General features: G+C 38.0%; 2 long non-coding RNA genes across 2 annotated transcripts; one reads left to right on the forward strand and one right to left on the reverse strand.

Moving 5' to 3' along the window:
* Positions 1 to 2,421: 2,421 nt before the first annotated feature.
* Positions 2,422 to 153,469, forward strand: LOC123289621 (uncharacterized). The gene is made up of 3 exons (XR_011506591.1): positions 2,422 to 2,531; positions 2,950 to 3,087; positions 151,090 to 153,469. It is a non-coding gene; the product is annotated as an uncharacterized lncRNA (long non-coding RNA).
* LOC139046485 (uncharacterized) lies at positions 3,274 to 21,400 on the reverse strand. Its single transcript, XR_011506590.1, has 3 exons — positions 21,295 to 21,400; positions 7,781 to 7,921; positions 3,274 to 4,562 (listed from the first exon to the last, which is right to left on the reverse strand). It is a non-coding gene; the product is annotated as an uncharacterized lncRNA (long non-coding RNA).
* Positions 153,470 to 272,940: the final 119,471 nt, after the last annotated feature.

A 272,940-nucleotide genomic window follows, 5' to 3' on the forward strand; every position in this document is an offset into this window, starting at 1 on the left:
TTTTCTCCCATGATTTCTTCTGGAAATTTTATAGTTTTAGCTCTTACTAAAACTATATTTGGTTCTGTTCCATTTGAAGTTATTTTTTATATATTGGAGAATGTAAGAGTCAACATGATTCCTTTTTTTTTTTTTTTTTTTTACGTATGGATATTCAGTTATTTCAGCACTATTCTTTGAAAAGATTTCCTTTCCCCCACTGAATTGCCTTGGCACATTTGTTGAAAATTAATTGGCTATTTATATGAGAGTCTGTCTATGAATTTTAATTTTGTTCCTTTGATCTATATGTTTAATGTATGACAATACCATTCTGTCTTTTTAACTTTGTTTTTTTTTTAAAAAACTTATTTTGGCTATTTTAGCTCCCTTGTAATTCTTTCTTTTTTGTTTTTTTTTTTGAGGAAGATCAGCCCTGAGCTAACATCTGTCGCCAATCCTCCTCTTTTTGCTGAGGAAGACTGGCCCTGAGCTAACATCCATGCCCATCTTCCTCTACTTTAGCATGGCTTGCCAAGCAAGGCTATGTCTGCACCCGGGATCTGATCCAGGGAACCCCAGGCTGCCAACACAGAATGTGCGCACTTAACCGCTGCGCCACTGGCCATCCCCAAGTTTGTTTGTGTTTCTATACACATTTGAGGATCAGCTTGTCAATTTCTAAAAGGTGCCTGCTGGGATTTTTAATTGGGATTTCATTGAATCTATAAATTAATTTGGAGAGAACTGACATCTTAACAATATTGAATATTTTAATCCATAAGCATCACTTTATGTCTTTTAAATTTTTTCAGCAATGTTTTATAGTTTTCTGTGTACAGGTCATGTATATATTTTGTTAAGTTTATATCTAAGAATTTTATAGTTTTTGTGCTATAGTAAATGATAATTTTAAAAATTTCCATTTACAGTGGTTGCTGGTAGATACAAATACAATTGATTTTTAAAATATTGAATTGTATACTGTGAACTTACTAAACTCCCATATTACTTCTAGTTCCTTTTAGGTAGATTCCTTAAGATTTCCTGTAATCATGTGACTTTCAAATAAAGACAGTTTTATGTTTCCTTTCTGATCTGTATGCCTTTTATTTCTTTTTCTTCCTGGTGAAGAATAGGGCAGGTACTCAAGCCTGTCTGGAATGGCTTGAGTGAAAGAAGAGACAGGTGGCTTTGGTTTTTATGGGGGCTAGGGTTGGGGCCAGGATAAATGTTACTTCTGGCTAACGTTTGCATGTTTTGAATATTCTGCCAGTGCCAAGGGAGACAGTGTGTGGATCTTCTTCTGGCTTACTCAGATGTGGAGCAAAAAGGGGAAGTGGAAGGAGTAAGGCTTGAAAGCTGTCAGAGGTTAAACATCAAAACTGGAGTCAGACTCTTTATTATAATTTGATTTGCTAACATGATTTCAAGGAAATTGGACCATTAGCAATGGGAATTTCAAAGTTGGTGGTCTAGGAACAGGATCACTACATTGGTTTGTGATTTTAATTTTATCTAGATGGCCTATAGGACCTTTAAGGAATTTAATGACGTAGACAACAAGAAAATAATGTTGCCAGCAGTATGCTATCAGATGTAAGTTCTACCCTATCACCTAAAGACCCTTCCCCTGCTTAGTCCTCTTTAATCTGGCTTTATTTTAAGAGGTGGATATAATGTCAGACAAGTGTTCTTTAGGCCATCAATTATTATCTTCTTATCAGGCCAACCCCATCACTAATTTCTTGGTTGGGAAATCTAATAATTTTTTGTTTATATTTTCATGCAGACTAGAAAGATTGTTATTAGAGTTGATTTTACCCATCACTGAATGAGTCTTCAATAACTTGATTTTCTATTGTCTTTAATAATAACATGACTCCCTTACCCTCCCCCTTTCTCCCTTAGATTCAGAGAGCTCGGCACTTAGGGCAACTTCAGTCATTCCCACATTTGAAACCAACTCATCACTTGCATTCTTGAACTTCCTCCAACCAAATTACTAAAAGAATGTATTCCTGAGGCAATTAATCTGGTAATTACACTGATTTTTGCCTTTTTCTAGTGACAGGTGTTAGCACCATGGCAATTATGACTTACTGGGAAAAGAAAATCCTAAATCAAATTCTGCCCAGAACCTACATACCCAGGCTGTCTGGGGTTTGCCATATTTATTAATGCTAGAGGAAAGAGGCCCTGTTTTCTCAGTCACCACTCATTTAAAGACATTCCCTATACACACTGTCTGTCCTGCGTAGGGAATGCTGCATTTATTTGGATTAATGCATTTATTTGGAATCTTCCCAGTTGCTAAGGGCAACAAAGACCATGTGTCCTCCCTAGCTGAGTTAGCCTTGCAGAGCAGCACAGCTGGACTTGCATTCCAGGGTGGTATTTCTTTCATTTGTAGGGAGGTTAGCAATTCCCTGACCAGAGAGCAAATAACACTAAAACTGTGAATACCTCAAATTTCTCTGCCTTCCACAGACAAGATGTTTTGAAACAATGTGCCTTCAAGAACTTAGAATCTCACTGGGGAGACAAGATGGGTAAGTGACTAACTACAAAAGAAATTTTCAGTGTTATTAAGAGTTCTTAGAGGAAAAGAAAAAATACAGAATATAAAATGATTAAATAATAAATTATAAGAAGATAATATTTCACTACTATGTACCAGCTATTATGCTAGTATTATCATACACTGAAAAATAATTATTTCTATAATAATAATACTGATAATATCTAACATTTCTTGAACACCTACTATATTCCAGGTTGTGCTAAGAACTTTAATAGACTACGTCATCATTGTTAAAGGTGCTATTACTATCTCGACTTTTACATGAGGAAATTAAGGTTCAGATGGATTAAACAATTTGCCCAAGATTCCATTGTGATAGGTGGCATAGCTGGGAGTCTGACTGTTGAAGTTATACATTCCCCCTTTTCTACGTGATTATTTTACAGACAGATGACTACGGAAGTTTGAATTGGAACGACAATTTGAGAAAGCTTCAAAGAAGAGGCCATATGAGATGGCCTTGAATCACAAGTTGGAATTTGAATAATGGAAACTGTAAGGAAAGAAGGGACCTGGCACTGCAGGTAGGAGATGTAATGGACAAAGGCTCTATGAGCACTGTTTCTTTTATCTGTGGGCTCATTCTCCCAATGCCACCTGACTGTTTGCACATCTTGTACAGTTGTATGAACTATTATAGTGTTCTCACACAACTGTTTTATGAAGGTCACCTCATAATGACTAGTGTCAACCTAAACAAATAAAAAAGCCAGTTATTTTACCAGCAAAATGGGTTTATTCAAGAATAGCAGAGGCATTTCAATTCAGGCTAAGCAAGCTATAGCAAAAGCCATAGGTAAGTCCTGTAAGCAAAGTAGAGGAATGTTATTTTATAGAGAAAAAGGAGAAAATTGGGAGATGCTGTTTTGAACAAAAGTCCATTGATGGAAAATGAGAGTTCAGGGTTTCTCATTGGCTGAGCTGCTGGAGTAGTCGATTTCTTGTTGGGGATGCAATATGCATCTCTTCCTGTTGGAGTCTGTAATTCTTGATTCTTCTTGTAATTGATGTTGAGTGGCAGTGCATGAGAGCTTTCCCTTCTGGCCACATGACTCCATTTTAAATGAGGTTTGTTTTATTCAGTTTCATATTTCTCCCTTTTGATCAAGAGCTTTCTCCAAAAGCATCACTGATCAAGAGTTAGGTTTTCTGAATTCAGGGGCCTTTGTCCCTTGTTGCCAGGAAAGATCTTTTCTGGATGTGATATCCCCTGTCAGAGGGAAATTGCACAGATTGGAAACATTCAAGTAACAAGGGAGGGGTAGGAGGGAGAATTCTCAGGCATTTTCCCATATAAAGTTTATATTTTAGAATAGTGAATACAGCAAGAGTACATTCAACGTGAAAGAATTCACTGAGGGCATTTGGAAGACACAGTGCAGGAATAAACATGAAGCAATAGCTGACGAACTTTGCAAAAATAACAAAACTTCAAAGATGTATTAAAACAGTGTTGTTATCTCAAAAGAATTGTTTGGAACCAAAGGTTTTATCCAATAATGCAGCCTGTAAGTTTGCAAATTCAGAGACCATGAATTTGGATAAGAATCCAGAGTCAATTAATAGTCCAGATGAAAGAAAGAGTTCTGTGAATTCTGAACTTTACAAATCTTCAGAAAAAGCAAGTGAAAAGATTAATTTGTCATGAAGGATAATGATGAGGCTGTTTATAAAAGGCCATAATCAAAAGAGGTTTTCCTCTTTTGCAAAGTTTTGCGAAATGTGGACAAGGGCATTGTCTTTCCACAAAGCAGAAAGAGAGAATAAATAACAGTGAGAAAAGGGTATATAGGACTGGTCCAGTCATCTTAGGAAAGCTGCCTCAGATGTCAGCTGCTTCTCTTCCTGGTCAATTTGATTTGGAGAGCTCCAGCATTTGTACAGGACCAGATGTCAGGTGGAGACTTCTTTAGCTGTGAGATGTGTACCCAAGGTTCGAGTCCCTGAAGTTTGGCTGCCATCTGGGTATTAAGGAGTGGTATAATCCCTTCCAAGGAGACTTCAAGGGCAGTAAGAAAATTGGAAACATTAGTTTGGAGAGTTGTAGCCAGACATTTCAGGAAACTAGAAAAACTTAGGATCCAGTCTAACTTACAGGTATATACCAAAACCTTAAAGACAATTAGTAGGACTAGAATTTAATATCTACAAAGGCACAAATATAATTTCTCTCTCTATGATTACCCTCATTTTTATCAAAGATAAGCATAGTAAATACCTGAGTCTATGTATACCTCTCTTGAAAATGACATTCCAGTCAAAGCCTTGGTAATATAGCCAATATTTCCACTTGTCTCTGGTTATAAGGAGAACAGATTCTAATAGAATTTATGCAAATACATATACTGTCATGAAAAGAATACTGGAGTTTCCAAATTCTGGAGGGATCAGAGATGGAGAAAAAGATAAATGTTTTAACCTGTGTTGTAAAGATACACTTTCTCAAAGGAGAGGAGAAAAGGGGGTCCTTTAAATCCAGTTCAGTGTGGTCAACTTAAAGTTATCAAGGACCTGCATTCTAGAGTATTTGTCAGGATCTGTTCCATGAATTTCTCTGAAGATAAATATATTTGCAAAGCACCAGAGTAAAACACTAACTGTTTTTAAATGACAAAAGACTTAAAAATAGCAATGGTTAGAGATGTGATGAAGGTTCATTATAATGTGATTGCCAAGTAAATTTGGTCATTTTTGTGACACACATTATATTGTGACATAAAATTATCACTAATAACATTATACTAGGATATATCAGACTTTTAAGAATTTTCATACAATCTCTAGAACATTTATTTTAATAACATTCACCTATATAATATAACCTAAGAAAGTTTATCATCGTTTATTTGACAGTGCTTCTTACATAATTTGACACATCAAATAAGCCTAATTAGTTTAACATCTCCATTTTTCATAAGAGAACAAATTCTTTGAGAAAGCCCGGGGGCCCTCTGGAAATTCCCAAAGTTACTTTCGGGTCAAAAATAATTTATTTAGAATTTGATTTGGGGGAAGTTTGTCAAAAATACACAAGTTTTGGACTTTTGACCAAATTGGATCCCAGAAAATTATAAAACAATACTTACTTATGCATTTAACCAAAGTGACAAAAAAATTTCAAAGACAAATATAAAAGATTAGATAGCTGCAAAAATCTTAGCTCTTTTTAGTAGAAAACTCTTAGCTTTTAACACAAAGCACAGGAAATAATTTTGATAAAACACAAAAAAGTAAGAAAAAACCTTTCACAGTCTCTTATCAGGAACAGATCAATAGCCCAAGCAAATTTTGTCCTTTTTAGCAGATGAAAAAAAAATTAAGTTCCTGTTTTACATAAGTACACTATTGCTATTAAAGCTTACTTTAAAACACTTGTAGCAATTTTATTTAATCTTATCCAGCTTGATTGCATATAAAATTGCTAACTAAAGATTCTTATTTCACAGACTGTCTACAATTTTCTTTTTACATTCAATTTTTGTCCTATCCTTTCATTTTTTTATTCTAGCAACTATTTTCTTTTAGGACAAAATTATTTTCTTTTTCATGAACAAAAATATATCTCCATACCTCACACCTTTTTCTAATCCCAAAACACACATTCTACTTTCTTTGCATATGGGGATGTTTCCCTTACCCTTCCTATTAGCTTTAATTACATACGTTAATTAGAATTCTTAAGCCTTAGAATCCTTGATTCCTAGTGAAAACTAAGAAGTAAGCAATGTGGATTAGCAAATTTATAAATATATTTCATAATTTCTAGAAGCAGATACCCTTTTAAATAGTATAATCTTTCAACATGGCACAAGACATGGTTACTAACAGACCCAAATTTATCTTTGGTTTCTCTACAATAGGAAGCCGAAAGTAGATAGGTGTATGTTCAGTAATTAATGTTTTAGTATTTTATCTTGTTTGGAGAATGATCCAGATATTCAATGAAATTCTATCTTTTAATTTAACTTAGCAAAAACTCTAAAGCTTTGAGTTATCTGAAAAGATTTGGGGATGCAATTTTTTTTCAGCACAAATACCATAAAACATAATTATTGCATCTTAAGACTTATCCCATTTTTATCTATCTAAATAATTTCTTCCCAAAAATTATGTTTAGACTATTCAGAAAAACTTCATGGGACATAAGACAAAGTCAGCCATCATCTCAAGTAAATGTTTTGCTGACAAATTTTGCAACAAAGATAGCATGAACTTATTTTACTAATAAACCCGAGTAGAATAAAAATATTATATTTAATGCTGATAACTCTAAAGACATGCCTGCTTCACTTAGCCCAACAAACTTAAACTAGCTTTAATTTTGCACATTTTCCCAGATCATGTGAACCTGAAAAACATTTGGGTTAGTTTCTATTATATTCCTGAGAATATTTTTTAGGACTGCTTAATTTATATAAGCATATGATTTTCTTTAACCCAATAAATAGAGCTCTTTTACAAATTAACTTGGGTAACATTATCCAGAAGTAGAAAAATATCACATATCTGTTACATACATATATGAACATATATAACATACAGATAGACACAGAGATCTTACAGCTTTATTAAAAAATTTTAGCCATATATCAGGTACAAAACTCATAAGAACTCTCTAGCAGATGGACTAAATTAAGATTACCTGGTCAGACAGCCAAAGTTTTTATTAATCTTATTTTACCAAAGGTTTTTTTTGTGTGTTTGGTTGTTTTTTTGCACGATATAAGGATTCTTTTAGAGCTGTTTTTGAAGTCATTTTGTCTTTTGTAAACTTCTGAATCTTAATTACTTTTGGTTAAGTTCATCTATTTAGTTAGAAATACACATGAAGATGGACTACAATTTTTGAACATAAAACCAGCTGGGGTCTCTGAAAGAAGGGTGCCCTCAAAGCATTTAGATGAATAGGATCCCATTTATCAGAGGTTTTTCTCTAGAGCAAAAGAAAACTTCCTAAACAGTGTGCAAGCCAAATACCAGCACATTTGCAATAGGAACAGCCCATTTCCAAAGGAGTTGGGCCAAATGTTAGCACAGTTCCAATAGGAACAGCCTGGTTCAAAAACAGTCAGACCAAAGGCTAAATGAGTGTTCATAAAAAGGACAAAGACCTTAAAACAGAAATGATGAGGCCTTTATAAAAATAAAAAACAGATCCCAAATAAAGCCTGGAGAGCTCAAAACTCAAAGAAAGCTTGAATCCAGCAGAAAACTTACCCTCAAACTCCAGGGTCAATGAGAAAGCAGTGAGCGTAATGGGCTCAGTGAGTACTAGCACCTATTTGCTCTCCAGCCTCAGAGTTGTTGGGATGGGAGGGTCTTCTCTGGATCTCACTTCTGACACCAAGTAATGTTGACCTAAACAAATAAAACAGCCAGTTTTGTTTTTGTTTTTTTACCAGCAAAATGGGTTTATTAGGGAATAGAGGATGAATTGCAATTCAGGAAAAGCAAGCTATAGCAAAAGCCATAGGCAAGTCCAGTAAGCAAAGGAGAGGAAGATTATTTTATAGAGAAAAAGGAGGAAGCTGGGTGGGCTTGTTTGAACAAAAGTCCATTGGTGGAAAATGAGAGTTCAAGGTAATGATGGTTTCTCAGTGGCTGAGTTGCCAGAGTAGTTGATTTCTTATTGGGGTGCAATGTACGTCTCTTCATGTTGGGGTCTATAATTGACAATTCTGCCTGTAATTGATGTTGAATGGTAGTATGTGAGACCTTCTCCTGCTGGCCTTCCAACTCCATTTTAAGTGAGGTTTCCTTGATTCGGTTTCACACTGGGTAATGTGGTCCACTATAATGGGGTTGCATCTCTGAGTACATCTTTTGTGAAAGGGATCACTCTTCTGACATGACATTGATTATCCTAATTTTTGGTGGCAGTTCTTACATGGGGAGAGAATACCTGCTTCTTTTAAGTCTGCCTCTTTGTGACTCTGGACTTGAGATGGGTTTGAGTGACTTACTGAGTGGTGAGGAAAGATTCTGACTTGTAAATGGAGCTAGAGGGGGGACACGAAGAGGCACCCCCATAGAAGATGTTTTATTTGAGTGATTAAACTTATTCTTAACTATGCTATGCCATTTGAGCAAAAGAATAGTAATGCCCCCTGAGGTCAGGGTAGTAGGGGCAGCAGTAATTCATTCTCTCTCTCTTCCTCCCTTCTCTCTCTCTCTCTTTCGTTCTCACTTTTACTTCCTTACTTTCCATATACTGCTAAATGCTTTTGGAGTACAGGCTATGTGCCAGACACATTGTTAAGCACTTCATGCATATTGTCTCAATTAATGCTTATGGAAATCCTTGAAATAAGTATCATTATACCTCCACTTTATAACTAAGGGTTACAGAACTGGCAAGTGGTAGTTTTAGTTAACTATTGCCATAATAATGCTGCATAATAAAAACCCACAAACTTCAATGACAAACAACAGTAAACATTTGTTTTATATATGAGTCTGTGGGGTTCAGCTAATCTATTCTGGACCTGGCTTAGTTTATCCAGTCTCATTCTTGCGGCCAGCTCTGGGATGGCTACATGGCTCTGCTGATCTTGGCTAGGCTTGCTCACATGTCTGGGGGTTGGCTGATTGTTGGCCAAATGAGGATGATCTCAGCTGGGATGACAGACTTTTCTTTGCTCCCCTTCTTGCTCATCTTCCAGCATGCTAGTTAGGCATGTCCATCTCATGGCATGGGAGAGGGCAAGAGCAACAAGCAGAAACACGTAAGTGGTCTTCAAACCTCTGCTTGCGTCATGTCTGCTAACATTCTATTGGGGAAAGCAAGTCATATGGCCAGAGTTATAGAGCCTTGAAAGTTGAAAAATCAGGGCCATTAACACAATCAGCTTGCCGTAGTGGCAGAGCTCATGCCCTCTCATTAACTAGTGAGATAATTATCCAGTAACTATCCAATTATTCTTTACTTATCTTCCTTAAATAGAAGAGGAATCCTGGACCACAAGATTTGGGGCAGATAGATCTAGCCACCTCTTCTCCTGAAGATTCTCCCTACACTGACAATTTCAGAGAAGGAGTTTGCTTTGTTACAATGTCTGTCTTCATATCCTGGGATTATGATGACTCATCAGATTCCAACTTGAAGAATTTTCCTCAGTATAGTGGTTATCAAGATTCCAGAGGATGAAGACCCCTTTTCAGGGTCTTCAGGCACTTACAGAGCCTTACATGATATTAACTGTTATCAGATTGAGGAAAAATATAGGAGCAAAGAGTTATTCTAAATTCAGTCCATGTGTTTAGACTTATATTTTATTAATCTCGATAATATCTATATATATTTTGAAAATAGTAGTCCTTGTATATGTGAGATGTTATTTATATATTTTACAGATAGTACAGTTTGTGCATATTCTCAGTCTTTGCACTAACTCTGAAGCTTCCTCCCAATTAAAGACACAAACACATGCCTGTCTCTTTCCTTGCCTTAGTGATAGAGTTTTCTGATTGCATATTTTACAAAATACCTCATAGTATATGTGGGGTTGAAGTTGCAATAGGAAGGCCATCGGAGCTATGGCAGTATTTTACGAGGCGCAGATGGCAGTAGCAACCTCCTCGCTTTTTATAAAGGCTCTTCAGTGCATGTAGGAGGAATATCAACCTTTCCGTCAAGGATTTGAAAACTTCCCAAATTAAATCTAAATTTCCCTTTCTAGATTTTTCTTTCACAATTTTCTTTACCAAATGCTTTTCTTGGCCAAAACACATTTTCCTCATTTCTGCCTTTTCTTTGTATGAGATGCCCTCTTGGTGTTGGGCACCCACCTGTCCCTCAAGGCCAGGCGCACTCCTTCCCTGAACCCCCCCTGACTTGGTCCTATCTTTTGCAGTCTTTTACGTCTGTCTTTTCCTTCTTGGTTCCATTCACCTATTACTTAACTGTCTTCTTATATTTGACTTACTTCAATTTACTTTGATTTAATTCAGTTCACACTTATTAAGCACTTTCAGAGTACCACACGTAGGCCAGGTCCCAGGATTTCAAAGAGTGAAAACTGTGTCTCTGCTACTAAGAAACCCAGTTCTTTCCTCTTATACCTTTTAGATCCCCAACTATTGCAAGCATTTTATTTTTATATACCCTACAGCATCCAGCAGATAGAAATGATTTAAAAATATATTTTGAAGTGAAATAATAAAAAGGAAGTCACTGATGAGATTTTCTCTCAGGGGCTATGTACTGAAGGCCTTAAATCTGAAAAAGACTGACTTCTGTGGCTTTAGAATATTTCCCTCTGACCATGGTGAGGGGGCTGATTAGAAGACAGTCAAGCCAAGTTTTGGCTCATCATTGAACCTGGACTATTATCTGAGGAATCCACCCTATGCTCATGCAGAGGGTAGAAAGGCAAGAGATCTTTCATGAGATGTTTGAAGAGGGAGAAGTTGATCAAAGGATATCTCAGAGCAAGACTGTGGAGGCTCTGGGCATCTGGTAGTGGTTCACTGTGTTGTTCGTACTGTGTGAATGCTGACAGAATCAGAAAGGAAATGACTGGATTTGGGGTTTAAAGAAATGTATGCCTCAATTAATTCTTGGCTCCATTATCAATATGTTAAATTTTGGACTGCCTCTCTTTCATATCCTCTGTTGTATGGAAGCACAACAGACTAGAATCTCCCAGTAATCCCCTTGTAAGGCAGCAGAAGGGACTGCCATGAGAGATGCCCAATAAATATGCCAGTTGGCTTTAAGTTTTCCAGTGGAATGCCCCAGTGTGATCAAGTGACCTCCCCGCCAACCAAAAGCAGATGTCGATGGAGGAAGCAAGAAAAATGGATGGCATTTGGCATACAAGCATCTCATTTATATCCTAACTTTGAGCAACAAATTCCACCAAGGGTCCAGTGTTCCACGTATAGCTATACCCACAATTATGCACTGAGAAGGCCTGCCTTGCCTTCTGAACTCACATATGACAGCTGCTGAGGAATAAAAAAAAAAAGTTAACTTTTCCATGTCTAATTAGCAGAATAGTTAAAACAGGAGCAAGGCCATTTTAAGTCACAGCCATTCCTGGCTGGCTGTTTAGCTTAGGCAAGTTGCTTAAATTCCTTGAATTTCAGTTTTCTCACCTCTGAAATGTGGATAAGTGTAACTATGCCACTGGAAAGTTTACTGAGATATTAACTGCTTATTTGTTTTGCTTCAATGTTAAAATATTGGAAGTTTAACAGGTAATATTCCCTTTTTCTGACATACTCCCCACTCCTTATATCTAGGTCTTTATGCTCTGTGTGCTCCCTGGTCCCTAAGGGAATTAAGTTTCTTTGTATATTAGGCATCCCTGTCCTCAAAGGCCACCACCACACAGAGCTTTGTTTGGAAGTCGGGGATTGCTGTGGAGAGGAAAGAGGGAACTAAGTGGTGCCTGGGTTTTAGCCACCTCAGGTGGGACTTAGCCAAATCTGCTTTGAATTAAGAAAAAATAAAAGAGTGTGATAGTATTTGCACGTCAGTGTGGTAGAGGAAGCTCATACATGCTCCATCTTTCTATTGGAGTTGTTGTAAGGACTGAAATCTGTTAGTGTATGTGGAAGCACCTAGCTCAGTGCCTAACACATAGTCTGGGCTCAATAAATGCTAATTTTTCTTTTCTGCCTATTTATTTTTACTTTGTATCCGGGAAATGCCATCAGTTGAACCATTTGGAACCCAAATATCTACCCTTTTTAGACTAGCTGTCAACGAACTGGATTGCTTGTACCCCTAGTGTGCACAGAAACTCTCCTAAGGGTTGAGTGGAGATGAAAGAGATTTAGGGAGTTCATTTCTGGATTCTAAAGCTCCACATTTACTTTTTGCTAAAACTGATCAGCCTGAGGTGGATGTCATTCTAGTTCTCTTTCCTTAACTTTCCTTTTACAATCACCTTTCTATCACTTGACAAAGAAAGGCACACCTCCCACCATTTCCGAATCTTACTGTACTGCGTGGCCTGGGGAGAGGATATCTCATGTAAAGCAAAAAGCAGAAATGAGAAAAATGTGTGTTGGTCAAGGAGTGAATTTTGTAAAGCAAATTGTGAAAGGAAAATCTAGAAACGGAATTTGGGGCCTAATTTGAGAGGTTTTCAAATCTCTGGCTAAAGAGTTAGGTCTTTCTCCTGTAAGCACCAAAGAGCCTTTGTAGAAAGCAAGGAGGTTGCGCATGCCTTCTGTCGTAGCTCTGATGGCCTTTCTGTTGCAAATTTAACCCTACATTTCCTATGACGTAGTTTGTAAAATATGTAATATATATTGCATAATATATATATACACATATATAATATATATGTTTATTATGTTATTAATATAATATATTAAGTTTATATATTATTAAGAGATATTCATCCAGTAAAATTTTACTTTTTATGTTCAATAATTATTTATCAAACTTTGTAATATATTTATGTTGTTTGGAACAGTTGTGTACTACTAATAATTTTAATGGCTAACTATTCAATCTGGAAGAAATTATGAACATAAGAGAATTACAGATATAGGTAATTAAAAACATAAACATATATTTCAAATAACATACATATTTTTGTTGCAGAGAAGTATCATAAGGTGATGAATAAAGCATAAAGACATATTTCATTTGGGTGAATTCTATGGGGGCATTCTTTTTGATGATGAAAAAGCAGCAATATAAAATGTATGTTAAAGAAGTGTTCATTTACCTATTTTCAAATGAATAGGTATCAAATCACTGTGGCATTTAGATTTCATTAGACAAATTTATAAAGAGATGCAATCGTTTTGTTTTTAAATGTTATTATTTACAATACACTGGAAATATTGCCCTTTGCAATTATTTAAATTTATGATGAAAAATTTTAGAGGACAACTTAAAAATGTGTGGATGGCTACTTAGCTTTCAATCTTTTGGGAAGTAAGTAATCCAAAAAGTTTGAAGATCACTATTATAAGGAAAGTGCAAAATGCAGCTTGCCTAAGGCTAGTGCTCTGCTTACAGCACACACCAAAGAGTGGTTGGGGAGGAATGGGGAGCAGTGAAGAAGGGGAAATTAGCACAGTATGTGTGGTACAGTGGATGTGACAGAGGGGCGCTGGAAGACTGAGAGACAGAGAGGGCTTTGCCGGCCTTAGCAGGAAGGGAAGTGGCTCTTGAAACAAGCGCCAGAAAAACAAAATGGCGACTGTTATCAAAAAGGTTCAACTCCATGAAGGTCTGGCCGGATTAGTGACGGTGAGTTGGTTCCGGGCAACAGCGGCTGTCAGGACAGGGTTCCAGTGAGATGGGACGTGAAGTGCTTCCAGCCAAGGCCAGTTGGTGAGTTGGCGTCAGTGCTAGTGGAGAGGAGTCCTGATGATTTCATTTGGGAAATGCTGGAAGGCCATTCCTGACACTCATGGTTCAACTAATGTAGAGCAGTTTGTGTGTCTTACACACAGAAGCCAGAGTGCCTCCGAATTTCACAAACTACTTAGGAAAAGGTATGAAGTATTAGTTGGTTGCCATGAATGATGGGTCTCCTGGCTATTATAATGACATCTGTGTAACTACAAACTCACTTTCCAAAGCCAATCAATACTTGGTTAATTCAACTTCTTAACTTTGTGGAAGGAGTACTTATATTTTAGAGTTCTCTGATCTACTGGGAAAGTGGGGGCTATTTTCCATGAAAGCAGTGATCTAGAATTCCTGCGAGATTTCACAGGTTATGGCACAGCGGAGAAAATTTCCCAAGTCATATGATTCAGGTGTTCAGTTGCAGCTTGTTTATCAGATTTGGAACAAATCTAACTAGTCAATGTAAATCTAAAAACATCTCCAAGACAAAAATAACTGTTTAGATTATGTGTCATTTCACATTATCTGAACCCTGATTTCTCCTTCACTTTCTCCCTTTCTTTTAGTTGCACAGGTTCTGTTTCTATTTTGTGAATACTCCGAGTTTCCCGGCAGCTACTCTTGCCTATAGAGGAAAATCTCACTTTTTAGTCTGGCATTCGGGAACCTCCATAATTTGCTTCAATCTATATTTCTTATGTTATTTTCCATCTTTTCTCTGTGTGGCATAGCAGCTCAGTCTGGCTGTTTCACTGCCATCTGAACGTAACTTCAGGACACAGAAGGTGCCAGATTAAGATACAAACAAAAGATGATAGGAGATCACTTTTGACAGGGCGATCAAGGAAGGTTTCATAAAACAGATGACATTTGGACAGATCCTTGATATGCTGGATTTTCAAGTCATGGACTTAGAGTGAAATACTGAGCTGTTGGTGAGGAACTAGGTGTGGCCTGCTTTCTAGGACATTTACTCCAATAAAAGACACCAGGAAGCCAGATACTATTTGCACTGGTCTTTTCTTTTTATGTACTGCACCAATGTGGTAAAAATGCCTACATTAGATGTGTGCTTAGGTCTCTTTCGATAGTTGGAGTTGAGAAGTGGGAACTTCCTGAAATTTGATCCATTAGGAGGCAGATTTGGTGAATCACAGTTCTGTTTAGTATCCTACTTGTGGTGGTTTATTGTTACTGCAATCACAGAATAACTCCATTCTTATATTTCACCTACAGCACTTTAATATAGGTGTTATCTGGCATATCCCTGGGCAAAATGGTGATTCAAGTTTTTACTGTCAACCTGGGATTAAAAAAAATGACCCTGAACGGGGAACCTGAGAGTGCAGATTCTCGATATGGCAGTGCCACTGAGTAGCTGGATGCTAATAAAAACAAAGTAACAACTTTTGTCAGCCTTAGTGTGCCCACCTGTGAATATATATAGTAATAACTTCCTCTCCTATTTGGAAGAGTGCATGAGGATTAAATCTGTTAATATACATATATTAATATTAATAACTCTTCCTTCTCAATTGTCACACCAGGAAACAAGACCCCTTTGGCCTACGGCAGATGAGGGCTTCAGAGTCACACTCTGGTAAGATAGGCACTGACCCCATCCATGCTATCTTCTGCCTGCTATATCTGTAGTAGAAACAGTGTCATGAGCACCATTTTCTGCTATTCCAGTCCCAGAGCCCCTGGAGTAACTTCCAGCCCCAGAGCTGTTGGAGTGACTTGGCAATTGGCTAGGTGCGCCCCGAACTACAGAAGATGCAAACTGGGCCAGAGTCAGACCTCCTTCCTGCAGACTTGGAAAGAGCTGATGACAAAGGCTGGTCAGTGGTGCTGTGACTGTAAGTTAGGATCAGTCACATTTCCATCTTTGTAGGCAGTCTGTGATGTGAGTTTGGAGGCTGCCCAGCAAAGAACCCTGAATTGGAAGTCAGGAGCTTTGAAATCAGTCCTGTCTCTATCATCACTCCTTGTGTGACCTTGGGCAAGTAATTTAATCTCTCAGAAGCCTGAGTTTTGCCTTTTACAGAAAGGTGCCAGTATGTGGTAATCCCACTTTGCTTACTAGTGGTTGGATTAGAATTAGGTATACAGTCCATGCAAACAATAAATATTTATTGAGTCCTAGCCACTATTTTGAATATTGGGGATACATGAGTAAGAAAAACAGACAAAAATTCCTGCTCCTGTGTACCTTACATTCTGGTTCTAGTTGATGAGATACGTCTCTTGTTTGGTAAAGGTTTCTCACATTGAAGTAAGCGTGCAATAGTGAAAAAAAGTATTCCTTTCTACCTCTAGATGTTTCTCTCTTCAAATATGATACTTCTAACTTATGATCATCAGGGAAGCCAGCTCAAGATAGAGTCAACACATCAAGGATGACACAGGAGAAAGTTAAAAAGAATTGATTAAGCTGCCGAGTCAATCAACCTTGAAATTTACCATATCTGAGACTTCCTAATATTTTAGATAATAACTTTCCGTATTGTTTAAGTCCTTTTAAATCAGTTTTCTACTACTTGAATGAGCTAATGACATATGTACACACATACATTACCTAATTTAATCCTCACAACAACCCTATGAAATACTATTCTCATTTTACAGAAGAGAAATGTAAAGATCAGAGACATTAATTAATTTCATAGTCAACACAGTAAGTGGTAGAGCCAAGATGGGAACTCAGGTCTCTCTGGGTCTCTCAGGTCTCTCTAGAGTTCAGTCTCTCCCTCTTATGGAATTTCTAAAAGGTGAGACTTGTTAGAGAGAAAAGCAGGAAGTTAGTATGGGGTCAGTTTTCATGTTCTGAGCCTGTGTATATGCTGCATTGCTGAGTTTCATCCTCTTTCTTAGTTCTAGAGCAATGTTTCTTGACCTCCATCCTACAATGAGAAGGCAGCATTTTTCCGTTTGTTGAGACGTCATTGTCCTAAGACAGTTGTATTAATGTATATAATGTATATAATTTTCAGGCACTGAAATATCCCAGGGAGAGGCAAATCTGCCCAACTTTTCTCTGTTTTCCCACCATCATTTAGCTCACTTCTCCCCTTGCCTACTGCAATAATAGGCTCCCTCCTGGTCTATGTTCAGTCTGCTCTGGCCTCCCAATCCAGTCTCCACACTGTAATTAGAGGATAAAGACAAATTTTCAATATGACCTACAAGGCCTGTTCATCTTCATCATTCCTCCAGCACCCTCTTGCTTTCTCTGTTCCAGTCACACTGGCCTTTATCTGCCATCGGTTTCCCCCTGGACTGATCTTTCTTTTCTTCTATGTCCCAATAAATGTGTATTTGTCTCTTAGATATCTGCTCAAGTTTCCCTTTTTCTTGCAAGCCTTTTCTGATCTTCCTGACTGGATTGACCCCAATCATTAACCCTCATTGGGCCATGTACCTCTCCTTCAAGGTATATGGCAGAATTGTAGTTTCCCACTAGTTTGTGTGGTTATCTGTTTAATATATCTACCCTACTATATGGTATGCTGCAGGAGAGCAGTGGCCACATCTGTCGCCCATAAATCCAGTGCCTGGCACACAATAAGTGCTCCATAAATATTTGTGGAATGAATATATAAATGTATGCATGAAAAGGCATCGTATATTTATTCAGTGATCCAAAGCATCAAGGAAATTTTAGAGCTCGGGTTGTACCAGTCTGAATCCCTGCAGGAAATACATGAGATCCTCAAATGGAGCAATTGAGGAAAGTTTAAGGGAAAGTAAGAAGGGATGGTGAGCACCCTGGGGCTGGCAACTGTGGGGAGAAGTTGGCACTCTTAAAACTGAATGGGCAAGTGAAGGGAGCAGTTTTTTCCCTAAAGAGAATAACTGTCGATCTAGAAAAGGGCCACAGGATAGGAGCTATGGCCATTGTAGAAAAACCTAGCCAACTTGAAGAACTTCTCCAATGTCCAGTGATGTCAGAATTATAAGAAAAATATAATTATCATCAACACTGTCTTTCCTCCCTTGACCTCTGTCCTGTGCCTCCCATTGGGTAAACCCAACTGAAAGCCAGAGGGCAGGGAACTAAATGATATAGTCTATAAAGGCTGCTTTCCAGAGCACAAAGCTGAGTGGAAATGGAGAAAACAGATCTAGCAGGACGAATAAACAGTATCCAGCCATTTGTCATAGGGACAATTCCATCTCTTGCTTTTCTAAAAGAATTGGTAAGACAAATAATGCTAAAGATAGCTTGAAAAGTTTTAATTTAATATCATAGAAAGGAATTACTGAAGTTTGAGAGTTATGTAGGTAATTGAAGGTACAAAAGTTTTCTTATCATGAAAATGCCATCAGAAGTGTAGATTAATGAAAAATGCATAGGATTTTTAGTTAGACATGAGCTCACATCATAGTTCTGCCACTACCTACTTTAGTAGCCTTGGTTTTCTTGTTTGTAGGGTGAGGATTATAATGCCCATCTCATAGGGTCATTGTAAGAATCCAGTGTCTGGCACATGGTAGGTGCTCATGAAATGGTAACTACCACGAGAAAGGTATGTAATTATTATTTGCTGGGGCCTAGCACTATAAAGTCCCTCCCTGGGAGCTTTTGATGTTGTTAGGCAAGCAAAGCCACCAGGGATAGTGCAATTAGAGACTAAGTAGGCCAGAGAATAATCAAATGTCAATTGCATATTAAGATCCACAAGAAAGACGCACGTCACAAGCTCTAGCAAGTCTGTGGTGTAACTGGACCACTCCTCACCCTTGCCCTTTCCCCACTCCACCTCCCACCCTCACCTCTGGATCTTTAAGGAAACTTCCAGTCTGAAAAGCTAGTGTACTGTAGATCATCGGGATTGTATATATCAGCGAATTACTGAGTCACTCAGCTACGTGCAGTTAAACCACAGGCTATCGAAGCCAATAAAAGCAGGAGCAGTTTAGAACTCCTTAGTGGGAAGTTCTACCTTAAGACAGTAGTGACATCATACCACCCAGCTCAGATGCATTGTGTGAAAGTGACAACTTTTTCCCCACTTAAAAAAACCCCTGTTTGCTTACGTGGTGCCAAATGGCTCGTATATAAACACTGAAGGACAGATTAAAGACCACATTGTACTTTTCCTTGCTATTGCATGAAGGACATTATTTTCCATGTTGATAAGATCTGCAAGGACGAATAAGGCACAATGGAATTTATTTTAACCATTAAACGACTCACCGTATCCCACAGAATGCCTGGGCCTTTGTTCTACTACTCCTAGTCTCAAGGCTTCTGTCACTGGGAGAAGTAAAGACACAGGCTCAGAATTTACCCCTAGGGGATTGACTGGTGTCCTGAGAGCTCATTGGAAAGGAATTGAGAGGAAGGATGAAAAGGCAGAATGAGATGGCGCAGGGGACAAGCTGAAGTGAGAGTATTTATGTCTGGAGTCCACTGCATGCAATAGGATTCTTGCTCTCAAATAGTCTAGGACATACTGATCGAGAGGGACAGATGCCATCAGAGTAGATGAGTCAGAGCATGAGTGACAGATAAGTCCCACTTCACCCACATAGCCTTCCCTGATGCATCTGTCCTGTGTTGATCTCTATCTTCTCCATATTTTCTCCAAACAAGGCTTACTACTCTTCTATTCCCTCCTCTCTTTTCCCATTTATATTAATGCCTTCCTTGTGTTGTCTCAGTTTACTCTTGAATTTGAAGTCACATTGGAATTGAAAGAACTAGCTTTGGCTTTGCTATGTATCTTTGAACATACCCTTTTAGAACTTCCAATTTTCTTAACTCTCAAGAAATATCTATTTGCAGTAGTTAACAGTGTTGAGAAGCCAGGGAAATGCATGTATGTAGTAGGATTTTTTTAAATTTGAAGTAAAATTTATGTACATACAGTGAAATGCTTACATCTTAGGTGTACAATTTGATGAGTTTTAGAAAATGTATACATCTGTGCAACCAACACTCCAATCAAGCTATAGTATATTTCTGTCACCCCAGAAAGTTCTCTCATGTCCTTCTTATACCCCCTCCCAACCAAACCCTCCCATCCAGAGGCAGCCACTGTTCGGATTTCTATCACCAGAGATTAGCTTTTCTTGTCCTTAAACTTGTTAGAAGCACTTTGAAAAGGGAAAGTCGTTGTACAAAATCTAGTAGTAGTGTTATTTTCCAACTAGATGCTATATTACTTAAGAGAAAAGATCTAATTATTTACATAGTACTAAGCAGAAAGCATGGTAGATACCGACTCAATTCAACATTGAATATATATTAAAGTGAACAAAGTATAGAGGAAAGGATGTTCGTCTGGATTCTAGGGAAGCTGGATTCTAATCTGCTCTGCTTTTATTCATCTTTGATTCCTCAGGCAGGGTTTTTTCCCCATTGTTTAAAACATTTGGACCTTAAGTTTTTCTTTCATTAAACAAAGGAATTGGACTAGATGAGGTTGTAAAGTACCTTACTGCTTTCAGAAGTTACTTATCTAACAATGATAATGACTGTGGTTTATTGAGTGCTTACTGTATACCAGGCACTATTCTAAATACATTTATTAACTCATTTATCTTCCTAACAGTCCAATAAGGTAAATCCGATTATCTCCATTTTATAGATGGGGAGATTTAGAGATTGACTAACGTTCATGAGGCCATAAAACTCATACGTGGGCAGTGCTAGGATTTGGACCCAGACAGTGTGGCTCTGGAGCTTGCAACTTAACTGCTACACTGATGCCAATCGCTGGGGTGATAAATCAATATAATGGAGAAACAGGAAGAATGAAAAGTGTGGGGATGTGGTTAGGTCTAGGGATGGGTCAGATTTCAAAATAAACTTTTTATTATGGAAATTTCCAAACGTACAAAAAAGCAAGGCGTTTGGTCAGCCTCCATGAAGTCATCACCCAGTTTCAACAACCATCAACATTTTGCCTTATTGTTTTTTTACCTCATTCCCTTAAAACTATCATGAAAAACTTCAAATATACCCTTACAAGTAGACATCAAGAAATTTCACTCTTAAAATTCTCCAAGATGCATCTAAAGAAAGGACTGCTTTTTGCCTAACTACAATGTGATGTTACACCTAACAAAATTAGCAATAATTCTTGAATATTTATTATTTAGTATCCAGTCCATATTCAGATTTCTCTCATTGTCTTAACATTTCTTTTTTGTTGTTTTTCCAATTAGAGCCAAAAAAGGTCCATTCATTTTATTTGGTTGATATGTCTCTTAAGTCTCTTTTAATCTAAAATCCTCCTGGCCCTGACCTTTAGATAGTTGCAAAGGAGGGGGAGACCATGGGGACACTTTTCTACTTTGATTCTCATTCACAAAAATGTGCTAATGGGGTTGCAGGAGAATGAAATAAAATCACCCCAGCTTCTTCCTGTTTCCCCAGGCCCCTCACCCACCCTCTTACCTTATATATGACCATCCAGTTTCTGTAGGTCACTTTCTCATGTTAAGTAGCAAAGCGTTGCCAGGAAGAGTCTCGGTAGATTTCCTTACTCTTACCAGAAATAGAGTATACCACTACTGAAGGAAATTACTATGAATGGCTCTCAGCAAAACACTTCTATTGTAACAGGGGCATGGTCTCAACAAGGAAATTGACACTTGAAGAAATGTCTTTGTATACTTTTTCTTGGTGCAGGAAGGGAAAACAACAACATGGGGTTGTTTGCATTACTGGGAAGGACTCTTTGAGATCAGAAGTGGCTCCAGCCTGGCTGAGGCTTATGGGCCTATGATTTCTGAGACTGTGTAGGCATCCAAAGAACCAAGTTGTTCCTCTTCACAGTCTGGATTCAATATGCAGATGCTTTATTATTGAGTAAATACAATCATAGAAATACAGTGCTAGGAAAGGCCTAGAGAATAGACACTTAAATGTTTTCAAACTATATTCCCTGGGGCTCCATCCATAGAGGCCCTTCAAGTATTCTGCAAATTTCATTTTTTTAAAATGTGGTCATTCTTGATTCTGGTACTTGTCCTTATTTTGGCTTTCTTTTACAATCTTTCTCTTGGAATCAGTTTTCAGTAGGTCTTACCAATATTATATTAAAAATTAGTTTCATCTCTTTCTCAGAAATCTCTGGTATAATGATTCCCAAACTGCGTTGGAGAAAGTACACATTCTTTCAAAATAGATTTTTGCAAAAGGTGCTTCCTTCTTGTGTACCTTGGTAAAATAACTTTTTGAAAGTGTATTGTCTTTGGTGAATTCTGAAATCTGGGGAGGCCCATTTTGGACTTAGAGAATGCCTACATTGAATAGGCATTGGATAAATCAGAGTTTAGTTTTTTTGTTTGTATGTACAGTAAAAAGTATTTGTTTATTAATGAAACATAAAAAACCTTATATATTTTACATGGCTACGTATTTCTATATGTAAATTCATTTTTTAGATGAAAATGATCTGAAAGGGCACATACTAATCCAACATTGGTGACCTTGGAGGAAGCAGGGAGGGGACCAGGGTTGGGGGGAGAGAGAGAGGACTTCACTATATATAATGTTTTATTTGTTTTAGAGGAGAATGATTCATTTATATTTGATGTTTTTAAATATTAACTTAAAAATAATGATTTGAAGACACTAAATCATATGTGAGAGTTTTGGAGGAAGAAAGAGAAAGAAATTGAGATGTTTGGCACAAGATAGCCGTCCCCAGGTCATGCTATAATTGCCTAAGTAATCTTTCCCTTTGTGCTTCCCACTGCTCCTTATCACAATCCCTGATTTACCTACCACTAAGTGACAACTTTCCACTCCTTTCCACAACTTGGTTACTCACCCTGACCTTGGGAAGAGCTGGAAATGGAAAGGTAAAGAGACTAATCACTGGCGTGGGTGGTGTGCCCAGGCATGCTGCCGGACAGGTCTGGAGGCAAATCCTGCTCACATTATTGGCTCCCTTTGAGCCCTGAGTAAATCATTGAGCTTTTAGGATTTAGTTTCCCCATCGCTTAAATAGATATAATTTTATCTACTTTGTAAGTTTTGTACTGAGGTTAAGTAGTATATAAAAATGTCTTGCACAGTGCCTAGCACATAATTATACTGCTAGATTCAATAAATATTAGATCCCTCCCTTTTTGTCCTCTTGTTCTTCTGTTCCTCCTGGAACTGTGTGGCAGGAGCTGATGATAAAAAAAAGTAAGAAGTGATCCTTGTTTAGGAACGATATAAACAGTTAAATGCAGTAAAGTGGTTTGAGTTCTGTGATACGAGGGTACTCAGAGGACACAAAGAAAGGAGTAATACTAATAAGATAATAGCTACAATTTATCAAATGTTTACACTTGAGTTAGGCACTATGCTGAGTGCTTTTCGTACCTTATCTTATTTAATCATCCTCAGACCCCTTTGTGGGATGGACTATATTCTGTCAGTTTCACAAATAAGGGGATTGCAGTTTAGTGACATTAAACTTCTTGCCTCAAGTCACGTATCTACTCAATAATAGAACTGGGATTTGCTTTGGGGTCCGTCTAACTGTAAAGTCCATGTTTTTAACTACTGCTTGGAGGTTGAGAATAGAGGCAAGAAAATTTTATAGAGAAGTTTCGTTAGTTCATCCATCCATCCATCCATTCATTTATCCTTTCTTCCACATATTTCAGAAAGAATTTAAGGTGGCTTTTGGAAAAATAACATTTGAGCTGAGTTTTGAAAGACGTGTGTCGATCAGGTAGGTAGGGCCAGAAAGGGCTTTCCTGGTAGAGGCAACAATATAAGAAGTAGTATGAAGGGATCCATCAAAACTGGCCTTGTGTGGCCCCAGACTAGGCTGAAAACAGAGGTGGAGACGTAGGTAGGTTTAGCCAGACACCTTGTATGCAATATTATGAAGTTGAGAACTGATTCTGTAGGCAGTAGGGAGTTAGTAAGGATATTGAGTATCACAAGACAACTAGTTTCATTAACATAGAACCACATCTCATGTTTTGGCCCCAGATGGAGTCACCTTGCTTGATCATTCTCATTCATCAGACTATGAATAATATTTGGCAGTTTTCAGAAATTCAATCCAGTCTCTGAGGCTAAAACTTTAATTCCACAGAGGCTAGTGGAAGGAAACTGCCTCATCTTGTAAAGGCCATTTCCAAGGAGAAGTGTAAAAAATGATTTGGATGTTACAAGTATGGCTGGAATATGTTTTCATCTTGAGGGGTAGGGTTGCCAGATTTAGCAAATAAAAATACAGGATGCTCAATTAAATTTGAATTTCAGATAAATATATACTTATTTTTAAAGTATGAAATATTTCGGGCATACTTATACTAGACAATTATTTGTTCATCTGAAATTTATTTGAAATGTATTGTTTATCTAAAATTCAAAAACAGGGTGTTGTGTTTTTCACCAGGTGACCCTACTGAGTTAGCTACTTTGTTTTGATATATGTAAAATTCCAGATTTGTTAATTTGTGGCCACTTCTATAAACCCCTATTCCCAAAATGCCAAGGTCCTGTAGGACTCAGCGCCAGGGGAAACGTGTGCTGTGTCCAGTGCACCGCCACTTCCCACACATTTGGACCTGAAAGAGGTTGACCCCAGGGCAATGAGAAACAAAAGAGGAAAATCAAGGCCTGGATCCCTGTGAAGTCTTTTCTTCCAGGACTGACCTTGGATGTTTTGCAGCCTCCGGGTGGCCTGGCAGCCTGGCCTGAGAGGTTTAATGTTGAAATTCTTTTAAGTGATTGTGTTAGTTTCCTTTTCATAAGCCTTATCTCTTCCTTGGAGTGTGTTTTAGTTTGCCTGGATGGAGCTGAGTATTCTGTTGGCTCCCTGAGTCCTCACGTCGGACTCTGTTTCTGTGGGATTTCTTTCTTTGCTTATTTGCTTTAGGAAGAGGCTCACTGATAAAGGAGGGCAGCCATCTGGAGGCTGGAGGATCCCCTGGTGCAGCTGCTCACTGGGACCTTGCCTCCTTCTCAGGCTGCAGGGAGTTTACTTATAATTGAGGAACGTTTAAGCTGAGAAGCACATTAACATGATCTATTATAATGGGGCACAGAAAGGGCCCCCTTGACCCCACTCAGAGTAATTTTATGTTTTTGTCTCTTATACATTGTTAGTTTCCTTGAAAGATACCATTTGATGAAAGGATTCTGCAGCTAGAAATCTTATAAAATTCTGTATTAGAGCCCCAGCTCATTACAAATGAGGAATCTGAAGCCCAGAGAGGTAAAGGGACTTGCCAAAGATAATGAGCAGGTGAGTAGCAGAGTGGGGAAATACAAGCCCAGGTGATGCTTTTTATTCAAGTGTACCAAGTCCCGGACACCGTAACACGAGGAATCTGTCATCTAGACTATGCACCTTTCAGGGGCCAGGGAAGCGTTCCTTGTCTCTCCAGTTTCCATACCTTTCCTGTCTGCTCAGGGAGAGCTGGAGATTGTTTGGATTGCTGCTGGGATTGCTGGAGGCTTAAAACGTAAACAGCTGGGGGTGGCTAGACAGGGATCCTATTCCATCCTAACACGTAAATCTAGGTAGGAGTTCGTTGCCTGAGAAAAATGTTCCCTGGAATAGAGCATAGAACAATCTAGGAAGCTACAATTGGAAGGATAGATGGAATGCCTTTAGGGCAGAAATGGATTCCAAGAGTAGGGCGTGACCCTGGCATAGATACTTCTCCATTTTTCCTTAGCTGGTCCTGTTGGCATTTCATCACCTCTGGTTGGGTGAGAGATGTACACTTGCCTTTTCTCTTTCCTCTCTCTTAGGCAGGCATTCGGCTGGGGTACAGTGCTTCTCTTCTTGTCTGGTGTCCTTGCCATGTTTGTAATTCTTTCCCACGGGGCCTCTCTACAGTTCCTTATTAGAGTCTTCCTCAAGCACTCCAGGCAACAATAGGGAATCACTAAAACCAGGAACCACAGCCCCAAATGTCCCTTCGAGGTTCCTTACATGTAGAGAAATGAACGGTGCCGTAAGGGAGTAGAATAACAAGAAGTTTAAGGACCTGGGATTTGGATCCAAACAGACCTAGATTAAAGTCCCAGCTCTGACTTTTACTAGCATGTGACTTTGGGCAGTTATTTTTACCTCTCTGAACTCAGTTCTTCAAATATGAAAGGGGTAGAGGTTAGGTGCTAATAATATAAGCCCATACTTCACAGGCTTGCTGTGAGGCTTAAATGAGAAATGTGTATAAAGTGCTCTGCACAGTGCCCGGCAAGTGGTCAGCACTCAATTGCTGCTAGTTGTTTTATTTCTATTACTATTATTGATCCTTTTATTATTATTTTTCCATAAAAATTAAGCAATTTAGGTCTCCTCTACCACAGTCTGGGGGTTGGTGTTATTCCTATCTTCATTAAAGGAAAGCTCTTTCTTAATCAAAACCCTACCTTTCTTGTTTGTAATTGTTTTAAATCATGATTTCTTAGTTCTGGTTCTAGTTTCACTCCCTCTCTGAAATCTTCTTTGACCATTCCACACCACTGTTCTCCGTCTCCTTGAATCTCTGCGTTTACACGTTCTCTGTGCCAAATGATCTAGAGAGCAGTTTCTAATATTTTTCGAATAGAGAGTCCTTTTTTATTATTTTCCCCATGAATGCTATGGTTGAAAGCATATTTTAAAGCTGATTTTCTTACTAGGGAAGTTTCAAACATAGAAGTAGTGAAAACAGTATAATGGGCTCTATGTATCCATTACCCAACTTCAACAATTATCAACATTCTGTCAGTCTTGTTTCACCCATCTCCTCTGCTCCCCTTTTATTTTGGCTAAGGTATTTTAAAGCAAAATCCCCAGATATCATATAATTTATACGTAAATAGTTCATTATGTATGTCCGATTGGTAAGGATTTTTTTTCTTAGAATTACATTGCCATCAATCTAATAAAATTAATGATATTCCTTTTAGCATTTAACACCCAGTCAATATTCAGATTTCTCTGATTGCCTCAAAAATATTTTTTAACAGTTGGTTTGTTTGAATCTTGATTCAAACAAAGGCTACAGATTGCATTTGGTTGCTGTATCTCTTAAGTCTCTCTTAACTGATTACAGCTCCTCTTCCCTGGCTTTTTTAATGAGTTTTCTAAAAACTCAAAACCTAAACAGAAAAACCAGACTGCATTTAATATAAAGAAGTCATTTCCCTATTTAATAAGTAAGACACATATAACTTTCAGTCAGAGGGTCTGGTCAATATGAGATAACTAGAATTAATATGCTGAATTGACATTAATCCAGCTGAAAGCAAAGAATTTGCTATTTTAGTTAATTTGTGCATCTTTATCTCAAGGCATGTTTCCATTTGGCGTTTTAAAATGATAAAAGTGGCTTTGGGAGTTCAATCCTCACATATAAAGTTGGGACCAACTGATATTTATTATAGAAAGACAATCATTACTTTTAGATACCTAATGTTAGGCGTCTTTCTCAGCAGGCAAACTCCTTTTATGTCTGGAGTCCCACTGCTGTGTTCTCACTGATGCTGGTTGACAACGCTTTCCAGTTCTCTCTGTCTCAATCATTGCCTTTGGCCTGTTCATTGGCTACCCTCACCCCATGGACCTTGCCTTCCCTGTGAGCCTGGACAACAGAGGGGATGAGGGGAGCATCTTACCTCTCCTGGGTGGAAGGAGGGGAGAATATGAAGTCAGGGGAGAGAGAAGCATGGAAAGAGTCAAAGACAGGAAACTTTAGAGAGGCAGGAGCTTGCAAAACTGAATTAAAAATGGGGCGGCCCCGTGGCCCAGTGGTTATGTTCTCGCCCTCTGCTTCGGCAGCTGGGGGTTTTGCTGGTTTGGATCCTGGGCGCAGATACGGCACCGCTCATTAGGCCACGCTGAGGTGGTGTCCCACATAGCACAACCAGAGGCACTCACAACTAGAATATACAACTATGTACTGGGTGGGGGGTACACAGAAGGGGAAAAAAAGAAAAGAAGATTGGCAACAGATGTTAGCTCAGGTGCCAATCTTTAAAAAATAAAAATAAAAAAATTAAGAGAAAGGCTGATTAAGAGGGATATTTAGCTTTGGTGGTTGTAGAAATTATGTTGTATTCAGACTGAAAGTAGAGAGGGTGTGTAGTCCATTTATAATCCCCTAAATGACCTTAATTTTGAGTAACAGGTGACATATGATGATAGCTGGGTCACAAAAAAAAACTGGAAAGCAAGTTATTTTACAGTAAAACTAAACAAAATTTTAAAAATTAGTACATCACTTGCTGAAGCCCTCCAGGGCACCTAGAAATGCCATTTAGACATGCCACAGCTCTTTCAATTTCCTCTAGAAGGGGTTCTCAACTGTGGCTGCACATTAGAATCACCTGGGAGGTTTACAGACTACTCATGCTGGGCCCTACCCTCAACTCCCAGATTCTGATTTAGTCTTATTTTTAAAAGCTCACCAGGTGACTCTGATGAATTTTTATAATTATTATTTCACTACTTTTCCCCCAGTTTTGATATTATAATTAATTGGGAAGTCCTATGTTTTTCCTCTTTGAACATTCTTCTATGGATTCTGTAAGCTCAAATATGTTATTTATTTACTTATTTTATGGTTTAAAAACTTCTAAGCACACAGTTTTTTTAACCATATTATGCTATTGGTTTTGTGCACTACGTTGGGACTCTAAGCATCTTTTCTTAAATTTGTCCTATGGGACAATATATCCCATTTGAAGCAGAAAACTTATCCACCTAGAACTCAGCTGGTTTTTAATCTGGCACTGGCTGGGCTGTTTTACTCACTGTTTCACACAGACTGATTTTCATACTTTAATAGCATTATAAGCTCTTTGAGGAAGATTAAGTTTGGGTGCAAGTGGTCAAAGACACAAACTAATAGTTGTTCAAGCAAAAAAGAAGTTTATTTCTCTCTCATGTATAAATCGGATGACGGATATTCAGGGCTGGCATGATGTTAGAGGCCTGGGCTGCTTCTGTTTTGCTGCTCTGCCAAGGGAGTCTTCCATCTTGATGGTTATTATGTAGTCCAAGGTGAATGCAAGAGTCCCATCCATGATGTCCACATTCCAGCAGCAGGAAGGAAGCAGGGTGAGGAAGGGAAAGCTCCCTCCCTCTAAGAACACTTACCAGAAGTAGCACAGTTCACGTCCGCTTATATCTGGCGGGACAGAACTTAGAACTTGGATTCAAGGGAGGCTGGGAAATGTAGTCCTTATTCTGTGTGCCCTAAGACCAAGTAAAAATCAAGCATTCTTTACTAAGGAAGAAGGGAAGATATTGGGCAAACAGTTAGTAATCCCTGTCTAAAGAGGAATGACAAAGTCTTATACATTCTTCGGTGTCCCTGATTTGACTACCCCAGTTGCATATATGATAGATACCTAACAGGTAATTATCTGTTGGTTCCAGCCAGCAGGGATTTTTTCTATTATTTAAAAAAGTTTATGTATGCAGTATTTTACCCATATGATTTATTGATTTTGTGGACTATCTTGGGATTCTAAGTGCCATTTTATTAAATTGTTTCCATGGGGCATCACATTTTAAGCTGCAAACTTCTATCCAACTGATAATGGACTTCTAGGTCTCAATTGGTTTTTATTTCTTTTAATACTGCTCACAACTCAATGTTACTATTTTCTGTAAAATCCTGGTAAAAGTTTGTGGGTATGTGTGTATTTTCCTAGGGGTAGAGCTTGGTTCATTATGTCCATCAGATTCTTTCGTAAATCTGTATCATATAAAACATTAAGAATCGTTGGTGTAAACCACGAAGGAACATGGGTAGTTTGATACCGAGCTGGTAACTTTGCCAAGTTGTTACTTATTATTATCCCCAATTACTTTACTAATCTGTTCTTTCTTAATATATCAGATTATTTAAAATTCTTTAGAGGGGCTCAATATGCAAAGAAATACTCCTGGTTTTTTTCCTGCAAAGTGTATTATAAACTACTAATTGTTTTAAAAGTTTGAATTTTTATATTTTGACTTTTTAATTTTAACTTTATTGAAACATAATTGACATATAAAATTAAAAGACATTTAAAGTGTGTATAGTGCTGATTTAATATGCATGTACATTGTGAAAGTTAAATTAGCAATATCCATCAACTTACGTATTTATCTTCTATTTTTTGGTGAGAACGTTTAAGTTCACTCTCAGAAAATTTCAGTCATACAGTACAGTGTTATCAACTATAGTCACCATGTTATACATTAGATCCTCAGAACTTATTCATCTTATAGCTGAAAGTTTGTACCCTTTTATCAACCTCTCCCTATTTCTGCCACCCCCAGCCCCTGGCTATCACTTTTATGCTCTCTGTTTCTATGAGTTTGACTTAGCTTTTTTTTTAGATTTCACATATAAGTGATACCACACAGTATATGTCTTTCTCAGTCTGTATTATCTCACTTAGCATAGTGCCCTCAGGGTCCATCCATATTGTCACAAATGGCAGGATTTCCTTCTTTCTCATGGCTGAATAAAATTTCATTGTAAATATATACCTCATCTTCTTTATCCATTCGTCTCTTGATGGACACAGGTTGTTTCCATTTCTTGGCTAGTGTGAATAATGCTGCAGTGAACATGGGAATGCAGATATCTCTTTGAGGTCCTGTTTTCATTTCTTTTGGATATATGCCCCGGAGAGGGATTACTGGATCATATGGTAGTTCATTTTTAATTTTTTTGAGGAAGCTTGTTACTGTTTTTCATAGTGGCTGCCAAATTTACATTGCCCCCAACAATGCACAAGGGTTCCCTTTTCTTCAAATCTTTGCCAACATTTGGTATCTCCTGTCTTTTTGATAATAGCCATTCTAACAGGGGCGAGGTAATATCTCACTGTAGTTTTGATTTGCATTTCCTTGCTGGTTAGTGGCACCGAGGACCTTTTCATGTACCTGTTGGCCATCTGTATGTCTTTTTTGGAAAAATGTCTATTCATATCCTCTGCCCATTTTTAAATTGGATTGTTTGAGTTTTTTTGCTGTTGAGTTGTATGAGTTCTCTATATATCTTGGATATTAGCCCCTTATCAGATATATGATTTGGAAATATTTCCTCCAATGTAGTTTGAAATCAGGGAGTGTGAGGCCTCCAGCTTTGTTTTTCTTTGTCAAGTTTATTTTGGCTATTTGGAGTCTTTTTTGGTTCCATATAAATTTTAGGATTTTTTTTTATTTTGACTTTTCTTAGAATTAATTCTAATTAGATATTTGGGAAAATTAAGACAGTGGCATTAATGTTACTTGGGCTACAAAAAGAAATAACATTTCTTTTATATTCAGCCAAATATTACATGTGTAAGAAATGCCAGATACCCTAATGTTGGTGACATCCAAAGGTTCTGTGGAAAGATTTTGAATATTCTCTGGATATATGTAAATAAATGTATTACAAGTTTCATTTTTCCTAATATTGGAAAATTAAATACGTAATTAAGTGTTATGATAGTCATAGATCACTTTATGAAGGGATTCTGGACTAAATAATAACTAACAGGAAAAAATACATGGGGGCAATTATAGCTACTTTGAGAAGTTTATAAGGAAAACAATAAAACCATCTTTAAGGATTTCTTGTTAAAATTTGTTTTGCTGTCCAAAAATGTGAACTTCCTGCTTTATTTGGGGTTTGGTTATATTTTTAATTATGTTGTAAACTAATTATTCGTGTCAAAATTGTCATTAAAATGCCTAAAAAAGGTTTTGATTGAGAACTCTCTATACAGACTCAGTGTGGCTGGGAGATGTGGTTGGCTTAGATGAAATCTAAGATATTTTTGCTCTTTAGTTATTCACAATCTAATTAGGAAAACAAAAAAATACACATGAAATTATGAGAAAACAGTAAGTAGTGATTGACGACTGTGTCATACAGTAACTACTTGGGTACAAAATCTATTAATGTGACCTGAAGTAGTCCATCTTGTGGCTTCTGATAAAGTTATTAAATTACGATTCCAATACCTTCCCGGACCAGCTATCTGGTTAAAGGTCAAACTCCTCCCGCCACATATTAGAAATTCCATTTGTAATTTTTATTTGAACATTTCCCTCATTTTCCGATGATGGGATCCCACTCTAGCCATCCACCAGAGGACACAACACAGGAGGCTTTCGTGTGGTGATGGCATTTTAATAACAAAAGAACGTGACACATACCACTAAGCCAAATATCTGGGTGTCTGCATGATGCTGTAACTGTGGTCCTTTGGATGCGAATTGCATACCAGTCCAGGAGTGAAGGAATCTTTGGACTATAAAACCAGTCTCCTTGGCAGAATTCTGCTTTTGAAGAGAAAAAAGAACCTGAGAGTGGAGTGTGTGTGTGTGTGTGTGTACATGCAGTGGTGGTAGTGGTGTAATTTCACAGATAGGGCAACAGTTCTGAAGAGCTTTCCCAGTCACACTGAGTGAGGAAGGAAGTCTTTATATTTTAGCTTTGTGAATTATTTTAGAGAGATGGACTGCTGAAACTAGCATCTGGTCCCTAGGGAGTCAGCTGCTATGTTACAAAACTTAAGATCTTTTATTCACCAGGCTAGGCCAGATCGTAGAAAGAAGCTACATCAAGACCTGGATGACTTAAAATAACACCGGAGTGTTTCTCATGGTAGACACTGCATGTCTACCATGAGTGAGCAGGGGCTTTGTTATGCAACACTATTGTCCTCACTCTGGGACCTAGACTGACAGAGAAGCCATCATCTAGAACATTGCTGGTCAAAGTGGCAGAAGAAGAAAAATCCAACTCTGTAGGGTCTAGTGCCTACATTGGTGTTTGGCTTGGAAGTAACACAAATCAGTTTTGACAGTTTAGGATTTAATCAAGTTTTATAAGAAAAAAGCTCCAGTGAGGTAAATACAGAATCTTACATTTAGGACCTCAAGTTCACTTGCCTAGAATGAGGGTGTGTGTGAAAAGGACTGAGGGCTCACTATGAATGAGCAAATAGTGTTACGTGACAGGCAAAAGAGCTAAGATGTTGGGGCCGGCCTGGTGGCGCAGCAGTTAAGTGAGCACGTTCCACTTCAGTGGCCTGGGTTTCGCTGGTTTGGATCCTGGGTATGGACATGGCACGGCTTGGCAAGCCGTGCTGTGGTAGGCGTCCCACGTGTAAAGTAGAGGAAGATGGGCACGGATGTTAGCTCAGGGCCAGTCTTCCTCAGAAAAAAAAGAAGAAGATTGGCAGATGCTAGCTCAGGACTAATCTTCCTCAAAACAAAAACAAAAACAAAAAAGCTAAGATGATTTCAGGTTGGAGTAATAACATCCACAGCAAAATTGGTCCCTAATGGTTCCTCTATATTCCCTACAGGTTAGACCATTCCAGAAGTATCTATTCAGATTTGGTATCATACTTGGAAAGATATTCATAAAGAGAAATGAGTCTAGGTAAAAACAAGAGGGTCGAGGGTCAGGAAAACTCTAATGTGAGACATGGTTGAAGAAACAGGCTGTTTTGTCTAGATAAGAGAAGACAAGAGGTGACATCTTGGCTGCCTCTAACAATGTGGAGAAGGGGTTCAGCATATTTCTATGTATAACAGAGGATAGAAGGGTACCCATGGATGGAAGTTAAAGGGAGGAGGATTTCAACTCAGTATTGAGAACTTAGTGGTAATTAGGTCTCTCCAACAATGGCACAGACTGTAGGGTGCAGTTCTTGCCTCTGTGAATGGTTCTACTTGAGCATGCTTTGTTAGAGAATATAATCCCATATTGTCTCTGGTTGAATTTTATTCTTAAATAGTTGGCTGCATTTCTGTTTCATTCAGTTAGGAAGCTATTTGAATCTTATTTGGAATTTTTTAGACTGATAGTCTTTGAAAACTGTTTTTGATAAAATAAACTTTTGAAACTCTCTCTTAGGGATCATTTAGTGACATATGTTGGAGTCACACTGACCTGTGTTTATTTGCTAGCTCCTCCCTTACAAGCTTTGTGACTTTGGTAATTTAGTTACTTAATCTCTCTGAGCCTAAATTGTGTCTCTGTAAAATGGGCTCAATAATGTTGCTGAGAGGACTAAATTAAATAAGCTAATGCACGCCAAGAACTTCTCAATGTGCTTGGCACGAAGTATGTACCCCGAGCGTGAAGGCTATCATTGTTATTAATCCTTTCTTTGGCCTCTGTTTTACCAAGGCTAATATGGTATTTAGTAAAGGCTTTTAGATTCTTAGTCCCAGCTTCTTTTCACTATTTCTCTTATTTCAGGTTTCAAGGTCAAGTCAAAGACATCATTGATTTTAATACTTCACCGTTCGTTTACTTTTCTCACACTCAGATATTCTAGAGTCGGGTTTCCTGGTGACTTCCGTGGCCGTCATTACTGGTTATCCACATAGGAAACCCGTCAGACTGCAGCATCCACTTGTCCAACTGGTCTTTGAACAGCTGCTTCTCTTGCTCCACGCACACATCAGATTCGAGGGCCATAAGCCTCTTCCTGTGTACGTGCCCTTTCTTAACTTAAATTTTTCCTCACATTTGAAGGCTTTTCAGTTTTCCTTTGACAATTATCTGGAGTGAGGCTCAGATAATCCTATTAACTTGACCTATCCATTAATTCACAGAAAACGCAAAGAAATCTCACTTAAACCTCTTTCGGGGAGGAAAACAAGCTTTAGAAACAATGACATGTGCCAGCATTGAAATTTGTGCTTTTTATTGGCTCATTTTACCCTTGACATTGACCAAAATAATTGTTATACTGGGGAGTCTGTGGGAAAGAGTTAGCTTTAAAATCCTGCATTAGGTTAAAATGTGAATAATCATATTGCATGACTGTTCTGTTTTGCAATGCTCTGCTGCAAAAATCAGCTTATAAAGGCATATCTCTGCACTCTGATGGCAGGCTTGCGTCCAGCTCTTTCTCATCTGTTCTGCTTAGGTGCCAGTGTGTCTATTTTCACTGGGTCCAAGCTGATGGCTTTAATCCTAAGGTTTGTAAGCAATTAATTCTCTACCCTTCCACAAGGACTAGTGCAACGTAACTACACTGTGATATGCAGAAGCAGGAGGCCTTTGGAATTTATGAGTCATGGCAATCAAATCTGGAAGCAGTCATGTAGCCCTTCGCCTCAAAACGTATTATTGAGAATTCAGTTCATGGTTATTGCTCTTCCTTAGTGCCAGTTTGATTGCAAGTCAGTTAAAAAACGGCTCACACAGCCGTTGTGTGAGGAGAGTTCTGCTGGCAAACGCTCTAATGTTACAGACATTTATTACCAAACTGAGCAAACATTTCCATAAACGTTCGGGGCTCTTTCTCTTCCGAACAGTCCTCAGAGGGCCTTTTGCACAGGGCCTCCCCACTCACACATTCACCAGCACTCCTTGACTAATTGGTGTTAAAGTGATGATGGAGGCATATTTTCAGTTTTCTGGAGAGGGATTCACATTTTTTGGAGATGGATTTCTTTAGGCTAATCTTGATTTTCCTCAGAAAACTTGAGATTACTGTGCAAATTTTTCATAACGAGATGACCCTGATTTTTGGAATGGGGAAAAATACTAAGATATTTGAATTTCTCACTCTATATAGGAACTCTCATACGCAAGAGTGAATTACTAGAGAGAGAAATTCAAGTAACTTAATATGAGTTACTTTCATATGCAAGTTATTTAAAGCATCAGCCTCTACTTTTTCATTTATAAAGTGAGACTGATGATAGTACTATCTCACAGAGCTGTTCTGAAGCTCCACGGAGAAGGTGCACCAAGCATCACCCCCATGCCTGTGGCATCGCAAATGAGTATTTGATCCTCCTAAATCATGAGTTGTCAGGTGTGCTGTTGTTTCTTGCACTTCACAGGTGAGGAAACGAAAGCTCTCAGAGGATTAGCTGGGACTTGTTTAAGGTCATATGGCCCATGTGTGGTTGAGAGTCGCATTTCAATCTGAGATTCTTACTTCCTAGTCCAGTGCTCTTTCAATAGGAAGGGCCAGGGGGAATCAATTAGGTGGACTACTCAACATGGTTTTAAGGAGTATTTCTTAATCCTTGCTGTTCACTGGAATCATCTGTAAAAGCATAGAACCCTGTAGATGCTTTGGGTCCCAACCATGGAGATTCTGATACAGCAGATCTGGTGCGGAGCCTGGAATTCGTAGTTAGAAGCTCTGTTGGTGCTGCCGATGTGCAGCCTCTCCTTCGTTCCCTGTTTTTATGTTTCTGGAACTTCTTTTGGATGTATGTTGGAGATTTTTCCCTCTGTTCTTCATATCTGTTCACTTTCACCTTTTTCCTTCTTCAAATCTCTGTGCTGTGTTCTGGGCAATTATTTTATTTTTTAACACTCTAAATCTCTTTTCACTTGTAGTTAGTCTACTAATTAGCCCATGTATTGAGTCTATATATTATGAGGACCATACCTTTTATACTCGTTTGTGCCTAATTCTCTATCTTGTTTCGTGGATGCTAATCTTGCCTTTGTTTTTACACTCTTAAAATTAATTTTTATCAAACGTTATGAAATTATGGATCAAATGAATCATTTTAAAGGTAAAATAATTCTACAAGGCTTATAATGAATATCAGTAGTCCTCTGCGGTACTCGTCTCCACCTCTGGTTCCTACTTTCCAGTGGCAACTAATTTTTCAGTCTTTTAGTTGTTTCTGTTATTTACTTACATATTTCTAAATAGCATGTTTATATTGCTTTCTTAATTTTATATCACCTATGCCAGCTTTCTTCTGTGGAAGATGAAGAAGGTGAGGATTTTGCTTTCTTATTCCTTCCATCTCTCCAAGAACACAATATTTAGTGTTTGCTGAGTATTTAAAAATTATTCATTCCTGAGTCACGTAGTGTGTCCGTTGCCCTCATCTTACAACTTTTTGTTTTCTCTAGAGTTAATAAATGCCTTTTTTTTTGGTTTGGTTATTTTTCTACCTACTTATCTTGAATTTATCCTTGTTTAGTCATCATCCAAGTTCATCCCAGAACTCAACAATTCAATGATAATAAATCAAGAATCTGTGTTTCTTGGAAATGTTCCTCCTAGTTCTTCCTGTTCCAGTCTGGATCTGATTGTCCCCTAGCACTGCCACACAGCTGTCCTCCCAGGACTTCCCTACAGTATTGGTTCTCCTATTTCCTGGATCCCATGTCTTCTTCTTTCTTGGTTTACTTTTTTGGTTTGCTGGATTACATCCTCCAGTAGCCTAATGAGAGAGTACATGGAAAGTAAAATTTTTGAAAATGTTTATGTCTGGAACTATATTCTAGGCTTATATTGAGGTATAGAATTACAGATTTGAGATAATTTCCCTAATAATTTGAAGGAACTAACCTATGATCTTCAAGTTTTTAGTCTTATGTTAGGAAGTTGGAAACCATTATAATCTCTAATATTTTATATGACTTATGGTTTTCTCTTTGCAAGCTTTTAGGACTATTCTTAATCCCCAGTGCTCAGAAACTCAGGATTATATATCTTTTTGTGGGCCTATTATCGGTCATTGTTCTGTGTACTATGTGGGCCCATTCCATGTGACAACTCACATCTTTCTGAGAAAATTTCTTTGACAACTACCCTCTTTCTACTCTCTTCGTTCTTTTTTTTTCCGGGACTACCTGGTCTGATTCCTTAGGTTATTTTTTCCTCTTAAATTAACTACAACTTTGTATTTTTCTTCCACTTTCTGGGAAAGTTCCTCCTAACTTTCTAACTTCTAACCCTTCTAAAGTTCTTATTTCTATGATATTTGAAATTTTCAAGAGCTCTTTTTTTATTCTCTGAATTGTTTTTACAAAATATTATTATTTCATATATACAATATCTTTCTTATATCTCTGAAGATATTAACCATGGAATATTTTTTAAGTTTTCTTCCCTCCGCATTGTCTGTTTCCTGTATATTACCTTTTTTCAAGTTTGTTTTTGTTGGTGTTTCATATGATAAGTTTTCTTCTGTGTTGCATGATAGTTGGCTGTCCATTCATATTTGGATGAAATACACTAAAAATTTCTGTGGCTGTGAAATGGTCATGCCAAAATATTCTTCACTGTAGAATGATCATGCAAGCGCCTGGCCATTTTTGAAGTACTTTTTCTTTGACTCTTATTATTAAGGGGAGCTTAGTAGGACCTTTCCTTTGGAGTGGTTTGTTGCCCCAAAGAAGAATCCTCTAGTCTCCTGCCTTAGAGATATAACCTAGTTTTTAGCATTATGAGCAAGAACATGGGCGTAGTAGACTTTTACTTAGCTTACTGTTTTTAGCATGGAATTGCTGCCTTCAGCTTTGTCTAATGTCTCTGAGTCTATAGTCCTTCAGTTTCAATCTGTTTACAAAAATCAATATTCATACTTACGTTAGGTGGGAGTAGAGACAGTATCCTGGCTTTGTATGCTAGAACAACTCTTTTTTTTTTTTAATGAATCGTTTACCAGTATTTTCCCAGATTTAGAGATACGTGGTGCATTCAGATACTGATTCTCTCTGGGCTCCACAGTGTGAATCTGCTTCTTTATTACTCCCTGCTCCCAGCCCACCACATATAAGTCTTTAGCTTTCTGCCTTATCCAGTATGCTCTCCAGGTTAAGATTGCAAGTATCAGGACTTGATGGCTGCAAGAGGGAAGGACGTGGAATTTTCTTCCTTTTTTCCCTCTTTTTTTCTCTCACTACAGTTCTGCTTCCTAGGATCGTTCTTCATCTACTCAGATCTTTGCTCTTCTGCTGACCTCAGTGCTAGTTTAGAGAATAGCTGCAAGCAACAGGCATCATGACTACAAAGGGCAATGTAAGAAACTCAAATGTACCCCATTACCCCCAGTGCTGTAAGCCATATTCCTGCCCTTTCCACGAATCACACCTTAATCCCCAGATCTCAGTCTTCTTAGAAAAGCTTTAAGGATATTTTATTTTTATTTTTTTAAAGATTGGCACCTGAGCTAACATCTGTTGCCAATCTTCTTTTTTCTTCTTCTTCTTTTTCTCCCCAAAACCCCCTGGTACATAGTTGTATTTTCTAGTTGTGAGTGCCTGTGGTTGTGCTTTGTGGGACGCTGCCTCAGCGTGGCCTGATGAGCGGTGGTAGGTCTGTGCCCAGGATCTGAGTGGGTGAAACCCCGGGCTGCTAAAGCGAAGTGTGCAAACTTAACCACTAGGCCACGGGGCCGGCCCCTCAATTGATAAACATTCAGATTTTTTTGCAGTTTTTGCTATTACAAATAATACTGCAACGAACACCCTCTTATTGATATCTTCATAAATTTGCATTCACTTCTTAGAATTTGTTCTTAAAGGAGAGTGACTGGTTCAAATTGAATACAGTTCTTAAGGACATTTTTTGCGTAAGTGGATAAGTCTTCCTCTTGTGTACTCGGGGGGACTGTAAAATGTCTTGGTCTTTCCCTTCAGGATCTAAGTAAAAAGAAAGGGCAGAGGACCTAGGGAGGGTTTTTTTAACCTGATTTTGTGCTTACTAGCAATTAAGAAAAATTCTGAAAACTAAGATTAGTGGTAAAGCTGACAGACAGTTTTGTTCCTCAGATGGCCAGAGTAGAAAGAACTTGGTCCAAAGTTAGAAGTGGTGGCTGTAGAAGTGAAAGGAGGCGGGCAGAGTAATCCTAGGATGCCTTGAGAGAAACGTGCTCTGCTCATGAGGCCTTCTCTTTGTCCCCTTTTCTTTTTAAATTCTCCCTTTCCTCAAATTCCAAATAATAAAATGATTCGGAGAGGAGATTCTAATCTTTTTTGGAACCCTGGCTTTGATGCTTTTTAGGTATATAAACTTGAACTAAGTTACAATAATTACAAGAATGTGGTACTGTTGCAACCATAGACAAATAGACAAATAGAACAGAAAAGATTCCAAAACAGACTCACTTACATGATTTATAACAAAAGTAGTCTCCCGTTATCCACAGAAAGTGAAACCACGGATAAGGAGGAAAGCAAAACTATGGATAAGGGGGGACCGCTGTAAGGTCCAGTGCTATCTGAGGTTTCAGGCATCCATTGGGGGTCTTGGAACCTGTCCCCCGTGAATAAGGGGAGACCACTGTAATGCATTCTGTACTTAACCTCTAGGCATCTCACTTTCTTCATACGCAGAATAGAAACAACTGTATCCCAGTGGTAGTGCTGTGAGGATTAAGTGGCTTAATAGAAATGTGCTCAGAATAGGGCCTGACGTCCAGTAGATGCTTAATAAATTGTAGCTATTATTTTTGTCATCTTTATTTCAACAAAAATTTCCCAAGTCCCAGCCTTAGTCAGGTTCCTCTGAAATTTCACACTCCTTATTCTGCAGCGCTTCTTTGGGGACTTAATTATTCACTGTCTTGCTGTGCTACCAAATTATTTTGCATGCATTCGAGGTGTGTGTCCAGCTATTGTAAGCTCTTTGAGGACAGAGACCACAGAGAATGCATGGAATTGCTTTCCCAGTTCTCATGGCATCCAGCACAGCATTGAGCTCAGGGTAGGGTTCAGTCTGTGCTCATCAGTTTGTTTGGGCAATAGCTCACTTTAGGGATTAGGTGATGCTTGTCAAGTGATCTGCTTTTAGCTTTCTAAGGCACCAGGTAGGAGCAGTTCTGTATTTGGCAGCCCTGTTTGGTATCTGAAGCATTTGCTGTTTTTACCTTTATAGTAAATAGCCCTGGATATTATGAGTTCTCAGGGATCACACCTGACAGAATCTTCCCAGAGGTAAATACACTGCGAGGACATGTAAAAACTTGTGATTCTTGACCTCCCTTTCACCTGCAGGGACTCTAAAGAAGAAAGGAAAGAGTAGGATTTTTCTCATTTATGAATGAATAAGATTTTCTCATCTATATTGTTCTTTTGGGCCTGTTTAGTTTACACATTTCATGTGAAAACCTAAAACTCCAAGGGTTTTTTTCTCTCTCTTCATTTTTTACTTCCATTTCTATATTACCTTCTGGAACTCTTAGAAAATCTGTTCTTTCAAGGTCTTCCTGCTTTCCTAAGAAAGGAGGCCATGTCTGTTAGTTACCTGGAAGGTGGCATATTGCCTTTCTTCCTGTTTCAGACCAGTCTCATGGTGCTTTCTTTCCCAAGGGACAGCCAAAACCTGCTGTGCTAAAATAGTCATTTGTGAATACAGTAATTCTCAGGAGGCATAAATTCATATCCTGTTCTCACTGTGTATTTATTAACTGTTAGAGTTATTCTATTGCCAAGCCCTGGCTAGAACCTGACTGGGTGCCCAGTGCTAGCAACTGTCTTTAAAGGCTTATGAATAGGGTCATAAACACTATTTACATTAGTAGGAACACGCGCTTTTAGCATTTCCACTACCCCCTCTCCCTCCCGCTCGTTGTCACATGCACAGGCAGTTCATAATAAGTCCATCGGTACTCTGCACTTTCCTCATTTTTTTGTTTACATGTAGATAAATTCGTTTGTTTAAACTTTATTTTTCATCAAGTCACTCTGGTATTCTGGCCTCCAGTCTTCAAATAACATGAACCTTCCCAGATTATATGTTCTAAGGTTTTTTCCTTCTTTTTTAACTAGGGCCAAAAATAATAAACCTGGGTTATGACACAAGCAACCAGAAAGTTAAACCATTGCTTAATGTGCATTAGCAGAAGTTCAACTGCAGCAGGGCCCTGTCACTGGCACAATAAAACCGTGGACCATTCTTTAGTTCAATGGCAAACTTGATGTTCACTTCCCAGGTGGTTGATGATATTCAGTCTCAACTTCACATCAGAGAAATGTGAAAATAAAAGTTAGAGAGGCAACCCATCTATGTTTTCCCCCATTTGTACTTAAAAGGTAGACTGGATAGTTGAAAAAGAAATCATTCCTGCTGTTTCAAGACGCAGAATCTATCCAATTTGGGAAAGAAGCAATTTCGTGTCAGGGTTGATTTGACGGTGACTGGCCTTCCACTAAGAATATGTGGTAATACGTGGTGGACATCATTCAGAAAGCTTCCAAGTATCTGTAGGATAGGGTTTGAATTCAGTTTAAGCAGATGGATGAAGATTCGCTCATTCAACACGCCAGACACTCTGTTAAGTGATGAAGTCAGAATAACGATGGCAAGGATTATAGCTGAAAGAGTCTGTCTATAGAAGACACATGGCAAAGAATTCTAAAAACTTTCTTTTTTATCTTAATGTAGGGATAAGGGACACTAAGGAAAGATTATTGATTAGGTACTTAATTTTTTTATCAGAGTCTTATATTACACATTCTCTTTACCTATGCATTTTATAGTCTGTGCCCTTAAAACTGATCACAGTATTAAATTGGGCCTGAGAATTCTGTTTAAGCCCATGTAATACTGCCAACAGGAAGTACCGACAAGCCACCTATCCTATAGAAACAGTTTTGAGTAATACTTAAACGTGCAGGATTTGGAAGTAGACAGAGCTTTGCTATTTCTTTGCAATATAGGGCCTTGCAATAGAGCAAGTTTTCTATGAACCTCAATTTCTTTATCTGTAACATTTGGGTAATGGTGGTACCCATGTGATAGTGTTAGTGTGAGGATTAAATGAAGTAGTGCCTGATAGTCTAGTACAGTGCCAGGAATGTGGTAAGCTCAATAACTATTAGCTATTATCCTATTATATTTGTTCTGTTATGAATCTCTTAACAGGGGAATAGCATGCTAGTCACTCTTATTTATGCCTTCCAACTTCTCTGAATTTCTTCTTGCTCAGAAAAAATGTTAGTAGAATATAGTGTTATTAACCATTACTTTGATTTTGTACTGATAGAAGATATCAAACATTCTTTTGACTGGTTTCTGTAACCTCTTCTCCAGACATTGCTAGAGAAACAATGATTTGCGTTTCATTTTTACATCCATTTAGGTTTTTTCATTATAACAATGCGTTATTTCCACTAAGCCCAGTTTACAGCAAAAGATTGTTCCCAGTAGCTTTAGGACAGAAAGTTGACCAAAAGGTACTGATCTCTTTTTTAACATGGTGGCTTCTGTCTCTAACCAATGAAGGCTGGGTTCATACCTCACCATAATGAGGGTAAGAGACAGTGAGTTTAGAGGGTAACATGAACTATTGTGCTGCTTGTATAATGGGCTGTGTTTGGGGACTTTGTAAATTAGAAGGATTGATCCAGTGAAATACATCCAAATAGGAAAACCTGGGGCATTTTATTCTGGCTCTCATACCTTCCCCACACCTCAGCATTTGTAGACCTTTCTATCTGCACAAGGTATGAAGAAGGAGAATCCATTTTTTATTTTGTTTTTGTTATTGCGTTTTGACTACTACAAACTCTTCCCCATGAAACTATTGTGTTCCTGAAATAAATTTTACTCCATCAAAATTGAACCTTCTCTTCCGAAGGTTCAATTCAATTTAATTGCTCTGAATATTCAGTGGAAAGAAGCCCTCACAATTTCTTTGCCAGTATTTTCTCCACTCTGGAGCTACTTCAGTGAATGGAACACATCATTTTTTCAGAAATCAAAAGTTTCTCATTAAAATATTTACTTGAACTTCATTTACAGTTTAATAAAGTTTCTCAGTGAACTAATAGTCCATTAAGACTAAGGAGTGATTGACTTGTGTTTTTATTAACCTTTGGCTCTAAGTGACCTTAAAACATGATCTAGCACTTTCAGAATCTCCAGGCATGACTGCCCAGTGCTCCACCCAACCTGGCCTCTCGTTTGTTCTCTTATTAAATCTCTGGTGGAAAAGATTGTGTCAGAGTCTTCTCTACTAGTCTATTCCAGAGTCTTACATTTCATACAATACTTGAAAAGAGAACCAAGTAACATTCTTATAAATGTAAATGTTTGTTTTTATATTTGCTCAGGTGGAAGTGTTTTCATGTTCTGTTGGTTATCTTACTCATGTGCTAGTTGTTAATCACGATGCAGATAGCTGATGTTGTAAATGGTATCATTGTACACAACAGACTTTGGGCCCCAGGAAGTTGTACCGCGAATCACATAGCAATCATTTGAAATCTTTTTGAGTACTAGGACCATTTTCAAGTGTCAAAATGTTGCACAACTGCACCTCACATCACACGTACATAAGAGTAGTTTCACTTTTACTTTCTGTTATTTAAGAAAATTCATAGTGTAAAACAGCTATTATGAGTGTAGCAAAACATTAGTGAACATGTATTTTATTAAACACAATAACATCTTCATACATCTGAAAAGTAGTAATGCATAATGTTAGAAAATTTTTTTCAGTCTAGAAAATGAAAAAAATGTGTCTTATTCATCATTCTGAGTCATTTAGTGAGAATATTGGAGGAATACCTAAAGATAAAATAATCCATTAGCAAAAAAGCATTTATGAGTGTCTACCACGTGGTTGGCAAGAAATCGTTGATTTCTTTCATCCCTTTACCACATGTTATCTGTTGGCCTTAGGCGAGTAATGAATGTCAATTTCTATGGATGCAGAAAGGAATTTTTGTGTCCGTGAGCTGCATTTAGACTTAGAAAGTTGACCCAAGTTCTATAGAAGTAGATTGGTCTTTGATATTTTCCTTTGGCCAGCTATTAAAACACTGTTGTTTTCACTCATTTTTATATTTATGAAGGACAAGCTGATTTGTATCTTTGGGGGGCTGCTGAATATTTTTCTGCCCATATGGAGAACTGCTCAAATAATTATGCATGTGGTTCAGTGGTTCAGTGTCTCTGTTACATATTGGAGAATAGGAATGAGTGGTTACAGCATTGGAAATTGAAATACCAAAGGTACCAAGAGATTGCCTGTCTTATTGTGGTACTAATAGAGGGAGAGAATTCCCCTTTCAGACCTTAGGAGGCCTCATTGTTTTTGCATACAGAGATGGATCCATGGAGGTTCAATTTGGGAATACAATATTGTTGAATCTCAGCTAGGTTACTTGGTAGAATGACTGCTTTAGTCCACTCATATTTCCGGTTATCAAAAAAGTCAAACTGAGGTATGTATGCGTTGTTAAAATAAAACACATATCTTTAAAGGACTGTTTCCCTTGTTCTGGGAACCATTCATGTACTTCTGCTGTTAGCAGTGTTTTCTTGGAAAAGATGATAATCACAACTCTCTAGTATCAGCTTTAATATAAAGTATGTCTAAAATACTTTCATTAATCGTGAATCAGAGACCTTTCTTGGGCATTTACTATGTTCAAAACATTGCAGTTGACAGTGTATATACAAATATCTGTGGGGTAATGAAATGTGGAGTTTAATTAATGGGCTCTTTCTCATCCTCCCAGTTTAGCTGGCATTCGTACCCCATTTAGCAGTTATATGTTAGTCACCTATTACTTTAGTGTTGTAAACAGCACATGCCAAATCTGTAGCTTCTAACTTCTGAAAGTTCCATGCAGACTGACATAGAGACATTTGAGAAGGAGACACCAACAGACTGACCAGATTTCTCGTCCTGTTTCCAGACTGAGTAAAAGACCGATTGACTTGGCAAAGTGTTTGGAGAGGAAGGGGAGAATTAGATGTGGCATAGTAGCCCTGTGCCCTGCTTCCAGCATCCCAGCGGTGATGGGGCTGGGCAGAGGACACAATAATATTCCCCTTGAGATTTTTGGGCATCCTAGAGTAGAGGAGACTTGTGCTCTATCTGCCCATTTGGAAACTTTGAAGGTGCCGTCTCACAGATGTGTCTTGCACTGTCTTTGTACAGGTGAACGGGCTAGAGAAGGTGGCCTATGTATGTGCTAAATGTCTGTTGTAATGTGGTAGATAATGCAGAAGTTAAGACGGAAGAGAGGTTACCAGAAAGTTGAAGGAATTTCCTACCTTAGTAAGTTCAGTCTGGGGAACATGATATTATGTTGGCTGGTTAGAATTAATAAAATGTTAATTATTCCCAGAATAAGACCAGTAATAGTCTTGGCTTCTCCCTTTTTTGCCCACATAGATACTAAAATATCTATGTCTTATTGACTGGAGAGTAGAGCAAACATACCTTTTTCTTGAACTCTTAGGTACTTTTTCTTTCTTCAGTTATTGAATTACTCCAGATCTGATAGCTAATAATTTTATTTTTTCTTCTTCCAAAAAAAAAAAACTGAGATAGCAAGAGTCCTGATCAAGGGCTACCTATCTAATATGCAATATAGAAGAGCAACAATAGCCTCCAATAAAACAAATTCTAGCTATTACATTTTGAAAATAAACCTAAATCCTAATAATCACTCAGATCATAGGACGCACACATCCCTTGAGGATTTTTCCCCCCATAGCTCACATTTCTTCCGGATGTTACTCAGTCTCAAAAACACAGAACAGTCCCTAAAAAGTATCACTACCATAAACTTTGCTTGTTCTAGAAGATCTCCAGGTAAGAGCCTCCTTATATCCAATTTCCATTCTAAGAGTAAAGTAATCAACCAAATTACAGCAAACCAATACAAGTCCTCCCTCACTTTTTATCCATGCAATTTGACCTCACAGGCACTCAGAAAAGCAATTAAAAAAATTACCATTGATCCTTTATATTGGACTTCCATCCTTCAAAAACTATCAGTTATTTAGTGAATTTGGAGGATAATGTAGAGTTGCATAATGCAAAATCTGAATTTACTTTATGCAACTATTTATTATTACACCTGGCCCTTTTGTCTTTTCTAAGAGAAATAGTATTTTCTGGCAAACTTACAGACTGAGGTGTGACCTTTCACCTTAAGCAAGCAGTTATATAACTACTTAAGAGTCGTCATTTTATCATCTGCAGTCCAGACTAAATTAGAAGGCACCTGATCCTCAGTTCTGGCATGTGGCATCAAGCTCTGCCTTTCTTTTCTAGTTTGGTAATGAATGCTCATTTCTATCCTGGTGACTGCGACTGCCAGTTTGATGGATGGAAAAACAGAGCACTAAGTGTAGCCCCATTTATTTTGAACTGGTTAGTTCCACCCAGCTTTGTTCTCATCCCACAGAGCTCAGTTCTCAGATAATCCAGGCTTTCATGTTTCTTCATCCCATTTTGGTCCTGAACAGATTGACCATTTGTATTAATTTTCCATTGTGAGGTTTTCTAGTCTTGAGTGAGATTCCAGTGGTTTCTGGAAGGAAAGGGGAACACTGAAAGGCCAAAAAACTTTTTGTAGACATAGATTGCTTTCCCTGTCTCCATGGAGAGACGAGGATATCCTTTGATGGGTATGAAAATAATGTAAAAGTTCCACACAGATCTGCATATGAGGAAAGCATTTGCTTTTTGTTCCAGTGTGTAGCAGGCTTTTATAGCAGCGTAAAAAAATTCAATCACATGTCCGCATAGTCTAAACACCTTTTAATGTATTGCTCGTTGCCAGCACTGTGGAGAGGGGGGATAGGAATGGAGATGTTGGCAATCATAAGGCTCTGAATTATTGGCCTTTTTTTTCAATTCCACAGATGTTTTGGCCTGAGAGTCTCCATTTTAAGGCTTTTTAAAAATGCCCACTGTCACCTTTTTATGATAGTTACACATGAAGAATTTGAATTCCACCTCTATATTTCTGGTCTTTTAAGTGTCTGATACATTTTCTTCTTCATATTCTGTCTTTGCTTGCATTCCTCCCAACTCTCCATTTCATCCCAGGTCTTTCCACACCAAAGCGTCTACTTTGCTGGATTTAAATGATGTGAACTTGTTGTCCATGTTGAAATCTTCCCTGGGGATTTGGCCTGTGTCTGTTCCTTGTATGTATCTTCCACTCTTCAGGATAAAGAAAATCATGGGAGACAAGGAGTCCGTGACCTGCTGTTCCTGGCAACTCAGCCTTAGCAACTGCATTTATGGGAATTTAAGAACCTGTTCTCTGGAGGTCACCTGGCGCCTGACTACACTACTCTGGGAGATTCTTGTTGGAAATGAGCTGTTAGTGCAGAAAACATCTTTAATTAATGATGCAGAATGACTCCGCAGCCAGCCAAGATGTGATTATGAAAACATTTGCAGAGGTTGTGAGACCTACAAAATAAATCTCCTAGATATTTTTTAAAAACTTACAGGGCTTGGATGTGCATGAAATTTATATATATACTCTATCTATGTATTCTTTACACTGAACATATAGTATACTCTGTATATGTGCTACATATGCTATCTATCTATATATGCATTATCTGTTTGTATATATTACATGCATAGTATATGCTATATTTGTGTTATAAATACTATATATGTGTATATATACTGTTTATCTGTAAATATACTATGTATTTATTTAAATAAATATTTTACTTATTTTATACTATATTAAATATACTGTTTTATGCCATATATTTATATAAATATACTATATATTTACACATATATAGCATTTACTATATATAGTATAAACAGATTATATATATATTATATATATATATTATAATTTCCTTCTCCTAGGTGTTCTGGGAAAGTGACTATCTCCTCCCAGGTCAGCCTTGAATGTAGGGATAGTAGATGGTCCCTTTAATGGGATGATGGATTAACTTGTGTGAACCTATAAAAGTCTCCCTCAGACCCATCCTGGAACCTCAAATTCTGTAGGTTGAGTTTCATTCCTTTAAGTTCTAAAGATCTTTCAACCTTCTTAACTACCAATTAAAATTCAAATGTTTCTGGGAACCCTTCTCAGCTATAACCTGCTTGAAAGGGTAGGGGAAAGAGAGAAAGGGTGTCAGCTGACAATGAGATGATAGCAAAATCCTGGCAAAAAGAGCGCAGGGTAATACCTGGATTTCATAGTGGGACCGCTGGGGGTGGGTGATGGGGCTCACAGCCAAAAGAGGTGGGAAGGAAGTGTCAGAGACAAGGTCACCTACGTAGTTTTGCAGAAGTCTGGCCTGGCCCCTCTTTTGTGTGTAACGGGTGGGTATTCACTGTGTCAAATAACTGCTTGGTCTCTGAAGGGAGATAGAGAAATAACTTTTCTCTCCAAGTTAACAGCCAGAACCTTCACACACCTAAATAAACAACCTTCCATGCCAAACATCACATTAGTTTGTAGGGAGATGTCAGTGGTAGAGCTAAAACATTGCTTTAAAAGGTTTCCCGTGGTGGGATCTGACAGAGGAGCTGGAGGACAGTTTTGCTGGGCTGGGCCAATAAATGCTCTTCAATGTTTTCCCCAATGGTTCTGTCAAAGTTGTAATTCTTCACGCACAAGCAATTTAATGTGTTTCCTTGAAAGTAAAATGGCTGGGACATGGCTCAAGAAAGTCAAAACTTTCCCTTACCTATTGGGTTTAATGGTGATTGAGTTAGTGACAAAATCTTTAATTACTTCTTTCAGTCTCAGTCAGTGCCTCATTTTCAACCTTTTACGATGACCCAGTTTCTTTTGTTAGCAAAGCTTGCCCTTTCTCTCAACATTCCTGATGAATACCAGGCTAACTCCTTCTCTTGGCCAGTCTCACCCTGCTTTGCATTTCAGTGCTGCTGGTTGTCCCTGTGCTTTCCAGTTTCCAGACTTAGTGTCTCCTGTTTTTTTTTTTTTCTTTAAATTTCCTATTGGACAGAGCAGAGTGGTAGGAGTCAAGAAGTAATAGGATAATAGTAAGTATCTATTATGTGTCAAGTACCGTATAGGGTTATTTACACACTTTATTTCATTTAATCCTTAAAGCAATGTTGTAAGACAGATATTGTTGTAACCATTTTTATATGTGTCTAAACTGTAGCTAAAAGAGGTTAAGTAACTTTCTCAAATTTACACAGTGAGAAGGTAAGATTCGAACCTAGGTATTCCTTGAGTGGAAAGTCAGTTTTGGGTTATAATCTTGGCTCCACCCACTTGCTACCTATTGTTCAAGTGGAGTGTTTCCATTTTCTCATGTGTAAGCATTTATGGAAATAAACACACTTTTCATCTGCCTAATACTGAAATGTTTCCATGTGGTTTATAATAAAAATGCACAAAACAAGGCAGCTAAAACAATTTTTAAAAATACTGTAAAGCAGTAGTTTTCAAATGACCAGCACTGGAAGCCTGAGGGATCTGGGGACCCCTGGGTGGGGGATGTTTGAGGGAGGCTTAGTCAGGAGGGCTCCAAGCTCTGTTCTCAACAGCTGTACTTTTATCTATTTTATGTATCAAGTTGCCAAGTAATACTTCTTTTTTCAAACCAAAGCCTCCGCTACTTTACCAAAAAAAATGTTGGTTAAGTACTGATTTGTTATAGTGTTGGAGCGATTTCTGTTAGGAACTTGAGATGTCAAAGTTAGAACCATAGGTTAACTCAACTTTCTGGCAGCTTCTGAGGGAAAAAAGGAACAATGTTTATTTATAGAGTCCCCATTATCTTATTTAGGGAAAAAAAAACAGAAGGAAGGAAGAAAGGGAGGGAGGGAGGACGGGCAGAGGAGATCAAGTAGTATGGCAAGGCACACTTTTTCCTCACATTAATTGCAGGGGGGGTTTATCCTGTTGCTTCTCACATGAGGAGCATCGTGGGCAATGACGGTTTCAATCGTGGTTTCACATAAGATATTCTTGTGATGGATTTTTCTTTTAACAACCTTTGATGAAACCTAAATCCATAATGTTAATTGAGGAGCATTCTTTGGGGAGGGCAACAAAATAAAGTGGGCGTACTAACCTGCCTAGCCTACTTCAGGCTTGCTGGAGAAAGCTCAGAGAGCTAATGTGTGTGAAAATGTTTGGAAAACTGTCAGAATTACCCAACTATTAGATAGTTCCGTCATTAATTAAATCACACATATTATTGGGCTCCTGCTCCATGCCTGGTTTGTTCTAGGTGCTGGGGATGCTAGAGGTTATCTGGTTCATCCTGCCAATATAGGAATGCCTCTTACAGAATTCCTGAGGAAGGGCACCAGAAGCTCTAGATATTTCTAAATTGCAAGTAGTCCAGTCCATTATTAGACCACTTTATTAGAAAATTTCTTCATTATGTTAAATAGCCTGGAAGGTTGGAGAACAGGGTGGAGACGGGTATTAGAAAATCCTTTTTGGTCTTCTGTCGATCACTTTGTCTTTTTAACTTCTGCTCTGTGGTACTAGTTCTGCCATCAGAAGCATGAGAGGACCTTGCCACCTTTTCACTTGACAGCCTTTGAATTTAAAGATGTCTGTGATGTCGTCCCTGAAGTTTTTTCTTTTAGAGGCTAAACATTCCCAATTCTCACAGTCTTCATTTGAGAGAATGACGTCATCTTGGCTGCCTTTGTCCGGATACATTGTTTTGACAGTGTCCCTTTTACAATGCAGCATTCAGAAGTAAACACTGTGCCCCACATCTGACCAGACTAATATGTTGACTTCCATTCTGGAGAGTTTATTTTACAGTTTCGTTTTCCTTTCTTTTTTTTTTAAGCTTCAAATCAACTTATAATTGAAATATGTGTTTGTGAGTGACCTCTGATCGTATGCTGTCTCTGAAATTGTTTACCAGTGTCATTGTACAAACTTCTTACACCTAAAAATGACTTGTCACATGAGGAATGCTCAGATGAGGTAATAGACACAACACTATTTGTAAGTCATAAAACACTATACAAATATGAGATGCCATAACTAAGGTCCTCATATTTTCGACATTTCAGTTGTTGAAATACCCTTGCATCCACAGAACTTATTTCTATGTTGTGGAATTTAGGCAGTTCCTTTCAATCAACCAAATGTCTTTTCCTGACCTTTTATCTTCTCATTGGAATAAATTACTTGGGCCTAACTTTTTTGATAAATTAATCAAAAAGCAGTTATTGAGCACTAATAAATGTCCTGTTAAGCACTTCAGTGGATGCAAAGAGATCTAGGATACTCTGTGAACCAAGGAGGCTCGTGAAGTCGTGTGGCCTTGGGTAAAATGGTGAATTTTTCATCAAAATATTCTTTTCAAAAGGTTCAGTTATGTGGGCAGGAGAGGGAGCTCTAGCTGGGAGGTTGGAGAAGAGTGGCGAATGTTGGTAGATGTAGCAAATGTGTGATCTGAAGTGTTCAGATATTTTCATTGAGGTGACAATGTGGACTTGTGAAGAATTATTGATTTCTAGAAGGGAAGGCAGAAACAGAGAGAGAGAAGGCAGGCAGAGATTGAATCAGAGTGTGCGGTCTGGAGGAATAGAAGGTAAAGAGAAGAGAGAAAACAAGGAGTACTGTGTGAGGGGAGAGCACCTTTCCATGCTGAGAACCTTCTGTTCTGCCAGCCTCAACCTATTAGCTTTTGTTCGTAGGATGGTAAAGTGGTAAGGTGCTTCCAGACCACTTCCTCATTACAACTGCATACAAATACAGGAAGGTATGAAACGTCGCCCTAACTCACCTCCTTCTATTTTATTGGGAGTAAAAAATCTCCAGAAATCCCAATATCCTTTCCTTATGTGTTGTTCATATCCCCACTTTTAATGGGTCATATTCCCATTTCCCACTGGCAAATGCAGTGAGAATGATTAAGATTGGCAGGGACCAATCATAATTCATCTTTTGGAAATGGAGGAGAAGCTCACCTTTTCTGAGCACGTGGCTGCCCACTCTCTGACCAAATCAGGAAGGACAAATGGGAGAGGATGTTGGATAGGCAATCAACAGTATCTGCCACAAATGATAACTCCAGCTGAGATCTCATTAGATAAACATATACTTTTGCTTTTGTTTTTGTTTTTACTCAAGGCTTATGATAAGGAAACAAATACTGTATAGTGAACCCTGGGCAGGATTCATTTATTTGATGTTTGTGCCTACCTGTGTAGTATGATACTGAATTTGTCTTTCTTAACCACCTTGGCCATAGGGTATTTTGGATTCCTGTAAATTCATCTTGTTAGTATGAATTCTCATCCTTGCGGTTTAGACACATTATACAGATATTAGCTTCCCTGATTAATTTCTTTTTTTTTGTATATATGGAGATTCTTTACTGAACTAAAAAAATAGCTTTATTTTATGCCTATAATATATTCTTCCCAAAGCAAATTACTGCCAAGAGGATTTCAATGTCTTAGAAGTTTGGCAAGGTATAAAATAAAATTCCTAAGCCCACAATTTCATACTATAATATAATTTGATCATAATGATATAATGAAGGAGCATTGGATGGAAGACAAGAGACCTAAGGTGTGCTACTGGCTCTTCGACAAACTAGCACATGATCTTTCTTCAGTTTCTTCACTTCTCTAGACTTCACTTCCAACATCTCTTCCCTTGAGGGAATTGTTTTAGCTCAGTGTTTCCTAGACTGTGTTCCATGGATAACTAGTTTTCCGAGAAAGGTTTATTGATATATGAGAACTGGAAATTTCGTCAAATATGTTTGGGAAACACTGGATGAAACGACATTAGTCACATTTCTTCACTGGAGCATTCTCAGAGCCTTCGATTTGCTAACATGTGCTGTGAATCTCCAAGAGAAGGGGGGTAGGGTTTGACCACAGACTCTATTTTTTAGTTTTTTTTGGTTTGGTTTCAGTGTTTTTAGAAGAATCATAAAACACTGTTCTTTGGAGCACAGTTAATGAAACATGGAACTAGATAATATTTGACTCTGTAATTATGCAAAAGGTTGTATTCTTTGATTTCAGAGGCTTTCTTTGGAGATAACAGGATGGAGAGATCGCTCCAACTATGTCAATCATGGAATGCATATTGAAGGAGGAAAACCAGAACAAGAATCTGAAGAATGAATAGAATTTTCATATCTGAACCTGAGTGGAGTCATTTATGGATAAAAGGCATGGTATGAATAAAGGACATTAACAGAGGGAAAGTGCAGAAGGTTTTGGGAAATCATAGACTGTCAGAAATGGCTGGATCTAAAGTATATGTTGAGAAGCAGCAGGGGATAAAAAAGGAAGTGTGGGTAGTGTCAGAGGAAGTGTAGGTAGGTTGAAAGACTTGAATGTCAGGGTAGAGAGGCTATACATTGTATAGGCAATGGAGAGCCATTTGAGAAGGAGAATGATGTAAGCAAAGTGGTGTAAAAGAAAGCTTAATCTGGGACAATATGGAAGATGCATTGGAGTTTAGGGTGAAAGCAATGATTTTGTGGTATGGATTTGAAATTGAATGAGGATGGTGGCAGTGGGAACGGAATGGAAGGGATGAAGTCTGGCTGTTTCTGAACATCAAAGGACTCCAGAGTGTCTGTTACTATCCAGAAAACACTAGAGAGCTTGCTGCATGTGGAGAGAGACGGAGATCCAGCAAGAGAAGTTACTCTAGAGCAATAAAGAGTCATACATTTCTCAGGGAACCAGGAATACAAAGAGGAGTGCTGGTTGTTTGGTTTGTTCATTCACTCGTTTATTTTTTCTCTCATTGATGAGTTCATCAAACACCTATTAATAGCCTACACTGTGTAGGTAAGTATGTGTCCAGGGACAATGTAGCCTTTTCCTAATTCACTGCTAACAATTTGCAGTGAGGCCCTTGCATATTCTTGCAGTTCATTCTCACCAATATGCAGGGACGGTTTATTACTTCATTAAAGTAATTAAAAAATTTTGTAATTGTATTTTCAAAGACATTTACTTTTTCAATCTTTTTCCATTCCTCTAATTCACGAAATTGTTAGAGCTCACAATTTAAAACTACTCTGGACAGTGGTTTCTTATGAAGTAAATATTTGAGCCCCATAATCTCCTCTAAGGGAATGTGAGGATTCAAATGCCATAATGCTTCAGAAGCACTTATCTGCGTGAATGCTCAACAGTGTTGGTCATCGCTACTAACACTACCACTGTTACTACTGCTGTTGCTGCTACCAGTACTAACCTTACCATAGCTGTACTTGAGACTTTCCCTGGCTTTGGGTAAGCCTCCAGCATACTCATTTGTACCTTCAATTTTCTGCTGGCCTCACTGCAGAAATGGGTTGAGAGGGGCACATGTACAGTGAATGAACTCCTGTGTCTAACAGGTCGTGACATTTGGGAGAGGCTGAGAGGTTTAAGGCTGTGGTTCCCTTGTGACCCATTGGAATGAGGCGCCCCCAGAATACGTTTGTGTGTGGGCTGGTGAGTGTGTGCACATGTTCGTTCACGTGTGTCTGTGTGTTTTAAGCAGTTTATTTGGATCTGAGATACTGTTTTTTTATATATTATTCAGTTACTCTTAATATTCTTTGCTCCTTTTTCCTTAAAACCTTGGGGTTTCTTGATTATCTTGAAAGAAACTGTAGAAGTCACGCTGAAGGGAGGTGAGAAGTCCGCTTTAACCTTGCAGTCTTCCTGCTCTTTACTCCTTAGCCACCTGGCAACCTTGCCTCCTCTAACACTTGAATTCTGGACTCAGCATTTTTAAAGGTAGGGACACGTTTCTAGAAACTTTTGGAGTCAAAGAAAAGTATGTAATCTCAACACTACTTAGATATCATTATAGTTATCATAGTTAGCATCAGGGAAATTGAAATCCCACATGATTCGTGCCCTGGGGCTTTCCCCTTGGTTTTATGTCCATGCAAACATTTCATGTCTTGCTTGAGTACTCACCCAGCCCAGGAGGTTCCTCTCAGAGCTGCCTGAGCAGACTACATAACTACTTAACGAGGGTGATTTAAGATGTTCTAACAATGGAGTTGCAGATTTCTTTATTAAACGACAAGAACAAAAGGGAAACAAAGGGGAAAAAGCATGTTTTTTTTTTTTTTCATAACCATTGCTGACTGACATCTGTGCACTGGGCATGTGAAAGAGGAAGGAACAAATAGGCTTAAGCCCACTGCTTCCAGCCAACCTATGTGTGGATTTGGTGACTTCTTCCTCTGGGGTTTTCTGTCTCTTCCCCTTTGGCCTCCTCTTGGAACAAGCAGCTAGGAAATATTGTCATTCACAAACAGTTTATTGAATGACTGCAGTTAACAAATACTTATTGAGGAACTACTCTGTGCCAGGCACTGTTCTAGGCCTTGTGTACACAACAGCAAACAAAAGAGATCAAAATCTCTGCCTTCGTGGAAATTGTGTCTCCAGTGACTGGAGTAAGGACTCCAAGGCATTGAAGCATTCCAGGCAGAGGGCCTGGTAAGTGCAGTGGCCCTGAGGAGATCAGTGTGCCTACAGTGCAGAGAGCAGAGGGGAAGGGAGGAGACAGGGCATGGAGGCATGGAGTCTGATCGTATAGGACCTTGTAGGTCTCCTGAGGGCTTGGGCTTCTACCCCATGTGACATGGGAAGCCATGGGAAGGTTTTGAGTAGACGAGTGACATGATCTGACTTATGTTTTCACAGAAACAATGACTTCTGTGGTGAAATACACTAAGGGGGCAAGGACAGGGAGTGGGAGACAAATTAGTAGACTGCCAGTGAATCTGAGGGTTAGTCTTCAGTTTCTTCCAGGTAGTTCTTTTTTGACCAGACCTAAATTGCTGTCTTTATTATAAGTGTATATGTCCCACACCTAGTTCATAGGAATCTCTCCTTCATCTGTGCTTTAGCAAACACAGTACATGCAGCGGCAACTTCTCTCCCATTGCCGGAGCTGCAAGCCAAACTCTCTCTTGCTTTTTAGAGTTTCCAGGCAGGAGTCGGACACCAGTTCCTTGCGTTCCTCTCTAACAGAAGGAGATTAGTGATAAATTCTCTGAGTGCTCTCTTTGACGTCTCTCTCTTACCTGGAGTCAAGAAGGAGGCACTCACCTCCCCCTTGGAAAGGGGTGGACTCATAGAACAACAAGAATTTTCTCTACAGAAATTTTCTTAAGCAATTCTCCCCGAGTAATGTTCTTGAAGTCCCTCTCATTGGATTTTGTTTTGGGATCTGGTACTTCTCCCAAATCTCTTTCATGGAGGAAAAGGAGGAGGAGAAAGTACAGCATCTTTTGAGGAACTCTTTCTCCTTGACCCTGTTTTCCCCCATCTTTTATGCCCTGGATGTAAGCAATGGATTCCAGTTTTCTAACTATTTTTTTACTTCCACCTTTGAAAATTTGCCTCTTGGTCTGTCACTTCACCCTGGAATGTCATAGCTATTATATTTTATTGCTTTGGTTACAACATCCTGTTACAAAAGGAAGGGCTATTCGCTAATTAATGAATTGTGTGTTTCTGCCTTGATAATGACTATCAATAAATGTGAATAGGTTTGGCAGGGAGAAAAAAAGAAAATTCAGGATGTCATATCATTATGTCTTGGCATGATGATTTGCACATAGTAGATATGTAGCAAATATTTGTTGAAAGAATGATTGAACTTTGTACTTTGAAAGGAAACTGCAAAATAAATTCATATTAGGAAAACAGTTCATGGTCAGAATTTAGTCCACTCCTCACAAGGATAGTGCAAATAAGGTAACTGTATTCTCTACATCAGACTACTACCCAAAGTACTGGGTTTTTTTGTCCTGCACAGGAGTTGGTCATCAATTTCTAAGCCTCAAAGTCTTTATGAGCCCCTAGAGGAGCTGACACGTAATTGGATACCAAGTGTTATCATATTGTCACCAGTCTTTGGGTTTGTAGAAAGAGTAGGAGAGTTTTCTGGCATGACCCTTCATGTCCAACACTTGGAACTGGACTTGAGAAAAGTGTTTTAGAAATGATGATGATAAAAACTGGACTATTGCTTTAACGTGACCTGTTCTGATGTGGGATTCACAGTTAGTCTCTGTGCTGCATCTTCAAGGGGATGCTGTGTGCCCAGCTGTGAACTGGAAGACAAAGCATACAAATGTGAAAGGCTAAATAACAGTACAGGAATGGTTGTGAGGCTCTTCATAGTTAATTGCCACTGAGAGGTCTAAACAATGAATTCTGTGAGAACAGAGGAGGAAGCAGTCACCATGAGATGGAGAGGAGTTTGAAGGCTTTTTGGAGGACTAGAGATGCCGGCTTTATCCTAAGGCTCTGGCTCTATTATAAAAAGTTTGGTACTCCTGTAACATATTTCATGTGGGTGAGAAATATGCAAATCACTTAATCACTCTGAGCCTTAGATTTTCATCTACCCTTTATTTTATCACCTTCTTTCAAATTGAGAAATATTGCACACATATAGAAAAGTACCTCAAACAGTTTAAGGAATAACAGTTTAATGAAAAACAGTTTAATGAATAGATAAAATAAAACCACATGTGTAATTGTAATTACATGAGAGAACATCAACAGTGCTCTGCAAGTCCTATGTGTCTCTTCCCAAGCACCACCCCCTTGCTCTGTCCTCGAGGTAACCACTGTCCTGCATTTTATGGCAATGTTTCTTGCTTTTCTCTTTAGTCTTGTACACTATGTACTGTGAAAGAATAATTGTCCAAGCCTGGTCTAGAATAGAACTTTTCTGTGTGATGTGATTTATAACCACTTTCTTGGAAAAGATGAGCATTCCTGATAGAGTGCCCGAACGATTTTCTGATGAACTTTAATGAGATTAAGTTTTGTTTGGGAAATTAATTACTCCTCTGTCAATTTGGTTCTCAGTAGACTACCAGTCAGAAATCTACCACCATTAGCCAGACTCTCATCTTTGTGTATCTAGACTAAAAATGACTACCCAACCATTGCCTTTCTATAAAATATACCTACAAAGAATAAATATTTGAATGGGCTTCTAGGTATCTTTTCCTTTGTGTGAAAAATGTAAGAAAAAATCTTTGACTCCTGCTTATAACTAAATAGTCTAAAACATTTACTTTAATGGTATGCATTGCTAAATAATAATTTTAGTAGTGACCATTTTTAAACTTCGTGAAAATGGATTCATGCTACATTTATCTTGCAGTTATCTTTGCTTCTTTTGCTTAATACTTTGTTTTTAAAAGCCAGCCATCTCGATGTGTATAGTTTTTTTTAATTCATTTTTATTGCTATATATTATTTCATTAGAAGTACGTACTAAAATGTATTCATTCAGCTTTGATGGACACGTTGTTGTTTCCAAAATTCGAGTTTTGGACTGTGAAGGACAAGACTGCTAGGAATGTTATTTTATACATATTAATGCAAACACCCAAGAGTGTCTCTAGGGAATGTATTCAGGAGTAGAATTGCTGGATCATAGGCTATGCATAGATTCAGTTTTAGTAGATAATGTCCACTTGCTTTTCCAAAGTGGTTGTACCAGTCTGCACTCCCCATAGCACAGCATGAGAGTCTCCATTTGCTCCATTTCCTCACCCAACACATGGTATTTTCAGACTTAAAAAATTTTCTTAATTGCAGTACAGTGGTATCTTGTTCTAGTTTTGACTGATCTTTGTCTAAATAGATATGATGTTGAACACATTAACATATGTTTGTTGATCTTTTAGATTTCTTCTTTCACAATGTTCCTGCCCAAGTTTCTAGTACCCTCCCTCTTTTTTCTATTCTATTGGATAGTCTTTTTTTTTTTTTTGTAGGAGTTCCTACAAATATAAAAAGCCGTCTGTTGCTAATATCTTCTCCCACCTTATGCCTGTTTTTATACCCTTTGCAATAAAATCATGTTAAGAAATCTTTTCCTTTATGGTGTGTGTGTGTGAGCACATAGAATTGGATTTTAAAATCTTTTCATAATTTACTGAATTTGTTCATTCTAACAGGTTTTTTGGTGGATTCTTTAGGGCTTTCTATATAGAAGATCATGTCATGTTCAAACAGATAATTTTACTTCTTCCTTTCTAATCTGGATACCCTTTATTTCTTTTTCTTATCTGATTGCTTTTGCTTGTACTTCCAGTATTATGTTGAATAACAGTGGTGAGAGTGGGCATCCTTGCCTTGTACAGGATCTTAGAGGAAAAGCTTTCATTTTTTTCCCCCATTGATTATGATGTTAGCTGTGGGCTTTTCATAAATGGCCTTTATTGTGTTGAGGAAATTTCATTTTATACCTATTTTTTTGAGAGTTTTTATCATGAATAGATGTTGAATTTTGTCAAATGCTTTTTGGCTTCTGTGGAGATGATCATATGGTTTTTATGTTTCATTCTGTTAATGTAGTATATCACATTGATTGCTTTGTGTATGTTAAACCAACCGTGTATTCCAGGGATAAATTCCTTAGTCATGGGATAAGAATTCTTTACATATTTTGGATAGCAATCCTTTATCAGATATGTACTTTGCAAATGTTTTCTCCAAGTCTGTGGCTTGTCTTCTCATTTTCTTGATCTTTTAGCATATTAATCATAGTTATTTTAAATTCACAGTATGAATGATAATTCCAACATCCCTGCCATATCTGAGTCTGGTTCTGATGCTTGCCCTGTTTCTTTAAACTGTTTTTTTTTTTTTTGCCTTTTAGTATGTGTTGTGATTTTTTTGTTGAAAGTTGGACATGATATACTGGGTAAAAAGAACCATTGATGTGGTGGTAAGGTATGGGGGCAGGGGAACCGTTCTATAGGAATCCTATGATCAGGTGTCATTTTTTTCATGAGACTATGCCCCTGAGCTGTGGCTTTTAAAAGTGTTTCTCGTGTTCCTCCTTCCCTGCTACAAATACACACACACTTCCATGAGACAGGAAGACTAGAAGAGACTATAGTTTTATAGTTCCCATCCTCCACATCAAAGGCTAGAGGGGACTGGAATTAGGTATTTCCCTTCCCCCAGATCTGTTATGCTCTGGTGAAATAGTTCATTTTGTTAAGAACAGAGTGCTCTGGGCTTGTTTCAAAATGACTACTTTTTCCTCCCCCTGATGGAAGCGTGAGGGAATTTTCCTCCAGTCATCTCTGTGAGAACCTCATAGGGTTCATGGAGGGACTACTCACAAAAGTGTAGGAGCCCCCCTAGGACTGTCCCTCCCCAGAATGTTTAACTCTCAAACTTGTCCACACTGAGTTTCCAGCAATTCATCAATTACAATCTAGATTTTCCTATCTACCTATGGAGGTTTCTGCTCCACTAAGTTGTGATTCTCTGTATCTGCCTGTCTGCCTCTCAAAGTTTTGGGGCAGTGGTTTGTTGTGTGATCTTGATTCTCTGACAGATCTAAGAAAAGCTGTTGATTTTCAGTTTATTCAGCCTTTTTCTTCTTATGTGGCTGAGAGTGATGACTTCCAAGCTCCTTATGTACTGGACTGGAAGCCTCTGAAGTCTTTTTTTTATCAACTCTTGCAGTTCTAGAAGGCTATAAAATTTTATTTTATTTCAGCACGATTCCATTTCACTCATTTATGTAGGCCTAGAAAAGTTTACAAAAAGTAAAACAAAAGGCTTATTCACAGTTAGTTGCAGAGCTGCTATTAGAACTGAGGATTTGGATTGGTCATAGCTATTCCCCCTAGATCAAGTGAGCACAGTGATAATGCAGATTCTTCTCAAATGGAAATCCAGAAAAGAATGGAACAATAAGCATATAATTAAATAGGACGCAGAAGTAATGATCTGGGGGAGAGAAACGCACATAGTTATCAAGAGGAGAACAGTTTGAAACACAGTGAAGGAAAACTTTAAAATACATTCTTTTTTTCAGGGGATGATGTGTTGTTTTTCAGGGGATGATCTTTGCTTTTTTATAGATCTTGAAACTAACATAAATGAAACTATGTAACATTTATTGAGTATTTGCTTTATGTAATTAACTCAATATTCTCGAAAATGTGCTCCATGCAACACAAGTTTCAAAAAATGGTCCTAAAAGGTTTTTTCTGATCAAATTCACTTGGGAAATGCTATATGTGGCATCTCCCCCTTGTTGTTTCACTAGGAAAATTATTATATTAAAAACTTTGAGAAGTTATGCATTAAATAAATCAATTTGATTAGTTGTAACCCATTGTTTCCTAAACATATTTGACCCACAGATCTTATTTACTATTCTCTATAACTTAATTTCTGTGGAACACACTTTGTGGAAGTAAATCTTTGCAAGCCAACGTAGCTAACAAATTAAGCAAGATAGATTTATGATCCTTTTTCCACAGGTAAAAAAATTGAGGCTTAGGGGATTTATATAACATGCCAGTTGTACTGCTGTCAGTGATAACACTGCAATTTAAAGTAGGGTTGCTGTTTTTAAGGCTCCAAATATTGCTGCCCAATATTGCTTCATTGAAAATATAATTTTTACTGAAGAAAAGGGAGAAAGAGTTAATGATCAGAGAATCTTCACCTCCTTTCAAATGTAAGTACCTCTGACTAACACCAGTAATCGACAAAAAGATTAGGCTTCCCCAATGTCCTTATTGGCATTATTGCCCAATGTAACATTAATTTTTTTTCTTCTTTTTTTGGGTGGGGAAGATTGGTTCTGAGCCAACATTTGTACTAGTCTTCCTCTGTTTTCTTTCTTTGCATGTGGGTTGCTGCCACAGCATGGCTTGATGAGTGGTGTAGGTCTGCACCTGGGATCTGAACCTGTGAACCCAGGCTGCTGAAGCAGACTGTGCCAAACTTAACCATACTGCCACTGGGCCAGCCCCCTCAATGTAACATTTCTAACAATTAGACTCCCCCAAATTCCAAAATGGCAAATAATCTATGTGTATACTTCAACATGTAAACACCTCCTGATGGCCTCTTTTCTAGAGATTGGTTTTTTTCCATATGACAAGACGTTTTCTCTGATTCCAGCATGCGAAGACAACATAAGAGACAACGTAAGAGAGCATTCACATGAATTACACACCGTGGTTGAATGTGCCCCACCACCCTCCCACTTAATCACTGCTACTGATGGTTCTCTGGGAGCTTGAGTTGAGCTCTAGTAAAACTTGTTGAGGTCGTCTCTTCATTACTTCCCATGAAGCCATTTTCTAGTCCCATGCTGGTTGATGTTAATCTTGGATGTATAAGAAGCTTTTCTCTTTATAAACTTTGCCTGTTTTGGTTTTTGTTTTATTTTAAATTTCCATATCTCTTGAATTTTTCTTCCTTATTTTGGTTGAAATGTGAAGTTTTCTGTCTATGAGACAACCTTTGAGAGGGGAAGGGTGGGGTCAGAATCAGCTATATTATTTGTGGGGCCCAGTGTAAAGTGAAAATACGGGACCCTTTGTTAAAAAATTATTAAGAATTTCAAGACAGGAATAGCAGAGCATTAAACCAAGAGTGGGGCTCTTCTGAGTGTGAGGCATATGAAATTTCACAGGACACATGCCCACGAAGCTGGCCCTGGATAGAATATTAGGGGTCAGAAAGGGTCAGAAGATTGAGGTTTTAGTTCTGGCTCTGGCCGCCATGTCCCAGCCATATGATCACTGACTGGGCCACCTCTTTTTTCATCTCTGAGACAGGAAGTTGGATTAAAGGGTTTCTAAGCTTTTCTCCAATGCCAAGTCCTTTGATTATGGGACTCGTTTGCAGTCTCTTGGAGGAAAAGAGAGCAGAGCTTATTAACCCATTAACTATTCATCTTTAATGTTCCTCCCTGCCCCCAGCAGGAAATGTGCATACACATTCACTGCTCAGACATAGGTAGTGGGACTCCTTCACCACCAGATGTTTTGGATGAGCTCTCTCCTCTGCATGACATTTTGAGCTGTTGTCATGGGGAAGATAAAAGCAAGATTGAGAGACTAACTTTGATCCTAGAAAAATAAAGGAATATTTTTTTTGAGTGGCCAATCATTTGCCTGGAGGCCTGGTTCAGTCCTGGCATGTACACTTTCTGCATCCTCTAACTATGCATTTTTATAGTTAGTTGCTTTGATGTTGAATAAAAAGTGTCATCACCATGGAAACTGCTTTGTTGCATCAGGCTTTGTTTGAGATAAAGCAAAAGAACATATGCTTTCACAATGCCCTGTCAACCTCTTTAGTTCCATGGATAAAATGAAAACCAGAGCTATCTCTCTGGTATTAACTGGTGCTTTTAAAGCAACATAAAAAGCTAAATGGGAGAACTCCGCAGGTCACTGGATTCACGAAAACTTTCAGGGCTGCTGATAATCCTTCTAGTTCTTAAACATTTTCAGAAAAGACATTTTCACAAATCTCCCTGGCTCTCCCCCCTCAATTTTTAAGATTTACTTTTTATTTACATACAGTAAAATTCACCTTTTGTGTGTGTGTGTGTGTGTAGAGTGCTATGAGTTCGGACAAAAGCCTAGAATTGTGTAACCACCACCGCAATCAAGATACAGAACAGTTCCGTCATTACCCCTAAATTCCCTGAGCTAACCCTTTACAGTTACACCTTCCCCCAACTCTTAATTCCCAGCAACCACTGATCTGTTCTTCATCCCCATAGTAGTGCCTTTTCCAGAATGGCATATAAATAGAACCATATAGGATTTTTAAATTTGGCTTCTTCCACCTAACAAATTGCACTTGAGATTCATCTGTGTTATTGTATGTATAAATAGTTTGTTCCTCTTTATTGTTGAGTAATATTCAATTGTATGGATATATCAGTTTATTTATTCATTCTCCAGTTGAGAGACATTAGGGTTGTTTTCAGTTTGAAGCAATTATCAGTAATTCTGCTATGAAAATTCATGTATGTGAACATAGATTTTCATTTCATTTGGGTAAATTCCAGGAATGAGATCACTGGGTCATATGGCGAGTGTATATTTAAAGTTCAGCCTCTTCTCCAAAGTGGCTGTGCCATTTTGCATTCCCACTGGCAATGTTCTGTTTGCTCTTCATCCTTGTCAACAATTGGTATTGTAAGATTTTTTTTATTGTAGCTATGCTAATAAGTAAATAATCATACTCATTGCAGCCTTAATTTATATTTCCCTAATGGTCAGTGATGATGAGCATCTTTTCATATTCATATTTCTATCCCTGTTTCTTCTTTGGTGAAATTTCTGTTCAGAATTTTTTTGCCATTTTTAAAAGTTGAATTGTTTTCTTACTGTTAAGTTTTCTGAGTTCTTCATATATTCTAAATGTAAGTTCTTTGTCAGAAATGTGATTTTGGAAATATTGTCTCCCAGTCTGTTGCTTGTCTTTTCATCCTCTTAATAGTGTCTTTTACAAAAAAAAAATTTAAATTTTGATAAAGTGCAATTTATCAATTTTTCAAAATGCATTCTGCTTTTGGTTTTGTATCTAAGGACTTGTTGCCTAACCCAAGGTAACAAAGATTTTCTCCTATGCTTTCTTCTAAAATTTAATAGTTTTATGATTTATATTTAAGTATATTATCTATTTTGAGTCAGTTTTGTATAAGAAATACGGTGTAGGTCAAGGTTCATTTTTGTATATAATGTCCAATTGTTTCAGAACAATTTATTGAAAAAAAACACAAACCACTATGATCTCTCCATTGATTTGCCTTTGCATTTTTGTCAAAAATCGATTGACTGTATTTGTGTAAGTCTAATTCTGGACTCTCACTTCCATTGCACTGTTTCTGTATTTTCAGAAATACTGTAACATATTGATTATTTCAGCTTTATAATAGGTCTTGAAATTGGGTAGTGTGAGTTCTCCAAATAGATAAATTGGACTTCATCAAAATTCAGAACTTTTGTGCTTTAAAGGATAACTTTAAGAAAGTGAAAAGACAGCCCACAGAAGAGGAGAAAATACTTGCAAGCCAAATATTTGATAAAGGACTTGGGTCTAGAACAGATAAGAATTCTTACAACTCAACCATAAAAAGACAGATGAACAATGGGCAAAGGATCTGAACAGACATTTCTCCAAAGAAGGTATGCAAATGCCAATAAGCTTGTGAAAAGATGGTCAACATGATTAGCCAACAGGGAAATACAAATGAATCCACAGTAATACACTAGGATGGTTATAGTGAAAAACACAGATTGTAAGTGTTAGTGAGAATGTAGAGGTATGGAAACTCTCATATACTGTTGGTGTGAATGTAAAATAGTACAATTGCTTTGGAAAACCATCTGGCAGTTCCTCAAAAAGTTAAATATATAGCTAGCCATCTCTTCCTAGGTATATACCCAAAAGGAATGAAAACATATGTTCATACAAAAACTTGTACATTCATTTTCATATTAGCATTATTCATAATAGCCAAAAAATGACAACCCCAAATCCATTGACTGGTGAATGGATAAATGAAGTGTGATATAGCCATTCAATGGAATATCATGACAATAATATATAAATGAATAAAGCAGAATTTATTTGGCAATAAAAAGGAATGAAGTGCTGATCCACGCTACAACATGGATGAACCTTGAAAAAATTATGCTAAATGAAATAAGCCAATCATAAAACCCGATATTGTGTTATTTTATTTCTATGAAATGTCCAGAATCGACCAATTTATAGAGATAGAAAGGAGATTAGTAGTTGCTTGGGGCTGGGGGTTGTAGAGAAATGGCTAGTGACTAATGGGTATAGGGTTTCTTTTTTGAGGTGATGATAATGTTCTGAAATTGATTGTAGTGATGGTTGCATAATTCTGTGAATACCCTAAAAACCATCGAATTGTACACTTTATGGATGAATTGTATGTTATGTGAATTGTATGTCAATAAAGCTGTTTTTTTTTTTTAAAGGAGAAGGAAAAATGAGAGGAAAGCAGAAGAAATCTCTATTCATTTCCTAAGTGTCCCGTAACAAATTACCACAAACTGGGTGGCTTGAACAACACAAATTTATTCTCTTGCAGTTTTGGAGGCCAGAATCCAAAGTCAGTTTCATTAGGCTGAAATTAAGGTGTTCACTGGCCTGCCCTCCCTCCAGAGGCTCTGAGAGAAAATCTGTTCCTTGCCTCTTCTGGGTTTTGGTGGCTGCTGGCATTCCTTGGTATGTGGCTGTGTCACTCCAATTTCTGCCTCCGTGGTCACATTGCTTTCTTCTCTTCTGTGTGTTTGTACATATGCATCCGCTCAGTCCTGTAACAATACATGAGATTGCATTTGGGCCCACTAAAATAATCTCTCCATCTCAAGATCCCTAATCACATCTATGAAGACCCTTTTTCCTTATAAGGTAGCGTTTATAGATTCCAGAGATTAGAGCCTAGAATCTTTGAGGGGGCGTTGTTTGACCCGCTACAAAATCCAAAAGACCTATTTTTTAAAAACATTTTTTGATGTCTTTAGGGGCCATACTTACCAAAAGTTGTTTGCATTTAATAGTAAATTTGAATAAAAAAGACCAAGTGATCACTTAATCTCATGGGTCTATTAGCTGGAAACATTATTGGACGTCCATGCTTTAATTTAATAACGAAGCCAAGAATTTCAAATATCATTAGCTCAGGGACTTTTCAAGTTTTGGGCTCTTCAAAGCTTTGTCTTGGCTTTGTGGGCAACATGGCAGGTGTTTGTGACCAGCTGAGGAGTCCCACTTTACCTTGGTTTATACCAACTGCTGATATTTCCCAGAAACTTCGTAGGGTCAGGAAACATTTTTTTGGTTCATTTTACAAGTTTGGTTCATTTTACAAGTGTAATCTGTGAATTGCTATAAACACAAGAGATCATTTTGTTGGACATGCCCGCCTCTGCTAGTTCTCACTGCAGGACCCAATCATGAGTCCCCTGACACAGCTTTAGATTTCTAGTGAAAAGGAAAATAATGTCCCATAATTCGAAAACACACAGTGTGAGGATGTATACTTTAAAATATGTCGTCTAAGAGTTAAAGGGGAGTGAAATTCATGGTAACTGCTTATCTTAAACTCCCATTTAACTCTAGGGAAGAAAATCTGAAACTCCTCTATGAGGGGAGGGAATGAGATGATCCTTGAAATTATAATTAGAATGTTTGCATTAAAATGGCAGTTTTCCCGGGGCTGGCCCTGTGGCCCAGTGGTTAAGTCTGTGCGCTCCGCTGCAGGCGGCCCAGTGTTTCGTTGGTTCGAATCCTGGGCACGGACATGGCACTGCTCATCAAACCACGCTGAGGCAGAGTCCCACATGCTACAACTAGAAGGACCCACAACGAAGAATATACAACTATGTACTGGGGGGCTTTGGGGAGAAAAAGGAAAAAATAAAATCTTTAAAAAAAAATAAAAATGGCAGTTTTCCCTCGGAGTGGTTACTCTGAAGGATGGTGCACTTATTCTGATGATATGGCCACTGTGTAAAAATGTTTGTAGCTCCTTTTTTGGAGTAATTGTATTCAGATCCAGCTTCTGAAAAATTGAGCTCGTATTACTTCATCGTCATCTTTAATGTTTGATCATAACTAGTATCACCCAACCGGCCTGTCCACTTCACTTGCCATCCGTTACTCTGAGTGATTTTAGGTTATTTAAGAAAATCAAATCCATCGTCAGAGGATGAATTTTTGCTACAACTGAGACTGATCAAAAGAATTTGATCTGATGTCCATAGTGGCATGGAGCTCTGACAAATTTTAAGTAATGGCAACTTAATGAGAATAGGTAATACTGACTCAACACAAGGTTGACATAAGGGAAGCCATACTGTAGAAAAGAAACCATATTGTAACTTTGAATGACCTCTGACTAACTAACCCAGCTGGATATGCACCCTCCAGGAGATCCACCTGTTCTGTAGATTTTATGACCCCTGCTTGTGTATGTATCTCTCAGCTGCAATAAGACAATAACTGCATTCTTTTGAGATCCTTAGGAAGGTGATGACCCCCAAACAGAGCATCTATGCTGATAGCCATTGATGTGGATTAAGGCTGCCCCAGGTAGAGAAGCCCAAGGTGACCTGGCCTACATGCCAAACTATATGACCCGGTGGATTTTTATGGTATGGATTAGGGCTGCCCCAGGGAGAGAAGCCCGGGGCATCCTCACCTACATGCCGATCTATATGACCAGATTCGTATCTAAAGTTATATGACTGCACAATCACCAGACCCGATCTGCACTGAAATCATTTAATGACTTTTTACATCATCTTTTCTTTTTTCAGTAAAAATAAGTCTCGTACCCATGCCTTATAAATTTAGCCCTAACCCTCAACTCAGGGCAGCAGCAGGAGCTCTGACTGCCCGTGGGTCCTGTCCCCATGCAGCAGCAGCAACAGCTCTTCACTGCCCATGGGTCCTGTCCCCATGCCTGCAGCTCTTCACTGCCCATGGGTCCTGTCCCCAGGCTACTCCACACTATTCTCTAAATAAAAGAGCACCACTGCCAGACCTTGAGAGTCCAAGAAATCTTTCTTTCGACTCCTTGGCTCACCGACCCCGCATCAGCCATCATCAATGACAACTGAAAGATCTGGTGTGGCGACTCCTAGTCTGTATACACCAGAGGGTCAACATTCCTAACCCCCTCCCCTAAAACCGTCTGGCCTATATAACTGCTTCAAGATTCTGTGCCCCCTTAAGGTGGTTCTTTTGGACATTAGTCGGCCATCTTCCCTCTTGCTAGCAAGCTGTAATAAAATGCCTTTTCTCTGCCACCATCTTGCCTCTTGACAATTGGCTTTTTTCTTGTGGTGAGCAGATCGTGCCCTTTGTGCGGTAACATGTATGTATAGCTACCAAAGTTAAGACCTTAAACAGGACAATACACATTTGGATGTGTGAGTTTGGGGGTGTGTGTGTTAAAAATAAAATAAATCACATTTCTTATAGTCATACTTTGTATACTACAACCAAAAGCACAGGATCCTTTTTCCTTGGCACCCTTTGCATATCTTCAGGCAAGAACAAATACTTTCTGATTATTATTTAGTGGGGCTCGTTTTAGGCTTTAGGGAACAAAACAGACATGGTTCTGTGGTCCCTGATTTCACACTACTTAAATGGGTACAGACAGACAAATTATATGTATGTGTATATATATAATATAATGTCTTGGGGCAATAAGTACTATGGAGAAAAATTAAGGTCAGAGAGAAAGAGTGAGGGGGGTGGAACTACTATTTGGATAAGGTGGTAGGAAAGAGCTATCTGATAAGTTGATGTTTGAGTAGAGGTGTGAAGAAGTGAGGGAGCTAGATTTGTGGATATTTTGGGAGTAGCAGGGGTGGGGTGTTGAGGAGAGCATTCCCCAGAGAAAGCAGCAGTTGCAAAGGAGCATGCTCGCTTGGTGTAGTAAACTGTGAGAGTGAACATCCGTCTCAAGAGACAATTCAGAACAGTTTAAGAACTAAGTACAAATATACAGAGGAGGGAAAAATTGATTTTTACTGGGGCAAAATCTCTCTTGATCAAAGCTCAGGATAAAACCTACTCCTTTTCTCCTTGTGTCTTCTGCCCTCCATTCTACCGAAGAACATTTGGACCTGCTTTCCCTTTTAATTTTGTGGTCTCAAATTATTTGACTAGAATAAACCCAATTGTCTTATTCTAGATAATGACCATGCAATTAGGATGAGTCATTCTGGTTCGGTCATTGTGTTCTTCAGCTTCTATTAGTGCTTTAGAGTCAAAGCGCATTCCTAAGGGAGAGGCAGGCTTTGATGGAATAGGGAAAGATATTTTATGAGCGATATTTTTCAGCTGAGATATCTTTGCTGAATTGTCTGTATATTTGCCACAATCCTCATTTTCTAAAGAAAAGTTTTCTGTTAGGTTTAGAGGGCTCCTATGGAGGATGGTTTCTCAAATGTTCTTAAACAGAAAAATGAGGACTTCTGTTTAGCCACAAGGAAAAACTTTCCTTGAAATGAGGGTTCTATTTTATAAAAGTAAGAGGAGGTGGGCTTAGTTGTAGAAATTGGAGCTTGCAGGAACCGTGGAGCTCTCTGTGAGTTCACCTTCCTCATTTTACTCTTGGTGAAATGAAGGCTCTGCAAAGCTATGGTGCAATGGAAATTCCCATGTACCGAGTGTTTTCTGTGTGGCAGGCATTGTGCTGGGCACCTTTATGTGTATTATCTTACTTCGTCAGCTCTACAATTCTGTGAAGTACTGGCAGGGACTTGTGCTAGGTCTTTTTCACTCTTTTTCACCTTCTGTGTTCTAGGTGGCTACCTCTGTGCCCCTCACTAACCAGACTCCCTTGCCAATGGGAAGCACAGGCTGGAGACCAGAGAGTGGAAGGTGAGAGAGGTAGTGGCCTTTACCCTCCTTGCTGTTTCCTTGTCAGGCTGCATGTTAGCCATGGCCATGTTCCTCTATTGAAGACCCTCTCCTATAGCTACAGCATTACCTATAATTCTGTGAGATCAGGTAACCTCTTCCCTTCTTCCAGCAGATTTGGGATTGGGATGGGACGAGGGTAGAGGCGGTTATTGGCTCCTTGCTTTGGCAGCTCTGGGATGCTCCACCAATGCTTGCTCATGTCCCTTAGTTTGCCCACACTTTTGTTAATCGTCCCTTCGTTAAGTTCTCCTTTTTACCTCATTTGAGTGTTCCCTTTCTTTCCTGCTGCAACTATAACTGATCCATTTTTACTTGTCCCATTTTACAGAGAAGACATCTGAGGCTCAAAGAGATTGAGTAATTTGTTCAAACTCATCCAACTAATTTGTCAGAGTCAGGATTTAAAACCAGTTCTGTGTGACTCTAAAACCTTACACTTTCCAATACTTACCCATCGATACTGGTAGTTAATGGTAGAACTGCAATTTGAACCCAAATTTGGAATCCCTCTCTAGGTTTCTTTACATGAAGCTCCGTTAAAGATATTGTATATATGTGTCACCCCTTCATTATTAGCTCTGCTTTTTTTGTTCATTGCTTTGAGGGAAAAAATCATAGTTTTTCTTAACATGGAAAGAGTTAACATGATTTTAAAGATTAAATATTTTCAGATTGTAAATTTAGTTATAACCAGGAATAAGATAGTTAAAAAAAGACAGCCGTGGTATTTGCTTTCATGAGGCTTAAAGTTTAGAGGGAGAGACAGACATCAGTCAAATAGTCATGAAAATAAATGTAACATTGTGACTGTGATTGATAAATGCCGTGTAGGAGAGGTACTGGACCATGAGAACTTATGTCAGAGGAACTGAACCTAGTCATGGAGGACTAAGGAGATTCTCTTTAAAAAGTGATACTTCAACTGAAATTTGAAGGATGAGTAGGCATTGAGTAGGATATGGTCTTCCCAAATGGAAGCTAAAATAAGTTAGTGAGCAAAACTGCTTATTTCCCAACATTGAGAAAATTGTCTTCCATATAGTGGCCTAACTCACTTCATTGCTTTTCTTCAACCACTGAGATGACCCATCCTAGCCATAAAAGATTGCTTAAGATGCCTTCCAGCTCTGAGAACATGAGATAGGTGAACCTGAGAGCCCTGGCAACCTTGGACTCTGACAGAGAGATCCCAGGGAACACAGGCATTGCTATAGCAGGGTGTTACTGCCTATAAGGATCTTAGAGATAATCTGACCCAATCCCTGTACTTAACAGGGAAGGAAACTGGAGAGCTACCACTGTAGTCTGGGGAACTAGTGTGGTATCGACTAAACACTAGGGGAAGAGGCCTTCTGTCAGCTTTTCATGCTTGTACATTGGGGAATTGTGTCTGTCTGGGATGGAATAATGAGTGGTTTGATCATGGAAATGTTAATTGTCAGGTTCTTTATTGGGACATGAGGATTTTCTGGTCAATCAAATTCTTTGTCACTACTTGCTGCTCTGGTTTTCTTGAGGGCTTGCACGGGTCAGTCAAGACCACTAAATACACTCTCATAACACATTTTACTATAGTGTATAGTACTATGTTATACTTTATATTATTTTATATTAATATTTCATGGGATTTTAAAAATTGTTAAGAAATGCTTGTAGTACCCTATGTTATTAGAAATTGTTTCACAACCAAGAAAATAAGACATTTCACAATTCCTTTCATGAGACTGATAGTCCTTGATGTCAAAACAAGATAAAAACAGTTAAAGAAAATAAAAGTAATCTGCCTCTTGTCATAGCCTGGTAATGGTGGGCCAGCATTTGGTTCCATGTCTGCTTGACTGAGAAGGCAATCTCTCTCTCACACTTGTTTTTAAGTATACTTTTTATTTTGGAATATGGGCTTATAGGAAAGTTATAAAGATATTACAGTGAGTTCTTACGTACTCCTCGCCCAGTTTCCCTCATCATGAACATTTTATTCAAACTCTTTTTAATTAAATAAATAAAATTATCTCTAACTCAGATGTGGAGTGCTGGACAAACAGAGAGTCCACAAAGAACAATTCTTCTCTAAGGGAAAACATCTGAAAAGTTTGTAGCATAAACTAGGAACCAGACACAGGTTAGTCAAACATGATAATTGCTTTCTAGAGGAGGGTTTAATGGTGATGGGCAAAAAGTGATAAATGAGAGGAAAGAATAGGATGAGAAATTCGGGTAATAATCTAGATGTTTCTATCAAGTATCTGGGACTTTTAGTTCTCTCCATTCTTCAAGCATAATTACATATTTGGATTTTCAGTTCTGTAACTGTATCGTTTCGATAAGAAAAAAATACTCTGATATTTCCCAGCATCTTGCAACTTGTGTTTCCTTTGTGTATCCTAAGCTTTGGCTTAGGATAAGTCAATAATTTACTTAATTAGCGTACTCCGTTGTGGAGATTTGTCTGTCTTAACACACATGGTGCAGCGTGTCATTTGCCTCTGGGATCTCTTAAAATGTGTTTGGAATTTAAAAAAATATTTATGCCATACACATCTTGCATTTCATAATCATGGTGTAGTTTCTGAATGTGTAGAGCTAGGATTCCAAATGAAAGAATAAAGGCAACCATGGCCTGGATGGTTTTAAAATATGCTTTTTTACAATTTTGAGAGCAAAGGCTGAAAAGAACTACAAAAATGATATATGAATGTAATCACTCTGTCTTTTGTAGCCCCTGCTTTCTGTTCTTTTTTCTTGACTTCCAGCCAGTTTTCCTTCTATTCTATACAACTCTTTCCAGTAGACTGGCTTTACATTGCTTACAGCCTGGACTTGGCCCCTGCAGAGATATTAGAGCAACAATTTAACGGTTAACAAGTTATGTTGGGAGCTGAGGTTGCTGAGGCAGAACAGGACACAATTGTCCAGACTAGTTGCTTGGGGAACAAGGTTGTCTGGATGGTGTAAGTTTAACTTAATAGCTTTGGCAGTGGCCAAAGGCAGTGGTTAAAGAATGTCTTAAAGAGGGACAGAGTAGAGAGCTGCTGGCCTGGAGTTCAGTTGTAGTTCACTTGCTCATAATTTCCATGTTATCTGCAACTAACGTGAGGTCTTATTGTTTTGGGGCTTATAGAGCTTTGAAAAAGGTAAGATAGGAAGATCATTAGCCAACTGCCTGTGGGGAAGTAAGGGTCCCTGAGCAGAATTAGTGGCTGTGAATAATGTAGAGCAGGGCTGTTTATCCCGAGATGTTTTGGTGATATACCTCATGCCCTTGCTTCTTTCCTCGCACTGGTGAGAATTCCATTGCAATAAATAAGCTTATAGTGTCCGGGGAGGAGTTTTGACTGTAAAACTGTATGACTTTGTTTTTCTTCATCATAAATATTTATATTTTAAGACACATTCCAAACGCCATAACAAAAGACTTTAAGACAGCCAGGCCCTAAAAGAAATCTGTGTGAAGATAATGGAAACCAGGCCGTAAACCTGAAAAGAATTTCATGTGCTTTGTCTGGCTCATCTTTCCTTGTAGCCTTGGTTTTGATGGTTGTTTATTAAGGTGTGTGTGTGGTTGGGTTAGGAGAGGGACACTCAGGATATGTACAGAGACTTTTCTACCTAATGATATGCTGCTGCGACAGGAGGAACTGAGTTCTCGGAATCTATTTGTTCATTTAATAAAAATATTAGACACTCTGTAAAGGTCAGTTGTATTGGTTAGAGGAAAAGTACATTCATGGCCATAGCTACAACCTTAATTAAGGGCCAGATAAATTAAAAAGTCCTCTTATTGATCCCAGGAGGAGCCCAGATGTGGGGAAGTGTTTGGATAGGTTAGTGAAAATTCATCATCTCTACAAGGGGAAAAATAGCCTGAGAAAGCATGCATGTGCAGAGGTCATGGGTTCACTAGCATTATCTTCAATTACAAAGAGCTTGTTAGGAGGCTGAGATTTTAGCATTAATAGCAAAATTCAGGGATAATTTTGAGGACGTATAGAATTTCTGTATTTGAATGGTTTTTCTTTTGAATGATTTCAGAAGGTAATTTTCAAAGATGTGCTAATTGAGATATTCCAGAGATTGTATCATAATTGTACTGTGCTAGAGGACACTAACTTGAATTCCAAAATATTTGCATGTAAAGTGTTTTAGATTTGTTTAAAAGGAAATGGCACTGGGGTCTGATTCCATCCATTTACCTCAGGTGAGTTTGTTCATTCATTCATTCTGCAGGCTTTTGTTGAGAACAGACTATGTGCTAGGCTTTATGATAGGCACTTTTGGTGAATGTGCAAGAATAACACACTTCTCAGAAAGAAGGTGGGAGTTTTATCCTTTAGGAGGCAAGCTTTCCTGGAAGAGAACTTATGGGGCTTGGTAACAAGCCCATGTAAATGAGAGCAAGGTAAAGCCACCATGTGGAGAGATACAGGCTCACCCAGAGGCCTCTGATGAATGTTCAGTGGTCCTTGCGGGAGATTTCCACAATTTGCTAATTCGTAATGTCCTTTTTGAGTTTTAGGGAGGAGCTAAACATCGATGTCTTTTAGGGCCTGGCTGTTTTAAAGTCTTTTGTTATGAGGTTTGGAGTGTGTCTTAAAATATAATATTTATGATGAAATAAAGCATTTTCCTTGCTTTATTTCTAGGAAATTTCTTCAATTTTTGTGTGAAGCGCAGAACTGTATAGCTCAGAAAAAGTGAACTGTGCAATTTTTCCCACCGAAAATGCCCTCTGTACTCATTTTTACTTCCTCAGTATCTGCATCTACATGTTCTAAGGGTTTCCTTTTCCATGAGTTTCTTATTTATGAACCTTACATCTGATTTATCTCTCTTCCCCATGTAGTCAATGTTTGGGCAAATTTGGTTATGACGTTAAGCCCAGATGGAAACTATTTGAGTTTTTAAATATCCAAGGCCTTTGCTGTGGTTTCTAACATGTCTTTCCCAAGTTTCTATTAATAACATCCTCTGATCTTCCTGGTGGCAGCCAGGAGCTGCCTTGGTGATTGAGTTGCTCTTTCTAAATGTGATTTACTGAGTTTTCCTTCATTGGAAGAGATGGCTATTCTTGGACAGTAAAAGAGTTAGAATATAATTGATTTGATTTAATATCTTAATCTTCTTAATTAGTTATTGTCAATGAATAAGGCTTTCAGGGTTTAGGATAGGAGGTTGGTATAAATAGCAGTTACTTGTTTTCTCTGATCCACTTGCTCTCAGAATTTTACCAGATTTATGGAACTTTAGTAACAGCTTGGAATAGCAGTGTATCTTTTTCTAAGAATGTCCATGCCTGTATCTTAATGCTAGATATACAATAAAGGGTGCTTTTTTTATAGCAAACTTCTTCGTGCTTTAGCCTTCCTTCCACTTGGACAATAGTTCCTCTAACTAAACAATGTTTTTGATTTGTTTACTAAATGTTATTTTTAAAAATCAAAAATTCTTAGAGTTGGAAGGAATCTTAGAAATTCTTTATCTGCCTTCCCTTTGCTGAAGAAATACACTCAAACTCTGCTTGAACAGTTCTATTGAAAGCAAACATCTTACCTCATGGAAACCACCCCATTTTTAAAAGTTCTAATTATACATTGAGCAGAAATATTCTTCCTGTATTTCCTACTCATTGATTCTAGATCGTTTTCTGTATCAAATGGAATGTCTCTTCCTTTTGCACATTTAAAATTGGTTACTGTGTCCACAAAGCCCTCTTTCTTATGGAGCAAACATCCATGGACAGTTTATGCAGTGTCATTTTGGGGGCTATCATTGTTCATTTGTTGCCTTTAATCCACGAAAGTTTTTTGAGGACCTATTCTGTGCTGAGTTATGCTTACCATTGAGGTTACAAACGCAGATAAGAATTAGACACTAAACTCAAAAGTTTAGAGTGTAATGGGAAAGATATTTAGCATGACTAGCACTAAATAAAAGCATATACTACATGCTATAAAATATTTAGAAGATGCATCAAAGACATTTTGTTTTCTTAAAGGGTCACCTAAATTGGGATTGAAGGAAAAGAGATATTTGGACTGAGCAATAGCAAAAGCATAGAAATGTGGAACAGTGTGACACATTCAGACGAAATATGGCAAGAGAAAACAACATGTGGTGTTGTGATGGGTGAGAAGACTAGAGAAGGACCTGTAGTTTATAGACAGGGCACAGAGTCGTGTGCTTAATTGAGTTTAAACTTAACGGAGTTTAAAATTTATACTGAATACCGTGGGTAGTCACTGAAGTATTTTAAGCAGGGAACCAACTTGATCACATTTGCTTTGTAGTCAGATCACCCCGGCAGCGAGTGAAGGGAGAGTGGGTTAAAGTAAGCCTAGCTAGAATCCAGGAGCCTATTTAGGCTACGAAGGTAATTCAGGAAAAACTTCATGGGGGCGGGTGGGGGGTGGTGTCTGAACTTAAGAAAGAAAGCCGGAGAGGGAGGGAGAGAGAAGAAAGGAAAGACAAGGAGAAAGATAGAAAGACAGAAAGGAAGAAAGAGGGGAAGAGAGAAAAGGAAAGGGAAAAGAAGGGAGGGAGGAAAGAAAGTAAGAAAAGGAAGGAGAGAGAGGAAGGAAGGAGGGGAGAAAGGAAGGAACATGGACAGTGGACATAGGAGATGGGTAGAAGGGAGTGATAGCCACTGTCCTGGCTTTCAAACTTTATCTTAGAATCACTTGGGAAATTCTAAAAAACATTATTGTCTGCAGCACACCCCCTGAGATTCTGATTAATTGATATGGGGTGTAGCCTGAACATCAGGATTTTTAGAAGCTCCCCAAGGGATTTTAAATGTGCAGTAAAGTTTAAGAAGCACTCATCTATATGTTTCAGTAGCTGAATGGGTGATAGTTCTCAGCATCCTATTTACATGGCACCAAGAAATGGACAAAAATGCTGTACATGTGTTCTCATCAGGGCAAAGTAGGAAAATTACTTGCTTGGATCAGGACACTATTGTTCTTTATTATTGAAGCCTAAGAGAATTTATTTCCCATTTTGGTAGTCGTATCACATTGTTTCATACAGCAAGTTTGTAATTAACTAAAACATACATGCCTCTTTTATAAGAACTGTGTTAAACATGGTCTCTTCTTTTCCTACATTTGCAGTTGACTTTTTTTAAAGACAATTTTTTTAGAGCAGTTTTAAATTTACAGTGAAATTAAGAGGGAGGTACAGAGATTTCCCGTATACTTCCTGCCTCTACACCTGCATAGCTTCCCCCATGATCAACATCACTCACCAGAATGGTGTATTTTTTGTCAAAGATGAACGTACATTGACACATCATAATCACCCAAAGTCCATGGTTCACATTAGGGTTCACTCTTGTTGTTATACATTCTATGGGTTTCAACAAATGTATAATGACATGTATCCATTATTATTAAATCATCAGAGTATTTTCACTACCCTAAAAATCATCTCCCCACCCAATCCGGGCAACCCTGATCTTTTTATTGTCTCCATAGTTTTGCCTTTTCCAGAATGTCGTATAGTTGGAATCATACAGTATGCAGCCTTCTCAGATTGGCTTCTTTCACTTAGTAATGTGCATTTCAGTTTCCTGCATGTCTTTTCATGGCTTGTTTGCTCATTTCTTTTTTTTTTAAAGATTTTATTTTTTCCTTTTTCTCCCCAAAGCCCCCCGGTACATAGTTGTGTATTCTTCGTTGTGGGTTCTTCTAGTTGTGGCATGTGGGATGCTGCCTCAGCGTGGTCTGATGAGCAGTGCCATGTCCGTGCCCAGGATTCGAACCAACGAAACACTGGGCCGCCTGCAGCGGAGCGCGCGAACTTAACCACTCTGCCACTGGGCCAGCCCCTGCTCATTTCTTTTTAGCGCTGAATAATATTTCATTGTCCAGATGGGCCACAGTTTACTTATCCATTCATCTAGGATATCTTGGTTGCTTTCAAGTTTTGGCAATTATGAGTAAAGCTTTATAAACATCCATGAGCAGGTTTTTGTATGGACATAAGTTTTCCACTCCTTTGAGTAAATACCGAGGAACGTGATTGCTGGATTATAGGGTAAGAGTATGTTTAGTTTTGTAAGAAACCACCAAACTGTCTTCCAGATTGTCTGTACCATTTTTTAATCCCACCAGCAGTGAGAGTTCCTGTTGCTTCACATCCTTGCCAGCATTTGGTGTTGTCCATGGGGAGAGGTAACTGGTGGAAGGGTGGCATACTTTGAAGCCCAAGGGCCTCCCTTTCATTGGTGGTGAGGCTGTGGAAAGAGCTACGGTCTAGGAATTAAAAGAACTGTGCTCTGATCCTAGTTCTGCTGGTGATTAGCTGGCTGACTTCAGGCAAAACTGTTTGCTGTCTCTGTGTCTCTGTTTCCTTACCTGCATACAGAGACATGACTCAAGAAAGGACGATTATGTCTTCCACTGCCTACGTAAAATGATCACAGTATTTGCTTTCTATAGGAGTTTATAAAAATAAGTAACATCTTGCCATTCCAGCAGCTAGATGGCACCACTGCCTCTAACATTTCCTTTAATAATTTGGATTTAATTGCAGCTGCTGCTGACTGTGCTGTACTTCTTTCTTTCCATGAGAGCTTTAGCCAAAAGGTGTGACTTTTAAATGGAAAGGGATGTAGCTATGTTGCTTTGAGACACTATGGATCTCTCTATAGAAGATGCATCATAGACAAACCTGAAGTCCCTGAGAAAACCAGAAGCCATCCTTCTGTAGAGGATGGAATCACTGTAATGTAATCATCCCTTGGGTCTTAGTTGCCCTAGTTTCATCAGAGTTCTCTCCTTGCCCCCCCCAGATGATGTGCTGAAAGGCCTAGCCTGAGGGAGTGAAATTATGTAAGGAGGGTTTTGTTTATTTAGGAAGGTTCTGTTCCAACCACCTCTCCAGATCCTGGGGAAGAGACCTGCAGAGTTACAAGCTATGCATTGTTGATCGTTGAATGATAGATTTCAGCAATCCCTGACTGAGCCAACGTCTGCATTTTACAACTAAGTACATGAGACCCAAAGAGGTTAAGTGATTTTTTAAAGTTTACACTCACAAATAGTAGTCTCCAGACACCCATCCCTTGTTTTTCCACTGGGCTGCTGCCTTCGTCTCATGTTTTTCCACTGGACTGCTGCCTTTGTTGTTGTTGTTTTTTTAATAAACTTAGATGGTCTGCCTTGGATGTCACAACTAAATGGGAGTTTGTAGGATCGCTTTGCATTTACCAAATAAAGAAAGAAAGAAAGAAAATCTCATAAGCGGGACCAATATTTAAACTAGTTCTAGCTTCCTTATCACCAATGAGCTCTGGAGCTAGGGTGCTTTGGACAACTGCGGAATCGTGTGTGATCAACCTCTCTGTGATTAAAGTTCTCCATTTCTTAAAAACAGGTTTAAGTAATATTTTGCCTGTCTTACAATATTGCATTGAAAAAAATATGTGAGAATTAAGAAGATAACAGAGTAAACATTTGGAGTTTTCTAAAACACTGTTATAGAAATCCAACTCGTTCTTGTCATTTTTTCTTTGTCAAAGAAGTTAATTTTTCTTCTTTTAAATTTGTGTCTTGGCTTTGTCCATTTGCAAGATGCTAAAAGAACATACTTAACAAGGAGCCATCTTTCTCTTCAGCTTTACCTTTGTTGCCTTAAATAGGAAAGAGTTGTGCATTCAGCCTCGTCCGCTTCCTGATATGCCTGCACAAAATTTTGGAAGTAATGATATGCCGGCATAATGCTGATTTGCTTGGTTTTTCTGTCTTCAACTCTTTAGTTACTGAATTGCGAATTCCAAGGAGTCACGAAGATTTTAGAAATTTGCTTGAAAGACTAGAGCAGTTTTACTGGATAGCACATTATCCAATAGTCTTATTTTTTTCTTTTCCTTTTGTCAAATCTTTCCCTTTCAAAATAAGAATTAAATATTCAGCAGTTTATATTTTTTTCTTTTATGCTTTTATTGACAAGCCTGTTTTCCTTGTGCATCATGTTGTGATTATAAATCACTTTACCCAGAACTCTGAGACAGGAGGGTGAACAGTTTTAGGAAATAATACTGATGGTAATTTGATATGTTGAGAGTAATGTTTGCCAGTCTGTTTGAAATCTTTAAAATGAAGAAAATATATTGAAGGAAGTTTGCATGATAATAGTTATATTTATAATATGTGTTGACTGTGAAAATATATAATGACAAACAGCAACTATAAACTCAGTAACACTGTTTACTTGAATTAGTATTTCATAAGTCATAAAATATACATATATATTTGGAAAACAGGAGTACTTCTATGAGTAAAATATACATTTTCAGTAAAAAGATAGGGCTAGATGCACCTAGGGATTTAGATGCAGTTTCTCTGCAGCTTCCCCAAAACTGTACGTTGGGAGCCATTGTTCTAGGATGATAAATATCTCCAAATAAATTGGAGTTTTTTTTGTTTTTTGAAGAAGATTAGCCCTGAGCTAACTGCTGCCAACCCTCCTCTTTTTGCTGAGGAAGACTGACCCTGAGCTAACATCCGTGCCCATCTTCCTCTACTTTATACGTGGGATGCCTACCACAGCATGGCTTGCCAACCGGTGCCATGTCCACACCCGGGATCTGAACTGGCAAACCCCAGGCCACCAAAGCAGAACGTGCGCATTTAACCGCTGTGCCACCAGGCTGGCCCCTAAATCGGGTCTTAACAATGTACATTCAGCTGCAGCTAAAGTGTATTGGAAACTTAATATGTTCCAGGAACTATGCAAAAGTGCCTTCCATGTTTTGTCTAACTTAATCCTCAGTAGCCCTATAAGGTAGGTACTATAATTGTCCTCATTTTATAAATGTAAAGAGAGAAGTTTAGAGGGTTTAAGTCACTTTTTCGGAGTGACTTAATAAGCTAATAAGTGGCAGCTCCGAGGTCTGAACCCTGGTACAAGGAACTCCAGAGCTTGACCCTAAGCACAACACTGCCTTTTCCTTCACTGAGTTGAAATTTGTTTTTCAGTTGAGGGTTTAGTATGATGTTTTACACCTACACATGATAATTCTGATTCTCATGCCTATATTAAAGACACAATCAGAGCTAAGCTGAGATAGACTACCAATTTAATGCTCCTGGAACAAAAATGTATTTTAATAAAAATGCAGAGTACAAAAAAAAAAAAAATGCAGAGTACATAGTATGCCTGGAAGGGACTTTAGAGATCATCCAATGCAGTGGTTCTCAAGTAGAATAGGAAGCCACTTGGGTATTAAAATTCAGAATCCAGTACTCCACTACAGACTTACTGAATCGAAATCTCTGGGGGACAGGTGGACGTCAATGTATATTTTCAAAGATAGTTCCAGATAAGTTTAATGTATGTCCCCAGTTAAGAACCACTGGTCTAATTCACCTTCCTCGTCTTATTTTTTGAAGAATTTGAAGTCCAGAGGGGGAGCAAGTTACTCTCACACAAAATCTAATATTAAAATCTTTGCCATCATTAACATAAACATGCATTTTATTTTGTTTTCAGAGATCTGCAGAGATAAAAGACCATTTGAGTGTCTTTCAATCTAAATAGGGAGATGGGAGTTAGGCAGAAAAACATAAATAACAAAAATAACATATGCTGTGTGGAAAAATGAGTGGTGGCAGAAAGAAAAGCTCTTTAGTGGAGAGAGACGCCTGTAAGGTAGGCTTCAGAGTGGAGGTGGGTCTTGAAAGAAGAGTAGAACTTAGAGAAGATCTTAGAGAGGAGCAGAGAGGAGGAGTGGGAAGCTTTCCAGGCTGGAGAGATAGTGTGATTAAAAGACGAGGGGGCAGGAAGATGAACGAAAGTTGGGATAAATGAACAGACCATTATAGCTAGGGTGGATGGTTTTGAGGAGGACAAGTAGAAGACCAAATGGAGAAGTGGGTGGGAGCTAGATGATGGCCATGTGTATTAGACTAAGAAGTCTACATGTTTTCTGACAGGAAGAGAAAAGCTATTGAAAGTTTTAGAGGCTGGGTGATGGTTGAAAATCGTATTCACAAGTCTAGAGGCTGAGTCTGAGGGTAGGTAATTGGATTCACCTGATGACTTTGGACCTACCCTATCGGGGTAGAACTGGCTTGCAACTAAGAGCTGGCATGGTAAGTGTACCTTGCCTGATGGAATTCTGTCACTATTATTGTTTCCAGACATAAGCTATGATAGCAAATAAGCGAAGAGAGTCCTGTTCAGGACCCTCAAAGCAGTGCCTTAAGCTGCTTTCCATGGTGAAACTTCCAATATCTGTGTTTAAATAGGTTAGTATTCTTAAATTTCAAAGAAGGTTGAAGAGACCGGATTTAGTCTGAGATTTTAAAATTTGCTCACTGTTGTCTTATTCTCACTCTAGCCAATTATGCCTATTTGTCATTATATGGACCTCAGGACTTTTCACAAAATTTCAATCGATGATGACATTGATTTTGGCTCAGAAATAGAGGTAAACTAGAAGTCCATAGTAACTCTTCAGGAAGAATTTGTTTTTGTTCACCTGTGTGGAATTTTTAAAATTAAACTTTTATTCTGAGATAATTGTAGATCCACATGTAATTGTTGGAAATCTAGTTCCCTCCAACCCTTAACCCTTGCTTAATCTCTGGCAACCACTAATCTGTTCTCCATTTCTATAATTTTGTTATATATAGTAAAAATGTTATGTAAATGGAATAATATAGTATACAACATTTAAAGATTGGCTTTTTTCACTCAGCATAATTCTCTGGAGATTCATCCAGCTTGTTGCATGTATCAATAGTTTGTTCATTTTTATTGTATTCTATAATGTTTTGAATGTACCTCTTTGTATAGCTTTTTTAGTGATCTATATATTATATTATGTACATATTGCTCATTACAGTCTACTGGTGCCATCATTCGACCAGTTTGAATGAAGTGTAGAAACCTTATGTCCCTTTACACCTCATTACCCTCCCTCATTTATGGTATAATTCTTTTAAATATTTCCTCTACATATGTTTAGAATCACATCAGATAGTGTTATACTTTTGGCTTCAACCATCAAACATAATTTAGAAGACTTACAAAGAAAAGGAAAGTCTATTTTATTTATTCATATTTTTGCTTACTGTGTTTTTTCTTCCTTCCTGGTGTTCCAGGATTCCTTTTTTCATCATTTACTTTTGGTTTAGAAAACTTTTAGAGTAGGACTACTGGTGACAAATTCTCTTAGTTTCTCTTCATCTGAAAGTGTCTTGATTTCAGCTTTATTTTTGAAGGATATTTTCACCACATCTAAGACTTTGGGATGAGAATTCTTTTCTTTCAGCTCTTTAAAAATGATATGCCATTTCTTCTGGCATTCATAATTTTTGACTACTAATCCATTATCATTTGAATTGTTTTTTCCCTTATAGGTAAGATGCTTCTTTTTTGGCTGTTTTCAAGACTTTTTCTTTAGTTTGTTCAAAGTTTGATTGTGATGGATAAGGGTGTGTATTTCCTTGGGTTTACCCTGTTTGGGGTATTCTCAGTTTCTTGAATCTGTAGATTTACATATTTTGCCAAATTTAGGAAGGTTTCAGTCAACTAATATTTCTTCAAGTACTTTACCAGCCCCACCTTCTTTCTTCAGTCCTTCCAGGACTCCAAAACATAAATGTTAGATCTTTTGTTGTAGGTCCACAGGTCCCTTTGCCTCTGTTAATTTTTTCAGTCTATTTTCTCTCTGTTGATCAGGTTAGGTAATTTATATTGTTCTATCTTCTGGCTCACTGGTTCTTTCTTCTGTCTCCATTCTGATGTTGAGCTCATCCACTGAGTTTTTTATTTCAGTTATTGTATTTTTTGGTTCTAAAATTTCCATTTGGGTCTTATTTATATCTTCTATTCTTTGCTAAGGCTTTCTGTTTGCTAAGACTTTCTGTTTTGTTTCAAGTGTATTTTTAGTTGCGCATTGAAACATTTTTATCATGGTTGTTTTAAAATCTTTGTCAGATAATTCTAAGATCTCTATCATCTTTGTAGTGGCATCTGTTGACCATCTTTTTTCCATTCAGTTTTATATTTTCTTGGTTCTTGGTATGATAATAATTGTTGATTGAAACCTGGACATTTTAGGTATTATGTTATGAGAATCTAGACCTTATTTAACCTCTGTTTGAGATGGCTTTCTCTGGTACCAAGGGAAAGAAGGGTGCCACCTCCTTACTGCCAGATGGTGGTAGAAGTCCATTCAGGTTCCCTACTCTAGCTCCCTTGGTACTCAAAGCAGAATACTCCATGTTACTACTGGGCAGGAATGGGAGTTCCAGCTCCCCACTAGGTCTCTAGGATATCTTCCTGGCTCAGGAGAGTGGGAGTTCCTTCTTATGCTCTCTATCCAGCTATAACTGACAACTCAGAGAGAGGGGGAGTGGCCTTATTTCTCCTGGAGAGTGGCAGAAGTCTTCACTCTCCACCAGAGCTCCCCTGACACCTATCAGGAAGACAAAGGGGTACCTTATTACTGCTGGGTGGGGATAGAAGTCCATGCTACCCATTGTCTCCACTGACACCATGGGTGGGTGTGTGAGAGGATGGCTCATTACTGCCAAAGCAGGAATGAATGTCCTAGTTCCCTACTTACTTTTCTGATATTACCATGGTGGTGGGTATTGGGGTGCCTTATTACAGCCTGGTCATGGTGGAAGTCCAGGGTTCTCACTTGTCCTTTGCTGGTAGGGTAGAGGTGAGGATGGGGTGATCAGTTTCTTCTGCTGCTTATTTTCTGTGGTGTTTATTTTCTAAACATTTTCTGTCTTGTTAGAGTGTTCCTTTCCTGGACCTTTGGCTAAAGAAGCAGGCTGTTGTTTATATCTGGTTTATTAATTGGTGTTTCCAGGTTGCTGACTTCTTCTGGGATATATGAGACAAAAGGAAATGCAGGAAACTCACCACCGTGTTGTTATTTGAGTCCTGAGGTCCCTAGCCCATCTGTCTTCTTCTCTTCACTTTTCAGTCTTCTTTTGTTTGTTTTATATATAATATCCAGGGTTTTCTATTGTATTTAGTGTCAGGAACAGGGAAAAGTGAATCTATTTCACCTTCCTGGAACGGAAGTCTGCTGAAGAATTTATTTTTAAACACTAGTCTAGATCTTCAGGATTCCAGATGTTCTGAGTTGCCTAATTCATATACTTGTTATTTGTATGAAAAGTGCCCCTTCATATTGGCTTATCCCTTTAAAAGTTAATGAATTTTCCATAAATAAATATGAGTTACTACTTTTCAAGTGAAGTAAAAAAAAAAACAAACCTGTTATTAAGTGGCACTTTGCTCTCCAAATCAGTGTTTCTTATTTTTTGTTGGAGAGGTGGATGGAGGTGTCAAAAGACTTGTTTGAGAATTGATTAAAGATATATACTTTCTGCTCGCATATTTTGCTTATCACTTAGGAGGTTCATAGATAGTGTATAGAGCCCTGGTAAATAATCTCTATCCTATATATTGGTAATGCATGAGCTGTGAAGCTGAAAAACCACAAAGAATGGAAAAGGAAAAAAGGTGATTAGGAGATAGAAGGCGCAGGGCTCTTTCTATGACAAGCTGGGCAGTCCTCATCGCCAAGCTCTACAAAACTCCATTTTTGTCAGCCTAGGTAGAAAGATGACTCTTCCACGTACTGGAAAGAACTTTTGTCAATTCCTGTTAATGCAATCCTTGAAAGTGGTGGAGCTCCGATTCCATTCTAGGTCTTCCTTACTTTAATGCCTACGTTCCATTTAAACAGTCAGTGTTTTCTATTTTTTTAAATTACTAGCTGGCTTTTTGGAGAATCTCCTAATCATGTAGGCCATATCTCTACCTTTCGATTGACCAAAATATGGCATAAGATGCACCCATTATGAGAAAAAAACCAGGGTAAATTGGTAAAGACTGAGATTTTCTTCCTCTTGAGCAAAAGATTGAGGTAAAGTGCTGGATGACTGTTGCTGAGGAAAGATTGCTAAAGAGGGTTTTTTCATTATCCACTGCTGTCTAACAAACCATTCCAATACTTAGTAGTTTAAAACTTTTCATTATTTCTCACAATTCTCTGGATTGGCAGTCTGGATTGTTCTGCTGTTCTTGATGAGGATCACATGATTGAATTCATATGATGACTTGACTGGGGCTGGAGGCCCAAGATGTCTTCCCTAATACTCCTGGCATTTGATGCTGGTGGTCAGCTGGGACAGCTTGGTTCTCCTCCTCATGGCCTCTCATCTTCCATTTGGGGAGACTGGCCTTCTTCAGGGCATGGTGGCCTCAAGGTTCCAGGAGAGAGAAAAATGAAAGCTGTAAGTCCAGCCCTTGAAGTCACTTGGTATTACTTCTACTGCATTCTGCTGGTCAAAGCAAGTCACAAGGCCAGCCCAGATTCAGGCAGAGGGGAAACAGACTCCATCTCTTGGTAGGAAGAAGGGCAAAGTCACACTGCAAAAGGACGTATGAGGTCACAGGATTTGTGACCATTCCTGCAAACTATCTACCACAGGGGACAGGGAAGTGAAATGCTGATGAGGTGGAGGAGGTGATTTGTGCAGGTTACAGTGAGTGGTGGGGTGAGCTACTGACACCAGGCCATGTGTCGGGAACAAGCTCAAGCTATGAACAGCAGCCAAAGAAAAGAGTGTGAAGGAGTTGGCAGGGGGACTTTCTGTGATGACTAGACAGCTCTGGGGACTACTCATTTCAACTCAGCCGGTAGACAGAACTGGACTTTTTTTCCCTAGAGTTTTACCCTTATTGCAAGGAAAGGCTGAAATCAATAGGCTGTAGTTCAATTTGGATACATAATCTGCCTGGAACAAAAAGGTTTTTCCCAAGCTAAGTACCTCATGGGCTTAAAAAATCCAACTATGAAATGAAGCCATCTGCAAAATACCTATTATGCAAACATTTGGCTACGAAAATAGTGTTGTAAGTGATGAAATAATGAGGACTTGGGTTTTGCAAATAAATCATCTTTTTGGTGCTTATAACCCAAAGGATGAGCAACATTAGTAAACTAGCTCTACAAGGGACCTTGTGGGTGTTTCCTGATAAGGTTGGTGCAGTACCATCCAGTACTGTGCCAGCTGGATTGATCAGGTGAGAGATTCATATCAGACATTCACTTCTGGGACATGAGCTGCGAGTAGAGATGTGACTGTGTCTGTGAGATGGAGTGTGTGTTGAATCAGTTATAACCAGGGGAGATGCACATGATTAATGACATGGCTGCATTCCACTACTCACTGTGTGTCCAGTCCTGCCGTTTATAATGTCAGCTTTTCAAGTTTTACCATTTGGGATCTCTGACCTCTAGATATTCAACTTACTCTAACACACAGTAAAGGACAGCCTTGTAAATAATGTGACTAAAACGTGGCAGTGATTACTGAGAGAGATCTTCAAAAGCTCCCTTGTTGTTTTGTATGTATTTCCTTCCTTTAATTGAAGTATTTTGAGAGTGTTGGCAATAGACAAGCTGCTCTCATGGAAGATAATCAAAGATAGTGCACGAGGCTGGTCTGACACATGTATGGTGACATATGTATGGGATGGCAAAGTGATCCGAAGAATTTTAAGAAAGGAGTAACCCCAAAAGAATATCCTTTCTGGCTCATTTCTGATGTCTGAAATTATACCACTAAAGCAATTCTTTCTCCCCCTCCTTTTCTTTGCTTCTAACATTGTTTTCTGTAAGCTTTCTCTTTTGAAAGGCAAACACTCCTGGTATGTTGCCATATAAGACTTCATGATACAGTAGAAATCATACAGATCTTGATTTTTGACTCTGTCCCTTGTGATGATGGGCAAGTTACTAAACTTCTGTTAGACTCATTGGGTTTTGAGTCCTCATAGAGGATTAAGTTCTCTAATATATATATATATATACTATATAAAGTGAGTAAGTCCTGGCAAATAATGGATGTTCAATAAACATTAATTTCCTGCTTCTCTTAGAGCAGCAAATCAGCAAAATATCTAGGTAGTATTTTCTTTCACTGCTCTTTCCTGACATTAAAGCAGAGGTTTGTAACTTGGGGTCCATCAGTAGAAATCAGAAGGTTCTGTGAATTTGGATGGGGAAAAAATTACATCTTTATTTTCATTAACCTGTAACTGAAGTTTTGCATTTCCTTCTGTTATAAATATAGTCTATGGACTACAGCAATATTGGCAATACCAGTGACTTTGTCACCAATAGGAGTCACAGATATTTTCATGTCACATTATAATAGTTACATAAATTTTGAAACATGATTTATATTCATGACTACTTTGAAATTATGATAGTTATTAGATTGCCACTAGATCTTGTTATTGAATGCATTAATAAAGATGCACGTATATTTCCATCTCACAAATTCCTTTAGTGATTTGATGAGTGTATTTCATTATAATTGGTTTCATTTTTAACATGACATATATATATATATATAGTTTTTTTTTGAGGAAGACTGGCCCTGAGCTAACATCCATGCCCATCTTGCTCTACTTTATACGTTGGACGCCTACCACAGCATGGCTTTTGCCAAGCGGTGCCATGTCCGCACCCGGGATCGGAACTGGCAAACCCCGGGTCGCCGAGAAGCGGCACTTGCGAAGTTAACCGCTGCGCCACTATTTATATATTATGCATTTAAAAACATTATTCTAAGAAGAGGTGCATGTAGAGTAAAAAAAAAAAAAAAAGTTGTAATACCTTAAACATGTTCCTTGTACCTGTCTAGTGGTGGTGTTTGTGGTACCAACTTATGTTTGGTGTAAGGTTTAATCGTGTAATCACTTATTTTCAGGGTTTTTAATCCGTAGGCTATAGATGTGACTGTCTTATAGTAATTCACCATTTTATTGTTCAAAAAAGGTCTCCACAGTGGTTCGATTTGTTATTGAACAGCTAAAATTTTTATGTGCAGAAGACATTAAACTATAGCATATCTACACAATGGAACACAAACTAGTATAAAAGGGAATGAGAAATAGTTATATATACTACTAGAGAATAATTTCCAGGATATGCTGTTCATTTAAAAAAGAAAAATGAAGACAAATGTATATAATTGCCACCTTTTATTGAATAAAGAGGTATAGAAATAGAAAATAAAAATACGTGCCAGGTAGTTTATTTTCATAAAAATAACCTAAATGCAGTGGGATGCCCTGGATTAGATACTGGAACAGAAAGAGGACATTGATGGAAAAACTAGTGAAATCTGAAAAAAAATGTCTGTAGTTTAGTTGATAGTAGTGTGCCAGTGTTAATTTCTCTTTTTGACAAATGTACCGTGGTTGTGTAAGATGTCAAATTTGGGGAAAGCTGGGTGAAGGGCATATGGACCTCTCTATACTATCTTTGCAAGGTTCCTGAAAACTGAAAATTCTTCCAAATAGTTAAAAAAAGAGTAAAGAAAAAACTGAAAAGATAAATCAGAAACAAATGAAAATATTTACTTGTAGTGGGAGGGAGAGAACATGATAGAGGTAACAGGAATGGAAACGCGAAGCCTCCGAATGTACATTATTTTGTAGATTTAACTCAGAAACCATGAAAATGTTTTGTGTAATTATAAGACAAAATTAAATAAAGAAAAAGAAAGTCCCTAAAATCAAAAGCAAAATGAAGCTAAAATGTAACTACTTTTTGCATTTCTGGCGTAATCACTGAGAGGAATCATTTCAAGTGATTTTAAAACAGAATAATTTGACTACACACCCTTAGTGGGATGTATTGTACAGCCCAAACAAACTGCAAGCAAATCTTAAACTGTTTTCAGTAATCATGCTGTAATCATAATATTAGTACTGTTATTTTGAACCAACTTATGTGTGTGTGTGCATGTGTGTGTAATATGTAGTAGGATAGCACTAATAAGCAAGTATGTTAATGTCATTACTAATCAGTATTTTCAGTATAGGAGAAAGAAAAATATAAAATCAAAGAAGTAAAAGCCCTTTAGTCATATATTTCAGTTGGAAATACTGATATGAATTAATGATGAATTTTCTCATAAAAAATATCAGTGGCAATGTGGTTTCTTAGCTCATTGGTGATTAGAAGCAGGAAATTAGATAGTGGGGAAAAGTAAGGTCTTCTCTTTAGGTAATGAGTACAAGAGGGAATCATACCTCATGCTTCATCACTGAGGATATTACAGTAAAGTGAATGATACCCATAATCATGATTTGAATCAAGAAATGCTCCAATTATGACCATATCCCCTGTTGGAGAGCAGTCAAAGATTTTAATATATTAGAAAATCAGTAAAGCATGTTTTAGCACTTCAACATAAGTTTCAGCTATGTCAAAATGTATTTATATGGCTTTCCTTATTCCCAGATGATACTGAAAAGCGAGGAGTGGATATATTTGGAAACACTTCCACATGTGAGCTAATGTCCCCTATTGATTTGCAGCATGTGGTACCTTAAAGCATCTTAGTAGGAATAACAAGCGTCTGGTCTGAGTCTATAATTATGAAAGGAATTGGCTGATAAGTAGTTATATGAATCCATGTGTCTCTCAGAATGTGACTGCTGCCTGAGTAGGTCATTGCAAGATGATCAGGGCTATCTAAATATAAAGTTAATCTCCAATGAATTTGGAGTAGCTTCTTCTTTCCCCACAGTGCCTTGCACATTGGAGATCACTGTGCTGATTTAATTTACTATTTTCTTTTCACTCCAACTCCCTCTCCTTGTTTACCTCTTCATCTCTTAAAGAGTAATAGCATTACAACTTGCTTCGTGTTTTAAATTTACGATTTATTGAGTCACTAGGCTCGGCTATCAATGGCATAGAGTAGTAGTGTAGCTGAATTTGTCCTTAGGTGAGATATGCAGGCATTGATAGCTTTCTCTTTTAGTAGAATAGTTAATTTCTTTAATTGCGTTTTCCTGTTGTCTGTTTTCTGGGAATAAAAGTAGAGACATATGCTGAATTGATCACATTATAAGAATAAGTGACCTTATTTTTCAAAGAATGGCAAAAATATGCTCCATTGTGCAAAATATATTAATTCATTCTTTCCTAAGTATCTATGTACGAGGCACTATGCTAGGTACTGTAACATACAGAAGTGAATTATATAGAAAGAGTGCCCCTCATCACACTCTTGCCTATTCCTGCCATTCTCCCCTTTTGTCTGAAATTTGTTACATAGTTGTGTAAATTTTCTCCATTACTATTCATGTGGTTTTGTTTTCTTACAGATTGGCACCTGAGCTAACAATTGTTGCCAATCTTTTTTTTTTTCTGCTTTTTTTTAATCCCCAGATGCCCCCAGTATATAGTTGTATATTTTAGTTGTGGGTCCTTCTAGTTGTGGCATGTGGGATGCTGCCTCATTGTGGTCTGATGAGTGGTGCCATGTCCGCGCCCAGGATCTGAACCGGTGAAACCCTGGATTGCCAAAGCGGAGTGTGCAAACTTAACCACTCGGCCATGGGGCCGGCCCCCACTATTCATGTGTTTTAATAAGGGGTTGTTTTTTTTTTTTTGATGAGGAAGATTGACCCTGAGCTAACGTCTGTTGCCAATCTTTCTCTTTTTGATTGAGGAAGATTGTCCCTGAGCTAATATCTGTGCCAGTCTTCCTCTATTTTATATGTGACACCGCCACAGCATGGCCTGATGAGTGGCATGTAGGTCCACACCCAGGATCCAAACCCACGAATCCTGGGCCACCAAAGCAGAGCGCGAACTCAACCACCATGCCAGCAGGTTGGCCTCAATAAGTTTTTAAAAATGCATATATACTTGGAGTTGTTAGAAGCCTTTCATCTTAGTGTTGGTAGATTCAGGTTACTTCCCTTCTGACACCTAGCTGAAATGAACCTCATTGAGGGAATAAATTATTTTTTCAGATGGTATTAAACTTTATTTTTTTAATGGGACTTATAGAAGAAATTGTTGATGAATCTGGTACATTAGGTATGAGTAATGGGGACGTTTGGACAGCTAGAAGACAAATGAGGGCAGTGGGTACCTAAGGAATCTAGAGTAAGGGGGAGAAAGCAGTAAGGACAGGAAGGTCCATTTCTATGGACGAACTACTTTGTAATGGCACCATGGGCTGACCTTGTATCCTATCTCCGAGCCATTTCTCTTGGGGTCTCATCCCTTGCTCCAGTCTCTCTCCCATCTCTCCCCCTTGATCTTCCCTTCTGTTGAGGCTTTTCTTTTTTGGGGACATATTGATCAAAATATCTTCAGTTTTTATTTCGACAAATCTGCCAGAATGATCGTTTTAAAACATAGACCAAATAACATCCCTCCCTTGCTTAAAACTTCCCAATGGCTTCTCAGTACACTTAGAATAAAAGTCAGACTTCGCACCTCAGCCTACAAAGGTCAGCTTGACCTGGCCCAGGTCTGTTCGCTGACCTCATTTCCCACTGTTCTCTTCTTGTGCTTCAGCCATGCTGCCGCTCTCTCCATGATTTGGACATATACTGAGTATGTTCCTGCTTCATGGCTTTTGAACTGGCTAATAGGTCTCTATGCCTGTTGATTCTTTCCCCAGACCTTTGTGTGTCACCCACCCCCATGTCCCTCTCTAAATGGAAATACCTTGTTTTTTGTTTACTTTGTTATTTTTCTTGTCCCACTTGAATATAAGCTCCATGAGAGTAGAGACTTGTGCTGTCATATTCTCCACTGTTCATTAAAGATGTGTTAATAAATGTGTTAATAAATGCAGCAAATTTTATTTTGTTTTAACTTTTTATTTTAGGGGAACGCCTTCTTTAAACAATTTCACCTTTTCATTTAGTTCCCTCTTCATAAAAGCCCAAAGCTTCCAAATAATATACAAATATATGCATAAACTGAAAAAAACATTTGCCTTATATTTGTCTCTTTAATTTGGGGCAAGTTGAGATGGTAAGCTAGCTCTCTTTTTCTTAGGGTTCATTTTTTCTGCTAAAAGACAGAAAAAATACTCTAAATTTCTTGGGATGTGTTGTCCAGTGGGTTGATCTGTGGCAACCAGAGAATGCTGTCTCTTATTGATAACAAAATGGGCAAGATAAATGTAGGGCTGCAGTATTGCTTTCTATCTTATGTGATTTTCTTCTTACTAGTCCGACATCCCTCTCATTCCCACATCCTCCAACTAGTTTGGAAGCTCCTTAAGAATGGAAATTGAATTGTATATTTTTATTTCCCGATAGTATCTAGCATAGCCTAGAGACATAGTAAATAACCAGTAATCATTTTGATCAAAATAATAATAACTAGGAAAATAACTTCAGTTTTACATTGATCTTTACAATATAGCAAGAAGTAACACCTCTCTTCTTACAATAACCCAGTGAAGTAGCGAGGTAAATATTAATTTCTTCGTTTTACAGATTGAAAGCCTGAGATTACAGAGTTTACCAGAATTGTGTAAGTTCGCTCGGCTAGTAGTGGCCAAGCTGGGACTAGGGGTTCCTGGGAGAGTGTCCTGTCCCCTCTAAGGGCTGACATCTCCAAATGCCCTGTTGTTAGTGATGACGATATTGCTTAAAAATTAAAAGGAGTAAATAACTTCAGATAAGTGGTGAAATATTGTTCATCCTCCGATAACAGAGGGAAAATGTGAATTACATATTTGAAAGAGAACTCGCATACAGTCTCTCAGATGCCAGCAAGACCTCTCGGTATATGCTGGCGGTATAGGTGGTGGCAGAGCAAATGGTTCCGATGGGCCTCCTGAGCCTCAAGGCTCATTGTCCTTTCCAAATTTGCTTCTAACCTTCTTAACAAGCCACAAAATTGTTCCACCACTGGCGAATGCTGTGGTGTCAAAGAATTTTGCTCTCTTATTTCTAAGTGAATTTTAAAAAACAACAAATCTCCTTACAGATTTTTTAATTAACATCCAAAATTTTTATTAGGTGAAAAAGTTGCAAATCATGCAATTGCCATTGTATTATAAATATTGATTGACATGTTAAAATAAAACTACTATATTACTTTGTAAAATGTGTTCAATAGCATATAAGTGCAATTATCTATTAAAATGCAATAATCTGTTTTCAAAATACATGGATAAGCTCTTCTTAACAGTTGGAAATTTTATGTCTCACTTTTTCTCCTAAAACTACAATTTCCATTCCATTTTTCTCTCAGAAGTCATAAAATAAACAGTTTTATGCCTAATGTACTTTATGGACATCTTATTTTATACTTCTTAAACAGATATATATTCATTATTATAAAATTTTTAAAAATTAGCTTTTTGTGACCATAAGGCTCCAAGTATTTAAAAACATTCTCCTACATTGCATTATCACTACAATTATTAGTGCATGATTAATTAAAACAAAATAAATATAAGTTTTGATAATTATTATCATAAAAAGCGAGTATTCCCAGTCAATTCATGTATCTATGGATATTATTTATTGCTAGGATGAAACAGGATTTAACATCAATTTTATTTTTATGGTTGCTTTTCTTTAGAAGATTAGCCCTGAGCTAACATCTGCTGCCAATCCTCCTCTTTTTGCTGAGGAAGACTGGCCCTGAGCTAACATCCGTGCCCATCTTTCTCTATTTTGTATGTGGGATGCCTGCCACAGTGTGGCTTGATAATCGGTGCATAGGTCTGCGCATGGGATCTGAACACAAGAACTGCGCGCTGCCGAAGTGGAGCGCATAAACTTAACCACTACGCCACCAGGCCGGCCCCTGTTTTGCTTTATTTTTGAAAATAGAAACTTAGTGTTTTCTGAAGGCAAATGAGTTTGCAATTTTTGCCGGGTTAAGTAATACGAAGAGGTAAAATTATGAGACAGGCAATGTTGATTTTTAGTGATTTCTCACATCCCCCTTCAGCATATGTCTTTTTCTTAGACTTTTTCATATTGTCTTCTTCAATTCTTCAACTCTTAAGCTACTGTAATGATCCACGCACCCCTAAATCCCATGCCTGTCTCCAGGTGCCTGGATTTTAAGGGGAAATTCCTGAAGAGCCTAAAACCTTCAAGACACAAAAGAATACAAGATAGAAAAGAATTGTGACAGGCAGTAGGGAATGTACTTTTGGAGCTAAAGTCATTGCCTCAAACATATTTCGTAGGTAATGCTTATTTTTTCCTCCATGCTGAGCTCTGTGGGCGCAGGAAGGGTAAGTGAAGGCAGCGTTGGTTCCTGTGTGCTGGCCAGTGTGTTCTGTAGGCCAAGTAGTATTTTGTAAGCCCAATGAACTTCTCAGACTGATTTCCAAGACTGGGTTATTTTGATCAGATGCACGTGATACAAATATTGTGTATCAAATGAAACTGAAGACCACGACCAGATACTGACCTCCCAGAATGTGGCGCCAAAAGATTAATGAATGGATGAAGTTTGGGTTTCTGACGTCAATTTGGTTTTAAAAAAAGAGTTGTGAGCAATGGTAGTGACAAGCAGGCAAATGACTGTTCTATCTAAGTCTAAATAAACAAAATGATAGGAGCAGACTGAATATAAATAGATGAAGGTTTTCTTTAGGGCCAAGATAAAGCACATAGCAAAGCAGAATCTTTATTTATAACGATTATAGCATTTGGCTTGGGTTCATTGCCCTTGAGAAGAATAAGTAAATCTGTGTATTTACGTACATCTTCCACTCTAAATTTTGTTTGTTATGAAAGCCTATGCATCAGTTTAAAGAGGTACGGTATTCTTGAGTCCATATAACTCCTTAATTTTTTTCTATGAAAAATATGGTTAACAGGATACTATCTTACAATTTTTTTAAATGGAGCCAGTTTTTCCTTCAAGAAGCAAAACCATTCTTAACAACTCTATGAGAAAATGGTAAACCGTTGTGTTCCACATTCCAAGGAAAGTTCTTCCAGCACAGTGAGCTGCAGCCATCATGATAAATGTTTGAGCCAGTCACCGGAGTATTTCTATATTGTCAGTGAAGTCTTAGCATATTTTATATCCTGCACAGTGTATGAAATAAAATTAAGCCTGGCAACAGTATGCTCCTCTAGGGGCGTATGCCAGGTTAATCCCCTTGATAATGTCATTGATACATAGATCATAGTACTTCTACACTTAAAGGGCCTGAGAAGATCCTCATGAGTTGGTCCCAGAACTGTGACTGAGCTTAATCTCTTGGCTCCCTATTCAGTGCTCCTCCCACTATTCCAGCTGGTCTCCTGAGACAGCCCACTGGCCACATGTTCCCATACACAAGGAGGTATCCAGAAAAGCAGGAAATAATGTTAAAGCCCTTCCATTCGTCCTTCCAGAGCCTGTGAGAGGCATTTGGGTTCAACCATTGAATCAAAGTAAAGTCTTTAGAGACATCGGAGTACTTATTTTTCACTTCAGTGACCAGGTTTAGACCTGCCTGAGATTTAGGTTGTTTGGTGGACTGTAACATCAATGATATTTCCCTTTACCTTTTAAGGGAAGTATGCCAAAGAAATGCTGAGATAAAGCAGAGGTCCACTGGCCTGGATCTGAGTATAGGGACACATAAAGCAGCTCTGGGTTTGTTTGTTGTAACTGCTTTGTTCGTTGTAAACGTTTGCAAGTTTGAAAACACTATTTATGCCACGAGATGTTCCGTTGGAAGTCAGGAGAGAGTTCTGGAGTTCTCTCTATTTGTCTTCCCTTCTACTCTGAGCAGCTGCCCTTTCAGAGATCCCTAGTCTTCTGCAAAAATACCTCTTGGAAACCACTGGGCTAGTAAGTTGACTTGCAAAGGAACCCTCTGCCTCAAAGTGCAGCAACATCACTTTATTCCTTTATTCTTTCTTTAACAAATATTTATATAATTAGAGTGGTATTTTACGCAAATTTATGATGTGCTATTTGTTACCCTATGGTAATGTTAAGTGAGCTGGTTCCTCAATAATAATTATTTTTACATACCAGTTATTGGATAGTAGAGCACACTTTACCAAGTGTTTTTACCTACATGCCTCCCTTTATCTTCATAACAATCCTGTAAAACAGATATTTTACGTTCATTTCACAAGTGAGGCTGCTGAACCTCAGAAAAATTAAGCGACTCGTCCAAGCCACATAGCTAGAATTCAGAAACCAGAATCTCAGCCTAAGCCTTCTGACCTCAAGTCTAGGCTTTCTGGACTGTTTTCTGTTGTGGGGAATTAACCTCTTTGAGTTTGCCCATTGTCTTTGGTACAATTTGTGAAATTGCTAATATAGCCTGTAGTCATGAAATTTAATCAAATCCAGATTTGGTTTATAAAGGGCTGAAAACCGTGACCTCAGTCTCAGTGAACTCTCTAACTAAGCTAATTGGCCATGGAGAATCAAAATCCCCATGAGGATTATCACTGACGCTTAAGCATGCTTAATTGTAAGCTGAAATCCTAGATCATTTTCATTAGTGTCTGCTTCAAGATTCACTATGCTTATTGAAGTATAGTAATGTTTATGGGTCCTATAATCAGAGCTATCTCTAGATATTAAGGGAGTTTTCTCTAAACTTTCTTCTCTATGCTTTGTGTGTTAGTAGAAGGGAAATGACTCTGGGAGGTGGATGATGGGGAGAAGGATGTCATCCAGCCAGCAGTTGCACAAAAAGAACTACAGGTATATGAATATAACTAATCCACAGCTTCACCATTTCATGCCAAAGGGGAAGAATTTCTCTAATTTCACTCTCAAGGTGCCCTTTCATTACATCATTGTAAAATTCACCACTACCTATTATGTCCATTTTAATCAAACTTCGCTTCATCAAAATAACAGAGATGTGGAAATAGAAAAATGAGTTCACACTGATTTTCTTCCTAAGTCCTGTCCCTCTTAGAAAGTTACTGTTGAAAGGCACCAGCATAATCTTTTATGTGCTCTCACAGGGAGTACAGTAAGCCCGCCCCATTATTCACAGTTTCAGTTACCTGCGGTCAACTGGAGTCCAAAAATATTAAATGGAAAATTCCAGAAATAAACAATTCATAAGTTCTAAATTGTGCATTGTTCTGAGTAGCGTGATGAAATCTTGAACCGTCTTGCTCTGTCCCACCTGGGATGTGAATCATCCCTTTGTCCAGCATATCCACACTGTATATGCTACCCACCCATTAGACACTCAGTTGCCATCACGGTTATCAGATCAAGTGTCGCGGTATTGCAGTGCTTGTGTTCAGGTAGCCCTTCTTTTACTTAATAATGGCCCCAAAGTGCAAGAGTAGTGATGCTGGCAATTCAGATGTGCCAAAGAGAAGCCATAAGGTGCTTCCTTTAAGTGAAAAGGTGAAAGTTCTCAACTTAACTAAGGAAAGAAAAAAATTGTATACTGAGGTTGCTAAGATCTACAGTAACTTTTATTACAGTATGTTGTTATGATTGTTCTATTTTACTATTAGTTTCTGTTGTTAATGTCTTACAGTGCCTAATTTATAGATTAAACCTTATCATAGGTACATATATATAGGAGAAAACAGTATACATAGGGTTTGGTACTATCTGCATTTTCAGATGTCCACTGGGAGTCTTGCAATGTCCCCTTCGAGGATAAGGAGGTACCACTGTACAGCTGTGCACTGCACCCGTGCACTGAACACAAAGAGGCACTCCACGCTAACCGGTCACCTGGTGGGCAAAGAAGAATCAAGGGCTCAGGGAAAGTGGCAATCAGATTTTGGCTGTTTCTCTTTAGGATCGTATACTGCCTGCCTAAAATATTAGATTGGAGAATTTGTGGCTCCAGTTTCCAAGTCTGACCAGACTTAGGGAATCCTTTCCATTTGGGGAATCATTTTGATCTGGCAGGCAGGCACATGCTCATTTGTCTGGGAGTCCAGTCATCTCTCTTCAACTCTTGCACTCTGACTTTCTCACCGTATGGTTAAGTATTGGAAAATATTTGATATGGTCAGAACTCGAGGATCTCTCTGAGTTTGTAATTTACACCCAAGTTCTGAGCCCTGGGGATCAGTTAATATCAGCCAGGGTCTCCTGAGGCCGCTTCAAATCACAGCACCCAGCTAGTATTTCAGCTATGTATTTAGACTTTCTTTCCTTTCTTAGTTGTCCTTGAATTTTGATGACAATTAGATGCCACCACTGTGGCGGTTTCCTCAGGTTCACCTCTCCAGATGTTGGGAACAAGTGTGTTCAGTGCTGTATTTGAGCACGATCCAGATACATTATTTTTCCTTCCCAGGCAAGCTTAGAAGCATTTTAGTAAACTTTTCTGCACATATTTTTGAGGAGATTCTGACGAGAGAGTACAAGTTGTGGTTTTCGTGCTGAATTTATTGCGTTTCTCGTTAAACAGTAGTAAAAATAAAGTCTCATGATTTTCATCTGTGCAGTGTTTCTGGTGCAGTTTTTGATGTTTTCTGGCTTATAGCCTGGTGTGGATTTCCTGCATTCAGCAGACATTTGATCTTTTTCCCACCACCCTCCCATTTTTTAAAGTGCAGTAAGGTTGAGTTCATAGAGTGGCAGAATAAAGCAGTTGGTGCAGGACTGTGGTATTTTTCATCCCATCAGACACCTGATTGTTCAGTCCTTGATTGTGGGGCATAAACTGTAAGTGTTAGAAGAACTCAGAGTTGGGGATACCACTGTTATCCGTTTGGTCCTTAGAGGCACAAGGCTGGACAGGGCAATGAACTTGATTACATTTTATTGCAAATATTTTATCTTGAGAAAAGGCAAAATGTTTCAAAGAAAATAAAACAGGAAAGTACTTGTGTTTATTTTTGGCTGTTGGTTATTTTGGAAAAATGACCATACTGAGTCATGTGTGGACTGAAAAAATTTATTTGGGGGCCCTCATTATGGGCCTAGTTACTAAATAGCAAATATTTAGTAAACAAATCATTCTCATCACATCTTCTCAAGTCTTTTTCTAAGAGGCTGGTTCATGTTTGCAAATGGAAGAATCAGTATTAATTGGCATGCCTCATTTCTACAGGAGTAGTGTATGATTTGGACTCCAAACTTGGGATCTTTAATTCATTGCTTGGTTCTCCATCTTCTGTCTCCTTAAGATATGACACATAAGAGTGGATGCTTTTTATAGGGTATATTCAGGAAAATTCCTGATTCTTCATGGTAATATCAGAGTTTAGTGACTCCAATAATAAAAAAGAAAGATAATTCAAAATCATATATATGTTTTGCAATCTATTATATACATATTTATAAAATTAGGTATATATTCACTAACGTGCTTTATTTAGACTAATTTTAAAATGTTTCCCCCAAACACATTAAATGATGCCTTGGAGTTTATCTTACATGAGTATCTAAGATTATAAATATATTATGAACACCTACATATAGATAATAAAGCATAAATTCTGTATTAGTTTTTCTTCATATTTGGTGATTTAAATTACTCTCTTTATTTCCACTATCATGAAAGCAAGAATGGGTTAGCATGCTGCTTATAAGGTGTCAAAGGTGCGCTAGACAGCTTCCATTAATCTCTCCAGGTCTGTCTCTTGCTATCCATACCTTGCTTTTCCCTGCTCTCACCCCTGGAGGCTTGACAGTTTTGGACTAGTCAGTAGATTCTGGTCTTCTATCTTCTGGATGCTTTCAGCCAATGGGAGCTTTGGCAATAGTTTAGGGCGTTGTCCCTAAAATTTTTCTTTGGATGGCTACATCCCTCTTTCAAAGATGACCATCTGATATGATGCTCTGCCCTCCTTCCCTTATTGTTCCCCCACACTCTTATGCACCTTTGTACTTAGTCTGTCTGTAAAAAAATCATCCTCAGAGCCAGCCCTGATGGCCTAGCAGTTAAAGTTCAGTGTGCCAGGGTTCAGTTCCTGGGTGTGGAACCACACCACTCATCTGTCAGTAGCCATGCTGTGGCAGTGGCTCACATAGAAGAACTAGAAGGACCTACAGCTAAAATATACAACTATGTACTGGGGCTTTGGAGGGGAGGGAAAAAAAAAGAGAGGAAGATTGGCAACAGATGTTAGCTCAGGGCAAGTCTTTCCCAGCAAAAAAACCCAAAAACACTCATTCTCAAATTATCTTGGTTTGAGTGTGCCATCTATTTCCAGTAGGAGCCCTAAAAAAAGAAAAAAGATGCAGAGCTCAGGGTACAGGGTAGCTGTATATTACTTTCATTTGTAAACAATGAGGAAACATAGAGGAGGAGCAAGAATAAAAAATTGCTACTTTCAGATTTCTTAGAAAAAGTACTTAAAACTCCTAGAATAAACACATTTATTATTTTCTTTCTGTCCCAGACAGATATAATTTATTTCTATTTATTAGCTTTGTGTTTGCTCAGTTTTATTCATAGCTCAAGATTTCAGTGAATGCGAATTTACTCATGTACAAATACAGGTGAAGAATGGCCGTGGTATCGATCCTCCCCGTGGGTAAGACAGAATTCTTTATTCCTAAGGTTTCATGCAAGTTTCTCCCAACTGGCCCTGGGATGATGCCTCATTATCCATAGAAATCCTGCTGATGGAATTCCTAAGGATGACTAATAGTTCTGTCAGCACTGATTATCATTAGTCTTTCCTTTGGCAAGTGACTAAAGGTACTGTTTTGTCTGTTATTCGTTGTGATACTCTCTCCTCTATTCAACAGCCACATGGACTACAGCATCCTAAATGTGTCAACTCTAAACCCTTGTATTCTAGCAGAGCGTTTGGATTGATGAATTACAAAGGACATCATCTCTGCTCATTCAGGACTTTCATACATAGGATACAAGATAGGGCAGTAAAAAACATAATTTTGTATATTTTTAGCTTTTTATTTTGAAATGATTTTAGATTCACATAGAAGTTACGAAAATAATACGTAATTTCCATCTGTCCTTTTACCAACTTGCCCCAATGATAACAAATTACATAACCATAATTTTATATTTTATTTTAAAGATTTTTTAATACAATTGATTTATTCCTGTCCTCTGTGTTTCAGTTTGTTCATAAGCTATTATTAAAGAAGCTCCACCTTTCTATTTTTATTTTGGGAAAAAAATTAGGATGCATTTTAAGAAGTAAGAAACATTATAATGAACAACATCACTTTGCTGGAAGGTAGTAACTGAGCAGAGAGTGAAAATGCTGTTTTGTTGATAGAATTTTTAGCAAGAACAACCTAATATTGATTTTTGTTCCAAAGTAGAACAATTGGGTATGATTTGTTACATACCAGTGATGCTTTCCTAGCAGTGCCAAGCTATATTTGGGGGAAGGCTGTGTAGTTTATAGTCAGCCTTTGTTTAAAAAAAAAAAAAGAAGTGAGAAAAACCACTTTTTCCAATATTTTGACTTATTTCAGCTAGCACATTTTTCCTATTTATAAAATCATTTCCAATGTCGGTCTACAAAAATAAAATCCGACAGAGTACATTGGGATATTTTATTTCAGGAACATGTATTGCTTATTTGAATATTTGACAATTTCTGTTTCATCATAAATTCCTACTCCTACACTCTTAGGACACTCAGGCCCATGACCCTGAAAGAACCCCTTAACATTGAAAGATCCTTTAAAAGGTGCCTTCAAATTGCCAAGAATTGAAAATTCAGAGCAGTAAGTAGTTTTTATGCTAACCTTGACTTTCTCACTACCCTCTGATGGTTATTATCTTTCCTGATGGTTATGAATTCTTTTGTACTTCTGTAAAATAATTTATATTATTTTATGACTATGGAATGATCATGCTTTTGTTCAAATAGTCCTGCAAAGCCCAAAATCTGGGCCTGGCCAACCAAACCCTGTTTGCTTAGATCCTCACGTTAGATCCTGCATTCACTGAGCAGGTGAAAGCAGGCAGAAATGGGCTGCTCTCCCTAGCATTCCTTCAGCTATAGAGAGGTAGGCCATTGGTCTTTTAGCAAATTATTGGGTATTAGTCGCTTTCCACTAAAGAGAATTCTGTTAATCAGGAGGCAGACACATCAGATAAAAACCAATAACTTTATCAGTGGCCCAGCTGCCAGTTTCCAAGCATTATTTGAAATATTTGGATTTAAAATTGGAGAGGAAAAAGTACTTTTAACTATCTAGAAAAATGGATTATTAATTGCAGCAAATTTCCAAGGGTCTATTTATATAACATAAAGCAAATTTATACCATATTTAGTGATCCATTTAGTGTGCTCCTTCTGAACACCGAGTGGTGACAGCCCTGTGGAAGACTGCAGCCTGTTTTATTACCCTCAGTAGCAAATTAAGAATAGGTGGCATGTCTATTCACCTCCAATTTGAAATTTTTTCTACAGGTATCTTTCTACTGAAGAGGAAATTTTAAAGGTGGAAGTGGGGTCTAAGGAACAAGTTCAATTCAGACAATTTTGGTTTATTTAACATGAACCTTAATTCTTGCGTCTACACAGGGACTAAACACTCGGTGATAAAGTCTTAGAGAGCTGTGCTTGACATGAGGAATGGGATTTACTTCCTTCTCATCAACTTCCTCTTCATCCCTCCCTTTATGGTTTTGGCTCCCTTTATAGATTGGTCCTGCTTATGTTACAAATAAAGAGATGTTTTTAATTGGTAAGGCAAATCTCTTAGGTACATATGATCTTTTGTTTAATGAGTTCATAATGACACTCACACGTTTGCATTTTCTTGGGCTTTAGTGAGATTAGCACATATTGCTCATGATTTGAGGAGAACCAAGAGTCAATCCTGTAAAGGATGGTGGTTCATTTTCTTTTGTGGCCACAAACTATTCTTAACCTGGCTTGTGTACTACTGGTAATAAAGAAGACTGGGCAACAAAAAATAAATCCGTCACCACTACAAAGAGAATCTCACTACTGGGATTCAAAGCTGCATTAGACACAATTCCTATCCTCTCAGAGTTCATGATCCAATCAACAAGAAGAACAAGTAAACACGAATTACAATGTAGTGTGATAAGTGATATAATTAGGGTATGTGCCAGGCATGGGAGCACATAAAAACAAATCCTTTTCTGAGGGTGGGGTTGAGATCAGGGAAAGCTACTGGGTGGAGTACCCTATGATGTGAGTTCTGCAAAGGCACGAGAGTAAGTAGGCAAAGGGAAGGGTAGGGAGCTGGGGGAGGAGTTGGGTGGGGATGTGAGGAGTGGCATAGCAGAGTCGGAATGGCTAGGTAGTTAGCCTGAGATACACTTAGGAACAACATCGTGTGTGGGATTTGCAGTTCTCACGCACCCTCATTTCAAGCCATTCTGTAGGCAAGGCAAAATATTCTATTTAAACTTGTAAATTGTTCAGCCAGGATTTGAATCCAGGTCTGATGACTCCAAATTCTGTTCTTTCAGTATGCCGTTTTGATCAAGGCCCTACTAAAGTGAAGAGTGAGCAGGATCATCTTAACTAATAAAATATACAATTTTTCTTTCTGAGAATTATACATTTTTTGAGATGTACCATGTTTTAATTAATTTTGTACTCTCCACAGTTCTTGGCACAATGCTAGACTTATCGGAGATGGCCAATCGTTGTTTTGAATTGAGTTGCATTTATGTCTAGGTATTCTATACTTTTCTTGAATGAAAGTCTTAGCTAGGACATCGTGCTTTTTGCCTTCCTCGTTTTAGTTCTTTTCCAGTCTGTTCTTACCTTCGCAGGTGTCGTTGTGCATTAGAACGTCATTCTCAGATCCTAAACGTAGAACTTAGCTCTCCTACTCTCTAATCGGATTGTGCTTTGCACACAGCAGAGGATTCTTTCTCAAATACACTTGTATGGAACTTATCCCACACATGTGTTGTTTTTTTCTCTCCATATTCTCCACTCCAAAGAAAATCCTGACAAAGCAGATTATGCCTTTTGCTTGGCAAATGGTCTTTGCTGTTAGATTTCATTTCTTGAAGCCTGATTAGAAGGAACAGACACTCTGAGCTTCCTGTGAAGACTTTGGAGTGACCTTATCCTATTTTTTTTCACACTTGCTCTTGGCTAGGGAGATGATGACATGTTCGCTTTCAGGGGTATTTACTTTTTACCTCTACTTGAAGTTGGTAAGAAAGGAAACTATATGTTTGGTCTGGAAAGGAAATTAGAGATCATTTGATACTTATCTGATGTTAACTGAGGACGGGACTGAATTTAAGCAACAGAACTGGCTTATACTGATTACTCCCCACTTTCCAACCTTTGAATTGTGTTAACATTCACAGGAGCTGTGTGGGGCCAATTTTGTGTCAGAAAATCTTAATTTCCAAAAAAATGTACAGAGATACATCTATGGAGATAATTATGTGACTCTAATGGCTCCTCTTCCCCACTGCAATGTGGGGGAACAGTCCTAAAGGACAAGCTGTATCAGTCATTGCTGGCAAAGCCTGTGCTGTGTTGGAGTGGCCCCTGCTGTGTGCTCTGCCTGTATCAAGTGATTCTAGTGAGGAATCCACCACTTCTCTTGGAAGCCCTTCCAATTCTCTGTCCATCAGAGCTTTTTCCTGATGGGGAGGCTTGTTTTTTGCAGCTGTGTTTGGCCAGATGGTCCCATGGGGTCGTTCTCCCAGGCTCATCCCTATCATGCCCAGTTATGTGTGGGCAAAAAGCTCTGGTTGGGACTGGGGAGAAGAGATGGAGAACGTTGTCAGTCAGCTTAAAGATTCATGTTTTAGTGTTACGCTTTTGCTCTTAGTTAAGCCTCCAAGATCCCTGTCACTTGTTGATTACAAATGACAGATATCAAGCATAATGATATCTAGGTCTACTTCTTATCAACTCTTGGTTCCACAGTGACAAACCAGGACCTCCAAGACCCAGTCCTAAGTCCTCACCCTTGTGGTTACATCATCATGGGGATCTAGTGTCATAAGTGATATGAGACATCCACTTGACAGTACACCAAATGTTCTCGGCCTCATTTCCAAGCAATGTTCTATTGGAAAATGATCTGTAATTTTCTGGCTGCTGTCGTTCCTGGGTCTCTGCTTTCCGTAACCTCTCATTCCTATTGAACAGCTGTGCTTCTGATTAGTTTTCTCTAGAGATGTTAACTTTTCAGCACTCCGCGTAAGGAAACTTTTGAAGTAATGGGAACAATGGGCCCATCCTTGCTTTGTTAAAACCAGTGACTCTTCTATGGTTTCAAAAAATCCCAGGAGAGAGACCTGAAACTAAACAAAAATAAGAATTCACTTAAATGTTTCTTAAAACAAATCTGAGCCTTGGTGTCATGAAAACTGTGATTATCCCTTTGGAATACAGAAAAATATCATGTTTACCTGTGTATATTTCTTTTGTAGATTTTCTCATTTATTTTGAGAAACAAATATTTAGTTAGTAACACATGCCAGTTCTCTGAAGATGTGAGCAGAGAGTTAAAGACCTTAGTAGCTCAAGGAACCATTTGTAACCATTTTTTACCTGTTTTCCTTGACCATCCAGTTTAGGTTCGATGCCATTTTTACACACTCTCCATTGAGTGGTGTTTCCCTCAAAAGACCTACCATTCATTTTATTAAAATAAAAGTTGCCTTGTAAATTTCTTCTTAATAAGAGTATATCATGACTGTTAATAAATGAAACTGTTTTAATCTCACAAATACTACTTTGTCTCCAGGAAAGTCAATAAAAGAATACACTTATATGCTAGCATGTGGAATGCAAGAATAAACCACTACTTAAAGGAATGCTGAAATGCAACTGTAGAGAGTTTTATGAATTTGCTAACAGATCTTCCTCCCTAGGGATTTATACCAGGATTGGATGTTTAGCTCTTACTTCTACAATCAACAAAATATCAAGTTCTTAGATGAAGACATGGCTAACCCAACACTGATTAATTACACTAAGTATGTGTAGGCAAGAACAAGGAGCCATGTACTTCCTAATTATCAGGAAATCTCTTGGGGAGGAGGTGAGGCTTGAAGTAGATCTTGAGAGTTGGGTAAGATTTAGGATTGTATAGAGAAGGCAACCCAATACTGGCAGAAATCCAGAGGAGGAAAAGAGTAATACGAGTTTAGAAGAGAACAGGATTTCTCACTTTACGAAGGGTTTGTGTAAGGATTTGGTGTCTAATCCATAGTAGAGGCTATGTGTTAAATCATGAAATGATCCTCAAATTACAAATGCCCTTTTTTCAAAATTAAATTCCATTTTCTACTCCCTGATATGAATGTTCTTTTTTAAAAAATTTTCCTCAACCATGACTATACATGACTGTCCTCTATTCATTAGAATATCTTGTCAAGTCAGCAAATTTTTATAGTCTAGTTAGTTCTTGTTTTCCCATTACAAACTAATGTTAAGACATTATCGTTCTCTATAGTGCTAGCCCAGAAACAGTCAAATTTGCCTTTACTTGTGAAATCTGTGGTTTAGTAAGGTTAAGTTAGATTTCCTGGATTCTTCATTTTCAAAATGTAAACACGAATTCCGTTAACTGAGGCTACCTAAAACCACTCAGTTACCAAGTGTCAGTTTGAACTAACTCTAGATTTTCAGACCATCGGTCCTTGTTTCCTTCCAGTATTTCCCATTGTTTTTCAATTGCTTTTTGTATTAGACATTCTTTTTGTCATAACAGAGTCACCCCCCCCCCCAACACACACAACAGGATGCCAGGAAGAAAGATGAGTCATAGGAAAATGAAAAAGGAATGTCTCAAATATTGGGACGAGATGGCTGCTCTTCTCATCTAGCAGAATTCTCATTTCCTGTCCTGAATCATGTCTTCCCGTTGAAATAGCAACGACTGTAATTCTAGCTGGGGTATGTGAGTGTTTGTGTGGGGGGTGGGGGTGGGAGATATTAGGAAGGACTAGAAAAAAGAAGTTATGAATCTCTTGCTATTCCCTGTTTGTGAATGTATCTTTTGGTTACAGTGGTCGGAAGGGGGGAGAATCCTTGGACCTCTGTGGTGCTTGTGGCAGTGATGGGGAGCGTTCAAGGGTGCTGAGCCAGTATGTCACACTGGATCAGACTTCTTTTGTGGTGGGAATAACATTAATAAATAATGGAAGGCAACCAGATGTGGGAAGCTGTCAGAGTAATTGTGGGTTTCACCTTCTTGTCCCACATAACTCTTCTTTAGAGATGCAGTCCTGAATTTGGTCTTTTAGTTGTCATGTGAAACTAGTCAAATTTAAGAAGTTTTGATATGTCTGAACAGAAAGAAAGTAGAGAGAGGTGAAAAAAAAAAGAGATAAAGGATGGGTACATCCTAACATCAACTCAACATTATTAAATGAAACTTATCAAAAGTTTTGGAAACATGGTGTTTATAAATACTATCTATCTTAGTTATACATAACCAGAATTCAGTGTTTATGCTACTCTGCTTACATTCTGATTTGGGGGTTACTTCCATTTCCTCACCTTTCATGTTTCATTAAAGAGATACTCTGACTTTCTAGTCCCTGATAAAAACCCTTTCTCCATGGGAAACCCAGCCTGTCTTATTAATGAGGTTCTGAGCTAAGTCACTAACTCACATTCCCAGAAACCATGCTTTTCAGGTGGCTCTTTATACTGCTTCACCTCTGGACCAGGCTGATCAGGAGTGAAAACCTTCCTGTTATAGTTATGACTCTTTTCTTTTTTTAATTCCAAAAATACAGTTAAATCCCCTTTGGCCACGTAAAAGACCAGATTTCCGATTCAAAACGACAATAAATACAGGGGTTGACGTATCAGGTACCAAATTAGTGCCACAAGAAAGCTTGGATTTTCTAAGATAGGAAGGAGTATGCAAATCCTTGGTATCACTTGCAGTAATGGATTGCCAAGTAGCATATAAACCAACTGTCATTCTTATTAAGCAATGAAGGTACATATGAAAATTCTCTTCCAATTTTGTCCCTTTATATAAATGTCATGTTAAAGGTGTTAGTCAAAACTGCTTTCTAGCAAGTGTTTATGATGTAATATGCTTCATAAAAGCACCCTTTACTTGTATTATGCTTATAATGAAACTTTACTTTTCTTCTTTTGTTTTATCTAACATTTTTGAAAATTCTATCTTTAAAAACATTTTTTTCATTACTAAAGGGATATTACATTATGACTTTCTTTTACATGACTTATTCTCTTATTGACTTTAGTCTTTGCAAAAATAAATCAATTCATATGTTATGTTTTGGTAAAGTGTAGCTATACCCACACATATTTAAGTTTCTCACAAAATATTTGTGAGTCCTGAAATCAGTATAAGTTTGATTCAATTGCAGAAACGGTAATTGAGCACCTACTATCGCTATCTGAAATTATATGAAAGCAGATCTTTGGGGCTGGCCTGGTGGTGTAGTGGTTAAGTTTGCACATTCTGCTTAGGTGGCCCAGGGGTCACTGGTTCGGATGCTGGGCACAGACGTATGCACCACTCATCAAGTCACGCTGTGGCGTCATCCCACATACACAATAGAGGAAGATTGGCACAGCTGTTAGCTCAGGGACAATCTTCCTCAAGCAAAAAGAGGAAGACTGGCAACAGATATTAACTCAGGGTCCAATCTCCCTCACCAAAAAACAAAAAACCCCACAAGATCTTTGGTTTCTTTCTTATTGCTTCCTCCTGGAGAGTATTGAGTTCCAGGAGGACAGATATTTTGTTTTTTTCAACTGCTAGATTCCTAGCTTCCAACATATTTCATAGCACATAGTAAGCTATCAGTAAATATTTGCTGAATGAAATCACTTATTAAAAAATGCTTATATAGTGTCTATAATGTGCCAAATATCTAGGCCCTGGTTATAAGGTAGTGAATAGGCAAGACAAAGCCCTGGGTCTTTTGGAGTTTACATTCAAGTGGGAAGAGAGAGATAATAACAAACAATTGAATATGTAACATGTCTAGTGTTCGTAAGTCTAAGAAGAAAAAGAAAGCAGGGCGAGGGGATAGAGGTTGGGTGGGGAGAGAGAATTACTATCTCGACTAAGGAGTTCAGTGAAAGCCTCTCTGAGAAGGTGAGTAATGGGAGGATATTACTGCCCCTGTGCCACTACCACTGGGGATGCTGAAAAAACAAGAAAGACCTGATGTTTGACCATGAGGTGGTTATAATCCAAGACAAAGCCAGACATATTACATGTATGCATAATACACAAGGATAGTAGCAGACAACAGTGCTGTGGGAACAATATTTGGAGAAGAGCATAATCAGATATTTTTATCAAATAAAATATATGGTAGTGGGGTAGGAGATAGGCCGAACACATAGACCTAAATCTAGGCTTTGAAGATTCTGCCAGATTAAGGACTTTGAGCTTCAGCCAGTAGGTGGTGGGAGACTGATGTGGTGATTTTCAGACCTGAAAAGGGAGCGATCAGATCTGTATTCTAGAAAAATATCTTTCGTAGCACAACGGAGGATGGATTAGAGGGTGTGAGATTGGGCGAGCTGATGTTTTAATAGAATGTGTGATCAAATATTACCTGAAATAACAGACCATCAAGTTGGGCCAAACTTTTTTTTAATGCAAAAATAATGGGCTTTTGAGGTTATTTTTAATGGTAGAATAGGATTACTATATGAAGTCATAAGAAAAATAAATAATATTTGATGGCAAAAATTCTAGCTGAGATGCTCAAATCAAGAGAAAGACAAGAGCAAAGCTTTGTAGTCTTAGAATTATAGAATAATTATAATTGACATGAGGAGACACCCAATTTATCTGCGTGCACTTGTGTTTCCCTGTTTAATCCACACGGTGTCATTTTTTACATGTATTTTCTCAGAACAGATATTTTGCATTCACAGGCAGCAGTGATGACGCACTTTGTCCCTTTTGGGTATTAGAGGCTCTGGTTTCATTCAGGAGATTTTCCGATTCACCAGACAGTATATTAGACATTACTGTCTAGTTGGAATTTGCCTGGGGGAAAATCCTTAAATAAATATATCAGCATTGCTTTTACTACCCTCACATACACATTTTAGCTAGCAAAAACTCAATTTGATGAGAAATCTATATTCGTTTCCTAGGGCTTTCATAACAAAGCATCACAGATTGGGTGGTGTAAACAACAGAAATTTTTCATCTCACAGTTCTGGAGGCTGGAAGTCTGAGATCAAGGTAGGCAGGATTGGTTCCTTCTGGGGACTGTGAGGGAAAATCTGTTCCAGGCCTCTCTCCTTGGCTTACAGATGACCTTCTTCTCCCTACGTCTTCACGTCTTCCCTCTGTACGTACATGTGTCCAAATTTCCTCTTCTTACAGAGACCCCAGTCACATTGGATTAGAGCTCTTTCTAATGACCTCATGTGAACTTGACCCCTGTAAAGACCCTGTCTCCAAATACAGTCACGTTCTGAGGTATTGGGGTTAGAATTTCGATGTATGAACTTTGGGGAATGGGGGACACAAGTCAGCCCATAACAGTCTAAATGTTTTTCTTTTTCTCTCCAGATCTCTAATTTCTCTAAAGGGGCAATTTTAGTTCAATAGACCTGACTCCGTGTCATAGGAACTCCTGGTTTCTTATCAGCGTTATCAGTTGTCCTCGTTAGCAAGGTGATTAAAGATCTGGCTGAAGATAACTGAAAATTTGCTTATAGTCTTCACGAACTATTCTAGCTTATGGGCATGCTTCCTCTTCTGATCTTCTGCAGGGAAGCCATGAATAATTTAGTATTTTAATGATGATTTGTGGCGTGCTTTTAGTTCATTGTACATTTGTAAGTGTTTTTTTCCCCAAGATTTCACATTTCTTGAAAGCTAGGATGCTTCTGGCATTTTTTTCTCTGTCCTTTAAAATGTTTAACATAGTTCCAGATCCCCGGTTGGCACTTGAGGAGTTTGTTTATGGGCACACAGTAGTGTAGATAACCCAGAATTTTTAGGGCCAGCCCGGTGGTGCAGCGGTTAAATTAGCACGTTCGTCTTCGGCGGCCCCAGGTTAGCTGCTTTGGATCCCGGGTGTGGACATGGCACTGCTTGTCAAGCCATGCTGTGGTAGGCATCCCACATATAAAGTAGAGGAAGACGGGCATGGATGTTGGCTCAGGGCCAGTCTTCCTCAGCGAAAAGAGGAGGATTGGCAGCAGTTAGCTCAGGGCTAATCTTCCTAAAAAAAAAAAAAAAAAAACCCAGAATTTTTAAATGAGAGCTACAGAATATGAATTATGAAGCTTGTAATAGGAAAAGGCTACACTGGGGAAAGAAATTGCATAATGTGATGGGAAATGAACAGAATGTCTGTGTTTGGATCCTGACTCTGATGTTTGCCCACTTTGTGATCTTAGTAAAGCTATTTACACTCTTTGAACCTCAGTTTTCTCATCAGTAAAATGGGAATATTACTAATAACTACCTCAAAGAGTTGCTGTGAAGATTAAATAAGATGCAGTATTAAAGAAGATGTATATGATATTTACCACAATGTCCAACACAAACGATTCAATCATAAAATGCATATTGTTACTTCCACACTTCAATATTTCTAAATTCAGGATGTACCTTATAGTTAGTGTCAAAGGAAATTTGCCGTCCCTCAGCCAGAGAAGTGAGGTGTGACATAGTTCTTATTGTCTATGGGAGTGGAAGTAGTATGCAGAGAACATAATTATGCATTCAGTTTTTGCTTCAGTTTCCTGCTTTGTATTAGTGGCACAAACTTAAATTTGGATATCTAATTATTGTTTTAAATGTCTTCCAAAGGACTACATTATGATCCTTTGACATAAACAGCTATTGTGGAGTAGAAGATTGCCTATAATATGCCAAGTAATTAAAGACAAAAGAAATTTTCAGATCTTTTGGAATTAATTGTATGACTTTCAAAATTAGGAAAAGTTGTATTACCAATTCATGAATCATGAAGAACATACACTAAATCTAATCCTACGGAAACAGTCAAGCAAACCCAAATTGAGGGACATTACACAAAATAACCGATCTATGCTCTTCGACAAAGTCAGTGTCAGGAAAAGCAAAGCAAAGTTGAGAAACTCTTCAGAATTAAAGGAGACTAAAGTGGCATGACAACTGAATAGAATATATGATTCTGGATTGGATCCTGAATTAGAAAAAATAAAATGAAATTAGGTATTTTTGGGCAATTGGAAAATTTGGTATAGACTTTTTAATAATAATATTGTATCCATGTTAATTTTCCTAAATTTTCTTATTATTATATATATTTTGAGATTTATATACTATTTTTGAATATTGTAATTAATCTAATTATACTGAATTATTTAAGAGTTGTCGCAGATTGAGTTCCCCAGGAAGTTTTTGAGAGGCCAGCACTTGTGGAGAGTGAGAAAATAGGATTAGGTAGAGAGAGAAACTGTGGTACTGACATAACAAAGAACTCAGCTGATAACACAGGTTGCTCTGAAGCTGAGATGGCCGTATGGAGTTGTCCTGAATTTGGGGCAGAACTTTATACCACTGCATTGGCCAGTCTTTGGGTGTAGGCTGCCCCAAGGAAGAGGGCATGACCTTTGTCAAGGCGGGTCTCTTCAGCCAAGGATGATTTCAAAAGGGGACTCAGTTGCAAGCTGTTCATTGCCGAAACTCTCAGCTGATAGGGAACATGAGTAGTTCAGTCCTGAAGAGGGAGGAAGCATACAGATGTCAGACCACAGTATCCAAGCTAGTCGCGATATCTGCAATTTACTCTCAAATGACTCAGCAAATAATGATGTGAGAATAAAAATAAAAACAAGAATGCAGAAAAGCAAGAAAGAGGTCAAATTGGGAAAATACTAAATAACTGGTAAGTCAAGGTAAAGGGTATATTGTTCTCAACTTTTCTGTAGGTTTGAATTTTTTATTTAAAAAAACAGAAAGTTTGAAAACTGAAATTCCCAGGTGATTCTAATGTACCACCAGACCAGGGAACTCTGAGACAAAATCATCTTTAGAATTCTTTCCAGCTCTCACGTGATGGAATCCCATGACATGATCAGATCAGTTATGGTGCATTTGCTTCGACTCTTAATTCTACGGAACCACAACTTACCTCCTACATGCTTTTTTTTCTCACAAAGTTCCCAAACTTTGGTGAATCCTTTTATTTAACTGAGCTGGCATGAGGAATTGTGATACAAGACTGGGATTCATAAATAAAGCTGTTCTTTTCTCCGTTTTGATGATCAGCAGTGGGCACGTTTCTCTGTTAAAGATCAATCATTCCACATTTGTGGAAAAACAGAGAGCCAAGAATATACTGTGTAAACTTCAGAAAAAATTACTTGATCTTTCAGGTGATAAAATTGTGTTGTTATAGGTACATACTATCAATACTTTCTTGAAAAACTGCTTCAAGAGAGGCAAATGGGGGCTGGCCCCGTGGCCGAGTGGTTAAGTTCACGTGCTCCACTGCACGTGGCACAGTGTTTCGTTGGTTCGAATCCTGGCACTGCTCATCAAACCACGCTGAGGCAGCATCCCACATGCCACAACTAGAAGGACCCACAACGAAGAATATACAACTATGTACCGGGGGGCTTTGGGGAGAAAAAGGAAAAAATAAAATCTTTAAAAAAAAAAAAGTTAAATCTTTCATTAAAAACAAAAGAGAGGCAAATGGTTTGTCTTTATTAAAAGGTAAAGGGAAATATGATAGGCTTGGGTATTTATCTCTTTAATTATGACATCTTCTTTGGGATATCTATTTATTATGAAATAGTTTTTAAAATAAACAGTATTTTAAGAATTTAAAATAAACAGCATTTCTTTGGGGTCTTATATCAGGAGTCTTCCTCTCACTGGCCTGAAATACTGATCCCAAGCACCCCCTGTTTTAGGTTTGATGATGGTCACGTCTTCCTACTCTGTTCTCATGGTAAGTTGAAAAGTCTCAATCCAAGAGCGCCCAAAACGGTTATTTTCTTATGAAAGGTTCAATTCCTTTCTTATACAGCCTTACTGAATACATTCAACAACTATTTTTGGATCATAGGCTCTGGAGCCAGTTGGCCTGGATCTGAATTTCAGTTCTAACACATAGCTGTGTGTCCTTCGGAAAATCTCTTATCTGCCCTGTGTCTCAGTTTCCCCATCCATAAAATACAGATAATAATAGTTACAGAGTTGTTTTGAAGATTAAATGAGTTAAAATATGTAGAGTGCTTGACATGTTGTAAGCACTTAGTAATATTGGACATTATTACCGTCATCATTGCTAGGTGTGTACATTCTATACTAGACTTGGTTTTGACTGATATCACATCATTGTAAAAATGAAGATGCAGGTTAAGTATTTTTAAACTGAAGTTGTTCAGGTCATCTAGTTAGTAAGTAGGAGAGCTGTAATTCAGACTTCCAGCCCAGTTCTCTTTCCACTGTTGTGGACTCATGGGGAGGTGAATTCCAACATATTTCTCCATGTAATCCTGTATGTCATAGATATGAGCATCTGAGTACTCTGTTTCCTACTAGATTATAAATCATTGAGCAGGCAGTCTAAGTCTTATTTGTATTTGTGTCCCATGCATGGCCTTGTCTAGAGCCTTGAAGACAGCAGTTGTTCAGTAATTATTTGTCAAAAAACATCCTGAACAAAAATATTCTTGATTCTCAACAGATAGTTGATGCTTATATTTTGGTTTCACGCGGCTCTATTCCAACATTTAGTAGGAATACTGCAGGTGAATTTCAAGCTTCTCACAAGAAATTGGACAGTTCAAACTTTGCTTTCTCCAACAATGAAATTCAGTCGTTCTTTGATTCCACTATGGTTTTGTGTAAAAACAGCCACTTTGATTTATCTGATCCTCAAGTGTGACTAAAGTCAAGATTTATGATTTTATAAGAGAGGAGTGCTAATTTATAGCCCATAAAGATAATAAAATTGACCTCTACCTCACAATTTATATTAATTAACGTTAACAAATGTTTGGTGCTTGATGGGCATTAATATCAATAATGAGATGTCCTGCTTTAAGGAAATATGATCTACATTGAGACAAATTTGCAAATCAGATAAATTAGGAGAGAAGTATTGATAGTACTTTTTAGTTTTGTTTTTTTCCCTTTAGAAAGCAAAGAGAACTTTCCCTTAAGTAAGGAGTTCCTCTTGTGTATTTTAAAAAGTAATTTTTTTACACCAGATTCAGCAGGAAAAATATATTATGGAAAATGACATATACATGTATAAAACACTGTCAAGGATGTTTATAGGATATAAAAAAATCATAATCTCTATTTTTTTAAAGCCCACGATCTAATGGTAAAACAGAGTAGACTGAGCTATTCACACGAACAGGGTATCTGTTGCCCCAATAATATATATCCATTTTTATTTATCTCAGTTATTTGTATTTGTCCTTTATTTTTCTAGCCAGAATTGAAAAATAGTGAATGGCAAAACAGGTTTCTCATCTGTCAAGATTCCCTGCAGGCCATTCCTCAATTTAGAATTTAGAAATCAGTCTTTGCAGAGAAAACGCTGTTACAGAAAGAATGTATCTTCATCAGGGAACTTTTTGGGTAATGGCAGTTAGTTTCTTCTTGCCTGTAAGACATAAAACTGGTAGAGGGCACTGAGGCAACGTGGTAGTAGATGGTCAGCACATGTAATTTATTCAAGCTGAATCACCTAGAAACAACCCAACAGACTGATTAGAGTTTTACATCTGATTCACACATACACACATACACACACATACACAATATATATACACCTTTTACTGAACTTTCTGAGTTTCATGACTGCCCTTTATAATCTCATGGAAAAAAACACGAGGTACATTAAACAAAAATATGTCCATCCAAATAAATTGGAAAGGCCAACCCCAGCTATCAAACTGAAGTTCTTGACCTGTGCTTTCCTCTCTCAGTGTAACACCCACACGGATTGAGGGAAAACATGCTCTTTAGAAAATAGAGGAAACTGTCATGCTTTCAGTTTGTCGAACTTCTTGTAATGCCCTGGGTTTCATTAAAACCTCCCCATCCAGTTTTGCCAAGTGCTCTTCTCCTCACTTTAAAATGCCCCACATATTTTAATCCATGTGTTTCATATTCATTTAGACATCTCATTAAGCTGGAATTGGGTAAGAATCACTTAGTGTCCAAAAGACCTTTCCTGCTAGCCTTTGGTTCTTAGAAACAGAAAGTTACACTTTGCCAAATGTAAATGAATTCCAGACCCTTACTTTTCAAAGGAGCTTTGCAAAACTGGAAAAAAACTCTATGACCCTGTCCTAATACTAGAGACATTCAGGCATGGTAGCCTGTCTTGATGAGTGGTCTCCCTACGTGAGAATCCCCTCAGTATTCTTAAAAATGCCTTTTTGTGGGCCCCAACACAGATTAACTAAATTTAAATCCCAACTTGTTTTATATAGTGTGATTCCTTAGAAGGAACTGCAGGCGTACAGTAGCTACTCAATACGTCTTAGCTATTATTATCCAAATGCTTTCTAGACATCTCAATTTGTCCAGTAGGCATTTGGAATTCACCATGTCTAAAATTGAACTCATCATCATTCCTCCCAATATAATGAAAAATATGCCTTGTCTCCGTGCGGGGTACCACCACTGTCCAAGCCAGAACGCAGCAATCACTCCCCTCCTGTTTTCAATCGGTCAATATGTCCTGTAGATTTTACCTCTTTAACATCTTTCTCGTTAATTCCTTCATTTCCATGTCTTCTGCTACCGGCTGTTTAGATCCACAACATCCTTTCCCTCTGGGCCCATATTACTGCAGTCACCACTTTCCTTTGCCTCAGTCCTCCAACTTCTTCAGTAACTAAACCATCCTCCACACTGTGATCTTTCTCAAAATAGATATCTGACGATTGCACCTCCCTTTTTGACTGCCTGGGCTCAGGCTGTGGTTCCTTACTAATGCCTAGAATGAAGTTTAATTTTTATTTTAATACCCACAGCCCTCATGATCTCTTTCCTACCCCTGCAGCTTATCTCTCACTACAGCCCCACCTAAATCCTTTGCTCTAGCTGCATGACTAGAGTTTTCTGAATGGATTATGCTGTTCCATGCCTCCATCTATTACATATACGATTATCTTTTTTCATTCATATTCTCCTTGCATATGTCATCCTCTTCTAGCTTCCTCTAGCTAACTCTTATGTGTCCTTTAAAACTCAGCTTTAACGTTGCCTCTTCTTGAAAGATTTCCCTTGACTACCAATCTGATTTAATTCATTGCCACTATGCTTAGTATATGCAATAAGTACTTAGCATAGTGTAATAAATAATAAAATTCATCATTTCTTTCTTCGTTTAGAGAGTTCAAGTAGAATTGATCACACTTTAATCATTTATAAAACTTGGATTGAGACCCCATTCTCTCTACATTTACTCTAGAACCTTCTAAATTTATAAAAGTTGATCTTTGGAAAGCTAATTGCATTTAGAGGGAAGTATCTGATGGGGGCATTACAGCTTGCTGGAGTGCTGATAATGTTCTAAATCTTGATCTGGGTAGTGTTTTCATGAATATATGCATATGTAAATATTCATCATTCTGTAGACTTAAATTTGCTCACTTGCCTATAAGTTATGCTTGAGTTACAAAAACTATAAGTAGCTGATCTTTTATTTTAACTATAACATTTATCTTAAGACCATTTTGTCCATTTTTCTTTTTGCCTATTGAATGAAGTCATGGGCACCTTGCCTCCAGAGGACAATTTTAAATGCCATTATGGCAAGGTATGTTTAGCTTCCTGGGGAAGAGGGCTTTTAAAACTTTAACTTTTCACTAGACAATGAAATTATACAATGGAATTAATTGGAGAAGTGGTTTAATACTTGCTTTACTTATGTTCCTACTGTTTCCTACATCTTCCTCAAATATTTATTTTATTGTGCTAGGTTTTAATATCCTTGCTACAATGTGATATTTTTAACTTTTCAAGATTACCAAAACTAAAGATTATATGAGTTGTCTCATCAAAGTTTATTTTAAAAATACTGATAAGAAAAATAAACAATGCTTCTTGATTTTCAACTTGAGGTCTTAAATCCTCGTACTAATCCTTATACTACATGATCTTTAAACTCCTAATCCTAAGAGTCTATGGTTCCACTTGGAGTGGTTTTCCTTGAAGAGAGATTACAGGTAAGAGTTGATTTCACTCTTGGCTATGTCTTCCAAGAGCAGCTTATCTTTAAAAGTAGATTTGTAAAGTCCATTATAGACTATTGAGTTTACTATTGTATCTCTAGCATGTAAAACAGTCCCCTGGCACATAGTTGATGCTCAATTATAATAACAGTAATATTGATGAATGAATAAATAAAATGACTAAAACAATGCAAAATATACTGCTCACTCATCTGCTCCTAGATCTGCTATAATTCACAAATTAACCTCAACTATTTAATTTTGGTCAGTTTTCTGAACAATGTAACATTTAGAAAATCAAATTTTAACTTGTGTAAAGTCCCTAAAAACAGTTTCCAACTTTAGTTTACTATTTTAATAAATACACTGAGTGAAGAAACAACTGACTACATGCTGTTTTCACTTTGCTAAGGAATTAAAAGAGACTTAGTAATATATTTCATGGACAAATTTTAATATGTTTATATCAGGAGATTTTGTGAATTCTTAAATTTGAATTTTTTAAAATGTGGTTAAAAAAGAAGTAAATGGAAGAGGCAATTTAATTTACCCCTCACCCTCACCCAGTTCAGACTGATGCATCAATACAACCCATTCAACTAGATTAAGTTCTAGAGATCAGTTTAGTGGTTCTCTAAAGCTGGACATGTCAGCTGATACCTGGGGAGCCGGTAATGGAACCTTCGCTAAAGCATTTTCCTTTCATTGATTATTGCCTTTCTACTTAATCTTTCTATTAAAGCTTCACTCAATTTTTTAGATGCATGTTGTCATATATTGCCATTTTTTTCAGTCTCCTCTTAGAACTGCATAAAGCTGCAATCTGGGAATATTCAAAGAAATTGTCTGATTGAATCAATAAAAAATATAGCACCCAGGGAAATCAGGTTAATTAAAGAGAAGTGTATAAACCAAGTTTAAGATTCAGGAATTCAAGTCTTAATTCTAAAATAGTTTTACTGGATATATTTAAGTGCCTTTTCTGTGGGTTATAGAGTTTTTGGTAGGCGTGAACGTTAAAAAACTTGAGAAATAATGTTTAAAATTTTACTGAGAGAACTAAGGATTTGTATGCTGGATCTCACCAATTTTACTTAAAATTGGCCCCTTATTAAATCTGGGCAGTTGTGAAGAGGAAGTGCATACAGGGAAAGAGATTAAAATTGCTTTAGAAAAAAATTCCACTGCTACATGACCCCCAATAAAATTCCTGAGAGGAAGTAAGGGTGAAAGTTCTCACGATAACTTGTTAATCCTTTTTCATCAAGAGATATCTAGAGCCAACTGTTAACAGTTGTGACCTCTTTGTTGTGTGGTGTGCTTAGAAATAAATGTAGGCTTTTAAAGTACTGATTTCCGGGAATCAGGAATAAGAAACCCTTTGGTGCTTCTTGTGACAGCTACTCATCAAGGAGGAATTCTGCGATCAGCCTGTTTGGTATGGTGTTGTGACAACACTCAGTATTCCAAGTTTGGATGCGTTGGAAAGAAATACTGTTTCATTCTGTCGTACATGTCTTTGTTGTTACTATAAAATGAGGCCGAGTTTCGTTAGACACACACTAAACGTTAGCCTCTTTATTTCACAGTTCCATCAGGTGAAGGTAAGGTACGCCAATCCTGTCCCTTAACTAGATTTATATCAAGTGTAAAAGGCATTGAGCACAGCACAGCATCAATTTTGTTGTTCTTGTGGCATTAGAACGAGTTTTGACCTTGACTGGGGAATCAGAAGTAAACCCAGGAGTGGAATCCAGGTTTTTTTCAAATTACCTCGACACATTGAAATTTATTTAATCTCTTTGTGTGCTAGTCAGTAGGAACAATAAAATGAGAATAATGCTGTCTTCCCTATTTTATAGGGTAGTATTGAAAACAAAAGTGAAGTGAAACCTGTAGTCTGAAAAAAGTAATACATTAAACAAATCTAAGATAGTGTTGTAATCAATTTTTTTTGGCTAATGCTGATGATAATTCACAATAACCAGGTCATTTATATTCTCAGTCCCAATCATGTCTGTTAGGATTATAGAGACAGAGATGTAATAATGTTGACAAATTATAGCTGTTTCTCAGAGCTATATTTCTCAAAGACAACTGTTTCTGGAAGATATGTACAGTGATTCATCTAAACTGTGGGAAATTATTTTTCCCTAAAAAATAAGAATATATTTTTTGGGCATATATCCAATATATTCTGATCAAAATCAGTTTAGCACTTTCTTTTTCAAGCATTCTTTTTCAGCTACTGTTTCCTTGCCATTTATTTATTGTACAGTTACTGTTTTTCCAGATCTGTGCTGGGTTTTGTGGGAAAATATAGAAAAATTGGGAAAATATGCTATTTACATTGAAAGAGTTTACAACCTTGGGGAATAAAATAAGCCATATATTTGGCATTTTATTATAAGTATTTAATTATAACAGTTTTCATGTCCACCAAAAAAAGTCTTACAAAGGCTGAGGATCTAGCCTATTAGAATTCCTGTGACTTAGGGCCCGGCCCCGTGTCCGAGTGGTTAAGTTCACGTGCTCCACCTCGGTGGCCCTGGGTTTCACCAGTTTGGATCCTCAGCATGGACATGGCATCACTCATCAGGCCGTGTTGAGGTGGTGTCCCACGTGCCACAACTAGAAGGACCCACAAATAAAAAAATATACAATTATGTACTGGGGGGGTTTGGGCACAAAAAACGGGAAAAAAACGAAGAAGATTGCCAACAGTTGTTTAGTTCAGGTGCCAATCTTTAAAAAAAAAAAAATTCCTCTGACTTAGTTTCCCAGTTAGGTTGTTCACGAATACAAATGATACCCCCCTAGTTTTCTGACTTTTAACCAATCAGTCATTTCTATTGATTAGTATTTGTTTTGCATTTAAAATAGTTGTTTCTAATACTAACTATGGGATGCTGTAAAATGTTGAAATGCTTTCTATATCATCAAAGTGTGATTACATTTTGTTGAATTTAATTTTAAGGTTAAATAGTTTAAACTTCTTATCCTTATAATTATAATCTCCTGGAGGGAAGAAACAATGTGCTCTACTTTCTTGTATATCCCAAGCCTTATGTCTCGTGCATAAAATACCAGCTTTTCCCTTCAAAACCTAAAGGCTTTACTAGGAATTATTATATACTTATATAAGTCTAACAAGAGTTACATGAAACATGACATTGTTTAATTACAGAAGGAAAAAAATGAAATTTAAATCTTAAGATTACGATGTCCATGTGAAGAGTTTCAAATCATTACCTAACAGAATGAAATCTGAGTTATTTTCAAGTCTATTAAAAAATATTAGATTTTCCTTTCACCCTAGTAGCTGAACTGCTGTTTATTGTAAACGATGCTGAAAGAATGAGTAAGTATACAAGAATATGGACTTGCTTCTGTCTAGTGTTTAAAATTTGTTACCCTTTAATATTGACCAGTAATTTCTATTAATTTAGAAGTTTGCTATCTCACAGGGTCTGGCACACAACAGGGACTAAGCAAGTGTTTTTATTAGGCAGTTGAAAATTTAAGTTAATAATGTAACAGATGAGAAAGCATACACACACACACACACACACACACACACACAAAACAACCCCTGGCACAAAGCCTATTGCAGAGAAAATACAATAAATTTAAGTTTCTTGCCCAACCCCCCAATCCCCAAAATGTTTTCTGTACTTCATAATAAGGACCAATTGGAGGTATAAGCGAGTTGGTCAAAATGTGTCATATCTGCACTTGGTCCCTTTCCCATTATGCTTTGAGATCTGCTAAAACCTTTGTTTCAATGAACTTTCACTTGAGTGTTGCAAAAAGAAATGAAACATTGTATGTTGATGGAGAGTCCGCCCCAGCATTATGTTTTCTTTCTCAAAATACACTGTTTTTTTCCAGGACCAGCCTAATCCTATCATGAATTTAGCCATAATTATGCTGACTCCATTCACCTTGTGAAATTAACTGGATAATTGCATGAATGTGAACATTGCTTTGGCCAGCCTTTCCTCCAAATAATTCTGCAGGGGACATCCTCTTCAGCTGCACTGTATTCTTCTGGGATCTAATTATGATGTCTGTTGGAATCTGGCCTGAGTACAAGAATTCAGGCTGGTTTTCCAGGGTGGAGACCATGCAGAAATCTCAATTGGATTCACTAGAATCCAGTTGTAAACATCATGCTATTCAGTTGCATTGTAATGGAGTGACCCATTATGATTTTAATTTACACACTAAAATTGAAGGCTAAAATATGTCTTGACCATCCAACTACTCCTTCAATCAACCTGAGTGTTGACTGACATGTTTTGTAAAGTTGATAGGCACTATTGTACTGTTAATGAGACAAGATAATTTCTCTTGGTATGGAATTACAGCAAATTGGATAACAGGTTCCAGCCTGTTATTGGTCCAGGAAAAAGGACCAACATAGTTAATTTAAAGATTGAAATTTTTTCTTCCAAAAATGAAAGAAACTTATAGTGATAGTATGAACTTCTAAAGCATTGGTAAGAAAAGTTGAAGATATGTAAACCATTGCTCTATATTTTGACTGAGTAGAAGTAAATGAAAGTAAGTGTTACTTTTCATATTTCCTCAGCTTGTCTTATTAAGACTTCAGAAAGAAACCACTGATGTTGATAGCACAGCATCCTTCTAGGGGAGTTATACTTTCATAGATTAGAGTTTTGAGTTCATTGAGGACTTTCATTTCATAAATCATTCACTGTCCAAACTCATCTTCCTCTTTCAATGATGAGATATTCCCCAGAGAGAGAGACAGAGAGAGATGTGGAGGAGTGATATGTGGAATGGACAGATATGGCCACACGGATTCCTTTATGTAATTGAGACTAGGTATTAATGAGTCAATCTGGGTATTTCATTGTAGTTGCGTATTTGATCCTCTAGCTTAGGGTGGTGGCAGTTCCTTGCTTTTGTTAACCTCTGGGTTACCTTACAGTCCCTGTTTTGGTTCTCAGTCCTTCTTTCAACCCATGTAACAGAATTACCTCTATTACATTCCTCCATTCCTGTTTTCTTGGTTTCACCCTGACTGATGGGAATTGGTTTTGTTTTACTGATGGAGAGAAAGAGTGGGAAACAGCTGAAGAAGAGAAACATAGAGATGTAGTTTATGGATTGACCATGTGTATGTCTAGGACTGGCCTTGAGCTGTCACTTTCTTCCTCCTGCTCTATCCCTAAGTAACTGCTGACCTGCAGTAGTTTGAAGGACCCGAGGCTGACACCTGAATTTGTCAAGTCTTCACTCATGGTTCTCATAAGAGACTCTTATTCCTGCTCAGTCCTTTGACTCTCAGTTCAGTTTTCCTCCAAGAGGATATAGATTTTGTCTACTGGAGAGCTCCTATATTTTCTGTTAATGCAATACATAGAGAAGAAAGAATGAATTCTTAACAGTTCAATGTGGGAAATTAAATATTCAATCCAAATGAATTTCCTTGTTCACCCATAGAGCAGCATTTATGAAATTCAAATTTCATTTAGGATGTGTTTTTGCTTCTCCAACCAAATCATAATATCAATAATTTTTCTGCATACATTTTGGCTGAAATAGTCTCCATAAATAAAGCTCCTACTAAATTGACTTCTAATATGATGCTATATGTGAGTAGTTCACTGTGAAACCACAGAAAAATAGTATTTCTGTGATCAACACTGTAAAATTAATACCTCACGGACTGTGCAGTCTCATGAGTGCTCTATAGAGAGCAATGCAAATATTCTTTCCGTCTCTGCCTTTGAAGAGATCTAAAGAAACCATGATGCTCCCAGCTTCTTTACCAGAGAGTTGGATCTTTTGGCAAATTTTGTTAAAGAATGATTTACTGAATTAGATTGTAAAGAAAATATGAAATGAGTACGACGTCCAACAATTTGTCATCTTTATGCTAATAAAAACCCAGCATAATTGTATATCTTTTAAAAATCCAGATTTTCTGTGGTTTTAAAGCATATGCAGTGTTAAAGCATAGTGAAAGTCATTTGAAAGGCAGTCCAGTCTCAAACATTTTCTAGAAGTTGGACAACTGAAGGCCAAGATAGAAACCAAGATGGACATTGTACCTATCCCAGGGAGCTAGCCCATTTCCCTGAGACAATCGTGAATTATTAGTTGCCTCCAATTTAAAGCATTCATGTTTCATATAAAAAAGAAAATCTCAGGTTATATGGAACTCAGGTGACCTAGGACTGACTTCACACACGCCTTTGCCTGAATTAGAATTAGGACGTGCAAAGCCAAGCAGAGGCAACCAAGTGAATATAGGAGCTTTCTTTGGCTCGCAGAAGGGCTTGGACAGCCAGATGCATTAATGTCTGTGGGCGTACATGCATGAAAAGCCTTATACAAGTGTCAGGTGCCAGGCCAGTAATGATGGTCCATTAAACATCATCCGATAGGTGGTAACACAAATCCAGGCTCCTCGTAAAATAAGCTTACATGTTTTTTTTGGTGGGAACCAGCACTAAGCTGAACAGTTAATGAGCTCCAGAGCTGTTTATTGGTTACTCCTGAGGAAGCTGATGAAGTTGTTCAGTCATGCCGACATGCTGCCTGGGTGGTGCTGGAAACCTACCCAGCCTCAGTGCCCACTTTCTACCACAGTATGGTGGATATTTCCATGAGCCAGATGTCTGCAATTTTTCAGGGGAACCATTGCATGGAAATTGGTAGAGTCTGTTTGTGCCTTCATTTCCTTATCACATTTTGTTGACTGGGGAGGAGAGGGGATGTGTCGGGTCAGCTGGATGGCATTAGGTCAGGGGCAGATAGGAAAAGATGCTCTTTGCTAAGGGGGTCACAGCCAGCTTGCAAAAGGCTATGCTGAGAGGATGAAAGATAAGCAGACTTAGCATGTGCAAGGAGAGGAAGCAGCACTTCCTCCAGGCAATTCTCAGAACTGTTTCTAAGCTGTTTACTTCCTATTTTGATACCTAGAGCAACAAGAAACAAGGTCTCTGGACCAGTCTTTGGTTGGCCTTGTCCTGAACTTGTTTATCTACTCTTTCTGCCAGGAAGCAATTGTGATAAGGCCTCTGGCACTGTTCTGGAAGATTTTTCCATTTTGTGTGTGGCTTTTGATTGATCATGTTGTGAACACAGGGCTCTATTCTTGGACTGATTTATTAACAAGGTTCAAAGAACCTCCACCATTTAGAAGGTTTTTCCTTTTGCTTAAGGAGAAGGCAGTATTTGCACCTCTAAATAAGGTCATTTTCCAGGCTTTCAGTTCAATAACTAATGAGGGTGGGATGGCTCTGTGACTAGGGATCAAAGTACCCCCATCGATATGTGTTATATATGTGTACGCTTGACATCTAATTTATTGTCCTGGAGTAGATTTGTTTTTTCTGCTGGGAAACTAGAAGGTTAAAGCCTTCTTAAAGAAAATGCTTGTTTGGACAACTCATTTTAAGGTTCTAGGACCTATTCAAAGGGTTTCTATTATTTTGTTATACTTTAGGGGGATCCCTTCTTTTCTTCACCCTAAAACCACTTCCCCTCCTTCAGCCCTCCCTTTGCAATGGCCCTGAGCTATACCATGTTTATTTTGAGTTGTTGGTTTGGTGTTGGATGGGGTCTGCATATGGCTCTGCCTGCTTTGGACCAGGAATTTGATTTGCTTGGCCCCACTTCAAATATTGTTAGCACCCTGTGCATTTCGGGCTCTCTAAAAATATGAAATAATAACCACAACTTTATGAGCTGAAAACAGCTTTTCTTACCACATTTACTTCTCAGTGGACAACAGCAATTTCCACATTTGAAAAGCAACCAATATTAAACATCTTTCATTATCTCCATGCTACTTCCAATAAAACCGACATAATGAGAAACTGGCAGCATCAGCCTTCTCTCTGTCTTGTGAAGCTATTGATCCAGTAAATGCTTTTTGAAGTCAAAATAAAAAGAATACAAGTTCTGCCCTGTAGTGAGAATGTTTGGAAAAGTTCACGTTATCCAGAAGCTGGTATTACTCGTCATGTTTATTTTTCCTTCTATACCCTGACCAATAACAGAGGAATAAGGAGAACAGAACACTAATGAGATTAGTTTCTGAGAAAAAAAAAAAAAGAAAAGAAAGAAAAAGTGTGATCTTCTTGCATCTCAGAGCAGCTTTGGTTTTTGGGAGATCCCACCTTCAAATTCTGAGGAGTCATCAGATAAGGCAACTGTGACACCCTGATTAGACAAACAGATAAACTGGGTGTGAGGGGCAGTTATACCAGAGTTCTGCTAACCACCAATGAGATCCTTTTATGAAGCCATTTATTCAGTGTGGCCAGGTGTCATATTGGGTCCACAAATGTTAGTCCAAGGATGGTGCTGTTTTTTCCTTAAATTCCCACTCTCTGTAGTAAAGCGGGACATGATAGTGAGTTTCTCGGAAGACTAATTTTTAAAAAATTATGTGCTTACTTTCTATTAATGGGGATTAAATGCCTTCTCTTTTGTGAAATGGTTGTGAGAATAGGTAGTCATATGTTTTATGTCTTTACTTGAAAAAAAAAACGAGAAGAATATAACATCCCAACTTGGGTCACCAGAGTTTCTATTGAAATGCAAAATTCTACTATTGTCTTAGACTTTTTTCTTTCATTTGTATGTCAACAGGTATTTACTTGCAAGGAGACAGCAATAGTAGTTCTGAGCAGGCTCCTGTGACATCTCCAGTAGAGTCTGGAAAAGACATGTGGATTCACTTATATGAATAAACGCATGATGAACAACAACAACAAAAATGTGTTTGATCTGGTACCAACTGAGTCAAACTTTACAAATATCCAGGGGAGCACATGTTAGATGAAGATGTCAGAGCATTGGTTAGAACCCCAGAGAAAAGTTACCCATGATTGGACATAAGCTGACAACTGGATTTCTGGAGGTGACTGCCTTGGTTACACAACCTCCTTCTTACCTCTATACTTCTACCTACCTCTCTCCCGCTATATTTCATGCCTATAGGAGTCATTGACTGCAAAACACAGGACAGCTCCTGATTCCAGCAGCAACACAAGCCTCTATCCTATATTCAGACTCTATTCACAGGGGCAGCTTTCCTGGGTCATTGGTTCTAAGAGCAAGGTCTGCAGGCTGAATTCTCCAGGCATGGCCTTTGTGGGTAATAATACAGTATTTTGAGAGGTGATGTTATTTATCATATCATAATGTATTGCATAGTGAGGCTGAGGAAGCAGCATTGAACAGCAAAACCAGGAGACCTGGGTTTGCATTTTAGTTTTATTTCTAATTTGCTAGTGCAACTTCTCTGGAACTCAGTTTACTCATTTGTAAAATGACAAAGTTAGACTAGGTCATTGTTTCTAGACAGTGTTCACTACCTGCATTAGGCTCACAATGCTTGTACAATGCAGATTCCTGGGCCCAGCTGGCTCCCATTGAATCAGAATTTTGTGGTGTGGCCCTGCAATCTGCATTTGTAACACTCCCTATCTCTAGGTGATTCTTATGCAATCAAAACTTGGAGAAATACACTATTGGACTAAATATCTCTCTATGCCTCCTTTGTAGTCTTTAGTCTTCTAATCCTCAGGTTGGTGCTTCCAAAGGAAAAACTCTCCCTCTCCCGTGGGAATGGCTGATGGCTGTTCTAGGGTATTTTGTCCAACTAAACTCTTTTGTAGATAAAACATTTTGGAACTGAATTATCTCCAGTACTTCAGGTTAAGAAGATTGCCTACATCTCAGAGAGAAATGAAAACAGTGTCCTTGGGGGGAGAAAACTTCACAAGGTTTGAAAACACACGTGTCCTTGGACTACATTCTTCTTCAGTCACCTTCAGAAGAATCACTTGAAGGTCCTACCTTCCTCTTCGTGGGAGACGGATGGATCAGTTTGCACCGAGACCCCGCAGCCAGGCAACTCAGCTCTGTAGGCTCTGATTCCACACTGCGAAGATTCACTTCTTCCTTGCCTCCTCAGACTGAACATGGGCGTGACAAACCACATGACACCATTGGTAGGGATTGTAGCTGTGGAAAGTCAGTTCACAGTCTGATACCTCAGAGAGCCTTATTTTAGAGTTTGTGGGGTTTGGTATACATAATTTATTTTTTTGGTCTTAAGCAAGAACCTGGATATGGGTTTTTCTCTTTCTGACTGACAAAACAAAACGGGGTTCAATTCATTTCTCTCCTTTAAATGCCTTATGATCTTTGCCTCATTTTATCTGGACTTAATTGAGCTTGCTAGGATCATTGTGAATACAAAGCAGCTGGAGGAGCTTGGGTGCAGCCAGACGAATTGGAGCGTTGGGTTTCCTTTCTCTAGCACATACAGTGGTGGTTCTCAGCAGGGACAGTTTGCCCTCTAGGAGACATTCTGCAGCGAATGGAGATAGTTTTGCTTATCACAACTGGGGCAGTGCTACTGGCATCTCCTGGGTAGAGGCCAGGGATGCTGCCAAACAGCTACAATGCACAGGTCCGCCCCCCTCTCCCAACAAAGAATTGTCTGGCTCAAAATGTCAACAGTCTCAAGGCTGAAAAACGCTAATATTCAGTAACTAAATAATAATTTATATATTTTGGGGTAGGGACACATCCATAATGCCAGAAGGAGTGAAGGATGGAGAAGTAAAGGAGGGGTGGCTTTGATATGGAATGTCTGACACAACTTAAAATGGAAATAAAGTCTAATTTCTAGGACAAGTTCAGGCTCAATTATGTGCTTAGAACAGATTTTGAAAAGGACCCAGGAGGGAACTGTAGGCTGAGTTGAATATAAAGACGCAGGCCCATTAATTTTAGGCCAGGTGAGGACACAAGACAAGTTTCATTTGTCAACAGAGATACAGTAAACATCTTAACACAGTTTGTCTTTCTAATGACAGTGATTTTAACAAAAAATGATGTTTATTTCTTTCTTTGAAAAGTTACGTTTCAAAGATTCTAGAGTATCTCAAATCTAGAATATCTTCCCATCCCTTCAAGTTTTCTTAGGCTGTTAAAAGCATCACGTAGTTAACTGCTAGCTATAAAGGGAGCTTGATTGAAGGTGCTTGTTCCTATTGATGTCGCTCTACTTTCCACCTGCACTGGTTGTTTTCTCTGCTCCACCTCCAATCCCTTCTCTTCCCTGAGCACCAGGAAACTCCCTTGTTCCCTGGTTTCTGGATGGATTTGGCTAATGAGAGACACTGGCAAGAAACTGGAGGGCAAGAGGAAAAAGAAGTCCGAGGTGCTTACCCCAGTTCTCATCCACCCTGCCGCACAGCAGTCTGGCAGTGGCTGTTCCTCTAAGACCCAGCTTCTTTGGGACAGCCATTCTTCCTCCAGCGATGTCAAGCTCTGGAAACCCTGTGTTTCCCCTGCTCCTCCAGACGTAGGAGTAGTAAAGCCTTTTCGCTCTTGTTACTCCCTAGAGGCCCTACCATCTCTTTTTAGTTCCCTTAACTCAGAACGCTACTCTCTAAATAATCCCTTCATTCAATTCTTTTCAGTTAAGTTCTCTTGAGTGTATCATCTGTTTTGTGTTAGGCCTCTCACTAATGCAGTACCTACCAAATTTTTAGTGGAAAGATATTGATTTTGTATGAAATATTCAAGTAATATTGAATTGGAGGCCAGAAGACTTGCACTCTTGTCCCAGTTCTTCTAGGTAGCTCTTTCCTTCTGAAGACTCACTGAGACTTATTCCCTCATCTATTAAAAAAGGATGAAAAATGTCTTATGTACATGTTATGAGAATGAAATTAATGTATACAGTTTGAAAACATTAAGCTCTGAAAATTAGAAGCCACCTGGCCTGTTGGCAAGGAGACTAGCAACACATATTCTAATTCTAGCCTCCAGTTATTTAGGACTCTAACTTTGTGTGTATATTTTGGTTGTCTGGGATTCCTTTTCCCCATAATAAACATGCTGATTAGATTAGATGATCTTCCTGGTTCTTCCTAGCTTCAAAAAATTTCACAATCTTTATATATTCTGTTTTCATTGTTCTAGACTATTTGGCAGCATGACCTGTAAAAACAAATATGAGAATGTGGAGAAAAAAGGTAAATAGAAGTTTTCTAGAGAAAAGAAAATTTGAAATATTCTAAATAACAGTTAAAAGATGGATTTAACTTCCATGTGGTTACAAATGGGAGAATCGGGACAATTGGGTAGATGTTATAGGTGATAGCTGTAAGTACAAGGAATGGACAAGCCTTTCTAATGTTTAGACTGCTTCAATAGTGGAGGGTAATAGACTGGCTTCCAGGGAGGTGTCTTGCCCATCACTGGGATTGTTCAAGCAGAGACATACTTATTTCTCAGGAATACTGTAGAGAAGCTTCCTGTGACGATATGAGATTGGACATTGCAGTCACATGATTTAATGAAGTAATGGTTAGGTACGTCACAAATATAGAGGGATTGTTCAGGAATGTTAAAGAACTGTGATTCTTTGTTTTCAAGAAAAGAAGACAATGGCAACAGGAAAGGAGAAGATATAAAGCATTATTATATAAGGAGGATACTGTCATACGGTCTTTTATGTTTGCAGAGAATCAGGAAGAAAACAGCAGGGTTTAGATTCCAGCAATGATTATTTTTTTGTTTAAGCTATTAGAAAAAATCCATCGTAATAGTAATCAAACAATCCCTTTATCAGAGCACTTCCAGTTTGTTTCTTAAGTGTTTAATGAACTCCTTTTATACACCAAACATGTGCTGAGATCAAATAGAGACTGGGTTTTAAAAATCCATGAAGATTTTATGGGGGAAAATGACATCATGCAATACAATGCTGTTTTGATTTTTATTATTATTATTTATTGTTTTTTATTGCAGTGACATTGGATTATAATATTATATAACTTTCAGGTGTACCTCGTAGCATGTTTCGAATTCTGTGTAGATTACATCATGTTCAATGCTGTTTTTATTATTCGCATTTTCTAGAGGGAGAAGCCCTTGTAAAAACTATAAAGTTTGCCTTTCATATCACTTCACTCTTCTTTCCAGTTATTTCCCTCCTTCTTTCAGCAACGCTTCCTCATTCATTTGACAGATATTCATTAAATATGTACTAGGTGCAGGTACTATTGAAGACTATAGGGATACAGAGACAAAGTGATCAGTGCCTTGAATCTGCATTTTATTTCTGATTATCTAAATTCTAAAATGAGTCTGCCTCATCAGAGGCCCAATCCCGGTCTGCCCCCAGCAACACTCAACACTATGTTGCCAACTCTGATTCTCACAGTTATTTGTTTCCCAGGATGGAAGGCATGCCAATGACTAAGGTTGGGGAGACTAAGCATCAGCACTTAATATACTGGCAACATTCACATCTCCCCACCTTAACTAAAAAGGAACCTGATACATTGAAATACATGGTATTATGGACTGAATTGTGTTCCCCTAAAATTCATATGTTGAAGTCCTAACTCCCAGTACCTCAGAATGTGGTTGTATTTGGAGATAGGGCCTTTAAAGAGGTGATTAATGTAAAATGAGATCGTATCAATGAGCCCTAATCCAGTATGACTGCTGTCCTTATAAGAAGAGGAAAATGGGGGCCATCCTTGTGGCTGAGTGGTTAGGTTCGTGTGTGTTGCTTCGGCGGCCTGGGGTTTGCTGGTTCGGGTCCTGGGCACGGACATACACACCGCTCGTCAGGCCCTGCTGTGGTGGCATCCCACACAGAAGAACTGGAATGATTTACAACTAGGATATGCAACTGTGCACTGGGCCTTTGGGGAGGCAACAGATGTTAGCTCAGGGCCAATCTTCAAAAAAAAAAGCAGAGGATATTAGGACACACACACACACACAGAGGGAAGACCATGTGAAGACGCAGAGAGAAAACAAATTTACAAGCCAAAGAGAGAAGCCTCAGAAGAAAGCAACCCTGTTGACGCTTTGATCTTGGACTTCTAATCTTCAGATCTGTGAGAAACTAAATTTTTGTTGCTTAAGTCGCCTAGCCTGTGGTACTTCATTATGGCAGCCCCAGCAAACTAATACACATGGTAAAGATACTCAGTAGCATATAATTTCAATATTTCTCACCATATAGATGTGAGGCCACTATAGTTCCACTCACTGCCCTCACGTCCCCTTCCCCTCCTACATGCTTTATACCACTGACATTGGGAATCAACACTGGAAACTCTATACCCAAATGGGATTAGACCTTCCAGGGGCCAGCATTGCATATCAGTGCGATGTCTGTCCAGCATTTCACTGACTCCCTGAGGAGGGGAGCAGCTGAGTGAGAAGGGATTGGTGGTTATTATTATTTTTAAGTTTCTGTTTAAAGACTTCCTGCTGAGATGTGCACAAAAGAGAGACTTGGTATGACAAATAGGCACGTTTCAGCCTTCGGAATGCAAAGTACGCCCCTGAATGGAGTGAAATATGGAGTCAAAGTAAAGAATTTCCTTCCCCAAATTGAGTGTGGGAGTTTTGTATATTTATCTGAGTGAACTGGGTCAACTAACAAGACCAGCCAGCCTATGGGCTAGACCTGTGATTTACACTTTCGGGGGGAAGAGAAGCAGCTTTTGGAAACTCAAACCTCTTCTGACTAGTATATGATCCCAGCTCTAGCTGGCCAGCCCCTTCTAAGGCAAGACTGTACAGCTGCAGGGATTTATGCAGACAAAGTCTGCAGCCTGGTTATCGTGACATGACTCTCTTCTCCCACCCCCAAGCACAGATTAAGGACTACATGGTGAGCCCACCCACCACAGTGGTCCCATGACAAAGGATTTGTTACCTGTTGTAAAGTGAGGAGGTGGAGGTACAGTATGTTCTGAAATAGCTGCTTTAGAAGCAGAAGAAACAGCTGCAGGGAAGGTCATCCTAGGCCAGATGCCATTGGGGATATAGCATGAAGAGGAAGACGTTGAAGAGCTCAGCAAAGGCCTGGATTTAATCCCAGCTTCTAACACAGGAGCACAATAATTGGAGAAGTCTTCTAGACCCGGTGTCTCCTCCTAAGAAATCCAGCCTGCAGAAAATAATGATGGTAAAAATTTATATAGTGCTTATCCTTAGTCAGGCACTAAATGTCTTATATTTGTTATAACTCAATCTTCCCAAGGGATCCTGGAAGCTTGTTGTCTTAGACAGAATTCTAAAATGTTCCCCAAGGTTCCTGCCTGTCCCTTTGTGTATATACCCTGTATGATCCCCCTCTGACACACACACACTTGAGTGTGAACAGGACTTATAAATATGAAGGCTATCACTCTGTGATTATTTTACTTTATAAGGTTAAGAATTCTGTAGATGTTATTAAAGTCCTAATCCATCGGCTCTGAGTTAATCAAAAGATTATCCCAGATGGGCCTGACCTAATCAGGTGAGCCCTTAAAAGGGATTGGATCCATCCTGAAGAAACTCAAAGTGGAAGAGGAATTCTCCTGCTGGCTTGGTGCGGCAGACTGCCACGTTGTGGAGAGGACCACATGGCAGGGAACAGTAGGCAGCCTCTAGAAGCTGAGAATGGCCCCTTGATTTACAATAAGTTTACAACAAAGTGGAAACTTCACTCACACAATTGCAGTGAAAGGACACAAAGGAGCTTACAAGGAGATTTTTCCCTAGTCAAGACTCCAGATGAGGATGAACCCGGCCAACACCTTGCTTTCAGCCTTGGGAGATCCTGAGCATAGTACACAGCGGCACTAAACTGTGACTGACTTCTGACCCACACAAACTATGAGATAATGCATTTTGGTGTTTTAAGCTGCTAAATTTGTGTCCACAGAAACCACTAAGTTTGTGTTAATTTGATAGGCGGCAATAGAAAACGAACACAGCTGTGTATTATTACCTCCATTTTACAATAGAGAAACTGAGGTACGAACAAGCCGACGAACTTGCCTAAGGTTACAAAGTCAGGAAGTGGTAGAAGTTGGACTGAATCTGGATTTCTGGCTCCAAAGAATATATACTTAACCATTGCGTTTCCCTAAGCTTCGGCCACCTACCTTCTCTTTGTTTCCCTCTCCTTCCAAATCACTGTGGCCAGAGTAGACACAGGACCCTTCCCTCTGGTATAGTTGGTCGGAAAGCCATTTTAAAAGCAGTAACTCTAGGCCCCTGGCCTCTAGCCAGTTCCCCACTCTTTAACAACTATTTTTTTTTCATAGATGGGAAATCCTAGGCTTCATTCCCAGAGGCATTTATTTTTTCTTAACACTTCTCTTTAGAAAAACTACAGTTTTTGAATTATAGCTTTGTGGTTAAGGGAAAATGACATTAAGTTGGGGAAGCAACTTGTTATGGTCTTAGGTACTCTGCCAACTGCAATGAAAAAGGAGATTTTAAATGTCATTTATACATTAAAAAAGATTTAGAGACACTGAAGAATATACCTAGCTGGCATTGCCAAAATCTATAGGCTTTATCCACACGTATCCTGGGCTAAAATTTAATTCATTTTCTTGTAAGCAAATATAGTGTATTCTGCCCCAAGTCTGAACTAAAATGTTTAAAAATCACACTTCATTTAAAGAAATCCATGGAGACATGCCAGATCTTCAAAGATCTAAAGTGTAGATCTCAAGAGTAGGCAGAAGCCTCTGCTGCCTACAGAGTCTCTTTCTTGGGGGAAAAATTAGTAAAAAAATGAGGCAATATTCTTTTAAGTAGGAGGGCTTAACCTGGACAAGTTTTCTTAAATAATTTAAGTAAAAGATGACTGAGGTCCGGGTAATAATAATGGTGCAGATATCAGAAGTAACCAGGTGAGTAATCCAAAGTGCTCAGCAATGGTGTCAAGTAAACCAGTCTTGACTTTAGCTGGTTTGATCTGATCTCTGTAGGATGAAGGCTGGAGGAAGATTATAAAGTCTTGAGGATAATACTGGCAGTGGTACCATTGGAATGCATTTTAGCCTCTCCAATTATTTTCTCTATGGCCTTGAATACATCAGCATTATATATCTCTATAATTTCATTTTTGTCCTTCACTTTTTTGCTTGTAAAATGCGCTTGAGAATTCCTCTCCCATTAACCTTCAAATATCGTAGACTCTGCTCATTTATAGCCTTTGCACTTGCTTCATAAACAGTGGCAAAATACCACTTTCTGAGGTTAATGGAGCCCACTGACACCTGAAAGTGCAAAGGGTCTCTATATGTAAAAGTGAAATAAGCATCTCAGTATCAGCGGGCTATGTGCATTGAATTGCTTTCATTACAGATGATGAACTTGGACCAAATCATCTAATGCGGTTTAGTCTTCTTTGTGATCAAGAGCATGCAGCATTTTAAAAGATTTTCATCAGGAGTAAGTGGCTCTGGAGTGGATTTGTGTACCATATACTGATACCACTGGCTTTCAGAAATAGAGTGAAAAATTGTACAAAGATGAAGCTTGACTATTTGGTTAAGAAGCTTGCAAAGAAATTGTTAACTGGTGCTAAGGATTGGATATTCTAAAAAATTTAATTGGGTTTAGCTATATTTGTATAGAACAGGGCCTGCATCTTAATAATACTGCCCCCCACGCACACAGCAACTCTCTTGAAGGTGATATCCCCTACTCAGGATTGTTGTGACGAATTTAGGAGACAAGACATGAGACTGCACCTAACACAGTGCCTGGCACCTGGAAGTTATTCAATTGATACTGAGATCTAAAAAACAAACAGAATGATTTCATTGAGTGCCCATCGAATGAATGCAGGTATAGAGCATTTTAGATGCTTATTAACAAGTAAGCATGGGATTTTCAGTAATGTGACTATGTTACTTTTTAAAATAGAAAAACATTGTTGAAGAGAGTTCTTGCCATCTTCATTTAGGGCCTTGAGACCCTCAAATCCTTTTAGATAGAGAAGACCTTACAGACAGAGAGGAACTTACAGAGAGGGAAGGTTGGGTAATTAAAGAATCTCATGAGAGGATAAATTGGGTTATGCCAAATTGGGTAATCTTTAATCAAAATATATAATGATCGTTTCAGAAAGATGTTCCTTGGATTAAAATACTGGACCCAGGAGTTCGGTCAGAACGATATCTGGGTTGGTAATAGGCAGTGTTTCATCATGCACGCCAGTGAAAATCTGACTCAAGCAGAAGACAAGCCAAGGGAACAAGCCCTCTTTCTCTGAGAACTCTACCTGTGGCCTATGGCCAAGTACCCTGCTTGACACTTGTCTACCTAAAAACAAATTAGTTGAAACAGGAAACAAAAAACAAATTAATTGTAAGAATATTGACCAAAGCCCTCTTCTATTCCAGGGGCCACGACCCTGCCCTAATTAGCTAACAGGTCACAGAAGGCCAATCATATTATTGTGTCTGAGTCATTACAAAATTGAATGGTTTTAATTAATTAATTCCTTAATTATTTGCACTGGATAATCTTGATTCTTTTTTCCTTTAAATTTTCTTTTTAGTGGAAGGTTGCATTTGTCACTCCTTCATAGCTTGCCCAGTAGTGCAATCACAGACAAAGGGTATTTCAGGTGTTGGGGCCCCTTAGCCAGAACTCACTGTCATCTTTATTGTTCTGGGGAAAGAGAAAATAAACATTCGGAAATGGTGGTGGGTAAGCCAGAGGCTTGGTGTAAGCAGTGGAAGGAAGTGTAGTTAGTTTAAGCACAGAGGAAATCTTTCTTAAAAAAACTTGACTGACTCCTTTAAGAAACAAAAGCCAAAATGCCCTTTGGAGAAGGTGAAACTCTTGGTGACAGTTTGCTTAGCTTTCAGCACAGTCACAAATGCTGGCTGGCTGGGTGAGAGCAGAGGGCTCTGCCAGGATAATGAGTGCTACCCTTGGGGCCTGCCCTGGGCAAATAAGTAAGAAAGTTTGTCTTCAACAGCTGCACCCCCACCTCACCGCCTTGGTCTGCAACCTCTTCCTCAGTCCCATAGTTTCTTTTCTCCACTTTTTCCCCAAAGGCTTAAGGTATTTTAATTACTTGTTTTTTAATTCTTAAAAGCGTTTTGTGTTTTTTGTTTGTTTTTGTTCTTGTGAATTCTTGCTTTTTTTTTTTTAATTGAGCTGACATTCGTTTATAACATGATGTAAATTTCAGGTGTACATCATTTTATTTCCATTTCTGTGTAGACTACATCCTGTTCACCACCCACCCAAAGACTAATTACCACCCGCCCTACTCCCTTCCACTTCCCCTCTGGGAACCTGTCCTTTAAAGTTCTCTAACCAAAAGGGGAAAACAGTGTGGTACACTGAATTCATACTAAGGTGACAGAGTCTCAGGGATTTTGCTGTGTTTTTTTGTTTGCTTTACTCTTTCTGGGGCTCTTTGTACTAGTACTTGAAAAGGACTGTGCTTAACTTAAGGGATTCTCAGATACCTGAGGACCAGTTTGGAAGAGATGAGCAGGCACTTAAGCCAAAGATTAACTGAATGAATGAAATTGTGCAATAGATTCCAATAGGGCTCAAAGCGTTGGATTCCAAATCTTTTCCTGCAGTCTCGAAAAAAGATTATTTCTCTTAAGTAATATATGAAATAGGTTGAATTACTATCTCATCCTGTCTCATTTCATTTTGGATCCTTCCTAGAGGAAATTTATTCTACCGTAAGATTGCATGCTCTGTGGAAGCATGAACTGACAGTGATTTTCATATATGGCGCCTAACCAGCCTTCCATCATCTTTTTCAACTTTTGTTTTTGTTGTTGTTGAAATAGGACTTTATAGAGCTTAGCGTTATACAGAAACTCAACAATATGACCTCTAGAGGTTGCATCTTTTTTGAAGAGATGAAGATGTACTTATGTACTAAAGAGGCAGGTTACAAAGTATGATTTCTGTTACAAAGTATGATTTCTGTCCAAGTAGAGAGGATTCCAGAATAGCCACAAACCATCAGGAAATGCAGAGGCTTCAGCCTAACCTAAAGAAAAAATGCGCCTCAATAAGACTGAAGTCTCTGTCTTACTTTTTTTCGATAATTACAGTTAAATCTTCATTATCCATCTGGGGTGTATTTGAGTAGTACCTCGGGGAAAAGAGAATTGGATTTGTAGACACAAAACCAGGTATTTTTACCTTGTATGCTGCGCCTCTCTAGCTCCTCCAGATCCATTCCACCCCTCTCTGGCGAGTTCTATGCCTGGGAAGCTGACCTTTTTTGACTGCATCATTTGAGATCTTTACTCTCTAGCTTCTGGTTTATTTTGGTCAATGGGAAGCCCTGGTGGGAGAGTGAGGGTGAAAAGAGAGAAGGATCAGCATATGTCTTCACTGGCTTTACCCGACTTTGCCCCAGTTATGGTACCATCCTGTCATGCAGCCCCTCTTCACAGCGGAGCTCTAACCAGGCTCTAGGAACATTGTTCTCTCTTCTTCAGGCCTAGGAGTAGTTGTGCCTTCTTGCTTTTAAGTCCCTGAATGCTTTACTATCCCTTCTTTACCCATTACCCCTGCCCTTCAGTCAATTTTTTTCAGTCAAGCCCTTTAGATATGCTAGCTGTTTCCTGTCAGGACCCTAACAGATACATTCAGCTTCTTGGAGTAGTCAGAGAATGTCTCTGACCTTTTATTTTCTTGATCTACAAAACTGAATGATACTTATATTGTTTACCTTGAAGGATTGTTAAGAAGAGCAATAATGCATGTGAATTTGTAAAGTGTCGTAAAAGTGCCAACTATGAACAGCAAGTCATCAGCTAATGTTGAATCCCAATCAGCGCTCCTCAGATACTTGACATATTTTTCATAACTTCTCCTCATGATAAACTGATACAGGCTTTTGGAATGCAATCTCAGACTGACCATAGGCAAGCAGAAACAGGAAAGGTAATCCTCTACTATGTACATTTCACAGCTAAATATAAGCCATCCTAAGGTTTGCCATGTCACTGCTCCCCTCCTTAGCAGTATGTAATTCAGAGCTGGGAGAGCAATGGAGAACATCTTCACATACCTTTGTTCCAGCCCTGCATTTTTACCCTTGATAATGATTTTGTCAGACACTGTTTCCTCATGGTATGACTTGTGTATGTCTCCCTGCTCTGTGAGATTGAAAACGTTCTTTATAATGTTCCTAAGGATGGGGATCATATCTTATATATTTTTTATTACTCATAGTAACTCACTTACTGTTATCAACTGTGTCATTAGATAAAGTAGACACTTGGGAAATGAATGGCTAGGTATTCGGTGATCACTTGTTGACATTGAGACTCCTAAGCCTTACAATAGACATCTCCTGGTTTTATGTAAGAGTTTGCTCTCCCTGATTAGCATGACCCTCTCTTTGCAGGCATGGAAAGTATTTGTGTAACAAATGAAGATTTTATGGACATCTGTTGTGTTTTATGTGTGTGTTTTATTGTGTGATTTGGCACATGCAGAACTTAAAATTCAAGAGGAGAAACTCTTTCTCCTTTTCCCATCTTACTGGGTTGGAGCCTAGTAAATTATCTTACAAAACAAAATAAATGATGATGAAAACGACTAATGGTTTTCCATCTAGTCTCCCCAAAGCCAATAAAGAAAAGTAGTGCTAGTCCTGAAGACCAAGTAACACAAACCCACATGTTCAGGGGAAACATTCAAATTTTCAGAATAATAGGCCTGGGAATAGTGACTGCTGGTTTCTCCACTGAACCAGCTCTTGAAAGGGCACATGGACAATGGTACAAGAGGTATTTGGCTCACTGATCCTTCCTTTCTTTGTTTTCTTACTTCTGAATAGGCACAATGCACTCCAGAGAACCCTTGCAATTTTTTGTTCCCACATTCTCATTCCTTCGAAAATATAAAGAGAGAAAAATAACTTAGATAATCAGGGACCATATTAAACGCCCTTGGGAGGCCCAGACTGATCCTAGTAATTTCTCTCAGAGAGAGGCTGTATAAAAACAAAATCAACAGCTAGTTGAAGGGATGGTATAAAAGTCCCTTAACTTGCTGAGATCACCAAGGTGTGGGTAAAGTAAAGAAATGCTTAGACACTAAAATATCTTTGGTAAGTTGAAGAAGTAGCCAGCTGTAGAAGACTGTAGGAATACATGTTTGTACCCACAGTATAAAGGTAGAAGAACAGAATAGGGGGGTCATGGGAGCTTAGCAGATGACCAAGAATAACACTTAAGTGCAGAAGTACAGAAGAGAGCACAGGACAACTGGAAAGTTCTAAGAGGAGAATAAAATGTACAAACATGTTAAATTTCTAAATTATTTGGTGCAAACAGTAATGCCAGAGGAGTTTAGGAAATAGAGCAATTAAAATGGAAGGAATCATCAAAGAACATTCCTTGCAGGAGATAAGCCTGAAATTGGCCTCTGAAGGGTTGGATTGGTGAAAAGCAGAAGAATGGGACTGATGAAATGCCACATACCTTCCCATGGGAAGATTTATACATTAAAGCAAAGAAAATTATTCAAATAGAATGTCCACTAAAAAGTAATGAGGTGATGTTGAAAAGTCTTCTCTTCTACATTCCCCTTCTGATACACACAGATCCCTGGGCAAAGAGACTTGGTCCTCAGATGGTCAGTGGTGGTGAGGCAGAGGAAGCAGTCACTCAGGGTTTTCTTAATGGGGAGGATGAAAGGAGTGTCTTAGTTTGCTCAGGGTGTCATCACAATACCATATACTGGCTGCTTTAAACAGAAACTTATTTCTCATAGTTCTGGAGGCTGAGAAGTCCAAGATCAAGGTGCCAGCAAAGTAGGTTTTGTTCTGAGGCCTCTTCTCTTGGCTTATAGGCTTCTGCTCTCTCCTGATGTGGTCATGTGACCTCTTCTTTGTGGAAGCTTGGAAAGAGAGTGAGCTCAGGTCTCTTGCTCTATTATAAGGACAATAATCCCATCATGGGGGCCCCATCATCATGACCATATCTAAACTTAATTGTGTCTCAAAGACCCTATGTACAGATACCATCACATTAAGAGTTAGGACTTTACCACGTGAATTTTGGGGGGACCCAAACATTCAGTCCGTAACATCGAGTAAGTCAGTTGCATGAAAGGGAACTAATTAAGGGCATCAGGAGAAGCTGTCATGTGAGAGAAGGAAAAAGTAGACACAGAGTGAGGGGAATAGTATAATCCTCACTACATGGCTACTTAAGAAACTGGGCCCAGAGAAATAAATGAGAAGTTGTGACCTAAGAGTATAATTGACCAGCCATAGGAACTGACTAGGGACTGCCTAACAGACAAAAGAATCAGAAGGTGCAAAAGGTAATTGGCTTGGGAAAATATGATGTGGGGTCTGATTTTTCCATCTAGAATTCAGATAGAATTAATTTCAGGGAAGGAGAAGATTATAAAGTCACTTCAGGATGTTTTGGTTGCCAGGGAAGGACGCTGTAGGGCTATATCGGAAATAACCTTTCCCATAAAGGCCAGGAATTAATAGCAAAGAGACAGCTGCAGAGTGAGTGCAGAATGATCCAAGTTCAAAGAGGTGGAGTGCTGGAGCAGAGACCTGGAGTATGAAAGGAGGCGACTGTGTTGTACTTAGTGAAAATGGCAGAAATGGTGAAAGATTAACACTCTGGTAGAGGGCAAGGATGTTTTTATAGAGTGGGCTAAGAGTCTTGACCTAACCATAACCTAAAGTGCTGATGAGATATCCTGGGAACAGATCGTGACATAGACCAAGATGAGACATCGGTAGAGATCATAGTCACCTAGGATCTCTTACTTCTAAGCACAATCTCATTGTAGACAGGAGTAGCCTTTCATGTAATACCTTTGAAATTCTATTACTTTCAAATATCCATCTTCTTTCTTTTCTAAGTCAGCTCCTAAAGAAGACAGTGGCAAATAGAAGGGCAGCTGAACTCCTGGGGGCCTAATACAAAGAGGAAGAAATTAATACAATTGATGAATTTATGGACTGGTTTCTCTTATTACAGTGTGGTGTACCTCAAATATTAAACCAATTCACACATAATTAGTGCATTCTAGAGCGACACTCTAGCACGCATACTCTTCATTTGTCCAAATGGGCATTATCATAATATTAATAATAAATTCATGATAAAAAGCACTCATTGAAAAAATCCACCAACAAAAGAATTTGAAACTATATAAATTTAAGGCAATGTGAGCTATAAAAGTTTAAATTTGTGTTCTTCTTACTCCTTCCTCTAAATGTGTTGTCTTAATTGCAATAAATGCCACAAATAGTTTTTCAAGGCTTTATAAAAAATAGTCAAACTCTGTACTCCTGCTGGACGTGTGGAATCTACAGTACACTGTGACCTCATTCTGAGCTAGTAAAATCTGGATAATTTAAGGTAGTTTGAGTAAATGGAGAAAACATATATACACATACCCTCGTGTGTGTATGTTTCTTTTTTCCATCAAATTTTGAACTATTTTTCCCAGCCTTTGCCCTACCATCACTCCCATTTCTCTATCTGTCTATTTGCTGGGATTCAGAGCCAATCTCAGTGATTGTGGAGTTGCAAGTCTTATCTCTAGAGCAGCCAGTGTAAATTAGAATTTGAACCCTACAAGCCAAAGGCTGACAAACAGTCTCAGAATGTAGTGTGTCTGCCAATGTCTGTTACTTGAGGATAGATGGATTTGGTTCTGATGTGATCATTTTCTATTGGCAGTAGGAAGCTGTTATGAGACAGAGGGTGCTGGGAAACAAACAAGGCATTTGCTTATTCTCAAATCAGAAATTCCAGAACTTCTGTATCTAGAATGATTATTTTTTACATTAAAAATGAAAGCATTATCAAAAATGGTACATTTGAATTTTATACATGTCCTCTGCTAAAACCTTTTAGCTGCCCCATCAAAAGAGGATTCTTGAAAAACATACACAAATAGATGACCACAAAGAGGGCAACAGGTCAGATAAAACCAAGGTCAGAGCAGAGTGAATCCAGGCCTCCCCTCACCTCCTTGCCCTTCTGGACAGGCTTGCTCAGTTTCCTGATCTCTGTCATGAAAAGTGGCACAAACAGACCTGGAGAGTTTTAGAACACAGAGCGTACCCAGGCCATGCTAGGTGAGGCAAGTGTTCCACCTCAATTTTTTTATATGTTTTTAATTCGTCACAGAAGAACCTTGGCCATTTTTAGTTGAGTATGTATGAGGGTGAGGAGGTGAGCATACTTTCATGCTTGGGCCTTCCAGCTTTTGAGTCCTGCTGATGGCAACAGAGTGGGTAAATTTGTTCAGGACAAAACTGGAGTGTGTGTGTGTGTGTGTGTGTGTGTGTTTTGAAACTTTGAGTGGAAAATTAATATTACGGTATAATTTTTTGTTTTATAAAGTCTTGGTATTTCCATGGCTATCTATTTCCTTCTAAAATGATGTCATTTATATAAATTGCAATCAAAACCTGACGGTACCTAGAAAAGAGCCCTGAGGCTTCTCAACCAGGCTTGGTTCTAGGAGATACAGTCAAGCGAAGTAAAGGATGTTTTCCACGTAATTCCTTTCCTATCAAAATTGAACTCTAAATACTAAAGTACAGCTATTACTAAACATACGTCTAAAACTTGGCGTTTATAAAATCTGCCAAGGATTATCTACATAGCACTGATTCTCTTCAGAATATTGATGCAGTCAATAAGGAACCTAAACTGTATGTTAATTGGCTTTGAAATTCTTTGTAGAAAAATAAAGAACTTGTGCAGAGGAATGGGGGAGGTAGGTAGAATCAGAAAGAATAGGATATGGGGAGTGAATACTGATTATGTAGAGGGATTAATAAAAAAAAAAAAGATTTTCTGGACTGTGGTGTTTGACCAGAATACTAGGGAATGGCAAGTGATAAAGTATTTCTGGATAGCCAAGAAAAAATATTTTCAGAGGATTGCTAATGATTTAGAGGCTTTAGACTGATTCTTGAAAGGAGGCCAGATAGAAAAAGAAGATATCATAAGTGTCACACAGGAAGAGCTGTAGTGGAAATGCTGTCCAGCTATTCTCAGCTGTCACCTGGCTCATACTATCTCTGCAAGTGTGTCTCCCACGACTGCTTCGAAAGCCCCCCATCCCCAAACCACACCGAACTACGTAGAGTTCCCTAAATATAACATCAAGTACCTTTTTACTTCATGCTTTCTCTCCTGGGAAGCTCTTTCCTCCTTTGACTGCAGGGCAAACTCTACTTATTTTTGAAGACTTAGTTCAAATATCTCTTTTTCCATGAAGCCATCCCTGACGCCCTGCAAAAGTTTAGTTTGTATTGCACTTATTGTACTGTCGAAATTATATGTTTATGCGTCTTCTCGTCTAGCATGTTCAAAACAGGCAGAGACTGTCTTAGTCATCTTTTTATGTGCCTAAATTATAGTAAGTGTTCAATAAATTCTTGTTAAACAAATAACTGAATACTGAGTTTCATGACTTCAGAAATAGATATGACTGTTTTTCTTGATAAATTGTGAACAAAATAGAGATCATTGGATCAAGTGACAGTGGATTTGTGGTTGTTTAAACCACTCACTAGCCCGGAGGGTGACTGGGCAATATGAATCGGGAGAAAAGTCTCCAGTGAGAGACTTTAGGACTTTGTCTTAAACTTAATCCTATACAGCATAATCAGTGACTTAAGGAAAGAAATAAAAGAATATTAGAATTAATTAATTGCATTTATTCAATTCCTGGTAGTCTTTAAAGTTTTAAAGTTCTGGAGTTCCTACGGTATGCTATGCGCCTCACTCTATCAGCCAATAAATTAGTTTTGTGGCTTATACCTTACTCCTTTTTTTGAGTTGGGCTATTAGTTTGATTTTCCAGAGGCTGAGAATCCCTGTTTGAACTAAAAAGAAAAACAAAAAAGTAATAAAACTTAAGTTTCTTAATTTATAATGGCAAGATGTCTCTCTCCTGGTCTTTGTTCTTTTCTCCTTAACATTGTCTAAGCATCAGTAACTTGTTGAAAACTACAGATCTTGGTTTTTCTTTTTCTTTAGTGTATTTTGTTAAATAAGACACAAGACACTGATTTTCTTCAAGATTTTGGATAGCTTTTGGAGTCCAGTGGGAAATGTTAGCAGATAAAAATAATAATCATAAACCCTTACATTATTGAGAACAGTCAGACTCTTCTGGAAAATATGTGAGTTCCTTCACTTAAGAAGCCTACTGTTGGAAAATAAAGAAAAGAAAACCACACTCTTATGTGGTCCTGTTGGCCCAGAATATAGACAAAGCCATTAATTCTGAGGTCTTGCTAGTGTTACCATCTCAAATCTGTTTTCTCCAGGCCACAGAGAGGAACCCAGTGTCTGGGTCTAAAGACTGATTTGCACAAATAGCAATGGATATGAAAGAGAAACACGGTTTATTCATAGCTTTAGAGCCAACAGGGACTTAAGACATCATCTGGCTTAGAGATTTCCAGACCCGACTGCTCGTTAGAATCACCTGGAGAGCTTTTAAAACACAGATTTCTGGTCCTCATCCCCTGAGATGTTCTGGGCGGGGGATCTAGATGGTTAGATTTATTAAAGCCTCCAGGTAGTTTGGTACCCAGCCAGGCTTGGAAACCGCTGATCTGGTTAAGCCTCCCTGATTTCCAGATGCATAAACTGAGGCACAGAAGGTGAAGTGACACAGCTCCAGGTTGGCAGAGCCAGCAACAGAACCCAGTGCTCCAGATGTGCAGTCTTCCGTGCATCCGTATTAAATCACAGAGGCATAGACAGTATTTTCAGCTGCCTATTTGATATTTTAAGTGGTGTTTCATAGTCATAGGGAGCAGTGGAATAATAAGGGGAAAAATATCTAATTCAAACCAAAGACTCGAAGACTGCTATGAGATTCTGGTGAAGCGGTTAATTAGCGTTTCATAAACTGTGAAGTAGTGTAGCAATATACATATAATAGGGTATGTGCAGGGGAGCAAAATTGTCATATGAAAAATCTTGAAGAGGAAAATAAAAACACTTTGAATGAAGTTGACGGTGCATTGAAATTGCTCCTACCTTTCCCGTCTCAGTTAGAGAGGCATGGTGTACAGGCGAGCAGCATGATCTTTATATAGGTGCTTTCTATCTGTGGTTTGTGTTGTTCTCTGAGAAGTGTGGACCAAACGTTGAAACCTGAGTTTAAGCTCTTCTAATTATTTGCTGCTCGAGTCTTCTGAATCCCAATTCTGTCATTTGTTAAGTTGGGTGATTAACGAGGATTACAAAAGTTTGTTCTGGATTGAATATTTTGTGATTTTTTATCTCTCTGCTGACTTTGCAAATCTCTTTACCATCTTGATTTCTCCTTTTCTGATTCTCCTTTGAGACATTCTTCATTTTCATCTCATTTCCTACTCTTTTATTTTTTAATTCAAGAAATATTTATTAAACTTCTTTTTGTATATGTTACTCTGCCAAGTACTTAGCATGTAAAAATGAAGAGTATAGTGTTCCTGACCTTAAAGAACTCACGTTCTAGCTGGGAAGAGAGCCAGGTAATAAGCACATTATGATAAAAATATGATAAGGACTATGATAGTGACATTTGCAAAGTGTGCTGCAAGCATGTGGGAGGAAAAGATTAATTCTTACATGGGAACGGAACATGCATGGGGTTGTTGTTGAAGGCTTGTAGAGGTAGGGGCGTTTGAGGTGGATGTATAGAATGAGTAAGAGGTATCAGGAAGAGCATTTCAGGTGAAGTATGAATGAAAGTATGAAAGTGCCTACTGTGTTCAGGGAATGACCAGTAAATCTAGAGTGGGGACTACAGTTTGGTAGAGAATGTGGGATACTTGGATTAGGGAAGGAAAATTAAAAGAAAGACTCAGATAAAAGTGGAGAAACATGGCAAGATTTGGATTTTAGAAAGATTGCTGTGACAGCTATGTGGTTGTGTTGAAGGGGAGAGGGAAACCAGTCAGAAAGTCTTGTGAGTGATTATGGCCGCAGATGAAGAGAATCAGGAGTAAGACAGTAGCATTGGGGTTAGAGAGCAAAGGAGATGTAAGAGAGACAGTCAGAGGCAGAAGTTATGGAATGGGGTGACTAGCTATAGTGAATAATGGAGAAGATGACTTTGAGTTTTCTAATTTGGACAACTGTGGACTGTAGTAGGTAATAGATTTTTAGGGACATGGTAAACAAGAGATACATGTTAGTTACCCAGCTGGAATGTCCAGCGAGCTGTTTGAAACATAAGTTTGCTGTACAGGAGAAAGAAGGAATGGGAATAGATAGGCGTGCTGGGGTGAATGTTTAGAGAGAGAAGATTCTCCAAGATAGTACCAACATTTGAGTAGGTGGAGGAACAAGAGTCAAGGAAAGAGAGTAAGAAGTAACAGGAGAGAGAGAAAGACAAAACGAAACAGGAGGATGATGCTGTAGCAGTCAATGAAAGATTGTCCAAGCAGGGTAGTTCATTCCGTTAGATGGAAACTGAAAAGGGACCATTAGATTAGACTATTGAGGGGTTCGTTGTGTCAGCTTTGTGAGAAGTTTAGTGACGTGATAGCAGCAGAAGCTAGACTGCTCCAGATTGAAGAATGAAGGGAAAATGAGGGCATGGGAGCAGCAAGTGTAGATCACTCAGGTGGTGACAGAAAAAAGAATGATAATATGATGACTTGAGAGAATGGTTTTTTAGGAAAGTGAGCGACTTTAGCAAGGTTCTTCCTGAAGTTAAATTATTGTAACCACTGACAACAAAGAAGCAAATCTGCATGTAGTCTAATGATTTTTTTCTTTCCTCTCTTCTCATTTCCTTTCCTCCTTTGGGTTTACTTTAATCCAGGCCTTTCTCTTTTGCAGAGGGATAATACTGATGCCAATTTCTAAAGGGTCATTCACTATGGAAGGCCCTATGCCACCCGGTTCCCCTTTATCTCTTTCTCTTGCTCCCTCCTCTCCAGCCATGCTGGCTCCATTGCTTTTGCTCAAGTGTACTAAACATGCTCCCATCTAAGAGACTCTGAGTTTGCTATATCTTCTTCCTAAAATGCCCTTCCACCATATATCCACGTGGTTCAGCTTTCACTTCATTCCAGTCTCTGCTCAAATATCACTTCATCACAAAAGACTTCCCTGGCCATCCTATATGCCCCTCCCTCTATCCTCTTACCTGCTGTATTTTCCTTTATATGCTCATCACTACTTGACCTCTGATATATATATATTTGTTTATTGTCTGTTTCCACCTACTGTGGAATATGAGCTATAAAAGTACAAGTTCTTTATCCCCAGATCCTATAATACTGTGTGGTTCATAGTAGGCATTCAATAAACACTTTTTAAAGAATACCTATGCAGGATGGGTTTAGTTGAGAACCTGGCTAGAGTATTTATTTGTACTCATTTTTTCTTATATGAAGGTAATATTAGGGTGACTTCCTGGAATCCTAGGTATAAGATAGTAAGTTTTATCTTCTTGCCTAGTTGATGTTTTTGTTGTTGTTCTTGCTTTCTTCATACTTTAAATGCATATACGAATGTAGATCAGAAAGATGATACATATCGATGAGCAACAGTCTGGGTTCTTACTGAGTATATCTCATGAAATGCTGATTAATTGGTTGATAATTTTGCTTAAACTGCGAGGTGTATGTCTGTGTGTGTGTGTGTTTGTGGGTGTGTTGGTAGATAGGAAGAAGGGAGGGGCATACTGGAAAGAGATGTTTCCAAAGAAATAGCAGTATCTAATTCATCTAGAATTTATGGACATGGGGCTGGCCCCGTGGCTGAGTGGTTAAGTTCACACGCTCTGCTTTGGTGGCCCAGGGTTTCGCTGGTTTAGATCCTGGGCGCAGACATGGCATGACTCTTCAGGCCACGCTGAGGTGGCATCCCACCTGCCACAACTAGAAGGACCCACAACTAAAATATGCAACTATGTACTGGGGGGATTTGGGGAGAAAAAGCAGAAAAAAATAGAAGATTGGTGACAGTTGTTAGCTCAGGTGCCAATCTTTAGGAAAAAAAAAAGAATTTATGCACGTATTAGATGAATAAAGCTTATAGATGCACTTGCAAATTTTTGATTCAACAAGTATTTTTGAACAACATGCAAGGCCCTATGGGAAGAGAGGCACAGAATCCCTTATATTAGATGATTTACAGTCGAGTGAGAGATACAGGTTTATATGGTCACCCTGAGCTATGCTACAAGGCTGAGAGGACCCAGAGCTGCCACAGGAAAGCCAAGTGCTCTCAGAGTAAGCAGAGTGGAGAATGAAGTGCAAACTAATAGAGGTGACTATGTGACTACGTGACTTATTAGCCACGGGCTGCCAACAGTTAAGTGATGAGCGCATTTAAGGTTAATCAGGGAAGGCTTCAGAGGGGAGGAGCACCCATTCAATATATCCTCCGTGCCCTACTTCTGGCAACCAGACAGACGCTACTCTCTGCAAGGCTGCCCCTTGTCAAATGAGGAGTAACCCTAGAGGATATGCATATGGCTCTTTATGTTCTCTAAACTCTTTACAAGGTTTCTAGTAGTTGAATACGGCCAGCGAAGGAAAGAGGTACTGGGTTAGGATGTTTGTTGTCTACTAGGGAAGTAAGCTAAGAACCTGCCTAACTGTCTTATGGTATGAGGAGCATGCTGGGTGATTTTACCATTGTCAGGCAGTGTCTCGGAAGGAATTCACATGGGCCCCGAATACCTTTGAAGGCAGGAAAGCCTGAGGAAGGACGTGGGTTTTTAGCTGTTTTACCACTCCCCCAACCCCCCACCCCTCAGGATGAGAAAAGGTTATCATTCCTTGGTTTTCAAGGTTTTCTCTCAGGAATATCTTTTCCTTTTTTCTGTTTATGCCGCAGGCCCAGACAAAGGCACTCAGTGCTCCAGTTCTGCGACAGGGACCCTCCAGCTGCAGTGCATGGGGAGCTGCGTGAGTCAGCCTGGCATGGACCGTCTTATGTCGTAATTACAGAAAAGGAAACAAGATTGCTTCAGATTTATAAAAACTGGAAGGTCCTATTGCTGCACGTGAACAGATTCTGTTCCAGGATCCCGTGCCTCCAGTAACCCATGCTTTCATTTTAACATGGAACAAAAGCGAACTTTATAAGCTTGCCTGTCTAAAGGGAATATGCCCCTGCTCTTTAGCCTTTTGCTTCAGGGAGTTAGAGGAATGAGTGCGAAGTGAGGGTGTGAAAAAGAGGCTAGACACAGCAGTGCTGCCTGCTGAATTATTTTCCATCTGGAGGAAAGGCTGTTGCTTTCAGTATATTCCTCAAAGGAAAAAAGAATGGTAGTGAACTCAATCAAGTTTCGATATTACCTTGTAGTAGATTTAATAAGAAGGAAAATGACTTGAGTCACAGTGCTGAGGGCTTGGGCAAGGCCCAGTGTATTGGGATGATCTGATGCACTCTTTCCTGGATTTATCTGAATCTTTGCAGAAAGAAGAGAAGGGGTTGGAGCACCATGTTGGTCCTGACAGTAGTAGAAAGAGGGAGGTGTATGAAAAATGCGGCACGCATGCGTATGGTGGAGACGGGCATAGCCACACGTATTGGAGACAGTTTAGCACACTAGTTAGGAGTATAGGTGCTGATAATAAACAGCTTGGGCTCAAGAGTTTTCTCTTGCTAGCTGTAGGCCTTGGGCAAATTACTCAGCCTCTTGAAGTTTCTGTTAACCTCTCTGAGTTTACTGTTCCTCATCTGTAAGGTTGGGATAATAGTGCTACAAATCTCATAAGGGTTTTTGAGTATTAACTTGAGATGATTCATGTAAAGCACTCAGCCTATAATAAGGGAATCGTTATGATGAGTAAATATATCCACTGCAGATGACATTGCTGTTAGATGAAGGTAAGGACCTCAACGTGATGAATGGATTTGGTGAGCAGGGCAGTGGAGGTAATTATCTTCCTTTACTTCTTTTTCTGTTACTGATACTACCATTAATAATATAGTTTCCAATAATTTTGAACCTATTAAATGTCAGACAGAGTTCTGGAATTTTTGTGTGTGTCTGTGTGAGGAAGATTGGCCCTGAGCTAACATCTTTGCCAGTCTCCCCTACTTTACGTGTGAGATGCTGCCCAAAAAGCATGCCTTGATAAGTGGTGGCTATGTCCATGTCCAGGATCTGAAACTGGCGAATCCCAGGCCACTGAAGTGGAGCACGCGAACTTAACTGCTATGCCACTAGGCCAGGCCCCTCAAGGATACTTATTTTATACTTCAAGTGGTAATCTAATATTATTTTATTCATTTTGTTGCTCAAATTCTTCCAGCTTTGGCCATTAGGAGTTCTTTCAGTTGGCTCATATGTTCCTTTGACCTCCCCCCCCATATTTTTCTGTTTTTTAGCCATCTTTTATTTTCTGGCATTCCAGGGGATTCCCAGCTCATCTTGTATATTTCCTGCCTCTGTCCTAGAATCAACCATTTCTCTAAGGGGCCTGGTTTCTCTTATTGGAGAGTGCAATTAGAAACCAAGATCTGAGTACTATGTGTGCTCATCGCTATTGGGATGTTATTGCTTTTAGGCCCTCTCAGCTGCAGAGCAAGGAAATATGTGCATGTATACTAACCTTCATATATATACATATCCATAAATTTTTCTTCCTATGTGTATCCGTCTGTATCTATATCAAGGTAAACATGAGTTCATATCAATGTCTCCAACTCTCATCCATTACTAATGGATCATTTCCTTGCTTATCTGTAATCACCTGCTCAAACAGTGAGAAACCTAGCTTCCATCTTTGGCTATGCATTCACTTAATTGTTCAATTCCAGTATACATGTATAGTGGTTTCAAAATGTTAACCTGTACCCCACGGGGACACAACATTATCAATTAGAGTACAGTGCTTACGAATGGTTCTTTTTGCCTTTAATCTTACAGAGTCTACTCATTTACAAAGTTATTTAGATCACTACCTTTCCCCCACATTCAGTGAAGTTGTTTCATTCATTTGTAACACAGTGTGGTTGGTGGATCATATGTTAAAACTATGTTTAGCTTTGTAAGAAATTGCCAAACTATCTTCCAAAGTGTCTGTACCATTTTACCTTCCTACCAGCAATGAATGAGAGTTCCTGTTGTTTTGCAACCTCATCAGCAATTGATGTTGTCATTTTTTTGAATTTTAGATATTCTAGTAGGTATGTAGTAGTATGTTGTTGTTTTATTTGCATTTCCATAACAGAAAATGATGTTGAGCATTTTTCATATGTTTATTTGCCATCTGTATATCTTCTTTCATGAGATGTCTCTTTAGATCTTTTATCCTTTTTTAAATTGGGTTATTTATTTTTCTATTACATTATTGAATTTTAAGAGTTCTTTGTAAATTTTGGATACAAGTATTTAATTAAATATTGTATTTTATAAAACTAAAAGTTTGTATATCATATTAAGATATATCCTTAGAATAGATCTGGAGTATTAATATGTTCATGTTCATTTTACTCTTTTTCTTTTGGTGAGGAAGATGGGCCTGGAGCTAACATCTGTTGCCAATCCTACTCTTTTTGCTTGAGTAAGATTGTCCCTGAGCTAACGTCCATTTCAGTCTTCCTCTATTTTGTATGTGAGATGCCACCACAGCATGGCTCAAAGAGTAGTATGTGGGTCTGCACCCAGGATCTGAACCTGCGAGCCTGGGCCACTGAAGCAGAGCATGTGAACTTAACCACTACACCACTGGGCTGCCCCTTATGTTTGCTTTACAATGAAGAAAATGAGTCTCAGAGATAGTAGCTTGCCTAAGATCACTCCTATGTGTTGAGTTGCATCCCCCTAAAAAAGACTTGTTCATGTCCTTGTCCTTAGTACCTCAAATTGTGACCTAAATTAGAAATAGAATCACTATAGATATTATGTGTTAAGTTAAGATGAGATCGTACTGTGGTGGGTGGGCTCCTAAAATCTGGTGTCCTTACAAGAAGATGCCCAGGTGAAGGCAGAGATGTACAGGGAGAATGCCATGTTATGACAAAGAGATTGGAGTTATACAGCTGCAAGTCAAAAAGCACCAAAGATAGCCTGTAAGCCAGCAGAAGCTAGGAAGAGGCAGGAAGGATTCCTCTACAGATTTCAAAGGGAGCATGGCCCACTGACACCTTGATTTTGGACTTCGAGCCTCCAGAACTGTGAGGTAACAAATTTCTGTTGTTTTAAGCTACCCAGCTTGTGGTATTCTGTTATGATAGCCCCAGGAAACTAATATACAGTCACTCAGCTAGTAAGTGACAGAAATAGAATTTGAAATGTACTCTATGTTAATCCACGTCCCATGTTCTTTTCTAAATAGAGAAATAATTGGAGTGTTAGGCTAGATGTCTATAAATATGACTTTCTTGTCGGTTGAAGTATAGGCAGTGATTGATAATCACAGGAGTAGATACAGTCTGGTTGGAAATGGGGCTGGCTAAATTTGAGCAACTAAGGATGAAGTTAAGGCATATAGTTGTTCAATCTTGCCTAGTTCTGCCTCATCCCACTCAACACTGTTCCTTAGTCTAATTACCTCCACAGGCAAATGACAAGAAGTAAGTCAGTCCAGTGGATTAGGAAGAAGTAAGCAGAGATTATTTTCATTTCAGGGTTGGAGGGGAAGGAGAGAGTAGTTGGACATCCTATATCCTCTATAATGAGCTCAGGGATTGCTAGGTCTGTCATTTCCTTCTTTGGAGGTTCCTAAAATCATTCCTAAATTATTCAATGAGTGCTAAATATGTTCTGGGCACCTTGGAGAGGTGATAACTGTAAAATAAATATAAGTTCCAGTCCCAGTAGTCAAGGCTGAACTCTCCCCAATCTCCCCCTGTATTCCTTATCTCACTTATTGGGTTTATCTCACATGTAGTTTCTCATATTAAAAAATCAAAGTTGAGGCCGGCCAGGTGGCATAGAGATTAAGTTTGCACACTCCACTTCAGCAGCCCGGGGTTCACTGGTTTGGATCCCAGATGCAGACCCAGCACCGCTTGTCAAGCCATGCTGTGGCACCATCCCACATAAAATAGAGGAAGATTGGCACAGATGTTAGCTCAGTGATAATCTTCCTCAAGCAAAAAGAGGAAGATGGGCAACATATCTTAGCTTAGGGCCAATCTTCCTCACCAAAAATAAATCAAAATCAATATTTATTTTTCCCTTCCTTTCATCTTTGCCTACTCCTAATATCTGTTGGTTATAAAATCCTATAGAGTTTATTTTTGAAATATTTCTCAAATCCAGCCCTATTTGCCATCCCCATGTGGAAGCATGTTATAGGTCTCAGTGAAACCTAATAGGTCCCAGACAACTGAGTTAGGCTTCTGAACAGAATTCTTGGGTCCAGTGTCTCTCGCCTTTAGTATACTCTTCACACCAATGCCATGATGGTCTTGCTAAATTGGAACCTTACATCTAAGATATGTTCCTAAAATTGTTCAATGGCTTAATCTTAGACATAACATGACACAAAAGTTACTTCCATCTCTGGCTCCTGACCTCTGCAGATTCTTCCACTGCCATATCCTCCCTTTCCCCACATCTTAAACTTAAAGCTACACAGAACTTATCACTCTTAGTGAACATACCATGCTCTTTTGTTACTCTGAGATATTTGCACATGTAAATCTGGAAGAATTTCTGTCTGAGAAAAATCCACCTTCCTCTGCCTGAAAAACGTCTCCTCATTTGTTTTGTCATCACTTACATATCAACAAGTGTTTACTGAGCCTACAACGTGCAGAGAACTTTGGTAGCTAACATAATATGATCTTTGTGCTATCAGTAAGTCTTTGTACTAAGCATTTTACTCTTTTTTACCTTCTTTAAAAATATAAACATTTCTGGGAAAGTAGAATATTAAATCTTTTATACATTAATGAGGCTTAATTTATAAAACTGTTTTTGTCAATGACAGAAAGATCATGTGGCAAGAAGAAGAAATAGTGATGAGAGAGTAGAAGGAATCAAAGAACAAGGAAATAGGAGTGGATACTGAGAATAAGTGGCCTGTTAAAATTTTCTCTAGCCTGGCAAAAATGCCGTTGTGTACAAGTAGTAGGCTTAGCTGGATTATAGCAAGAGGAGAAATTGTCAAGGCACAGAGAAGGGTGATCACCCCAGGGTTGGATCTGAATAATCTCAGAGACATGTAGTATGTCAAAAGTAAAAACAAGTCTAGAGTTTTAAGGGAAATAATGTCTGGAGGCATTTTGGGCTGTTGGGAAGGGTTGCTACTGGCATCTCATGGTTAGAGGCCAGAGAAGTGGCTAAACATCCTACAATGCACAGGATAGCCCCTCAACGAGAAAGAAATACGCAGACCAAAATGTGAGTAGTGCTGAGGTTGAGAAACACTGGATTAGATGAAGATAGTATTTTTGATTTTATGTAACACTGCTGTCTTAGGTTGAGTTCCTCCAAAGAAGAGCCTGAGACAAGGACTTGGGTGCAAGAAGCAAGAGTGAGGGGATGGACAGAACAGCACAGAGAAAGAGGAAAAGCCAAGATAAGGGGGCATTATTGAGGCTGCAATTGTGGATAACAGAGGCTGCATTCCATTAGGATCTTCTGAGGAACATTCAGGATGGCTTTCTGAATTGTCTTCCCAAGATAGATGGGAGAGGGTAGCATTTACCCACCAAACCCAACCCTGCATTGTGTGAGGGATTTCTGGAGGTTTAAATGCCCTCACAGATCCAGGCTGTGCTTACAGGTGGGCTGAGTGGGCTCTCGTGCACTGGAGGAGGTCCCGGAGCAGAAAGAGAAAAGATGTGCTACCCACTCTACGAGAGAGATTTGGTCAGTCTGAGCTGAGTCTGCGTTTGCATGGAACTGTCCACCACACCTGCAGCTGAAATCAGAGTGGGCTTCAGAGATTGACAGGGGGCACCGGAGTGGTGTCCACTCTTCTACAGTTGGTTGCTATAGTTGGTTTAGGGAAAGTGCAGTTGTTTTCTTTATAGTGTAGTTTGTTAGAATACAGACTATGTTTCCCAGAATTGATAATTTGCTTCATTCTATTTTGGTTGCCTGTTTACTATATATCAGAAAAGGATTACTCAGGGCTAAGCCTGAAGGCCTGGTGGTTGACGTTCAGCACGCTCTGCTTTGGGGGCCTGGGTTCTGTTCTGGGGTGTGGAAACACACCATTCGTCTGTCACTGGCCATGCTGTGGTGGTGGCTCACATACAAAAAAGAGGAAGATTGGCAGTGGATGTTAGCTCAGGGTGAATCTTCCTTAGCAAAATAAATAGATAGATAAATATGGTTTAATCATCAAATTGAGACCATAAACAAGATTTAGGGGCATAAGATTATTAAAAAAATTGCTTAGGACTTCAGTGCCTTCTTCGTTAATGAAACATATTCAGGATAAAGTGGTCATTTTCTAAATATATATTAAATCCTCTTCTTCCACAATCTAAAGTTAATAAACAGCATTTATATAAGGAATATTATCTATTTTAAAGATTTAAATATATTTTTAATATTTCTAACCAATTATGCTGTTTGTCATTCCTCTCTTTGTTCTCTTTCTCTTCTTCCCAAGTGAAGAGTACCAAGTGAGTAGGTGTAAGGCCATGGGAATCAGGAAAGTTTGTATCACGCTTTAAGGTGTCTGTTGATATTAGAAACTGCATCGTACGTTTGGATCTTGACACAGGCTTATTACACTAATTTGTATTTTCCATCGGCTGTGCATAAAACAGAGGAAAATGTGATCCAAACTTTTATTCCTAATACCAGTCAAGTACATATCCAGCATATATTGGAACCTGAATAGGCAGGCCCTTTCTGTATGCGTTACACTTAAATTACAGTAAGCAATTCCACCTAGAACCAGGCAACCCTACAAGGCCTAAGATTAACATAATTGGTTATTAACTCCCTTGCTTCAACAGAGAAGCTTCTCACAGAACAATCTAGAATCAGTGCAGGATCACCATTTCCTGGGATTGTGGAGGAAAGCAAAGTGATTTCTGTATCCCAAGTCCAACATAAAATATAATAGTGGCTGCCAACATTTACTAAGAGACCAGCCAGTTATTTGCCTACTTGGTATCAGATCTACTTCCTGCCCTTCCCCTTTCCCAGCTAACTACAATTCCCAGACTCCCTTGCCAACTGGCTCCTAGCAAGTTTCAGAAAAGAAGGCACTGATGGAAGATTGGAGGGCTGGAGCTAGGGTATAATATCCCATGTTTATATGTTTCCAGTGGGGTTTCCAGAAGTGGCTATGTCTTTCTCATGGTTCCAGCTTCTTCCAGAAAGCTCCACCTTGTAGGCTCTGTTAAAACTACCTCCTCCATTTGCCTTCCAGTCCTGTGGGGTGGTAGAGACTTCCTGTTTTTGTTAATCTCTGGATTGCTTCATGGTCCCCTGTTTAACCTTCCAGCACTTCCAACATATTTGAAAATAGATTCCCAGGGTTTTATTTCTCTGTCTGGATGCTGGTTGTTCTAAGCACTTTACATATATTAACTTTCTAATCTATATAACAATTCTATGCGTTAGACACTATTATACCCCCCATTTTAGAAATGGATAAACCAAGGTAAATAGAAATTAATTAGCTTATTCAAAGTCTAACAAAAAGTGGTGACCTGAGCCTAAACTCTTAAGCACTAGATCATATTGCCTCTCATTGAAATCAAATCATTCACCCTTGACTTCAAGCATTTCTAACTGAAGAATTCTTCCCTGAACTCTGAGCTCAGGGTCATCAGCATCCTGCCAAATGTCTCTGGTGATGTTCTATTTTTAGTAGGGCAAGTGGCCAAAGGACTGCTTGTGTTACCCTCCATGAACCCTAAGATCCATTTTTCTTTCTCTCTTTTATATGTTTTCTCCCCCTCCATGGCCTCTACAGGCCTCCTACCAGAGTTACTCACTGGGTTCTCTTGGTTCCATCAGTGCACTCAGTGTATCCGGAGGTTGCCACCTGCTCCAGTTTTGCTCCCTGTCTCATTCTAGCCCTTTGCCAGTTCCACTGGTGCATAAGAACAGATCAGAGATACATCACATAGGAGCACATTGATTTTTCTAGTGATGAATTGAATGCTTCCCAGAAGAGCTCTACTATCTTTCTCAGCATAACATTTTTATACTTACTGGCTCTCCACTTAGGATTATGTGAATATAGCATGTAATTTTATATTTAGTATAGATATTAATATTAATGTCTATTTTTTCCCCTTATTGTCTTCTTTGTTTGAAATGCCCTTTTTGCCACTCTCCTTCTGGTGAAACCTTACTCATTTGGAGAGGCAAGGTCCAGCTTAAATGCCGTCCATTCTGGTAATCTTCCATGACTTCGCCCTCTGCTTAACCCTTCCCTAGATAGAATAAATCACCTCCTACCTGTTGGTTCCATATCACCCTGTTCACCCCTCTGATCCACTTCTCAGTGTGTGCATGTTGTCTGTCTCCCAAATAAACTTGACAGTAGACAGCATATCTTTGCTTTTGTGTTTCCTGTCACCTAATACATGTTCAGCAAATTTTCAAGTTGAACCAGAGCAAGCAGTTTTCTTGACCTCTGCTCTAACAAATCTAGGAGATTTGTTGATGACAAGTAAGCAACATTTAGTGAATGCTAAGCAGGTGAAACTATTTTCCTTATAGATTAGGTTTTTGCTCTTTTAACTTAATACGTTATAAAATGGGAGATTTGGTGATTTTCATGATGAATAATTTGTATCCTAGATGCTAAGTTCTAACCCAAAAATGTGTGTGTGTGTGTGTGTGTGTGTTTGTGTGTGTGACAATGGACAAATTTACTTGAACATCTTCTTTCTTTTTTCTTGTAGACAACCATCTCACAACATTGTTGTGAGGAAAGATGACTGAGTGATAGCTGAACAATACTTTGGAAATATAACTAAATTCTTAAGAAATACTCGATGATGGTGATTCATGCTGAATCAACAATAGGTTATAAATTGGTTTATTTCTAATGGGAACTATGTGATGTGGAAAGAGTTTACTGTTTTGGTGGCAGGGAGAAGTAATCAATATGTATAATCTTAGTTTATGCACACATAGGTTGGGGCTGGGTATTATGTGTGTGAATTACCAAAATATGGTTAATTAGTTATGTGGCCATTTGCCAAATAGTTAAATGGTTTACTGAATGGCTAATATGAGTTAGTTAATCATTAAGAAGTTTGCAATTTCCAGACCAGTTTATTCCCAGTCTTATTACCTTCACGTGGTTTATTAAGTTGTTCATTTCCCAAAGTGGTTTAGCCCCTGCATAAATAGACCCTTTGCAGTTCCAAAAAGTATGATATTTATATTTTTTTCATCTTGGGTCATCCAGTGTAGTCCAGAAAGCATGATCAAAGTACTACAGCCAATATGAATGACTGGTCCATATTTTTCCCTAGCTTTAGGTCTGTAAATACCAGTGCTCCATCCCATGCTTTCACTGGCTTACATCATGGCCACTGAGCCAATTCTTTTCCTTTTTAAATTTTTAAACCTGTTTATTCATTACAACATGGTCTCTCTTTCTTCCATTAATTTATGTTAAAGTGAAAACTTTAGGCCCATGATGCCTGATAAAAAGCATACAAGTGATTTGACTAGGAGTACAGCAAGAGTGCTAAACAAGAGTATCACACAATTAGTGAAATGGAAAATTTTTGTTGGCTGGAGGCAAGAGAGCATGCAAAAGGAAATGTATAAGAAACCAGATTGTAAAACTCAGCAGGATTTTAGACATGGGTGGAAGCCTTTTGACATTACAAAGGGCAATATAAACATTGCTACAGCTGGGAAGAAGTGACCATCTATTGTATAAACAGGGGCTGCGCTGACTGTCAGCAGTGCATCATGGGACTTTAGGATATCTGAAGAGAATGAAACAACAGCTAGGGTACAAAAATCAGGAATGCAGAAATGTGTCTCCAAAAAGTTACAAGTGAAGCATGCCAAAACATACATATAAATGCAAATATAAACACAAATATGTACACATACATATAAAGTTATTGTTGGTTTTTATTAATATGAGACCACACTCTGCACAGTATTCTGCAGCTAGTTTTCCTCAGTTAACAATGTATCATTGAAAGCACTCTCTTCATATATAGATCTAACTCATTTGACTATCAACAAGGGTGCCAAGACAATTCAATAGGGAAATAGCAGTCTTTTCAACAAATGGATAACTGGATATACATATGCAAAAGGATGAGTCCACACCCCTTTCTTACACCATAGACAAGAAATTATTTTAAGTGGATCATATTGCTTAAACGTAAGAGCCAAAATTATAGAACTATTTGAAGAAAACATGGGAGTAAATCTTCACGACCTTGGGTTAAAACTTGTAGTATGTTTTGAAATCGGGGATTGTGATTCCGCCAGCTTTGTTTTTCTTGCTCAGGATTGCTTTAGCAATTCGTGGTCTTTTGTTCCCCCATATGAATTTTAGGATTGTTTGTTCAATTTCTGTGAAGAATGTTCTTGGGATTCTGATTGGGATAGCATTGAATCTGTATATTGCTTTAGGTAGTATGGACATTTTAACTATGTTTATTCTTCCAATCCATGTGCAAGGAATGTTTTTCCATCTCTTTATGTCATCGCCTATTTCTTTCAAGAAAGTCTTGTAGTTTTCATTGTATAGATCCTTCACTTCCTTGGTTAAGTTTATCCCAAGGTATTTTATTCTTTTCGTTGCGATTGTGAATGGGATAGAGTTCTTGAGTTCTTTTTCTGTTAGTTTATTGTTAGTGTATAGAAATGCTACTGATTTATGCACGTTAATTTTATACCCTGCTACTTTGCTGTAGTTGTTGATTATTTCTAATAGTTTTTCTGTGGATTCTTTGGGGTTTTCTATGTATAAGATCATGTCGTCTGCAAACAACGCGAGTTTTACTTCTTCGTTACCTATTTGGATTCCTTTTATTTTTTTTTCCTGCCGAATTGCTCTGGCCAGCACCTCCAGTACTATGTTGAACAGGAGTGGTGAAAGTGGGCACCCTTGTCTTGTTCCTGTCCTCAGAGGGATGGTTTTCAGCTTTTGTCCATTGAGTATGATGTTGGCTGTGGGTCTATCATATATGGCCTTTATTATGTTGAGGTACTTTCCTTCTATACCCATTTTACTGAGGGTTTTTATCATAAATGGGTGTTGGATCTTGTCGAATGCTTTCTCTGCGTCTATTGAGATGATCATGTGGTTTTTGTTTTTCATTTTGTTGATGTAGTGTATCACATTGATTGACTTGCGGATGTTGAACCATCCCTGTGTCCCTGGTATAAATCCCACTTGATCCTGGTGTATAATCTTTTTGATGTATTGCTGTAATCGGTTTGCCAAAATTTTGTTGAGGATTTTTGCATCTATGTTCATCAGTGATATCGGCCTGTAGTTCTCCTTCTTTGTGTTGTCCTTGTCAGGTTTGGGGATCAGAGTGATGTTGGCTTCATAGAATGTGTTAGGGAGTTCTCCATCTTTCTCAATTTTCTGGAACAGTTTGAGGAGAATAGGTATTAAGTCTTCTTTGAATGTTTGGTAGAATTCTCCAGAGAAGCCGTCTGGTCCTGGACTCTTGTTTTTGGGGAGGTTTTTGATTACCGTTTCTATTTCCTTACTTGTGATTGGTCTATTCAGATTCTCCATTTCTTCCTGATTCAGTTTGGGGAGATTGTAGGAGTCTAGGAATTTGTCCATTTCTTCCAAGTTGTTCAATTTGTTGGCATATAGTTTTTCATAGTATTCTCTTATGATCTCTTGTATTTCATTGGTATCTGTTGTGATTTCTCCTCTGTCATTCCTGATTTTATTAATTTGCGCTTTCTCTCTTCTTTTCTTGGTGAGTCTGGCTAGGGGTTTGTCAATTTTGTTAATTCTTTCGAAGAACCAACTCTTTGTTTCATTGATCCTTTCTATTGTCTTTTTTGTTTCAATATCGTTTATTTCTGCTCTTATTTTTATTATTTCCCTCCTTCTACTGACTCTGGGCTTTGTTTGTTCTTCTTTTTCTAGTTCCGTTAGGTGTCGTTTGAGGTTGCTTACGTGAGCTTTTTCTTGTTTAGTGAGGTGAGCCTGTATTGCGATGAATTTCCCTCTTAGGACTGCTTTTGCTGCATCCCAAATGATTTGGTATGTCGTGTTCTCATTTTCATTTGTCTCCAGATAATATTTGATTTCTTCTTTAATTTCTTCAATGATCCATTGTTTGTTGAGAAGCGTGTTGTTTAGTCTCCACATTTTTGCACCTTTCTCTGCTTTTTTCTTGTAGTTGATTTCTAGTTTAATAGCGTTATGATCAGAAAAGACGCTTGATATTATTTCAACTCTCTTGTATTTATTGATGTTTGCTTTGGTTCCCAAAATATGGTCAATCCTTGAGAATGTTCCATGTGCACTTGAGAAGAATGTGTAACCTGCTGTTTTTGGATGAAGTGTTCTATATATATCTATTAAGTCCATCTGGTCTAATTTTTCATTTAATTCTATTATTTCCTTGTTGATTTTCTGTCTGGATGTTCTGTCCATTGGTGTTAATGGTGTGTTGAGGTCCCCTACTATTATTGTATTGTTGTTGATGTCTTCTGTGACATAGCTCCTGAACTCGTTGAGTTGTCGGTCAGAATTCTCTCTTAACTCATTGAGAATCTTAATGATGGCTGTTTTGAAGTCATCGTCATTTAGGTTATATATCTCATTTTCTTTGGGATTGTTTTCTGTGTATTTGTTGCTTTCTTTCTGTTCTGGAGATTTAATGTATTTTTTCATCTTGCTTGATGTTGTTGATTTGTGCCTCCGCATGGAGATAGAGTTTAGTTGCTCCTTTCACTTGTTTCAGCTGCTGCGGTGGGGGGAGCAGCTGTTTATACTTCACCAACCAGGAACCCTGTCCGTAGTTGCTAACTGGGCCTGGGTCCCTCTTCGTAGCCACAGTGGCCCTTTGGATTCCCTCCTCTGCCGTGGGGGCCATCAAAGGGGGCTTCAGGCTGCAGGTGCCTACTGTTGCAGCCCACCTAGATGTGCTCTCTCCTTGGGGTCTGCAACGGTGTTATGGGCTTTTCCAGCGGCCAGGGGTGGGATCACTTATATTTGTCGCTCTGTTGCTGTCGGCACCCACCAAATCTCACTTGTCCTCTATGGGTCGCAGGAGAGCTATTGGCATCTTCTACAGTCTGTGGTTAGTACACCTAGCTATGCTGCTTTTGCCCTGGGGTCTTCCAGCCTTGTGGCTGGCGGCTGGGTGCCTTCTACTGGTGCTGTGCAGAGGCTTTCCCTAAGGCTGCTGTGAGCCTGTAGGGTTTCCCCCTAGGCTACTAAGCTGGGTCTCTGGAACTCTCTCCAGCCCCAGTCCTCTCTGAGATCTCCGGCAATCCCTAGCCTCACGGGGTGGGCAACGGCAGCTGGGGGTCACCCCGTCCTCTGGGATTCTCTCCGGGCCTCTCCCGGAGCTGTGAATGCTCAGCGTGGCCCCTCTGCTAACAGCAGACAGAGAATTTTGTCTGCTGCCCGGGCGGAGCTCCGGCGCTTCCCCTCCGGGTCGCAGAACCGGCCTTTGAAAGTTCCCCCCGCCCCGGTCCTCTCCGAGATCTCCGGCAATCCCTAGTCCCACGGGGCGGGCAACGGCAGCTGGGAGATCTCCGTGCCCTCCGTGTCTCTCTCTGGGACCCTCCGGGCACCCCGAGCACCAGGCTGGGTCTCCCCGCCAATGGCGGGGAGAGACTCTCCCTGCGGGCTCAGGTGTGCAACTCCAAAGTTTCCCTCTGCGTTTAGGAGTAATTGCAGGGGGTTTAGGTAGGGTTCTGGTCACCTGTTTCCACCGTCGCTCCTCTGTTGTGTTCTCGCTCCTGCCCTAGATGTGTGTGGATCCTCTGGGGGCGTCCGTTGGAAGAAAGCCGCTTGCGGGTACTAGGCTTCCCGTCGGGGTCGGAGAGTTTTCACCTATTTCCACATCCTCCCGGAGGAAAGTCCATCTGCCTTCCGATGTATAGTCGCGTGGGTGTCTCAGACGTCCTGAGATGCTGTCTGGATATCCTTTGTCAAGCGATAAGTGTCCAAATAATTGTAGACTCGAAGGGCGAGAGACAAAGAGGACTACTCACGGCGCCATCTTGGCTCTTCGAGAATTTGGAATCTTCATACATTGCTGGTGGTAATGTAAAATGGTGCAGCCTCATTGGAAAGCAGTTTGACATAAACATAGTTACCATAGGACCCAGAAATTCTACTCCTAGGTTAAACCCCAGAGAAATAACATGTCATACAAAACTTGTTCATGATTGTTCATAACAGCATTTGTCATTATAGCTGTAAAGTGGGAACAACACAAATGCCCATCAACTGATAAATGGATAAATAAAATATAGAATAACTGAACAGTGAATATCATTTGGCAATAAAAAGGCATGAAATACTGATACATGCTACAACATGGATGTATGTTGAAAACTTAATGCCACGTGAAAAAAGCCAGTCAAGAAAGACCATATATTGTATAATTCCACTTATATGTAAGTCCATTGTAGGCAAATCCATACAGACAGAAAGTAGCTTAATGCTTTGCAAAGACTGAGAGAGTTGGAGGGAAATGGGAAGTGACTGCTGGTGGATATGAAGTTTCTTTTTGGGACAATGAAAATGTTCCAAAATTGATTGTGGTGGTGGTTGCACAACTCTGTGAATATACTCAAAACCACTGAATTGTATACTTTAAAATGGTGAATTTTATGGTATGTAAATTGTATCTCAGTTTTTTAAATCCATAACTTTATCATGTTTGCAAAGTTCTTTTTGCTGTGTCAGATAACATATTCACAGGTTCCCAGGATGAGGATGTAGACATATGTGTGGGGGCCATTATTCTGCCTACCACATTTGGATTGTGTGGAAGTAGCTGAGGCAGTCAGACCTGAAGAGACCTTGCTATACTCTGAGTAGCAATACAGCCCTAAAGAGCACGGGGCTGTAAATGAGGTCAGGATGGTAATACTGCTCAGCAGATGTCAGCATGGAAAGATGAGGATAGAAGACAAGACGTTCTGCCTCTGCTTCTCTCTTACCACTGAGATATCGTGATACCTCAAAAGGTCCTCTATGTTAGTCAGGTCTTTGTTATGGTGTCTTTTGCAACCAATATTTCAAATGCTTGAGCAGACTATCCTTTTTCACATGTGCCTGATTCCTTGTGTTCTTTAAGAAAGTCTCCCTTACCCCAAGGCTGGAACTATTCCCCTAATTTTTCTTCCATTATGTATTTTTTTTCCTTTAAAAATTCAATCTGTGTAAGATAAATTTTTGTCAGTAATGTGAGTTAGGGATCTGCGTTTGTTATCTTTTAATTGGATAGCCATTTATGCTAACACCATTTGTTAAGTAATCCATCTTTTTCTCTCTGAATTAGAGACCTTAGTCATATATTAAATTCCCGTATATACCTCTATCTACTTCTGAGCTCTCTTAGGTGTTTCACTGATAGCTTTTACTTTCAGGAATAAAAACCTAATGCAGAAAGAAAATTACATAAATAAAACCTCTATTTTATTACAGACTTTGACAATGAGCACAATTGCAAAGTACAGAAAAGTAGTTTGGGCCATTTTCTTTTGCTGCTGTCACACTGCCATTCACATAGGCCTTATTTGTATAGGCCTGATTTGCATTGTACAGTCTTAGAAATGCAAAGCAAGATTGTGTGTACATGTGTTTCTGAGGTACTTTTGCACAGAGCTGCACGCTCAAATAGATGCCATCTGAAATGCAAATTGGGAGGTTCTGGGAAGCTTCTTCGCTTGAAAATATCCTCTTTACAGAAGCAGGCTGGCTGAGACAGCTCCCATTACACTTACTCTCTTGTGATAAATTTACCATCTATAGACGTTTACTCTCTTGTCTGAGGAGTTGAACACAAAACCATGACATCCACCACCATGTTAGACATGAAAATAGATTTGGTAGCATTATGGAATGAAAAAGAATTCTATTCGATAAATTTTCTTAGAGTCACTAAATATTGAGGAAAATGGGAAAGATTTCCAAAATCACGACTTTCTCTTAGTAGAAGAAAACAGGTTCTTATGAATTTATTATCCTGGAAGGAAATTTCAAGAGAAAATCCATGCAGATCAGTGACTTGATTTAGCTCTGTCGATCTTTTTTTTTTTTTAACCTTTGTAGGCCTTGCTATGATTCTTGACCGTTGCTTATTTGGAACCATAATGAAAAAACATTTTTTTCTTTTCCCTGAGACTGCATGCTTTCAGGATGAATTTGTCTTTCTTCATCTGAAATTTAAGATCTGAGTCACATAAACATTTTGTTTTTCGAAACTTAACTTGTCATCTTGAAGGGAAGCCTACCATTTAAAAACCTGGACATTTCTCCTATAACCCATTTCATTGAAAGGGCATCCAGCAATGTGGTTAGTTACGCAACGACCCTGAATTTACTCTGTTCTTTGCTTTCTGTGATGCCATATGTCGCAAACATGGTAAGACAGAAATAGCCAAGTTATATTAAGAAGGAATGTGTCCTAAACAAATTAATTAGAGTAACAATTTTCTTTTTGAGATCACTTAGTTTCTTGGAACTCTTAATAGCGTCTGTGAAAGGAGTATTCTCTATTTAGTAAATTACTCATTATTTAACATAGGAATGCAATAGACAATTTTCTCTTCTTGGCTTTTTCTTCGACTCAGTTCAACAGAAGGTCTGTTTTCTGTAGATGTTTTTCAATAGTAACCTTATTTTATTTTTGTTCTCATGCTACAACTGAAGCCATTTGAGCTTTCTCTTATCCTGGGCCCTTTTTTTTTTATACCATTGTAAAGGTACAAAGTTATTCCTACCTTTGGAATATTTCGAATATTTCGAAAATAGAAAAAAAAACTAAGATTGGGGCATACATATAATTATAAAGCAATATTCATCTGTGTTTATCTGATTATTGGCCAATGCCAAGATACCCATTATGGATCTGTTTACTAAAATTGTTCTTAAAAACAGTTTTAAATGTGTCCCACTATAGAGTACAGAAGGAAACATTTTCTGAGCAGTTTTTAGATGCATTATCTCCCAGTGGTGAAAGGCGTGGAAACATAAGACAACAACAACAACAACAAAAGTGTAATAGTGTATGGCTGCAACCCTGACTCTCTCTTCAGAATTTCAACCATCTTGAGTGTTTTTACTTGGTCAGTCAAGTGCCCAGCTCCATTGCATTTATGGATATAGAGATGAGCCAACTGAAGAGACTTCCTCAGCCTGAGGACTCCTTTCTGAGAAATGTTGACAACATCTTGAAGTGGAATGAGGAGTAACATAAAACATTTAACAGAAGATTCTATTTAGGGGTATAGACCACAGACAGTAGGGACAGTTGAAGACTAGTTTTATTAAGTATTTAGTATAGATCAAAGACTATGGGATAATGGTGCAGTTGTTCCTTAGGGCTGCTGTGTTTATTTCCATACACATCATAGAAAAATAGCATGCAGACAAAATATTTAATTTTAGCCAGTGTTTAAAGGCAGCTTGACATTTTTTCCAAGTCGAACATGAGTTCTAATCTGAGATAAACTCTTCCTCTTGGTTATAAGCTTAACTGTCCACCTCATTCTAGTTGATTTTGTAAAATAGCCAAATGATTTTTAATTTGCCCAATAGTGACTCTAACACACACATGCCATTCATGGAATTATTTTATGAATATTCTAAACTTATTAAAAAGTTTTTGCGTGAAGTTGTTTGTTCCATGTACTGACCATTTCTGATGTGAAAAATCTCAAGTTCTTGCCATTAAAAATCAAATATCATCTTTTACATTATTTTTTTCAAGAAGAATTTTCTCAACTGTTTATTGCATTTGGTAATAATATAGTTCATCTGTCATCTATTATAGATATTTATGGACCAAATGAAATCTATTTACTCAGAGATTTGGATGAATGTTATATTTTTCTATTTTAATTGCAGCTAGGAAAATGAGTGCCATTTTGCAAATGAATTTGTAAGGTTAGTATTGTTGATATTTCAATACCCACCAGTCAAGCAGAATATTGTTGAAATTTGACTCCTTTCTGACTCATACACACTTGACGTAAACACAAGCAGAAAAATTAAGTAATTGACACTTTTGCATAAAATTAAATAAAACGAATCAGTATGGATCGAGATTTATTAGGACTATAAAGTAATTAGACCAGTTTTAGAGCTGTTCAATCTCATTATGTTCTAGTCACACCCTGTATATGTAAATTCAATGTGAATTTAAAACTTCCTAAAAAATTTTAATCAAAAATATACTAGCCAATGAGATAACCTACTCCACTATACTGAAGGAGTAGCTTTATTTTCAGATTTCACTGAATCTAAGATTTTTTCTGTTGGAAGATACACCTTACATACTACCAAGAAAGAAAAATATTCTAACTAAACTGTGACATACTACTTACTTATAATTTTGATTTTATACTTAAAAAAGAGCTATTTTAAACTCATTTACATATATTTTTAAAATTACTCTTGGCCATTCATGTAAAAATAAAATATAATAAAAATTTATTATACTCCTCAAACATCTTTGCATTCCAAGTCCAATTCTTCTGAATCACTTTTACATTCAGAATTGTCACTGTCTTCTTTTCCCCATACATACCATCTTTTGTGTCATCAAGAACATTGGTATTACAGCTCTTCCTAAAATAGTGTTCCAGTATCATCTCCAGTATTTTCTTCCACGTCATGGATGCTCAACCTGCTCATTTTGAAGTTGGCAAGAAGATTTCAGGAAAAGGTTTTTAGACAACAACCAGTCTCTGTCTGATCTATTATAGGATGCCACCTATTGTAAGAGGTCCTCACTTCAAAAAAGTTAAAATATGGGAAAATGTGTGCCTTAGAATCAATGAAATATGATATTAATATTGCTAACTTTTTCTATAATTGCAGAAATTTAAAAATTTGTAGCAAAACTTTTCTACATACCACATTTGTCTCCATACTATCTGGGGCTCTTTTGAGTAAGTCCCTGCCGATAAACATAGAGAAGTGCCATACAAGAAGCAACTCAATTTGCAAAACAGCCTGCATTTCAGAGTTTCATTCTGTGGCTTATTAAGGGTCATGATACAGAAGCTCACTAGGAATTGCTGACCTATGAAAGCAAAAAACTAGGTGGTAGTTCCAGGGATTCAAAGGCTAGTAAGGAATTCAAGAATAAGTAAGAGTTTTTACTTTATGTACTCCATTGAAGAATACAATTATAGGCTTTTCTGTTATTTTTAAATCTCTAAATTCAGAATTTTGTCACGTTAATTAAAAACTTCAATGGTTCTGACATGATTTAACAACGGGATTGCATATAATCTTACGTTCACCATCTTGTTTGAAGGATTGACAAAAAGAAAATTCCAGACTTTCAGCAGATTTTTAATTTCCTTAGCATACTTAATTTGGAGACATTATTTTGAAATCATTTCTTGCTTTGTCCATAATATTTTAATTCTTTATGGCTTGTCTCCTTGAATCAGCAGTCAAATGTCCCTTGAGCTGGACTTTGGCTTCAACTGCCTCTGTGAAGGCAGTCACAGCACATTATATCTTGGATATAGCTGGTTTCAAAAATTACTGTCTGTCTCTTTGGTTGCCCAAATATTTTTTACATTAATTCTTAATCTCATTTGCCTTCAAGAGAGTGTACCTTCAAGAGAGAGCCCCAAGTGTTCTTCACAAAGGACATTACTACAACTGGCTCCTAAAAGAGCCTGTCTCTTTAGACTGGCTTTCAAATAATCATCTCCTATAGAGAGATTTTTAGACTCTTTCCACTCCTATTTCCCCTTACCATTCAGCTCTCACCCGTATGAAACTAAGATTTGTTTGTCTTTGGATAGCATTTAGATCATGATGAACTAATGAGTATTTAGGACTCAGATTTATAAAATTTGGGTGGAATTCAAATAACAGAATTTTCGGAATATAAATCTTTGAAATCTTTAAAATGATGTCTCATTCTACTCTTTATGAAAGAAAAGAAAATAGCCAAATTTGTTTTAGTCATTTTTGGTAATTTGAGTTGCTCTAATAATCTCCAAAATCTCAGTGACATATCAATAAAAACTCATTTCTTGCTTATATAAATTCTTGCAGTTTGCCAGGTGCTTGTGCTGTGACTTCCAGAAGCCAGGCTCCTTCCATCTTGTGGCTGTATCTCTCTCTTATTCCTTGGAGTCTCATCTCTTTAGACAGTTCATGAGAGAATAGAGAGAGAATCACATGAGGTAGGATTTTAAGAGGATTGTGCTTGCTTTCAAGTGATATGGTAGAGTTGAAATAATGGTGAAGACAGAGATAGGCATATCATTTTTAAAATATTTGTTTGTAAGAAAAATATCAGATGATTCTTCTAAATCTGACTAACTTTTTTCTTTCCTCCACCTCTTTTAGTATTTGCTATGTAGATAAGATTGGCTTCCCAAGTGGGCAGATTTTGTGTTTTAGGATTCATTGCTTGGTTTCAAGGAATGGAGCATCCTGTTTTATTCTTTCAGTTGAAGGTTTGTGAGCAAATGGACGATCCTGAGTCTTTGGAACTATGATAGATACTGATAGAAGCTCAATGGAACATTCATTCCCAGGCTATGCTTATTCTATCTTGGACAGTAATAGAACTGTTTTCCCATGAAGTCAAGAATGGGAAAGATTATGCTATTTGAAAGTGTAAAGTTGGGGAATTAGATTCAAATCACCAGGAATTCTTTTTGTGGAGAGGATAGTTAAATTTGATGCGTTGTGCGAAGGCCTCCTCTTTCATCACCAACCTATCTTACTGCTTGAAATTGAGTCTTTTAGATTGAGGCTTTGTATCTCTAGGAGTCTCCCTTAAAGTACAGAGGAACACAGGAGAGATAGTAAGATCAGTCATTAAAAGAATTATTAAAAGAATATTATTTCTGGATGAGATGGGCAAAGAGAATGAGCATGCTAAGCGTTTCAGATAAATTAACCCATGGAATAATTGAGGCTCAATCAGTTCATTCAAAAATGTCCATTAAGAATCAATGATGTGCCTTCCACTCTGTTAGAATCTGGTTATACCCAGATACTTGAAACACTGTCCTTGACTTCAAGGACTCACAGTCTAGTAGGCAAGGCAGACAAGTAGACAGAAAACGGTGATACAGTGCAAGTGCTCCTAAAGCCTGTCGAGTTGGTGTGCTTATCCCCATTTCACAGAAAGAACAATTCTTGCTACCCATAGAAGGACATCTTATTGAATTAGGAGTGGGCACAGAAAAGGGAAACAGAGGAACCATACGGTGTGTGGAAATTAATAGGTGGTTAGTAAATACCTATTTGGGTCTTCTTCTGCTTTGTGCTTACAACGGTCACCACTTATGGAAATGGAAAGGATTTGTGGGACTATATTCCAGTTTTTCCACTTATAAATTACACATTCTGATTTTTTTTTTAAAGATTTTATTTTTTCCTTTTTCTCCCCAAAGCCCCCCGGTTCATAGTTGTGTATTCTTCGTTATGGGTTCTGCTAGTTGTGGCATGTGGGACGCTGCCTCAGCGTGGTCTGATGAGCAGTGCCATGTCCGCGCCCAGGATTCGAACCAACGAAACACTGGGCCGCCTGCAGCGGAGCGCACGAACTTAACCACTCGGCCACGGGGCCAGCCCCTACACATTCTGATTTTGTACAATATAGTCAGAAGTGAGATTTGAAATATTTAACAACCTGTAGAGCATGGACATTGACCAAACAGAGTGGACACAGCCATAGCACTCGAGCAGAGTCTTGGATATCCTATGCTATGACAGGCAATATGCCTTTATTTGTTGGAAAGTAGAGATAACTAGTGTCTAGGGGAGGGGCCTCGTAAGCTAGGGTGGTTGTAGGTCACCTGGGTAGTTTCAGGTAGCAGCTATTTGCTAACTTATGCAAAAGTGTTCAAATATTTTAACAACTGGTTTGCCATTCTAGTGTGTAGGGCTGAATGTCAACACTGAGAAAGAATACAGGAAACTACGAAGCGGAGGAGTCAAAGTTATTGTGAAAAATTGATGCCCGTTAAACTAAACCAAGATTTCTTCTTGGCATCTGGATGATTTTATGATTCTTAGAATTATTAAAAACTAAGAATCAGCCACAATTATATATTAAGAACAATACAGTACAGCTGGATATTTCCCACTTCCACTCAGGTATTGTCAAGGTTTGAAGGTCTGCAGTATGGTAGGCCTGGAGAAGATGGAGAAAGATGTGGTAAGAAATAACCACCATTTATAATCACAAAGGATTTAAAATATAATAAGAGAGATAAGAATATGCATACATACCTGAAGAGCCAAATACTGTTAGAAGAGTTAAATGAAAATTTAATGTGGAACCATAGGAAATATTATAGGGAAATATTATCACTCCCTTAAAAAGAGGTATATAGTTATTGACTTTTCTGAGCATAGATGTGATATCATTGTGTAACTGGTGTAGTCAAAGAAAACCTAACGATGAATGTGGGTCTTACACGGATCCCAGAAGGAGGAGCAGTAGCTGGAAACTATAAAGCTTTTAAAACAGGGTAGACAATGTGAGAATTTGGAGACATCTGAGTAGACCATTCCAACTAAAGTAGAAGCATTAGTAATTGGGAATAGTACATAAAAAGGTGGGGAAAATAGGACCAGATAATGGAGAACAGGAATGCCTAGCTAACACTATAGAGCACAGACTATCCAGAGATTCTTAAGGGCTTTTGAGCGGAGTCATGACAATAATTAAAAATCATATCCCAAAATTACTGATGTGCACTTGACAGGAAGGGCTCAGAGTTCCATTGTGTTTGGTATAGGGGCGAAAATGTTGCAAAAAAATCTGTTCATTTCATTTGAATAATACTTCTACCACCTAAATTTCTTTTATCTATATAACATTTCTGAGAAATAAAGGTTGAGGAGGTAGCCTGTGTATAAACATAATTTCCCTCATTTTATAAAAAGTGAAGCTGACATACGTATACATATATAGAGAGAAACAGAGAGAGATTAAAAGATTAGATGCATTGTTCTATATCACACTTTTCAGTCATAAAAGCATACAATTCAATTAGAGCTTATCTAAAACCCAGGTTCCTACATACTAGCCCAGAAATCTCTTTATTATACTTCAAATTGTGGATTTAAATTGTGTAGGAATTGGATGGGGTAGGATGAGGACTTAAAAATTTATCACTACTCTTCCTGTTAGATCCAGAATCTTTAATTTCCTGTCCAACTGACTCAGTGGGTAGTGAAAAATGGGGATAGAAAGTTCAATAGCTGTAACCACCGTTTCTGCCCACATGCGCCACAGGACTTCTTATAAAGTTTGTCTGATCAAAAATAAACTTACCAACTGTTTATTTAGAAGGCAAGGGTTTAGTGCCTTCATGTTTGTGAACATTTTTATGAGGAACAGAGTAGGAGAGCCCAGTGTCAAGGACAGAACGTCTTGGATCCTGGAGAGACAGTCCTTGCTTATGAAAATGTTCCGGAGAGGACTTTCTCATCTTCCTGGACCCCAAGAAATTAGGAGTGCAGCACAGTTGGGATGAGCCCTCCCTCCCCCTGTGACTGATAAAGCACTGCTCTTTGCAGCCTGGGAGGCTTGGGAACAAAGACATGTCTACCTGGAGCCCAGACAAGGGACTGACAACTTGCCAAGTAGCAAACTAGTATTTTGCTGCATCCATAGCATTGATGCCATTTAAACATACACTAATAGCTGGACATGAGCCTTACACCTTATAGAGCCTTGAGGAATTAAAAAAAAATATATATATATAGTAACACTACCAAGGAACCTAGAAGCCAGAAAGAAAGAAGCAGCAGAAAACCCAGAAAAGGCAACTCTTTGTTAACGGAAGTATGAAAGGAGATAGCCACGTTTGAATAATAACTCCAATGGTTAATTTTATGTGTCAACCTGATTGGGCCATGGGGTGCCTAGATATTTGGTCAAATATTCTTCTGCGTGTGCCTGTGAGGTTGTTTTAGGATGAGATTAACATTTAAATCAGTAGACTGAGTAAAGCAGATTCCTTCCCTCATGTGGGTGGACCTCATGCAGTCAGTTGAAGGCTTGAAGAGAAGAAAAAGGCTGACCTTCCCCTGAGTGAGAGAGAATCCCTCCTGCCCAAACACCTTCAAATTGGGACGTTGACTTTTTCATGCCTTCAGACTAGAACTGAAACACTGGCTTCTCCTGTGTTTCAAGCCTGCCAGCCTTCAGACTGGGACTATACCATCAGCTCTCCTAGTTGAGTGTGTGTGTGTGTGTGTGTGTGTGTGTACATCCTATTGTTTCTGTTTCTCTGAGGCACTCTGGTCAATATAATAAGCAGCATATTCAAAAAAAAAAAAAAGAAAGAAAAGGAATTAATGCAGTCTTTTTTTTTTTTAACTTTTTTTCCGTTTTTATTATCCTAAAGAAGATTAGCCCTGAGCTAACATCCACGACCAATCCTCCTCTTTTTGCTGAGGAAGACTGGCCCTGAGCTAATGTCCATGTCCATCTTCCTCTACTTTATATGTGGGATGCCTGCCACAGCATGGCTTGACAAGCTGTGTGTAGGTCTGCACTTGGGATCTGAACCAGCAAACCCTGGGCTGCCAAAGCAGAACGTGCGAATTTAACTGCTGTGCCACCAGGCCAGCCCCCTTTTTTCAACTTTTGAGCAATTGAGTTGAAGGAGAGTAGATGACTATTGAGAACTTAATTAGTGGCCTGAAATACCAAAAGGATGAAAGACCTCAAAATTACAATGAAAAATATAGAGAAGCAAATTAAGAGGGAAAATGTAAGAATATTAGAGGATGTGTCTAGGAGACTTGATATGCAAAAAGTGAAAGTTAGGGAAGGAGAAAAAAGAACAGCAATAAAAGAGGGGCAATAATTTCATAAATAAAAACAATAAAATGGCACCAAATTAAATAAAGACTTGAGCTGGCAAACTGAAAGAGCTCACTGCATCCCAGTGATATCTGATGAGAAAGGTCATCCATACGGACAAAAGCCTGTACAATTCCAAGAATCTAAAATTTAAGAAAAAAAGTCTTAAGAGCTTCCAAACAGAATGTGTGGGTAATTCATAAAGGAAAAAGAATCCAATTAGAATTAAGGTTTTTTTTTCTCTAATATAGGAGGCTATACAATGGTAATGCTTTCTACAGGCTGCTTAGAGAAAAGAACTGTAACTCAGGAATCTTGTACCCTGATAAGATATTATGAACATGTCGGAATGAATGTATTCCAGCTAAGAAAATACTTGACCAAAAGACTGAGAGCAAACGATAAAACAACAGATACATCAAGGGGCTGGCCCGGTGGTGAAGCGGTTAAGTGCGCACCTTCCGTTTTGGCGGCCTGGGGTCTGCCAGTTTGGATCCCGGATGCAGACATGGCGCCGCTCATCAAGCCATGCTGTGGCAGGCATCCCACATATAAAGTAGAGGAAGATGGTCACGGATGTTAGCTCAGGGCCAGTCTTCCTCAGCAAAAATAGAGGGATTGGCAGATGTTAGCTCAGGGCTGAGCTTCCTCTAAACAATAAAACAAAATGGAGATCTGTCAAGATAGGTGAAAACAAAAGAAAGGAAAAATGTTAAGCAAAATATTTTAGAGGAAAATATAACAACAATCTGGAACTAAACATACTGAAAAATTCCAGCAAAACAGAGAGGTTGGGTAGGGATGGAAGGGAGGTAAAGCAATATCGTCTTAAAGTTCTTATCTGGGTCAGGCTGGAATGGGGAAGCAAATGTATTCTAAAGTCTCATTTTATTGGGGTGGAGAAGAAGCGGTAAAGAGAAATAGTTATTTACTTGTTTTTGCATAATCATAGGGAACCTATTTGAGTGTTGGAAAAGAAAAAACATATACCAGTGAATTGGAAACTTACAATAAGTATTTCAAATTAACAAGGAAGAAAGGGGAAAGTATTTGATCAAGTCAGTAGAAATAAGGAACAAGAAAGGATAATAAATAGCAAACATAAAATAAAACAAGAAATAAATCAAGTATATTAATTGTTAGTGCTAATTAAAATGGACATACTTGTGAGACTGGCCCTGTGGCATAGTGGTTAAGTTTGGCGTGCTCTGCTTTGGAGGCCCAGGTTTGTAGGTTGAGATTCTGGGCACAGACCTCCACCACTTGTTAGCCATGCTGTGGTGGTGACCCACATATAAAGTGGAGGAAGACAGGCACAGATGTTAGCTCAAGTCTAATCTTCCTTAAGCAAAAATTGAGGAAGATTGGTAACAGATGTTAGCTCAGGGCTAATCTTCCTCAGGAAAAAAAAAGACATAGTTGTGCATACCAAACAAAATAGCAGCTGAACATATAAAGCAAAACTATCAGAATGTATGAAATGGGTACACAAACAATTATAGTGAGAGACTTTATATATATGTATATATATCTTTAGAATTAGCAATAGAAAATGATGAATAAGGATATAGGGGAATTATATAATCAACAATTCAAATTCACACATAAATTAAAAACTTCTACTACTTAAAAAGCAAAGATAGATTTGTTGACATGTCCAAAAAAAAAAAAATTACAAAGTCATTAGTCAATCATGTCTTTGGCCTCAACTAAAACCTTAGCAATGTTATATCAAAGTAGAGAATTTTTTTTTTTTGAGGAAGATTAGCCCTGAGCTAACATTTGTGCCCATTTTCCTCTATTTTATATGGGAGAGGTCTGCTGCAGCATGGCTTGAAAAGCAGTGCATAGGTCCACACCCAGGATCTGAACCAGCAAACCCTGGGCTGCCAAAGTGGAATGAGCAAACTTAACTGTTGCGCCACCAGGCCAGCCCCCAAAGTAGAGAATTTTACTGTCATATTTTCTGATCCTAACGCAATAAAATTAGAAAAGAATAATAAAGAAGTGATCTAAAAGCTTAAGTACTGGGAAATAGAATAAGACTCTTAGATATCTTTTGTTTGAAAGAGAAAATGAAAAATGAAACGAAAATGAGATTACGTCAGAATCAAAGCCATAAGATACAGCTAAAATGGGCTCAGAGGAAAATTTATAGCTTTAAATGCATTAATTATTTAAAAAGAGAGACTAAAAATAAAGGGACTTAGTACTAATCAAGGGAAATTGAAAATGCAAAAATATAACCAAAATAAATTTGGAGGGCACTGATAAATACAAAAGTTGGAAAAATACAAAAAAAAAAAAATAGCAAGAATGAATAACTGCATTCAAAAGCAGTTTCTTCAGTAAAGCTGATAAACTCATGCAGGTATAATTAAAAAGAAAAACAAAGAGGAATTGAACACATACAAAAATGGAAATGGAAAATAGAGACGTAACCACTGAGAATAAAAGAATTATAAGAGAATACATGTACTTCTATGGTAACAAGTTTGAAAACCTAGAGAAAAGAATGCTTTTCTAGTAATTGCTTTTGAAGAAAAGTAACCAAAGAAGTAGTAAACCTGAGTAGATGAATTAGATAGGATTGAGTGAAAAGATGTTTAAATGTCTGCCAATGGAAAATGCCGAAAGAAAATTTTTTTCAGGACTAATTTTTATGTAACCTTTAAAGGCTAAAAATTTCAATGTAATATAAATTATTTCCAGTCATAGAAAAAGATTGCACAGCCTAATAGAAAACCATGATAAATAAGATACCCAAGAAAAGTAAAGAAAATTATAAATAAATGTTATCTTTTTCGTATACACACACACAGAGAATCCAGGATCTTATCAAAAGAATAAAGCATGATTAAATAGGGTTTATTCTAAAACTGTGGGCCTGGTTCAGTGTTAGACGCTTTGTCAACATAAATAATTATATCAAAAAATTTAAATAGAAATTCTAGAAATATATCAATAAGTACTAAGGCCTTATTTAGCTTTTGAAAATGTAATTATCTTTCGGCATATTGACCAAAACTCAACAGTCAACGTGATCCTCTCTGGTGAAAACTTAAAGAACTTTGCATTAGAATTAGTAGTCATATAGGTCTGCTCACTATTAAAAGTATTTTTCAAAATTAATTTAAAGCTTCTATCAGATGCAATAAGACAAAGAATGAAATAAGCAGTATGATTAATAGCAAAGAACAGGTAAATGTTTTGCTCATGACTTGAGTTAATATCTAGAATCTAGTTAAAATAAAAAGGAAAAACAAAACAACTACTCTACTCGAATTGAGAAGAGACTTTGTTAAGATGTTAGGGTACAACATAAATATTAATTAAGGTTAAGGAAAATTAACAGTTCAGTCATTTAATTAATATCACTGCTAAGAAAATTAAGGGCCTTTCCTAATATGAGCAATAACTAACTGAAACAGTAGCATAATTCAGCATATAGCAAAATTTACTTTAGGAAAAAGTCAGTATTTTAGTTCAGTGGAAAGAGGGTAATTTATTTAATAAATAGTACATACATAATTGACTACCCATGTGGAAAAAAATAAATTTTAACCTCTACCTAAAGCATACATTGTAAAAATAAATGCCAAGCTTCCGCTTCCAGCATAATAGTGTGAAAATCTCCAAGGACCTGCTCGCCAGTGAAACTTGTGAAAATTGTCTTTAAAAGGAGCCATTTAAAGTCTCTGGAAATGGCCCTAGGGGCATATTCCAAGTGAAGAAACATTTATTCGTGAAAATCTACTAAAACCTGATAAGAACTGCAAGAGTTTATGATATTTGAACAAAACTTCACGCTCTCCCCATCTCTCCCAGCTCAGTAAGACAGAAACCATACTCCAGACTGGTACCACCAAGAACAAAGGGCTCTCTCTCCTCCCAGCTCCCAGGCAGACGTCTACCTTCCTGGGAAGAGCAACACTTAAGAATTTCTTATTCCTTCTCCCACCTATTCCTTCTCCCGCCTATCCGTTGCTGAGGCTGGATTCTAGGTGAGTGCGGCTGAGAGGTGGGGCTCTCTTCTTCCACTCAGCCCCTACTCATGAGAGAGTTCTCTATGTAGGGCGTGGTGCTGGTGAGAATACTGGGGCCCTGATGGTCCTTTCCCTACCTCATGGACTGGGGGTTCCACACTGGGAGAGCCAAGTCCAAGAGACCTTTGATTTCTGCTTTTCTCCCTCCCCAACCCCTCCCCACTCCACTGAGTGCTCAGCTCCTAGGAGGGTGCTTCACTCAGAAAAGAAGCTCACCATTGTCTTTATAAAAAGGCATTATAAAAGAATACTACAAATAATTGCATGCCAATAAATTAGATACCAGGTATAGTGGAAAAATTCCTAGAAAGACACCAACTACTAAGATTGACTCAAGAAGAAGTAGACGATCTGAACAGAACCATAACATTACTTGATCATAACATTACATTATCTTTTTTCTAAAGATTGAATTAGTAATCAAGAAAACTACCCAGAGGCCAGGTTCAAATGGCTTCGCTGTTGAATTCTACCCAACATTTAAAGAAGAATAAATAGCAATTCTCTGCCATCTCTTCCATAAAAAAGAAACACTTCTCAACTCATTCTATAAGGACTTTATTAGCTCAGAACCAAAACCAGACAAATATATCACAAGAAAATAAAATAGACCAATATCTCTTAGGAATATGGACATGGGAATTCTCAACAAAATACTGACAAACCAAATCCAGCAGCATCTAAAAAAAATTATACACCATGTCCAACTGAGCTTTACCCCAGAAATGCAAAGTTGGTTTAACATTCAAGAATCAACTAATGCAATACCAATAAATTTTTCAAAAATTGAGTACTCTTAGATTTTTAAAAATTGTGTAACTTTTCTCTTAAATAAAGTGGATATAGTGATATTCATGGGATAATAAAAACAATAAATAAAAAGAATAATAAAGAGAATGAAAAGCAACATCATTCAAAAAAGAAAATATGTCGTCTGTGAATATTATGTCCCTCATTATGTCCTAGCACATGCAGTGTACTTATTCACTAATCTATTCATTAATCTACTCATTTAAAGTTAATTGAGATCATTCAGTCAATCCATAAGGATCTCCAGACTACTTCTAATTTGTATATATACAGCAGTGTGAAATTGTCAAGAAGCCTTCTTAAGGAGTGCACAATCATGTTAAGAAATGATTTTACTATAAGTATTCTGGATTAATTGCTAGTACCTTTCTTTGTTAATAATAAAGATACTATCCTGTTAGTAAACTTCTCAGGGATAAGGAAGTATGGAAGCTGGAAGGAAAGTAGGAGATGTCCACCAATGATGAGGTGAAATCAAGAAATATATCAAAGGCAAAGATGTGGTGCGTAACTCCGGAGCTAAAATAAAGGCATTGTTTATTCAATGCTATTTCATCTTAGTGGCAGTAGTGGTGACAGAGGCTGATGAGCACCAAAAGGCTGATTTTAAACAATAATTGACCATAACTTTGTTTTTCCCATTAGTCCTCTAGTAGTTGTAGGAAACATTGAATTTGCAGCAGAAACATTTGTTCTGTGAAACACTCATGCTTTCTTTTAGTTAGAAAAACATGTTATATAAAATTGAATTTCCTTGAGAAAACATTAATATAACTGAAAGGAAAAACATAGGCACTCTAAGGCTTTTACAGCCAGTGGTCAAATAACAAGGAGATCATTTGAAACTGAAAAGTAATACCAATTTTTGTTGTATAGTAATTTAGAAGATACCCTTCCCCCACCGTTATCCTTAGAAATGGGAAATAGCAGACAAAAATGTCAATTTGGAAAAGTCCTCACTAAACTTTAACTTTAAAATTTAGTTGAAAATACTTGAGAAGTGGGCCTAGGATAAGGTCAACACCCTCAGTTAATTTGGGCAATTGAAGGAGAAAAAGGACTAATCAAGCTGTAATTGAATTTTAATATTTTCAGTTCAATGTACTGTTTTCCTATGTGTAGGTTTTGAATTCCATGCAGCTATGGATATTTCGCTGTCTTTCTCCCTAGTAGGACTCATTATTGATCTCAGGGCTTGAGTTGGCTTGAAGAATGAGTACAAATATTAATTGTTCCAGCCTGAGAAGAATGACAAGAATTATGGAAAGATTTTTTCAATGTGTACTACTAATGATCATAATTTTTTTATTACAAAGAAAAAACAACATTTCAGTAATAATTGTTATGGGAGGTAGTACATATGAATAATGGCAGAGTTAGGATGAATACAATTTAGTAGTCAGGCGATACAACGTTTGTAAAATTGTGCTTTTTTTTCGGTAGGCATGTGTCTAGTTTTTAAATATCAGACAAATTGCTTCTAATTTTAGTGATGATCAGAGGAAATCAATGAGAAGCATTTGACTTTGTATGTCATTCAAACCATATTGATTTTGTTTTGTTTTTTCTATCTAACATATTCTAGGAAGTACAATTGGTCAGTTACCTAAATTGTGCTTTACACTACATAAGTGAGTTAAATCAAAGGATGGAGTAGATGAGAAGGGGAAAATCCCAAAGGAATATTTTGATTTCTACAATGAAATAGCAGACTTACAGCTTTACCATCAAAGAAAGAATAAATGGTGGCTTGGCAGCACAGACATGAGCATTATCTGGGAGCTTGCTAGAAATGCAGAATCTCGGATACCATCCCAGACCCAATGGATCATAACGTGCATTTTAACAAGATCATGTGATTCTTATGCATATTTAAGTTTGCATAGCCCTGCTAAGGTACCCCTTCCCCACATTATTTACAAGCACTTTCTGCATTCATGGTATTCCAATACGTGGGGGATTCTCCCCAGTTTAAAGCCTAATAGCCCAGAATTTCCATTTAGCTAAAAGTCTTTAAGCCTTAAACTACAAAAATACAGGACTTCTATGTAATTTAAGGCATTATAGGATAAAGGGGAAAGATGTATGGAGCACCAGGGCCTCTATTTCCTCTAAAATTGCACCAAGAGGTCATGTCTATTCCACATGCAAGATGGCTATTCCACATGTAAGTAAGCCAATTTTTTTCAGTTATAGAGAACGAAGTGATTTAAATTTATTAGATCTTGGATTTAGTTTGCTGTTAAAGGTTCCAGGCATAAATATCATTATGCAATTTTGAATGGAACTTATGGGGGATGTCAGTTTTGACAGACATTTGTCTCCTGAGAGTGAGTACTCAATCTGCCCAGTGGAGAGGGCATACTTCTGAAATTCTGGCACCTTTGGCTGAAAGGAATGTTTGTGGCATGGCTGTGTTTATTCAGACTGCCTGAGGTTACTCTGCTAATACTTTGTTATAAACCCCTGATAGAAAAGACAAGTTTTAAGGAAAATCTTTAAATTATACTTACACAGGTTTGAGAATTATGCATCCCACTATCATTGCCTGAGGACTTTTGAAGAACTGCTGATATGTTTAAAGGGTATAAGAGTCACCAAATGCAGGACCACAGAGATTGTATTAACCTAAATATTCTAGACAGATATTAGCAGATTGAATTAGGTCAGTGTGAACCAGGAAGCTGACAGTTTGAAATCTATTGATGCAATTTGTGATGACATTCAATAGTTGATTTTATTAATTAAATGGCAACTTCATCTTCCAAAATCCCATCTCATTTGTAGTGTGTATGATGCAAATGGAGAAAAGTAGATACAATGCAAGTATCAGGATGTTGGTCTTAGTAGTGCAATTTAAACAATTTCCTCAACACTCTGGTTTAATTTTCTTCCAAGGCATATGTAATCTCTGCTAAAATCTTTCCATTTCCTTAAATCTCTAAACTTAATGAAACAAGATGGCAGTAATTTTTGCAAAAAGCAGTCTTTTCTAATGCAAAGTCCCTCCAGTCAAAGACCACCAGGAACACACTTTTAGTGGGACAAGTTGGTTTTATTACTTGATACTGTAAGAGAAAATTCACACCATGGAATCATGGGGCATGTCAGTAGGAAGGTTGTTATGCATTGAATGTTTGTGTCCTCCCCCAAATTCATATCTTGAACTCCTAACCTCCAGGATGATGGTGTTTGGAGATAGGACCTTTTGGGAAGTAATTAGGGTTAAATGAGGTCATGAGGGTGGGGTCCTCATGATGGAATTAGTGCCCTTATAAGAAGAGACACCAGAGAACTTGCTCTCCCTCTCCACTATGTTGGGACACATTAAGAAGGCAGCCATCTGCAAATTACGAAGAGAGTCCCCACCAGAAACTGACCATGCTGGCACACTCATCTCAGACTTCTAGCCTCCAGGTCCATAAGAAAATAAATTTCTGTTGTGTAAGCTCCCCAGTGTATGGTACTTTGTTATGACAGCCTGAGCAGAATAATATAAGTGTATTGGAAAGAATCTATTATTGCATTTGGCCTTTGGTTAGGTGATTTGAGGGAAGATCTAGAAAAGCAGGGGTTCACTCTATACAGGGTACAGTCAGAAAGTGAGGACAGTTCCATAACTGGGTATCTCGATAAGCAGATATGGCAGGCAAGAGAGTGGATAAAGCTATAATTGATAAAGAGGCATCAATCACTTATATAAGCATGGAGAGAAGGATGTTTGGTATTTTGTGGGTGGCACAGTGACTTTGATTTTGTCTGTACTCTGATAAAATTATAAAGTGACTTTGTTTTTTCTCACACTATCGTGGTTTCAGAATGACCTTGTCTGATGTTTGTATCAAGTGAGATTATTTATGTCCAACAGGGAATACATGGCCTGTGAGCACAAGGCCAGCTTCTTAACAACACTGAAGCCCATCTGTACATGCCAGACCAGTTCCCTGATTCTTCCCCCAGTTCCTTCTTTTCCACTAACTAGAAAATTGGTTTCTAAATGTTTTGGAAGAATTATTCCTTCCAGTAATAAAAGGTATTTTTTAATTTAGAGTCTTTAAAGTCATTCAACAAGCAAACATTAAATTGATAATAAGACCATATTTATAGAATCTTCAATTTCTTTCTTATGAAAGAAAGCTTAAATAGCATCTAAATCAATGACTCATTTGATGCTGGCATCCTCCTCTGACATTCCTGCATAGGAGTTGCTCAGGTTATAGTGGAATAGTTCCACTCAAAGAAAACACTTGCCTACCTGAGACAGTTCATTCCATAAGATAGACAGTTGAGCCACTCTCTCAGTCCCTCTATCTTCCATCCATTAGCTGTTCTTCTACCCCATGAAGCAATAGAGAAAAAAACTAATGTTTTTCACAAGAAAAATATTCTAACCATGGAAAAGAAACCCACATAAATGAGTTCAAAGTAAAAAAGGGAAATGTTTTTGAAAGGGTACAAGAGGCCATCTCAAAGACATTGATAAAAAGAAAATTCCCGTCCCACTGTGAGCCTCTTCCTCAAATCTTCCATAGAGTCATAACATCTCTCTTTTCTGTTTCTCACTGAGCATCTTTGCCATTTTTCCTTCTTGCCCATCATCTTTCTTCATTTCTCCTTTCACTCATCACTTCAGTGAGCAGATCACTTTGGTTTTTCATGGCACCAGCTGCAGGAGAAACCGGCATCCTATATCCACAGATATTTTATCTTAAGGGTTTGTGAACATGTAAGTGACTCAGTCTTGGGCCAGTTCAAATTCTGAAGTGAGGGAATCTACTTGGATCAATTCAGCCTATGAATTTCCTTCCTTTAGGTCATATGTTCAGTCTCATTTCACCATTCTACCTCTTAAACACTTATAGGAAAGGGCCAGCATTGTATTCACTACAGAAAATAATTCAAGGCTCAAATAATTATTTGGAAGTATACCAGATCCGGGTAACGGCTATGAAAATACAGTTCACCGAAAGGGAAATGCAAACAGTTCCTAAACATATGAAAATGCTCAACTCATTCATAATAGACATATAAAATAAAACTACATTGTAATGCCCTTTTTCACCTGTAGAATTGTTAGAAATTAAAATATTAGATATGTTAGCTAATACTCTGTGTTAGTGAGGCTGTGAGGAAATAGACCTTCTCATACCTTGCTGGTGGCAGTGTACATTAGTACAGCTCCTATGGAGATTAATTTGGCACAATGTATTCACTTTTCATCAATAGCAACTGACTAAGTACATTAAGACACACTCCTACAATGAAAAACTTTGTAAAAAAATAATAAACAATGAAACAGTTCATGTACTGGAATGGAAAGATTTACAAGATGCTTTTCTACGTGAAAAAAAAATCCAACTACAAAACAATGTATGGTAAGCTGTCATTTATATAAAACCAGGGGTGGGCAAATAGCTTTATATATGTATTACATTAAAATTTCTGGAAGGATATACAAGAACTAAATATTAGTGAAGAGAGAAAAGTTAGGAGATAGGAGTAGATAGGAGACTTCTCACTCTTTGTACTTTTTGTATTTTGAACCATATGAATACATCACCTATTCAAAATCAGCTAAAAAGTAATTTTAGAATGGAATAAATGGGATTTCCGGTCACTACAAAGAAATTACACCTGTTTTAATCTTTATCTCCCCATATTCCTCTAAATATAATACCGAACAACAAAAGAACAAACAAAACGACACAGAAAAGCACTCCAAGCATAACTAGAAGACAGAGAACCTCAAACTTCTAATTATCTTTTTCAGTATATATTAAAAAAATTCAAATAAACTGTCTCTCATGCCCTGCCTTTAAGTCTTCATGGTGGTCAGTACAGGAGAAACTGCTGGAAAGAGAAGAGGGGAGAGCTAGCAATGGGTCAAAGGTTGATTTTAAACCACTACTGCATAGGAAGAAGTTCACCTGTAGATTGAAATGATTGGAAAGATGTGCTGGTAGATCAGAGTACTGACTGCAGAAAGGAGAGTTAAAGGTGATACAACTCCAGGCTGCCGTCTTTGAAAGACATTTCTTCTGGGGCAGCAGAAGACGAAAAAGGGAAGAGAGAGGCACATTTGGAGATTCGGTGGTGAAGTATAAAGGAAGCAAGAAGGAAATCTTAGGGTCTTGCAGTCCAAAAAATAACCCCAAACTGGAGGATACACAATCCCACCCTCAGTCTCACCCCGATTCCCCACAAAATCCATCACGCCATCTTGGCTCTGCTACACTGACAGAAGAGGGCACCAGTGAACCAAAAGTTTTGTAAGTTGCTACACATCCACAAAATGAATAAGACGAAAACAAGTAAAGCTGGATAAGGCTACTGTATGATAAAATCAGAATCAAAATATCTTATTTGATGAAAATTTGTCTCTAGAAAACATCATGAAGCAGAAGAAAAACGTAGTAAAAAACTCCAAATCAAACTTAGAATTCTAAACAAGCATTTGCAGATGTGAAAACATTAAAGACAAAAATGGACAAAAATCAGTAAAAGTCAAGAGATTGACTAAACTCAAGAAAGAAATAAAGTAAAAGAGAATATGGTTACAGATGTGAAGACCAAATTACAGAGGACTCAACGGAGAACAGATTCAAGTGAAAATTTTATAACACAGTGAAGTAGGAAAACAGAAAAGGTAACGAAAAGTACAAAGGAACAGAGAGAAAGTGGTTGAAATGGAAGACAGGCAAAGAAGGTAAAAACATATATGTTAATTGAAGTCCTTAAAGAAGAAAAAAAACTAATGGGACAGAACTAATATTTAAAACGATAATCCAAGAACAAGTTCCAGAAACACATGAAGATCTGAATTTACATATTGTAAAGGTGCAACAGGTACCTGAGAAAATGGGCCTGGAATGGACAGCTTTGAGAAATACTCTAGTAAACTCTGAAATTTCAAGATCTAGGAAAAATTTTCTTAAGCCCTCCTATCAAAAATATCAAATGATTTACAAACGGGGAAAACTAGACTGGGGTCAGACTGCTCCACAGCACCTTACAAAATCATTGAGCAATGGAGCAACAGTACAAAACAAAAACAATGAGGAAGAAATCATGAACCAAAGATTTTTATCCAGCTCTTAAAATAACAGAAAGACAGAATCTTCTGGAAGACAGTTTTATCCAAATAAAGAGATGACGGAGAAAACTTCAACAACGTAGTTGATGGTAAAAATATATATTTAATATATATATTTTTAATATATTTCATTGTAGATCTAAGACTAAAACAAATATGAGTACAAGGATGGAAGTCTCATTAGAAATATTACATTTTCTGACAATGTAGAAATTATGTGAATTAAAAGTGGGAGGATAAAAGAGAGGTAAAGGTTAATAGGAAAGAAAATTAAGAGCTTGGTAGTATATTCCACGTGCGAGAGTTGAAAGAACCATTCAAACCTGAAATCAGATAGTAACAGACAACGGAAAAACTGAGAAAAATATTTGCTGTATATAGCCAGAGAAAGGGCTAATCCTTAGCGTATAAAGAACTCTTAAAAATTGAGAGGGAAGAAACACCAAAAGCCTGATAGAAAAATGAGATACAAACAATTTATGAAAGAGAGAGAAAAATCACTCAATAAAAAGTCATTCAACCTCATTCATAAATAAAGAAATGTAAATTGAAGCTACACAAAGATACAATTTTTCATCTTTCAGATTGGCAAAATTAAGAAGTATGACAACACGTTTGTTGGGGAGGCTGTGTGTGATCCGGCACTCTTACACATTGCTAGAGGGACAACTTCAAACATGCAAATCAGTTATGACCCATGGAGAAGGGAATTCGGCTGTCTCTAACAAAAGTACTTGTTCATTTGCCTTTCAACCCACACAGCCCTTTCTAGGAATCTATCTGAAGGTATATAACCAACAATTCAAAAATATACGTGTACAAGGTTATTTACTACAGCATTGTTTGTAATTACAAAATATAAGAAACTACCTAAACGCCCCAACCTAGGGGAAAGGTTGAACACATTATGATACTTGCATCCAATGCAGCTGTAAAAAGAATGAGGAAGATCTCTAAACTGATACAGAATGATTTTATACATGATTTTTTAAAAAACAATATACAGAAGAATTTCTGACATTTACTAACTTTTGTGTAAGAAAAAAATGGAAATAGAAATATACATGTGTTTGCTTATTTGTGCAAAACAAAACACAGGAAGCATAAACCAAAGACTGACATAGTTACTGCCAGAGGTGGTTAGGAATGGAGTGGGAAATAAATGGAGATATAGGAGGGAGGTAGAATGTGTGGGTTGGGGGAGAAACAGTTCTCTAATTATACCTGTGTGTGTAGTTCCGAATTTTAGTACCAAGATGATGTTTCACGTTCTAAAATGAATAAATGAATGAATGAATGAAATCAACAATGTTGAGGGAAAACCAAAATGGAACCAACATAAACAAATGAGCCTAGCTGCATTCCAAATGAATAACATAACTACACTGAGTGGGAGGGTGGTGGACTAATTCGGGGAACTTTTGAGCACTGTATTTTGATTATATATCCTCAGGTTACATACAAAGAAAACTGTAAACAAATATTGATTCTAGCTAGCAGATTTGTTTTTCACAGGGGTATAGATTTACAGTTCTGAAATATTTGAAGTGTACCCGAGTACTGAGTAAATAAGTAAATATATTGTGGATTGTGAAAGCTGGGTTTCTAATTGTCAGAGAAGCAAGTTACAGATATATAAAGGGGGAAGACGAGAATGACATCTTTGATGTTACACTGGAATTGGAGGTGTCAGTATGAACTCATAGTTTTAAAAATATAATGATAGATATAGAAATATATATAAATGTGTATATGTTTATATATTTCCTATCTCTGTCCACTGAGACGACCTAGAAACAGTGCACTCTAATACTTAGAAGCATCTCTAGTACCCAGATTGTGGTTTCTAAATACTGTTCTTTGCTAAAAAGAACCAGGGATCCTTAAAAAAATGACCCATTTCAGAGCTAGTGCAGTGAAAGTTCAAGTTGAGATTTGAACATCTGTTTTTGTGTGGCAGTGAGTAAGGAAGTACTCAAACAGCGATGGACACATACCAAAAGGCACAGGAACTAGTTTGAAGGGCTCCCACTGGCTGAATCTTGGATAACTGAGCATTAAAATAAATAATGATAGATTAAAATCTGTGAATTTTAATTTGTATAAATACATAAATGAATATATAAATAAAGCAGGGGTAAAGGAAATTCTTCCCAGCAGTAAAATATCAAATAGTAAATGTAGAACAATGATGAATTGGAAAAAAGAATGGAATCATCACTGTAGTAATAAATGTTTCAATCAAGTGTCATCAATAAAACTAGTGGATAAAAGTATCCTGATGAGAAGTGAGATTTTTATGCAATCTCAAATTACTGCTCCATAAGACACTTGTTAATTACAAAAAGACATAGTAACTTTATGGTGGACAAACCTGACAGACACCACCATAGCTGTCAACATTGCCTGTAATGGGACAAATATCATGTGCTTCCTGATATGATGTACCTAGAAGACACAGCCTCTCTTCTGTGTTATTCCTGCCAAAAGTAGAAAAGTGAATCTAATCTTGAGGAAACATCGGACAAACCTAAATTGGGCATTTTCTACAAAATGTCACAGTTATTAAAGACTAAGAACTTGATCTAGAATAGAGGGGACATGACTACTAAATCCAGTGCGTGATCTTGGATTGGAACCTGGACAAGGAAAAAATTATTTTTCTATAAAGGGCATTAGTGAGACAATCCGTAATATTTGAATAAGGTAGGTAGATTAGATAGTATTATCATTAGATAGTTTCTTGATTTTGACCACTGCACTAAAGTAATGTCTGGAATGTTCTTGGTTTTGTGATATACACATCAACATATTTAGGGGTAAAGAGGCAATATGTCTGCCACAAGTGGGAGAGGGAGTGATAAAGCAAATGTGATAAGATTCTTACACTTGGGGAATCTGGATAAAGCATATGCAGGAGATCTTTGTACTATTTTTGTAGTTTTTCTATAAATCTGAAATTATTTCCCAAATGAAAAGTTTAAAATACAAGAAAATAAAATAGTACCATTTACTTTCAAAATCTGGATTAAAATATCTGCTTTAAGGATTTGAAATTGTGCTAAAGTATAAGTAAGCTAAATACATAGATATTTTATATTTTTGTGTTTTTTATATATATATACAAAATCTCCAGGTGTTTTAAACTCTGCTTTGTTCATGTACTTGTTCATTCTTTAAATTATTTATTAAGTGCCAGTTGTGCTAAATAGAAGGTGCTGAGCTTATAATCAAGATAGATGAGTCTCCTAGCACTCATGAAGCTTGTATTTATGAAGGGAGAGTGTGTTATGGGGGACAAAAACAATATAAAAGGAAATAAATGTCATAACTTCTATTATGTATATTGTTGGGAAGAAAATAAGGTGGTGTGATAGTGGCAGTCACAGAGGTATATATATGGAGTTGGTCAGAAAAGACCTTTCTGAAAGAGTGATATTTGAAGTGATAGCTGAATGAGAAAGAGCCAATACTTGAAGAGGCAAGAGAATACCTCATAGAGGAATGCCTTGGATTTATAATCAATATAAAGGGGGACACTGTGTTAGCAGCCATTTGATCTACAGAAATAATATGTAGCTCAATGCCCACTAGAAAATTATTTCATAAGTAACTGAAACAGAAGAGGCATGGACTATCATTGGAATGACAATTACGATATATGGGATCTGTTCTTTTTACCACTATATAGCTAGGTTTCATATTACGCAAATTGCTGAAATTCTCTGACTCTTAATTTTATCTGTAACAAAGGGCTGCAAGTAGATAATCTCTAATGCCTCTTACACATTCAATATTTATGATTTTACAATCTTATAAAATCTTGATATTTATAATTTTGCGATATAATTACATAAGTAGACAGATACACTCAAGTTGATAATAAAAAATGAATGATGTTTTATAATCTTCTATTGTTAGCTATTAGCACTTTCTGGGCTAGAGCATATTTGATTTTTAATGTAGGAAAGAGGGAGATGTCTAGGACACCAAGAAACAGAAAGGGGCCAGAGAGTTTCACAAAATCTTATACTTTATATTAAATTCAATATACAAACAATATTCAAACTCCCACAACACTCCTCCCTTTTCACTCCTAACTGATGGCTTTATATCTTAACTGAAGAAAAATATAAATAATCAGATGCAAATGTCTTTATAGTCCCAACAGCAAATGTGCCAACCTAGTCAAATCTGTGCGAATGTTCTCTGCTTTAACTTTAATGAATTGTCCCTGCTTCTATCTACTCTCTTGGTAACTTTCAAATATACAATACAGCATTGTTAACTATAGTCGCCCGGCTGTACATTACACCCCCAGAACTTATTCGTCTTATAACTGGAAGTTTGTACCTTTCGACCACCTCCACTCATTTCCTCTACCACCACCCCCTGCCTCTGGCAACCACGAATCTGTTCTGTTTTTACGAGTTCGGTTTTTTTAGATTCCTATATAAGTGAGATCATACAGTGTTTTTCTTTGTCTGACTTGTTTCACCTAGCATAATGCCCTCAAAGTCCATCTACGTTGTCACAAATGGCAAAATTTCTTCTTTCTATGGCTGAATAATATTTTATTGCATAAATATATATATATATAATATATATATCACATTTTTAAATCCATTCATCGCCTGATGGACACAGTTTTTTTCCATGTTTTAGCTATTTTAATAATACTGCAATGAACGTGAGGGTGCAGCTATCTTTTCAAGATAGTAATTTCATTTCCTTCAGATATATACCCAGCAGTGAAATTGCTGGATCATAGATGGTGAACACCTTAAGGGTAGAAACCATATATTAGTTTTCTTGGTGTTGCCACTGCATAGCACAATGCTTGGTAACTAACTAGTAGACAATCAACAGATATTTAGTTGTCTAGGCTGAATTAAATCCACAAGCATTAGGATATGGACGAATGCTCTGCTATGCTTCTGTTGAGAGCTGACTCACCCCACACACCTGCTCATGCACTAAAATAACACGATACATGTAGGGAAAGGAAGCATTCTGGTATTATTAAACTCTCATCATATATACGTAGCTTTTTTCTTGAGATATGAACCTATGTACCTTAGAGCTGACTCAGCATTTTGCTTGGTGAGAGAATCTGGGAGCCAGCAGGAATCTCCCCTCAACAGCTGGGTTCCCCAGCCTGTAGCAGGTAATGGACTGTCTGACAGAATGCAAATGAGCTGTTGGGCGTGGCTATCTTTTCAGAGCCAGGGGAGTCTGAGAGGCTAGAATGTGGTCCATTGATGCTAATTTGAAACTCATGTTAATGTGCTGATTCACGTCAAAGATAAGTTTGCTTTTATAAATAGTCCTTCTCTCCCCAGTAAATAGGCTAGGAGAGATGACGCTCTGACAGAAATGTGACTTCAGGACTGGAGCACTCCTAAATGAAGGGGCCTATTTAGTTAATTATGGGGCCAACTTGTGAATGTGCTGCTAGAAGCCAGGAATGAATACTAGCCCTTGTGCTGAAGGACCAGTAGATGATGGTGTCAGCCAACTTCAGCCCTGTCTCTGAAGAGCCCACATTTCCCTGGATAATCAGCCCAACTGTTAGGTCTATTTAATAATTAGAGAAGCCACATACTGGTCAGAGCTAAGAAGGAGAAGTAGAGAGCAAGAGATGGGGTGATTTTTTTCATCCCTTTCATCAGGGAGTGTTCATGAGTGTGTGTATGTTCTGGGTTGGGAGTCAGGCTCATATTCTGCGGCATGGGAGGGTTCTACTCCAGGGTATCCAAAATTAGCTTACAGTTCAGCATGTGGCTTTCCAGCTCTGCGTTCTGTGAAAAAAATTTTAAAGAAATAATACAACCCAAAATTTCTACAGGACTTGGCATTTCCTATAGAAAATTCTATATTTGGAGCACATGAAATTAACACAAGGAATGACACTCTGGTGGAATACCTAGTCATTTCTTTTTGTCTTATTCATTCCTTACCTTTTAATCAATACTTACTGGGTGCTGGTAAGAATCTCCATTGTTCCTACATCCAGTTCTACATCCCAAGTTCTGTTGATTGTGCTTCCTAAGGTCAGAAATGTGGACCATGGGTTCAGAATACCTGTTTGAATTCTGGTTGTACATTTATGTGATCTCAGATTCTTTATGTGTAAAACCATACCTATTTCATTGGGATGATATGAAAAAAGAAATGTGTTAGGCATTTAGATCATTGCCTAGCATACAGTAAGCATTAAAAAAATAGCCAATTATCTCCTGAATCTGTCCTACCTTATCTCTCGTTGCTCCCTTAATCTAGGATTTTATTGTGTTTTTCCTGGATTACAGTTCTTTCTATGAATCTCTTAGCCTCTAGTATTTCTCTTCCTTACATATCGACCAGAGTAATTTTTCTGGAATGCAAATATGAACATGTCACTTCCCTAGTTATGTTCAGTCTCCACATAATGGTATACTAGGCATCCTCCTTTCCAACCATAGTCTCCTTCCCACTCCTCCCATTTTGTTCTTCCACAATACTGAAAGGTTCTCAGTAACCCCATCACAGCAGACTCTTTTATGCTTCTACGACTGTCTAATATATTCTTTCCCTTCTTATTCACCTCGTGGGCATCTTTCAGACAACCACCCAAGATATCCCTTCTGTTGATAGCCTTCTGTAACCTCCCTTCATCTGCAACATCTAATTGCTTCCTCTTCTGTATGTCTTCTATTTATCAGTTGTAATTCTGTTATTTCACATATCCTACTGCACTGTGACTTCACATCAGAATGGGATAGTTGTTTTAGATAAGTACTCAAGAAGGCGACAGTATAGTCTGCCCAGGTAAAGGGAGGTACTATTTGCTTAGGAAAGTGGGCATCTGAAATTAGAGATCCAAACAGTTAGGCAACAATAGTTATTGAACACTCACTTATACTAAAATAGGTATGGCTCTGAGGTGTGTACTCTCTGAGAGAAGAAATGTAGAAATATTTACTTACACTTCATAATATTTGAAAAAAATGATCTAAAGTAGCTATTGTAAACTATAGAATTGAATAAGATAAAGCTAGTGCAAAAGTTGGAGCAGGATCTGTTGCTTGATTTAGAATATTCATGTAACAGAGATTTCTGGTTGCTCTCCAATTCCTAAGTATGCATAGTTGAAGTCACAGAAGAAGATGAGTAGGAAGGATCACAGAAAAAATATTTGAAAAATATTGGAGGAAATTTTTCCAAATTTGATGAAAACTTTAAAGCCACAGAAACTAGCTCAACAAAAGAAAAAGAAAAAAAAATGTAGACCATCATACTCAAATTGCTTAAAGCCAGTGATAAAGAGAAAAACTTAAAAACAGCCAGAGGAAAAAGACACATTTTATACTAAGGAACAAAGATGAGAATGACAACAGATTTTACTTGGGAAACAGCAATGCAAGCCACAAGACAGTGAAGCAACATCAAAGGTATTATAAGAAAAGAAAACTTTAGACCAATATCTCTCATTAACATAGATGCAAAAATTTTTAAATTTTAGTAAATGGAATACAACAATATATTGAAAAGTGAATACAACATAATCGAGAGAGGTTTGTCCCAGAAATGCAAGACTGGATTAGCATTTGAAAATCAATCAGTATAATTTACCAATTAGCATTTTAAAAATAAAAATCATATGATCATCTGAATAGATGCAGCAAATGCATTTCACAAATTCCAACATCGATTCCTAAGAAAACTCTCAGCAGGCTCAAAATAGAAAAGAAATTTATGAACCTAGTAAAAGAGATATATGAAAATCCTAGAACTAACATCATATTTAAGGTGAAAGATTGCATGCTTTCCTTATGTGATCAGGAACAAGGCAAAGATATTCACCCTCGCCACTTCTATTGGACACTGGAAATCCTAGCAAGTGCAATAAAGCAAGAAAAATACTAAAGACACATATAAAGGGAAAGGAAAAATTTTAAAATAACTTTATTTGTAGACACATGATCACCTATGTAGAAAATCTTAAGTAATCTACCCAAAACCTATTACAACTAGTAAGTGAGTTTAGAAATGTAGCATATTTTATATGCTAACAGTGGACACTTGGGAAATGAAATTAATAAAGTACTATTTACAATAGCCTCTAAAATATGTAATACTTCATGATTATTTTGACAAGAAAGGTGCAAGATCTACCAAAAACTACAAAAGAATGGAAAGAGAAATTAAAGACTTAAATAAATGGAAAGATATACCCTATTCCTGTATCCAAAGACCCAATGTCATTTAGATGTCAATTCTTTTCAAATTTATACATAGATGCTGTGCGGTTCCAAACAAAATATCAGCAGAAATTAGAAATTGACAAGCTGATGCTAAAATTTATATGGAAAAACTGAGGACCTAGACTAGCCCAAATAATATTTTAAAAGACCAAGTTGAAGGATTTACACTCCCTGATTTTAATATCTATTATAAAACTACAGTAATAAAAAAAAAAAGTATACCCCAAGAACCAAGATCTTGGTTTCTAAATGTCATTCAACTAAAGGAGCCAGTGCTCCTTGGAGAAATGGATGATTCTAGGCTGGGCAGGGAAAATACAAGATTGCCCCGGAACATCTTATAGTACCAGAAAGTCAGGAAGTGCTCAATAAACAAAACGATGGTGGAATATTAAAGGGACATTAAGAACCACCTGAAAGAGCTTCCTAAGTCCAAAGCTGCAATAATTTGGCAAAAAATAAATAAATAACAGTACTGGATCATAATTCAAAGTATAAAATAATACTCATGAGTCCATACTGATATGAATGGTTAAATAAATTAATAAGTCAATAAATAGGAGAGAAGAGGCAAATCTTTCTTACAGAATTCCAAATAATATATGTACAAACACCTTCTTCCATCAGGTGGATGTTATTTCTCACCGTTCTTTCTCTTGAGAGTGGGCTAGACTTAGTGACTTGTTTCCAAAGAATAAAGTAGAGAAAGGAAAATATAGTAGCTTTTACAGGGGAGAAACCTGGCATATACCACACAAGTGATGAAAATGAACATCACCAGTGATATCACATGTATGTGAAGTGATGTGAAGTGTTGAGAAGGGCACTTCACTTCTGTGGTATTCTTTCCAAAAACCTATTAATTTCAGTCTAAGCATGAGAAAAAGAACACACAGTCCAAAGTGGGGGATGTAGTATGGCATTTTACAGAGTGCCTGGCCAGCACTCCTCAAAACTATCAAGGTTATGAGAAACAAGGAAAGACTAAGAAACCATAAAGTCCAGAGGAGAAATGACAACTGAAGTCAATAAGGTACCTTCAGTTGGCTCTTGAAACAGAAAGAGGATATTAATGGTAAAACATGTGAAATCCAAATAGAGTTTGGAGTTCAGTTACTTGTAATGTACAGAATCAGTTTCCTAGTTTTGACAAATGTACCATGGTAATGTAAGGTGCTAACAATGGGAGAAATTAAGTGATGGGTATATGAGAATTCTCTGTACTATCTTTCAGTTTTTCTGTAAATCTAAAATTATCCAAAATAAAAAATTAATTAGTAAAATGTAATTTGTTACTATTAAGGTACAGAAGTTTTGACATTATTCACATTTTATAAAAAGTGTGATATGAGGACAAAAATAGACATATAGAGGCTAGCCCCATGGTGTAGTGGTTAAGTTCAGAACACTCTGCTTTGGCAGCCTGGGTTTGCAGGTTTGGATCCCAGGCATGGACCTACACCACTCATCAGCCATGCTGTGGTGGGGACCCACAGATAAAGTGGGGGAAGATTCACACAGATGTTACCTCAGGGCTAATCTTCCTCAAGCAAAAAAGGAGAGTAATTGGCAACAGATGTTAGCTCAGGGCTAATCTTCCTCAGGAAAAAAAAGACATATGGAGAAATAGAACAGAACTGAGATTCAAGAAATAGGCCAACGTATACATGGTCAATTGATTTTCAACAAAATTGCCAAGGTATTCAACGGAAAATGGGTGATCTTTTCAACAAATCGTGCTATGTTAATTGATTGGGTATAGACAAACAAACAAAAAGAGCCCTGGCCCACATCTCACATCATATACAAAAATTAACTCAAAATGGATCAGAGACCTAAGTGTAAGTTAAAACTATCAAACTTCTAAAAGAAAATATAGGGGAAGAGTTTAGTTATCTTGGATTAGGCAAAGATTTATTAAATAGAACACAAAAAACACCAGCTAGGAAAGAAAAAATTGATAAATTGGACTTCATCAAATATAAAAACTTTGGTTCTTCAAAGCACTTTTACAAAAATTAAAAGCCAACCCACAAACTGGCAAAAATACTTGCAAAATATCTATTCAATAAGGGATTGTATCTAGAATATATAAAGAACGCTTACACCTTAATTAGAAGACCAAAAAGAAAGAAAACTACAAACAGTAAAAATTGGGCAAGATATTTGAAAAGACACTTTAGCAAGGAAGATATATGTATAGTGAATGAGCACAAGAAAAGATGCTGAATGTCATTAGTCATTAGGGAAACATAAAACAAAACCCCAATAATAGCCCCATTGAATAGCTAAATTTTAAAAGACTGACCATACCAAGTGTTGGTGATGATATGAAGTAACTGGAACTCTCATGCTAATGCTGGTGATTTTAAATAGTACGGGTGCTATGGAAAACATTTCAAAAGTTTTTTTTTAATTGAGATGAAATTCACAAAACATGATATTAATGCTTTTAAAGAGTACGACTCAGTGCGATTTAGTACACCTACCATGTTGTGAAACTGCCACCTCTATCTAGTTCCAAAACGTTTGCATCATCCAAAAGAAGCCCTCATACCCATTAAACAGTCATTCCTTATTTCTCCTTCTCTCTAGCCCCTGGAAACCACTCATCTGCTTTCTGTCTCGCTGGATTTACCTATTCTGGATACTTCATATAAATGGAATCATACAATATGTGACTCTTTGGTCTAGCTTCTTCCCTTAACATAACGTTTTTGGGGTTCATTCACATTGCAGCTTGTATTAGTACTTCGTTTCTTTTTATGACAGAGTACCATTCCATTCTGTGTACATATTCACAATTTGTTTATCCATTCATCCATTGATGTACTTTTGGGTTGATTCCAGCTTTTGGCTATGGCAAGTGCTACTATGAACATTTGTATATAAGTATTTGTTTGAGACCTGTTTTCAATTCTTTTAGGCATAGACGTAGAAGTAGAATTGCTGAGTCACATGGTAATTTTATGTCTAACTTTTTGATGAACCACCAAACTATTTCCACAGTGGCTGTAGCATTTTATATTCCCACCAACAATGTATTAGAGTTCCAACTTCTCCATTCCTCATCAAAACTTATTTTCCATTTTTTAATTATGGCTTTCCTATTGGGTGTGAAGTGGCATCTCATTGTGGTTTTGACTTCTTCCCCCAGTATTTAAAAAAAAACTTACACATAGCCCTACCATACCATCTAGCTATTGCAATATTAGGCATTTACCCAAAAGAAATTAAAGCATTTGTCCACACATAGACTTTTACATGAGTGTTTGTAGCAGTTTTATTTGCAATAGCCAAAACCTAGAAACAACCCAAATATCCATCAATAGGTGAATGGATAAACAAATTGTGGTATAGCCATATAATGGAATACCAGTGAGCAACATGGATGAATTTCAAAAATGTTGCTGATTGAAAGAACCCATGAAGAAAACAGTGTATGATTTCATTTATATAAAATTCCAAAAATGACTAAATCAATCTGTGGCGACAAGAAAGCACATCAGTTGGTCCCTGTGGATGTAGGTTAAAGAGTGAAGAGAGGAATGGATTATAAAGGGACGTGAGTCAGCCTTAGGGAGTGATGAGTATGTCTACTAACTTGATTATGATGATGGTTTACAGATTAATACAAATATTAAAACTCATAAAATTGCCCACTTTAAATACGTGCAATTTATTCCACACAAATTATCCTCAAAAATGCTATTTTAAAAGGCTTTTAAAAGGCAGGGCCATAGGCATCATGATCAGGTATCTGGGTATATACACTAAAAGTTTGGAAAAGTCATTTTTAAAAACCCAAATTATTAACAGTAAGTATCCCTTTCAGTTGATTCTGGTGTTGGTCTGGTTTTGGTTTTTGTTTTGTTTTCACTTTCTGTGCTTCCTTCCAAGTTGAGGTCATAGTTTCCTCTTTCTTGGCATGTTATAATGACTTCTTAATTACTCATACATTGTCATAAAATTTTGCAGATAAATGAAATCTGAGTTCTTCTCTTAACCTAAAAATCAGAGATATCTTGTTTCTTCTGTTACAATGGAATCAGAGCTAGTTTTCCAATACTCACTCCAAAACTCAGTGACTTACCTCACAATCATTTAATATTTCTCCTGTGACAGCAGGACCCCTGGGGGTTGGCTCTAGCCTTGGTTCAGCTTGGACAATTCTGCTCCACATGTCTTTAATCTACCATGGACCAGTGAACAGGCAAGGCTTATTCTCACAGCAGTGGCTGAGGTGTGAGTAGACATTCAGGAACATCCAAGGCCTCTCAGGGCCTGGTTTACAAATAGTGAACTGCCACATCCACCTCATTTTGTTGGTCAAAGGAAGTTATATGGTCAAATCCAAAGCCAAGGGGTGGGGAAGTAAACACCACCCCACTAGGGAGAGGAGCTCATGACAAATGGTGTGTGTACAAGAAGGGTGAAGAATTGGGGTTAATTATGGAATCTACAAACACCAGATTAAATCATGCATTCTCTCCTGTCTCCTCATTCTTATTAGTTCGCTGTTGACTAATGAAGATCGTCTACCCTTTCTACCAGAGCATTCCAAGTCTTCAATGGACTGGTCCTGATATAGCTTTTGAGGCTTAGCCATTGTCTATATCCCTTTGAAGATTTTACACTCTATTCCATGTGATGATGCCTGTCTGATGGTGTGCTCTCCTGCTTCTTTTTGCTCCTTCAGCCTCTTCTGTTGAACTCCTCCCAGATTCATCACAAATGTATTTTTACGTAGGCAGTAAAGTTTCAAAAGAGAGGAAGATGCTGTGATAAGAAAGGGTAGTTCAAATTCTAATCTATCACTTGTTAGCTTTTGGGAAAATTACATAAATCTCTCTCAGCTTTGGTTTCTTCATCTATAAAATCGAAAGGAAATTATTTTCTAAAACTTTTCTGGAAATCATGTTGAAATTGTTAATTCTTCTCCTCCCTCCTTTCCAGTTCCTCCAATTTTATTTGACACTTTCTATATGATTCCACAAAGGGAAACTTCTAAAGGTTTGCTTCAGATCAGGAATTAAGGAAAGTTTGTGGATCTTGCCCAAATGTAGGTTCTGAATTTATGAATAAAAAGTAAAACTTCCATAAACCACTCAGCCACTAAATAGAAAAACCACTGACTTTTAACATTTCTTATAACAGTTTACATAGGTCCTTATGCTATAAGCACACACGAATAATCCCTTAATTGAGGGGCTTGAGTGAATGAGAGAACGAAAATTGAATGACATATTGATGAACAGATTCAGAACAGAGACCTTTATCTGTGCAGTTTGTGAGTCAAATGGAAAAGCATACTGCTCATTATTTCACAGTAGAATTCTTGTAATATACAGAAACATTTTTCTTAGGCCTTTTAACACCTTTCACAGAGTTAACTATTGAAGGTAGCTGTCTGTAAAAGAAAAGATTATACTTTTGGACAAGTTAATTAGATTTCATTAATATTTCATCAAACTTTTCATAGCTCAGTGGAAGCTTATTTAATTTTATAAGTGGATAAAATAGTAGTGGATAAATAATTAGAATTAATTCAAAATAATAAAATCTTTGTTCTTCACATACTTGCACTCTTATAAAAGACAAAGAGCCGCTATATTATTCAAGATATACTATATTATGCTGTGAAAACAAGTTAACCCTGAAGTCTCGGTAGCTTAACACAATAAAAGTTTATTTCTCAATCAAATCACATGTCTAGCCTCGCCAGCAGAGGAGCACTGATTCACATAGTCATCAGAGTCACAGGCTAACAGATTCTAGCATGTCCGTACAGGACCTCCATAATTTCTGCATCAGAGGAAATGAGAGAACAGAGAACTCACGCCCTCTTTTGTTTGCTATGTCTTAGAAGTGTTAAAGGTCATTTCTACTCATGGTCCATTGGGCAGAACTCATCACGTGTCCCCACCCAACTGCAATGATGCTGGAAAATATGGGGAGCACATGGATATTCAGTGAGCTGTAAATATCTCTGCCACAGTTATGATAGAATCTAGACTCATCCAAAGTAATTATTGGGAGGTACAAAAAGTAATGTAAATCAAGGGATTTATTTAAGTGACAACATTCTTTGAATGTGATAGGAAGTTCACTCTGAATATTTAAGGAAGTTCACTCTGAATATTTAAGTGAGATTAGATGAGTCCTATCCACAGATGTGCATCCTTCTTTTTCATGAATGTTATTCAGAGATAGTTTTCCTTGGGTATGTTTTATTTCTGCACATCTTGCAAGCAGAAGAACTAACTTCTTTTGTTCTAGACTATCTTGCCAAAGATGCTTGCACAGTGAATAGCCTTGGAAAGATATGTGTATCTCTCTGGAAGAGGAGGCATGCTTACTTTCCAGTGTAAAAGACTTGGATTCTCTAACCTCAGGTTTTCCCTCTTGTAATGCAACCCATGGGTGTCCATAAGGGCCCATTTGTGTGGCCCTTGTGGGACTTGAGGCAAGGAAAGTAGATGCAAAAAGTGCTGATACTCTGGCTGTTGCTATTGCTGCAAGTAATAATCTGTCCCTTCTCAACCCTGGAGTCTGGTTTTCTTCTCCAAGCATCTATGAGACTGGTGGTGGACTTATTACCCTGTAAGCAGGGTAAAATCGCAGATCTTTCATGATTCTTGACAAATGTGTATAATAAACACTGCTAATACACAACCAAATATGGTTGATAGGAACTCTAAAGATTCATTCATTTAACCAATGTAAGTTGTGTACCTAATATGTGTGAGATTTGATATTAGGTACTAGAGAATGTAAAGATGAAACGACATGGTCCCTGTATTCAAGTTACTTATAGTCTGGTTAGAAGACATACATGGAAACAATTACAAAACAGCATCAGAACCATTGTAATAAAATGAGGTACAAAATGCACTGAGACTCTGAGGAGCATGAGTAGCCCAATCCCTGGGCGAGGCTTTACATCGAGGAGATAGCATTTTAATTGAAAGGTGACATGAATATAAATTCGCCAGCTGGTCAAGAAAAGGATAAAACTTCTAGGCAGAGGAAAAGTCATGGCTAAAGCCAAGAGGGATGGCCTGTTTGGGGAACTGCAAGTTGTTGAGCACGGCTGAAGTTTTAAGCGCAAGAAGGCAGAGGATGAATGGTGAAAGGCTGGCTTGAGCGGTCAGCAGGCACTGCACTGTGAAGGTTTTTATATGCCACACAGAGGACTTTGGTTTTATGCTGTGGGCCATGCAGAACTATTTAGGTGCACTTACAAAATAATAACGAAAGGAATTTGTGGTAATAAGACTCTCAAGTGGATTTTAAGAAGCAAATCTTACTCTTTCCAGAACAATAATTTACTAAATTACTATGCTCACCTTCCTTTTCATATAAATTCATTCTGTTACTGATGTTGAGATTTTCTTCCTCTAAGTAACTTCTCTGAAATTATGCGTATTGCCTTAAAGTGGGTATTTAAGGCAGTTTTGAAATTGCAGCCAGATAGCCGCGCTGCAACAGCGCTATATCCTCAAAGGTGAATTGTGTTCATTAGACCTAATGCTACTGAGAAAAGGTTGTGAGATTTTATTAAACAATAGTTATATTAACTCTTTTTTTAAGAAGCATGGTTTTTACTATTTATATGACCATTTTCTTCTCTTCTGGAAGGCTAACTTTTCCATTTAATTTTTATGTACTATTCTGATAAAATACATTTGGATTCCTTCCAGTAATATTTCAGAAAAGACCTAAATTGAAATACAGTGAACAGCCCATGTGAAAAGTAAGTGTGTCATCTGTGTATGTCACGTAGGTTAAGTTTAACTTGGTGGTTAAAAAAAAATGTTTACATATTCCTTCAAGATATGATGGGCACCTTTCTTCTGAGGAATAGGGTTTTCCTTGTAGTGAGGTAAAGCCCAGTGCTGGAAACCCAGGGCATACATATATGAAAACATTCCTGGTATTTGCTTCGGCACTTGGTAAGGCTGTTGAAGAGTGAGACACTGTCTTTTACTGTTATTGGAATTTACAAATGTAAAGTAGGTGTCATTCCTCATAGCTGCTGAACTTTTGGCTCTTTTTGTTACTCTGGAGAAACAATTAAGTAAAGGAAAAATCTGTAAGCAGGTAGGGCAAGGAGCATCTTAGAAAATTGGACTATGGGTAGCCATGTTGGAGTCACAGAGATGGATGTCATAGTATAGTAATCTCTTAGGTTGTAGTGTGAAGTACTCTACTGATGCTTAAATGATAACTCAGTCTAAAGCTTACTTAGTTTTAATTAGAAAACTGTCTATCTGCTGTGATTTTAAAAATACTACAAGCGACTTCCTGTCTAGCAATATAGTTTCCTAACTATTGATATATACTGGTGGACAACTCATTCCACAATTACAGATGAAGTTTAAGGTACAAATGTCCCTAGGTGAGGCATTTTATGCTTAATATGCCCCTAAGGAAGGCATTATATACTTAATACATTGTACTATAAATGCATTGCAAAAGCAACTTTTTTGATGGAGATTGGTGGGAAGGATAAATCACTTGAGTACGAGATGTATAAAGAGGGAGAAGATTTGGAAGATGCAATGAAGGGTAGATGAAGATTCCAAAGACAAATAAAATGATATCAGCTAATGTTTCTTCAGTGCTTATTGTCTACTAGGAAGTCCTAAGCTTTTTAAATGGGTTGTCTCCTTCAACCCACCCCAACAACCCTGTGAGGTAGGCACTATGCTAATCCCTTATTTTAAAGATGTGGCAACTGAAGCACAGGGAGAGTAAGTCACTTTCCCAAGGTTACACAATTGGTAAGTTGTTCGTACTCCAATCCAGACAGTCTGACACTAGTGCCTACATTCTTAACCACCATCCTATACTTTATTTATATCACAATTTTGTGTATATATATCGTGAATTAGAACTACCTGCATGACTCAGCGTCATTGGTCCAGGCCCAGCAAAAATACAGTCAATTTACCAAAGGAGTGGTAGGGTAAATAACTATATATATAATATATAGTCATTATATACTATATATAAATATATAAATTATATATAAATATACAAAATAATGTGAGGTGATGGGAAAGTTCTTCCGTTCCTTCACCAGTGTCCTAAGTTCTTCTTCCTTCACCACTGTTAAAAAGAAAAAAGAATGCAGTAAATATTGGAATGAATAAATACCATAAGCATCAAAGTTGTAATTTGTGTCACGAGTGTAAGACATTGCCAACATGCTCTTCAAATTTCTTATTTCAGAGAAGAGACAGTACCTTAAGCTAGCAGTCACATATATCTCATTGAGAGAGGAAGGGAGGGATGCTGGATGGAAAAGGCTTTGGATATATGAGAGAGGGCTCTCTGGGGTGGGGGAAATATTCCTTTGTTCAATTTTGTCTCATTTTCCCTTCTACTGGGGTCCAAAATAGATGGGATAATTAAAGTGAGTTTTCAGCTTTTCTCTTCCTAAATTTTCCCTTTCTTTGCCACGAAGATTCTTTTTCTTTCACCTAGGAATAAATTTACCTTCCATTTTGCCCCTTATCAAGCAAGAGTAAAGAAAAACTACTGATATGTTGGGGTTAGCAAAAACTAACTGCTCAGAGTTCTTCCCCACACAAACCATTCTGTTTCCCCTTTGCTCGTGTCTATCCTGGTCCCTGCAGTGCCCTTTCCATTCTTATTGACTTATCTAGCTCTTGCTCATCCTTTAAAATATGCATAGGTTTTATCTCTCTGGCAACTCCCAGCCCCACCTCAAGTGGGATGAGTGCCCCTCTTCAGTGCTCCCTAGTACCCTGATGGCATCATTACCATAGGTTTTTCAAGAGTGTATAGGAATTTGCTCTTTACTTGATGGTCTCTGTGGTAGGCTCTGAATTTCCTGAGGTCTAGATCAGCTTTCCTTCTCATCTTGGTGTTCCATAAATAGTTGGCAGTCAGTACATATTTGTTAAACACAAATGAGCAGTCATGTTGTATCTTCTCTAATCTTCATTGCCCTCTGTCCAAAACTCTTCATAAACATCTCTCTCATCTCTTTGTCTCCTCCCCTCTCTCAAGGGATAATGATCATCTTTTCAAGAAATACTAACTGGATCATGATTTATTTCTTGGTGTTTGGAAAGTAAGCATTTACTTGGATAGCTCAAGCTCCTGTTTATTCTGACTGCCAGCAAGGAGTTAAAAATGGAAATACGTAAACTAGCTAAAGAAAGAATCTCTGTTCTTTGGGTTTTCTGATAGTTCGATTGCCATAGAAACAGCCTTCTCCTTGTGTTAGTTCATTAGGGGTTTTTTTCCTTTAAATAATTTGGAGGACAGCCATGTTCCACAGTAGACTACTTCATGGGAAAGATCATACTTGACATCCCCTTCCTTATGCTAAACTCTGCACCAAACAGAAAGGCAGCAGTCTTTCAACATAACACGCTCCATTTTAAGATTGAATTATAGCAAGTCATTCATTTGATTTAAGAAAAAAATGACTTCTTGCTGGAGTGTGTCTATGAAGTAAGAACAGGAATAAATTTTCTAAATCAGAGCCATTCTAATAGATCTTATTTGTTCTATGATTTTTCCATGTAATTTTCCAGGGAAGTGAATTCTCTGTCCCCTGGGAATACATGAGATGAAATATAGAAAAGATAAATCTTTTTTGCAGGTGACCAAAGGTATGTTTTCAGCTAATTTGGGAGAACTTTTCCCCATGAAATTGGAAGAGTGAGAGGACTATGTTAAAAATTCTCCTCTGATTTTGATCAGGGCAGACTAGCCATAGTGGATTCATTGAAATTGCAAACTTTATGTCTATGGCGAAAGCTCTTGAATATTGTGGTATATGCTTGAGTTTCTTACCAAAGGAATTAGGAAAATATATCCTTCTCATTCTGTGAAACAGAGATCAGTAACAAAGTGGTTACAACTGATTTAAGACATGGCTATTTAACTTTGATGAGGTTCAGTTTGCCATGGACGAACCTGCAAATCTGGTAGTGTGGGCCTCCCTTTTCGTATTTTCTATAGATGGAATAATTAGTGTGTGGTCATTTCTTTCTTTATTAAAAATTGTTCTTAGGAAAGGATCTGAAATTCACTCAACAAACTGAATAATGGCTAATAGCTAGAGAAATTTCACTTGAAAAAGAATTAACATCTTTAGTTTAAACTGAAGTAAAACTTGGACGAGAGAGAAGCAGCTTCAACCTCCCTCAGCTGTAGCTGATAATTATGCCGCTAAACTTGTGATATGTTAGAAACTACTTATCATTCTAAATTCATATCATTCCAAAAGAAGTTTGGGTTCTCATAGAAGTGCGGCAGCCTATCTGGTGAATAATCCTTCTCTAGGCAAGAGATGCATTATTCAGAAAAAGGGGCTTGTAGCGTTGATGAGAACAACTTTGGCTGCCTATTTTAGCAAATGAACCTGTGGAGATATCTTATAATGAGTAGTTTAGAAAGAGTGTTCAGAGCTGAAATTCAACACTGGAGGGGAAAATACATGCCATCTCTCAGGGACCAGAAGGCTGGAGACTTGACATAGCTTTCTATGCCCTTAGACCTAGAAAAAACAAGTCTTACGACATAGTAGAAAGAGAGATTCTATTTGTGTTCCTGTGTCTATGTTGTTAGCGGCTTTTCTCCTGACCTTTGTTGTTATATCTCAGCAAGTATTTGGAACATATTTCAAATCATTAGAAAAGAAATGCCAATTAATTACTAAGTCAATTTAATAACAATTGCTAAAACTGATTTTTTTTCCAGCTTTATTGAGCTATAGTTGACATATTACATAGAAAACATTGATTTAACTTTTCAAAACAAGTGTCATTCATTTAGCATTCAAAAACACATTGATTTTGTACTTACTACGGTCCAGGTACTCTGCTAAGTGTTAGGAAACAAACATGAATAAGACTCACAGAGCTCATAGGCTAGGAGAGGAAACAGCAAAGAAAATAATTGCGATGAGATGCAGTGAGAGAGGCTTGCCCAGAAGACTAAAGGCCAAGTTTCATTTCTTACAGAAGAATCAGTCCAGGAGGAGATGTTTCTCTGTGCTGTATCTTATCCATGGAAAATAGCCAATAATTATTTATAGATGCTTGTGATATTGGAGCTAAGCACTGGCTGAAATCTCTTATTCATTCTTATATTTCCAGGCTTAAAATAAAAATTGCTTGGGGCGATATGAAATGTGTATAAAAGAGCTTTATATTGCAAAGCGTGATGCAAATGTATGACAATCAGCATTTGCAAAGATTCTTTTTCACATTTTTGACTGAAACAGTGTTAGACTGATTTTGGCAAACTTTGGCTTTTTTTTTGGAGATGGAGAACAGAGACCAAAATTAATAGACACAATCAGGCAAGAGAATATATTTATATAATTTTCAATATAAACACTTTGTGGGAATCCCCCACCTTCTGAACTATTTTTTCTGACGTCATAGCCAGTGTGCTGTTTTTTCTCAGCAAGGAGACTGCTTCACCTCCTCAATACCCAGCTTTTAATCAGCGAGCCAATTAAGTAGAAATTGTGAGTTCCAAGTAATGTAATCTTATTTATCCTCACAGAATTTATGTTTTCAAATGAATGTTGTTCTCTGAAGATAATCATTTTTAGAGATTATACGCCTATTCCACTGCTCAAAGGGATTTGCAAAGTCATCTTTTAGACTGTTTTTTGGACATCTATCTGAGTGTCTGCAACCCGTTCTTCTCAAAAAATTTTATTTTAAAATGGCATTCAGTATATTTCGAATGCCACAAAGATATAAGTTCACTATAGAATATTTGGAACTTAGATAAGCAAAATAAGAAAATTTGAACCATCTATATTCCCATCTCCAAGAAATTATAATTTTTAACATTTTAGCTTGTATTCTTCTCCTTTAAAGAGAAGGATGAAAAAAAATGGGATCATACTTTAATATTGTTTTGAAATTATTTACCCCATTCAAAAATGTGATGTGAATCTCTTTCTGTGTTTGAAATGGATTATATAGATGTAATGTACCTTATCTAATCAATTCTCTATTGTTGGAAACCTGTTGTTTCTCTCTTTTAAAAAAATTTTTAATTAAGAAGAGCACTGTGGTGAACATATTTATAGCTAAATCTTCATTCCCATTCAAAATTATTTCCTTAAACGAACTTACTGAAAGTAAAATTGAGTAATCAAAGAGGATTCATATAAACTACTCCCCAGCTGTGTATGCCTGATTCCCTAACGCTTGCTAAATTTAAATATTATTTTTAAAGTCTTTATTAATTTAAGAAGTACAATGCTATTTCATTTTCAGTAGTGTTTTCTTTTTATTACTAATGGAATTAAACTGGTCATTTTATTTCTTTCATCAATTGCCTGTTAGCATCTTTACCCATGTTTCCATTGATATGTTCTTTGTTTTTTCTTTGTTTATAGGAAGATTTTATATGTTAAGGCTAGTATACAAAGAATACCAAGTATACATAATATACAAAGAATACATAGTACACAAAGTATGCATGTGTGCAATTACCTTACCTAATTTTTATTTGCTTTTTTATAATACTTGCTTTATAATTTAACATAAAAATTTAACTATCAAATAATTATTTTAATCTTGTTATTTTAACTATTCTCAAATACTTCTTTGGATCCATTGCAGGTAGATTCCATATTGAGGGAAACAGCAAAAAAGTACTTGATACTAATATTGAGAATAAAATCAATAAGGTAGTTGGGTAATGCCATTTGGAATTTTTTAAATTAGGTGATAATGAAGTAGTGAGATAACTGCTTATAGGGTTAATCAAATGTTTTTTTAATTAATTAATTTATTTTATTGATATGTTATGACATGCATTAAACCTATTCTATGTGATGAAGACTTATCTAAGCCCTATGCAATATTTAAATGAAACTATTATGGTTACTTTTCTTAAGAATCCTAGACATAGGCTTCTTCTTTTAGATTCATCTGAGGTCCTGATCGTGTGATCTTGCTATATGATGCCATACCCGGGCCTCTGTGGGGTTCTGTTACTATTAGCACTCTTGGATCTAGGCTGCTCATTGCTAAAGTCTCATTGAGCTTGCCTTTCTTTATCAAACAATCCAATTTGTAGTTATTTGGGGTTAGGTGTAGGTAGTGAGGTTTCCTTGTTCCTTCTCCATCATGGCCCACCTTATTAAATAGCTTCAAACTTTTCCTCCCTCATACTCCCAGGAGAGAGCCCTTCTACTTCAGCAGATATGCACTCTAAATTTATCACCTTTAAATCCAAAATTCATAGTTATATGTTCACTTTTTAGATACAGACTTTTTTCCTAGTTATGGAACACCCTGCTGATAACTTTCTTTATGGACCTGATCTGATATTAACCTCCCTTTCCCAAGAGTAGCGCTAACTTCGTCCCTCCTGACTATCGTTCACCTGCTTTGAACGTCATCATGCACTTCTTGTTGAGCTCAGCTGCCCCATCACTCCCTTGCCTAGCAGAACCATACAAAATAAGGAGCAATGTTTTTGCTTTGAGAATATTTTAGAAAAATGCTTGCCTCAAGACCGTTTGCTGGTCACCTCTGTGCCATTGAAGTAAATAGAATAAAGCAAAATCCTTATGTAAATGTGATAACTGACAATAAATATAAAAGGAATCAGGTAGGTTGGAATAATTGTGGAAAGCTTCACAGAGCAGAACAATTTTCAGACACCCGTTGGGGTATCTCATATTCTTTGTTCACAATTCTTCCCTCCTTCCCCTTCCATGAATTCTGCCCTCCTCATGACAAGATTATGCTTACATGTCCCATTGATGTTGGTCTTGTTCATGTGACTCGTTTTCACGCTGAAATGTGGGCAGAAGTGACTGAGTGCTAGTTCTGAACGAGAGGGAAATCATGTGTTTGTTTTTACTCTCGTGCTTCTGCCATTGCCATGAGAAGAGCATATGCTCCAGTTCACTGAAGTCCTCAGAATGAGGTATCTAGGACAGACCTGAACCACCTGGCCACTCGAAACCAAACCCACCTGAGCCCAACAGAGATTAGCCAAACCCCAACTGATCTACAGATTTGTAAAAAACATAAGTGTTCGTTATTATAAGCCACTGAATTTGGGGGTTATTTGTTACTCAGTGTTATTGCAGCAATACCTGATGAATGCATACTGTGAGAAATGGTTAGGCCATGAACTGGTAGCATTTTTCTTTCTGTGTCCACTGTTGTTGCCCCAGTAGAGGCTTTCATCCCACCTCCCTGGATTGTTTTGAAAGATTCCTATTTTTTCCCATCTCAGGGAAAAGTCAGGATAGCCCAATAGCTATTAGAAAGTGCTCCAAAATTTGTAGTGTTTCAAACACAGTATAAGTTTACTTCTTGCTCACATTACTACACTAATATAAACAGGTGGGTAAGGATTTCCCTTCCACACAGTCATTCAAGGGCCCAGACTGATGGAGGGTTTTCTGTTTTTCTACATGTATCTTTCAACATGGCTCTGTGGGCCATCTCCATTCCAACCAGTTAGAAAAGAAAAGGAGTATGGAAGAAAATGAAAGATGTTTTTAATAGGCTAGACCTACTAGTGGTGGTCATCATTTCTGCCCATATTCTGTTGGTTTGAACACAATCATATGGTGACATCTAGGTGCAAGAAAGACTAGAAAATGTAGCTTTAGCTGTGGCAACAGGAAAAAAAAATGAGAACGTTAATTATGATGAGCAGTTTACAATCTCTGCTACATCGTCATTTTTTTAACATGCTTTAAGTTAGAGTTATTAATCCAAAAACCTACTGTGATATTGCCGATCTGCTTAAAATCTATGGTCCTAGTTGCCTACAGGTGCAACATCAAATTTAGCATAAGTATGTGATTTCCATGTAAATAGCTTCGGCTTTCATCCAGTATCAACCTGGAAGAAGAGGCGAACCCAGCACTTCTTTGATTTCTTCAGGAAATAATCCTGTCATTCCAAAACATTAACAAGCAACATAGAAGTTACCTACAATTTCATAGGAGAGGCAGAGGTCATTCACTGTACAGCAAACAGCTCAATAAATCTTCATCGCAGTTTTCATTCTCTTCTAGTCTTTTTTCAGCTGTGTGAGTACTTATGGGATTATTTTTTTTAAGATTTTTTTTTAAGATTTTTACTTTTTTCCTTTTTCTCCCCAAAGCCCCCCAGTACATAGTTGTATGTTCTTCATTGTGAGTCCTTCTAGTTGTGGCATGTGGGACGCTGCCTCAGCGTGGTTTAATGAGCAGTGCCATGTCCGTGCCCAGGATTCGAACCAACGAAACACTGGGCTGCCTGCAGCGGAGCGCCCAAACTTAACCACTCGGCCACGGGGCCAGCCCCTTTATGGGATTTTCTTTAACCCCTCCATCATGAAGGCCTTAAATCTTCCCAGTTCCTCTTTTTTGTACCTATAACCCTCTCTAACCATCCGCTTTCTTGTAGATCTTATAACAGACCAGATATATCAAACATGTATAGCTACACGCATCACCTCACTCAGAAAAATAATAAGGACCTTTTAATTGCTGGTTCTACTCTCCTCAGAAAGCAGTGAAGCATCATAAATTGCGTTTTCCCCTGATACAAGTTGCCTACAAAATTTGTGTGTCTGGCTCATTGCTACTTTTTAAAATTTTATCTCTAGTTTTCCCCTTCATGCTTCGTTTACACTCCAATCATGCTGAACTCCACACCATGCCTTGAACACATTTTGATTTTTTCCTATCTCTGGGGCCTTTATAGAGACTACACCCTCTGCCCAGAGTCCTTCTCCTGCCTCTGCATGTCAAGATTCCATAAACTTTTTAAGGGCTATCTCCAAGAGCTCCATCACTGTAGAGTCTTACCTACCCTTATTCCGCTGCCCCATCTTCACAGAATTCATTGTTCTTCTGTGCTCTTGTAGGATTCTGTACGCACCTTTATTATGGTACTTATTACTTTTCTTAATATGTTATTCAGGTATCTAGTTCCCCAGAATAGAGACCTTGCCATTTTTCAATTCTTAGTGTAGTACTTAACATGAAACTTCAAATAGAGTTTCTCGGTAAATATTTGTTGATGCAAGAAAACCTGCCCTGAGAGTTGAAAGGCTGGCCAAGAGATGGGGAGGCTCTGAGTTCATGACCAAACGCTTAGTAACTAGTCTGGAATGCAGAGCACTCCCACGAGGGAAGCCTAACTTTAATTCTTTCCCCCAAAGTCCTATCACTGAAGGGAAAAAAATCTCTTTGGAGTGATTTTAATATGCTAGTTTCCAACAGATTCTTAAATTACACTTTCTGTGAAGAGAAAGCTGAAGGGAAGAGGTGATTGAGTGAAAGGAGAAGACTGAGCCAGAAGCTAAGGACATTCCAGAAATGTTATGAGAGTTAAAATGTGTAACTTGTCCTCTCACTTCCTGGGTTTACATGCATTTAATACAGCTTGACCTATTGAACTCATCTTGGGTTTCCCGTGGAAGCTGTCTCTTTCAGGCCAAATTATCTGTCTAATGTGGCAGAAAGAGAAATAATCATATCCCTAACAGTTCAATGAATATTTGTAAATTAATAAAATAATCCAGGACCTAAGTTTTCTAGAACAATTAGACAGTAACAAACAACCCCATGAATCTTTGCATGGAAGAACATTTTGAATGTATAACCAATAACTCAGCTTGCTTTCTTCTTATTTTGGCCTTGACGCTGAAGCTGACCAGAGATAGGTGAGTAAAATAATATCCTCATCAGACACTACAGAGAAATTAATGCATCCTCCGGATGAGGTAGTAGAGACATAGACAAGGTATAAAGAAGCCCTCTTATACTAACTGGAATAATAATTGTCAGAGTATTACTTAAGGTAGATCTAGCTGCTATATATATAAATCTCCAAATCTTAATGATTTAACACAAAAGTGTATTTTTTCCTCATGTTGGGCAGTCCACCTCCAAATGATGATTGAAGGATAATGGTTTCCTGGTTTCCTTTCAATGTTTTTTCCCATCCTGTGACTCTGGAAAATTCAACATAGAACTCCCAAGATTGCCCTGGAGGTTGTCTCCATCCCAGGAAGTGAGAAAGAGAAAAGAGCACAGAGAATCTATGAAGGTTTTTAGGGCCCAAGTCTAGAAGGGGAGCATATTACTTCTGTGTCCATTCCTTTGGCAAGAAGCCTATCACAAGACCATGCCTAGCTCCAAGAAAAGCTAGAAATAGAGTCAAGCTGTTGGAAGGAGAAGGAAACAGGTGTGGTAGACAATGCCATTATTCATTGATAAAATAAACGTGGTTGAAAAGGAGAATAAGAAAAATCTACAGTCAATCCTCCTTTTTTGTGGATTCCGTATTTATGAATTTGCATACTTGCTAAAATTTGTTTGTAGCCCCAAAATTAAATCTCTCAGTGATTTCACACGTTTGTGAACATACACAGAGCAGCAAAAAATTTGGGTCACCCAGTTGTGCACATTCCCAGCTGAGGTTGAATAAGGTGATGCTCTCCCCTCTTGTTTCAGCTCTCATTCTGTCAACGTATCCTTTTCACTATCTATTTCGTACCCTATTTTTGCTTTTTGTTGGTAACGTCACTGTTTAAAATGGCCACCAAGCATAGTTCTGCAGCGCTATAAAGTGTTCCAAAGCGCAGGAAGGCTGTGATGTGCCTTACAGAGAAAATGCATGTGTTAGTAAACTTCGTTTAGGCATAAGTTACAGTGCTGCTGCCTGTGAGTTCATTGTTAATGAACCAACAATACATATTAAATAAGATATCTTTAAAGAGAAACTTACATAAAACAAGATTGCATATTGATTGGTTGATGAAAATGTGACCAGAGGCTCATAAGAACCTCACCCAGCATTTCCCCTAGAAGAAATGGTTCAATATTCACTAATTCAGTGTTCAGGGTGACTTTGTAGAACACAGCTACCATAAGTAACAAGAATCAGCTGTGTGTGTGTATATATAATTTTAACTTTCTTTCCCATTCATATTTTTTTGGTTTACGTATTGTATCAGCCACTGCCTGTTGCCTATCCCAAAAGACAAGCCCTACTTCCCAGTGATGTTGTGGTTTTGCACACTAACAAAATCTTGATTTTGTTCAGACATCTGGCAGAGTAACTTGATCTCAGATAACGTTAGCCCAGCACCTAGGATAGATTTTACTTAGCACACAGCTCTAGCTGATAAAATATAAGGGGTCTGTCTTGCACTGCTTCCCATTTTTTCCTGACTCCTATATGGTATGAGGATGAGATGCTTTGAGCTGCTCCAGCTGTCTTGCAACCATGAAATAAAGGCCAAGAGAACTTCCCAAATGTTAACCTAATTGAGCTGTTCAAAGTCAGTGACAGCAACTCTATACCTCCATACTTCTCATTTGTGCAGAAAATAAATTCCTGTTCTTAAAGCTATCGTCAATTACATTTTTTCTTACAGAAGTGATTACAGCCAAAAGTATTGCTACTCATTCACATAATATTTAATCCGTTCAACAAATACTTGCGTTTACCATATGCAACCACTGTTAAAATAGTGGGTTTTCAGCAATGAATAAAACAGATAAATTCGTGTTTGCATGAAGCTTATATTCAATGGGAAAAGACAGACAAAAACAAAGGAATAAATTAATAAGCGCAACTGTCAACCGGTTTGGGAAAAAACATATAAGATCCTTGGTAAGTTCACAATTCAGTCCCCACTGTGGGAAGCAGAAGAATGTGGGATACCAGAGAGCAGTCTATTGGCTGGGAGCCTGCAGAAGGCCACGGACATCAGTCAGCATGTTACATGGAGTGAATGAAGAGCCATGTTTATTAAGAAGTCCACCAAGTGGAGATCAGTTAAAAGAGCTTTATTGTACCTGAGAATCCCAGAGGAGGAAGCCACTAATTCATGAAAGGGTAAGAGTAAGGAGTTGAACTGAATTTTAAATAGGAGTTCACCAAGCACAGAAAGGAATGAAAAGCTTTCCAGAGAGAACAGGGTATGGAAAGACGTAGAGTTGTAATAGAATATGCGGTGATTAATGAACACTTCTGTGGCTGAAGCCACAGGTAAGATGTGGAAAGAAATGACGCTGGAGCATTAGATTGAGACACATGGTAAAAGGCTTTGTAGATCATATCCAGGGTTTTAAATTTATCTGGTAAGCCAGTGGATTTCAAACTTTATTTTAAAGCAGTGGGATACTTTTTTAAAAAACAAAATCTTTTCTAGAAGACCAATAAATAAAGCAGGTAAAGCAGAGGTCCTCTGAAGTGAAAAGTGGGAGTCAGAAGTCCCACCTGTCTGTCCTCCTTCTTTTCCCCCATGACAACTCCCACCCCTGTAGAATCCTATAAATGGGCAAAATATGATTTGAAAATCCACTAACAGGGACATCAGGAGACTATTACTTTATTTTTTTTAATGAAAACTTTATTGAGATATAATTCACATGCCATACAATTCACCTATTTAAGGTGAATAATTTAATGGTATTTGGTATATTCATAGAGTTGTGTGACCATGTGCACATGTGCAACCACAATCTATTTTAGAACATTTCCGTCACCTTTAAAACAAAGCTCACATCCATTAGCAGTCACTCCTCACTTCCCCTCTCAGCCCTAGGCAACCACCGATCTGCTTTCTGTTTCTATAGATTTGCCTGTTCTGGAAATTTCATATAAATAGAATCGTATAGTACGTAGTTAGGTGACTTGCTGTTTTTACTCATGGAATGTTTTCAAGGCTCATCCTTGTAGCATGTATTAATACTTCCCTTTTTGTTGACCAATAATATTCCATTTTATGAATATGCTACATTTTATTTATCCATTCCTCTGTTGATGGACATTTGAGATATAGTCATGGTCAGTTAACAACAGGGAGACATCCTGAGAAATGCATCATTAGACGGTTTCGTCTTTATGTGAACATCACAGAGTATACTTTAATAAAGGGGAACAAAATTTACCACCCCAAAATGTGTCTCTTTAACATGAAGATTATTTTATGCTGATTAATTTTGAGAAACAAGAGACTCTGAAGGTTTTGCTTGTTAGCCCCCTTTTAACTGCCTAAAAGAATTAAGATTAAAAAAATCTGTTCAGAAAGTGAGCTATCACCTTAACGTAACATGAACTAGGTGATAGACAGGAAGGAACCTAGAAAAGCCTGTTTGTTGGGCTCCCTTCTGTATTCTTCTGTTTTTATGTGACCAAACGCTTTTTTCCCAAATGTTTGCTCCTTTTCACCTCCCTGTGCATTGCCTTCCTTCCCTTTGTAGTCCCTGACTCTCCCCACCCCCGTTATCTTCTTTTGTCTTTAGCTGAGGATTGTATTTGAGAGGAGGACTTCAGCCTTTTTGGCAAGTTACTCGGTTTTCCTGGATTTCTCCCATGTGTACGTCTTGTTAAACCCACTTTTGTTTTTCTTCTGTTAATCTGTCTCATGTCAGTTTAATTCTTAGAACAGCCAGAAGAACTGAGAAGAGTAGAAGAAAATTACTTCCTCCCCTACAGGACTTAGACAAACCTACATGGTATAGCCTACTACATGCCTAGGGTATATAGTGCTAATCTTATGGGACCATCACTGCATATGCTGTCTGTCATTAACCAAACCATCATTATGCGGCACATGATTGTATTTCTACTTTTTGGCTATTATGAATAATGCTGCTATGAACGTTCACATGCAAGTTTTGGTTAAGACATATGTTTTATTTCCTCTTGGGTATATCCTCAGGAATGGAATTGTCAGATCACAACTCTACGTTTAAACTTTTTGAAAACTGCTGGACTGTTTTCCACAGCAGCCATATCATTTTACATTCCCATCAACAGTGTATGAGAATTCCAGTTTCTCCACATTCTCACCAACACTTGTTATCATCAGTCTTTTTAATTATAGCCATCCTAGTATATGTGATGTGGTATTTCATTGTGGTTTTGGTTTGCATTTCCTGGATGGCTAAGGAGGTTAAGCAACTTTTCATCTGCTTATTGGCCATTTGTATATCTTCTTTGCAAACTTCTCTATGCAGATCATTTGCCCATTTTTAATTGGGTTATTTGTCTTTCTTATTATTGAGTAAGACCTTTATATATTCTAGATAGAAATCTCTTACGAAATATATAATTTGCAAAATTTTTCTCTCATTCTGTGGTTTGCCTTTTCATTTTCTTGAGGTGTTTTTTGAACTCCAACACAATATTGAATAAAAGTGAGGAGAGCAGACATCCTTGTCTTGTTCTTGTTCTTAAGAGGAAAAATCTAGTTTTCCCCATTTGGTGTAATGTTAGCTGTGGGATTTTCATAGATATCCTGTATTACAAAAAAGAAGTTCCCTTATATTCCTAGTTTATTAAGTGTTTTATCCTGGTGGAGTATTGAATTTTGTTGAACGCTTTTTCTGCGTTTTTCTGCTCATGCAGTTGTGGTCCTTTGTCTTAGTGATAGGGTGTATTACATTCATTGATTTTTGGATGTTCAATCAACTTTTCACTCCTAAAGTAAATCCTACTTTTTCATGGTGTATAATCCTTGTCATATGTTGCTGCATTCAGTTTGGTAATATTTTGTTTTGGATTTTGCATTTATTTTCAGAAGTGATATTAAGGTCAGTAGTTCCTAAAAGTATATTTATAGCAGTATAAAGGTCAGTAGCTTTCTTATCTTGTGCTATCTTTGACTGGATTTGGTATCGGGGCAATAAAATGGCCTCATAGAATGAGTTGGGAGGTGTTCCTCCTCTTTAATTTTTGAAAGAGTTTGTGAAAAATTGTTATTAATCCTTCTTTAAATGTTGTAGAATTCACTAGTGAAGCCGTCTGGACCTGGGCATTTCTCTGTGGTAGGTTTTTATCATACAAATTCAATCTCTTTCCTTGTTCTAGATCTATGTAGAATTTTCTCTTCTTCTGGAGTCAGTTTCGGTAGTTTATGTCTTTCTAGCAATTTGTCTGTTTCACCTAAGTCCTCTAATTTTATAACTGTTCATAGTATTTCCTGATAATCTTTTTTGTTTCTATAGGGTTAGTGGTAATGCCTCCTCTTTGACACCTGATTTTATAGTAGGAGTTTTTTCTCTTTTCTTTCTTGGGAAGTTTAACTAAAGATTTTTCAATTTTGTTTTGTTTATCTTTTCTAAGAGCCAACTTTTGATTTTGTTGCTTTTCTCTGTTGTTTTTCTATTCTGTATTTTATTTATTTCCAGTTTAATTTTTATTATTTCCTTCTTTCGTTTTGTTTTGGGTTTAGCATGCTCTTCTTTTTCCAGTGTATTAGGTGAAAATTTATGTTACGTAATTTAAATCTTCTTTCAATGTAGATATTTACCACAAAACATTTCCCTGTGAGCATTGTTTAGCCGCATCTCATGAGTTCTGGTATGTTTAGTTTTCATCTTCATTCACTTCAGAGTATTTTTAATTTCCATTGTGATTTGTTTTCTGACTCATTGATTATTTAGGAGTATGTTGTTTAATTTGCACGTATTTGTGAATTACCAAAATTTGTTTCTGCTGTGATCTCTAATTTCACCCCACTGTGGTTGGAGAACATACTTTACATGATTTCAACCCTTTTAAATTTATTGAGGCACATTTTATGGGCTAATCTATGGTTTATCCTAGAGAACGTTACGTGTGCACACAAGAAGAATGTTTACTCTGCCGTTCTTGGGTGGAATGTTCTAGAGGTATCTGTTAAGTCTTGTTGATATACAGTATTGTTCAATTCTTCTGTTTCCTTGTTGGTTATTTATCTAGTTGTTCAATCCATTATTGAAAGTTAGGTGTTGAAATACCCAACTATTGAATTTTTTACTTTTTCCTTCAATTCTGTCCATTTTTGCTTCATGTATTTTAGGATTCTGTTGTGCATATATGATGCATATGTTTATAATTTTTATCTAATCCTGAATAATTGACCCTGTTTATTATTACAAAATGTTCCCCTCTCTCTGGTAACATTTTTTATTTTAAGTTCTGATATTAGTGTATACACTCCAGCTTTCTTGTGGCTCCTGTTTGTGTGATATATCTTTTCTCACACTTTTGCTTTTAACCTATTTGTATCTTTTAATCTAAAATGTCTCCTGTAGACAGCATATAATTGGATCTTGTTTGTTTATCCAGTCTGACTATGTACTTTGATTGGAGTATTTTATCCATTCACATTTAATGCTGTTATTGATATAGCTACATTTACATCTGACACTTTACTTTTTGTTTTTTATGTCTGACACCTTTTTTTGTTTCTCTGTTTCTCCTTTACTGCTTTCCTTGCATTAACTGAATGTTTCTAGTGTAACATTTTAATTCCCTTAATTATTTTTTTAAGTATGTTTGTATTTTTATGAGTTTTTTTTTAGTGATTCCTCAGACTTGCCAAATACATCTTAACTTATCAAAATGTACTTCAGATTTGCACTAACTTAATTGTAACAGGGTATAGAAACTTATATATAGCTCCAGTCCCTTTTCCCTTTTTGGTGCTATCATTGTTATACATTTTTTATTCATGTATGTTACAAACCCTACAATCCACTCTTACCATTATTACTTTGTCTAAGTATGCCCATTAGAGAAAAAGAAAGGAAAGGAGAAAAGAAAAGAAAAGAGAGAGAGCATATATTTATAGAGTTTATTTGACATTTTCCTTTACCATTTGTGTTTTTCTTCATTCATTCCTATGAATTTAAGTTACCATCTGGTGTTCTTTCCTTACTTCAATATAGCTTTGCTCTCACATACCTCCTCTTTGCTGTTATTGCCAAAAAATACATAATATACATATTAGTTTATAAAGTTGCTTTTTAAAGTAGTTAAAAAGGGGGAAACTATGCATTCTTACTTTCTTTTATATAGTCACATTATTACCTTTACCAGTGTGCTTTGCTTTTCCATATGAAATCAAATTATCATCTAGGGTAGCTTTTTTTCAGCCAGAAGAACTTTTTTCAGTACTTCCTGTAAGGTGGGTCTCCTAACATCAAATTCTCTCAGTTTTTGTTTATCTGGCAACATCTTTATTTTGCTTTCATTTTTGAAAGATAATTTTGCTGAATGTAAAATTCTTGGTTCACTTGCTTTTCTTTCTGCAGATTTAATACAGTCATAGTCATACAATACTTAACAACGGGGATGCGTTCTGAGAAATGTGTCATTAGGTGATTTTGTTGTTGTGCAAACGTCATAAAGTGTACTTACACAAAACTAGATGGTATAGCCTCCTACACGCCTAGGCTCTATGGTCCAGCCTATCTCTCCTAGGCTGCAAACCTGTACAGCATATTACTGTCCTGAATACTGTAGACAATTGTAACACAATGGCAAGTATTTTTGTATCAAACATAGAAAAGGTATAGTAAAAATACAGTTTAAAAGGTGAAAAGTGGTAGGCATATAGAGCACAAACCATTAATGGTGCTTACAGGCCTGGAAGTTGTTCTAGGTGAGTCAGTGAGTGAGTAGTGAGTGAAAGTGAAGGTTGAGAACATTGCTGTACACTGCTGTAGACTTTATAAACACTGTACACTTAGGTCACACTAAATTTATTAAAAAAATTTTCCATTCTTCAATAGTAAATTAACTTTAGCTTACTGTAAGCTTTTACTTTATAGACTTTTTAATTTTGGAATTTTTAACTTTTTACTCCAGTATTCCTATTGTCTTCTTTTGTAAAAGTTTTTTCTCTTTATTGATATTCTCTATTTAATAAGACATTGTCTTCAGAACTTCCTTGACTTCTTTAAGAATGATTTCCTTTAGTTCTTTGAAAATATTTATAATGGTTGTCTTGAAGTCTTTAAGTCCAACATCTGTGCCCTCTCATAGATTTCTCTTGCCAGCATTTTTTCCTGTGTAGGGATCACACTTTTCTGTTCTTTTGAATGTCTCAATGTTTTGTTGAAGGTTGACATTTTAGGTAATATATTGTAGCAACTCAGTACATGATTCCTTTCCATCCTCTATGGGGATTCTTTATGTTGTTGTTTTCTTGTTTACTTGTTCAGGGACTTGGCCAAACTATTTCAGTGAAATACACTAAGCTTGCAGTGTGAAATTTCTGATGACACTCCTCAGGGAACACAGCCTTGGGCATATGTGGTTGCCTGGGATGACAGTGGTTTTAGAGGGCTCTCTTTGACTATCTCTTTCCCTGATCTCTATTGTTAAGCTCTCTACCTCATAATGATATCACATCCAACTGTTAGGCTCCACTAATTTCAGGCAGCTTGTTCTATTGTTTTCAATAATGCCCTAGGGCATAAATTGCTCTGCAGTCAGATCCAATTACATTTGGGGAAGGATAGTATTCCAGACTGTTCTGACCCAGGAATGTTCTTCTTAGCTACCTTTTTCCCTAATTCTCTCTGGTAAACTAGTTGGCCTAAGGTTTAGTTTGTTGCTTTCATAGAACTACCAACCTCTTCTTAACTGCTTACCATCAAAATCCCCATTGTTTTCAAGAGCGCTCTTGGGCTTAAACTTCTCCATACTCTATTTCACATAAAGTCAGGTCCTTTGGGGAGAGCTTCAGAGCTCTCTGTTCTCATGGACTGCTTCTCCCACTAGATAAAATCTCTGAGCCACTGCTCCAGGTGCTTTATTGTGCTAGTGTGTTAGTTTCCTAGGGTTGCCATAACAAAGCACCACAAACTAGGGGAACAACAGAAATTTAGTGTCTCACAGTTTGGAGATCAGAAGTCTGAAATCAAGGTGTCACTGGGGCCATGTTACCTCTGAAGGTCCTAGGGAAGTATCTATTCCAGGTCTCTCCCCCAGCTTCTGGTTGTTTCTTAGCTTGTGGCAACATAACTCCCATCTTTACATGGTGTTCGCCTTATGTGCATGTGTGTCTCTTCATATGGCATTCTGTTTATGAGGACAGTCATATTAGGTTAAGACCCACCCTAATGACTTCATCTTAACTTGATTACATCTGCAAAAGTCCTATTTTCAAATAGGGTTACATTCACAGATACCAAGGGTTAGGACTTCAGCATATCTTTTGGGGGGATACAAAACCCATAAAGCAAAGGAACTTAGAGAACACAGTCTGTAGGGATCAGCATCTTAGGGCACAAAGCAACAAGAGAAAGGTAAAGAATGGACTTGGGGGAGTTGATGCAAATGGAGGCTAACCAGCATAAACCCTTTCCCAAAGGCAGCTGATGTTGTTCTTTTCTTGTTTACTTGTTTAGGGACTTGGGCCAAATTATTTCAGTGAAGTCCAGTGAGGCTGATGTGTAGTAAGTACTGAAACCAGAAAAGTGAAGTCCAAAGATAATAATTTGGCTTTGTGTCTTTAAAACTATATAGAACATGGGTTGCTATGACCAGTGCCTTCAAATTTCCCTTTCCTTTGGCAAGTGTTCCCTCCCTAGTGGAACTGTATCATAGCCTGTTGTCACAAGCCATCCCAATCACTAAATAAAAGTTTATTTATTTGTTTCCCTTGTTTTGAATTATTCATCTTCAACAAAAATTATAATTTATCTTTTCATATAGCTTTTCTTTAGGGAAAGAATATGCTGACCTTCTTATTAGAATGTTCTGATCTAAAATGCCTATTATAAATTGGCATTTTATGTTCTGGTCTATTTAAAATATTGATTCTCCTGGGTGTGAAGAGCTGAGGACCATATTGGTTCCTTAATCAAATTCACACCCTGCAGGTTACTGCCAGAGCAGCTGAGTGGCCTACCAAAATGACACCTCTGCCTCTTCTTTACAATTATAATTAGATGTTGCATGATTACTCAATAGAGAATGAAAATGTATTGAATACTTAGTACATGCAATGGAATATGTGGCTCTCTTGCTCAATTCTCATAATAATCTTGTAAGGTATCCCCATTTTACATATAAGGAAACTGAAGCCAAAAGAAGACAACTTCAGGGTCCCCTAGCTAGTAAGTTGTAGAACTGGGATTTGAACTCTGGTCTTAACAACTGCAGAGCCTATACTATTTCCATTACAGCATGCTGCCTTTCTGACTATTGATCTCCTAGATGAATGACCAAAGAATGTTCATGGTAATTCAATTTAATAGATGTTTCATTAGCACCTAATTATATTTTATATTTTGAAAGGCATTGTGGGGAATGTGAAAGAATTTGCCAAAAATAAAAATAACTCCTGGTTTCTGGAAGATTTTAATCTACTTTAACAGAAAGGAATTAAATAATAATGTAAGACAGTTCGTAATTAAGTCCCAGAATAACATTTATGAATTATAAATGCTGCTAGAAGTCAGAAATCAGTAAGGAATTAATTTAGATGTGGATGGCTTCATGGAGGTTTGATAGGTTATATAGAGGGATGTTTTAGGCAAGAGATCTAGCATTAGTGAGCGTATTCAGGTAGGAAGGAGTGTAACATATTTAGGGATAGAGAAAAGACAGTCCTATGTAGAGCAGAGGGCAAGTGAAATGAAAGAAAATAGTGGGTCAATGAGTAGTCAGGGAGGACCTCAGACCTCAAACATCTGATTAATTGGTTTTTCAGGCATTGTAGAAATCCTGAAGAGTATTGTACAATACTGACTTTTAAAAAAATTATTTACTGAAAGTAAGTCTGTTACGGGTATGTGGAAAGTCAGAAGTCAAAGATAGGACTTCATTTCTGTGGACCACAGATGCCAGTCAAGAGTTAACAAAATGCATTCTCCAGCTAGGGCAGTGCTATAGAAACTTTGAGAGCAGGACCTTCCACAGGCAGCCTTTCTGCGTCCACTTAGGAGTTGGAAATATTCTGCCTCTGGCCACTTTCTAGATCTAGGACACTAACCTGTCAAGCCATAATGAGGGTGGTAGAGAGTTTAAAGCTGTGTTCAAGGGCATATGTTCAAGGATTTCATCCCTTTTAAACAAGCAGTTTGTTTAGTGAGCTTTGGAATGGCCTCGTTGTGAAGAGCCAGGCTCTCTTTAGTACTTAAAGCATCTTGGAGGAAAGACGTTATGCAAATCGAATTGATTCTATTTATGACTGCTTTGGATTTCTTCTAAGTGTCTGGAATGTCTGCTCAGAGATTACCAACTTGAGGGTTCAAAAGGCATGCCCAAGAGACCTTGCCACAAGTGGCAGCTCTATCAACATCCAGTTGTGAAAAACAGAACAGGATTCTGTGAGTATTAAGAGAGCTAATGCTATTTACGTCACATGAAAAGGTGGCCCAAGGTCATCACTCTTACGCCAGCCTTGGTAAATTCATCACGACATGTGGTTTTCCTTATTTGTTGATGAAATGTCTCCTTTGGTGACACTCACCAGCAAAAGATAAAGTTCAAACTCTTAAACTTGTATTCAATGTCCTCTGCCAACCTTTCTTTTGATTTCTTTTTACTACTTACCTACAAGAACCCCTGCTCTGATCAAGCAGTTCTGCTCTCTATTGCCCAAACACACTTTTTACTTTCCCACCAGTATGTTTTTGTTGCCCTCATTTAGACTATTTCCCCTACCTCCCCTCCTTACCCCTCCTATCTTTCTACTTAAATCCTACTTATCCTTTAAGAGGCAGTGTAAATTCTGGGCCTCCATGAGACAGCTTCACAGAGATTGTGGATAGCCTGCTGTTTATTCTCATGGTTGGTGTTCTCAATATAGACTCTGTTTTACATGTTTTTAAATATTTTAAGATTTGAAACTCCTAAAGGGCAGAAATTGACTCTATAATTCTGTGCACAGCCAACAGTCCTGTGTAATTAGGAACTGAAAAGTTAATGTTGTTAACAATACTGATGATATGAAGATGAATACAATAGGGAGAATAGTTGATTGTTTACTCCTAGAAATTTGTTCTACAATTTATAAGAAAAATTCATGTCGATCCAGGTTCCCCTGAAGAATTTGTATAAATGTGTAAAGCTTATGACTATTATTAGGGTGCCTCATCAAGGGTGGCTGGTATGGTACTGGGAGAGTCAAGCTAGGTTAAGTTAGCTGACTGAGCGTCTCAAACTAAACTCTTATGATCTTTCTCCTGGCCATAGAAAAAGGAGCTTCTCCATGTCAAGATCATTTTTCCACAAGTTCCTAGTCTTTCTGGAAAGTTGGGGGGGAGGAGCTAGCAATGTGTTCCCATTTTTCTGCCTGATATTGTAGTCTTTGCAGGATATTATAAACTATCTCAACAATAGTGCCAGTGTCAGTATTGCTATTGTAGAACTCTTCTTGATGATCCAGACTTCTGTCAGCAGGAGTAGCAGATGCTCCCACTGTCACCAAGGCTGATAAGCTAGAGCTACATATGCTGACATAAGGCCAGTGAAACCTAGAAACTTCCATTAGTCATTGTCTGAATCACTGACAATGACTTAAATGCATATTCAACCTTCCCTTATTTCTTACCTTTTCCCCCTCATCCCCCAGTTTTAGGTTTACCAAAAAAATGGCTACACAGGTAATATGACAGAATTACACTATGCACAAAAAGAATTGGGCTGCCGCCATTTTTATGAATACTTCTGGGTGAAACAGGCTTGGCATGTAAGTGTCTTATGAGTTGATATTGTAATTGGCTTATAGGGGATGCCACTCTCGAGACTGAAATTCTCACCGTCTGTTCCCTATGGCCTATACAGATAGCAAAGCCAGCGCCTTAATCAATGAAACATAACATATCTAGAAGACCTGAAGTTTGATCTAAAGCCAGATGCCATATGGTCCCAACTCTATCAACTAATATGTTAAAAGGTAGATAGAATACTTTTCTTATTTATTTATTCATTTACATTTTGTTCTCTCTTGTGGTAATATGCCATAAGGATGACAGAAATACATGCACCATTCAACTCTAAACCACCAGGGAGGTTTGGTACTTAGTTTTGGAAAAGACTCATCAAACAGTCACCACCAACTCATCATGTGCTATGAAACCTCAGGCAATGTAATGTGAAAACACTTGAAGAGGTTAGACTATACATAAATATTTGTAGCCTGCTGAGGTGTTTTCCAAATTGTAAAAATGTTAGAGAAAATATGAAGAAAATGTGCACCATTTGCTTAGAGAAAGAATGCTTTATATTCTATGCCAATGTCTCTTTCTTCTTTTACTTTCTTAATTTTTTTTTTTTTTTGGTATTAGGAATTAGAAATATTTGGTGCAGCCTTAAGTAGAATATGATCCAGTGACAAAATATAATTGTGAATTTGTCTAGCTTCTAATCTGTTTTAACTATTTTCTTTACCTCTGTGCACAATTGGCTTCTGGGTAAAGAACCTCACTTGTTACCACCCACCTACTTCATTGATATTGACTGAAGCATAATATGGGTCCTCCTGGGGGATCTTCTGTTGAGTCAAGTTATTTCCTTTACTGGATCTTTCCCAGTATGGGGTCTGTAAAACATTCTGAATTTTTTGGTTGTTATCAAAACAGTCCCCTAAGCCCACGGTCTGGGTTCTGATTTGGATTGGAGAGTTACAGTTTCATAAGGATCAAATGAATGTGCATTTCTGGAAGGAAGGAACATTTTTTGTGGTCAAGGCAAATGCCCCTGGACATCACCACTTTTAGACTTAGGGGCATCTGAGAAGAATGTGATATTTTTCCATATTTTAGCTTCTTGCTTTTTGAAGCTAGGTTCCTAGAGTCAGTGGCATGCTCTCATATTGGAAGGATTTTTTGCTTAGTTCGGTTATAGATAGACTTGGTCATACTTCAGTCCCCAGTATTTGGGAGCTCCCTGAATCAAATGTGTATACTGAATCTGGCCTATATAATCATCGAAAATGAGAAATGTATGCAGATGTACTATAGTCTCTGCTCAGATTCAGACACTACTCTCAAAGTTAAGAAGGGGACAAAGGGAGGAGATGCACAAAGACAATTTAACAAGAATCAGGCTGTATCTTTTTTTCTGTTTCTGGTTTAATGAATCTCAGGATTTTCTTGCAAGTGATATATGGAAATAGTGGGTAAAAGCTTGGATGATTTAGTGATGGAATAAGGAGAAGGGAGTGGAATAAATGGGGATATAGATTAATTTGGTGGTGGATCAGGAAACTTGGGTGGGAGATATACATTTCTAAGAACCTCTTTTTATACTGTTTCTTTTGAAATAATTTGGAACTTGGAGAAAAATTACAACAGTACAGAAAGCAACTGTATTGTCTCACCCAAGTTCTCCAAATGCTAGCACTCTACCACGTTTGTTCTCTCTCCCTCCTCTTAATCCTCCAGTGTGTATTTTTCAAAAAATAAGAACACTCTCCTACATAACCAAATGCTGACGTTCAAAGAAATTAGTAGTCATACAACACTACTATCCAGTTCAGAGACCGTATTCAGATTTCACCAATTCTACCAATTTTGTCTCTTTTTGCTTTCTGATCCAGCATCCAATCAGATCATGAGCTACGTTTGTTTGTCCTATCTCTTTGGGTTCTTCATCCCAGAATAGTTCCTCAGTCTTTCCCTGATTTTCATGATCTTGAATTTTAAAATCTAAGGCCTTTCATTTTGAAGGGCATTCTTCAACCTCGGGCCATCTGATGTTTCCTTGGGACTAGGATCAAGTCATGCTTTCTTGGTAGGAATGCTGCAGAAGTGATGCTGTGCTCTTCTCATTGCATGACATTAGGGGTGTGCACAATGTCTACCCATCCCTCTACTAGTGAGGGAAATTTGATCACCAGGCATCCAGGTCTGCCAGGTTGCTCTACTGTAAAATCACTTTTTTCCCCTCTGGTAATACTCAGAGTATTTGGGGGTGGAGGGAATAGGGAGGTATTCCAAGATTACACTAATATCCTTTTCTACAGCAGAACTCCACCCACTAGCCTTAGCATCCATGAGGAATCTCTTCTGAGTAAACCACCGCTATGACTTTTGCCAAATCTGTATTTATTAGTTGGCATCTTATAGTAAGGAAAAGTTTCCCCTTGGATTAGTCTAGATTCTCCAGAGAAACAGAACTGCTGTGGACTAAATGTTTGTGTCCCCTCAAAATTCGTATCTTGGAACCCTAAAGCCCAGTGTGATCATGTTTGGAGATGAGGCCTTTGGGAGATAATTACAATTATATTAGGTCATAAAAGTGGGGCCCTCATGATGGAATTAGTGCCCTTACAAAAAGAGGAGGAGACACGGGATCTCTGTCTTGGCGTGCTCACACCAAGGAAGGTCAAATGAGGACGTTATCCCGAAAGAGATCAACCATGCTGTTACCCTTATCTCAGACTTCCAGCCTCTAGAGCCGTGAGAAATAAATATTTGTTGTTTCAGTCACCCAGTCTGTGGTATTCTGTTACAGCAATCCAAACTGGCTAAGACAAGAACCAATACATATAAAGAGATTTGTGATAATTTTACTATAAGTAATTGACTCACATGGTTAAGGAAGCCGAGAAGTCCCAGGATCTGCACTTGGCAAGCTGGATGCCCAGGTGAGCCAATGGTATAGGATCCAGTCTAAGTCCAAAGTCCTGATAACCAGAAGAGCCAACAGTGTAAATTCTAGTCTAAGTCCAAGTGCAAAAGCAGGAAAAGGCCCATGTCCCAGCTCAAAAGCAGTCAGGCAGAGAGAGAGAGTTTTCCCATACTCCACGTTTTTGTCCTAGTCAGGCCTCCCACAGATTGGATAAGGCCACTCCACATTAGAGAGGGCAATCTGTTTTACTCAGTCTACTGATTCAAATGTTATTTCATCCAGAAACACCCTTATTGACATGCCCAGAATGATTTTTAACCAAATATCTGGGTACCCTGTGGCCCAGTCAGGTTGACATAAAATTACCCATCGTAAGTCCAATTCTTGTCAACTTGGCATCCATACATTTCTTCTTAAACCATATTTAATCTCCAAATAAAGGTAATAACAAAGTCAAAATTCTACCTGACATGGTATACCTACCCTGCAAACAACTGAAATCCCACTAACCCCTTCCCCAGAAGAGATAAAGTCTTTGATATTTACTCTTATTCTTGATATCCAGTAATTTAAATGCAATGATATAAAGTTAACAATGCTTAAATACTATGATATAAAGTCAATACCTCTTAGAAGAGGATACAGAGGGAAGAAAACAAAGATTTTGTATATAAATATATTCATAACAAAATAAGGAGGAAATATTACAGTCCTTCTTTCTGTAACTGGTCACATAGTCAGAGTTTGTATTTGTAACTAACTTCTTCCACTATCCAGACTGTATTACCTTTGCTGTCAGCAAGCTCCTCAACTGGTCATGGTTTGCTAACTGGGGGAGTGATTCAAACCTTCATTCCTGAAGGGACTGGGCCATTAGTAGCCCTGCTTGGATTGGGTTGTTGTAGTGTTCCATTGACCTTAGTCACAGGCAATGGTAATACTAAGAGATGCCCTAAGTAATCTCCCATATTTCAGACATACTCTTCCTTACCTCCATTGTGGAGTAACAGTCTAGTTTTTCTTGTTAATCAGGATCAATCTTCCCAAACAGTACAGTAACTCCCTTCTTTGCCTGTGGATTCACAGGCATGAGGGAGACCAAAGGGGTGGGTGACATCTTAACTTCCAATTCAGTGAAATCATTGTTGTGTCTCCTGGTAGAAGCATTCATCCCTTTGAAACTAAGACCTCTAGGCAAGCAGAGCATAAGGCCATGGGAAGAGGAAGCAAATTTTGCTAGTGGGTCACTAGAGGTAGTAGTGAGAGGTGCGACCCCCACTTCTACCCCTTGATTCCTGGACCCATGAATTCTGGCTATGAGAGAAACAGCACCATATTTTGGATGCTAATTCAGAGCACATACAGCATTCTGGAGAATCTTGTATCAATCATATTCCTTCTAAGTCCCTAGCCAGCAGCCAAACCATTGTCCACAGCCCATGAATCAGTATATAAACACACATCTGACCATTTCTCTTTCCAAGCAAAATGAACAACCAGATGCACTGCTCAAAGTTTTGCCCACTGGGAAGATTTCCCTTCAGTACTCTCTTTCAGGCATATCCCAAAAATGGACTGTAATGCTGCAGCTGTCCATTTTCGGGTGGTACCTGCATGTCACACAAAATCATCTGTAAACCAGGCCCGAGACTTCTCTGATGTCAACTGATCATAAGGAACTCCTCATGAGGCCATAGGTACAGGCTGGGATAATGAAGGCAATGCAGCAGGAGTCGGGACCATCGGCATTTGAGCCATTTATTCATGTACCTTACTTGTGCCTTCAGGGCCTGTTTGAAACTGATCGCACATATTCCACTTCCATTTGATGATGGAGCACTGCTACGCACGCCCAACTTTATGGCTTGGTGGGTCAGACAACACTCCATTCATGATGGGAAGCTTAGATTTCATGGTAATTTGGTGGCCCATGTCTAGGCATTTAATCTCTACTAAAACCCTGTAGCAGGCAAAGAACTGTTTCTCAAAAGGAGAGTTATTAGAAGAGGATGGCAGGACTTTGTTCCAACATACTAAGGGCTTGCACTGCAATTCATCTACAGGGACCTGCCAAAGGCTCCAAACAGCATTCCTGTCTGCCACTGACACTTCAAACACCATTGGATCTGCTGGATCATAGGGCTCAAGTGGCAGCCCATCCAGCTCAAGCTGGATCATAGGGCTCAAGTTCTCACAGCAATCTGACCTGTTGCAGAGCCTTCTCTTGTGCTGAGCCCCAATCAAAACTAGCATCTTTTTGGGCCACTCAGTAAATGGGCTGAAGTAATACACCTAAATGAGGAATATGTTGCCTCCAAAATCCAAAGAGGCATACTAAGTGTTGTACCTCTGTTTTGGTTGTAGGAGGGCCCAGATACAACAACTTATCCTTCACCTTAGAAGGAATATCTTGACTATACCAATGGACTTCTAGAAATTTCACTGAGGTAAAGACAGCTGAATTTTTGTTGGATTTTATTTCCCAGCTTCTGATACACAAATGTCTTACCAATAGGTCTAGAGCAGTTGCTATTTCTTGCTGAATAGGTGCAATCAGCATAATGTCATCAATGTAACAGACCAATGTGATATCTCGTGGAAGGGAAAGGCAATCAAGATCCCTTTGAACTGAATTATGACATAGGGCTGGAGGGTTGATTTACCCCTTAGGTAGGACAGTGAAGGTGTATTGCTGGCCTTGCCAGCTGAAGGTAAATTTCCTCTCGTAGTCCTTATTGATTTGTATCGAGGAAAAAAGTATTTGCATACCAGGTAAAAGGGGATATGTTAATTTGCTCAAGAAATGAAATTACATCTGGTGCAACAGCTGCAATTGGAGTCACCACCTGGCTAAACTTGTGATAAGCCACTGTCATTCTCCAAGATCCACCCTTCTTCTCCATAGAACAAATAGGTGAATTGAATGGGGATATGGTGGGAATCACCATACCTGCATCTTTCAAGTTCTTGATGGTGGCACTAATCTCTGCACTCCCTCCAGGAGCACAGTATTGCTTTTGGCTTACTACTTTTTTAGGGAGAGGCAGTTCTAGAGGCTTCCTTTGGTCTTTCCCACCATAATAGCCCTCACTCCACAGGTCAGGGAACCAATGTGGGAATTCTACCAGTGGCTGAATGTGTCTGTTCCAATTACATATTCTGGAACTGGGGAATTCACCACAGGATGAGTTTGGGGACCCACTGGACCCAGTGTGAGATGGACCCGAGCTAATACTCTATTTGATCACCACTTGATCTCCAGAAGCCCCTACTCTGACTGATGGACTACAATGACATTTGGGTCACCTGAAATTAGTGTCAGTTCAGAGCTGGTGTCCAGTAGTCCTCAAAATCAGTAGTCTGATTATTTTCTTTTCCCCAGTGCATAGTTACCTTGATAAAAGTCTATAGATCACTTTAGAGAAGGCTGGGAGAAAGATTAACAATATAAATTTTTGTCAGTGTACCAAGGTCCTTCTTCAAGTGGGCCTGGCCTCCCCTTCATTCAAGGGATTTTGGATCTGTAAACTGGCTCAAGACTGGGGTTGAATGAGGGGCTGTGACTCTGTTTTATGATTCGCCTTAAACTTTGGTTTCCTTGACCTAGAACTTTTCTGCTTATACAAATTAAGTAAGAATTTAGTAGTCTTCATATCTTTTTCTCTTTTAGGAACACCATGATCAAATAGCCAGAGCCGTAGGTCTGTATGAGTCAGATTATCCTAATTGCTGCTTTCATTCTATTGTTCATTACCATAACCATGCCTGCCTGGCCTTTGGTGGTTGGGTGCTGCCGCTTGGCCCCTGCCTCTCTGAGATCCAGTTACTCCTGTTGCATTTAGGCTTCCCAATTCAACGGCTTCAGTTCCCACTGTGAGGTCTGACCCACAGAGAAGAGCTATCACAGAGCTCTTCAAGGATTCCAGGACTCCTTTCACAAATTTGTTTCTCACAGTAGTAGTGAAAGGCATGCCTTTTAAAACTTCCCAGTGTGAGTGAGTAGGTCTTAAAGAACATATCGTCTCTAATGTTCCAATCTTTCTAAGTCTTTGAATCCCCTCCTCTACATTAAACCAAAGCAGATGCTGGCATTTCTCATTTATTCACTGTGGGCCACCCTTTGGTCCGTGTTTCAGCCAACCAAACAAGCAAACTGTGAGAGCCCTTCCTACCTCCCCAAGCTGCAACATTAAATGCAGGATCTCTGTTTAGTGAGATTGCACCAATTAATTCATCCTGATCCAAATTTATGTTCCTTCCAACATTACCCCACAGCCTCGATATCCTTTCACCCACATATTCTACAGATTTCTGTCTTTATAAACTAGGAAACTTATGTAGCTCTTTTGGAGAGTAGTGCACCTCCTCATAAGTTATACTTTGTACCTTGCCTTTAGGAGCCTGCTGGGAAGAGTCCAGTTAAAGATCAAGAAGCAAAGAGGGCTGATGGGAGTGGGTCGTGAGGAGAATCAGCATTGTCTTGCATGGCACATGGCAACTACAACAGAGGAGGCCATTAAGTTTCCTCAGGCAATGCAGGCTTCATTCACTCAGACGGAGAGGGTGAGACGGCTGGGGCGGGGTGACTGGAGAGCCTGCTGCTACCACTAGGGGTGGGTAGGCCACTACCACTGGGTGTGGGGAGGCTATTTCTGCTGAGTGTGGTGAGACCATTTCCACTGGGAGTAGGGAGGATTCTTCCACCGGTGGGTAGAGAGGTTGCTTTTTAAACTCATCAGAATTTAGGGGCTCAATGTCCCTAGGTCCATCAGAGTCTTCCTATGCATCCCTGTTCCAAATTACATGATCCCATTTTTTCCCAGTCAAAGCCTGTACTTTAACAGTAAACACCCTGTGAGACTGGGAGGTCTATTTACATTATAATTCAGCCAAGCTCGGATGAGATTCTGTGTTTGATTTGCAGTAATCTCAGTCCTACATGCAGCTACAGGAGATAGGGATCTTCTTCAGGGCATCCATAGAAGCTTTTGGGTCATTTATGATTGAGCTGAGAATTTGAATCCTTGAGCTTATCCTTTTCTTTCACCACTTTGTCCAGCTAATTAGGAGCAACGAGGCAATTTCAATATATTTGTTAGTTTTCCAGAAATGTTCAAAAGTATCACACATGCAGTCTCCCAGCTCCTGGCTCCTTATAAATGATTAATTAGGAATATCCAATAGAGATATTTTGCATTTCTCTATTGCTGGATCATATCATGGACTATCAATGCAGTATTTACTACTGGAAATAGATCATTAGTGTCTCTAAATCTAATCAGGTTAGAGAAGCAATTCCAGAAACCCTAGAACCAATCTGGAAAACTCATCCTCAAAATTAAGTTCTAATCTGGGTTCTCCAGAGAAACAGAACCAATAGGATACAGGTGTAGGGGAGGAAGAAATTTTCATCAACCCTTCTCAGTTCTTCCAACTGGTCTAAGAAGTAAATTGATATGAAACAGATTAACAAGAGAAAAATCAAACAACGTTTAATAACATGTATACATAGGATAGGCCAGGAGAACTGAGTAACCCACCAAAATGGCCATCACCTTAAATACCATCTTCAGACAAAGAGAAAAGATATTAGGGATGGGGAAAGTCAGGGGCTTCAAAGGAAAGGAAGGCAATTCACAGATGGGTGAAAAGGAGCAAACTTTGGGAAAACAAGTGTTTGACCATACAGACATAGAAGAATATAGACGGGAGCCCAACAAACAGGCTTTTCCAGGTTCCTCTTATCTACTACCTGGTTGATGTTATACTAGTGATAACTTACTTCCTGAGACAGGTTTTTTTTTTTTTAACTGAATTCTTTTAGGCAGTTAAGGGGGAGGTAAGAAGAAAAAGTTTGAGTCTTTTGTTTCTTAAAAATAATCAACCTAAAATAATCCTCATGTTAAAGAGACACATTTTGGAGTGGCAAATATTGTTCCCCTTCATGAGTTACACACACACACGCAAACATACACACACACACACACACACACACACAAAGAGGAGATCATAAGGAATTGGTTTACGTTATTATGGAGGCTAAGAAGTCCCAGAATCTGCAGTCAGCAAGCTGGAGACCCAAGAGAGCTAAAAGTGTAATTCCAGTCTGAGTCTAAAGGCCTGAGAACCAAGAGAGCTGATAATGTCAGTTCTAGTCCAACTCCTCTTTTGTTCTAGTCAGGCCCCCAGTGGATTGGATAAGGCCCCTCCATATGAGGTAGGGACATATACTTTACTCAGTTTACTGATTCAAATGTTAATTGCATCCAGAAACACCCTCATGACACACTCAGAATAATGGTTAACCACATATCTGAGCATCCTGTGGCCCAGTCAAGTTGACACATAAAATTAACCATTATGCTCCTTGTCTCTCATTCACTCATTCATTTATATTGGTATGAACTCATGGATTCTTGTTTTTGCAATGCATTTTATATATATTACTCTCATTATTTTGATGCCCAAACTGTCCCAGATTTGGTTTGTGACAGTCACTTTAAACTGATATTTGGCTCCCTTAACATGTTTGCATTTTTCTTTTAGGGACTTTCTTACTTTCTAGTACAACAAGATCTTTCAGGCTCACTTTACACTTTGCCTGCCCCAGCCCTGAAATTCAGCTGTTTCTCTAAGAAGGCCTGGTTCCTTTTAGCAAAAGATGCTATTTAGAAATGAAGATCTTGGTGTTTAATGTGCTTATTGCTATTGAGATATTGTTGTTGCTAGACCCAATCCTAGCAGAGAAAGCTAGGAAAAATATCTGTATATATGTGTGCATATATATACACACACACACACTCACACACATACATCTGTGCTCTTAAATCTACCTATGGTGTGTGTGTATATACATATTTTTGGGAGGGGGGAGTTTGAGAAAGATTGGCCCTGAACCAACATCTGTTGCCAATTTTCCTCTTTTTGCTTGAGGAAGATTGTCCCTGAGCTAACATCTGTGCCAATCTTCCTCTATTTTTTGTATGTTGGACGCTAGCACAGCATGGCTTGATGAGTTGTGTGTAAGTCTGCACCCACAATCTGAACCCACAAACCCCAGATCGCCGAAGCTGTGTGTGTGAACTTAACCACTATGCCACCAGGCCAGTGCCTATATATGTATTTTTTTTAAAAAAAAAAACAACATGAGTTTCTACCAACACACCGATATTCTCAATTCCAATCCGGCACCTAACACCAGCATTCACCTAAGAATGTTCTTCCAAACATCCCCCTTTCTATATTTGTAAATCCTTTCTCTTTCCTCAAAATATTTACTAACATGCTCAATTTCACTTGTATTTAACCAGTCTTCCAAACATCCCAGCCACCTCCTTAGACCCCATCCCCAATGCTGCTTCTTCAGCCTCTCTGCCACCTCTTTGGCCCTTGGGCATGCTGCCACCTCCACCCCTCATTGTGTCACTGCCACCTGCGAGGGCAGGGAACACAAAGGAGCTTCAATAACTTCTTAGAATTACATTTTTTAATATAGTAGACACTTGGAATATATAAATTTAATATTCACAGATTCAGATAATCACAAGAATTCCCCAAGGACTTTGTAGATAGATAATTCTGCTGAGGCATGAATTCATATTAAACATGAGGTATGCTGTTTAAAAGAAAGTCACTTACTGTAGTAGTTTTAAACTTGTCTGCAAATTCTTTGCTACTCTTCCCATAGAGAGGCAGAATCTAATTCCTCTTCCCACAAATAAGGGCTAGTCTTAATGACTTGCTTTTTAACAAATAGAATATGGCAAAAATGACACCACATGATATCAAAGGCCAGATCATATATGGTGATATGGCTTCTGTCTATTTTTCTGTTGGGATACTTTCTCTTAGAACCCAGCCATCATGCTGTGAGGAAACCCAGGACACGTGGAGAGTCCATGTGTAGGTGTTCTGGCCAACATCGCGGCTGAGGTCTCAGCCAGAGGCCAGCACTAACTGCCAAACATGTGCGATGACTCCACCTCTGCAAGTGTCCAACTGCAACCACACAAGACACCTTGACGAAAAAATGCCTAGATGAGCCCAGTCAACCCCCAGACCCATGAAAGACAATAAAAATGAAACAATTGTGGTGGGTGTATGCCACTGAGTTTTGGATGATTCATTACACAACAATAGATAGACAGAACATTTATCTAATGACTATGTCTATCCACTTGTCCAGAATCTGAACTCTACAAAGAGATTTGCCATCTATTTTGTACCATTTTATATTTTAATATATTAATATTATATTTTAATATTTAATACTTTAATATAGTAACTTTAATTTTTGTAACAACTCTATCAAATAGATATTAAAATCGTCAATTTTTAGGGTTGAAGAATAGTATTTTATAGTGGAAACTTGAGAAATTAAGTCTTAGACTATGTTAAGGGTCTGCTGCAATTCATTTTTTTTCCCCAAGATCTAAATCCTTGATTTCCCCAAAGACTTTTCCGTTCATTCCTATAAACTTTATGCAGCATTTGAAATCACATAGCATTACTTTCTTTAAGAAATTCTTCTTTTTTCTAGTTTCCATAACATTATAAAGGCCTATTTTTCCATTCACTTCTCCAACAATTTCTTCTCTGCCTTCTTGGCTCTTCTTTCTCCCCCAGGTTCCCAAGGTGATATTTCCCAAGGTGCAATCTGAAGTACTCTACTCTCTTTACAGTCTTTCTCAGAAGTCTTCCTCTATCTACAATTATCATTTCTGAACAGATGAATTTTCCTATCTGTATTTATAGCCTTGATTTTTTTCTGCATTTGTATTTGCCTACTAATCATTTCCTCTTTAAAGCCTCGATGTCTTCACAAGATACAGTTATCACCAGAACCACACTTTCAACTTTCTTGTCAAAAATGACTATGTCTTGGGCCAGCCATGGTGGCCTAAGGTTAAGTTCAGCACCTTCCACTTTGGTGGTCCGCGTTTGGTTCCTAGGCATGGACCTGCACTGCTTTGTTAGCAGCCATGCTGTGCTTGTGACCCACATACTAAAAAATGGAGGAAGATTGGTATGGATGTTAGCTCAGGGTGAATCTTCCTCAGCAAAAAAAAAAAAAGACTGACTTTTGATTTACTTATTCCAGTCTTTGGTGTCATTATTCTTTTAATATATCCGAAGTTTACACCTCAGAGTTCTTTGATTAATCAGTTTTCTTTCTCTTCCTTTATAGTGAGTTTTGAAGTTCTTCTGATTATTTTTATCCTTTCTTTTACATTTGACGTTACCTCCACCTCAGCAATTGCCTCCTAACTGGTTGCTGGGCTTCCAACCTCTTTTTTCCTTAAGCTTTCCTGCTTGTTACTACCAGCTCATATCACTAAAATATTTTCATATCAAATCCTGATTGAAAGCTTCCAAAAGCATCTCATTATTTCAGAGAGAAAAATTCTCCATAATTTGACCACACACTGTCCTCCTAATTTGTCTCATCCTCACCTCCCAAATGTAATCCCAGCATCAATCAGATGGGTCTACCCACTGTCCCTTAAGTATTTCATTTACTTGCTTTCTTTTTCAACTGTGTTTCCTTTGCTTCCCTGGAATGCTCTCATTTTTTGTTGTTGTTCAATTCCAACTCTCTGTGAATTTTTATCAGCCCAAATGGTAAGAAAAGGGCTATGAGGCAGTGACATCAGCATCATGGCAGAGTGCATTGTTCCCTTCATCTCTCCCCTCCAAGTTACAACTGGATATCCATTGACCAACCAAAGATTCCCTACACAACACAATAGGATGCATTACAGCTCCACGCCTCTGTACATCTGAAGGTGGGTGGACTGGACCCCCAGGAGGCAGTGGAACTAGGGGAGCAGCCCCCTCTGCCTCCCTCAGCACCAGCAATCCAGGGCATGGATCTTCACATAGGTCAGTGTGCTGGCAAGTGGTTACTGTGTCAGAGCAGAAACAGTGGTTGCTGCAACTCACACAGCTGTGAGCAGAGCAGAGGCAGTGGGCGCCATACCTCACACAACTGAGAGCAGAGGGGAAACAGTCAGCACCATGACTAGCATGACTGCAAGATGCCATGGCAGGAGCAAAAACAATAGGCATCCCTGCCTGTCTCTCAGTGGATCCAGGGTGCACGCCCCTTCTCCCTCCCCCAGCAGTGGCCAGGTCTTTCCAACAGTGGGGACAGTATACAAAATTCAGATCTTCCCAGCTGGACAGGGTGCCCTGACCTGAGTTTTCAAAACATACTGGCTAGCACCAGAGACCAGAGACTTCTTGAGTGAGCAGCAACAGTAACCTCTCCTGGCTTAGACCCTGCTCCCTACCAGTGGTGGCAAGTGGAACCAGCAACCAGAGGCTTCAGGAACCACAGCAGAACTAGTGACCCAGCCCCGACCAGCAGCACCCCCAACACCAGCTCCACCAGCAGCAGGGGCTGCATACAAGTCCCTGGGTCCTGGGCCCCCAGCAGTGACAGTGACACCCACGAACCCGGCACCCCGGCAGTAGTGCAACCAGTACTCCCACACAACCCAGAAGCAGCAGCACAGGTGGTGCAAGGAGTAGCAGCATCCAAGCCTTTGGAAAGCCAATGGAAAAACACAGGGCTCAGGCAAAGCAGAGGTTCTTGCAGCCTGGTGACCATGGTGGCAACACCTGAGACTGCAGCAACATTGTAAGCAGCAAGGCACCAGCAACCTCAGAGGCACAAGTGGCACAAGGAGGGCACTGACAATACTTCTAGCAGAAGCAATGGAGGGAAGAAAGTGCAGGCTCTCAAATACAACCAGAAGCAGCTCAGAGCCAAAGTAACCAAAGCCATACCAAATGACAAAGTTGGTTTCTACCACAAATGCACCACCAGAGGATCGATTCATCAAATACCATGAAAAACTACAGTAACACTGTAGAACAGAAAGAGAATGACAACTCTCAAGAAACCAAACTTGAAGTCACAGAAGATTACAATCAGACAGAGAATTCAAAATAGCTGTCCTAAAAAGACTCAATGAGTTACAAGAAATCTCAGAATCACATTTCAGTGAGGTCAGGAATAAAACTAATGAACAGAAGGACTGCTTCACCAAGGAGACTGAAACTCTAAAAAAACCAAGCAGAAATTCTGGAGAGGATGAACACAATGAGATGAAAAATAATGTAGAAAGCATTACAAATAGAGCAGACCATGTGGAGGAGAGAATTAGTGAGCTCAAAGATAGAAACCTAGAAATGATTCAAGTGGAGAGGGGGAGAGAACTAAGATTTTTTAAAAATCAAGAAATTATTTGAGAAATATACAACTCAATTATGAAAGATAACAGAAGGATAATAGATATCCCGGAGAGAGAAGAGAGGGAGAAAGGATCAGAAAGCTTATTTAAAGAAATAGTAGCTGAGAACTTCCCAAACCTGGGTAAGAAAGTGGACGTGCAAGTACTTGAAGCTAATAGAACTCCTCATTACCTCAATGTAAAAAGATCATCTCCAATGCATATAATATTAAAACTGTCAAAAGTCAATGAAAAAGAAAAAATATTGAGGGCAGCAAGAGAGAAGAATATAACCTACAAAGGAACCTCCATCAGGCTTTCAGTTGGCAAGTATGGAAATATAGAACAACCAGAAAACAAAAGATAAAATGGCAGTATTAAGCCCTTATATATCAGTAATCTCTCTAAATGTAAATAGATTGAATTCACCAATCAAAAGACACAGAGTGGCAGAATGGATTAAAAAACAAGATCCAATAATATGATGCCTCCAGGAAACACATTTCAGCTCTAAAGACAAACATATTCTCAGTGTGAAGGAATGAAAGATGACATTCCAAGCAAATGGCAAGCTAAGGAAAGTGGGCATAGCCATACCTATATCAGACAAAACAAACTTCAAGACAAAAAAGATAAGAGTCAAAGATATGCATTATATAATAATAAAAGGGACTTTCCACCAAGAAGATGTAACACTTACAAATATCTATGCACTTAACACAGGAGCACCAAAGCATATAAAGCAACTATTAACAGACCTAAAGGGAGAAATTGATAGCAACACAATAATCATAGGGGACCTTAACACTCCACTTACGTCAATGGATAGATCATCCAGACTGAAAGCCAACAAGGAAACAGAGGCCTTAAATAAGACACTAGACTAGATGGACTTAATAGATATACATGGAACATTCCATCCCAAAACAGCAGAATACACATTTTTCTCAAGTACACCTGGAACATTCTCAAAGAGAGTCTGTATGTTGGGAAACAAAATGAGCCTCAATAAATTTAAGAGGATTGAAATTATATCAAGCATCTTTTCTGACCACAATGGTATGAAACTAAAAATCAACTACAAGAAAAAAGCTGGAAAAGTCATGATTATGTGGAGACTAAACAACAAGCTACTGAACAACTATTGGATCAATGAAGAAAGCAAAGGATAAATCAAAAGATATCTGGAGACAATTGAAAATGAAAACACAACATACCAAAATATGAGATGCAGCAAAAGTGATATTAAGAGGGAAGTTTATAGTAATACAGGCCTGCTTGAAGAAACAAGAAAAATCTCAAGTAAACAATCTTATGATCTACCTAAAAGAACTAGATAATGAAAAACAAATAAAGCCCAAAGTCAATATAAGGAAGGAAATAATGAAAATCAGAACAGAAATAAATGAAACAAAGAGATTAAAAAAATAGAAAGGATCAATGAAACTAAGCCGTTTTTTTGGCAAGATAAACAAAATTGATAAACCCTTAGCAAAACTCACTAAGAAAAAAGAGAGAAGAGTCAAATAAATAAAATCAGAAATAGAAGAGGAGGGGCCAGCCCCGTGGCCAAGTGGTTAAGTTCATGCACTCTGCTTTGGCGGCCCAGGGTTTTGTAAGTTCGGATCCTGGGTGTGGACATGACACTACTCATCAAGCCATTTTGAGGCAGCATCCCACATAGCAGAACCAGAAGGTCCTACAACTAGAATATAGAACTATGTACTGGGGGACTTTGGGGTGAAGAAGAAGAAGAAAAGTATTGGCAACAGATGTTAGCTCAGGTGCCAATCTAAAAAAATAAAGAAATGGAAGAGGAGAAATTACAATGGACACCACAGAAATACAAAGGATTATAGGAGAACATTATGAAAAACTATACACCGACAAATTGGAAAACCTAGAAGAAATGGATAAATTCTTATAATCATACAACCTCCCAAAACTGAATTAAGAAGAAATAGAGAATCTGAATAGAGCACTCACAACTAAAGAGATTGAAAAGCTAATCAAAAACCTCTCAAAAAACAAAAGTCCAGGACCAAGCTTCTCTGGTGAATTCTGCCAAACATTCAAAGATTTAATACCTGTCCTTCTCCAACTCTTCTGAAGAATTAAAGAGGATGGGACTGTTCCTAACTCATTTTATGAGGCCAACATTACCCTGATACCGAAACCAGACAAGGACAACACAAAAAAGGAAAATTACAAGCCAATATCACTGATGAACATCGATGCAATAATCCTCAGCAAAATATTAGCAAATCGAATATAATACTTAAAATGATCATATACCACAATCTTGCGAGATTTATTCCAGGAATGTAGGGGTGGCTCAACATCTGCAAATTAATCAATGTGATACACCATATTAACAAAATGAACATTAAAATCACATGATCATCTTGATAGATGCAAAGAAAGCACTTGACAAGATCCAATATCCATTTATGATAAAATCTCTCATAAAATGGGTATAGAAGGAAAGTCCCTCAACATAATAACAGCCGTTTATTACAAACCCACAGCCAGCACCATATTCAATGGTGAAAAACTGATAGCCATTCCTCTGAGAACAGGAACAAGACAAGGTATCCATCCTTGCCAGTCTTATTCAACATAGTGTGGAAACATTAGCCATAGCAATTACGCAAGAAAAAGAAATAAAAGGAATTCAAGTTCACTATTTGCAGATGACATGATTCTATATGTAGAAAACCTTAAACTATCCATCTAAAAACTATTAGAAAAAATCAATGAATATAGTACAGTTGCAGGGTACAAAACCAACATACAAAAATCAGTTGCATTTCTATACACTAATAATGAACAAGCAGAAAGAGAAATCAAGAATATGGTCACATTTACAATTACAACAAAAAAGAATAAAATACCTAGTAATAAATTTAACCAAGGAGGTAAAAGATATATATACTAAAAATAATAAGACATTATTGAAGGAAATCAAAGAAGATCATAAACAAATGGAAAGATATTCCATGCTCATGGATTGGAAGAACAAACATAGTCAAAATGTCCATATTACCTACAGCAATCTACAGATTCAATGCAATATCAATCAGAATCCTGATGACATTCTTCATGGAAATAGAACAAAGAATCCTAAAATTCATATGGAACAACAAAAGACCCCAAATAGCCAAAGCAATCCTGAGAAAAAAGAAAAAAAGTTGGAGGTATCACAATCCCTGACTTTAAAATATACTACAAAGCCAGAGTAATCAAAATAGCATGGTAGTGATACAAAAACAGACACACAGGTCAATGGAACAGAATTGAGAGCCCAGAAATAAAACCACACATCTATGGGCAGCTAAGCTTTGACAAAGAAGCCAAGAATATACAGTGGAGAAAGAAACGTCTTTTCTATGAATGATGTTGAGATAACTTGACAGCCACTTGCAAAAGAATGAAAGTAGACCATTATCTTACACTATACACAAAAATTAACTCAATATGCATTAAAGCCTTAAATGTAGGACTTGAAACTGTAAAACCACTAGAAGAAAATATAGGCAGTATGCTCTTTGACATCAGACTTAGCAGTATATTTTCAAATACCGTGACTACTCAGGCAAGAGAAACAAAAGAAAAAATAAATAAATGAGACTACATCAGACTACAAAGCTTCTACATGGCAAAGGGAACCACCAACAAAACTAAAAGACACTCCACCAAATTGTAAAAAATATTTGTAAATCATATATCTGACAAGGGAGTAATTTCCAAACTATATGAAGAACTCGTACAACTCAACAACAAAATAATGAAAAACCTGATCAAAAAATGGCCAGAGGATATGAACAGACATATTCCCAAAGAAGCTTTACAGATTTCATGTGCCAACAGGCATATGAAAAGATGTTCAACATCACTAATTACTTGGGAAATTCAAATCAAAACTACAATGAGGTACCACCACACATATGTTGGAATGGCTGTATTTAGCAAGACAAGAAATAACAAGTTGTGGAGAGGATGCGGAGAAAAGTTAACCTCATACACTGCTGGTGGGAATGCAAACTGGTGCAGCCACTATGGAAAACAGTATGGAAATTTCTAAAAAAACAAAAAATAGAAATATCATGTGATCCAACCATTCCACTACTGGGTATTTATCCAAAGAAGATGAAATCAATAATTCCAGAAGATTTATGCACGCTTATGTTCATTGTAGCATTATTCACAATAGCCAAGATATGGAAGCAACCCAAGTGCCCATCAGTGGAGGAATGGATAAAGAAGATGTGGTGAGTATATATACTATTACTCAGCCATAAAAAAGAAAAAGTCATGCCATTTGTGACAACATGGAGGGACCTTGAGGGTATGATGCTAAGCAAAATGTCAGACAAAGAAAGACAAATACTGTATGATTTCACTCAAACGTGGAAGACAAATACATAGATGGCAGAAATAGAATAGCTTGCTGGTTACCAGAGGGGAAGCAGGTGGAGGAAGGGTGAAAGGGGTAAAGGAGCATATAGGTATGGTGACAAGTAAAACCTAGACTATTGGTGGTGAACAGAATGCAATCTATACAGAAACTGAAATATAATAACGTACCCTCAAAATTCACACAGTATTATAAGCCAATATGACCTCAATAAAATAATTTTTTTTAAAAGGGCTTTGAAGAAAAATAAACCAATATTAAAGGGAGATGTGTATGTGTGTGGGGGGTATTATTTTATATGCAGTGGACAGGGTATTCCTCTTTCACAGAGTGACGTTTGATCAGGGATCTGCAAGAAATGATGAGAGAGCCACAGAGATATCTGATAGAAAATAATTCCAAACAGAGAGAACAGCAAATGCAAAAGACGCTGAAGCAGAATGTGCTTGCTGTGGTCAAGAAACAATAAGGGGGACTACAGGTCTAGAGTAGAATGAGCAACGACAGGGTTAGGAGACGAGGGCAAGGAGGTTGGGGTGCAGATCTTTCAGAATGGTGGCGGTCATTCTGAGGACTGTGGCTTGACTCTGTGTAAGACAGAAAACCATTGGACTGGAGGATTTGGACATAACGTCATCTCATTTGTGTGTTAAATCAGAACTTTGATTATCATGGAGTCCCTTCTCTAGAAATGCCGGAAATCTGGAAATTCTTTATAAAATCAGTCAAACCTCCTTCCTTTTAAAGAAACCCATTTAACCTGTGAATTATTTTACCATAAACTATTGAATTCAAATCATAGTATGTTCACATTTGGAGACTTCAAAATTTTGTGCACTTGTTTCTTAATTTTCTTCTTTTTTTTTTTTGCTTTGATTTTACTGCTTCGTAATATAATTTTTATTCTTCAATGTAATCCACATACATGATGTAAAAGTCCAATATTGCTATAAGTTTATGAAAGGAATGGTGTTCCTTTCCTTCCTCTGACTCCCGCTTTCCAGTGGTAACCACTTTCAACTCTTTTTCTCTCTGTTTATGATGCTCCTAAATAATATGCTTACACTGCCATTTCTGGATTGTTTGTTCACTTTCAGATATTATCTGTTTATTTCCTGCAGGAGGATGTAACGATACTACTTTGTCACGTCTCTCTCCTACCCACCACATATATGCTCTCATTTCGCCTCTACCTTCTTCCTTATAGAGTTTTTTCACAGTTATTGGATGGGTCACTTTTCAGTGTTTATATTATAGCCATGTAAATATCGTTGAACCGTGTTGTATACTCTGATGATTTTCATTGTTTATCCAACTTTTCTTAATCTTTTTGTTAATAATTCCTGTTTGGTGGTTTTTGTAGTTTTCTGTGTGCCTATGTCATTAGTTCTTCCCAAATTCTCCAAAATGCACTTCAAAATCAGTCTTACTTCTTTTTTTGTATATTGTCAAATGCATCAGATAACCTGTCAGTTCTACTTTGTTTGTCTGTTTTTTTCTGTTTTCTTGAAAAGCCATCCCTTCTAGAGCCCTTTGTCCTTTTGCTCCAACTGGACAGGTTGTTCTCCAGGCCTGTTGCCTGCTGTCACCCTCAGACTGCCTCACTGTCTGGCTTTCCTACACCATCATCCCAGAAGTAATGCCTTTGAGCTCTCTTGTATATTACAGGCCCTATTTCTTGGATTTCTTGTTTTTCTTTTTTTGCCTGTCCCCCCCCCCCATTTTTTTAATTACACCATATCCTCTCGTAGCTTCCTAAGAAATATGTCATAAGAGGTAAATTTTTTGACCTTACATATCTGAAAATATGTCTATTTCCTCTTTATGTTTCGTTGATAATTTGGTGTTGAATTCTGGATTGGAGATCTTTTTTTCGCTCTTGGTTCAGAAGGTGTTGCTCCATTTGCTTCACCTAGCATTTGTGTTGTTACTGAGGAGTCTGATATTTGCATCCCTAATCCTTTATGACTTTCTGCTGTTTGGTTAGTGTGAAGTGAGGGGAAACCTGGGGGAAGCCTTTATTCACGCTCTCAACTATTTCTCCTGTTTTAGGGCCTTTCCATAATCCCTATTTTTCATAAATATCTGGTGCCTCCAATTTTGGACCCTTTCTAGGTTTTGCAACACAAATTATCCTATTTCTAGTTGGCATTGCTTTCTGTTGGCATTTAAGTTTTGACTTTATCTTCTCTGTTAAGTTAGGGACCACTCAATCATCTATTTTCCATCTTCCAAAATTTTGTTTAAATGTTTAAATGGATAAGCTTCTGTGGACTCTTTGAGTCTCTGTTTCAGCTACATGATTTGAAGTGGAGATCAGCCCCTGCGTCTGGCAAAGCTAGGCTTAATTGGATTAGCAAATGCAAGTTTAGAATTTTAAATACCAAATTTGTGCACATTCTTGGCATTCTAGACCCATTGGAGGCATTTTGGAATGCTTAAAAATCTCCAAAGGGTCCAGACTAACCAACCTACCCACTCGGGCAAAAATTTCAGCCTAAGGAGACTGTATTTTAATATTAAAATGTTTTCCAATTTCTCAGGCTACCACTGCAGTTTAGCCCTTTGTTCATGAGCCTACACGCATTAGAGAAAATAGCTCCTGTTATTCTCTCTTTTATCTCCCTGGATAGTCCCAGGACCTTCGTTTACCCATTTTCCAATTCCCCTGTTTGAAAAGTGGATGCTGAGTATAGTTACCACAGTCAGACATTTGAGTTCTCATCCACATTTGGTCCTCAGTGAGGTAAGAGAATGTTAATATCCCCTCCCCATCCTCATTTTTAGAATCCTGGGAGTTTAGTTGGTTTGCCTTTAGGAAGTTTAACTCTTCTAATAGCCTTCGATTCTTCCTCAATGTTTAATTTAAATCCACTGCTCTGCCATGAAGCTTTTCCCGATTATTCTAGTCTATATTTAACTCTAAATCATCTGAATTTGTATTTTACTTATAACAGATTCAGACACTTTATAATATTATGTGTATTTGATGTGATCGATCCCCCTAGATTGATCAAAAAATGTTTTCAAAGATAGCATATCACTCATAGGATATACTTTTGCTGATAATTCAGTCCTTTATCAGACATATATAAAGTGCATCAATTAGTTTTATTGCAACTAATTGTAACCAGTTTTAACCATATTTCTATTGGGGTAATCTTAGTTGAAAATAACCATCCTTGGGGCTGGCCCCGTGGCTGAGTGGTTAAGTTTGCACGCTCTGCTGCAGGCAGCCCAGTGTTTCATTGGTTCAAATCCTGGGTGCGGACATGGCACTGCTCATCAAACCACGCTGAGGCAGCGTCCCACATGCCACAACTAGAAGGACCCACAACGAAGAAAGTACAACTATGTACTGGGGGGGGGGGGTTTGGGGAGAAAAAGGAAAAAATAAAATCTTAAAAAAAAATCCTTCATATAAAAATTACTGACCTTTATCCAAGACATATATGTTGCCCTGAAAAAATACATTCTATGACTAGATTTTTGAATGTGAAAAATATTTCCATCTCAGAAGTTCATTTTCCATGCCAGAAAAATATTTCCATTCCAGAATTCTTAAAATTTATGGATAAAATATTTTCAGTTGTTGAACTGTATGTTTGTTGAGTGGAGTTTTACAAAGAGAAAAGGAAGCATCAAGATTTCAGCCTAATCTTTGGCAATTCTTTGTGCATATCTCCCCCTTGTACCCTAACTTGACTTTGAGGTGGTGGCTGGATCTAAGCAAAGACTAAATAACACCGGTGTCATTTTGCCTTTGCAGTCTCACTTTCATATTCTCTCAGTTTTATGTTACTCTAGATTTGAAGACCAGTCTCCCTGCACTTTTTACCAGAAGAGCAATAGACAAAGGAAAGAAAGAAGGAAGAGAGGGAGGGAAGAAATCACCCATCTCAAGTCACGTTTTTCAATGTTTGTAGCTTTCTTAAAAATGATTATGGAGGAGGGGTTAGATTTTGGAGCTTAGAGCCTTTTCTACCTTCCAATTTCTTCCTCCTTCATTTTCCTGGAGTGATCAATAAGTGTTTCCTCTTGTCTTATGCAAAGCACATCTATTTCTATTCAGGCCTTGGAGGATCAGCTTCTCCTCTTAAATAGGCTTTTAAAATCTTGTCTTCAGTAAAGGTAGCCCTCTTCTAACAAGTGAATTTCCTATCGGTTGCCAAGAAAAGTAAAGTTTCTTGATGTCCTTAGACTTTAAGATTCCTTAGCTTCTTTTGAATATACTTAGAAGTAACCTGGACGTGCAACCTTATAAACATTCATATAGCAGTAGAAGATTCTTGGTCCTTGATTCCATGAGGTATCTTGTGGCCACGTGTACTTCCAGCATTTCAAGATGAACTATCAAAAATATGACTTTTTATGGCAGAAAAAAATACGTTGGGAAATTTAGTAATTTCAGGAACATTCATTTGTGTTTGAAGTATTGTGTGCTATTACCACAGCAGCTAACATTTATCAGACATTTACTTGGGCTCTGCACTGGTCTATATATTCCCTACAAGGATATTGTAAGGTCATTGTATTTGTTTCCTGCTATAACGAATGACCATAAACTGGTTGGCTTAAAACCCACCTATTCTCTGATAACTCTGGAGGCCAGAAGTCGGAAATCAAGAGATCCTTGGGCTTTCCTCTCTCCAAAGGCCCTGCGGTGTATCTTTCCTTGTCTCTCCAGCTTTCAGTGGCTCAGGCATTCCTTGGCTGCTGGTTGAATAATTTCAGTCTCTACCTTCATCTTCACATGGCCTTCTCTTCTCCCTGTGTGTCTCTTCTCCGTATGTCTCATATGGGGATACCTGTCATTGGATTTAGGACCCACCCAGAAAATCCTGATGATCATGCCTCAAGATTCTTAACTTAATTACATCTCTAAAGAGCCTTTTTCTGAATGTGGTCATGTTCACAGTTTCTAGGGGTTAGGCTATGGACACATGAACACTACCGTGGAACTCACTACAGTCATTTAACTATTTTTATGGATGAAGAAACCAAGCTTCAGAGACTTCACATAACTCGGTCAAATTAGATAAACAGAATTTGAATCTGGATTCATCTCCCACCAAAATATGTGCTATGGTCATGTGCTGCTTAATGATGTTTGTCAACAACAGACCACATATATGATGGTGGTCCCATAAGATTAGTACCATATAGCCTAGATGTGTAGGAGGCTATTCCATCTAGGTTTGTGTAAGTACGCTCTATGATGTTCACACAATGACGAAATCACCAACGACCCATTTCTCAGAATGTATCCCCATTGTTAAGCAACACATGACTGTTTTTCTATCACATTGTCTTTTATGTGAAGCTCTCTAGATTGCAGGTGTATCCTGTGTAGAGTTGGGAATTTATAAATATGGTGAATCTTGTTCTGTTTTCATACTAGCCTGTGCTATTATCATCCTAGTGCCCCTCCAGGTAAACACATCTTCCCCAGTAGAGAAGCCTGTGGAACTCCTTTTGAGAATATACCTGAAGCATAGTTATCCTAATTATCCCATGCTGAAACACTAAAAATTGCAACAACTTCCCAGCAAACCAACTGTCTGCTGTAAGCAGAACTGACATCATTCTCCTTCTCATCAGCAGAGGAGGCAGATGGTTTAAGTCATACATTTGGGTTATCAGCAGGATACAATTTTCCACAGATGAATGTAAACAGCACTTTTTAAAAACAAGGTTTTTATGGCATGTTTTAATCTTAATGGCTGTTTATCACCAAAATTCAGAAGACACCCTTAACTTGGTACACATGACCTGTTGACCTAGACCCAGATGTTCTGAGCTCACAACCTTTCTGAAGATATTGATTTTAGTTTCAGCTGCCATTTTTTCTGACCTCTAAAATGAGGTTATTTCATAATAACAGATATTTTGTTTCATTTGTTGCTCCAAGAATGGCAAATTTTCACCACTTTTTTCATATTCTAGGTTTATTATTCCCTCTCTAATTCATTTCAGCTCTTTCCCTCAGCAATTGCAATGAAGTGCATTTTTATAGAGAATTTTATGGGCTTTTTAAATGAAAATTAATTCAGTAATAACGCTTTCGATTGTTATAACTTTAGTCTACTTTTGTAGCTGGGGAAGTTGGTTCAGAGGCAAATGTCTTTTCATAGTTTATAAGGCGACTTATCAAAGACTTCCTGACCACTGCTCTCAGGACCATGGCTGACTTTCCCTTGTCAAATGTAACCCCTATAAAAATAGACTCTAATCTTAGAACTTATTGATCATCTTTCCTATCATTGTAATTGTCACTTCCCTAGCATCTGCTTAGCACTCCAGAAGTTCCTCTGCAGTGTATTTATTTGTTTAACAATTATTTATTTCATGATTTTATGTTTTTTTGAGATTCTTGGTCTAGATTGTAGGCTGAGAATCTTTTCTGCCTTGAATCCCTTTCCTTATCTCCCAAGATGCCTGAGTTATGATTCTATTCACACTGGAAGCACAGAATGTTTGCTAATAATAGTGTCCAGAAAGGGAAGCACATCCTGTTCAGGCACATGAAGGGAAGGTTGCTCATTTCCACTGCCAGGGTTCTTTACCACAGCATTGAATGGTATTAAAGATCACGGACTCCGGAGTGAGGCAACCTGGGTTCAACTCCAGGTCTGCGTCTTACCTTTGTCAAATTACTTAGCCTCTGGGGCCCATCAGTTTTCCAATCTATAAAATGGAGATAATAATAATACTTCTATCACAGGACTTCTGATGATTAAGTGAAATTAATACTAAAATGAGAATCATGCCTGGAATGTAGTGATCACTAAATATGTATTTATTAAATAAGTAATTTTATCCAAGGATTACTGCCTCTGCCACATGTTATATTTCTGCCCATAAGCACCATAAGCATCTCTAAGACTGGATAAAACATATGAGGCAACTATTTGTCAGCCAATAGACCACAATCAGTTTAAGCCTGTGATCCTTTAGGAGGGAAATTCATGAAGTGGGCCCCACAATTGCTCAGTTCTTTGCCTGGGAACAGTTTTCTAACTACAGCATACAGAGGTAGAGTCTAAGCAGAATAAGTAGTCCCACTGAGCTGAGGAAGCAGAGATCAATGTTCTGGGTTACTGAACCAGTTGGCAGGTGATGGGTGGGCTTCATAGACAGGGGAGCTGTTCCAGAAATCTATATGATGGACCACCTCAAGTCCATGGCTGAGGGTGAGCTATATATGCTCAAGGCAAATCACCAGAGGCTTAATAGCTTGCAACTGCTATAGGGGGATTCTAATAGGCTAATTCTAGGGGATTAGCCTGTAATCGAACCTGTTGCTAAATATAAAGTTAGGAAGATAGCATCCTAATTCTCTACAATGTGTTATCCAAAGTATCTAGTATTCAATCAAAAAAGAAACAGAGAAATGTAATATGTAGTCAAGAAAAGTCAGTAGAAATGGAATTGATTTTCTACAACGTAATTCAGTGGGAAAATGATAGTCTTTCAATAAACAGTGCTGAAATGATTGGAATCTAATCTCCATGTGCAAAAAAATAAACTTCAAAACAATAAACTGGAAGCAAACATAGGAAAAAGGAAAAATCAGTAACCATAAAAGAAGATATTGATAAATTGGGCTTCTTCAAAAATTCAAACCATCTACTTTTCAAAGGAGAAACTCAAGAAAATGAAATGGCAAGCTACATACTAAGATAAAATATTCTTAACACATATAACTGACAAAGTGCTTGAATCAATGATATAAAGAACTTTTACAATTCAATAATAAAATGATCAACCCAATTTTTAAGAATGGCAAACAAAGTAAACAAATTTTGCAAAAGACCAAATACAAATGGCCAGTAAGCAGGTAAAAAAGATGTTCAACATGACTGGTCATCAAGGAAATACAAATTAAAATCATAATGAAATACCATTTCACACCTATAGAATGATTAAAATTAAGGGGATTGGCAATATAAGTGTTGGCAAGGATGTGGAAAAAGAAACAAGAACTCTCATACATTTACGATGAGGTAAAAAATGGCATGACCACTTTTAAGAACACTTCACCAGTTTCTTATAAAGTTGAACATACTTATCACATGACTTAGCAAATTTTTTTTAGGTATTTACTCAAGAGAAATGAAAACTTATGTCCATAAAAAGATTTGTACATGAATGTTCATAGCCACTTTACTTACAGTGGCCAAAAACTGGAAACAACCCAAATAATCAGAGGTTCCAGTAAATGACTGCATAAACAAATTATGGTATATCATACAATCAAACACTACTCAGCAATTAAAAGGAATAAACTACTGATACACACAACATGGAAGAAGCTCACAGATACTATACTGAGTAAAAGAACAAAGAGTTCAGACTAAAAAATTCTATTTATAAAGAATTTCAGGATAAGCAAATCCAATCCATAAAAGTGATAAAAAGCAGAGCAATTTTTATCTGAGTCAGAGGGTGGGAGGCAAGAGGGGAGATGACTACAAAGGGGCACTGACAAACTCCCAGGAGATGACAATGTTCTCTATCTTGATCGGAGTGTAGGTTACACAGGTATACATTTGTCAAAATTCACTTGACCTTAAATGTATGCATTTTACTGAATGTAAATTATACTCAATTCAGTTCATTTAAAAAAATTTAGACCTTTCAAATTCTGACTTCCACCCCTCTCTGCAGCCTAATCTCTAGCTGTTTCATCTTGAACTTTAAGTTTTCCCCATTTGGGATACTTTTCACCTTCGAGTTTTTGCATATACTGTCCCCACTACTTGACAACCTTTGCATTCCTTCTTCACCTTGAGGAAAGTATTTCCTTCTAACCTAGATTGGTTAAATGCTCTTCCTGTTTCCACATTACTCTGGAATAAGGCTCAATGGAGGATATATCACATTTTTTGGTTTTGCTTGTCTAATTGTCTGTCTTTCATGTTAAATTGTAACCTCCCTGAGTACAGGAACTGTTCCCCAGCATATCTATCACAGCCTTGGCTTGTAATCGGCACTTAATAAATATACGTTGAATGAGTGAGTGAATGAAGCAATTAACAAACAAATAAGCTCACATAAACGTCCGGAGATTATCAGGTAGATTCTCGGTGATTTCAAGTTCCATTTTCCAAGTGAAATTAATTGAGGGCTTCCCCCTCTAAGCGAATGATATTTTTGGTATGGTCCACACATTTTATTATAGGTATTTTCTTCTAAATCATATTTCTCAGAAGCCACCGTTTTTGTAGGAGCATGAGTCACAGAAATGCAATTTTTGGCTGTGCCTCCCCCACCAACCCGTCCCCCCAGCTAGCCAGACCAAACATTCCATAGTAACTGTGTTTTTGATTGTCCAAGGGACTTCTGTCTGATTTAGATTGTCTATCAAGAGATTCTGTGGTCTTTTTCCTCTGTGAAAATTTCTTCTCATAAATGTTCCTTACCTTTTTGCAAATGTCTTTGAAAATTAAGTGTACTATATAAATATATGCCAAATATATACACAGTGTAGATGAGGCCTAATAAGATAGATTCTTACGTACTCTGCCACTGTTTCATGTATCTTTTACTCTACTTTTTGGTATACAATTTTAAAGCTTTTAGGAAATACTAAGCTACTATTCATTAATTCAAAGTATCAAAGAGAAGTGTTAGAGCCCCCTTCTCAAACAGCTTAGAATCTGTGAGAACTTATAAATAAACAAACCATTGTGGGCTAATGACACAAGAAAGGCATATCCAGGGCACTAAATGGGGATTGGAGTCTGCAATTCCATGTACATTATATCTGGTTGTTAAACATTCTTCTAATATAGGCATTAATAGTCCCACTTTACGAATACAGATAATGAATCACAATACTGTCATGTTTTCACACATGACACAACTAATAAGTGGCAGAACAAAAATCCAGGCCTGTCAGACTTTTAAGCCTACGTCCTTTTATATGTGCCACATTGCTCTGCTAATGTCCCACAGTTTCTAGCTAGGTAGACTGGGTGGCTAGTGGTGGCACTCATTTCTGAGACTAGGAATGCAATGGGAGGGTCAAGGTTGGAGGAGAGCATGGTATTTGGAGATGTTTGAAGATCAGGGTTTGATGATGTTGAGACGGCGATGCCTGTGGGCCATATGTCCAGCTACTGCAGATAATAGGACCGAGAGCCTAGGGCACAAGCTACAGGCCTGGGTTGGAGAAGGTTTGAACGTCATAGTACCATGCAGTGGTTGAAACTTTGTGTATGCGTTGAATCACCCAGAAGGAATATGTAGATTGAGAAGAGGCTTAAACGCCCATCTTTGATTCATTGGCCTCTAGATTCCTCTTGTATACCTTATATAAAAATCTCATACATGTATCATGACTTAATTAAAGTTGGACTCATTCATTGAACAAATATTGATGAGGTTACTGAGTCTCAACTGTGTGTTCAAGTGGGCTAGGTTCTATGGGGAATAGAAAGGACCAAGATAAAATATCCCCTCTTTAGGAGCCTACTGTCTAGTTGCTAAGTCAGGGTATATTTATATACCAACTACTAGAAGTCATAAGGCACAATCTAGACTGGCCAGGACCAGCATGTTTTATGTTTGTGGATATATTTCAAGGACACCTTGGGTATCTCATAGCAAATCATCCCCAAACATCCAAAGGTACAAAATAAACATCATTGATATAAGCTCCTCCCAGTTTGCTACTTCAGTTTCTGTTCTCTTTGGAAGCTATTTGTCACTTAACAAATAATAAAAAGCTTTTCTTTCTTGAGCATGTTATACTTTAAGTGCATTTATTTTAATGCTGAATATTGCAGGTGGACCTCAGGAAGACTGGAACTTGGAACTGGAAAGCTGTAGGGAGACCCAGGCATGACCTCACTCCATTTCTTATCCCCACTTCTTGGTGTATGTCTGGCTCGTTCTTCTCTCTGCAGACGCTCTCGCTGCTCCTCAAGCTGCCTGACAAAATATGACCGCCCAGAGTAGAATATGGTTACTCAGTGCTTTCCTGGTGTTGAGTCTCTCTTGGTTTTCCTCTCTCAACACTGTGCTTGTTTTAGTTTTAATCCTTAAAACAACCCTTCAAGACTGAAATTATTCTTTCTGCATTACATACAAGGAAACTGAAGCTGAGAGTGATTGTGGCCTCCCATGTTACTATCATCTGTCAGGGATTCAAAGATGAAAAGAAAGGCCCCTACTCTCATGGACGTCATAGTTCAATGATGAAGAAGACATCCATCATTATATGTATAGACATGAATTGATCATTATAGAATTCTGTGAGAAGTACTATAATAGATATGTAAACACAGAATTGTAGTAACACAAAGAATGATGCCTGGAGAAGCAAGGAGAACACTGTAGAGAGGACATTTGAACCAAATTTGGAAGAATGTGTAGCTCTCCAGGTATAAAGGGGGGAAATGACCTCCCAGCCAGTAGGAGTCTTAGGTTATAGAAGAGCGAGAGTACTTATTATAAACAGGAAAAGCAGGCTGTCTGTGTTTCTCCTTACACCATGGCTCACTTCCTAGTTGCAGCCCAAGCACAGGTGTGCTAATGGTGAGCCTGGCTGTAGAGCCTGCGGAAATGGTTCAAAATAATCTGATTTCCAGTAATCCAGAGAAAAGAACACTTCAGACCAATATTTGGTATAAAAATTTAGTCTCTGTCTTCCTCTCTAGTTTTCTCTTTCTCTTTTACTCCTCCCCCCCAGCCCCACAGTATAAATCAGCACGGAAAACAATGTGGGCTTTGGCCGTAATTACTGTTAGTTTCGAATGGTGAGTACATGCCAGACCTGGATGTTACAAAAGCTGCTCATGTGGTACATTATACTTTCTTCAGGATATTCCCAAGTATATCTGTGTTGTCTCCATCTGACAGCCTATATCGTACAGCTTTGCATGGAACTTTTGGGATTTCAAAAAAAAGCTATGCTTCTAGATTCTATACAGACTCATTTAGCAAGGTATAGGTTACAGAATCTTCCAATTGTCTCTTCAGAAATAAGGCTGAAATGTAGGGTCTGTCTATATACACGGCAGCCGAAGACTGTCTCTATCTTGCTATAAATAGAGAAAAGTACTAACAATTTATACTACTTATGAGGTGCATTCTCTTGTAGCTAAGTACACCCCCCAGAGATGTTTAAATAAGAAGTTTTTTCATAAGCCATAAGAAGTCCTAATAAGCAAGAAATGTTAATTACTTAAAACATTGTATTTCAGTTTCAGTAGAATTATACCTGAACATCTATAAACTCGTTTTGTTCTTTAAGCTCTAAAGAAGGTGGACATGTGTTTCTATAGAATGCTCTTTCAGCATTTGTCAGTAGGACGATTCAACTTGAATGTCTTTTCCACATGCCATAGGTATCAGAAATAGCCCTATCGAAATGCAAATCAAAACTACACTAAGATATCACCTTACACCCATTAGAATGACAAAAATAACTAAAACAAATAGTAACAAATGTTGGAGAGGTTGTGGAGAAAAAGGAACCCTTGCACACTGTTGGTGGGAATGCAAACTGGTGCAGCCACCATGGAAAACAGTATGGAGATTCCTCAAAAAATTAAAAATAGAACTACCATACGATCCAGCTATCCCACTGCTGGGTATCTATCCAAAGAGCTTGAAGTCAGCAATCCCAAAAGTCCCGTGCACCCCAATGTTCTTTTCAGCCTTATTCACAATAGCCAAGACATGGAAGCAACCTAAGTGCCCACCAACAGATGAATGGATAAAGAAGATGTGGCACATATATACAATGGAATACTACTCAGCTGTAAAAAAGGACAAAATCGTCCCATTTGCAACAACATGGATGGACCTTGAGGGAATTATGTTAAGTGAAATAAACCAGATAGAGAAGGAAAATCTCTGTATGACTCCACTCATATGAAGAATTTAAACATGTGGACAAAGAGAATAGATTAGTGGCTACCAGGGAAAAGGGTGTTGGGGGTGGGCACAAAGGGTGAAGGGTTGCACCTACAACACGACTGACAGACAATAATGTACAATGAAATTTCACAAGATTGTAACCTATCATTAACTCAATAAAAAGTTTTTTAAAAAAAAAAGAAATAACCCTATCTTTTTCTGAACCTCAGCTGAAGGTCTTGCTGGTTCAGGGCATAAAAACTATTGCATATACTAAACTACCTCATTTTAACTAATGTAACTAACATTTCCAGAAGGACTCAGATAAATGCAAGCACAAATGTATTTAGATAGGTTGCTCCACTAGCCCTCACCACTAATAGGGATAATATATAATGATGGCAGATAAATTTTTTTAATCTTTTTTTTGTCCAGGTAATTATATGCGTATGTAACAAAAGATTGTAAAAAGTATAAAATACATATAGTAAGGTGAGAGTAAGTCTTTCTTCCTCACCACTACTCCAGCCATATTGCACCATCTGCAGAGGCAATGACCATATCCAAACTTTCTCTATTCTGCAAGAGATATTATGCATGTATGTGTGTATATGTACATACACATTTAATTACTAAAGTACATTGCTTTAATTTTATACAAATGGTGGCACAAAATACACACTCTTTTGCATCTTGCGTTTTCACTTAACACATCTTAGAGTTGTTGCATATTAGTCTGTGTAGACCTGCCTCATTCCATTTAATTGCTGCTTAGTATTTCATTGCACTATAATTTATTTACCAGATCTCTATTGATGGAAATTCATGTTGTTTCCAGTCTTTTGCTAATACAGACAATGCAGTGAATATCCTTTGCATATGTATGGGAATATTTGTCAGATAAATTGCTGGAAGCAGAATTGTTGGGTTAAAGATGGGGAGTGAATGAAAGGTATTTTTTGAGTAAAAGTTCAGAAATGATCAGAGGTTTTGTACATAGAGCTCAGCTCTGTGTCTGTCTCTCTTGATTCTGTTTCTGTCTTAGGGAGTCCTCAGCTGAGACTGTTCAGAACTGCAGTACATCTCATCTTTACCATCTTGCCAGTATTCTGAATTTCTTTGTCTTTTTATCCTACCTGCTACATCAGTCATCAAACCTAGGTCAATCAAAATATCTGCCTTCTTCACCACTACACCCATGGCCAAGTGTTTGGGGGAAACACATGTAATTTGGTTCTATTGCAAATTTGTATTTGTATAGATCATTTAGGAAATCTACACCACTCAAAAATCCTTTTACTTACACCTAACAAATTGTCCCCTCATGTCCAGCATGGGCCATTCCACTGGCTGGTCTACATTCACAAACTTTCTGTCTTACTTGCACCAGGCTTACTATCAGCAAACGGCTTAGTTCCCTACTTCTGAGAGAAAGATAGCACATTAGGTAAGAATCCCCCTTAATTTCTCTTTTAACCCTCACAATTTCTACACGAAGTTCTCAGAGGATCTCAAACCAAGAGTTCTCCTTTCACTATCCAGTGCTAATCCTGCCACATGCTTCCTATTCCCATTGACTCTCCACTAATTTTTTCACACCAGCCTGTAAATAAATTCTTTAGAATAAAAATGCTCTTTCCCCTTTATTCTTTTCCAGTAATTGCTTCACATTCCTTCCCAAATAGCATTCTTAAGAGAATAGGCCAAAGAATAGGCAGTATCTACTGCCACTCTTTCATTTCCAGTCTGCTTGTCCACCGTCCCTACAGCGACACCGAAATTGCTCTTGTCAAGGTTCCCAGAGGTCAAATTTCGAATGTGTTTGAGCAGTCTTGGACATCATTGTACTTGAATTTTCTCCAGCATTTGACACTTGATTCACCTATAACTTCAATCTCTTCTGCAGAATTTCTCAGTTGTTTTCAGTAGACTCTTTTTTCGTTCCCCTTACTTATCTTTTCTTTCTCTCTTTTTTTAGACTAGTCTTCTGGTTTATTTCTGATTTTAGGTCTTTAGGTCCTATATTCCAAGGACTAAGTCCTCATCAAGTTCTTCTCCCTCTTTATCCTTTCCATGGATGATCTCATTTATTCCCTAGCTTCAGCAATCACCTGTATGCTAATGATTCATAGAGCCTGTCCAAACCTCTCTCCTGGACTCCAGACCATATTTACAACTGCCTGCTAGTCTTCTTCTCTTGGTTGACTCACAGACACCTGAAACATGACATGTTCCAAATTGAACTCACTTTTCAGTTCCCCACCCTATTTCCCACAGTAATCCTTTCTCTCCATCATCTACCTAGTCACGCAGGCCAGGAATCTGTAAGTCATCATCTCCTCTTGCTTTTCCCTCTTCTAGCTATGCCTAATCAGTCACTAAATTCTGTGATTTCTATCTCCTAAATACTGATAGAATCCATTCTCTTATGTCCATCTGTGACAGCCTTACTTTTTTTTATTTTTTATTAATTTAAAAAAAATTTTTTTTCCTGAAGAAGATTAGCCCTGAGCTAACATCCGCTGCCAATCCTCCTCTCTTTGCCGAGGAAGACTGGCCCTGAGCTAACATCCATGCCCATTTTCCTCTACTTTATATGTGGGACGCCTGCCACAGCATGGCTTGACAAGCCGTGAGTAGGTCTGCAACCGGGATCTGAACCAGCAAACCCCAGGCCACCGAAGCAGAATGTGCAAACTTAACTGCTGCGCCACTGGACTGGCCCCCATGACAGCCTTAGTTTTATCTCTCATTATTTCTTACCTGAACTGTTTCCGTAATCTGCTTACTCGCCCCCATCCATTTATGTTCTTCTAGTTAAGCTACTTCACACTGCTTGGTGCAGTTATCTTTCTAAATTGCTTATCACATTATGTTACTTTCTTACCTAAAATTCTTTTCTAGTTCTTCCTTGTCTGCAATACAGTGTGAAGTTCCTACCACATTTTACGTTTCACTTGCTTCTCCAGCCTCATCACCCTGACTCTTCAACACATATCATCTGCTCCAGTCTTTAAAAACTACTCGAAATTGCCTCCGTATCGCTTTTCTTTCTGTTCCTGAATGGTTCTTCATGCTATTTCTTGGCCTTTTCACTTTGTCTCCCAGGGACTATCTATTGATCTTTCAAACTCAGATGAAGTGCTTTCTCCAGTATAGTTCCATAGAGTTTTTCTTATAACTGTATGTTTTTAAAGTTCACTGATATATTTCCTTCATCAGAGCGCAAAGCTTTCCTGGGAAATGACCATGTTTTATTCATCTATGTATCTGTAATATCTTTCACAATTCCTTGCACCGGGAAGGCACTCAAAATGTATTCATTAAATAATGTTGCTATGTCTGGTGTCTGTTATTTCTTTATTCCAGTTTACACTTAACTGTCAAATTAGTTTTCCTGAAACAATGCTCTATTTGTGTCACTTCTTCCCTCTAAATCTTCTAAAAGATTCTGCTCACCTATAGGATGATTCCAAACTCCTCAGTGTGGTGCTTAGGTTCTTCAGAACCCATTTCCCCACAGTTCTTTCCAACATCACTCTTAGTGTCTCTACATACACCTTGTACTCTTTAGCCAGAGTGCTCTATTTGATATTCTTCAAATGCTCTGTGTGAATTTACACTACTCTTACTGCTCAGATCATTATCCTGAGATCAAATGACCTTTCCCCTTTCTATCTTGTCTAATCTCATTCATCCTTCATGGTGAAGTCTAAATCTACAACTCCATAGAATTTCCCTGACCATTCCTTCAATAATAAATCTCTTTCTCCCAACTGTCATAGCACTTGTTTTTTATATCTATCATCGTTCATTGTGTTAGGCATTTCCTTTATTGCTTGTATTGCTTGTTACCTCTACAGTTGATGAAATTTTCACTTTTATTTATCTCAACTATACGACTAATTTATAATGCCTTGAGGACAAAGACTACAGTTTCAACAGCATTTGTAGAATAAATGCTTTTACCTTCCTCCACACCATTGATCAGGGCTATTGCCATTCTTTATCATTTTTTAATCAAGTCTAGTATAACAATTTATTGATTTCCTGATTTGACTTATATATGATTTTGGTCTTAATCAAGTTTAAGGTTATTTTTGCTTATTGATTCTAACCATTTCTTATGATACTATTTTCCATCGATTTCTGATTTTCTGCCTTCATGGCTGATGGTCCTTTATTTTTAAAAACTTGTCCTGTACTTTTTAGTTTCCTGACTCAATCGTCTTCCTCTGCATTGAGCCAATGGCCAAGATGATGACGATGAGAAGAAAGGGAAGGAGGAGGAGTTAACCTGAGTGATGATATGTCTCAAGAAACAGGGGTTCTTGTTTTCTTTTGGGGGCATTGTCATGAAGAATGTGAATTTTAGAAACACTGAACATATTCACTAAGTAGCGGTAGAGAAAAGTTGTTGCTTCTGTATCCCAAAGTATGAAAGGAACATGTGGTCACCAGATGTGATGAAATAGAATTCCAGGGTCATACTGTTTTCCACTTTTGGACCTATCATCTATCCCAAACCACTAGGTCCCTTTTGCACGTTACCCCCACTCAGAGATTGAACAGGAACACACATACCCTATGTCATTTCGAAGGCCATGTCTTTAGACTCATGGCTGTATCTCCTTCCTTTTTAGTCTCAGCCACTTGAAACAGAACTTAAAGTTACAAAAGTAGTGAAGCATTTGGCGTGCTAATGGCGTTAGTTATTATTTGTCTGTTCAGCTTTCTCAAAGTTGAAGAAAAAAGGCAATTTTGTGAAAACACATATTAGCTCCACCATCTACTGCTTGACTTCTGTCCCTTTAGCCATTCTGGACCTCCAGGCCCAAATCAAGCTCCTCTCCTGCTAGGTCTGTGCCTATCCCAAGCTTCTGGTCTTACATGCTGCACACAAAGTACCAGCTCTATTGTTCTGTTTGCCAGATGCAGCCAGTTTTACAAATGAAATTATACCTTTGAACCAGATGAGTTTGGCTTGGTGATTGGCCCTGTGCACAGTCTACAATTTGGGTCAGACTTATGGAAAGTTTGGTGAATTTGGCACCATCTTTGAGGAAGTGTGGACTGTCTTAAAACTCTAGAGAGAAACTTTCAGAATCTCAGACATTCCATCTTTTGTGGGCTTCCTGAAAAGGCAACCCTCAGCTGGCATGGGAGAGAGGACTTATTTTCAAATTATTCAAGTCATGTTGTGACTAGAAGTTGAAGTCTGGTGCAAAATCACGAAAAGTGAAGAGATAATTTGCACTGATCCTAGAATAAGCAGCTTCACTCTACTGTAGGAACTGTAGACTATCCAGGAAGATAGTATTTCTAGCACTGAAGTATAATTCTATGGAAGAGTTCCTTTAAGCTATCTGTATTCCTTAGAATAAATATCGTTTCTAAAATGTGAGAAAAAAATAAAGCCAAGTTAGTTTGCTAAGGGGAGATGATGACTCAACCCCCAGTGCCAATTAAAAGGGATTTGTAGGTTCCAAGATGAGATACTTCTATACTTCTCCCTCTTGTTGGCTTCACTAGGAATGAGGCTTCAATTAGAATCTCAGTACTAAGGCCTGAGAATTTTTTCCATCTCAAAATTTTAAAGAATCATAAAGCAGCCAGAAAGAAGGCCTCACTCACTTACCCTGAAAACTCCACCGAAAAGTAAATAATTGAAACCATCGCTGAGCGTGATTAATGAAGATACATTATAATAATTTATTATACTGTTTTGGGAGGGCTGTTTTTCCTGCATCTTTTCTCATCTGTCTCTTCTATTACCTCTCCTACTACGCTGGAGACTGAGCAAAATGCAGATGTTAAGAACATAAAGATATCAAAGAGTTAGTTTTGGCTGAGTTAGCAGTGACCACATTATAGATCTCAGATTTTCCCTCCTTTCATGTGGCTTTTTGTAGGTTGGACAATAAATTTACTAGTATGGACTTACTACACATTTGATCCAAACATGCTACAGTGGGTAAAAGAAGTAACTGTGGAAAGTCTAAAGGGAACTTCTAGATCACACTCAGGTACGGATGGAGGGACCCGAGAATTTTGATGAGACTTTTCAAATCTGACAAATACATTGCTTAAGACATTTGGAAAATTCTTAATTTTTTAATTAGTAAATTAAATTATTTAGCAGAAAAGACTCCTTGTGCCTAATTACCATGTATATTTTCATACAGGAAGCCATATAGAGTAACCATAATTAGTTAATCCTAGTTCTAGTCACCTGAATAAATCTCTACCTTTTGGTTGAGGTATTGCCTTTTTAACATTAAAGAATCTTCTAGTTGCACCACCTGCCCCTTGCATTTACAAAGCCCTGATGTTTAAAAGTGTTTAATTATATACAGATGGTCTAAATCCTTCTTAAGCACTAAAATTGTTTTTCTTGTTTAAATTGCTAAAGCGCTTGTCTAGCAAACAAGAGCTTGTGTATTTTCATCTCAAAAGAGTGTATTTAGAGCAATGGTTCTCAACCCTGACTTCACATTAGAATCACCTGAGACACTTTAAAGCATTCTGATGCCCAAGCTGTACCCCTGACTACTTAAATTAGAATTTTAGGACATGGTACTTTGGCATCAGTACTTTTTATGGCTCCCTAGATAATTCCAATGTATAGCCAAGCTTGAGACTACTGCTTTAGAAAGGTAGCATGTTGTGACGAAGAGAGCAAGGGTTTGGAATCAGCCAGTTCCTTGGCTGGCATTCTATTTCAAGCACTTCATTCATTCATTCAAAAATATTTTAACACCTAATAAAAAAGAAAATGCCTAATACACACTGGTATATTTAATATGTGGGAAGTATTATAATAATAATAATGTCTACTAATAAAAGTGTTTTATGAATGACAGTATATACATATAGAAAACAAATATATTAATTTGGTAAGATTGCACTTTAAGTGCCTTAGTATGCTTCAAGGTTAAATTATGTATGCTGTGTTCATAAGGATGACAAAACCAAATGGACATATCTCACTCACCTTTGAGACTTTTAACACTTTATACTTCGCTTAAAGTGATTTTTAAAATTCCACTTGGATTGTATATGTATCGTCTTTATCGGTGCATGAAAAGTATTATCTTCACAGATGCATGGTAAGCTCTAAGCTTCGTGAGAACAAAATGTTTTCTTACTCATCCTGGCATCCTTCTCTTAGCATGGTGCATCTCTCTCCATGATGCTAGCCTGCAGCCTGCTTTCTGAAACCAGTGTTCCAAATAAGTTGTACTGTATTAGCTTGGTTATATTTGGAAGGCAATTAAAGACAGGATACTGAAGGAATTATAAGTTTATATCCATATGCAGTGTGTGTGTGCGTGCCTCTGTGCGTGTGTATGTGTGAGCACATGTGTGTGTATGTGTTTGGAGAGAGAGAAAGATTTTCTATTAAAGGAAACTGTTCTTAGTTTAGTTTGTTCCTTGGCTCATGGTCTCTTGTAGTAGGCATTTTCCTGAGGGTTGTCTGTCAGGAGACTGATCCTGTGGGTGGTCTGCCATACAGAATTTTGGATCTAAGATCTCAGCTCCAAGGCCCTCATCCTCCATAATGCCAGCAGACGGTACAGTCCATCAACGCCTAATTACTTCCTAGTAGTCTGAACCCACAATCTTTTTTGGTTTGGTACCAGAATCAACTTTAGAAGACATTGCAGAAAGAATGTCTGGAATTGGGAACCTAAATATGTGGACTTCCCTTTGGGAGGTGATTGATCAGAAGAATGTTTGTTATCCACAGTGTGCTCACAGAAGACAACTCTGAGAAGGAGAAGCTTTCTGACCTCATGGCAACCAGCGTTACCCACTGAAACTTCTGCCCTAACTGCTTTTTGCTTTACTATTTTTAACAAGAATTTGATGTGGAAACTCATTAATTAAAAAGGTATAGTCCTTCTAACTATCAGTTGGCTGTACTTCTACCCACTGTATCCCAAACTGCACTTGTAGCTGAAGACTCCACAGACCTGAATCCATGACACATTCTTAACTAACTTAGGGGAAAACCTGAAATAAGGGTAGGGAGTGTTTCTGCAAACTGTCTTTTAAAACAAAGAAAATATTTTTTAAAAGAGTGATGAAATACAAGAACATCCATAGTTTTTGCTTTTCTCCAAAAAATTTATAGTCATGTAGAACATGTAAACATTGTAAAAATGGCTAGTTGAGATTAGGGACCATAAATGGATGCCATTATTTTATCCTCCTATTAAGAGGAAATCAATCTTAACAAATTTAGCATTCTAATTAATCATCACAACTCCCACAAAAACAAAAGCTATGTAAATCCATGTAGTAGGCAAAAGCAGAAAAGTAGTGGTATGCAGATGACAACTTTCTCCTTCCCTCAAGGCCATTAAGGAAACATGTTGGTTTCTTGTAGAGGGACTAACTAGCTTTCTTCCAATTGGTACTATTTACTTTACTAAAATTCTGCATAACAGAGTAATGTGACTGGGTATAGAGATTGTACTGAACATATTTCACCATTGCCAGGAAAAGTTTGGGTCCAAGTCAGTATGGACCTTGAGTCTGATATATGAGCATCTTCTAGTAAACTAAGTTAATATTTGAAAGAAAAAAGGTACATTTAATCCTGAATGTTAAAGCTAATTTAAAGAACAGAAATCTTTTAGATCTAAAAAGTAATACTGATTATCTTCAAATATTGTTAGTTTTGAGGTGTTACATGGAGTAGGGGATATTGAAAAAGGAAGAAAGAATCTGAAGCTTCCATTCCACAGATATGAATCCATGCTTAGGACTTGAATGTATTAGAAATCTAGAATCATTCTTCAACCAATAGTTTCTGGTATGTATCTTACCTGAGGAAAGAAGAGGCAAGAGCCTGTGAAGGAAGAAGGAAAACAACTGAATGCTATACTATTTCCCTTCTCCACCCCAATACCTCTGTGAAGACCTCTCCCTTTGTTGTGAAACCAGGCCCGTTTTTCCTGCTGCACAGTATGCCAATCACCGAGACGACGAGTTTGCAGCAGAGAAAAAGTTTATTCACAAGGCAGCCAAACGAGGAGACAGAAGAATAAGTCTCAAATCCACCTCCCCAAAAATGGGGATTAGGGATATTTATGGAATAAAGGGGTAGGTGGTCTGAAGTGTGGGGATAGATGATTGGAGGTAAGGAGAAGTGAGGTAATAGATGATCTGCGCAAGCGTAGTCAAACTTCACGGCTCTTCATAGGATGCATGTTCCCAAAATGGTGGTAGCATGATCTGAGGGTGGTGTTTTCAGCCCCCGATGTCAAAGGGTCACCTTCTGGGCATTTGTGCAGCCTCAGTTGATGAGTGAGTGGTCTTAACCAGCTTGAACTGGACAACAAGTCAACTCTCAGTTCCTGAAAAACTTAAGCATCCATTACCATGGTGACACAAGCATCAGAGATGTTATCTATAGGGTGGGCTTTAGTAATGCATTGGCTAACTACTTTTGCAAACAGACAGCTAACTTAGTGTAGTTAAAGCATCTTGGCCCCTGGTGTCACCTTCTTCACAATGGTGACCAGTCAGACATTTCTGATGTTCAGTAGTCCCCCTTATCCATGGGTATATGTTCCAAGATGCCCAGGGGATGCCTGAAACCACAGATAGTACCAAACTCTATATATGCTATGTTTTTTCCTATACATACATACCTATGATAGTTTAATTTCTAAATTAGATACAGTAAGAGATTAACAACAATAACCTCTCGGCATATCCGAATTGCCAGCATCACTACTCTTATACTTTGGGGGCCATTAATAACTAAAATAAAGGTTACTTGAACACAAGCACTGTGATACCATGACAGCTAATCTGATAACCAAGATGGCTACTAAGTGACTATTAGACATTGTTAGCATATACAGCGTGGATATGCTGGACAAAGGGATGATTCACGTCCTGGGCAGGACAGAGTGGGATGTCATGAGATTTCATCATGCTACTCAGAATGGCAAGCAATTTAAACCTTAGGAATTGTTTATTTCTGGAATTTTCCATTTAATATTTAAAGACTACTGTTGACCACTGGTAACTAAAACCATAGGAAGTGAAACTATAGATGATGGGGACTACTGTGCAAACATTTGGCATTCTTGTAACTAATTTTTCCTGGTTTTTCCCCCACCTTAACTTTAAAGTCTGAAATATATACACCTTCTCTTTTCTTGGCTACTTCTAATTTACTGTTTTTAATCATGTGTTGGATCATTGATCCATTTACAGTAAAAATGTAATACATTCTGTAACAAAATTTTGTTGGATCAAAAAGATACTGTTTCATCCCTGTGTGATGAGGAAACACCTGCATTTTAGAGCGTCATTCTAACCAAGTGAGTTTAAGTTGAGAACACCCAGCTTGACATTATAATACAAATATCTTTTGAAAACCACAGTTTTTGAAAAACAAAACAAAATTACTGGTGAGTCATAAAGCAAAATGCACGCCAAAAAGACATTTTCTCTAAAAGAGTTGTAAAACTTAATTAGGAGGATATTTTTAATGGTTGATGTTTTAAGACTGGTCTGAATCTTCCTCTAGATTTTACGGTGTATGTTTTGTAAACTCTTTCCTCTGTTCACCCTCACCTTCTCTCACATTTAGCATGGATTTAAGTGATTAGAAATTAGAAAGGTTCCCCTTTCTCTACGCGTATTTCTAGTTTAGAAATTTCACTGGCCTCCCACCCTAACCAGTAAGAGATACTATGTAGTTCTCGGCATTCCCTACCAAGAACTTTATGAGCACGATTGATCCATTTGGCATTCATCTTCCCTTTTCTCTGCTCTGTGATCTGGGTTATGATGGGGTGGTGCCTGAAACAGCTGTAGCACCAGTGAGCTGGATCTTAATTTCTACTGTAAAATTTCTTTTTTTCCAAGGGGATTTCAAGCTTAGCCTCTTACTTGTTTGTGTGAAGGCAAAATATGGCTGACTCAAAGATATTCTAATAGCACATCCTGGGAAGGCCAACCAGCCAAAAACATCATTGGATGTTCATTTTGTTCCCTAGTTTAAGGAGAGAAAAGCAAATCACACCTTATATGTAATGCCATAAATGTGCTTTCTTTGGTTGATCATGAAGAGCATGCAGTGGATTTTAACACGTTGATCTTTGACTTTCGGGGGTGAGATATTTTATAATCATCTGATCTCCTGGTTTGCTTCCAGTGTAATCATTTAATTAAGGTATAAAAACTTAATGAAGGTAACATGGAAAGTATTAATATTAATATATAACATTTACCGAATGTCAGCACTGCCCTAGGAATTGAACAAAGAACAAAATTAGAGCGCCTGCCAGTTAGCTTAGTGTACATCTGCCAAATTTTTTTAAGGAATTATAAAACCTAAAAAAAAAAAAAAAAGACATACAAAGTGTCTTTATAACCACTGTAGAATGAAACCTAGAAGATTTGGTTAATCTCTTTCACCAGAATCCATTATCATTGATCTATTTTAATAGTACCTGCTGAGAAATACCGCTTTCACTGTCTTGACTAGTGTGCCAAGAAGAACTGGAGTGACTGAATTTTCCTGTCAAATTAGCAGTGGGGTGGGGTTCGGGGAGGATGGATAAAAAACCCTAGCAAAAACTAATTTGATCTTAACAGCCAACTGAAGGAGAGATCTTGTCTCATCCCAGCAAGTCTTTTGGCATGAGTTGCTGTAGGCTATTGTATGTTCCCTAGCCAGAACAGATTGTGAGCACCAGGTTGATTTTGAATTCTGCAGCGATCCACTAGTCGTGAATTCACAAAGAGGGAAAGCCAACAACTGTTCTTGCAACACTTTCTGTGCTTTCAAAGTATCACCCTGTCTCCCTTTTCCATTTATCCAATAAATTTATCCAAAAAAAGAAGGAAGAGCTTGAGGCAGAGGAGGAGGAGGCAGAGAAGGCAGCCCACATGTGCTCCTGCCTTACTTCACAGCTCGCTCTTCTTACTTTCCAACTTGACATCCACTCCCACCCCTCCAGGGAAACTGTCCTCTCAGAGAGCTCTTGCAACCTCTGATTACCAAATTGAAAGGCTTTTACTCAGTTCTTGTTCTCCTGCAGAATATGAAACAGTTGACACTCAGTTGACACTGTTGAACAGCCTCTCTTTTATTAATTTCTCTTTCTAAGGCTTTGTGTCACTGCTCTCTCCTGGGGTCCCTTCTCATCTTCTTTCAATAGCCTGTACTACCCCTTTATCTTTTTCCACCCTCTAAATGGAGGAATTTCCATAAATTCTGTTATTGATTTATTATTTTCTTTCTCTTCAAAGACTCTCTCAATTCTTGCATTCACTGCATGAATTTAACTGTGAGGTCTGGTCTGCCTCCTCTGTGACTTCTGCTCCACCTGTTCTCCTCCTTGTCCTGCTGCTCCAGCCACACTGGTCTTTTTGGCATTCCTTGTGTTTGCCAAGCTGACTCTCACCTCAGAGATTTTGCATGTGATGCTCTCTGTGCTTGGACTGCTCATCCCCAAGTGTCTGAATGGCTTGTTTCCTAATCTCCTTCAGGTCTCTGTTCAAATGTTACTTTATGGGTGAGGCTTTCCCAGATCACTCCACGTAAAAGAGTAATTCCCACTCCCCACACTCACTTTCCTGTCTCATGTTTCTCTGCTACTTAACACCATCAGATATATTGTATATATATATATTTTTTGTTTGTTTTCTTATCATCTGCCTCCCTATCCTATAATATGTGCTTCATAAAGGCAGGGATCTTTTTCTGTTTTGTTCCCTGCTATTCTCAGTGCTTAGAATTGTGCCTGGCACACAGTAGGCACTCGGTAAATATTTGTTTCATGAACGAATGAGTTAGCAGAGTTATAAGGAAGTCAAAACTCTTCTTGACTCCCAAATTCCTAAATATGGCTGTAGTTCATCTCACTTGTGGGATGATGGCAGTGGGGCATCTTCCTGAGTCACCTTTCAGATCATGATATGGAGATTTGTGTGGAAGTGATTTATAAAGGTACTTCTTCCAAGGATGACGTCTTTCTCCTCCACAGATAATGCTGGAGGAGACAGAAATAATTAGGCAGGATATAACCCTGAGTCCGACTTCAGTGCTTTTGCCTAGAAAACCCCTCACAGGTGAGAAAAATTAGTCGTATGTCAGCCTCACAACAATCTTGAGTTCAGCTGAATTAATTATTTGGTGTATCAACAATTTGTTTGAATCATATTGATGTGGCTAAACATAGTTCATTGAGAAAGTCAGCAATATATGGAAGCCAAATAAAACTTTAGAACTCTGTGGTCTTGGCAGATCATTTTACTAATAACCAAATGATATGCCACTACAAATCACAAAGGTTCTTATTTTGATTTTTCCATATATTCATGTTGGACTCTTCTTAAGACCAGAATGTGGTCTCCCCATTATTTTTTATGTCCATAGGCCCATAAATCCCATTAAACAAAAAAAAAAGTCTTCATAAAAATGTTCTGTAAAAACTCTTTCTGTTAGCAAAATTAAGTTTTTTTCACAGCCCTGAACATTTGTCATTGTGAAAATCAGAACCCTCTGGAAGTCTGGCTAATTCACAGAACATTAGCTTGCTTTCAAGAAAGCGAATATCACAGTGAATTCAAAGTCAAATGTTTGGGCACAAGAGTATGTAGTCATTTCAGAAAAGGCTTTATTTTAAAACACTTCTTTTAAGGAACATTTGTCTAGACATGTCTTCCTTGCCTTGTGTGAAATTAATAGCTTAGAAAGAACTCTGTGATTGGTTCCAAATGCAAACTTCAAAATTGTTGAATAATTTAATAAGGATGCATTTCATTCTTGGTTTACCAAATACGGTTTTGACAATGCTTCCAACAGTCAAGATGGTTTCTATAAATGGAGAATGCCACGTTATTTAATAATAATGGTACCCTAAAGGAGAATTGCAAACACTCTTTAGGACATTAACTGTGCAGACCATCTATTTAGTATTGAGAAAATAGGTTCATATAAGTGTCCTCTGAGGTCATTAATGGAGTAGAAAATGATTTTCTAACACAGAAAAAGTCCTAAGGCAAAGAAAAAGTCTGATTCTCTCCTCTGTTAGCAAAGAGCACTGTACACCTGAGCAAGAATTGGGTGAAATAGTGTTGATCTATATGAAGTAGACACACACTTGGAGAAAGTAAATTCCTCACTGAGAGAAGTGTCATCTGTGTCTCAGACACTCTTGCATATCTTATCTTATTAAATCCTCAAAAACAACCTAACAGATAGATGTAATTATCTCTATGTTATTGATAAGAAAACTCTGATTCTAAAAGAGGGACTGGTGGCCAAGCTGGAATTTGAACCCAGGTCTTGTGACTCCGTGGCCAGTGTTCTTTCCACTAAATCACACTGTCCCATGAGTCTAACCAATCATCTGAGGCAAAAAATGATATTCACAATCCCTTGGTCAAAAAATATCATTAGGGACAGTCACAGATTCCAGTGCTCCACCCATAATCCTTCAGAAACTTTCAACAGAAACATTTACATGTTCTGTGCCTGTTCCAGATCCTATGGCTATGTAACAAGTTACTCCACAACTCAGTGGCAGAAAACCACCATTTATTATGCTCATAAATTCTGCAGGTCAGGGGTTTGGACCAGGCATAGCAAGAGCAAAATAGCCTCTGCCTGTGTCTGGGGCATCAGCGGGAAGGCTGAGGGCTGGAATCATTGGAAGCCTACCTCATTCACATGTCTGCGGTTGATG

Source organism: Equus asinus, chromosome 10 (genome assembly GCF_041296235.1).
Source record: "Equus asinus isolate D_3611 breed Donkey chromosome 10, EquAss-T2T_v2, whole genome shotgun sequence".
Taxonomy (NCBI): Eukaryota; Metazoa; Chordata; class Mammalia; order Perissodactyla; family Equidae; genus Equus; species Equus asinus.